The 267,054-nt window shown below is 41.9% G+C and overlaps 4 protein-coding genes and 4 long non-coding RNA genes across 25 annotated transcripts; 6 read left to right on the top strand and 2 right to left on the bottom strand.

Moving 5' to 3' along the window:
- Positions 1 to 657: 657 nt before the first annotated feature.
- On the top strand, positions 658 to 5,988 carry lig4 (ligase IV, DNA, ATP-dependent). Of its 3 annotated transcripts, none has more exons than XM_054798623.1 (3): positions 658 to 1,915; positions 2,168 to 4,233; positions 4,310 to 5,988. In XM_054798623.1, the coding sequence occupies exons 2-3, from the start codon at positions 2,174 to 2,176 to the stop codon at positions 4,944 to 4,946; spliced, it is 2,697 nt and encodes an 898-aa protein (XP_054654598.1). In that variant the 5' UTR covers positions 658 to 1,915; positions 2,168 to 2,173; the 3' UTR covers positions 4,947 to 5,988. The 3 variants fall into 3 exon arrangements, with proteins under 3 accessions (XP_054654598.1, XP_054654588.1, XP_054654606.1); XM_054798613.1 differs by having other exon boundaries at positions 658 to 1,254; XM_054798631.1 differs by having other exon boundaries at positions 658 to 984.
- Positions 5,989 to 28,199: 22,211 nt separating this feature from the next.
- On the top strand, positions 28,200 to 75,212 carry nalf1a (NALCN channel auxiliary factor 1a). Its single transcript, XM_054768235.1, has 3 exons — positions 28,200 to 29,385; positions 70,753 to 70,924; positions 71,020 to 75,212. The coding sequence occupies exons 1-3, from the start codon at positions 28,699 to 28,701 to the stop codon at positions 71,316 to 71,318; spliced, it is 1,158 nt and encodes a 385-aa protein (XP_054624210.1). The 5' UTR covers positions 28,200 to 28,698; the 3' UTR covers positions 71,319 to 75,212.
- Positions 75,213 to 83,672: 8,460 nt separating this feature from the next.
- LOC129177301 (uncharacterized) lies at positions 83,673 to 96,487 on the top strand. 4 transcript variants are annotated; one of them, XR_008569609.1, is made up of 10 exons: positions 83,673 to 89,000; positions 89,848 to 90,039; positions 90,140 to 90,273; positions 90,531 to 90,618; positions 90,922 to 91,012; positions 91,131 to 91,423; positions 91,619 to 91,745; positions 91,979 to 92,094; positions 92,963 to 93,057; positions 93,217 to 96,487. It is a non-coding gene; the product is annotated as an uncharacterized LOC129177301 (long non-coding RNA). The 4 variants fall into 4 exon arrangements; XR_008569608.1 differs by having other exon boundaries at positions 90,922 to 91,022; positions 91,131 to 91,745; XR_008569607.1 differs by having other exon boundaries at positions 91,131 to 91,745.
- Positions 96,488 to 112,719: 16,232 nt separating this feature from the next.
- On the bottom strand, positions 112,720 to 118,521 carry LOC129192721 (uncharacterized). 3 transcript variants are annotated; one of them, XR_008573480.1, is made up of 5 exons: positions 118,419 to 118,521; positions 117,145 to 117,179; positions 115,186 to 117,065; positions 114,561 to 114,655; positions 112,720 to 114,418 (listed from the first exon to the last, which is right to left on the bottom strand). It is a non-coding gene; the product is annotated as an uncharacterized LOC129192721 (long non-coding RNA). The 3 variants fall into 3 exon arrangements; XR_008573479.1 differs by lacking the exon at positions 118,419 to 118,521 and having other exon boundaries at positions 117,145 to 118,308; XR_008573478.1 differs by lacking the exon at positions 118,419 to 118,521 and having other exon boundaries at positions 115,186 to 118,308.
- LOC129192700 (uncharacterized) lies at positions 115,709 to 131,269 on the top strand. 6 transcript variants are annotated; one of them, XR_008573476.1, is made up of 11 exons: positions 115,709 to 115,767; positions 120,173 to 120,314; positions 127,807 to 127,998; positions 128,099 to 128,232; positions 128,490 to 128,577; positions 128,883 to 128,973; positions 129,070 to 129,249; positions 129,500 to 129,600; positions 130,458 to 130,552; positions 130,722 to 130,837; positions 131,031 to 131,269. XR_008573476.1 is itself a non-coding variant. In XM_054796994.1 (10 exons), exons 3-9 carry the CDS (start codon positions 128,218 to 128,220, stop codon positions 130,823 to 130,825), a joined length of 672 nt encoding a protein of 223 aa, XP_054652969.1. In that variant the 5' UTR covers positions 116,413 to 116,441; positions 127,807 to 127,998; positions 128,099 to 128,217; the 3' UTR covers positions 130,826 to 130,837; positions 131,031 to 131,269. The 6 variants fall into 6 exon arrangements, 3 of the variants coding, with proteins under 3 accessions (XP_054652969.1, XP_054652962.1, XP_054652977.1); XM_054796994.1 differs by lacking the exons at positions 115,709 to 115,767; positions 120,173 to 120,314 and adding an exon at positions 116,413 to 116,441 and having other exon boundaries at positions 128,497 to 128,577; positions 129,070 to 129,254; XR_008573475.1 differs by lacking the exons at positions 115,709 to 115,767; positions 120,173 to 120,314 and adding an exon at positions 126,862 to 126,960.
- On the bottom strand, positions 118,768 to 120,231 carry LOC129192730 (uncharacterized). Its single transcript, XR_008573481.1, has 3 exons — positions 119,827 to 120,231; positions 118,972 to 119,087; positions 118,768 to 118,876 (listed from the first exon to the last, which is right to left on the bottom strand). It is a non-coding gene; the product is annotated as an uncharacterized LOC129192730 (long non-coding RNA).
- A 26,760-nt stretch (positions 131,270 to 158,029) lies between the features above and the next one.
- Positions 158,030 to 166,380, top strand: LOC129194623 (uncharacterized). Of its 3 annotated transcripts, XR_008573772.1 has the most exons (10): positions 158,030 to 158,105; positions 159,998 to 160,405; positions 161,147 to 161,262; positions 161,358 to 161,471; positions 161,714 to 161,815; positions 163,042 to 163,076; positions 163,156 to 163,202; positions 164,967 to 165,031; positions 165,562 to 165,656; positions 165,799 to 166,380. XR_008573772.1 is itself a non-coding variant. In XM_054799824.1 (9 exons), the coding sequence occupies exons 3-9, from the start codon at positions 161,155 to 161,157 to the stop codon at positions 166,284 to 166,286; spliced, it is 972 nt and encodes a 323-aa protein (XP_054655799.1). In that variant the 5' UTR covers positions 158,030 to 158,105; positions 159,998 to 160,405; positions 161,147 to 161,154; the 3' UTR covers positions 166,287 to 166,380. The 3 variants fall into 3 exon arrangements, 2 of the variants coding, with proteins under 2 accessions (XP_054655799.1, XP_054655810.1); XM_054799824.1 differs by lacking the exon at positions 163,042 to 163,076 and having other exon boundaries at positions 161,147 to 161,215; XM_054799835.1 differs by lacking the exon at positions 163,042 to 163,076 and having other exon boundaries at positions 159,998 to 160,091; positions 161,147 to 161,215.
- An 81,143-nt stretch (positions 166,381 to 247,523) lies between these two features.
- LOC129185459 (uncharacterized) lies at positions 247,524 to 254,589 on the top strand. Of its 4 annotated transcripts, none has more exons than XR_008572074.1 (10): positions 247,524 to 247,606; positions 248,453 to 248,644; positions 248,746 to 248,874; positions 249,120 to 249,212; positions 249,520 to 249,610; positions 249,707 to 249,891; positions 250,137 to 250,238; positions 251,098 to 251,192; positions 251,351 to 251,466; positions 251,664 to 254,589. It is a non-coding gene; the product is annotated as an uncharacterized LOC129185459 (long non-coding RNA). The 4 variants fall into 4 exon arrangements; XR_008572075.1 differs by having other exon boundaries at positions 251,138 to 251,192; XR_008572077.1 differs by having other exon boundaries at positions 249,759 to 249,891.
- The last annotated feature ends 12,465 nt before the right edge of the window (positions 254,590 to 267,054 follow it).

The following is a 267,054-nucleotide window of genomic DNA, read 5'->3' on the forward strand; positions in this document are numbered from 1 at the left end:
TAGTAACCACTAATGTCCAGAGTGTCTATTGGTACATGTTTCCACCGTCCACCACAGTGTCCATTCAGTGGGTTTGCAAAACTGACTGACTCCGCCATGCCATGCCACAATGAATTTTAAAAAGAAAGACAAGTGTAAACAAATAATTAAACTTGTATTTTTTCTTAGTTTTTCGGCATCCTTTGATAATAAACATGGTTGTATTTGCCAACTACAGATTATTGTAATCCCTCCAGATAAAATGTATATAAATACTACATAAAAATTATATTTGCATAATATATAGTGTTTTGACATAAAATTACCTCTGATTGCTCTTATCTATTTAGAAATGCCCATTTTAAAAACAACAACGTTGACAAAAGTGCTGTACAATTGAGCTAAATCGCAATAAATTATCTAATATTACTATGGTTAAAAATAAGTTTTGGTCCTGCAGATGACTTCTTTTCTTTACAGCAACACATATATACAAAATAAATATAAAACATCTTGGGCTCCATTATTTTAATATTCTGTTCGGTCTTTCCTTCCGCCTTTTTGTCTCTTTTGCGACGTCATGCTCAGTATAACAAGAAGCGCGATGAAGTAAATACGTGACGCAACCAGAAAGTGTTCGGAAAGCTAGACCGTTAGAATTCTCTGCAGCTGAAGGATTGTACTTTATGCCTTATTGTTATTGACTATGTACATTCAATAATATTTTTTTGTTGACAGAGTTAGCTCTCACCGACAGCTGTCCGATTGTCAGTGCTATACGTCACTACACGGACCGGAAGTTCTCTCACTGTTTTCTGCACTTCGTCTGGAATAGATAGATACAAAAAAAATAATGCACGTTCTTCGCCAAATTTCAGGGTGAATGGAGTGCTGCCGAGAGGACCGGAATCTGTGCTGCTCCGGCAGAAGCGGATAGGATTTTTTTAAAGCTTAGAGTACGAGGAGACGGGAAACTATTAAAACGGGAGGGCCCCGGTAAAAAGGGTAAGGGCAAAATACGGTAGTTTCCCAATAAAAACTGAATGGTTTACAGATATGTGGGTATTTTTTTTAAATATATATTTTTTATGTTATTCCCCACATTTTCGATGTGAATCCTAACATTTTAAAATAGATGTAATATTTACTCGCATTCTTTCCGTAATTGTTTCCAGGGGAAGGTTTTTAACGAGGCACGTTCAAGTTACGTATCAACCAGGAAGTGTTTAGACAGGATTGTTGCCTCCCGTTGGATGATACACAAAAAATACTAAGGTAACGTTAAAAACTGATAAGCTATTCAACAGACATTGTTCCTATCCGTGGACATGAATAGAGTCTACTCTAATTCATATCGTAAATAACCCTACCTGCGGTAGTTTTGAAAACGACAGCCTAGGTCATATTAAATACCTGTTTTATTTAAATGTTGATGTGAACGTACTGTCCAATTTGATTGTAAGAGTTATATTACTATTATTATTTGTTGCCAAAGTAACCCATCAGCTACAGGTTAGCACTATTTTCCAGTGACAACATACTTTTATTTTGAAGGTTGACCAGATAGATGGACAAGCAAAATAAATGTATTTGCTTGCAACATCAATAGTGTTAAGACTACATCATTGCCGCTAAGTTTGAACGGCAAATCAAAATTCTGCTTTATTTGTTCTGTGGGATATGCCATAACATGTCCATCCAGTTTTGCCAGAGGGGAAATGACAAATTATAGTACCAGAAGCTTAAAATGATCAGTACATACCCAATTTGACGTTTTTTAGAACCATCTGATAAGTAAAACATCACCACAGACCGTGTATAGTATAGCTATAATGCAATTTTATCTTTTAAATAAACGGTGTTGGAAAAAAGTTGCCACTGGCACAACAGCGGCCCCACCTGGCCGTAAAGAGGCACAGCACCAGGCGCAGTGCAGGTAAAATTATCATACATTATTTTTGCAATTATTGATAGTACAAAGGGTGTACAAATACAATAATTATAATATATATATGGCAATACTGTGTTCGGGACCTGTTTTAATGGCCTTGTGAGATTATCATTCAAATGATTTTAATACAAAACATTTAACAAATGGGTACATTTAACGAATGTATTTTTTTTCATTAATTTTGAGATTGAGCCACATTTACTTGTTGACTGACTGAAATATTTCCTTCTGATTTAGATAAAAATGGAGGGATCTTCTAAAAGTGATGCATCAGATCAGTCAGCTGTTGTTGCTGCTCAGGTTCCCTTCCTACACCTGTGTAATACTTTAGAAAAAATCCAGAAGTTAAAACTTCGACCAGAAAAGTCCAATATCCTCAGAGATTTTATTGAGTCGTGGAGGTCGTTCCATTGCGCCTTGCACAAGGATAACCCCAAAACAACAGACTCTTTCTACCCAGCAATGCGTCTCATCGTTCCTTCATTTGAGCGAGAGAGAATTGCATATGGCATCAAGGAAAGCATGTTAGCAAAACTTTACATTGATGTATTATGCCTCCCAAAGAATGGCCCAGAAGCCAATAAACTGTTGAACTACCGCGCACCAAACACCTCCCAAGGGGAGTCAGGAGACTTTGCTAGCATGGCATACTTTGTGCTAAAGAAACGCTGTACGCACCAAGGAAAGCTCAGCCTTAAAGAAGTCAATGACTTTTTGGATTCTGTCGCTATCAACAACGCTAGCAAGAAGAAAGACCTTGTGAAAAAGAGTCTGCTACACCTTATCCAACAGAGCTCTGCTCTTGAGCAAAAATGGCTCATTAGAATGATTCTGAAGGACATGAAGCTAGGGATCAGCAAGGAAACTGTCCTTCAGGTCTTTCACCCAGACGCTGCTGAGCTCTACAATGTGACCACAGACCTGAGCAAGGTGTGCCAGCAGCTCCACAGCCCCTCTGTGTCCTTGAGTGAGGTTTCTATTGGACTTTTCTCTGCCTTCAAGCCCATGTTGGCAGCTGTGGCTAACATCCGCAATGTGGAGAAGCAGATGGGAAACAGCCCTTTTTACATTGAAACCAAGCTGGATGGTGAGCGAATACAACTGCATAAAGATGGCAATGTGTACAAGTACTTTAGTCGGAATGCCTTTGACTACACACAGCAGTTTGGTGGATCACCTTTAGAGGGCTCTCTGACACCATACATACACAATGTCTTTAAAAACCACATTGTCAGTTGCATCCTCGACGGGGAGATGATGGCTTACAACCCAACCACAAAGATGTTCATGCAGAAAGGGAGCAAGTTTGACATTAAGAGACTGATGGAAGATTCAGAGTTGCAGACTTGCTATTGTGTGTTTGACGTGCTTTTAGTCAATGATCAAAAGCTTGGAAATGAAATGCTGAAGAAACGCTATGAGATCCTGCATACCGTTTTCTCTCCGGTTCATGGCAGGATCCACTTGGTGCCCAAAGTGGAAGCCAGAACTATGCAGGAGGTGGTGAATTCCCTTAATGATGCCATAGACAACCGAGAAGAGGGAATCATGGTAAAGGATCCTTTATCCGTCTACAAACCGGACAAGCGAGGAGAGGGTTGGCTGAAAATAAAGCCAGAATATGTGGATGGCTTGATGGATGAGCTTGATCTTATAATTGTTGGCGGCTATTGGGGTAAAGGAAGGCGGGGCGGTATGATGTCCCATTTCCTATGTGCTGTTGCCGAAGCACCAAAGCCTGGTGAGAAACCCTCCATTTTTCATACGCTCTGCCGCATCGGCTCTGGCTACACAATGAAAGAGCTGTATGACCTTGGCTTAAAGCTTGCCAAGCACTGGAGAGTTTACCGAAAAAATGACCCACCCTCCAACATCCTTTGTGCAACTGAGAAGCCTGAGGTCTACATTGAGCCATGCAACTCTGTGATCCTGCAAGTGAAGGCGGCTGAGATAGTCAGGAGCGACATGTATAAAACCAACTGCACCCTGCGCTTCCCGAGGATAGAAAAGATCCGCAATGACAAGGAGTGGCACCAGTGCATGACCCTAGCAGAACTGGATCATTTCCATAACAAGGCATCAGGGAAACTGGCCTCGCGGCACCTTCGAATTGACGCTACAGACGAACCACAAAAAAAGAAGCGCAAACTACCTGCCCAAGTCAAGAAAGTAATAGACCACTGTAAGCCCCAGGATCTCTCCGGGGTTACCAAGGAGACAGACATGTTTCAAGATGTTGAGTTTTGCATACTCAATGGGACAGAGGATCACCCCAAGGCCGAGCTGGAGAAGAGTCTGGCCAGGTAAATCAGAATATGATGAAAATGAGGTTAGGCTAGGTTGGCCTTGTTTGTAATGTTTGTGTTATCTTTGTTTTAGGTGTGGCGGTATTGTCGTTCAGAACCCAGGGCGAGACACCTACTGTGTGATTGCCGGCTTGGAGAACATGCGTGTGAAAAACCTGATTTTGTCCAACCAGCAAGATGTTGTATGGGTTTCCTGGTTGCTGGAGTGCCTGGAGCAGAAGAAAGTGGTTCCATGGCAACCACGCCACATGATCCACATGTCGCCGTCCACCAAGGAGCACTTCACCAAGGAGTATGACAGCTATGGCGACAGCTACTTCGTAGACACTGACGAACAGCAACTTCGGGAGGTTTTTGGGCGCATTGGAAGGAGGGACACCTCAACGGTGGTGAATGCCTGCCAGATAGAAGAGCGATATAGCTGGGATGACCTTCCTACCAGTATGTTCAGACATTTCACAGTTTATATGGATGGAAATGCTACTTGTTTGGATATCCGGGCCCTGGAGTTCCGTTATCATGGAGGCACAGTGGTGCAGAAGTTGGAGGAAGGGGTGTCACATGTTGTTATTACGGAGGAAACAAGGCTTGTGGATTTGAGGAGTTGTAGGCGTAGCTTTAGGAAGAAGTTTAAAATCGTCAGAGACTCCTGGGTGACAGATTCAATCAAAAGAGGACAACTGGTAAATGACGACGACTATTTAGTTTGAAAATCCACCCCATCAGTGACGTGCAATGAGTTTATGGCTTGGTGAGGCAGACGTATGTTCCCTTCAGATCTTATTACTGTCTGCATCATTTTACGATGTTTCTCTGCATGTTATTATCCAATCAACAAGAAGAATTATGTCACATACTTCTATTACATTAAAAAGGCTACAGAAAATCATGATGTTCCAATCTTACATTGGCATCATGCTGGGAAACAATGGGCCTGTTTGTGAAGGACTGCTCATTTAGAGGTGAGGTGAGGCTAATAATAAAAGAATCAACAAAATAGAAGTCAGGTGCAAATGAAAATACAGCCTTATAATTTACTAATTAACTTAAATCTTTGTTCAGCAGTTTTTAGTTTCTTTCAGAGAATTTGCTCTTCATATATGTGACAGATGAACAATACCAGTCACAAATAAATTTTATGACATGCTACAACTCCCTTCTCTTCTGCTTCATTACTCAAGGTTGTCTTTTTTCTGCTTGTTTGAGCTTGTTATGGGTTAATCAGTGAACTGGCTGACACATTACTGCCACGAGTGGCAGGAAGGTGTATTACAACTGAGCGTCTCACAAAACAGACGTTTTTGTGCCGGGTGAGGAAGGAACTCAAAAGGCTTTATTTTCCCAACAGAAAAGTCCACGTGGCAGAAAGACCATATATACTTATTTCACTATTTAATAAATAGTGAAATAAGTATATATGGTTTTCCATTTTATGAACTGGTATTTGCAGGGAAGCTAAAAATACCAGTTTACTAAAAGCTGACCCAACAACCCAACTTTTAATAAGTGGAAGAAGATAGATGGATGGCCAATGGCTAATGTTAGCCGCTAACATATTAACAGCTTCGTCGCGCCGTATTGAATATGGTCTGGTTCTGTCTATGACACCGTTCCATTCATACATTTGGTATACGCTATTATTGCAAAGTATTGGAGAAGAAATTTACTAAGTGATTGACTATATATGTTTACACTATAAATTACAGTAGTAGCAGAGCATATTATGCAATCAACAGTGTCAGTCATTACAGATGCCAATGCTGTCATATTGTATTTGATGTTTCAGTACAACATTAAAACATTATGAAGCATCTTCATGTTTCCTTCTTTGAATCACTGTGTAAGCTGTTTTGTCAGGAAAGTTAAGTACTTCAGGATATTTAGGTAATCAACCAACAAAAGATATGCTGTCCATGTTTAGATTTTAAAAAATGTCAGCTCCAAATTTCATCTATTTCTGTTACAAGTGGCTCCGGCTGACTCTTGGGTTGTAGCTGTTGGTACTGCACACATTTCTCAATCATTGTCTCCATGTTTCATGTCATGCCAGGCCAGTACAGCACTTTACAAGCTTTGGCTTTTGTGCTTGTAGTCTCTGGTGAGCAAGATGTAACTTTTCCAAAATTTACACTCTTAAAGCTCTGTGGTGTGACAGTTTTGCTAATGTTTTGTCTTCGTAGCCAGTAGCTGTCTAGTGACCTATCAAGACTCATTTGTTGGCCAGCCTTTCATGTGGTTCTCACATACAGCCTGTAACTAGGGTTGTCCGATAATATCGGCCACCAATAATTAATATTAACATAAAAATGTGATATTGGCCAACATTGGTATTGTTTTTTTCCCCCCTGCATTAAAAAGTCGAAATAGAGTTTTTACCATCAATATTGTAGAATTGCAGCATCAACATTGAAGGATGTAGTGTGGGGAGAGGGTTTATCATTCCACATACCATTCTTACTCAGTGTGTTTAAAGAAAGAGCTAAAAAAAAACCATCACACAGCAAGTAATAGGTAGATAACAACAGACAAGACATTACCAACAATAATGCTGAATAATCAACAGCTATGTGAGCCCTAAACATGTAACTTAGCAGCCATTTACAACAACAGTACAGCAAAGCTGGGAAACAGGAAGTGCTGTCAAAACCATACACTTAGACGGAGCATTGAGTGCTGAGCCCTACATCAACGTTGCCGCCATATTGGATGTGGCAAGGCTGTGCTGTAAGTGAATACAAATAAATGTACTTACTTTCATAAAGCGCATTTCTACCACAAAATTTAAGTTAATGCCTCTCTAAGTTAATGTTTTAATGCAATAAAATACAAAATAAGAACATGAAAGTTATACATCAAAATAATAATCACCAAATTCATGTATTTTAAACAGTACCCCTTTAACTAAAAATAAATTAAATCTTTCAAAAAATAACAAATCAAGGCATCGGTTGATATCAGAATCGGAAATTGAGAGTTGGACAATATCTTCATATCGGTTATCAGCAAAAAAGCCAATACCGGACATCCCAACCTGTTGCAGTTACCTCTTTTGAGTGTCTCCTCACTCAGAGCATCTTGCTAGGTGTGTAATAACGTACAAAATATAAAACTTTCAGATGCATTTTAATCCATCCATTTTCTACCGCAATGCAGGTGGCCAGAGCAGAGACACTGCCAGCTGTCCTGATATTTTCTGGGACATCAAAACTCAATCATTACTGGATAATACGGTGGCCTTCCTGGGAAATTGAGATTTCCATAATTAAACTTCCCTCCTTTAATCAAATACACTAAGTCCCCAACATACGAACACCCGACATGCGAACATTCGGAGATACGAACGCAAGCTGACTGGTGTGTATTTTCATGTATTTTGCCTTTTGGAACTCCATATTTATGCTGCTACATGCTTGACCAGTAGAGGGCACTGTGACACTGCTAATGGGACCAACAGGTAGAGAAAAAAGAGGAAGAGGAGAGAGGAAGGCTAAGTTGTAGTTGTATGATACAACCCGGACAGAGCGTGTGATTAAAGTTTATGAAGAGTTAATAGGCCTGCTTAATTCTACACCACCCACAGAACACTACCTCTTTTAGAGTCTAACGACGACCATTTGTCCTTTTTTTCCATAACTCCTCCTCCTCCTCCACCACAACGACGTATGCTCGGCCACTCCTCTTCAAAGGTAAATAACATTTATCATTACAAATTATTATATCACTTTTATTATTCTTTTTTTCATTAATTATCCTTGTTTAATAGTAAGCAGTAGTAATACATGTATTACTACTGCATCCAAACTCAGAATAATATCAGATCATGCCACAGTCATACTAGCACTGGCTCTCCCGAATCTCCCTCAAATTAAAAAGCACTGGTGCTTCAATTCGACCCTTCTTTCTGATAGCAATTTTGTTAAATTCATGGAAGAGCAAATTTCTTTTTTCTTTCAGACAAATTCCTCCCCAGATAGTTTAGTAGTTTGGGATGCTTTCAAGGTTTATATAACGGGTCAAATTATTTCCTATTCCTTTAAAATGAAAAAGAAGATCATCAAGAGTGACTAGAATTGGCAGACAAAATTAAGGAATTGAACCAACAATACTCTCAATCAAGAGATCCTGATCTATACAAAGTGCGAGTTGAGCGCCACACTAAATTCAAGTTGGCCTCAACTTACATCGCTGAGCGCCAACTTTCCGTGAGCAAGACTCGGCTTTATGTTCATGGTGAGAAAGCAGGGAAACTATTGGCTAACCATTTGAGAGAAATTGAAGCTAAGGGACATACTGTATTACAAACATCAAAACAGAATGGTACGTTACTTCAGATCATGACAGAATATATCATACTTTCAGGAATTACTATTCTCAATCAAATAACACCACAATAATGGATCTTTCTGAACCAACCTTATGCTTACCGCTGATAGCAAAAAGAGACTGGACAGACCTCCCGTAAATTCCCGTGTATAAGTCCATCCATCCATCCATTTTCTATACCGCTTTTTCCTCATTAGGGTCGTCACACCCACTAAATTTAGAGGAAAAAAACAGATTTGTTCTTATATAAGCCGCAACGGTGTATAAGCCGCAGGTGTGCACGTCATAAAATGAGATATTTAGTGTACAGGAAGACGTTACACAGAAAGATTTTTTTAACTTTTAATAAAATAAATGTTTTTTTTTGCAGTGCGTGCCAGCCAGTGGTGCAAAACCGCTTCCCAAAATAGCTGGTTCCCAAAATAGCCTGCAATAAGTGAAATTCGCGTAGCCAACTATATATTTTTTTATTTTTCCATAACAAACACAAACCACTGTACATTGCACCAAATAAGAATAAAAGGTATAAAAGGTAAGAAAAAGAAAGAGAAATAAACCCCAAAAAATCCCAGCAGTTTCGAGCAAGCAGTTACATCACGTTAAGTAGGCCTCAGGCCCACTTCTTTCAGTCAGGTCATATATGGTCACCAAAGTTTATAGAACTCTCTCTCTTGACTTTTGAGTATATACTGCAAGTTAATCATTCAATCCTAAGCAGTTACACAGCTCTTTCTTCCACAGTCCCAGTGTAGGACTATCCATACTCTTCCAACAAAGTGCAATGGCTCATCTAGCCTGCAAAATTCCCAAGTCCAATATCTGTTTCTTATTTGAGATATCAATACAGTCCTGTGGGTATATTCCAAGTATGCACAGTCTCGCACTTAAGGGTACACTTGTTGACAACAATCTTGACAAAAATTTCAAGACATCTTTCCAGAACATTTCTAATTGTTTTACACTTCCATATACAGTGAAGTAATGTGCTTTTCTCACTTAAGCATTTAGAACATGTGTCTGGAATATTTGCTGACATACGATTAAGTATAACCGGAGTAATATACAGTCAAACTTGTCTATTGCGGCCACTAGAGAGAGACTGCAAAAGTGGCCGCTATAGACAGGTGGCCTCTATAGACAGGTTGGTGTCCAGTTTGAATGTTGACCAGTAGAGGGGGGAAAAAAGAAAAAAAGGGAAAAAATAATCTTGGAAGTATAGTACATTAAACAGATAGTTCCTTTCTATTCTGTCAAATGCCTGGGTGGCGTCCACCGACGACTTCGCAGTGTCTTTTTCATTTTGGTTCTAATAGAGAATGCCCAAGACCCTTCTAATGTTATGGTACCCCTGCCTTTTTGAAACCTTGCTGATCGTCATTAACCAGTTGTGGGAGATGTTTTTCCAATCTTCTTGAAAGCACTTTACAGAGTATTTTAGTATCACAGCCCATCAGGCTAATTGGTTTGTAGGATGAGCATTCAGTGGGTGGCTTGTTGTGTTTTTGTATTAAGGCCAGTCTTAATGTATTAGGGATCCATTAATAAGGGACTCTCACAGAACATCTCCAGGAGAGGCCCAACAAGTTGTCTTTGAAATGTTTTGTAAAGCTCTACAGGGATCCCATCGGGGCCCGGAGCTTTGCCACAATTAAGTTCCCCAATAGCCGTACGCAACTCTGACATTGTCAGTGGACCATCCAATGCACTCTTCTCCTCTTCTGATATTGTCTGAAATGGTACATTTTCGAGAAATGCGTTCGTTTCTTCTACTCGTCCTGTGCATTCGGACTTGTACAATGTCTCAAAAGTTTTGGAAACTACTATTTATTTCTTGTGAATCTGTAGTTAATTTGCCAGTGTTGGATTTTATACTATAAATAGTCCTTCCCGTCTGTACTTTCCTAACTTTCCATGCTAGTAATTTACCTGCTTTTTCTCCTTGGTCATAGTACGTTTGCCTGGTCCACATCAAACTCTTACCTACTTTGTCTGAAGGCAGTTTATCATAATGCTAATATAATAACCCATACTGCATGGGTTATAGACTACCTCACCAACAGACCACAGTATGTGAGGCTCCGTCACTGTGTGTCTGACATGGTACTCTGCAGCACAGGTGCCCCTCAGGGTACGGTGCGCTCCCCTTTCCTCTTCACCCTCTACACCTCGGACTTCACACACACACACACACACACACACACACACACAACTCCACACAGTGTCACATCCAGAAGTTCTCTGATGACACAGCCATTGTGGGTTGTGTTTCAGAGGGGAATGATCTGGAATACAGGACGGTCATCAGGGACTTTGTCAGCTGGAGTGAGGTTAACCAGCTGCAACTCAACACCAGCAAGACAAAGGAGATGATCATTAACTTCCAGAGGAAAACATCTCACTTCACACCGGTGAACATCCAGGGAGTGGACATAGAGTTGGTAGACAGCTACAAATTCCTGGGTGTTCACCTTAACAACAAACTGGACTGGTCCGTCAACACCCACGCCCTCTACAAGAAGGGCCAGAGTTGCCTCCACCTGCTGAGGAGACTGAGGTCCTTTGGTGTGTGCAGGACTCTCTTACGGACCTTTTATGACTCTGTGGTGGCCTCAGCCATCTTCTATGCTGTGGGCTGCTGGAGAGGGGGCAGCACGGACAGGGACAGGAGCAGGATCAATAGGCTGATCAGGAGAGCGAGCTCTGTCCTGGACGGTCCTCTGGACTCCGTGGAGGAGAGAAGGATGTTGGCTAAGCTGACATCCATCATGGACAACACCTCTCACCCGCTACATGACACTGTGGGTTCCCTTAGCAGCTCCTTCAGCAGCAGACTGTTACACCCACGGTGTAAGAAGGAGAGGTTCTGCAGGTCCTTCATACCGACCGCTGTCAAGCTCTACAACACCTGTACCACCTGAACCATGTTGTAGTCAATATGTATTCTTTACACTGTATTCTTTGCTTGCGTATCTTGCTTGCTGCTGTAACAAGTGAATTTCCCCGCTGTGGGATAAATAAAGTACAAATACAAATACATAATTTGGTCGGCTTTTCTAATTTGATCCTCTAATATCCGCATTTCCTGATTAAGCAGTTTATTCCTTGTACTTGTATAACTAATAATTTCTCCTCTTATATAGGCTTTAAATGCTTCCTATCTAGTACCAGCAGTGGTTTCATCTGTATTTAGACTGAAATTGTCATTGATACATTTTCCTATAAATTTGACAAAGGTTGAGTCTTTTAGATCTTGGACCTGCAATCTCCATCTTGAAAATTGCTTTGTTCCAACCATATCTCCATAGATACTGTTGCATGATCACTGGTTACAATACTACTGTACCAGCATTTTTTTAACTTTGGTTAGTAATTCAGATGAAATCAGAAGATAATATATATTTTAAAAAAAAATAATAAATATGTATTTATAAAATAACATATACAATAACCCTTCAGCGTCGTCAATGTATGTGTCATTTCGCCAGACGGATACCTATGTTGTCCAACTTGCTGAAGTCGGATGGTCGCGCCTTTAGCTCACTTAGGATTGCAGTTGTGTTAGCCATATTGCTCATTTCCATCTCGCGATGAACTTGCCAGGGCTGTTTTTGAGGTAATCATGAGCGCCCGAGTAAAAATATCACAATGCTTGTTTGCTTGAGGGTTACACATGCCCTTGTCAATGTTGGTTTTCAAATATTGATAGTATATTTAGGGAGTCATAGTTAATTTTGTGCAAAGTTAGGCTGAGCTCCTTCGCTACGCTGCCATCTTGGTCGCTGTCACCTGACCCCAACCGCCAACTATAGTTTTGTACAATTACTGTATATGTTTTAAGGCTGTAAAACCCCTCACCATACCCTTTATGCACTTTTCTCAGACAGGCGTTAATATTTTATCACATTTCTCTCTTGTTTAAACACTCAAAGTTCAAATTTAGTGAGAATTTTAATGATCAACTTACGAGATTGTACACAAGAAATTAAGTGACTCAAGCATATTTCACTCCTCTGATCGTGGCTTGTCCTGGCACCGTTAGGCTTTAGCGTTTCTGTATCCTTGTTAAAACATATTCTCCTTGTCGTCCTCCATGAACCAAAGATTTATTTACAGTATTCCAGGCGCCCGACAGCCGCATAACTTCTGCCTTCATTCAGCATGTATGATCGCTAGCAGCTAGCAATCATACAACAGGAAACAGGCAGTCCTGCACAAAGGAGATTGATTGACAATAGTCTGCAGCCAATCAGAATGCATAACACAATTGGCGGGTTCTCCCTTAGCCAATCAGGACTGTTGTGGCTCTATATTTACTGAGACAAACTAGACACATCTTCAATTCTCACATGAGTACACAACACCCTCTACTGGTAGCAGAAGTAAATACAAGGCAAGGCAGACAGGCGATTCAGCTGAATGCTTATCAAAATAAAGCACAATGAAACTTTTAGATATTTAAAATCGTTTTACATGTAGCGGAAACCCTGTGTTTGGTCCAAACTTTCTACTGCCTCAGTCCTTACCAACTCTCAGGTGTCACAACCCTTTCATCTTCACCGGGGAACTAGACAAGGATGTCCCTTAGGCCCCTTATTGTTTGATTTGGCCATAGAACCCCTTGCGATAGCGATCCGCAGCTGTGAGAATATCTCTGGCATTGGAGGAATGGAGTAGAGCACAAGGTGGCTTTACAGTATATATAGATGACTTATTAAGCTTAATTTCACAACCAGATACTTCCCTACCTGCGCTGCTTTCCCTACAGAACGAGTTTGGTCAGTTCTGAGGATATAAATTGCATTTGAATAAATCTGAAATTTTACCTGTCCATGTAGCGGCACCGGCACTAACGTAAAAGTCTAAACTTTGGAAGTCCCATCTTTTTTTTAGGTATTTCCAGGTTAGGCACTTTAACATTGTTGATGCACTTCTTGACTTGCAACCATCATGTAGTTCTTTAGTTATTTTTTCTTGTTCTGTCTAAACTGTCGAAACACTGTGTGCACTTGTTTGTGATTTTGTTAAAATGAAATGAAAATATTTCTGACAAAAGAAGAAGGTCCCATGAGAAACAATAAAAGGAAAAAGGGGAGATTGCGCCTCTCCCGGACGTCGGACGTCACCCTAGAGCCAGGCCCACACAAAAAAAATCCATTATTTCTTTCAAGACAGTTATGCATGCTTTCATTTTAAAGCAAATAACTCACTTCAAAAATATATTCATAAGTGAGCACCATTTTGGATGACTAAATTACTATAGCTTAGGACCATGAAATATTACTACTTCAGGAAAAACAAATTGATAATGGAGACTGTCAAAAGTGAAATTGTCTGTGCATCTGTAAATATAACATTTGATTTCACTGCATATTTTTGAATGTTTATAAGTTCATCATCAATAATTAGGCACATTTTCTACATTTTGCACCTTTTAAACTTAAGGGATAGTTGGGATTTTTTGACATGAAGTTGTATGACATCCCCATCACCAGTGTAGTCCACCAACAGCAACTCACCCCCCACTCGGTCGCCTAAATCCGGTTCTGGTCGGATTTCGGTGATGAAGAACGTAGTTCCGCTCAGTTACTGGGTCATTTAAGTAAAGAGTTTGCCTTCTCAAAACAATAAGCGTTCAAAAGAGTAATACATTTGCATCACAAAAATGCCTACTCGAAAAAAAATCAGACCTCACAATCGCTTGGCGTTATATGTGTCTCCCACCGTATTCCTGCGCACTGTCGCCTGCCCATTCTTGTGTATGTGACGAAGACGCTCGCATCTACTTCCACGACGGAGCGCCACGGCCATCTTGTTTACGTGTATGTTCCACAGTGGAAGAAAACGCAATCTCTACTCCTCCGAGCGACTACCTGGAACTATGTTCTTTGTCACTGAACTCCGACCAGAACTGGACTTAGGAAACCAAGTGGGGGGTGAGTCTCCGTTGATGGACTACACTGCTGATGGGAATGTCATACAACTTCATGTCAAAAAATTCCAACTATCCCTTTAAGCCTTTAATAAAGTAGGAAAGCGTACCTCAGTGGCCAGCCAAGCTGGTGAGCAGCTTCTAGGAAGAAAGAGAGCTGTGCCTGATTTGTGGTCCTGGCAGCGTTCAGGTACATGATCTACCGGCACATTTTACACAGTGTTAGAACCTTTAGGAAAGAACAAACTGATACCATTTCATACTCATACCAACTGCACATTTAATCACCTTTCTTGAGTAGCCATCCACACATCCAAAAATGAAAATGTTGTACCTAAAAGCATAAAAAAAACACTTTAAGCAAACAGAAGTGTAAACTGAACATTGTGTTAGATATTAAACATTCTCTGAGTAATCCTGAACTACACTGAATACATTGGTGAGCAGTAGACACAACTGTATACACAAATAACTACTACAAGTCAGAAATCACACTAACCTTATTAGTTTGTGCTTACTGTCTATATGGACAAGTGACAATGGTCCTTTGACAAAATAACTTTGTCGCACTGTGCACCCCTTATGTCAATCGTGACAGAACACCAGCAGAATCGATTCTGTGCATACAACCCTTAATTCTGTGCCACTGTATGCGATGGCTCTCAGACTGCAGGAGTCCTTTGACAAGTCTGTATCCTGCATGAGGGATTGTGGCTTTAATAGTACTATCAACTTTATAGGCCAGTTCTTCATCAGACAATGAGCTAAACAATGTCTTTGTTGAAATGCCATTTTGATTCATTCTTCTGAAGATTGTAGCCTCACTAGCTCTAAGTAGTTGTATAGAAAAAGATAAAAAGGCATATCTAGCTGCAGACGAAATTTCACACAGGGTGCTGCTGCACTGCAGTGTGAGGCATATACATGAAAAATATGACACTTGACTTTCTTCCCTGGACTTTTTGGTTATCAAAAAAATATAAATGCTTACACTGTTGACTTTTAAAACAGATTTTCACAGCTTAAGTTATATATTTTGTCGATGACACAGCGTTTATCTTGACTAAATGTTAAAGCAATGTTTCAAAATTTAGTAACATTGCTACTGTATGTATGACTACTGTTCTTCTTACCATTGTAGACTTGACAGCATAAAGAATATTGCAATTTTAATACAAATATGTTTATGCTACAAATGTATCCTAATATTTATTACAAATACTACACCCAATTACTTTGATGTATCTACTTTAAGCTCCCACTATTATCTCCAAAACTAGCATTTCGGTTTGAATTTAATGCCGTTTAGTGTGAAGCCAGCTGTAGAGCACATTTTTAAGGTTGCTAAGTTATAAAAGGTCCATCCATCCATTGTCTATGCCGCTTATCCTCACTAGGGTTGTGGGGTATGCTGGAGCCTATCGCAGCTGATTTTGGGGTAGAGGCGGGGTACACCCTGGACTGGTCTCATCTATAATGACCCCTGAATGTGTGGCCAACATGCTAACCACTAGGTTGCGTGCGGCCCCGTTATAAAGGTCACGTGTAATATTAAATAAGGCGTTTCATTTCAAAACAATGCATCAATAATGTGACTAAATGTTATTTGGTTTCATTTATGTAACGCAAAGTACTTCAGTTTACCTGTTCCTAAAAAAAATGTATGACATAGTTTTGTTGGAAGTCTCCATTTACGCAGCAAGTTAGACATACCGCTGAAACCAGGTCCCAGACTGTGATCGTCTTATTTTTCTTCTTCTTTTGGTTTAATAGCGGGTTGCAACCCCGACTTCAAAAAGGTGCATACCGCCACCTACAGTACCGGAGTATTCAACATGGGCCACAGACATGGGGCATGCAACTTATTTTATATTGAGACAAATCTCCTGGCTGAGATGGCCTAACAAGCAACTTTTATAGACACTTCTGGATTAATCTGAAAGATCTAATGTTCAATATGCTAAAAGAAATCTCCACAACATTTATTTTACCAACTACGATGAAGCAGGGATTCATGACACTAATTCCCAAACCTGGCAAGGATCCAAAGCTAATTGACACCCTCCGCCCCATAACTCCATTAAAAAATTATTACAAAATTCTCACCCATATTTAAGCAAATAGATTAAAAAGCGGGCCGCACGGTGGTCGAGTGGTTAGCAAGAATATAATGAAGGCGGCCTTAAGGCCAACACAGTAACAGTCTGGAGATCGGGAAGACCTGGGTTCGATTCTCCCTTGGGCATTTCTGTGTGGAGTTTGCATGTTCTTCCCGTGCGTGCGTGGGTTTTCTCCGAGTACTCCGGTTTCCTCCCACATCCAAAAACATGCATGTTATGTTAATTGGAGACTCTAAATTGTCCATAGGTATGAATGTGAGTGTGAATGGTTGTTTGTCTATATGTGCCCTGCCATTGGCTGGCAACCAGTCCAGGGTGTACCCCCCCTGTCGCCTGAAGTCAGCTGGGATAGGCTCCAGCATACCCCCGCGACCCTAAAGAGGAGAACGAGGGAAAGGCTTCTTGAGACGTCATCTGTACTTCTGTGAAGAAGGTGTCGGACGTTTCGCTCCTCATCTGAAGAGCTTCGTCAGCGAACTAATAAGTGCTGGTAGCCTAGGCCTTAAATACAGTATGAGTGGGCGGAATTGGTGTGCCAACACCCTCCTCCTATTGGTTCTTACACTAAGACTGGGAGGAGTTGTGGTCTAATCCTCTCCTTACATTAGCACCTCCGATCAAAGGGAAGTGTAGCTCCCTGTAGTTGGGTATGAACGACTCTGATACTGGCTCGTTAGCATCTATTGTTCTGACTCGGCCCTGGTTCCACCTCATTTGCAAGACTAAGAGCTGTGGGTTTTGGTCTCAGTAACCTGCTGAACACAGGGTCCAAATTAAACCTCAAACCACCATTCCGATTCAATGATGGGTTCTGTTGTTTGACAAAAATAGCTTCCTTTATCCTCTTTCAAACCATCTGTTTTCTTTGGCCAAAATTTTTACCTCGCTGTCCTCAAGAGTGATTGGTAGCTTTCAGGTGTAGATGTACTGCTGATTGAGGACCACTAGAATTGTCCCTGCGATGTTGATAAAGCCTTTTTGGAGCATTTGCTTAGTTTCCCCAATGTAGTGCTCTTTGCATTCCTCATCTTTACAGTGGATGGAATAGACCACATTGCTCTGTTTTTGGTTTGGAGCCTTGTCTTTAGGATGTACTAAGTTTTGTCTCAGGGTATTTACTGGTTTAAAATAGGTAGGAATTTTGTGTTGCCATTTTTCGGAGACCCCAGCTACATAAAGGACTACCACTCCTCTCCTTTTTGCTTCTGTGGGCTTTTGGGTTTCTTTCCCTACTCTCTTCTTTTGACATTTGTTAAAGAGGTAAAGAGTTAGAGTTAAAGAGGAGAAGCGGTATAGAATATGGATGGATGGACTAAAAAGCTTTTCTGACACGCAATCAGGTTTAATTAAGGGACGCTCAATACACAATATAAAACTTATACTGGATTTACTTGACTACAACCACCTAATAAAAGATGGCTTTATTTTGTTTCTAGACTTTTTTAAAGCCTTTGACAAGATTGAGTACAAGTTTATGTTTTGGAAAGCAATTTTTAAATATAATTCAAATGATTTATATGGACTACTACCGCATGGTACATCCCCAAGGTTTTTAATTGATAAGGGTATTAAACAGGGATGCTCAATCTCTCCTTTACTATTCATTGTAGCAGCAGAGATGCTCTCTATTCTCATTAAAAACTATTCATGAAAAACTAACAGTATCGGGAAACAAATTAATAATTAGCCAGCTAGCAGATGATACAGCAATTTTTATGAAAACCTGTGATCAACTCCCTAAAATTCTTGATACAGTATTTTTTTTCTCTAAAGTGTCTGGACTAAAGTTAAATCTCAATAAATGTGAATTACTACCTATTCATAACTCCAATCAGTCATCTATTGACAATATTTCTGTTAAAACCACTGTCAAGTATCTAGGCATACACATGGACTCTAAACTTACGGTAACAACTGGAACAACCTAGAGAAAAGCAAAACTCATCTGAATTCTTTGTCTCAGAGAGACATCTCCATCTTAGGTAGAACTTTTCTTACAACAATGGAATGCATTTCTCGATTTATCTATCCAGCTTACTCATCATCAATACCTAAAGATTCAATTAAGACCATTAGTCAGGCAAATTTCAATTTCATCTGCAAAAAGGAAAACACACTACATTAAAAAAGGTACAATGGTTCAAGAATATAATGAAGGCGGCCTTAAGGCTATGGACTTTGAATGTATTAATGGCACAATCAAAATAAACTGGTTAAGACACTATATTAAACATAAACACAAATTTTGGTTTTATATTCCTAATGAAATCTTTATGAATTTAGGAGGCATTGAATTTCTCCTCAAATGCGACTTTGACCTAAAAAAAAAAAAAAAAAAAAAAAAACTCCCCTACAAACTCTCCTTATTTCATCAGCAGGTTTTGTTATATTGAAAAATGATTTACAAACACAATTTCAGTCCCCACACTACACCAGTATGGCTCTGCAGAGATGTTTTACATAACCGCAAATCTTTATTTCTACAAAATTGGCTAGAAAAGGCTTGATGGATCATACAGGAAATGTGCTACCATTTGAGACTTTTAGTTCCAAATTTAACATAAATGATTAAAAGCAATACAGATGGTGGTTGACGCAGTACCTCAAGTTATTGTATCGATGGCATATCAATTGTATACAAATGGTGTAGATTCCGTATTAATGTAATGTTCTTGACTTCAATAATGTTTTGTAAAAAAACAAACAAACAAAAAAAAACGTATTTTATATTCGTCTTGTTCGTCCATGTTCTCCTTCGGTTTAATGGCATGCATTCCATTACTTTGGTGCATTACCGCCCCCTTTCAGTTGTCTTAGCAGCAGTCACAGCTTCACGAGCGCCACATGGAAACATACAGTATATGTAGCGATCGGCGATCGTCTAGTCGAGTCTTAATCCGTGACGTCATTCTCAGTAAACTTAAAAAGTGTAGCTCGGTGAACAATCGAGAGCGAGGAGAACCCCTGATTTGTATTATATATCTGGATAGCTCATACGTCGCACCCGCCCGTGCAAGCCGCTGAAGCCAAAGAGACGCCATCTTACTACTCACATCTCGACTACATTGGCATAGCGTACATAGTGTACGAAGCAGATGAAGAGGCTCGAAGAACATCTATATTTTAAATTAAAAAGCGGGGAGATTCTCCCATTCCTTCAAGTAACGCAACCTTCGTCCCTTAAAAACGATTTGATACGTTATTCTCTATCTTTTGGCTATATTAAATGTACTTTCCCCCTTCCAATTCTCATTGCCTTTGGGACAAAATTCTACTCTGCACCCTGGCTCAGCACTCCCCTATAGCAATGATAGTTTTACTCCTCTAGAAAGAGATTTTCATTTTAACTGCATATCCCATCCCTTTTTTTCCACTAAAATCCATGGTCATGATCCTTTACTTTTTTTCTTACTTTCATAAAATTCACTATGCTCTCATCTGTACAAAATATGAATCATAAAAGAGAGTGACTTTGGACAAGTTTTAAAATCATTTAACATTTTGCTGATTTTTTTTGTTTGTGTTATGAAATAGAAATAACCTCTTTTCTGATATAGAAATATTGTCACGATCTATGTGTTAGTCTGCGTGACAGTTTAGTGTGTTTACACTTTTATGCCTTAGTTCCTGTTCTATGCTCTTATTTTGGTAGTACTTCCTGTTTTGCCTGGTTTGTGTCCGCCTGCTTTGCTTTCTTCTTTATGTCTTGCACCTGTTGCTAATTTGAGTTGTCCTATTTAGTTCAGGTGCGTGCATCTTTCTGTGTTGTTGCATTTCGTTCGTTCGTTTGCGTTGGTGTCTGTGTTATGTAAGCTTGACACGCTACTGCAAAGCTTTGTTCCTTTCGAGTTCCTGCCGCTGCGCTGCAGCCACCAGTAAAAGATAAGTTTTTCCTGCAATTCGTGCCTGCTTTCTGCATACTGGGGTCATCGCCACTATGCCAAAGACAAGACGTGACAGAATGCAACAACCAGAAGAAGATGACCTCGCAGAGAGCGATTTCTGGACCTGGCAGATCCTAAAGGCTATGGAAGAGGAGTGCACGATGTTCTCTCCAGAGGACCTGGTGTGGGGACCGGACGGCACGCTTATTCCTATGGCGTGGGTTTACCCGGGACCCACCAAAGGCACATCTGACCATCCGCGACGCCAAGGCATGTTTGGACCGGCTCCAGCGAGAGGTTCACGGCGTAAAAGGGTGAAGCCACGCAACTCCTCCTCGCCACGCCAAGCAGAGGTGCAACTCCCTCTTTGTAATGTTGCTGAGTGCCGGCTGATGGCTCAGCCCATTACGGTCCCCGCTCAGCGTCAGCACGACGAGCTCTGGCTGCCCCCCTCCTCCGTTTCTCCGCTTCCCACGCAACGCCAAGAGGAGGTCAGTCTCCCTCAGATTCCCGCGTCCCGAAGCTCCGAGCTCCAACTGCCCTCCGTTGTTTCCAAGTTGCTTCCCAGGCAACGTCAAGAGGTCAGTTCTCCTCCCACCCCTGCACCTCGGCTCAAAAAGTGTCAGACTCACCCTGTGCCCACTCCACGCGGTGTGAAGTCACAGACGCCGCTGGAGCCCACACCACACAGCTTCAAGCTTCAGTCCCTCCCGGTGTCCGTGCCGTGCTGCTTGAAGTCACAGACTACCCCAGAGGCCACACCTGGCTGCCTCGAACCTCATAACCCCCCCGTGCCCACCCCGCGGCATTTCAAGCCCGTTCCAAGACCACGCCTGAGGCCACCTGCAGTTCCGTTCGGGAGGTCAGAGCAGGTGGAACTCCTGACCCACCTCCAAGCCCCCCTCCTCCCTTCCCTGGTTCCGCCGATGGCAGTGAACGGCGTCTGGGATCCGCCTTCGGAAGGGGGGGCTAGTACTACCAGCTGTGAGTTAGACGCACAGCTAGCTCCTCCGTCTGCAAGCCAGGACGCACAGCTAGCTCCTCCGTCTGCAAGCCAGGACGCACAGCTAGCTCCTCCGTCTGCAAGCCAGGACGCACAGCTAGCTCCTCCGTCTGCAAGCCAGGACGCACAGCTAGCTCCTCCGTCTGCAAGCCAGGACGCACAGCTAGCTCCTCCGTCTGCAAGCCAGGACGCACAGCTAGCTCCTCCGTCTGCAAGCCAGGACGCACAGCTAGCTCCTCCGTCTGCAAGCCAGGACGCACAGCTAGCTCCTCCGTCTGCAAGCCAGGACGCACAGCTAGCTCCTCCGTCTGCAAGCCAGGACGCAAATCTCAGTCCTCCGTCTGCAAGCCAGGACGCAAATCTCAGTCCTCCGTCTGCAAGCCAGGACGCAAATCTCAGTCCTCCGTCTGCAAGCCAGGACGCAAATCTCAGTCCTCCGTCTGCAAGCCAGGACGCAAATCTCAGTCCTCCGTCTGCAAGCCAGGACGCAAATCTCAGTCCTCCGTCTGCAAGCCAGGACGCAAATCTCAGTCCTCCACCTGTAAGTCAAGAGGCGGGGCTCACTGCGTTGATAAGAGACTCACAGCCCACTCCGTCTGCTAGCCAAGACGCACAACTCTCTCCTGCTGCTGCTAGCCAAGACACACTGCTCGCTCCTGCTCCTGCAAGACTAAACGCAGGGCCCACTTCCCCGCATGCAAGCTTGAACGCAAAGATTCTTCCACCTGGTAGTCAAGATGCGGAGCTCACTGCATCAGGAAAAGACTCACAGCTTGTTCCTCCTGCTAGCCAAAACGCACAGCTTAGTCCTCTACCTGGAAGTCAAGCTGCAGGGCTCGTGGCAGCAAGCCAGGAACAGCAGCCCGCTTCGCCTATTCCTCCTCCTTCGAGTCCAGAGGACGAGACTCCTGCATATGTTCCGCCTTCAGTTCCTGTCCTGGCGTTTCCCACACGTCAGCCGGCTTCGCCTGGAGTTCCCGTCCTGGCGTCTCCAACACGCCACCGTGCCCCAACTCTCGTTCCTATTCTGGCATCTCCCACGTGCCAGTTGTCCTCTGTTGAAGCCCCTGCCACTGCTCAGCTCTCCTGCCCGCTCCGCCAGGCTCACCATCCTGGCCGCCCTCCGGAGAGGTTCCGCCACTCACTCCGCCGGACCTGCCATTCTAGCCGACCGCCGGAGGGGTCCCAACTCCTTTGCCAGGCTCACCATCCTGGCCGTCCTCCGGAGAGGTTCCGCCACTCACTCTGCCGGACCTGCCGTTCTAGCCGACCGCCGGATGGGTCCCAACTCCTCTGCCAGGCTCACCATCCTGGCCGTCCGCCGGAGGGGTCATGCCGCTGACCCACCACCGGTCCTCCCACCACCCATCCCTCCTTTTTTCTTTTGTTGTGACTTTGGACTTTTCGGACGTCTAGGATCCCTCCTTGAGGAGGGGGTACTGTCACGATCTATGTGTTAGTCTGCGTGACAGTTTAGTGTGTTTACACTTATGCCTTAGTTCCTGTTTTATGCTCTTATTTTGGTAGTACTTCCTGTTTTGCCTGGTTTGTGTCCGCCTGCTTTGCTTTCTTCTTTGTCTTGCACCTGTTGCTAATTTGAGTTGTCCTATTTAGTTCAGGTGCGTGCATCTTTCTGTGTTGTTGCATTTCGTTCGTTCGTTTGCGTTGGTGTCTGTGTTATGTAAGCTTGACACGCTACTGCAAAGCTTTGTTCCTTTCGAGTTCCTGCCGCTGCGCTGCAGCCACCAGTAAAAGATAAGTTTTTCCTGCAATTCGTGCCTGCTTTCTGCATACTGGGGTCATCGCCACTATGCCAAAGACAAGACGTGACAAATATATTTGAACAAAAACCACAGGAATAATATGTGATAACCATAAACACATACACACACAGAAAAAACACTGAAACAAAACCATATGCTTTGGGTAAGACAATACGTTGTTTGCAATCTCAAACATACCGGTATGCATGTTCAGTAATATTATTTTCCAGAACATATATAAATGAATCCTTTTACGTCAGTCATTCAGCAGCGAAAAAAAAAAAATTGTTTATCCAAATGAAGGGTCATGCTGGGTCAATTGTATGCAAATTGGCTTGCTAAGTGCACTGTATACAATGCCTGGTAAGCATCATGGAAGCACTGAGATTCTCCCATTCCTCAAGTAACGCAACCTTCGTGTTACGAACGGCCAAGCCGTGATACAGGAATCCAAAATGCAGAGTCAAACACGTGTAACAGAAAAAGTCTTTAATACAAAAATGGATAACAAAACAACACAAGGAATAAAGTACAACAAAAATACCTCCGGACCTAGTCGCGGGAATAGTAACGAAAAACACTGCTAGCACGGAGAGCTGAGCAGGGAAAAATACAAGCATGTAACGAAAAAAGCTGCTAACAAAAAACTAGCAGAAGTACCGAAAATACAACTACTGTCAAGCAGGTAGGTAGGTACTTACAGGTGAGATGAGCGTGGGTCAGAAAGCCAAAAACACAATGCACGAGAACAAGCTGGAAGGAGCTTAACAGGGTGTAGCAAAGGGACAATCTGGCACCGGACATGAGTAAACACACAGCTTAAATAGATCTACTAATAAGTAGCAGGTGTAGACCATCAGCTCATCAAGGTGCTCAGGAGAGCACCTTGATGGTTGACGGTCTCGCAAGAAACGCACTGAGGACGTGCATGTGACATACTGATTTTTGGCTGCAGAGGTTCTTTGTCATGTCAAACAACCTCTATGGGCGCTTATGTTTTTTTCAGGTTGCAAGACAAACTTACATGCATCGCCCGTACGACCAATGTGTGTATTTCATACATTTTGCTATTGTCAGATTTGGGCAAAATGACGGGTTTTTTTGTACATCGCACTTAAGGACTCCTATGTGAGTCCATTTTTGCAGAGATGCTGCGAATGTGAATTTCTCTTTGAGATGAATAAAGTATCTACTGTATCATACGTAATTAGTGCGGCCAATGCATGTTCAGATATTTTGTACGTCCTCCATGCGTGGCAAGATCTTACTCCTTCATGGTCACCACAATTACGTTCCCCACAAACCAAAAAAACACAGCGATTGGGCAACACCAAAAATTGCACAACCAAAAAATCGTACGTCTGGTTGTAACCTAGGCTTTAGACAGCACTCTCAACTTCACTCAGTCAAGAAACTAAAACTTGGATTTGGTCTTGATTATAGAATCAAATCCTTGCTTATCCTTCAAGGCCAATAAACAACTGGTGGCCAACGACAGCTTACTTCACTCAGGAAGAACAATCTATTATATTAACTATGAAAAATATAATCATATTATATTTATTATAAATATTCTTTATAAATGGAATATTAAAAATATGGGTGTTGCGAGATATTGTGTGACAATCACTCTCACGAGACTAAAACGTGATGAGATTTCTGTATCGCTGTATCACGAAAACAGGGCAGCAACTAAGGCTGAGACCTATGGCATGTCTACTATGAATGATACAGTAATATGGAAGTGGCAGTGTGCAAGGCATTATTAGAAGCGCACATTAAGTGCTTTTAGGGTAAGGGTGCGCATAAGTGTTTCTTGCGTCATGCATTTATTCGGTAATTATATACTGTACAAGCAATCAACAAGGTGAAGAATGCATCTGTGGAACTTGGCTCATTGCTGAAATAAATAAACAAAAACCCAGCAAAAATGGAAAAATAGAGCAGAAAGGCATACTGTAACCCAAAAGTTGAAACGGTGATACTACATAATAAAAACACAAAGATTTGTCTTTAAATGTATATGTGTAGGACTGCACGGTGGCCTAGTGGTTAGCTTGTTGGCCACACAGTCAGGAGATTGGGTAGATCTGGGTTCAAATCTCTGTTTGGGATGAGCTTCCCTTTTTTTCCGGGTACTCCGATTTCCTCCCACATTCCAAAAATATGCATGTCAGGTTAACTGGAGACTCTAAATTGTCAATAGGTATGAATGTGAGTGTGAATGGTTGTAACCAGCCAGGGTGTACCCCACCTCTCGGCCTAAGTCAGTTGGGATAGGCGGCATAGAAAATGGATGGATATGTATAATGTATGTATGTATATGTTGTTTTTATTATAAATTATCCATCCATCCATTTTCTATACCGCTTCATCCTCATTAGGGTCGCGGGGGCATGCTGGAGCCCATCCCAGCTGACCTCGGGCGACAGGCGGGGCACACCCTGGACTGGTCGCCAGCCAATCACAGGGCACATATAGACAAACAACCATTCACACTCACATTCATACCTATAGACAATTTAGAGTCGCCAATTAACCTCACCTGCATGTTTTTGGGAATGTGGGAGGAAGCCGGACTGCCCGGAGAAAACCCACGCGCACACGGGGAGAACATGCAAACTCCACACAGAAATGCCCAGGGGAGAATCGAACCCAGGTCTTCCCGATCTCCAGGCTGTCACTGTGTTGGCCAACGTGCTAACCACTAGACCACCGTGCGGCCCATTATAAATTATATATTTTTAAATTATACAATATATTTAAATGACACAACAAAAACACACATATATGTGTAAAAATGTACATAAAAGAGCACTGACAAATATCAATCTCATTGTGCTAGTATCGCTCCAATACATGACTAGCCGAGTATCAGTAATACCAATGTTTGGATCCACCCACCCATTAATGTGCACCAATATCTAAAATCAACATGTGAAAGTTTTGGTTTGGTTTGGTTTAGTTTATTTGAACATGAAGGTTACAATGGAATAAATCTCATGAATCATTTTTTTCACAGTTCCACATGTCCAAAAGGAGTAGGAAGAAGCAAAGCTGATTTAATCCTACCCCCCATCCAAATCTACATCTTGTACAGTACATGTAGTTCACTTCCTGGATTCCATGTCATGTTTTCAGTGATAGTCAGGATAACACATAATAGATAACAGTAAGACAGCCCTTCCAAAAAAAAAAAAAAAAATTATATATACATATACATTAATAATAATAATAATAATAATAATAATAATAATAATAATAATAATAATAATAATAATAATAATAATAATAATAAATAAATAAAGAACAAAACTTTTTTATAAACAACAACAAAAAAAAATAACAAACCTGACAGAACAATCAGGACTCTTCTGCCTTGTATTTAGCAAACATCAACTGCTTGTATTGTTTTTTGAATTTGCTCATCTCTGTACATTGTTTGAGTTCCTTACTCAATCCGTTCCATAATTTAATTCCACATACAGAAATGCTGTGGGTTTTCAGCATAGTTCTCGCGTATAAATGTTTTAAGTTTAATTTTCCTCTAAGATCATATTTCTCCTCTCTGATTGAGAAATACTTTATTAGGTTTTTGGGTAACGAGTTGTTGTTGTCTTTTACCAAAGTAAATGATTTTGCATTCTGCTCCCACACTATTACACACATGGTGACATGTTTTTGCTTAAAAAAATATATCTGAATTTAAGTCCTAGATATTTAATCCACACTTTCCACTGAGGGCCGCCTATAGAAAAAGCCATCAATTTTTCATTGGGGTGGCCAAGGTGAGACAATTACTCACATAGAGGTGGCAATAAGTTGATACCTGAAATGTGTAAATGGCCAGTGAGGTGGCCAGAGAGTGACCACCGGAGGGGTGGCCACCATGTAGCTCCGCCACTGCCTAGGAGGCGAGGAATGCAGAGACTGCGGTGCACGGCATAACGTCAGAGCAGGAGATGTTTTGTAAAGAGTGTGTAAAATCATACCGGATGCGAAGGGATTGGTCTTTCAGTATAAAGTACAACACAATTGCCAGAGATTTATTGTTTACTTTAATTCTAATCTGTATCGATTAACTGTAATATACCTATCCATGATAACCTGCTACCCAAAAATGTCATACAATACTTTTCAACAAGAGAGGAGAAATATGATCTCAGGGAAAAACTAAACTTAAAACACATGTACGTGAGAATGCTAAAAACCCACAGCATTTCAGTATGTGGAATCAAATTATGGAACAGAATGAGTAAGGACCTCAAACAAAGCACCAAGATGAGCAGTTTCAGGAAACACTACAAAATGTTTATGTTTGCAAAATACAAGGAAGAAGAGTCTTAAATCAAAAGGAACACATGTATGGAGATGACACAACAGCACACCTAACAAAAGCTGTATCCATACAAACCCTACAATATTATATTATTATGAGCAGATTGAGCTATAGAGATAGTAAAGACTGATAAGATAGAGAAGGTGAAATGGAGCTAGTGCTAGTGCCCACAATATTATTTATAGACACGCCAAAACATATTCTAAATATAAAATTAAACCGACCTCACAACTTTGCAAGGAATGTTAAAGGCCACAGTAAAAATTAGAAAGAAAAGGTTACAAAAAATTCTGTAAAATTTGACTTAAAAGTTGAAAATGTTCATTGTTACACAAGTCATAACACGAAGGGTGTGGCCTGTTTGTCACCTGTAATGCATGTGAGATGCTAGTCATTTTTATTTTATCATTGTGAACATACCCCCTATATTATATTGCTCTTAGCGTATTTAATAATCAAAAGGTGAAGAAGGTCCTCGTGTCCTCCCTTCCCTTTTTTGTGTTCAGTCATCGTTGGAAAAAGTTGAACGCTCGAGTCGGAGAGTAACCTGGACTTTTATTTTGTTGAGTACAAAAGGAAATGTAAATCCTCGTTGTGCGTGTATTACGACTTCCTGCAAACACGCACTGTTCCTTAGCCAATATGGAGGCAACTTGACTAAAGCATCAGGATGAAAAGGGTGAAGGCTTGAAAAAGCAAAGAGGTCCGTCACAGGTTGCGGGCCCATCCGCCAACGCCGATCAAAGACGGCTTCGCCATGTTGGAAGAGGACAGTGGTCATAGCCTAGCACGACCGTGGCGTCGGTGAGTGTTTGGATAAGAAGCGCTTGCAAGGCCACGCAAAGGAGCGGAGCGGCTAGGCGCGAGGACGGGAGACAGCGGCTTTACCGGTCAGCCATGGAGAATACGGCCCGGGCTTGCCAGCGTCTAATTTGCCACCCGGTCCACGCTCATTTGGATGGAAATTAACGCTGAAGGCCAAGACAAGCCGGGACAAGCCACCAGCCGACACCTGAGGGGGGAGGAACGCGAAGCGGACCCCAAGTCAATGACTGTTGCGGCAGAGGAGCCGCCACCGTGGAGTCGGCCGGTTCCCAAAATATGACCAGGGGTGCTGGGACGTGTTGGCAGCAAGATGACGACGACGGCTTCCAAATCTGGCTAGAACCCCTCCGCGAGAACCAAAAGCCATTCACCGACTCCGAGAGGGCGCAGAGATGGCGACTGTCCTTGGCATCCCTCTTGTTCCTCACCATCCTCCTCTCTGATCACCTGTGGTTCTGCGCAGAGGCTAAACTGGCCAGGACCCGTGATAAGTTTGGCTCATCCAGCCTCCTCTCCCGACAGACACACTCAGCACACAGCAGCCTCAGAGGAAACACAGATGCTATTTTTTTAGGAAACTCTAGCAAACATTTGTGGCGACTGGAAACTTGCCACACGGATAGTTTATCGAATACCTGCTTGACTTTCGCCGACGCCGACCATTTGTGTAGGGTCCTCTCCAACAAAGAGAGCACGCCGGCTGTAAATATGAGCGATTTATACCTCTCCTTTTGTAATTCCTACTCGCTGCGGGATTTGTTCTACGGCTCCACAAGTCCGGACAATTTAAACTGCAGCCTTGACGTGCTCGGGGACAGCGACACGACCCGATGCAGTCTGTGTGTGCAGGCGTACCAGCGCTATGACCAACATGCCCAGGAGAAGTACGACGACTTTGAGCTCCTCACTTGGAAGTACGAGCCGGCCACGTATTCGGTACGGACGTGCATGGAGCAGTGCAAGGTAAGCAGCAAAGGCACGAGGCTTGTGTAGGGGTGGGGTTTTAGGTAATGACAGGGTGATGCAGTGGCCATCTGTTGATTTGGACCGGATAGACGCCAGGTTTGTGGTCCTCCTCCTGTCGCCATGGAGACGGATGACAGAATCAGGGGATACCGGGCCTCATGTTCATTCATAGAGCTGCCTGGAGCCATGTTAATGAGCACATGGAGGCCCTGCTACGAGAGCCACCTGTCTGCCCGTTTTGTGCTCTCTTCTTTGACATTGACAACCTTACTGCACTTCATCTAAAGCTGCCCCATAATGTAGATGGGTTTTGTTAGAATAATCTGTTGTGTTCAAACAACTTACGTGTGGTGTGGCCAGATGTTCATCATGGCCGTACCACTCCACATGGAGAATGAGTCGTTCAAGTCAAGGGGTTGGTTTGACTGCCTAATGTGTGTGAAGGCTCTTGTTTGCTCATCATAGCCAGACACACCAGTCACCCAACCAGTGCGATTTAATTGTCATGCACCATGTAGAACACCATCTAGTGGCTAGTTGCCACAAGGGACATAGCACCAAATTCTGGTCCCCCATAGAAATGATTCTATTCTTTTTTACATTGGCGTCCTATGGAAGTTTCTACTACTCAAGTAAAGCACAGGAGTGACCCAAGGCATTTTAGGCACCTGGGTATCTACTTTCTGTCCTTTTCTTGTCTTGCCTTTTTCTTTTGCCAGCCTATTCTTTTCATTGAGAAGGACATGATGCTGCTTCGCTCAGTACGAATGAGTTGCTTCGCAATAGGCTGGGCAACCCAGAGCATTAGGTGAAATAAACCATTTTACATTTTTGAAGGGTCGGTGTAGGTATCAGACAGTGTTAATTTGATTAAAGCAACCTTATAATTGAATTTTCACACCAGAATGTATTTTATCTTTTCATTTAACATTGATGACGTCAACGGACATATTTTAAATAAAATTTGTTTAAAAACTTCCAAAAAAACCCAAAGGTAGGGGTAGAAAAGCAGCATTTCTGTGGGTACTACTCCAGTGGAAGCCATGGTACCCCCAAACATATCCAATTTATCCAGAGAGCATGCAAAACGCCAAAATGGAGCAGCACTGTCTATGGAGCTGAATGGCTGCCAGTCTCCATTCACAGAAACACTGGCCAATCCCAGATGGTCTAAATTCACCCAAACACTGACAGGGAGGTTGAGCACAGGTGACAGAAATTCCACAGGGCCATCTGCTTGAATCTAAAAATGCAAATTCATTTGGATGCGAACATGACATGCTTTTTAAAGGGTCACTTAAGAAAAAAATGGTTCATTACTTACTGTATATACACTCACTTGAGTCAAGTCTCTTGTGCTTGCAAATGTTGTATCATCTCCTGAAAGAGCCACGTCATCCTCACTCAAATTAATCCCATTATCGATCTTTGTTTAGTGTTGATTAGCTGTGCAATGTCTTTTCATCAAAAATAGACAATGGAAGATTGTTGCATGCGAATATGCATGCTCAGTGTTTCCCCTACCATTACCCCGTCCTTCTATATTGTGCCAGATAAAGATATGTTTAATACAGAACAGGTTGAAACATTGTTCTTTTATTAAACAAGTTAAGTAGCCTCATCTTATTTATTTCAATGTTTCTCATAGGACTGCTGTTCAGTTGTAGCAGTGGGTTCATGGGTGGGGGGGGCTAGATGATATCCTCTAACTTGCATATTTGGCAATAGGGATGGGCGATATGGCCTAAAATGAGTAAGTATTGCAATACACATCACAGCCTCTTGCGATAGCTAGGAATGGGTATCATTTACATTTTGTCCAATACGAGTGCCAATTCAATGCTTTTGAAATGGTGCTGCTGCTTAAACACTGCCCGAACCGGTACTAAAAAGGAAAACATATACATTTTGGCCTAAAACAATGCCTTTTTATTTTTACGGAATTTTGTGACGTGCAAGTTGGTGCCATTATAGCGATAACGATATATATCTCAATATAATCTTTGGCATGTAAAGAATAATAGAACAATATCAAAACAGGTTACAGGTTACAAAGGCTCCTTCTTTGGCTGCTGACCTTTTGTGGTAACGTTTTGCGTCATTTCCGGTTTTCATGTCATGTTTTTCTATAAGAAAGATATGTAAATTATTGTTTTGTTTTGAACTAAAAAAATTAACAAATTAACAATTCATTTCCCATGCATTTGTATTGCTCCAAAACATGCATGATCATTAAATTCAGATTGTGTGAAATAGTCCAAAATTCGTTTCACACAAGTAAAGGCAAAAACAAACAAATAAAAATCGGGTCAGTTGCTGCCAACAAGGTGTCCCTTATTTATTTTTCAGGGAGTTGGCAACTCTAATACAGCCACTCTACAAACATATGAAATGAATTTTTCTGGCTAAAAATATTAAAGTTGATGATGAGTGAAATGGAAAGGGGAGCTGTTTTTTTTTTAAAACACTACCTAAAACTCAGATGGTGCCACAGAAGATACGGAAGCATATTTTTGTTTACTATACTCTATTTTACTTGAGTAAAATTGTGTGAAAGCAGTATATTTCTGTATACATTTCTAAATACACTAGGTCCCCAACTTACGAACTAGCGAACACTCGCGGATACGAACACAAGCCAACTGGTCTATATTTTATTTTATTTTGCCTTGTAGTCGCTCAATCAGTATTTATACTGCTACTGTACATGCTTGACCAGTAGAGGGCACTGTGACACTGCTAATAGGACCAACAGAGGCAGCGTTGGGCCCAACAGAGGAAGAGTTAGACACTGGGGAGATAAAGCTAAATGGAAAGCTAAATTATACAACCCGGACAGAGCGTGTGATTAAAGTTTATGAAGAGTTAATAGGCCTGTTTAATTCTACACCACCCACAGAACACTACCTCTTTTAGAAGAGTCTAACCATTTGTCGACCACGACCATTTGTATGGTATTCTATTGTATGTACAATAACTCCTCCTCCTCCTCCTCCACAACGACGTATGCTCGGCCACTCCTCTTCAAAGGTAAATAACATTTATCATTACGTATTATTATATCACTTTTATTATTGTTTTTTTCATTAATTATCCTCGTTTAATATTACTGCTGCATCCAAACTCATATTTACATACATACGCATATACTGTATATGTATACACGTACATGTAGTACCTATATCATTGGTAATATTACCTTTTCCCCTACTTAAGAACGATTCGACATAAGAACGGTCGTCTGGAACCAATTGTGTTCGTAAGTTGGGGACCTAGTGTGTTTATTTATTTTTTATTCAAACAGTGTGGAAAAAAGAGCAAGCTGCTCTGGTATTACATTTTAATAAAGTTAAGTACTTAATAAGTTACGTTAATAAGTACAAGATATTTAATAATTGTCTATTTTTTCATTGCTGTACAAAAAAAAAAAACATGACTTTTGTGCCAAGGTACCTACTGAACCCTGTATTTTGTGTACCGTTACACTCTTATCTGTGTATACTAATTCGCTTTGTCAACTATAACACAAATCTAAGTCTATGTATACATAACTTAGCACAGGGGTGCTCATGCTTTTTTAGCCTGCGAGCTACTTTTAAAATGACCAAGTCCCAAAGATCTACCTGCTACTATAAAATAGAAAGTATATGTATATTTACTATATTTATTTATATAAAATATGAATAGGTATTTATGTACGTTATACATGTATATCAGGAGTGCACGCACTTTCTCAGCATGCAAGTACAAGTCAAAATGATCTACCTCTTTCTATAAAACATATAACATATACAAAATGTAACCAGTAAACTATGAAATTCTATTGTAAATATTAATGATTAGTATTTCACATTCACATTTTCAAAGTTTACAGGTAATCAAAGTAGTTGCTATCATAATTCACTTCAATATGGAAATAAAGATAATTACCCATAACTCCTAAATAGTTGTGTACATAACCTGAGTACTGGTAATATGTCAGTCAAATTAGCTATGTAACGTTCATTAGGGCACACACTTGTATTACATCCAGTTAGCATTTGCTATCAAACATTACCCACATACAAGAATTTAAAATGATTATGCAAAAGACAATGCAGCCGAAGTCAAGGCAACATATTGAAAAGGTTTCACCAATGGGAACATTTTTAATTTCATCATGAAATAATAGTTTAAGAAGCGAACGTGTAGAAAACACTGATTTCTGTAGTAGAGTTCATGACGCCAAGCAAAGCCAGTAAACAATACACTTTTTTTCTAAGTAACTAGCCGCTACAAGTGAACAGATAACTTTTGTTATAGATATAGACATCTTACCACAGAGTTAGTTCATCCATAATCCAAATAATAAAGATGAAAGTTGCATCTTCGTGTGTAGCTTGAAACGCTGCGGGGGAGCAAACGCGAATCAGAAGGGGAGCTTCATGTCAGCTGACTGATGTCATATGACAACTACAAAGTGACGTTTACGTGATCCACCCAAACTACCTTGGCGATATACCAGTAGCTCGCGATCGACGTAATGGCCACCCCTGGCTAAGCATATACTGACCTTCATTGGATCGCTTTTAGGCATCGTTAATGTACAAAATATATCAAAGTGGCCCCTGTGTCCGTAAATTTTTGTAGGCGGTCCTCCATGAAAGAAGTGTGGTCATGCCTGTTTATTAGGGGTGTCAGACTAAGACATGATGAGATTTTCCGTTTAAAAAAAAAAAAAAGTTAAAAAAATAAATAAATTAGTTCATCACATGATAAATGAAAATGAACTTGATAATTTTACCGGCCTCCATATATTGCCATGGGCATGCGTGTCTGTTTTTTTTCATCTCTTGCCTCCAAACAGGCAGGAAGAGTGTTCACTCTGTTCATTGGTTCAGCACTTAGACGGTTCATAGAATAACGGTGAACAGAGTGAAACCTCTTGTAAGTCATACAGTTGCTTTGTCTCTGTGGGGGAGGCAGGGTCGCTAGTATACACACACAGCAAAAGAGTAGTGTAACCTCGTCAGGAGCAATGCAAGCTAACATGAGAATAAATTAGGAGGGAAAAAGATGCTTGCAAAGCCAAATGCAACAGCATTAATGAGCAAGGTGAGCCCGTCAACACAAACGAGCCAGTACGCCAAATTTATTAGAAAGTGGTAGCAACATAAAAGGCAACAAAGTTGCCCACCTCAAACATATTGACCAGACCCAGTTTTCCCATCTGGGAAAAAAACTACTCAAGATCCGTTGTTTTAACAGTCGACACCTACTGTACTGAAACGTTTGGTCGGCAAAGTGAATCCAAATGGAGCAGTGCAAAATGGTGTGCGTTCACAGAAAGTCATCGCAAAAGAAATGCAGTTTTTTAATACAGCTGAAAAGCCAGCATTTCAAGAAATGCCGCAAACGTTTGACAGACTATGAATTGCTTATGAGAAAATACATGACACAAATGTTCCGCAACCTAAGAGAGTGAAAGATGACATCCATCCATTTTCTATGCCGCTTCTCCTCATTAGGGTCGCAGGGGCATGCTGGGGCCTATCCCAGCTGACTTCGGATGACAGGCGGCGTACACCCTGGACTGGTCGCCAGCCAATTGCAGGGCACATATAGACAAACAACCATTCACACTCACATTAATACCGGACAATTGGACAATTTAGAGTCACCTATTAACTTAACATTTTTGGCCGTTTTTGGAATGTGGGAGGAAACCGAGTACCCGGAGAAAACCCACGCGTACATTGGGGAGAGCATGCAAACTCCACACAGAAACGCCCAGGGGAGAATCGAACCCAGATCTTCCCGATCTCCAGACTGTGACTGTGTGGCCAACATGCTAACCACTAGACCACCGTGCAGAGGAAAAATATTAAAAATATTAAAGTAAAAATTACATTATGATCTATTTATTATTAGCAGGGTTTCCCCTAGGATTTTTTTGAAGCTGTGGTAGTGGGCTGCATGGGAGGGCAGACTGCTGCTGCTGTGTTGTGCAGCTGCTGCGTCAACAATTTTTATGACTTATTTATTTATTAACTTATATATTTAAATTTTTTCAACAACCAGAAGAACATGAACCGAGAACATTCCAAAAGTTCTAATTTAATATCAGAGATGCTGAGAGCACTTAAACTGAGAGTCTAAAATGCTGAGCCCCCTTTGTCACCTGACCTATTTAGTCCAATAGTACAAGATAGATAGATAGATAGATAGATAGATAGATAGATAGATAGATAGATAGATATTGATCTCCAAGAGAAATTCACATTTCCAGCAGCTTCACTGAAATCACAAAATAAAATTAAACAACCCAGGCAAGACATGAGAGACAAAAATAGAATAAGAATAAATAAACAAATAAAAATATGTGGGATAGACCATGTCAAATTTGGAATGCAATAATACATCATTAATTATCATCATCAATCATTAAGCACTGCTCGCAGGACATTGAGCTGCTGATGGTGAAATGCAGACCTTTTTATTTGCCTCGTGAGTTTAGCGCTGTGTATTTAACTGCTGTTTTCATCCCACCACGAGCTAACACCGCTAACGCACTAGGCCTCCTGCATGACATCATTGATAAACACGAGACCAAACACCCGGATGCTGTATTCATTATATCTGGCGATTTCAACCACTGTAACCTCAGGACTGTCCTCCCCAAATATTACCAGCATGTGAGCTTTCCCACAAGAGAAAATAGCATCCTGGACCAAGTCAGCAAAATGAAAGGTGCTTTGAAGGCTGTTCCAAGACCCCACTTTGGAAAGGCTGACCACATCTCTATATTCCTTTATCCAACATACAGACAACTTCTTAAACAAGCTACCCCTGTATGTACAGCAGTTAAAGTGTGGAATGAAGAAACTGATCAAGTACTTGAGGACTGCTTTGGCTGCACAAACTGGGATGTGTTTAAAACTGCAGCGGGGAGGGAAGATTGTACTGTTGATTTGGATGAATATGCTTCTGCTGTTACTGGCTACATTAGCACATGCATAGAGACTGTTACCACCACCAAGTATTACAGAAAATACCCTAACCAAAAACAGTGGATGAACTGTGATGTAAGGGCTAAGCTACGTGCTCGTTCGACTGCATTTGTCATGGGCACCGCTGATGACTACAAAAAGGCCAGATATGACCTGAGGAGGTCCATACGAGAGGCCAAAAGACAGTACAGACAGAAGCTGGAGGGCTACTATTCCACCTCAGACCTTCAGCGCATGTGGGCTGGGCTCCAGCACATCACAGACTATCGACAGCGGAGTAGCGTAGCCACGTCCAGACAAACCACACTTCCAGATGAGCTGAATGAGTTCTATGCCCGCTTTGACACCCAAACTCCTGATGAGCAGAGAGGGTGGCTGGACTTGGGGAGCACACAGGACTCACCTCTCATGGTGACATCAGCTGATGTGCACGGGGTTCTAAACAAAACAAACCCACGAAAAGCAGCAGGCCCAGACAACATCTCAGGCCATGCACTTCGGGTTTGCTTATCAGCGCTAGCTGATGTGCTTGCTGACATATTTAACCTGTCGCTTGCACAAGCATCTGTACCGACCTGCTTTAAGTCCACCACCATAGTGCCCTTACCCAAGAAGAGCAACATGACCTGCTTGAATGACTATCGCCCTATAGCACTCACTACTATTGTAATGAAGTGCTTTGAAAGAATAGTCATGACCCACATCAAAAAGAGCATCCCGGCGGCAACTGTGGACCCTCTACAGTTTGCATATCGCCAGAACCGGTCCACGGATGATGCAGTCAACACTGCCATCCACACAGCCCTTTCTCACCTACAGGGCCAGGACACATATGTCAGAATGCTATTTATAGACTATAGCTCTGCTTTTAATACAGTCAGCCCCCACAAACTCACAAATAAGCTCCTCACACTTGGCCTGTCTCCCCCCCTCTGTAACTGGGTATTTTACTTTCTAACAGGCAGGCCCTAGTCAGTCAGAGTCCACAATCGCACATCCAGGTCAAGAATTGTGAGCACTGGGACCCCACAGGGGTGTGTGCTGAGTCCGCTCCTCTACACGCTCTTCACCTACGATTGCGTGGCCTCCCACAACAACACCAGCATCATTAAATTTGCGGACGACACTACAGTCATCGGACTGATGACTGGTGGTGTTGAAACATCATACAGAAGAGAGGTGGTGGACCTCATAGCTTGGTGTCGTGATAACAATCTCCTTCTCAATACAGATAAGACTAAAGAGATGATCATTGACCCAAGAACAAGGGAAAAGGAGCCGCATAGACCCCTGTTTATTGATGAGACTGAGGTGGAGAGGGTGAAAACCTTCAAGTTCCTTGGCACACACATCAGCGAGGACCTCACCTGGTCTCACAACACCCAACAAATTATGAAGAAGTCCCAAAGGATACTGTACTTCCTGAGAAGACTGAGGAAATTTGGCATGTCCACTAAAATCCTGAGTTGCTTCCATCGAAAGTGTCCTTACCGCCTCCATCACTGTTTGGTACAGTAACTGTACAACACATGATAGGAAGGCACTGCAGTGGGTGATCAAGACCTCACAGAACATTGTTGGGGCAGCCCTCCCCTCACTGCAAGACATTTATAAATCTAGAGTCCTACGCAGAACACACAACCTCATCAAGGACATCACACATCCACAACACTCATTATTCACACTCCTACCGTCAGGCAGACGCTACAGGAGTTTGAAGTACAGGACCACAAGACTGGCAAACAGCTTTTACCCACAGGCCATCAGGCTTCTCAACGAAGCACTCACACATGCCGCACGCAACACAAGCACACACTCATAGCACTTTATTTTTTTATTTTTTTATTTGTATTATTTATTTGTATTAATGTCTCTTCTGTTGTTGTTGCTTAATTTATTGGTATATATGTTTATGTTTCTTATGTTCTTATTCTTTCTTGTGTTTTCTTTCTTTTCTTGGGAGAATGAACAGAATAAGATTTTCATTGCATGGTATAACTGCTGTTTTACCATGCACATGACAATAAAACTCTCTTGAATCTTGAATAATAGGGGCCGCACAAACACTACTAAACATGTTGAAATGGCGGCGAAAAACCTTGGAAACTCCTGTGTTACGGAGCATGAATGGAAGCCAGCTACATGACTTCAACTTTAATTTGATACCTCATTCACTTCTCTACCCCAAGTGTTAAAGAAGTTCGAGCAAATTTCACACAGGGAAATAGTGTCTTTGGTTCCCATTGCTTTAACAATGAGTCAAGACAGAAGCTGTGATCGACCCACTGACCAAGTACAACCATACTACAAAATATATAATAAATTAGGCTGTGACATTTGTTTTCAAAGTCAACAGAGTAGGCATTTACATTTTTTTGAACATCAGAAAGTCCAGGGAAGAAAATCAAGTGTAATTTGATGTAGGCCTCACTACACACACCACAGTACAATTTACATGTACACAGTATTCTGGAGCAAAATTAATTTTACCCTGGATTTGATCAGTTTTTACGAAATTTAATCTGCAGATAGATGAATTTATATCCTACATACCTTTTATCTTGTCCTGAAGCTCCGGTCCATGAGTTTGAAAGGCTTAAAGTTGGACTTAACTTTGGTGTGACTCGATGTGGACCAACACTATATTAGTGTTTAAGTGGCAAGTAAAGGCCGATTCTGATTCAGAAATATAAAGTATACAAGTATAAATCCAGTATAAAGTGTGGAGATGACATCACAGGGAGACTGAATCGAGTGTAGCGTTCGAGGTGTACGGCGTTCAGAGTCACTCTTTACAGGACAAAAACTCACAAACTTGTGCTCTTTGGAGGGGATGTGTCTGCTCCAACCAAACACGCTGTAACCCTTGGTAACCACAACAGTCACCTTTACATGACGTCATCCGTGGAGTTACGTTGGAGTTTATTCAAATTCACACTGAAGCAATGCTGTGTTATGTACAATACACAGATAACCAATCCGCATGCGCATGCGCAGAACGCCGCTCTATCACCGCGCGCGTCACCGCTAAACCAACATTCACTACCGTTAAATCAAGGCTAAAGCAACGCCGGATTCAACGGTGCACCGCCCGTGTTTTCTATTTTTTTTCCCCATTTTGTGACAAGCGTTGTCGAAATTAGGCCCCCTCTTCCTACCGTTCAAGGGACGCTACAGCAAAGTTCGGGCGGTGTGACCGGGCTTGTACCCTCTCAAAATGCCAAGACGATCTTTCACCGCAGCGTTCAAACTCTCCGTCTGCCGGTATGCAGAAGAGTTTGGGAACCGGGCAGCAGGACGGCAGCACGGTGTAGACGAGTCAGGCATCCAGCGTTGGAGAGCGGACATCATCGGCAAGTTGACGGCAAACTTTTCTTACATGAATTCCATTGCAGATGAATTGATGGACGGCAGATTTCTCCTTTCTTCTTCTTTTTGAAATTGCTTAGTACCTTTACGCATGTTGATTTGAGAAAGAGTTGGCAAGCATTTATGAACTAAACATTTTTTTTTCCCCGCCGTGAGCCTGAAAATGGGGGTGCGGTTAATACACGGGTGCGGTTTATACACGGTGCTTTACGGTAGCAAGCAACATTTAGCTATCTTAACTCCGTTGTACCATTAGCTATACGCTAACAAATAGCTGCAAATAGTGGCATGTACTACGCAACACGCTGTTAAGTAATTGATTGGCTGCGTCAGTAAATACGTACCAACAGGATCTTATCATTGGCTGGACAATGCTCGTCATTGTACTATATGTTATCAGCGCCTGTTGCCTGTCATTGAGTTGCATTGCAAAATGCTACATAATACATTTTTATGTTCATTTCATTTACAGTTGGACTTTATTGGATTTTGTTTTTTTGTGCGCTTCATGGATTTGCTGTGCGCTGAGAACGTGAGAGCAGTGTGCATGCGTGCATTAGAAGGAACATTGGTTGACAGTTATACACAGGTATGTATAGGAATGAAATTAGCAAACTGCTTTTCTTTTTTCCAAAACTCACATTAAAGTCATGTGATCAGTAATTTGCACATTCCGAGGCTTTGTTAGCCCGTAATTATTTTTCATCTTAGCTCACACTGTGTGACCCTTTCTTGCAGAGATATACAGTATAATTGTTGTAATGTATCACATTGTTCAGCTAGGTGGAACAAACACGTGCTTGTGATTTCAATCATTGTGCCTTCTTGCGGTCGTTGTCTCTGAGATGGTTTTGTTCCTCCAAGATGCCTGGCCTACTCCATGACAACCCTTTTATGAATGGACACATGCCTGAGTGGCATTCTAATGAGGCAACTTGAGGAGGTTGGCCGTTGCAGCGCTTCCATGTTGAGCTAACAGTGAGCAGCGGCACGGCTGGCAGATCAGAGTTTGGCAGAGGAAGGACAAGCTCATCCAGGAATTGGGAGGGTGGTGGGGGAGTCTGTTAGAGTCAGGCTGTCTCAAAAATGGTTTGTTGAAAAGAATGCTTTTCCTGATGAAATTGTGCTCTCGATTTATTCAAAATTGTTTGTGGCAATATGTGTCTCAACCTAGTATGTTCACTGCCCTTTGCATATTCACAGACCTTGTGCAGGAACAGTAACCATAATGTTGCGAATAAAGGTAGTCATCGGGTTATGAAGGAGTTTTAGTTTTAGTGTAAATTGGAACTTATGTTAAAATTATACCTTAATTAACACCTAATGGCTCATTGGGAAGTGGAAGTCTCAATAATGAGACCACTATGCTGCTTAGTTATCACTGTTCATTTCATAGTAGAAGATCCTTTCACATGTTCAAGGACCATCGTTATCCTTCATGATTGTTGCCACGTCTGTGCAGTTTGGAACAGGCATGCAGCCAAATGTTGATTTATCCACTGAGTATTTTACAATTTCTAATTGCGCTTCACTTTCACTTTCCTTTTCTTTGCACTGCCTCCAGAACCCAGCCTTACCTTTGGGAGACATAATGAAGTGCAAAATGTAAACTAATGTAATTTACTTCTGTAGCGGTAATTGTGTTGTACTAATGAGGTGCACACACAGTACTCATCCGCGGCGCGTTAGATGAGTAACACACTGCATCCTTGCATTTTGTGCGGCATGTATTTACCTGCTGTGTGTGTTGTAACTAGTTCTCAAGCGAGTCTAGTGTTTACGGACCAATATTGCGTTTTTTAATTTGAATATATATACAGTACAGTACACACACACACATATAATTTATTATATATTAAGGATATATGGATATAGGATGTACTGTATATGCATATATACTGTATGTATATACACACACATATATACAATATTATTTATTATATATTAAGGATATATGGATATAGGATATACACACACATAATATTATATTATTTATTATATATTAATAGGGCTGTCAAAGTTAACGCGTTAACTGACATTTCCTTTAACGGCAATATTTTTTTCTGACACGCGATTAACATGTGTTAATTGTGATTATGAGTTAACTATGGTCAAAATGTGATTAATCGTGATTAAATATTTTAATCGATTGACATCCCTATATGGATATAGGATATTTACAGTATAATGTTAGATACAGTATATTGGAAATATATATATATATACACACACACACACACACACACATATATAGGATGTAATTAAAACTATAATTATAACAAATTAAAACTAACTATATATAGGGATGCGGGCCGCACGGTTGCCGAGTGGTTAGCATGTTGGCCACACAGTCAGGAGATCGTGAAGATCTGGGTTCAAATATCCTCCGTGTGGAGTTTGTGCATGTTCTCCCCACGCGCACGTGGGTTAATTGGCGACTCTAAATTGTCCATAGGTAGTGTGAGTGTGAATGGTTGTTTGTCTATATGTGCCCTGCGATTGGCTGGCGACCAGTCCAGGCTGTACCCCGCCTGTCCCCCAAAGTCAGCTGGGATAGGCTCCAGCTTGCTCCTACGACCCTAATGAGGAGAAGCGGCACAGAAAATGGATGGATGGTTGTTTGTTTGTCTGTATGTGCACTGTGATTGACTGGCGACCAGTCCAGGGTGTACCCCGCCTCTCGCCCGAAGTCAGCCTCAGCTTACCCGCGACCCTAGTGAGGATAAGCGGCATAGAAAATGGATGGATGGGATACAGGAATGCTCCGATCAGGTTTTTATGCTGCCGATACCGATACTGATCATTCATGAATGAAATCGGCCGATACCGAGCACATAGGTTAAGTGTAAATTAAAAAAAAAAACATTTCATAGCTTATTTCAACTCAAACAAAGTGAATATGTTTGCTTTACCAGAACATTAACAAAATGCTGTTATCCACAACTCACATTTCAGAATGCATTTACTTCTAGTGTTTTCACATTATTAACTGAAAACCTGAATGAAAAACAGGCTTGCAGACGCCTCGTTGTCGTGGGGGGCACTGGTGCCCGTGGGCACCACGTTGGTGACCGCTGGGCTATATGATATGAAAGACGAAACATAAAATTTAGTCAAAATATATTTGACTTACTTTTTCAAAATCACTGGTTAGGGCTGGGCGATATATTGATATTTAAAAAAATACAGTCAAACTTGTCTATAGCGGCCACTAGAGGGAGACTGCAAAAGTGGCCACTATAGACAGGTGGCCTCTATAGACAGGTTGGTGGCCATTTTGAATGTTGACCAGTAGAGGGCACTGTGGGACTGCGGATAAAAGTTGTAAACACCTACTAGGCTTGTTATTCTCCACCACCCACAGAACAAAGCTGTGCTAGTATTGTCTTTTGTTATGTTTGTTTTTAATATTTTGTTTTTGAATTTGGATTTGGTTGGCTGATCTTAAACTTTTTTGGAGAAAATTTTAGTTTTAATAAAAAAAAGTTTTAATATAATCTTTACATTTAAAACATTATTACAGTACATGTTTCTTGTTTCAAATGCGTTTATTATTTTTAAACAAATTTCAATTGCAAACTACTGTACACGTTTGTGTGTATGTAACAGGTTTACTTGTTGTGATTCCACTTGTTCTAACAGTGGATGGAATAATGGCTCACTAACGCCCTCTCTCACTCGTGGGCTATATATACCTGTACGGCAGAGTGTCATTACAGCTTTAGTTCATCAGGAAGTGACGGGAAGTGACGGTGCAACGTCATGAGCAGGAGAGCTAGGCTGAGTGCTAACTGTGAGTTGGGAAGTGTGTGGCTGTAAAGTCCTGCAGTGTTCTCCGCTGTTAATAAAGCGATTAAAGTGCATCGGCGACGTGAGTCTCTCCTTCCCCACAACAAGGGGCATTGCAGTATTGACCAGTGCACATTGTCTCACACCAGTAAATAAACGGTGTCACTGTAGTAGCAAGCTCCAAAGAAGACGGCTTTTTTTGTGTCGAATACAGAAGTTGAGGACTTTGATGGATTTGTGGATGAAGATTGATAAAAAATAACGTGAGTACATTCTAAAATACTTCAATTAAGTACAACCGAACTCAGTTTTGCTCCCGCTGACTTTTTAAAAACATACGATAGCATGCATGCTAGCGTGTTTAGCGTGCATGCAGTATTGTATTGTATTGTAGCGTCACTGGGAGCACGTCCTGTTCCCAGCGTACTTTGTGGTAATGTTTTGGTGCAAATGCTCTTAAAGTTACATGTTTGACCAGGAAATACACGGTGTCACTTTAGTAGCAAGCTCCAAAGAAGACTGCTTTTTTATGTCGAACAACTGACAGTTTCTGTGGATCTTGTGAATGATTGTGACTGAGCTAGGACTCAGTAATTAAAGTCTACACATGACGGCTTCATTGATTAAAAAACAAAACTTTTTCATGCATGAAGCTTCTACTTGAGTCGGTAATTTGGCCGCTATATACGGTCAGATATTGACCAAGGGATACAAAATGGGTGGCCGCTGGCCGCGTTAGCGAGGTGACTGCTATACATAGGGTCTATAACACGTAAATTTGCTGCGGGGGATTTTTCAGTGGCCGGTATAGGCAGGTGGCCGTTCTATACAGGTCGCGGCTAAGACAGGTTTGACTGTATCAATACTTTAAGTACGATATCAAAACCAACCATATTGTTGATATTAATATAGACTGTATCTTCTTCATCCCTGCATACAGGAGGAGGGCGGAGCGGAAGCCCGGCGGCTCCAGTCAAAGCTTAGCAACAGCGTTTGCAGTGGAAGAATTAGTCAGCAAGGAATAAGCGGTAGCTCAGTAATGTCGAGGTACTTCAAATCCAGAGCATAAAAAAATATATTTCACCGCCTTAAAATTTGGCACAAACTCCAATACGAGGAATGTGTGAAGCTGCGTGCTGTCTGTTGCGTTCCTCATGAAAGGAAAAGCAAAAGCAAAGTGGTGTGCTATTATAAAGAGGTGTCCTATCACATTGCTAAGATATGGTCCCCGATGCAGCAGTGAAAAAAACAGCTTTAAAAACCTGCTGAAAACAATGAACTCACATTGTCCAACGAGCTTCTCAGTTACAATTATTTAGCACGACAAGCTCTACCACAAATGTACAAGGGAGACTGACAGACAGTTGATGCAGCCCGATGCAGTTGACAGGTTGTCGTTCCTGCACAAAATAAGGACATGCTTGTGTCTTCTAGAAATGTATACCTAAAAAATACTACTGTTCAATTTAATTTTATTTGCTGACAGTTTAAAATTTCCTCTTAAACCGGGCTTTCATATTTTGTTCTTTTTTTATTAGCTAAGGATTTGAGCATAGCTAAAGGTTTGTTAGAAAAAAAGATTATACTTTACTTTTTCTATATTTATTTCAAAAAGAGAATGGCCTACTTTATTTTTGACGCTATTTTTAGATTTAAGATTTTTTTATATGCATCTTTCGTGACGCTTTCAAATTTCAAAAAACATCCTCATGTTAAGTATTTATTTTAATAAAACAACTTGACACGCATATGTGGCTTTGATTTTGTCTAAACTCATGTCAGGTCTGGCAGTGGTTTTGGATACCTAACCAGAGGAGACACAATCCGGGATATGACAAAAAGATCTTTAATACAAAAAGAGAGGTAACAATAAATAACAACTAAGGTGGCAACAAGCAATCCATAAAGTACAACCAAAACTCCAGAAATACACAAAACAGAAAACGCTTGCAGAAAAAAGGTTGGAAGGGAAAAAGGTACGACAGGCAAAAGTAAGGCGCTGCTGGAAAAGCCCAGCCGGCTAAAGAACTAGCAGGTACTTAACTGAAAATTGCTGCTGAGAAAACTTTCGCAGGGTGCAACAAGGCAAAGAGCTAAAAGCCAGAATACGGGTAACACTAGATACACCACGAGGCCGGGCAGAGCGGAGAGAAGGTGTGCATGAAGAGACAATCTGGCGACGAGGAGTAGCTTCAGCCATGCTTAAGGCCAGTAGAGATAATCGGTGACAGGTGTGCGCTGACAGCTCCGCCCCTGCCGGGCAAGTGGCACACTGCAAAACAAGGCAGACAGGCAGCAGCACAGCAATACATATATATCTGTATCGTACTGTATATCGATATTCAAACTAAATATATCGGGATATGAGTTTTGGTTCATATCGCCCAGCCCTGTCACTGGTGAAACTTAGAAGATCAGGCTCCGGTTTCCTCCACTGCCGACAACGTTCGGCCATCCATTCCAACAAATTCAACCACTGATCGGGGTATCACGGGCGCGTGTCCCGCGTATTGGCTAATTAGCCGCCACCCGACCGACGACCATATCGCAAGCCGCGAAAACTCACCACACTCTGCCAAGTGCCCCCGAAATGCAGCACCAAACTAAAGCTTTTTAAGGCGTGTCTTGCAGGGTGCAAAACTTATATCACTTTCACAACGACAGGAAGTCCCACACAGCAGACATGCTTGTTTTGTGAAGGGAACGTGGGTGGGAGATGGTCGCTGTAGGCTGGGTGCAGGCGGAGCTGATTGGCATTTAAAAGCAAGTATCTGCATATGCCAATACCTTATTATTATTATTATTATTAATAATAATAATAATATTATTATTATTATTATTATTATTATTATTATTATTATTATTGTTCACAATGCATTTCAGGAGACTAACTAAGTAGATAAGTAGCAACGTTTTTTTAGAGCTACTAGAATAACCTTTGGGTGATGTGTGCAAGGGGTCTGTAGTGCAAGGACTGCAAGCCAGGTTTTAGTCATAGAGGGGCATTTGGTTTATTGATGACATGGGACTTTCTGCTGTTAGCTGTTGTGGGCTAACTCGTTAGTAGCAGCATTGATGACAACTTACTTTGGTTAAAAACCTTCTGATATCCATTCAAGATTTCTGATGCCATTCTACAGTAGAAGGTTTTCTCTTCTAATTGTCATAACCTCACCAACCATAAACATAACCGCATGTCACTGTCTCACCAAACATAATTTCAAACATTCAAAAACTGGAGGATTTCTAACTAGAAATTGTCCGATGATATCAGCCACCAATCATTATCAGCTCGATATTGGCACAAAAATGTGATTTTGGCCAACATTGGCATCAGTTTTTTACCTACATTGGAGGGCTGATATAGAACTTTCAGCGCCAACATTGCGATATTGCAATATTGCTGAACCGTGATAGGACATTGCATCGGGTAGACACACAGATGTGTTTACGTAAACAAAAGGTGGTGTTCAGATGTACAGACGATCGAAAAAACACTGCTCACGGGACATTGAGCTGCTGATGGTGAAATGAAATGAATATTTGCCTCGTGAGTTCAGCGCTGTGTTTTTAACAGCTGTCTACATTCCACCACGAGCTAACACCACGAGCGCACTGGGCCTCCTGCATGACATCATCGATAAACAAGAGATCAAACAACCGGACGCTGTATTCATCATATCTGGCGATTTCAACCACTACAACCTCAGGACTGTTCTCCCCAAATATTACCAGCATGTAAGCTTTCCCACGAGGAAAAAAAAACATCCTGGACCAAGTGTACAGCAACATGAAAGGTGCTTTGAAGGCTGTCCCAAGACCTCATTTTGGAAAAGCCGACCAAATCTCCATATTCCTGTATCCAACCTACAGACAACTCCTCAAGCAAGCTCCCCCTGTAAGTACAGCAGTTAGAGTGTGGGATGAAGAAGGTCAACGTCGCCACCATATTGGCAAGGCTGCGCTGTAAGCGAATACAAATAAATGTACAGTAGACGCCTCTACAACGTAAATAATCCATTCCGAGAACCTTTATGTTATAGTGTTTTATTTTATACGAAGCGTAAAATACATGTAAATAGCCTATCCGTTCCAAGATCTTCCCAAACTCACCCCATTGGCACTTCAAAATATTCAAAGTCCACCAAATATGGTGGGAAAATATAAGAAAACGTTAGCATAAACATAGTACAGTAACATTCCAATATAAAATAAGGTAATAAATAAGATTACTGTAAATGAATAAAACTGAAAAACAAAAACAATCTTACCGTTCACGAGATGTCTTGATCAGGAGTGCAATTGGAGACAGGAAGGAGGAGGAGGACTAGCCTGAGTCGAAATGCGACTCAAAGAGTCTAAGAGTCAGCTGGTCTCACAGACAAACACACACGCACTACAAGATAATGCTGTGTTCAAAACTGTAATTTGTAACTTAACTTAATTGTTTAAGTTAGTTTCAGGGTGACTACAAAGAGGAAGGAGTTTGAAGGGACAAGCCTGTCTCTCACACAAACTCACGTACGTGCTGTATAACTCAGCCAATGAGATGAGCGCGTAGGCGGTGACCCGATAATCAGCCAATGATTATCTCATTGGCTGATTTTCGGGGCACCGCCTCCGCGCTCATCTCATTGGCTGATTTTCGGGGCACCGCCTACGCTCTCATCTCATTGGCTGACTTACACAGCAAGTTCCGGCTAGATATAGTCGGACTCACCTCAACGCACAGCAAGGGCTCTGGAATCAGTCCTCTTGAGAGGGGTTGGACCTTTTTCCACTCTGGCGTTGCCAGCAGTGAGAGGCGACGGGCAGGGGTGGCAATTCTTGTTGCGCCCCGGCTTGTGGCCCGCATGTTGGGGTTTAACCTGGTGAACGAGAGGGTAGTTTCCCTCCGCCTTCGAGTGAGGGGACGGGTCCTGACTGTTGTTTGTGCTTACGCGCCAAACAGCAGTTCAGAATACCCACCCTTTTTGGAGTCTCTAGAGGAAGTACTGGAGAGTGCGCCCTCAGGCGATTCCCTTGTTCTGCTGGGGGACTTCAACGCTCACGTTGGCAGCGACAGTGAGACCTGGAGAGGCGTGATTGTGAGTAACGGCCCCCCGATCTGAACCCGAGCGGTGCTTTGTTATTGGACTTCTGTGCTCGTCACAGATTGTCAATAACAAACACTACTGTATGTTCAAGCATAAGGGTGTCCACATGTGCACTTGGCACCAGGACACCCAAGGCCGCACTTCCTTGATCGACTTTGTGGTCGTATCATTGGACTTGTGGCCATATGTTTTGGTCACTCGGGTGAAGAGAGGGGTGGAGCTGTCAACTGATCTCCACCTGGTGGTAAGTTGGCTCCGATGGTGGGGGAGGATGGTGGTCAGACCTGGCAGGCCCAAGCGTCTTGTGAGGGTCTGCTGGGAACGACTGGCAAAGTCCCCTGTCAGAAGGAGTTTCAACTCCCACCTCCGGGAGAGCTTTGACCATGTTCCGAGGGAGGTGGCGAACATTGGAGTCTGAATGGGCCATGTTCCGTGCCTCTATTGTTGAGGCGGCTGATCGGAACTGTGGCCATAAGGTGGTCAGTGCCTGTCGTGGCGGTAATCCCAGAACCCGTTGGTGGACACCAGTGGTGCCGTCAAGATGAAGAAGGAGTCCTATTGGGTCTTTTTGGCTCATGGGACTCCGGAAGCAGCTGACAGGTATCGGCAGGCCAATCGGTCTGCGGCTCTGGCAGTCGCTGAGGCAAAAACTTGGACATGGGAGGAGTTCGGAGAAGCCATGGAGAACGACTTCCGGACAGCTTCGAAGAGATACTGGACCACCATTCGGCGTCTCAGGAGGGGCAAGCAGTGCAGAATCAACACCGTGTATGGTGGGGATGGTGTGCTGCTGACCTCAACTCGGGATGTTGTGGATCGGTGGAAAGAATACTTTGAAGACCTCCTCAATCCCACCGACACGTCTTCCTATGAGGAAGCAGAGCTTCCTCTTTCTCCCCTTTTTAAGAAGGGGGACCGAGGGTGTGTTCCAACTATCGTGGAATCACACTCCTCATCCGCCCAGGTAAGATCCGCCAGATAGTTGAATCAGGAGGGGCACTGTGGTTTTCGTCCTGGTCGTGGAGCTGTGGACCAGCTCTACACTCTCTGCATGGTCCTTGAGGGTGCATGGGAGTTTGCCCAACCAGTCTACATGTGTTTTGTGGACTTGTAGAAGGCATTCGACCGTGTTCCTCGAGGAATTCTGTGGGGAGTACTCGGGAGTATGGGGTATCGGACCAGCTAATTCAGGCTGTTCGTTCCCTGTTTGGTTCGCATTGCCGGCAATAAGTCAGACCCGTTTCCAGTGAGGGTTGGACTCCGCCAGGGCTGCCCTTTGTCACCAATTCTGTTCATTATTTTTATGGACAGAATTTCTAGGCGCAGCCAGGGCGTTGAGGGGTTCCGGTTTGGTGGCTGCAGGATTGAGTCTCTGCTCTTTGCAGATGATGTGATCCTGCTGGCTTCATGAAGCCGTGAACTTCAACTTTCACTGGATCGGTTCGCAGCTGAGTGTGAAGCGGCCGGGATGAGAATCAGCATCTCCAAGTCCGAGTCCATGGTTCTCTCCCGGAAAAGGGTGAAATGCCATCTCCGGGTCGGGAATGAGATCCTGCCCCAAGTGGAAGAGTTTAGGTACCTTGGGTTCTTGTTCACGAGTGAGGGAAGGATGGAACGCGAGATCGACAAGCGAATTGGTGCGGCGTCTGCAGTGATGTGGACTCTACATCGGTCTGTTGTGGTGAAGAGAGAGCTAAGCCAAAAGGCAAAGCTCTCAATTTACCGGCCGATCTACGTTCCTACCCTCACCTGTGGTCATGAGCTTTGGGTAATGATCGAAAGGACAAGATCGCGGGTACAAGCGGCCGAAATGAGTTTTCTCCGTAGGGTGGCTGGGCTCTCCCTTAGAGATAAGGTGAGACGCACTGTCATCCAGGAGAGACTCGGAGTAGAACCGCTACTCCTCCGCAGGAGCCAGATGAGGTGGCTTGGGCATCTTGTCAAGATGCTTCCCAGACGCCTCCCTGGGGAGGTGTTCAGGGCAAGTCCGACCGGTGGAAGGCATCGGGGAAGACCCAGGACACGTTGGAGAGACTATGTTTCCCAACTGGCCTGGGAACGCCTCTGGATCCGCCGGGAGGAGCTGGACGAAGTGGCCGGGGAGAGGAAAATCTGGGCCTCCCTGCTTAGGCTGTTGCCCCCGCGACCCGATCTTGGATAAGCAGTAGAAGATGGATGGATGGATAGCAAATTTGTGGACCTGTCATAATTTTTTGACTGACAAGAGTATACTAAATCACAAGAAGATTTCTTCAGTGTGCTGTGTGTCAGGTTGATGTTTTGTTTTGCATTGATGGAAGTTCACTGGTGCTACAAGGTGACAGAGGATTTCTGAGTGCCAGGTCCCCATTCACAGTGATCACACATTAGACTGATCAAATCAGACTGCAGACCAGCATCCAGACTAACTCAATTTGCTGTCATATATCCCATTTTACGCTGCACACAGACACACATTTGCCCTGTTGCACATGTACATACGAGCAGAAAACAAACAGTGAGTGGGGAAGTACTTATTGAGCTCTGATGAAAAGCAGACAGGCGTTACCTTGGTAACTGCCAGCATACACCTTCTGGAGATGTCTAGTCAGACAGATTTGCTGATTTGCATGACATCATAGTAGGACTGGGCAAATGGCAAAAAATTTATCACAATATATTTTTCATATTGTCCGATCTTGATTATATCATGATTTTTTAAATATTTTTTTATATTGCGAGTTTGAAAGCATCTGTACTAAAAAGTAAAGAAACTAGACATTAGTTTAAAATTGTATTAATATATGAAGTAAATAAGAAGGAAATAAAAAAGTAAAAAACTTAAATAAGATCAACATAGACAAACTTATAGAGGATGAGATGCCATATATCATTCTGTTCTACTACTCTTCATTCTCCCAATAATAAGAAACAAAGTGAAAGTCAACACAAGAAGTGTCGCGTATCTGGTCACATGCGCAAGTGCCAGTAAGGCAGACAGGCAAATCCGGTGCATGCTTATCAAAAAAAAAAATGCAGTGAAACATTTTGATGATATTTTAAATTGTTTTCAAACTAACTGTGGTCAATATGTGCATAAATAATAAGCTATACATGTAACAAAAGCATATACAGTCAAACCTACACTACAAGCATATACAGTCAAGCCACCTGCCTATAGCAGCCACTGAAAAATCCCCCGCAGCAAATTTACATGTTATAGACCCTGTGTATAGCAGTCACCTGTCTAACGCAGCCAGCGGCCACCCATTTTGTCTCCCTTGGTCAATATCTGACTGCATATAGCAGCCAAATTACCAACTCAAGTAGAAGCTTCATGCACGAAAAAGTTTCGTTTTTCAATCAATGAAGCCGTCGTGTGTAGACTTTAATTACTGAGTCCTATCTCAGTCACAATCATTCACAAGATCCACAGAAACTGTCAGTTGTTCCACATAAAAAAGCCGTCTTCTTTTGAGCTTGCTATTTCCTGGTCAAACATGTAACTTTAAGAGCATTTGCACCAAAACATTACCGTAAAGTAGGCTGGGAACAGGACGTGCTCCCAGCGACGCTACAATTAAAAAAAAAAAAACATACGCTAGCATGCATGCGGCAGCGGGGGCAAAACTGAGTTCGGTTGGACTTAATTGAAGTATTTTAGAATGTACTCATGTTATTTTTCATCAATCCTCATCCACAAATCCATCAAAGTCCTCATCTTCTGTATTCGACACAAACAAAGCTGTCTTCTTTTCCGTTTGCTACTAGTCTGTTAACTTGTCAGTGTTATTCAGCTCCGAAGCAAAGAAGGAAACTTCTCCTGTTGCTTCTGCCAACTGTATTTCTTGAACACACACACATCTCTCAGCATCGTCTCTCCTTCCTGCTTGCCCATAAGGCAAAGGTTAAACAAGCCCCACTACATAGCTGTCCAGCCAATGCCTGTAACAAGTGACACCGTTTATTTCCTGGTGTGCACTGGTCAATACTGTAATGCCGCTTGTTGTGGGGAAGGAGAGACTCACGTCGCCGATGCACTTTAATCGCTTTATTAACAGCGGAGAACACTGCAGGACTTTACATCCACGCTAACATAAACACACTTCCCAACTCTCTCGAAACTCACAGCTAGCACTGAGCCTAGCTCTCCTGCTCGGGACGCCCACCGTCACTTCCCGTCACTTCCTGATGAACTAAAGCTGTAATGACACTCTGCCGTATAAAAAGTAAAATATTAAAAACAAGCGTAAGACATTACTATCACAGCTTTGTTCTGTGGGCCGTGGATATATTCTATCAGTTATTATTAAGCCTCTAGCTTCCTTTTAGTAAGTAAAAACCTCGGCTATGATTGCACTACATTGTCATGTAGACCTACAAAGTACACTTGGAAGAACAAGAAGTGAATAAATGTATGCAACTGATGTGAAACTGATGAGGGGTAGGATTAAATAAGTTTTGCTTCTTCCTACTCCTTTTTGGACATGCAAAATTGTGAATTGTACTATGTGATGTGCTACTGTTTGACTCATGCATGTTCAGGATTAAAACCATGAACCATGATAATAACAAGCCTAGTAGTGCTGTACAACTTTTATCCGCAGTCCGCAGTGCCCTCTACTGGTCAACATTATTATTATTATTTTTTCCCTTTTTTTTTCTTTTTTTTCCTCTACTGGTCAACATTCAAACTGGACGCCAACCTGTCTATAGAGGCCACCTGTCTATAGCGGCCACTTTGGCAGATTCCCTCTAGTGGCCGCTATAGACAAGTTTGACTGTATATCCATTCATACAATATATTACTTAAAATTGTTTTCAAGTTAAATAAAACCCCTCATTTTTAGGGTGTGGCGGCTTTTATTTTGCAGTGGCGGGCTGCCACGATCAATTACATGTAGCGGACAAATACTGTATGACGTTTTTGGGTAACAAGTTATTGTTAACTTTATGCATTATTTTAGCAGTTTGAAAATGTACTAAATCAACAAATTTTAATATCTGTGATTTTAAAAATAAAGGTTTGTATGTTCTCTATACGCGGCATTATGAATTATCCTCACTGATCTTTTTTTATTCAAACCACTGTCTCCTGTGCCAAGCTTATGTTACCCATTACGCCATACAGCTGCTTAATAAAATGAATTCTTACATTATGCTGCCAGGTGTTGTATGTAAGTTCCTTATTGGCTGAAGTGCAGTATTAATAGTTCCAGCTTGTCATTAAACAATGCCAGTTCACTGCTTTTGTCTTATTTACTCTGTCTGTTTGTCAGGGCTGGATCCCCTGGACAGTATCAGACTAACTCTTTCATATAAAAAAAACAACAACAACAAAAATGTTATACATACACTCTTGATACAAATTTTAAGACCATAGATTAGAAGTTAGAAGTTTATGACCGTAGCTAAAAAAAAAACAAAACCAACCTAAAATATAAATAAAATGATCAAAAAAGGACCCAGTAGTCAGCTCAAAAACTGGTGTGGGAATGCTTGATGCTAGTGTTTCCAGGAGGCTAGTGGGAATGTTGCTCCGGGTGGTGGAGATGGCTTCACGGAAGGCAGCCATTGTTTGGAACAGGCGGGCATGCCCCCTGCAACATCTCCACATAGCCAGCTGCTATGTGGAGATGTTGCACCCCTGTACAACCTAAATCTCCATTGCCCCATTGAAGGAAAAAGCAACCCAGATCATGATGGCGCCTCCTCCACTGTGCTGTGTGGAAAACATTTCAGGTGGGATCTTCTTGTCATGCCACTAACGTTAGAAGTTTTATCAGTGGCATTCCCAACACTTCGTACTCTGTTTTATGTTTGGTCCTCAGATTAACGTTGTGGTATAGAATGGAGCTCTGCTAGTACCACCCCTTGAAATTGTCACTTTGTAGACCTAGCAAGTAGCTGTAGGACTATTTTAATTTACAGTACAGAAGTAATTTCACACGGCTGACATGGCTTTGTTTACTTTCCGGCCTGCTGCAAAAACAAAGCTCTTTGTTGTCCCAGATTGGGATCGGGACAGCTCTAATTATTATTGATTTCTTATTTCTTTGTCAGGATGGATGCTGTTGATGGGGCAAACAGACTATTTCAGTGGTTCTAAACAGGTGGGTCCTGACCCAAAAGTGGGTCACGGACTCATCAGTGTGTCGCAAAAATAACTCTATGTCTGTGAATGTATCTCGCATTCTTGTGTGTGCCATTGGCTTGCTATGGTGCCACGAGGTGCATGCCATGTTTAAGGGCGACTTTGTCATGCTTGAGCGGGGGGGGACAGGGGATTGAGTGCGGACGTAACATGCACATCTGTGGCTCACGGAATGGCTGGGTGCTGTGAGCAGGAGAGGGACATGATGCTCCAACAGTGCTCTGCAGGTCACATTGCGTTGCGTGGAGGAATTCTGCCCACAATGAAAACTCCTAATGTAGGTCTGACGTGAGAGTGAACTGAGAGGTGATTCTTGCCCAATTCAAACTATTGGCCCAGGCATGGGAGTCTATAGAAGAATACTGATACTTACCGACTGAGTTAATCAGAAGAAAATGACATTTGTGTATGTAAATCTTTTCGAATTGCACTTTTTGTTGATCTAAAGCGATGGATCAACTGGATTCCCTTGACTTTCTGATATTTCATCTCTCATCCAAGTCCAGTGACACTGATTAAACTCCCCAAGTGCCATGATTGAAGACTTTTACCGACAGGTTTTATTCAAATCATTTTTATGTTTGAATTTGAATAGGATGTGTTAAAGATGTCCATCCATCAATTTTCTATGCCGCTTATCCTTATTAGGATAAGCATGATAAATGAATTTTCGTGAAGTAGGATTCCTTCTTTATAAATTTAATATTTTCATAGAGCATAGAAAACCTGTTTATGACCTTCTAAATATGCTTTTTAAACATTTTTAACTTTTAAAGCCCTCTAAATACCTCTATAGTTCTAAGATGGTGCCGCGGAGGGCCACCTTTTGGTGTCTTTGTCTATTTGTTCTGATTTTCGTGAGCCCTCGCTGCTCAAAAACTCCAGAGAGGAGAAAGGAACTTATAAACATTGGGCAGTCCTCTGTTGGAGCTTTTTCACCAGTTCTCATTATCATCATCTCGATCCAGAAAGTTTTGTGGAGATTCTTGTTGGAGGCGCAGCGGCTCTCTATGGGATACGTAGGAGACGCCGACGGGATAAGTGCACAGGAGCGCTTGTCAAGCTGAGGCAGCGAGGATTACGTACGGCGCTTCCGTACATCTGGCAAATGTACGCTCACTAGCAAACAAGATGGATTAACTGCTGCTTCTCTTTTACTCAAAGATCAACACAGACTTTCGTAGATCCGCCGCTTTGTGTTTCACTGAAACCTGGCTCAGTGAACATATCCTGGACAGCTTGCTACAGCTGCCGGGCTTTCAACTTTTACGAGAGGGTCGCGTCACGGAGCTCTCGACGAGAGGAGGTGGCATCTGCTTCTAAATAAACGAAGGCTGCTGTACAGATGTCACAGTGTTAAAGAGATCATGCAATCCTCATTTAGAGTCTTTTTTTTTATTAACTGCAAACCTTTTTATTCTCTGCGGGAGTAAGGCTGCAACTAACGATTATTTTAATAATCTATTCATCGGTCAATTATTTACCGATTATAAATCGTTTACCAAAATAGTTGTCGATTAATTGGATAATTGATTAATAATCGATTCTGAGTTCTCCTCCTTTGTGCTGGTAGCTGTCTACATTCCGCCTCAAGCCTGCGAATTGGAGGTACTACTACCTGGCTGATTACATAACAGATATGAAGGGAAAACACACAGACTCCCTGCTCATCATACTTGCATGATTTAACAGCGCAAATCTCACGCACGAACTCCCGAAATATAGACACCACATTAATTCTACCACGAGGGACACTAATATATTAGATCACTGTTACACAGTTTTAAAAAACGATTATCGCTCTGTTCCCCGTGCAACTTTAGGGTCTCTCTGATCACTATCTACTCCATCTCATCCCGACCTACAAGCAAAAATTAAAAACTTCCAAGCCTGTGGTGAGGACAGTGAAGAAAAGGACAGATGAGTCAAAGCTGGAGTTACAGGCCTGCTTTGACTGCTCTGATTGAAGTGTTTTTGAAGCTGGAGCCTCAGACCTACAAGAGCTCTCTGACACTGGACATCCTACATCGTTTTTTGTGAGAACGCATGTGCACACCAAGACCTTCCGCACATACAACAACAACAAACCCTGGTTCACACCCAAACTGGGGCAGCTGCGTCAGGCCAAGGAGGAGGCCTTCAGAATTGGGGATCGGATCCTATACAGGCAGGCCAAAGGAGGTCAAGGTAGCTAAGAGGAGCTACAATCAGAAGCTAAAAAACAGTTTAGCTGCCAACAACCTTGCATCAGTTTGGAAAGGCCTACAGGACATCACCAACTAGAGGAGACCGAGTTGGGAGTTTTCCACCCTGTTTCTTCCACCCTGTGGTAAACCCCCAACTCGCTGACGATCTTAACACCTTCTACGCCAGGTTTGAGGAACTCATTCACACCCCTCACCCACTTACCTGCACCCCTGGTCTCATCCTCCTCCCCTCCCCCTCCCTTTCCTCTGAGCCCCTGACTGCACTGAACATCTGTGAACAGGATGTCCGTCAGATGTTTCAGAGACAAAAGATCAAAAAGGCTCCAGGACCTGATGGTGTGTCCCCCTCCTGCCTGAGGCCCTGTCCACACGGGAACCTTCCTGGGATTTCTTTTTTGGCTGGGGAAAAAGTCACGTCCACACTGTGTTGGATTCGTTAATAGTTGCATCCATACGGGAACGCATCACTGGGGTGAAAACGATGTGATACACAAGGCACACCTACGTGTGGCACTGTAAACAGACACGCAGACATGTGACACACCAAGCTGTAGAAGAAGATAATTGCCTTCTGCTACACGCTAACAAAGCCAACAAGAAGGAGATGGCGAGTGCGCGACAAAAACCCAAGTACTTTGTTTGGACTGACGGTGAAATGGAATTACTTCCACTTTGGTGTAAAAAAAAAAAATATCAGGAGAATGTCGATTGGAAGTCCTGTCAGTTGATGTATTCTGATATTATGTTGGCTTTTAGGCGGCAGCATATTAATGGGGACATGGCGGCAGGGAAGGACTTCCATCACGATCCCTGTAATGTGAGTAAATGCCAGGTTACGGCAACACGTACGGCAGTCCGGAACAAATGTTGGCATGCCGTTGATTCTGGGCGCCGAAGTGGTCACGGACGTGTGGTGCTAATATTTTCATATACACCTTCGCCTGATTCTTCGACTTCCCTAGACTCCCCTCACACCAGCACCAGCGACAGTCTTCCTCCTGTAGTGGTCAGCCATCGCAGACATTTGCTGTAGGTAGGTTTGATAATGCTTCGTTTCTTTTAGGGCCAATTGCTATGAGCTATATGTTATGCTGCCAACTGACTCACTAGATGGTAAAACGTAGACACAACTCCCAACATACGTGCATCCGGAAAGTATTCACAGCACTTCACTTTTTATTTTATGTCGAAGCCTTATTCCAAAATGGATTACATTACACAACACCCCATAACGACAATGTTAAAAAAAAGGTTTTTGAAATTGTTGCACATATTTTAAAAATTAAAAAAATGAAAAATCACATATACATAAGTATTCACAGCCTTTGCTGTGCACCTTTGGCAGCGATTTGAGCCTCAAGTCGTTTTGAATATTTTAAGCTTGACACATCTATCTTTTGGGCAGTTTCGGCCATTCCTCTTTGTAGTACCTCTCAAGCTCCATCAGGTTGGATGGCAAGCGTCGGTGCACAGCCATTTTAAGATCTCTCCAGAGATGTTCAATTGGATTCAGGTCTGGGCTCTGGCTGGGCCACTCAAGGACACTCACCGAGTTGTTCTGATGCCGCTCCTTTGATATCTTGGCTGTGTGCTTAGGGTCATTGTCCTGCTGAAAGTGAACCGTCGCCCAGTCCGAGGTCAAGAGCGTTGTGGAGCAGGTTTTCATCCAAGATGCCAATGTACATTGCTGCAGTCATTTTCCCTCTAGTAGTCTTCCAGTTCCGGCTGCTGAAAAACATGCCCACATCGTTATGCTGCCACCACCATGCTTCACTGTAGGGATGGTATTGGCCTGGTGATGAGCAGTGCCTGGGTTTCTCCAAACATAACGCCTGGCATTCACTCCAAAGAGTTACATTTTTGTCTCATCAGACCAGAGAATTTTGTTTCTCATGGTCTGAGAGTTCTTCAGGTGCCTTTTGGCAAACTCCAGGCGGGCTGCCATGTGCTTTTTACTAAGGAGTGGCTGGCCACTCCACCATACAGGCCTGATTGGTGGATTGCTGCAGAGATGGTTGTCCTACTGGAAGGTTCTTTCTCTCTCGACAGAGGAACGCTGGAACTCTGACAGAGTGACCATCGGTTATTGGTCACCTCCCTGACTAAAGCCCTTCTCCCCCGATCACTCAGCTTAGATTGCTGGCCTGCTCTAGGAAGAGTCCTGGTGCTTCCAAACTTCTTCCACTTACGGATGATGGAGGCTACTATGCTCATTGGAAGCAGTAGACATTTTTTGTAACCTTCTCCAGCCTTGTGCCATCTAGACAATCCTGTCTCTGAGGTCTACAGACAATTAATTTGTCTTCATGCTTGGTTTGTGCTTTGACAAGCACTGTCAAGCCTGGGCCCCTATATAGACAGGTGTGTGTCTTTCCAAATCATGTCCAATCAACTGATTTTACCACAGGTAGAGTACAATTAAGCTGCTGAAACATCTCAAGGATGATCAGTCGAAACAGAATGCACTTGAGCTCAATTTTGAGCTTCACGGTGAAGGCTGAGAATACTTATGTACATGTGATTTTTCTGTTCTTCATGTTTTACTAAATTTGCAACAATTTCAAAAAAAAGTTTTTCACATTGTCGTTATAGGGTGTTGTGTGTAGAATTTTTGAGGGAAAAAAAAATGTAATCAATTTCGGAATAAGACTGTGACTTCAAAAATAGTGGAAAAAGTGAAGCGCCGTGAATACTTTCTGGACGCACGTTCATTAAATGAAACATAAAGACTTGTTAAAACATTACTTAATGTGACCATGCATTACAGTGTTTTTGTCTTTGTTCACACAGAAGAAACAACAACCACAGAAAGGACAGAATCAAAAGGAAGGCCCCAATGGAGGCTGCTGTCCAAAAGGATCTTCAGCTGAAGAGGATGATAAACCACTGAAAACACTGAGAACATTCGACAGTTGAACATACGTGTGTGTGTTTGTGTGTGTGTGTGTGTGTGTGTGTGTGTGTGTGTGTGTGTGTGTGTGTGTGTGTGTGTGCGTGTATATACATTAGGGCTGTCCAATATTGGCTTTTTTGCCGATAACCGATATGCCAATATTGTCCAACTCTCAATTTTCGATTACAATAACAACCGATACCGATATGTGTAAAATCACATATCTTTTTCTTGAGTAAAATTGTTGTCAAGTAACAATACTGTTAAATGAGTACAGTTGTTTTGTTGGCTACTCCACCCATCTCTGAGTAGATAATTAATGTATTACATATTTTATATAATAACACATTTGTGTTTCTTGTGCCTTGATTTATGTTATTTTTGGATTTTATTGTATTATTTATTTTAGTGAAAGGGATATTGTTTAAAATACATTCCCAACCCGGAGGGACCAATCCACCCTTTTCCGACTGAGAACCATGGCCTCAGATTTGGAGGTGCTGAGTCTCATCCCAGGAGCTTCACACTCAGATGCAAACCGTCCCAGTAAACGCTGCAGGTCACAGCCCGATGAGGCAATCAGGACCACATCGTCTGCAAATAGCAGAGATGAGATCCTAAAGCCCCCGTACTGGACTCCCTCGGCACCTTGGCTGCGCCTAGCAATTCTGTCCATGAATATTATGAACAGAATCGGTGACGAAGGGCAGCCTTGGCGGAGGCCAACGTTCACTGGAAACAGGCTTTACTTACTGCTGGCAATTCAAACCAGGCTCCTGCTCCGGTTGTACAAGGACTGAATGGCACGTAGTAGCGCACCACCAATCCCATACTCCCGGAGCACCCCCCACAGGACACCGCAAGGAACATGGTCGAATGCCTTTTCCAGGTCCACAAAGCACATGTAGACCGGTTGGGCAAACTCCCAAGTACCCTCCAGTACCCTTGCAAGGGTGTAGAGTTAGTCCAGTGTCCCGCGACCAGGACGAAAACCGCATTGCACCTCCTGTAGCCGAGGTTTGATTAATGATCGTACCCTTCTCTCCAGCACCCTGGAATAGACTTTCCCAGGGAGGCTGAGGAGTGTGATCCCCCTATAGTTGGAACACACCCTCCGGTCATACTTCTTGAAAAGGGGGACCACCACCCCAGTCTGCCAATCCAGAGGTACTGTTCTCGACTTGCACGCAATGTTGAAGAGACGTGTCAGCCGAGACAGTCCCCAACATCCAGAGCCTTGACTAATTCAGGGCGAAACTCGTCCACCTCCGGAGCTTTGCCACTGGGGAGCGTTTTGATTACCCCAGATACCTCAGCCACGGTGATGGAACTGTCCGCGTTCGTGTCCTCAGCCTCTGCTTCCTCAATGGAAGGTATGTCAGTGGGATTAAGAAGGGCCTCAAAGTATTCCTTCCACCGGAAACTATATCCTCAGTCGAGGTCAGCAGGCCCCCGTCCCCACTGTAAATACAGTCAAACTTGTCTATAGCGGCCACTAGAGGGAGACTGCAAAAGTGGCCGCTATAGGCAGGTGGCCTCTATAGACAGGTTGGTGTCCAGTTTGAATGTTGACCAGTAGAGGGCACTGTGGGACTGCGGATAAAAGTTGTACAGCACTACTAGGCTTATTATCCACGACCCACAGAACAAAGCTGTGCTAGTAATGTCTTACGCTTGTTTTTAATATTTTACTTTTTATACGGCAGAGTGTCATTACAGCTTTAGTTCATCAGGAAGTGACGGGAAGTGACGGTGGGCGTCCCGAGCAGGAGAGCTAGGCTCAGTGCTAGCTGTGAGTTTCGAGAGAGTTGGGAAGTGTTTTTATGTTGGCGTGGATGTAAAGTCCTGCAGTGTTCTCCGCTGTTAATAAAGCGATTAAAGTGCATCGGTGACGTGAGTCTCTCCTTCCCCACAACAAGTGGCATTACAGTATTGACCAGTGCACACCAGGAAATAAACGGTGTCACTTGTTACAGGCATTGGCTGGATAGCTATGTAGTGGGGCTTGTTTAACCTTTGCCTTGTGGGCAAGCAGGAAGGAGAGACGATGCTGAGAGATGTGTGTGTGTTCTGAGCTGCTGTCTGGTGGCCGCGTTCAAGAAATAAAGTTGGCAGAAGCAACAGGAGAAGTTTCCTTCTTTGCTTCTGAGCTGAATAACACTGACAAGTTAACAGACTAGTAGCGAATGGAAAAGAAGACAGGATTGATCAAAAATAACATGAGTACATTCTAAAATACTTCAATTAAGTACAACCGAACTCAGTTTTGTTCCCGCTGCCACACTGTTGTTAATTCCATGAACACCAATACAGCTGAAATTTATCAACGAGGCCCTCAGCTTCAGACAGGTTTAATTCAATTCATGCCAGGCCCAATAAAAAAAGTAAAAAAAGTGTTCCTTTAATTTTTGTGAGCAGTGTGTATATATATATATATATACTGTATATATTGTGTATGCTTTTTCGGCACTACTTCGTGCTCTATAGCTGATGTACAGTGAATTACTACTGTGTTGGCTCAATAAAGTTCTTATCTTAGCAATCTGAGAAGATCAAATACATTGTTTTTAGTGCCTAACTGTTTCCCAAGTATACTAGTGCGTGTGTGAATGTCTAAATGAGAGGCATTAACTTAAATTTCTTTGTAGAAAGGCGTTTTATGAAGTACATTTCCTTGTATTTACTTACAGCGCAGCCTTGCCACATCCAATATGGCGGCGACTCTGAGGTACGGCTCAGGGAAGCAGAGTCTACATATATGGTTTTGACAGTAGAGCTTCCTTTTCCCAGCATGCTTTGCTGTACTGTTGTTATGATACATGTTTAAAGCTCACATAGTTGTTGGTTATTCTGCAATAATCATTGGTAGTGTCTTGTCTGTTGTTATCTACGTTACGTTGCTGTGTGACGTTGTTTTTAGCTCTTTAAAAACACAGTGAGTAAGACTTGTGTGTGGAATGGTATTGCTTTGACTTTAGCGCCCTCTGCTGTACAGTTGCTGAAAATGCTTTTGTATGCAATTTCTTTCTAACTTATCTGACGGCTGATGTCTTTATTTTCACACAGTGAAACGATCTCAATATACACTGAAGCTAACCTAAGCTTCCATTAAAACATTGTCGATGATGTGAAATACAATACAACGTTGGAGTTTATTCAAATTCACACTGAAGCAATGCAGCATTATGTGTTATGTACAATGCATGGATAACTGATCCGCATGCGCAGAAGGCCGCTCTATCACCGCTTGTGTCACCGCTAAACCAACATTAGCTACCGTTAAATCAAGGCTAAAGCAACGCCGGCTTCAGCGGTGCACCGCTAGGACAATGCCTGTGTTTTCTTTTTTTTTTTCCCATTTTGTGCGCGGTGACGAGCGTTGTCGAAATTCGGCCCCCTGTTCCTACCGTTCAAGGGACGCTACAGCAAAGTTCAGGCGGTGTGACCGGGCTTGTAGTACGAGTGATCTTCCGCTGAAGCGTTGTAGAAGCCTTGTCTGATATTATTTTTCAGTCCGAGTCTGGTCACAGACATGTCATTGTGTATAAACCGCACCCTGATTTTTTGCTTCTTACTGGTGGAAAAAAGGTGCGGTTTATACACCGTGATTTACTGTAGTTGTTACTTGTTACTTGTGAGCAGCAGAGTATTAATTTCATGCTGCAGCAAGTTCAGCAGTGTTGCAAAGTTGTGACCTTGGTGCTAAAAGCTCTGTATAGTTTTTTAATGTAGAGAAAAAAACAATACAGATGTTGGCCGATATCATGTTTTTATGCCAGTATCGGGCCGATAATTATCGGTGGCTGATGTGCGTGCATGTGTGTATATGTATATATATTCACACTCAGTCAAAACTGCTGCACCGTTATTCAAACTGTCCACGTAGGAAGCAACACAGATTGACAATATGTTGAGCAAATGGAATAGACAACAGGTGGTGTCTTTTTCCACTTTAATTTTGAGTGTGACTCCAAATCCAGACCTGCATGGGTTAATAAATTTGATTTCAGTTGATAATTTTTGTGTGATTTGGTTGTCAGCACATTAAACTATGTAAAGACCAAAATATTTAATAAGAATATTTAATTAATTTAGATCTACAATGTGATATTTTAGTGTTCCTTTTATATGTATATATACAGTATATAATTTTATGTGTGTATATATATATATATATATATATTGTATTTTCGTTGTGTATATATTTATTTTTGATGCTACATATATTTTAATGTGTATGTATTTTTTTGTATACATTAATACTGCATGTGCACATTTTTAATCCTCTCCAATAAACCAAAAGCAAGAAAGGTTGCAGTTATTTGTTTATTTACAGCACCAATGCAAAAAAGAAAAATATATAGTACAGCAATTAGTAGCAAAGGTAATAATACTAAAGCAGTTGGTTCAAGAGTCAAGGAGTTTTGTGACCACTCATCTAACTCTCTTTCCCTTGGCATGCAACCTTTTGTAATGGTCCGATTACTTATTTCATGTTTGTTTTTTGGCCTTGGATGTGAGGATGAAGTTCTTCACTCATGGCCAAAAGAGAAGCTCTGGACATGCGAAAATTCGCTCTCCAGTCATCAACGACAACGCCATCCACAATGTTTTCCCACCAGCTGCTAGTTCTTCCAGTTTTGACCCAAAATCTTTTTCTGGGGGCACATCTTGTTGGACACCGTGGTGGGTTAAAGGATCCGACGCATGTGATTGTATATGCATCTCCACGTGTGGAGGGCGGTGAGGTTTTGTTGCAATATTGCTAATAGCGCCAACTGCAGCACAGACAAAGCTCTGAAGTCCACCATTGCTGATGTTTTTGTCTCCCTCTTGTTCTTCTGGTCACGTGACGGAGACGGGGAGGCATTGGATCGGTGATGTCATCGTCTATATGGCAACTGCAAGCCGGTGTTTTCAGAGTTCCCCACTCTAGAAGCCATTCTCAAAAAATACAGTTTGAGGTCACCCAGAACACTGTTCCCGTGTGGATCAGAGGCTGAAATGACAAAATATTTTGCCGTTTTGACCTGAAATCATTCCAGTGCGGATAGGCCTTGAGAGTCTGCGCTGGCCAGCTGACCACTATCTTCACTCGCATCTTCAACCGTTGACTGGAGCTGTGTGAAGTGCCCTCCTGCTTCAAACGCTCCACCATCATCCCAGTCCCCGAGAAAGCCTCCATTTCAGGATTAAATGACTAGTGACCTGTGGCCCTAACTTGGTGGTGGTCATGAAATCCTTTGAGCGACTGGTGTTGAGCCACCTGAAGGACATGACAGACCCCCTGCTGGACCCCCTGCAGTTTACCGGGCAAACAGGTCAGTGGATGATGGGACTGCACTACGTCCTGCATCACCTCGACTCCCCAGGAACCCATACAAGGATCCTGTTTGTGGACTTCAGCTCGGGCTTCAACACCATCATACCTGAGATACTCCACCAGAAGCTCTCCCAGCTCACTATGCCAGCCTCCACCTGTCAAGCTTCCTGACTGACAGGAGCCAGCAGGTGAGGCTGGGGGACATCATATCCAGCACCCGGACCACCAGCATTGGAACAATAATAAGAATTGGAGCCTACCTTCGAAATATGTGACCTGTATCGGTCCAGGACCAGGAAGCGGACAGGGAAGCGGGCAGGGAACATCACTGCAGACCCCTCAAACCCCGGAAGCCAAAGGTGTCCACGTTGTAACATGAGATATTTACACAGAAAGACGCACTAAAACCTTGCAACCCTACCGTCACTCTGTGTTCCCAACTTCACTCGTTAGCTCCGGTGAATTTACGGAGTTTAACAGCTGCCGCGGTCCAACAGAAGTTATAGTAATTCTACACTTGGTCAAAGCTACTTAAGATTTGTGAGATCAAAACACTATCACTGCATTAGACTTCAAAACATGATATTAGCATCCTTCACTACTCCAATTTACTGCTTCTTGAAGCTGCACTCTAAGCATCATGGGAACTGTTGTTCTTTTAGCCATAAATTAACTGCATCATTGTTTAAGCTGCAGGGTGTGAAAAAAGTAGAGGCTTATAGTCCAGAATTTACAGTAAGCAATTTATTGCAAACAACCGTTAAACTGAAATAGATTGTTTATCAACTAATTAAAAGTTTAAGACCATAGCTAAAAAAAAACCTTGAAATACCGCTAAAATAGAAATCTTTTTTTTCCAAAAAAGGACTCAGTAATGAGTTTCTTTTTTATCACCGCAAAAATTGGTTTAGGCATACTTGATGCCAGTGTTTCCATGAGGCTAGTGGGAATGTTGCCCGAGGTGGTGAAGATGGCTTCACGGAGGGCATCCACTGTCTGCAACTGATGTCCGTTTTCCCTTCCCTTGCCATCCATCCCCAAATGATCTCAATAGGCTTTAAATCAGGGGAACACGCAGGATGGTCCAAAAGGGTGACGTTATTCCTGTGGAAGAAGTCCTTTGTCAAGCGGGCATTGTGAACCTCAGCGTTGTCCCCTTTTGAAAAGTGCAGTCATTACCACACAGATGAGGGCCTTCAGTCATGAGGGATGCTCCTTGCAACGTCAGCTGCCGTTTGACGCCCCTGCATAACCTGAAGCTCCAATGTTCCAATGAAGAAAAAGCACTGCAGATCATGGGAGGCGCCCCTTCCACTGTGCCGTGTGGAAAACATCTCAGGTAGGATCTCCTTGTCATGCCAGTAACTTTAGAAGCCATTTTTCTCATCCAATGTCCTATGTTTGGTGCTCTTGGGCAAATGCGAAACGGGCAATTTTGTGACGAAGGAGACGAGGCCTTTCAAGACGTTTTTTCTTAAAACCCTTTTCTCGCAGCCGTCTGACAGTTATTGTATTGCACTTAACATGAGTAACAACCTTAATTCGGGTTGAGGATCATCCCATGTCTTGAAGGACAGCCTCCTCCAACTCAGGACCACTGAATTTTTGGGGGTCTACAACTTTTTTGTTCCATAACCCTCAGGATCTTTTAAGAAGTTTCAAATGACTGTCTTACTGCCTCCAACCTCAAGATCATGACAGTGTGAATACCTGTCAGGAAATTCAAGATTCAAGTGTTTTATTGTCATATGCACAGTAAAACAGGTAGTTCTGCTATGCAATGAAATTCTTGTTCTGTTCATTCTCCCAAAAAAAGAAAGAAAACACAACAAAATGAATAAGAACATAAGAAATATTAATACCAATAAATTAAGCAACCGAACAGAAGAACACACACACATGAATACCAATGAATGAATAAATAAATAAATAAATAAATAAATAAATAAATAAATAAAGTATTATGAGTGTGTGCGTGTGTTGCATGCGGCGTGTGTGAGTGCTTTGTTGAGAAGCCTGATGGTCTGTGGGTAAAAGCTGTTTACCAGCCTTGTGGTCCTGGACTTCAAACTCCTGTAGCGTCTGCCTGACGGTAGGAGTGTGAATAATGAGTGTTGTGGATGTGTGCTGTTCTTGATGAGGTTGTTTGTTCTTCGCAGGACGCGAGTTTTATAAATGTCTTGCAGTGAGGGCAGGGCTGCCCCAACAATGTGCTGTGAGGTCTTAATCACCCGCTGGAGTGCCTTCCTATTGCATTGTACAGTTACCGTGCCAAACAGTGATGGAAGCGGGAAGGACACTTTTGATTGTGCATCTGTAGAAGCAACTGAGGATTTTGGTGGACATGCCAAGTTTCCTCAGTCTTCTCAGGAAGTACAGTCTCCTTTGGGACTTCTTGATAACTTGTTGGGTGTTGTGAGACCAGGTGATGTCCTCGCTGATGTGTGTGCCAAGGAACTTGAAGGTTTTCACCCTCTCCACCTCAGTCTCATCAATAAACAGGGGTCTATGCTGCTCCTTTTCCCTTGTTCTTGGGTCAATGATCATTTCTTTAGTCTTATCTGTATTGAGAAGGAGATTGTTATCACGACACCAAGCTATGAGGTCCGCCACCTCTCTTCTGTATGATGTTTCAACACCACCAGTGATCAGTCCGATGACTGGAGTGTCATCCGCAAATTTAATGATGCTGGTGTTGTTCTGGGAGGCCACGCAATCATAGGTGATGAGCGTGTAGAGGAGCGGACTCAGCACACACCCCTGTGGGGTCCCAGTGCTCACAATTCTTGAGCTGGATATGCGATTGTGGAGTCTGACTGACTGGGGCCTGCCTGTTAGAAAGTTAACCACCCAGTTACAGAGGGGGGGTGACAAGCCAAGTGTGAGGAGCTTATTTGTGAGTTTGTGGGGGCTGACTGTATTAAAAGCAGAGCTATAGTCTATAAATAGCATCCTGACATATGTGTCCTGGCCCTGTAGGTGAGAAAGGGCTGTGTGGATGGCAGTGTTGACTGCATCATCAGTGGACTGGTTCTGGCGATATGCAAACTGTAGAGGGTCCACAGTGGCCGGGATGCTCTTTTTGATGTGGGTCATGACTATCCTTTCAAAGCACTTCATTACAATAGTAGTGAGTGCTATAGGGCGATAGTCATTCAAGCAGGTCACGTTGCTCTTCTTGGTTACGGGCACTATGGTGGTGGACTTAAAGCAGATGCTTGTGCAAGCGACAGGTTAAATATGTCAGCAAGCACATCAGCTAGCTCTGATGAGCAAACCCGAAGTGCACGTCCTGAGATGTTGTCTGGGCCTGCTGCTTTTCGTGGGTTTGTTTAGTTCAGAACCCTGCGCACATCAGCTTACGTCACCATGAGAGGTGAGTCCTGTGTGCTCCCCAAGTCCAGCCACCCTCTCTGCTCATCAAGCGATTGGGTGTGAAAGCGGGCGTAGAACTCATTCAGCTCTGGAAGTGTGGTTTGGCTGGACGTGGCTACGCTACTCCGCTGTTGATGGTCAGTGATGTCCTGAAGCCCCGCCCACATGCGCTGTGGGTCTGAGGTGGAATAGTAGCCTTCCAGCTTCTGTCTGTACTGTCTTTTGGCCTCTTGTATGGACCTCCTCAGGTCATGTCTGGCCTTTTTGTAGTCTCTCTTGTAGTCCTCAACGGTGCCCATGACAAATGCAGACGAACGAGCACGTAGCTTAGCCCTTACATCACAGTTCATCCACTGTTTTTGGTTAGGGTATTTTCTGTAATACTTGGTGGTGGTAACAGTCTCTATGCATGTGCTAATGTAGCCAGTAACAGCAGAAGCATATTCATCCAAATCAACAGTACAATCTTCCCTCCCCGCTGCAGTTCTACACACATCCCAGTTTGTGCAGCCAAAGCAGTCCTCAAGTACTCAATCAGTTTCTTCATTCCACACTTTAACTGCTGTACATACAGGGAGAGCTTGTTTGAGAAGTTGTCTGTATGTTGGATAAAGGAATATGGAGATGTGGTCGGCCTTTCCAAAATGGGGTCTTGGAACAGCCTTCAAAGCACCTTTCATTTTGCTGACTTGGTCCAGGATGTTATTTTCTCTTGTGGGAAAGCTTACATGCTGGTAATATTTGGGGAGGACAGTCCTGAGGTTGCAGTGGTTGAAATCGCCAGATATAATGAATACAGCGTCCGGGTGTTTGGTCTCGTGTTTATCAATGATGTCATGCAGGAGGCCCAGTGCGTTAGCGGTGTTAGCTCGTGGTGGAATGCAGACAAGAACACAGCGCTAAACTCACGAGGCAAACAAAAAGGTCTGCATTTCACCATCAGCAGCTCAATGTCCGGTTAGCAGTGTTTTTCGATCGTCTGTACATCTGTGCACCACCATTTATTTACGTAAACACAGACACCGCCACATCTGTGTTTATCCGACACCGAAGTACGATCTCCCCGGTAAGCAGCAAATGTTTCCAACTGGATCGCCGAGTCCGGTATATCCTCCGTCAGCCAGGTTTCTGTGAAGGTGAGCACACAGCATTCCCTGATCTCATGTTGAGTTGTAATCCTTGCTCTCAGCTCGTTCCATCTTGTTTTCAAGAGAGCGGACATTAGCTAGCAGCAGGCTTGGTAGCAGTGGCCTAGTCGCTCTAGCTTTTAGCCTAGCATGCAGGCTGCCTCTCTTGCCTCGTTTCTGCCTTGGCTGCTTTGCTCGCCGGGTATTCAGCTCACCCGACCTGCAGGCTGCTGCATTCTCCCGACGTAGAAGAAAGTCTGAGAGGCTGAATGAAAGTTCATGGTTCATTGAATATTGTTCGATACCGATATCAATCCGATATCGGCACATATCATACATACTTTTATAACTTGTTTAATAGCGTAGAATGTTAGAAAAGGCTTGATTAAGTGATATTACTCAGACAGAATAATAGTCACCAATATATATATAAGAACAACTGACCCATTTACTTTTTTTGGCTGATATTGGACCGGCATCCAACATAAATATCTGATCAGGACAACCCTAAAAATCAAAATAAATTCTAGTGCATACCACTTTTTTTTCCCCCAGTCCGTCTTTTGTAAATTAGATAGATTTTTGAGTTTATTTGGAATAAAAAAAAAGACCTACAGGCTACCTAAATAATATTTGCAAAGTAGTGTTGGAGTACTGGCACCACCAAATGTTATTTATTTATTTATTTATTTTTATTATTTTAATATTAGAATTCTGAATTTTGGCTTTGGTCTTTGTCAGTTGTGGCTAGTTATGGAGGTAAACTCCACTAAGTCCGGATCTCATATGGTTCTTTTGCTTTTGGTTCACGCTCCTATTCACTCTATGCTCTTTTACAAAAAAATGTAATTGTAAAAATCTCACTCAGGTTTGGGTTCAGTTTAAGCGCTATTTTGGCCTACAGAATATTTAAATTCATGCACCCATTGCTGCTAATCATGTTTCCTTCCTCTTTTGTTGACTGGGGTCAAGTCAATTACAATTACACAGATCCCTTACACAGATTTATAATCAGATTTTTTGTTTACGCCTTGAGCCTTTGAATTTTCTCTGTCCTCCACAGACGGCCTATAAGCCCTGGCTGTGTGCTCAGTATTTCCCCACAACCCAGCAGTCATGTCAAAGAAAGGTATCGTGCCACCAGTACTGTCTGGAGGTTCAACAGAGCTGTCCATTCATCCTACCAGACAACGATGACTTGATCCACGGAGGCAGCCCCAGTTTCATCTGCACAGGTTAATATCGAGATGTTTTTAGATGTCTCATGTGACAGTTCCTCAAATGTTAATGGAAAAGATGTGTTTGTCTTGGCTTTGTCACCCCTTTTCAGGACTTCTGAGAGAGAATCCATCAGAGAGCGAAGCTGTGTGCTGTGACGTCCGATGGGACTCAAATGTGAATGGCCCCTCAGGCGAGACACTCAAAAGGACTGCCTCCTCCTGCCAGCCCAAGGGGGCCTCAGTCACCTCCACCGCCAGCTCAAGACTGTGCAGTGGGCGGCTGAAAATCTGCCTGCTGGCGCTCGTCCTCCTGCACACCGTCATCATTATATCGGTCTCTCATAATTCCACATTGGCGGGCGTGGCTGTGACTCTTTTGCCAGAGAAGAGTGCCTCCAACAAGGACTGAACATCAGAGTTGGATGACGCTTGAGAGGTTTATTGCTTTTGCAAATGTCATGTTGGGGATACATCTGATGTTGGCAATCACCTCTTTTATCTGCTGCCAACATGCCATCCAGTACAGGAAGTAGGAGGGTTTAATTGGAGTTTAGGTGGACCGAACTACCCCTCTAAAGCATTGACCTCTTCCCACTTAAACCCTGCTCATAGTTTCTATTCCATTCATAGGTTTTGAGGAATCTCGTCTCTCTTCCCTTCTTTCCCTCTGTTCATTTTTCTCTGTTGTGTGTATGGATTGTATGTCAAACTGGACATCAATCAAGTTTTTTACCATTTAATTTTAAATGTGTAGATTTTCAGCCACTCCGAGTCTTTTGACTTATCCACACAATTTCTCCTCCTTGCTACTTTGTAGTAACTCATCCATTCATGTGGGTCTTCTTTCAACACAAATTGCGTGCAATTGTACTGGATTCAACTTGGAGATCTTTTCTTAGCCCGACCACCCCTTTGATGACACATGCCTCAACAGTTTGGGCCTTAAGTGCACTGATACAAAAGGTAGCAGCGGCAAGCAGTGGGCAGCTGGCACTGTTAAATTTACCTCATGATGGCACTGGTGTCTCTAATGGGACAAAAAAGGAAAAACAGGACAGCTGCATGAAGCCAAAAAAGCCCCAGGGGCCTCCTTTATCAACTATACATGCACAATTGCTCTTTATTAATATTATAGCCAAAAAGGCAGAATCACCCTCAAAACCAACTCTATGTCCATCTTTTAGTTTGTACTTGAGTAAATTTATTTCTTATAGTACACACACATTTCAGCTTGTCTTTAGGCTCCACCCCCTTAGCCTACAGGGATAAGGCAACATAGTTTGTAGTGTAGAAGGTGTTCTTACAAGAATTTAGTATGTTTGGTACATGAAGTTGAGCATTCCAGCAGAAATACTATTCAGCAACATGGCTGACAATTACATACAATCCATATTTGACTAACCAAATAAAACAAAAATCAACCAACGCAAAAAGGTCAAGTACATTTTCTTTTAATTCCAGTACTGCATGTTACTTTTTCCACAAAGATCTTACTAAATCCAGATGTGAACAGAGTAATAAATTAACATTGCAACATTATGGAACAGAAAAGGGTAGCGTAGTACCATTAATGTGTGCTATTCAGACAAGTTTTAGATTGTATTCACTTTTTTTCATTTGTTGGATTTAGCTTGATAATTGAGACCCTAAACCGTTTACAGTTGCACGCACTTTTTTCCGCAGTGGTACGCAATTTTACGTGCCAATGAGTAAAAGGTTGTTAACAGGTGTGAAGTACTGTATGTTTAAACAGTGCGGGGCTGCATGCCCGTGAGCAAAGAAATTTCGAAATTTGTGGCACGCATCATTTCCGTGAACTAGTCGTGAATGCAACGTGAACGCACCACAACCTATGTGCAAACAATGCGGCTGGTGCGTATCAAGTGTACCTTTGCGTTTCTCATTCACATGAAGGGGTTAACTTTTCCACCACCTCTTCGAGCAAGTTGGGGGGAGGGAATTCTCAAATAATTTCTATTGCGTCTTGCATCTTCCTTATGATTTTCTGTTAATAAATGATCATAACGACCAAAGTGATGTCTTCTAGTCAGCAATTCCCTCTACCACACTGTGTCTCTTTCCTGCTCTTTGCACATTCTGTACCTGCAGCTGCAAGAAAATATAGATTTACTTTTCCTTCATTTGCTGGAGTTCAACATCTTGTAGGTCTCTTGCAAACAGAGAAATTAATGAAGCATGGGGTGATGCCTCTGTTGCGCAAATAATGCCACCACCGCTTCTTGGATACGGGAAGTGGTGATGACACTGCATACCCATGAGAGAACAATGCGTGTCACGCGTGCTTTTGTTGTGCACTAGATGTAAACACTACGTGTCAAGGTGTAAATATGTTGTGCGGGAGTGTGGTCATTTCGTGCCAAATCGCAGCAATTTTGGCCATGAATTGTGTGCCGTGTGTAATTTATGCATAAACAGAACGCAAATAGTGCACAAAGTAATCTCACTTTTCAGGAATGCCATAAATAAATGACACGTATTGCTATGGCAAATTGCGGGACAATGCGGAGGCAAAATGCGTGCAAGTGTAAACGTCACTTATGTTGGACAACCTTAGTTAGGCTATTACTGGCAATGGAGCAATACATTTAAAAAATAAACAAAACCATAGTCTGTTTCCCATCCTTAAACAAACTGATGACTCAGATGAGCTAAAGGCTGAATTGGCATCGGCATGTGAGGAGACTTCAAGGGCTGATCCATCCCACTTGTATGTTTTTTTTTTATATTTCATTTGAAATTTATTGCTATCTCAAGGCAGAATACTCCTGAATATATCTGTCATTTTTTGGTTGAATGAAATGTAAGGTAATGCTGCTCCACTCCAGTCCTGTAGCTGCAGAGCTCCATTTGCAGGATCTGGTTTGCCCCAAAGCAAGTGGACTGTAACAGTGAAACATAGACATATATGAATTGCAACTTTATTTGGATGCAAATAAATATACATTTTCAGGAGCAAAAAATAATGCACTATCACAAGAATTTGTAGGTTTAAGAGAAAAAAGTCATGTACACTTGCACTTACAGTTATTCAAAACTCATTGTAAATTGTATTTATTTGTAAAGTTTATAAACTTTGCAATAAACCAAAAACAAAATAAATGTAAATAGTTCAAAACATACAATATTGCAAATGGTCATTATCTTTTTTTAATTGATCATCTCTTGAAAGTTTGTACATTTTGAAAATAAATGTCATTTACTATGGGGGCCGAATAATTTCAAGTGCAATTGTATGGAAGGAACGTAAGTTGACAATAAACGGAGGTTGCTTATTTAAGACTGCTTGTTAAGTGGTAACAAAAATAGATACGGTAAATGGACTTTTTTCTCATAATTACACTTCATAAATCTGTGACTCTACCACATTTTTTTTTCTTTTCAGTGTCTCCCTAATACAAAACAGTTTTGTCGTCCAATCTAGTTTGTGAATGAACAGCTGGAGACTTGTTTTCACTGACTTTTTTTTCTTTTTTTACTTTTTGAAAACTGTACTCGGTCTAGCTGCGACCACCCAACTCCCTCCTGCCTTCCACCTTGTTCCTTGTCTACAAAACAGCCAGTGATGTCACTCATAGCAAATGAAGTCATGTCCATACTTCTCGTTGATTTTCAAGGCTGTTCATAGACTTTAAAGACCTGACCCCCATCACCCACTCCTGTCTGATCCCTCTTATTGGAGTGACGTGTGATTTTGTTTTTTCCTGGAAGACAGCAGTGGATGTATTAGTTTCTCTGTAGTTGTTCATGTTCTGTGGATCTATGCAGAAGAATCCCACCGATCACCAGGACCAAACACCTTCTTCTCCTGCTTTCTGTTGTAAATATGTCCCAAAAAATTGCCCATTCGCCTTGCAGACTCACATCCTCTCCCCTTCCCCACCCACTGTTTAAATCCCACTGTGTTTTCTGTTGGCTTCCTTGTTTTTTGTCTGCTTTGGAGATTTTTATTGCCGCATTTTTCTGTTGTCTACTGCAGTGGTGTGAGTTGATGAGTAGGACTAAGCTGGATGTTTAAAAAGATGCGATGAAGAGGTTGTGAGAAAAACATACAAAAACCACTTGAATTGAGAAAAGGGTTCAAATATAGAGAAAAAAAATATTATAATGTTGTCAAATTGTCATACTAGAGATGCTTTAGTTTGCTATTTTCCTTTTTTTTTCTACAAAAGACTGAAATTATTTATAAAGTGCGTCCTACACGTCATTATCTTTTTTGGACGTAAAACAAATGTATTTATTAACATTTTGTTGAAAAGAAAATAAATCTAAATTATGTTACACATTATGGATGCATTTTTTCTGAGTGTTTACAGATGATATGTTATCGTCTTGGGGGAAGCAAAGCACCAAGAGCTCAAACACAAACCGTACATACAGTCATAGAAAAAATTATTACCACCCTTGTTTCTTCAGTTTATTGTTCCATTTGAATGCCTGGTACAACTAAAGGTACATTTGGTTGGACAAATGATAAATATAGCTCATAAGAGTTTAATTTGAGAGCTGATATCTAGAAACTTCCATGGTTTTCTTGATGATAACCAAACTCACTTAAGTTTTTACATGCTCTATATATATATATATATATATATATATATATATCTCGGGGTCTTGTTCACGAGTGAGGGAGGGTTGGAGCGTGAGGTCGATAGGTGGATCGGCGAAGCGCCTGCAGTAATGCGGTCACTGTACCGGACCGTCGTGGTGAAGAGAGAACTGAGCCGGAAGGCAAAGCTCTCAATTTACCATTCGATCTATGTTCCCACCCTCACCTATGGTCATGAGCTTTGGTTCGTGACCGAAAGAACAAAATCGCGGAAACAAGCGGCTGAAATGAGTTTTCTTCGTAGGGTAGCGGGACTCACCCTAAGAGCTCGGTCATCCGGGAGGAGCTCAGAGTAGAGCCGCTGCTCCTTCACATCGAGAGGAGCCAGCTGAGGTGGCTCGGGTATGCCTCCCAGACACTTCCCTGGTGAGGTGTTTCGGGCATGCCCAGCCTGGAGAAGGCCCTGGGGAAGACCTAGGACACGCTGGAGGGATTATGTCTCACAGCTGGCCTGGGAACACTCCACTGTAAGCAGTGTGGACCGCGCATTGCTGCCCCTTTGAGGCGCCGCATGGTTTGCCAGAACCTCTTCGAGGCCGACCGAAAGTCGTGTTCCATGGCCTCACCGAACTCCTCCTACACCTGAGTTTTTGCCTCGACCACCGACGAAGCCGCGTGCCGCTTGGCCTACCAGTACCTATCAGCTGCTTCAGGAGTCCCACAAGCCATCCATGCTCGGTAGGACACCATCTTCAGACGGCAGCCCTGACCTCTGGTGTACACCATCGGGTTCGGCGCTTGCCGCCATGACTGACACCGACCACCTTGCGGCCGCATCTCCGGTCGGCTGCCTCAGCAATGGAGGCATGGAATATAGCCCATTCGGACTCAATATCCTTGTCCTCCCCCGGGATGCAGGCGAAGCTCTGCCAGATGTGAGAGCTGAAGACTCGACAAACAGGAGACTCTGCCAAATGTTCCCAGCACACCCTCACTACACGTTTGGGTCTCCCGGGTCTGTCCGGCATCCTCCCCCGCCATCTAATCCAACTCATCACCAGGTGGTGATCGGTTGACAGCTCAGCCCCTATCTATACCCGCGTGTGCAGAACATGTGGATGCAGGTCTGATGATACGACTACAAAATCAATCATAGACCTGCAGCCTAGGGTGTCCTGGTGCCATGTGCACTTATGGACATACTTATGTTTGAACATGGTGTTTGTGATGGACAAACTGTGGGTCGCACAGAAGTCCAACAACATCACACCGCATGGGTTCAGATCGGGGAGGCCGTTCCTCCCAATCACGCCCCTCCAGGTCACACTGTCATTGCCCACTTGGGCATTGAAGTTTCCCAGCAAAACGACGGAGTCACCAGTTGGGGTGCTCTCCAGCACCCCTCTGATGGACTCCAAGAAGGCTAGGTACTCTCAACTGCCGTTCGGTGCATACGCACAAACGACAGTCAGGACCCTTTCCCCAACCCGAAGGCGTAGGGAAATGACCCTCTCGTTATCCGGGGATGACTCCAACACAGAGGCACCGAGGGGGCTATTAATAAGCCCACCCAGCTCGCCGCCTCTCCCCAGCAGCAACTCCAGAGTAGAACACGGTCCAGCCCCTCTCGAGGAGTTTGGGTCCAGAACCCAAACTGTGGGTCGAGGTGAGTCCGACTATATCTAGTCGGAATGTCTCAACCTCTCTCACAAGTTCGGGCTCCTTCCCCGCCAGAGAAGTGACATTCCATGTCCCAAGAACCAGAAGACCAGGTCGCCTAGGCGCCAGCCCTCGACTGCCACCCAAAGCACAATGCACCGGATCCTTATGCTTGCTCCCGCAGATGGTGGGTCTACGAGGGGGAGATCCCGTGTGGCTTGTTCGGGCTGAGCCCAGCCGGGCCCAACGGGTGAGAGCCCCTCCCCCAGGCCTGGCTCCAGGGTGAGGCCCCGGTATCCCACGTCCGGGGTAGGTGCGGTCTCTCCTCGTGTGTTTCTTTATAAAAGGTCTTCTGAATCACTCTTGGTCTGGCCCGTCACCCAGGACCTGTTTGCCTTGGGAGACCCTACCAGGGGCATATAGCCCCAGACAACATACAGTATCTCCTAGGATCACTCGGGCACACAAACCCTTCCACCACGGTAAGGTGGTGATTCACGGAGGGGTCAATTGTAACATTTACATTAAAAATGATGTAATTTATTTGCTCTTTTTTTTTTATAAGTGCTTGATTTGCACTTTGTATGAGTAAATAAATTACTTGTAAGTCAAATGTTTGAAAAAAACAATTTTGAAATGTGCTTCAGGTGATTAACAAGTGTTTCATCGCTTCTTTAGTTTTTCTGTGCATACACATAAACAGTAATGTAAAAATTACATTGTGCACAACAGTGCACTCTATTTTCTCTTACCATTTTTGTTGTTGGGATGACCAGGACGTGACCTAATGGTGATGTTTCTTTCATCTAACACAGTGGTAGTGGATGGAGCCTGCTTCAAACTCCGTGCCAGACTCACCACTGTGTTCTTCAATGCATTGTTTGTTAGTACAAGAGTAACAATTTCCAATGGGTCGACAAGAGTTTTTCATAGCTCATCATTGGCTCCTGTCAAATGAGCTGCCTGGTCCTTATGGCCGCGTGCATGCCACAATATGCCATTTTATGGCATGATTTCCTTGATGTATGAATGTATGCCTAAACGAAATTTGATTTGTCGTTCAAATGTTTCCATAATCTAAATATAAATAATCTGTTCCAGGGTCAAACTGTGGCCATCATAAAACCTCAGGCATAGTCATATTTTAACATTCTTTGTCCTATAAGTGTAAAGTAACACACAGTTTAACACATCTAAATGGAATTAAAAACTGTTAAAAGAATAAATACTGTAAAAGAGACATTTAATGAAGAAGGAAGGTGTTTGCAGTCTGTCACCTACTGGCCTTTTTGGTTTTGCTGAAATTGATCATTGTAAAATTTCCATTATTTTCTTTGTGACACGTGACCAGATGTGGGTTTACCTGAGGAATAACGGGACCCAGTGAGCGGGTGTTAAGGTTCACAGGTGAGCTGAGAAAAGAGAGTAGAGAAAGAAAAGAGTAGAGAAAACAACAATTTATAACACAATAATATTATAGTACAATTTTATAAGAAATTCTCTGTAGAAGTTTAAAACTACAAGCGGCCATTTTGTCTTTTCAGATGAGCTCACCATGCTGTTGTCGATGAAGGCTTGAGTAAACTGGCTGAGAAGTATCCAAAGGAGGCGGAGTGTCATGATCTGTGCTGCCGCCTGTCTGCCTTTCGCTGTCCTGCAGAGACGAAGCTGCCGGCACACACCTGCAGCCAATGGTACTAGCGGCGGAGAGCGGCTATGATGATACTGCCTTGTGGAATATTCCACAAGGTATTAAACATCCACATTAAAGATGAACTAGCGGTGCGGGACAACACCATATCCTTGGATGGTCTTATCGACCTCGCCATTCACCTCAACAATCCACGTGGACGACGGCTTAGTTAACATCACTATAACGGATCCATCCACTTCCTCCTTGGAGGTGCCCATGCAGCTGAGGGGGTCATCGCCTTGCCTCATCCAAAAGGTCACATTGTCGCCGTCTCTACCTGTGCCTTTACTGCAGCACACCGGATCACCTGCTCGCCGGGTATCAGCCGGGGCTCGACCCGCCAGTGGGGATTGATCCACGCCTTCCACCATTGGGGGGGTCATAATATCCAAACCTCTGCCTTTAAAGATTCTGGCGCTGATGATAGTTTCTTAGATTCCAGGTTTGTTGGCAAAAATGGTTGAGCTCCCCGTCACCCAAGGAGGTCCATTGCTTGGTTGGACTCTTCCTGGTGGTGGTAACTCAAACTGAGTTATCTGTGCAGCTTTCAGGCAACCACCACAAAAAGATGTTTTTATATCATTCCGTCCCAGTCTGCGCTCATTGTTCTAGGTTTACTGGCTCAAATTGTCTAATCTCACGGTGGATTGGAGGAGCACTACTCAAATTATTAATTGGAGCAACTATTGCCACTTTAATTGTCTACTAATATTAAACATTCAGTTGAGAAAATTGAATTGTCGGGGGTTCCGGTTGAGTATCACGACTTGGCCCAAGTGCCTCAAACTCTACCTCCTCATCGGCAGTATGATTGTGCTATCAACTACTTCCAGGTGCTCCTCTGCCTAACACACGGTTATATAATGTATCTGGACCCGAGCAACAGGCAATTAAAGATTACATTTCTGCTTCTCTTGCTGCAGGCCTTATCTGACCTTCGTCGTCTGCACTTGGGACGGGCTTCTTTTCTCTTCTCTGAATTTCACGCCTCTTCCGTGTCATTCCTGGGGTACATCATGGAGAAGGGCAAACTAAAAGCCGATCCCGCTAGAATCCAGGCGGTGGTCAATTGGCCGTCTTCCACATCAAAGAAGCACTTAGAGGTTCCTGGGGTTCGCGAACTTCTACAGAAAGTTCATTTGCAATTGTAATAAGCAAAGCGGAACCTCTCACAAGCCTTACATCTTCTAAGGTCCCTTTTGTATGGACCCGGAAGCTGAGGCCGCCTTCTCTAGACTCAAAGTTTTATTTACCACCACACCTGTTCTCTCTTACCCTGATCCGTCCTTGCAATTTTTTGTAGAGGTCGGCGCGTTGGATACAGGAGTGGGAACAGTCCTGCCCCAGCATTCCCCGGTCGACCAAAGGCTCCACCCATGTGCATTCTTCTCGCACCGCCTCACCACCGCAGACGGGAATTATGACATGAGAGCTGCTGGTCATTGTTCTTGCGCTGCGGGAATGGAGGCATTGGCAAAGTCATTGGCCATGCCTTTCGTAGTGGTAAAAGAACATAAAAACCTGGCAGAGACCTGATCAAAATCTTAAGACCAGTTGAAAAATTGCTAGAATTTGCATTTTGCACATTTGGATCTTAATGAGGTTTTAAGTACAGCTACAATATGCAAGAGCAAGAGGGGGGAGTGAAAAAAAACATTTGGAACTTGTAATTTAAACAAAAAAAAGAAATAGGTTGTTTATCACCTGATCGCAAAAGTTTAAGACCACAGGCTATAAAAGCCAGAATCTGCTCAAAATTTTCATTTTCTGTCACTGGGGCGTTCACACTGTCATGCCCTCCTGATGGCTAAAACTAAGCTTTGTCTTTTTGAATGTGGTCGGATTGTCGAGCTGCATAAGAAAGTCCTCTCGCAGTGTGCCATTGCTGCTGAGGTTGGGCGTAGTAAGACAGTCATTCAACATTTTTTGAAAGATCCTGAGCATTATGGAACAAAAAAGTCAAGTGGTAGACCCAAAAAAAAATAAAAAAAAATCACACCTGCACTGAGCCGGAGGATCCGATTGGCTGCCCGAGACACAGGGCGGTCTTCGACCCAAATTAAGTCCCTCACTGGTGCCAACTGCAGCGCAATAACCATCAGGACAGCATCTGCCTAACCGACTGACCAACTGAAGCATATTGTCGACTTGTAGAATTTTACTGATTTGATGTTTAATTCATCACACAAATGCTACTTTACGTTGTTTGATTTCAATATCCGGGCATGCTCTAGAATCATTTAATAACTTCATACTGTAAGTACACTTCGGATACTTTATTGTCACAAGTGGGAGTAGCCACTTGTAAAAGGGGCGGAACCCAACGCAGGGAAGCAGACCAAAAATAGATACAAAAGGTATTTAATAACACAAAGTGTCCCAAGCGGGGTAAAGTACAACACAAGAAAAGTCACAAATCAAAAGTAGAAACACAAAACGCTGCCAGCAGAAGGCTGACAGGAAATAACTAGAATACAACTGAGAAACACTACAGGCAAACCTGAGCTGGAACAACAACTAGTGTAACAGGAAATAGTACTGAGTAGAGGGTACAAGGGCGAGCCAGAAAGCGGGGAACAGGTAAGGAGCCGGACGAAGCGGTACAGGTAGCAAGGAGTACAATCTGGCACTGGTCCCTAGTTGCTGCTGAGTATAAGAAGGGTGCCTGATGAGATTGCCTGCAGGTGTGTGCTGGGGGCCTCAACCCACACCAGCTGAAGCTGCACAGAGAGCAAATACACAGCAGGCGGCAGCAGAGCGACAAACACCATCATAACAGTATTCCCCCCTCTTATAAGGCGTCTCCTGACGGCCTACCTGGTTTGCTAGGGTGAAGACTGTGGAAGTCGCTAATGAGTGAGGGGTCGAGGATACAGGAGCGGGAGACCCAGGAACGTTCCTCCGGACCATATCCCTCCCAGTCGACCAAATATTGGAACCCTCTACCCCTCTTGCGGGAGTCCAAAAGAGCCTTCACAGTGTATGCTGGAGGGCCATCGATCATACGCGGCAGGGGCGGCGCCTCGGCCGGCGGGCACAGCTGGCTGGAGGAAACTGGTTTAATGCAGGAGACGTGAAACACTGGATGTACCTTGATGGATGATGGGAGCTTGAGCTTGATGGAGGAGGGGCTGATGATGGCATCAATAGGAAAAGGTCCCACAAACTTTGGAGCTAGTTTCCTGCTGGTTCCTGCTAGTGGCAAATCCTTGGCCGATAGCCAAACCTCCTGGCCCACCTGGTTGTCCGGTGCCGGAACCCTATGGCGATCTGCCAGGCGTTGGTTGCGTGCGGCTGTCCGTCTGAGTGCCGCCATCGTCTCCCGCCAGACTCTTCGGGCGCGACGCAGGTGGGCTTGAACGGACGGAACTGCAACATCCGACTCCTGTGCAGGGAATAGGGGAGGCTGGTAACCGTAAGCAACGTTAAACGGTGACATACCTGTGGCTGAGCTTATGAGGGTGTTGTGGGCATATTCAACCCAGGGGAGGTGGGAGGACCATGATGCAGGGTGCTGGTGGCAAACATCGTAACGCCGCTCCAAGGTCCTGGTTGGCCCGCTCTGTCTGGCCGTTTGTCTGAGGGTGATGTCCCGAGGATAGGCTGACAGATGCTCCCAAAGTCCTGCAAAAGGCCCTCCACACTCAGGACGTGAACTGGGGACCCCTGTCGGAGACAATGTCAAGTGGTATGCCATGAAGACGAAATACATGTCTCACCAATAGGTGCGCTGTTTCGAGAGACGAAGGCAGACCCGGCAGGGCGATGAAGTGGACCATCTTAGAGAAACGGTCTACTATGCTCAAAATGATGGTCTTGCCTCGGGAGGCAGGTAGTCCAGTAACAAAGTCCAGGCCGATGTGGGGACCAAGGGCTGGACGGGTAATGGCTGAAGGAGTCCGGCAGGAGCACGGCGAAGTCTTGCTTCTGGCGCAGACAGAGCAGGCTGCGACGAATCCCTTTAGGTCAGTCGTCATGGATGGCCACCAGAACCTCTGCGCCACCGCGGCTTGTGTGCGACTGACCCCAGGATGGCATGCCATCTTAGACGAGTGCCCCCACTGTATGACATCCGACCTCAGATCCTGGGGAACGAATAGTCTTCCCGGTGGACAGCCGTGAGGTCGTTCCGTACCGCTGGTAGCCTCCGAAACCCTTTTCTTCACATCCCACTGGACTGCCCCAACACCCGAGCCACAGGTATTATAGTCTCTGGTGCAGCCTCCTCCTCCGTGGTATCAAAAGGTCCTGGACAGTGCGTCGGGCTTAATATTGCGCGAGCCGGGTCTGTAGGTAATGGAGAAGTCGAATCTGGTTAGAAAAAGGGACCACCGGGATTGACGGGCATTGAGTCTTTGAGCAGTTCTAATGTATGCAAGGTTCTTGTGATCGGTGATGACCATGAATGGAAGAGCTGCACCTTCCAACCAATGACGCCACTCCTGTAGCACGAGAACGATGGCCAGCAGCTCTCTCTTTCCCACATCATAATTACCCTCTGCTTTCGTGAGGCAACGCGAGAAGAATGCACACGGGTGGAGCTTTTGGTCAACTGGGGACCGCTGCGACAGGACTGCTCCCACTCCCGAATCCAATGCGTCGACCTCAACAAGGAACTGTAAGGCAGGATTAGGGTAAATTAACACAGGTGCGGTTGTAAAAAAATCTCTTAAGTTGTCTAAACGCCTCCTCAGCCTTGGGGTTCCATACAAATGGTATTTTGGAAGATGTAAGCATGGTCAGAGGTTCAACTTTGCTGCTAAAGTTACGAATAAATAGTCTGTAAAAATTTGCAAAACCCAAAAACCACTGCAAATGCTTCCTTGTCGGAGTCGGCCATTCGACCACTGCCTGGATCTTAGCGGGATCGGCACGTATCTGACCCTTCTCCACAATATACCCCAGGAAGGACACGGAGGTGGTGTGAAATTCGCATTTCTCTGCCTTGACATAACCGGTTCTCTAGAAGTCGCTGGAGGACAAGCCAGACGTGACGGGTATGTTCCTGTAGGTTCCTAGAGAAAATGAGAATGTCATCCAGGTAGACAAAGCAAATACGATTAATCATGTCTCTTAGCACATCGTTAATTAAGTTTTGAAAAACCGCCGGGGCGTTAGTAAGTCCGAATGGCATCACCAAATATTCGAAGTGCCCCTTAGGCGTATTGAAGACTGTCTTCCACTCGTCTCCCCTCTTTATGCGTACCAAGTGATATGCATTCCGTAGGTCTAATTTAGAAAATATTTGAGCCGAATGCAAAGCGGAGAAGGCGGAGTCCATAAGTGGGAGAGAATACCGGTTGCGGAGAGTGATACTGTTGAGCCCCCTATAGTCTATCCAAGGCCTAAGTGATTTATCCTTCTTGGCGACAAAGAAAAATCCCGCCCCTAACGGGGAAGAGGACGAGCGGATAAATCCAGAAGCAAGAGAGGAGGAAATGTAGTCTTTGAGGGCTTGTAGTTCAGGGGCCGAAACGTTATATAATTTGGCATTGGGCAGGCTAGCATCTGGTAACAGCTTGATAGCACAGTCGTAAGGACGATGCGGGGGCAGAGTTTGAGCGCTGTCCTTAATAAAACCCTGCTTCAGGTAGTGATAGGTCTCGGTTACCCCAGATAACTCAATCCTCTCTTCAACAACATGGGCAATGGGAGTCTCAGTGACAGCAGAGCGCAAACAATTAGCGTGACAAAAGGGGCTCCAGTTATTTATACGCATCCTGTTCCAATCAATCGAAGGGTTGTGTAATTTTAGCCACGTGAGACCAAGAACAACCGGGGCGGAACGAGACGGAATTAAATAGAAACGGATACTCTCAAAATGATTACCCGACAACCGGAGTGACAAAGGCTCTGTCTGGTGAGACACAGCCGCCAAGAGACGCCCATCCGAGGATAGTACCTCCTTAGGGGAGGATAGTTCAACTAACTTAAGATTGCAAGACTTAGCAAAATTAGGGTCCAAAAAACAATCAGAACCAGAGTCAATTAGTACAGTAACTTGATTATTCCCCCCTCCCATGATAGTTCCATGGACCTGTAGTCTGTATGGGGGTGCGCAAGACTGAAAAGGAGTGGCATTGGTCTTATACTCAGTCCCTGAGCGCAGGACGATCCCCGACCTTGGGTTGATCGATCCCTGATACCGATCTGACACTCTCGGCCGATCCCGAGGTCGATCCCCGTCTCTGTCCAGGGAATCGTTGGAGCCGGTGATCCGGATCACCGCAATACAGGCATAATTCCATCTTGCGGCGGGTCCTCTATGCTTGTGTGAGAAGGCGAGCTCGCAGCTGCATTGGGGTTTCTGTGGGTGTTGAGTCGGTCTCCATCGGAAGGCACAAGGCAGGTCTCCTCTCCATCGGCAGGGTTGATACGAGTCGCGGAGTATCGATCCGCCTCTCTTCCGCGTGCTCCTTTGCTCGGTCCCTGATGCGGTTGTCCAAGATCTAGATCTATGAGTTAATCCAATGACAGAATAGTCTTTAGCCACTAATTCGTCCTTTATGCGAGGATTAAGAGCCTTACGAAAAATGTCCCGAAGAACGGCAGTATCGGTGTAGCCGCTCTCGACAGCCATTACACGGAAGTCAATGGCGAAATCCGCCACCGTGCGTCCCCTCTGTTTCAGTTCTAGTAGCCGACCCCCAGGCCTCTCTACCATGAACCGGGTGATGAAAGACTTCTCATTTCTGCCAGAAATGTCTGCATAGAAGTGCGCGTGGCAGGAACTGATTTACCAATGGCCATAGCCCATGTAGCTGCTCTGCCGGTAAGTAAGCTCATAATAAAGGCTATACGTGCTGGGTCCGAGCCGTAAGTAGTTGGCTGCGGATCGAACACCAGCGAGTATTGGTGCAAAAATTGTTCACAGGACTGTGACTCACCCGAAAAACAAGGAGGGTGAGGAATACTAGGTTCCTGTCCTGAATTAGTCATCAGTGTCGATAATGAGGCAGGAGCGGAGGTAATCACTGCAACTGTGGCTGCCTCGTCCTCCTGCAGCAGATGTGCACATACCCTCGCTAGACGTTGGTCCATACTGTCGACCGCCAGGGTGAGTGCGGAAATGGTGTCCGTAATATCACGCAGCCTCTTATCATGGTTGCTGACCAGCTGGCCTTGATGAGACACGGCGCTGCGGAAGTGGTCAAATCCTGCGGGCTCCATTGTGGCCAGATTGTTCTGTCACAAGTGGGGGTAGCCACTTGTAAAAGGGGCGGAACCCAACGCAGGGAAGCAGACCAAAAATAGATACAAAAGGTATTTACTGTAATAACACAAAGTGTCCCAAGTGGGGTAAAGTACAACACAAAAGTCACAAACCAAAAGTAGAAACACAAAACGCTGCCAGTAGAAGGCTGACAGGAAATAACTAGAATACAACTGAGAAACACTACAGGCAAACCTGAGCTGGAACAACAACTAGTGTAACAGGAAATAGTACTGAGCAGAGGGTACAAGGGTGAGCCAGAAAGCTGTGAACAGGTAAGGAGCCGGACGAAGCGGTACAGGTAGCAAGGAGTACAATCTGGCTCTGGTCCCTAGTTGCTGCTGAGTATAAGAAGGGTGCCTGATGAGATTGCCTGCAGGTGTGTGCTGGGGACTCCACCCACACCAGCTGAAGCTGCACAGAGAGCAAATACACAGCAGGCGGCAGCAGAGCGACAAACACCATCATCACACTTTATTCAGTTTTATTATCAGTGACGTGGTCTTACAATAGTTTACACTGACTTGGTTCGAGTGGGTTTCATGCTGGATAAGAATTCTGACAATAAAGGTACACAGAAGTCGTTACAACAGGCCGAAGCATGCAGATGATATGGTACATAGGAATAATCCTCTCATCGAGTATTGCAATAGTATCGATAAGAAGTGGAAACATTGGCCTGATATGACCAGCCAGCAGAGGGGAACTTGAACCCCACAGTAATTGTTATGGCGAACAGCTGTTTTGCCAGCTGATGCGCGAGCCCGTGACTGCGGCGGCCCTGTGATGCGCTCGGCAACAGGCAGAACCCTGTTTAGATTATTGCAGTTTTCTTTAAGAGAGCACTTGGTAGAGCACATCCACTCTCGTATTCAACCAGGTTCCTAGAGAGGTTTTTTTTTTTAAATATAATTCGGCATTAGTTCGGCCAGTCAATTCACATAATCAAAGTCAATTTACTTTCATGAAAAATTACAGCGGTAAGCGCTCCCGTCTCATCAGCTGGTGCGCGAGCGCGCTAATTACGCAGCTGTGTCAAATCAGGCAGAGTAAAGAGACGCCACTGCAGAGCAGAGCAAAGGTTTTAGTTCCTCCATAGAGCTGTGAGAATACTACCAACATAGAGCTGAACGGACAGCCGGTAAGATCACTTTTTATTTTCTTTGTGGATGTGCGGCACTTGTTGCGCTGCTGTGGCATTGGAATGTGGGGCAAGGTGCTTTGTGTAATGTTGGTTGGGTAAATGGTTGCTTATGGGGGAAACGAGTCACTTGGTTCACTGCTGGATAATAATTTTACATTGGATATGGATTGTAAATATGTGCCTGTAAAATTTGTGGTTAATTCATTAGGTATTTATTAATTTGTGTGTTGGATTTAACCAGTTCCATTAATTCATTGTTTCCCGTGGTTACAAAATTTACTTTTTTGCATTTACACTTAAATAATTCAGTTAAAATCTGTTTTAACTTAAAGGGTGAGAATTTATTTTATGTACTTGTGTAATTGTTCAAGGTTAATATAGAAGGGTGATAATTGATAATTGTGTTGTATTAATTGTTTATTATGGGTTTTGATAATTATTTGATTTGTTAGTACTTGGGTTTATAAAATGTTAATGTGCTGTTTGTCTTAAGGTTTTTCACCTGCTGAAAAAGGAAAAACAGTCTGGTCTTGTTGAGTGAAGTCCTGCGTCCTAATTGTTCAGCGTTGGTGGGGAGCACAGCAAAAAAAAAATAACACTTGACAGTAATTAAAATAATGTATGAGTTTGTGTCCATGTACAAAGTGGACCAAAAAAAAGAAAAATGGGTGGACGAAGCATGTTCAGTTGAATATGAGAGAATGACATTGAACAGGAAGTTAACATACCATTTTTACATACAGCTTCAATCGAGTCCCGCACCTTAAGACACTAATTAGAGTATAATTTATAACCAGCTTGCATTAGTTAGCCAAGAGGGCTGCAATTAGATTGAAACAACTATAGAAACAGGATAATGCCTTTCATCGGAGCAGGCTTCATGGGTTCATGCTCAAAGACTAGGTGGGACACACACCAGTCAGACTAGATAGGACAGCTCTAGTCCAGTTCATGCTCAAAGACTAGGTGGGACACGTCAGTTACGATCGATTTAAATGCACTGAGAATACAATGACCTGGATGAATGAGAATATTCAGAGACCTATTTTTTTACGCTTCTGCCCAAAAATGACATGCCCAAACTAAACAGGTAACTTTGTAAATATAAAATCATGTGATCAATCTTGATATCAAAACAAAGCTAACACTTTAATCTGTAATCATCACTGTTGATGTGTCAAAGTAAAATGCAGAGCAGCACTGGAAAATATTTGAAAGAAATCCCTTTTATCTATTCTCCTGGAAAATAGGCTGATCAAGGCTAAACACTGAAGAAGTCGTGTAATAACCTTCTAACAATACATGTGCAAAGTTTTATGCTGCTAAAATAAAGCGGAGCAAAACTACAGCGTAAAGGCGTTCCATGGCACATTTAACTGGAGAGTCAATTGAGAATTTTTTTCGGTTCCAATTTATAAAAAAAAAATTCATTTCAATTAAACTTCACTAGGGCTCTAAAAACTGCTTGTGATTTTAAAAATAGTGACGAACTGCCTGTGCGCATTGCGCCCTGCTGCGTTATTACAGCCAGCTGTTCAACAGTTGCTCACTCCGGCTCAGAATGGCGGATTCCGGTGATTGACACCTGGAACCGTCAGGCCCAATAGAATCAAACCTAGGTCGTCATTTTGCGGTCAGAGAAGCCATCAGCGAATCAAAGGATGTACAACCCACGTGATGAAGATCGACAGCGTCTTACGTACTCGGCTGCGCATGCGTCACTCAAATCCAACTTGGAGTGTGAAGAAGCGGCAAAAGAAGTGGGAGACATATTGGACTTAATTGAAGAACCAGAGCGACGGATACAGGCACATTGTAAGTATCACGTTCTTATAGTTTGTAGTATAAAACGTGTGCTTGACTGAATTTTGGTCTTGCTAACATTAGTGCGCTAATGGATGCTAATCGAGAATGACTGGTTGAAGTTATCTTTGCAAACTGTCTATCTACAGGTTAGCTGCAAGCACAATATTTTAACGCAGTAGTTCACACGGCAGCGAAATGCGACCAGTATCCATATTTCTGCCTACATGCGACCCATAGTGTAGTAGATAAGTGAGATCATTTTTCAAATAGTGATGCAAGCACCGAAATTGACATGAATACTGGACCATTTTTCGAAAAAAGCCCGTTAGCCACGGAACATTTTAAGATGGCCGCCATTTTCCCAGGTGCCCGCCACTTTCCAACATACACATTTTCGACATCAAATTTGATAGAATTGTCGGATTTGAATGATGTTGGTGTCAAATTAAATGTTTCTGACCACACACATGCTGAATTTCCACTTGTAAAGTTTCCTAGATGCAGCTAGCGACCATTTTCTGCAGAATCTATGAAAAAGGCTTGGGTGCAGTTAGATCAATGGTGTCAAACTTACGGGCCATTTGTGTCCTGCCGGGTCATATTTTGTAGCCCGTGAGTAGACATGGAAGAGTAATGTAAATGCTATGAACATATTTCTTTTTAATTTGCTTCTACTTTATAAAGTTGACCTACTTCAGAGACAGATGTGTTTTCTGAATGAGTTTTAAAAAGCTTTGTTTTTCAGACTAAACTAAAATCATTTTTACACTTATGCACTTTGTACTAAAACAGTGTTAGATTTTATAAGATGAATGTCGAGTTTCTACTCTTGCTGTTCTCCTTGCCTGTGTTACAGACAATGGTTTATGCAAAGGCTGTTTGGCTTGAGGGTCACAAACAGTTTGAGGGTGTCATCCCAAAAAACTGGATATAGGAAGAAGGAAATGTTGTGCGATGGCCAAAGAAAAGTGTGCATTCAGCCCATAAAAAAAGGACCCAGACGATGACTGGAACACGTTCCCACTTGTGAAAATAAAGACAATATCAGGTATGTCATTTAACTTTTTTTATGAAGCATAAATAAACTATTGCTCGAAAAGGTTGTTTTGACATTTGGTGCATCTTAACTTTGGGCATGACTTTTCTAGACAATGAGAAAGATTGTGAAGACTATAACTACACTTCATCAGCCCAAACTGACCATAAGGGTTCCACCATCGTGCCAGAAGAAATCAGGAAGAGACATGTAAAGAAGAGGACATACTGTATGATTTTGTTGATGGTAAATGTTCTCAACTTAAAATACCTTTTACTGTACTGTATATTGTTTAATTTGCAAAAGGTAGGCTAATTTATGTAGCAATTTTAGGACAAATTCTGTCAGAAGATATCTCAGCGGCGAAGAAAAAAACAAATAAGTAGCTATAAATTGCTTGAATCTAGGTCAAATCAGATTTTTTTTTTCAAGTAATTATTTTATTAGAAAGTTTTGCAAACAGTGATATATGAATTCTGTTTTGACTATTTTATATCTCTAAGGATACAGGTTTGCATGCATATCCAAAGCCTCCTGAAATCCAGAAGAACGAATTTGCTTCTGCTACCATTGATCAAACCACTCCTAAGGGTAAGTCCAGTGGGCTACCACAATAGACAGATTTTACAGATTAATTAAAAATGTAAATAAATCTGCTTGAGCACAAAGATATATTAGGGGAATAATCCAGTGTATTTGCTAAAATGAGTCAAAACACACAATAAATATATTAAAAGATGGCGGGCCGCCATTTGAAGAGGCCCTGTGCACATAATCACACTGCATAATATACAGTAAAGTTATATGACTTGAATTCAAAGCTTGAATAAAAGTCAGGCCATCTGTATTGGTGTGAAATAAGCTTCATAAGCTGCATTTGATATTTGATTCCAGAATCCACCATGGATAATGACGTGTGTACTTGGACTAGACGGCTGCCAAATTCATCCAGAGGATGCTGGAAGTGAACATGACAGCAGACATGGTAAGATGTGGTATGTAGTAATCATCAGGCTTGTGTCACACATACAAATATCAGTGGCAAATATTCACCTCTAGCCCACCTCCATCCATCCATTTTCTTTGCCGCTTCTCCTCATTAGGGTGGCGGGGGCATGCTGGAGCCTATCCCAGCTGACTTCGGACGACAGGCGGGGTACACCCTGGACTGGTCACCAGCCAATCGCAGGGCACATAGACAAACAACCATTCACACTCGCATGCAAATGATTTATATATTTACTTATTTAACCTCTTGGACTGTTTGGGTTGTCTTAGAGGACATTTTGCCTTTCATCCGAGCAGGCTTCATGGGTTCATGCTGAAAGACTAGGTGGGACACACACCAGTCAGACTAGATAGGACAGCTCTAGTCCAGTTCATGCTCAAAGACTAGGTGGGACACATCAGTTACGATCGATTCAATGCACTGAGAATACAATGACCTGGATGACAGCCACAAAAATCGTAGGAAAAGTCATTGAATTGGGAAAAGGGTATTTCTGTGCCTGGAAAGTTCTGGAAATGTATTTTTCTCAGTTGCAGCATTTTCCTGTCTTCCTGTTCCACACATGCCATCTTGGTGTTACAGGGTTGTCAAGGGAGCGGTCCAACTCCCCCCGATCACCAATCAAGTCATGGAAGTGATGGAGGATATTCCACTTCTTGTTCTCAGTCATCAGTGGGCTCAACTCCCAGACGCTCATCTTCCAGATATGGTAAGATAATCAACTTAGACATTGTTGGCAACCTATTTTTTGGGAAGGGTATAGAAACAAAGTGCAATAATGTAGAAATCCTACACATACGAAAACTCTGGAACAGTCATAGAATTAGAAAATTGTCATTTCCAGGCCTTGGAAAAGTGAGGGAAATTGATTTCACATAACTTTTCCTCAGTTCACGTAATCATTCAAAGCAATTTCCTGTCTTCCTGTCCCACGTGTGCCAGGTGTTGGTGTTCCAGGGCAGTCCCGCTCTAGAAGGAGCGTCCCAACTCTTCCAATCACCGATCAAGCCATCAAAGTGCTACACCTTCCACTCTAGGACACTCAACATCCAGACATGGTAAGATTGAACAGTTCTAATCTCATCACAACGAGGGATGTTCCTGGCGGCTAATTTCCCTGTCAACTAAATTAACATTTTAATTAAGAGTAGTCGACTAGTGTAAAGTAGAATAACACCCAGAAACAAATATGAGCACAATTTATTGGTCAGTATTTAAAATGTCCAAAAAATAGTATGTATTTTGAAGGTTTTGATCACATCATCAATAACCACATCTCATTTTAGAGGGGACATATTATGCTAAACTCACTTTTCCATTGCTGTAGCACCCATATTTGGATATCTGGTGTGTCTATCAATCCACAAAATGTGAACTCAAACAACCCAGTCATTTTCTTGTGGTCTGCCTAGATCAGACTCCATGAGATTCAACATGCTGTTAAGGATTTGATTGGCTTGCTATGTAATTTGCCAGCTCACAATGCTCCTAATTCAAATATCTCCACCTCTGCTTGACAACCACACCTTCATAAATGCCCACCATTCCTTTTCGCCGTTAGCGTCAGGTAGCCTGACCAGAGGGCACAAGTGTTTCTGTAGCTGCAGTTGATGTTTGGGGAGTTAACTGCAATTTAAGAGAAAAAAAAAAAAAAAAGTCATGGACTTGAGAAGGGAGTGCTGATTTAAGTTTTAGCACCACCTGAAATCAGGTTTAAAAAAAAAAAAAAAAAAAACATTCGGTATAGCTGAGAGAGAGAGAGAACATGAATATGGACATGACAACTTGATGTAAACACTTTTTATAAACATCAAACATAATATTCCTCCAAACCTCACCTGTCATCATCCCTCCCCAGCTCTTAAATAGCACAAGAAGTTAACTGATGACCGGTAAGTGTAGACACCTCCTGTGCTACTTTTTCAGGCTGATGACAAACTCCCTGATGTCTTCATTCAATATGTAGGGCCACGGTTCCAAAAGGGCATTCCAACCGACAGAACTTTACGCCATTGTGACAGGTACATATGGAGTTTCACAACTTTGTTTTTTTTTTTTATTATATGGATTTTTCTGTCTAGAAATTTGAAATGCGACAACGTATACATTTTTTGTTGTTCATTTGATTGTTTTGTGTAATTAGGAATAAAGAAATGTTATGATTTTCTTTGTCATTGCAGCTGCTGTCAAAATGTGGGACAGCAAAGCCATGTACAGACCATGAAATTTCACGTACTATGGCAGACCATTTCAAACATGCTCCCTGGCGGTCTGTTGGTGGAGGCTTTCTTAAAAAAAATAAAACTGGTGTGTCCACAACTTGTATTGGACATTTGTTGGGTGACAAACACAACTCATAATGAATGATAACGTTGCACTGGATGTGTAAATAAATTACTGCTTGCAAATGCTATTTTAGAAAAAAAAAATATGATTTTATATACACAATACGTGCAGTTCATGTCAAAATTTTATTTATTAACTATAACGTTCCTCATGTTCACAGTGCAGCATTGACGAAACATCAGGGAGGAACTTTGGTTGTTTGAGTTCATCGGTCCACACTAGTTTTGGCCCTGATCAGTTGATATGAAATGGAAACATTTCACTTTACGTACAGTATTATCTACAGTCATGACTGGATTGAAGTCTATTTTTTTTGTTTTACATCCTTTATATCATGATCTTCTGGATATAAGATTTTGTTGTTGTACATGTGAGAACAGTAAATGTTTTATTGATACATTTTTTTTGTTAAATTGTCTTGTTTTTTTTTTTTAAGGGTTAAAATTCTGTCCTAAATTTGTGATTATTTATAATTAATTCATGTTTAATTCTTAAGTCTTTTCCAACAACCTGAAAAAGACAGCTTTTCACCGTTCACTTTTCAACCAAATTTGGACCGCAAAGAGACATCTTCATGGAGACGTCTTTTCAACGTCCTGAAAAAGACGGCCTTTCACCATTCACTTTTCAACTAAGTTTGGACCGCAAAGGGACGTCTTCATGGAGAGACGTCTTTTCAACGACTTGAAAGAGGGCTTTTCACCGTTCACTTTTCAACCAAATCAAAACATTGTTTCAACGCATGGTCATGATGTCTTTTCAACCAATTTTTGCGGGGTGGGAATAATCAGATTACTAAAGTCGAGCCCCATAATTAAAAAGACAATGCACATTTGGCACAAGGGAGAGGATGGAGGCCAAGAAGGTTAGATGATCCGTGAAATGTCAACGCAACATAGAAGAGCCAATCACTGTGTTATGACCCAGAGATCACATGGGTGATGACAAGCTGGAGGACAACATCGAGAGACAGTCTCATGAGATGACAACTGTGCAGAAAGACTACTGTGAATGATGCTGACCTATTTGCTGCTACTCCAAGGTGGAAATTGCTGCGCAGACGAACCCTAACGACACACATCCTGACAATATTTTCATTGGGCCAGTGGAACAACAGGGTGACAGGTGTGGATGTCAAGATCCCATCATATGTGGTGAAATGTCACAGGGACAGACCCTGACTGGAACCAGATGGAACGATCAATCCTGTGGGTCAAGCTGCAGGAAGGACTGTGGTGCTTGGACTTGGACGCATGACAAAGATCATGTGATGAAGGATGTCGAGCTCTATTGGACAATGGACCAGATGACACCCAGGAACCTGATTCAAATACAGCTGAGAGATGTTAGGAGAGGAAACAGGCTGTAATGACACAGAATCAGCCTAACCGGTGACAGTTAATCTCACACCAGGAGCTACAACTTTATGGATCTACAGAAGGAGGAGGTGCTGTGGGTGGTTGGACCATCAAACAAAGGACTGTTGCAAGCAAATGACGGGAAGATTTCTCAGAACTACCAATGCAACACGATCCTACTGCCCCACTTTTATTGCCTGATTTAAAATAAACCGGCTGGAAATTAAGTGGTGGCCAAAAAAACGCATGCTTTGTTGGCTGAAATCCCCGCCGATGCTATGTACACTTGACTGATTTAGATTTGTTGGTTCCCCGTAGTGTTGAATTTTAGATTTCCCTATCAGGGACATTCTTATCAATATTAGAGATCCCTATGGGATTGAAACATAGCTTTCACATGTTCAATAATAATTGCATAATACTGTCGTACAATATCATCAGTTCACTGGTTACAACAAATTCTTAGGGGTAACAGCCCCAGACCTGCTAGGTTGGTTGCTTTAGAAAGCACATGAGTAAGTTGCATGTTGCACGGGGGAAGGTTCGGAGGAAGATTATAAACGTACATATTTCTTGGGAAAAGTACCTGTTCGAATAAATTGTCATTGGTGAGGTACTATTTTGTTTAGAAAATAAAATAAAACAATTATGTGAAGAGAGACAGGACAGTTACTGCAGGTTACATTCCAACCCCAAATAGAGGCAGAGATAAAGATACATTTTAGTTTCAAAGAACAGGTTTTCTTACAAGCGGAGAGATGTTCAATACAGACTGAACAGTCGGGAACTTCAGATCAGATATTATAAAATTTGAAATAATTGGTGGATGAACTAGTAAAATTAAGTACAAAATTGGACATTAAACATCTCACAACGGTTTACAATTTGCAAAGTTAAGTGAATTGCCAAATATGAATGGGCTTTGAAAATATAATCATTAAAATTGATTCTGAATTTGTTAGCAGCGCTTCTCCGTGCACTGATGGTGTTTGTATGAATTTTGCGATTTGATTATGGCGCCACATCAATTGGTCATGGGCAGACAAATGCCAATACATTGTTTACGTTCAAACAAAAAAGGGCTAGAAACTGACCCAATAGAAGACAACATGAATGTTCGAAAATAGTTAAATACACTACAGTTAGTGTGTGAGTTTTGGAAGTGACTTAATTTTTGGTCCTTCATCAATCCATCCATTGAGTCTCCAATTGACCTAACATGCATAGTTTTGGAATGTGGGAGGAAACCGGAGTACCCGGAGAAAACCCACGCACACAGAAAACTCCCCACAGAAATGCCCAAGGGAGAATCGAACCCATGTCTTCCCAATCTCCAGACTGTTACTGTGTTGGCCAACATGCTAACCACTAGACTGTGGCCTGGTGCTTAATCACAGCTTCAGTATTTTTTAAGAGGACATTTTATGTGGTTATCATATACACTCAGTCTCCAACCAACGAACACAATTGGTTCCAGACGACCGTTCGCAAGTCGATTTGTTCGTAAGTCCAACAAAAGGTAATATTACCAATGATATAGGTACTACATATACAGGTATACATATACAGTATACAGTTGAGATCAGAAGTTTACATACACCTTGGACAAAAACATTTCATCAGTTTTTTTTTTTATTCCCCCCACCCCGTCCTGTCCAGCCTTTAAAGCAGATAGAATTGTAGATCTAAATGCCGTCAAGTGCTCAACAGATTTACTCTGCCAGAGAGAAGTGTGATATACACTTCCCCTGTCATACAAATTTTTTTTGACTTTGATGCTTGTTATAAAGCAAATTTGGAGCGACCGGAGCAGGAGGGGACAGAGAAGAAGAGAAAAGGAAACGGGGGGGGGGGGGGGGGGGGACAAAAAAAAAAGAGACAAGGACAACAGCAGCAACAACAACAATTGTGATAGAACAACAGAAACAACATTGTCCGTGACAACCACAAAGACGAACAAGGACATAAGGACAAAACAACAACAACCACAATGACAAAGCTGTCAATGACAATCACACATAATAGCAGTCATGAAATGAACTATGATAGTGATCACAATGATAATACTGCATTGAAACAGTCACACATAATAGTAGTAATGAAATGATGAACTATGATAGTGATCAAAATTATAATACTGCATTGAAACAGTCACACATAATTGTAGTAATGAAATGATCATGATAGTGAACAGAATGAAAATTAAAAAACTATAGTCATACTGCTGACATCACCGTCGCTGCAACAAAACCAACAACATAACACCCTGGATGACTCAGTGAGTAATGTGGGGAAGTACGTATGTACTGTGAGTGTGCATATGTACAGGTATCCCTGTATGTGAGGAAGACTTCATATATATAAAGGTGCAAGAATGTGTGGGCGTGTAGTTGTCACTGAGAATGCATGAAAGGAAAGGGGCCGCCTTCCACCTCCCAGAGAGCCCTGCCCCAAATAGCCAGGCCGGGCCCCGGCCGCCAGAAGGCCACCAGGCCCACAGGGGCAGGCAGCACAAAGATCAGTGCCCCAAGAGCCAGCCCAGAGAGCCCCCTCCCCCCGAGAAGACCAGCAAGGGGCCGAAGAGAGATAATCCCAGCCAAGGACAGGGCGCCGGCGGGCCGGAGGACTGCCAACCCCTGAGACCAGCGAGAGATCACACCCCACAAAGGCAGACGGGTAGCGGAGGCCACAAACCGGAAAGAAGCCCGCCCGCGCCGGAAGCGCCAGATCCCGCCACCCCCACCCCCCAGGGAGCGGAGCCCGGCCCGCCCCGGGCCTACCCCCGACACAGGGCCGCCCCGCCAAGGGATGCAGGAGGCACACCCTCCACCCACCCGGCGGAGGCATGGGCGACAGAGTTGTATCACCCAGCACCCGACCCCACGGAGCAAACCCCCCTGTATGCCCCCCCCCCCCAAAAAAAAAAAAAAAAACTAAAATAAATAAATAAAAGTACACACACGCACGCACATACACACTCCTACGCACCCACACGCACGCACATACACACCCCTACGCGCACGCACATACACACTCCTACGCACTCAAGCGCGCACACACACGCACACACAGTGGTCGACTGCCCGACACCCGGAAGCCCCACCCTATCCCCCGTAGGTAACCCTAGGAGCAGCGGAGCCAGGGACCCCGGGGTCCCAGACATACGATCCAGAACCCAGGCGCGGAGAGCGCGGACCGCCGGGGAGCAGGAAGACACCAGGCCACACCCACCCAACGGTAGGACGCCGCCAGCAAGGCAGACAGGGGAGCCAGCGTGGAGGAAAGCGGGAAACTGAGTAGGCAGGCGGGAAAACGGGCGAGCAGCCAGGCGAACCACCACACAGCGCCAACCGACACCCGCGGGCCAGCAAACCCCGAAGAGAGAGCGGGAGCACCACACCCCAAGCCGCAGGGAGGCCAAGCACCAGAGCCGAGAAGGCGAGACCAGCAGCAGACCAGCCAACGGCCCCCACAAACCACCAGAAGCAAGACCAGCCACATGCCACCAGAGCCGACAGCGCACCACCCGCATACCAGAGCCCCACCCCCGACAAGCCCACAGACAGACCGGGGGAGGCAAGGACACAGACAGCGGCCCGCCAGAGCACAAAGCGCAACGGCGACAAACGCCCAAGCGCCCGGCAGAGCACAACCCCCCCCCAGCGGGCTCGGCCCCAGGGCAAGCCACCCCAACCCCACCCCGCCACCCAGGCCCACAGTACCCGCAAGCGTGACCAAGCCCCAGCCGGCCCGGCGCCCCAGCAGCCGCCACAGCGCAGCAACCACCAGCCGCCGCCGCGGCACACGGGCCACCCACAGCACCGGCACCCCGGAGACCGCCGAACCCGCCCTAAGAGCGCAGAGGCGCCCGCAGCACGTGTCAGTCCAGGGGAAGCACCGCAAGCCGCCCCCCCCCCCCCCGGCGCAAGCCCCGGCATCAACAGGCCCCAGAGGGCCACCCCAGGGAAGGGCAGGCGAACCAGACAAGGGCACCCCACAGGCCAGGCCGCCCCGGGCGAGCCACCGCGACGGCCAGGCCCCCGGCCACACCGCCGACCCCGGCGGGCAGGCGCCGAGGTGCACGAGGCACCCCAATCCAGCCCGCCCCACCCCAGCGCCCCCCAACCCCCTAACACCGGAGGTAGCGTCCACAGCGCCACCCCCAAACACCACGGACCAGCCACACGCCCCAAGGCAGATCCGACTGCCACCAGGACAGCGGGAACCGCGACCACGTGCCCCCCACATACCACCACGGCCGGCAAGGGAGCAACACCACGACGACCACAAGAGCACCGGACCCCACATAGAGCGGAGCACGGCCACACCCACGAAGCACGCAGGCCAGAGGCGCCAGGGAGGGACAGAGAAGCAAGCACCGCACGACCGGGCCCACGCCGCAGACCGGCCACCGCCCCACCCCCCGCCCATCCACCAACACGCCAAGGGAGAAACCCCGGAGGGAGGGAGACAACCGCCGGCCCGGAAGCAGGGACCAGCCAGACACCAGCAGGCAGCAGGGACCGCCCGCCAGCCCCCGGCCAAAGCCACCCCCCGACCGCCCCACCCCGGAGCAAGCATCCCCCCGCCGATCCCGGGAAGCACCACGCAGATGGACACCACGCCGCCCGCTCCCACGTGCACCCGCCCACCCACCCGCCCACGGCCCCCACACCCCCCGCTCACCAAGCCACAGCGGCCCTGTCCCTGAAGGGAGAAAGCAAGGGATCCCCCCCACCCCAGCACCACGCACCCCCCACCCCGAGCCCAAACCGCACATCCGCGACCCCACCTCCCCCAGTCACCCGGGGGACAGCCACAGGCGCCGGAGGATAACAGGCAGCTCCCACCTATCACACATACACCACACACCTAAATCGGTAAAATAAAATAAATAAATAAAATAAAATAATTTTTATAAATAAATAAATTTTAAAAAAGGGGCAACCCAAACCACCCTCCCACCCAGGGGAGATAGCTCCGCGGGGGCAGCTGGGCCCAGGCACCCGCGCCCCCACCAGGGGAAGAGGCCGGCCCCCATACCCCGCACCGGACGACCACACGCGGTAGCCGAACAGGAGGGCCCAGGGCAGACCCCGCCCCACCCCCAGAGGCAAAGGAGGCGAGGGAGAGCCAGCGCCACCAGCCGCACACGGGCCCCCCCAGCAGCAGTAGGCGCCCGGCACCCGCAGGATGCAGCACCCCGGAGGTCAACCAACGCCGCCCACTGGACGCCCCCCCCCCGACCCCGCCCCATCACCCGACCCGGAAAGGGTCCAGAGTGGTGCTTATATTTATACTTTTAAAACAATTTTTTTTCCGGAGGATTTGGCTAATGAAGGGCAGGTTACAAATTGGGATTTCGTGGCTAAGTGATTGTTCGATGTCTAGCCATAAATAATCCAATGGGTTAGGGTTGATCCATTTTAAGATATACTGTAACCTGTTTGCAAGGAAGTAGTTGGAGAAGTTTGGGAGTTCTAAGCCCCCATATTCTTTAGATTTTTCTAACGTTTTGAGACTTATTCGTGCTGTCTTATTTTTCCAAAGAAATTTATTTATATAGTATATGAATCTAATGACTTGAACCAAATTATAGATGGTTTGGTGGGGATCATGGAAAACAGATAATTAACCTTTGGTAAAATCATAATTTTCACGGTGGATACTCTGCCTGTAAGTGAGATGGGTAAGGTTCTCCAACGTGCAAGATCATCCTCTATTGACTTCAATAGTGGGGTATAATTCAAGCGGATTAGGTCTGACAGGTTGGAGGAAATGTTAATACCCAAATACTTAATGTTCCCTGAACACAGTGGTATAGAGGGGGTGCTCTGGAAACCAAAGTTAATGGGCCGTACTGTGGATTTAGACCAGTTAATGGAGTAATCTGAGAAGGTGCTATAATTGTTAATGAGTGAGATAGATTCGTGAAGTGAAGAATGTGAATTATCTAGGAAGAGTAATACATCATCAGCATAAAGGCTTATCTTATGATGAACATTTGTGGTATGGATCCCTTTAATATTTATATGTTGTCGAATTGCAGCTGCAAGAGGTTCGATAAAGATAGCAAATAGTGAGGGAGAGATTGGACACCCTTGCCTAGTACCTCTTTGTAAAGTAAATTCTGGAGAGATGTGATTGTTGGTCCGAACAGAGGCCTTCGGGGTGTTGTATAGTATTTTAATCCATGTTCTAAATTAATCTCCAAAGCCAAATTTTTGTAGTGTTGCAAAGAGAAATTTCCAGTTTACTCTGTCAAATGCTTTTTCAGCATCCAATGAGACAATTGTGGTTTCTAAATTATGGATGATAGAGTAATCAATCAGATTGATTAGACGGCGTATGTTGCTAGTTGAGTTTCTCCCCTTGATAAATCCTGATTGATCAGGGTGTATTATATGAGGGGTAACTTTTTCCAGCCTTATAGCTAACGCTTTGCATATTATTTTAAGATCTGCATTAATCAGTGAAATTGGACGATAACTGGAAGGTAGTGTTGGGTCCTTTTCCGGTTTCAGCAGGAGACTGATTGTAGCTGAGTTCATGTTTGGAGGCAAGCATGAACTGTCTTTAATTTCCAAAACCATTCTAAGAAATACTGGAGATAGTAATGACCAGAATGTTTTATAAAACTCGGCAGGGAAACCGTCAGGTCCTGGTGCTTTGTTATTCGGCAACTGGTGTAGAGCGTTATGGAGTTCTATTAATGAAATGGGTACATCTAAGTTGGTCACCTGTTCGTCATTTAATTTTGGTAATTCTATGTTGTTGAGAAATGTTTCGATATCTGGGAGAGATGGTTTAATCTGAGGTGTATATAGATTTTTATAAAAGCTCCTAAAGACGGAATTAATTTCTTCCGGGAGGTGAGTGATATGACCTACTGAGTTTCTAATGGAGGAGATAGAGCTTTTTCTTTATTGACTTTTAGTTGGTTAGCTAAGTATTTTCCGTGTTTATTGCCATGCTCAAACTTTTCCAAACGTAGCCTCTGCAGTTGGAACTGAATTTTCTTGTCAGTAATTTCTTTTAAGTCTAGTTTCAGTTTTCTTAGTTTACTTAGAATATACTCATCTTGTGAGTCAGCATGAGCTGCTTCGAGGATTTGGATTTTTTTCTCCAACTCTGATTCTAGTAATCTCTCTTTCTTTTTCTTATATGATGAATATGAAATGATTTTTCCGCGCATTACTGCTTTTGCTGCCTCCCACAGAATACTAGCCGAGACACCGGGTTGGTCATTGAAGTCTAAAAACATTGTCCACTCTCTTTCAAAGTATTTTAGGAAGTCTGAGTCTTTTAGTAATGATGTATTTAATCTCCAGCATCTAGTAGGAGTGCTCATTGTTTGGTTAGTGAGAAAAAGAGAGACTGGGGCGTGGTCACTAATGGTGATAGGGTGTATGTGAATGTTTGAAATGTCTGATATGATTGAGTTGCTTGTCAAAAAGTAGTCAATACGAGAGTAGGTGTGGTGCACTGGTGAGAAATAAGTATATTCCCTGTGAGTAGGGTGATAACAGCGCCAAGCATCACAAAGACCAAAATCATTCATGTATTTCTTCAGTATCGATGTTGACTGAGACTCACGATGTCTCCCAGCTGGGCTAGACCTGTCCACTTCTGGGTTAAATACTAAGTTGAGGTCCCCTCCCAAGATCATACTTGTATCCAAATGTGCAGAGAGAGAAGAAAAGAAGGTGTGAAAGAAGGAGGGGTCGTCAACATTCGGACCATATATGTTGGCAATGCAGAAATGTACATTATCAACAGATATGTTCATTATTATATATCTCCCTTCTGTGTCTGTAATAGTGTTGTGGAGGGTAAAATTCACCCTCCTGTTAATTAAAATAGCTACCCCTCTCTGTTTGGAGTTGTAACTTGCTAAATATGTGTGTGGGAACTGTGTTGAGTGAAGTGTATGGACAGCTGACTTGGACATGTGAGTCTCTTGTAATAAGACAATGTCTGCTTGGGTGTTCTTCAAATGATTAAAATTTTTTTGTCTTTTTTCTATCGACCCAACTCCCCTGACATTCCAAGTGACAAACTGTAGTGAGTTCATCCTACACTAGCTTTTGGTGATGTGTGTGTAAACAAGATCAAATGCGAAGTATGTGTACCTGGGAGTAAAATGAATGGGAGTATATACAGTACATTTAAATGTATGCTTAATTTGTACATAGGCAAAGTGTAACTTAGTTATCCTGAATGAACTAAGCCAACTAAAGTGAGGACGTGATGTGGGTTTATGCATAAGCGAGATGAGCGTGCTTGTGAGTAGTTGTGATATCCGTATCAATAGTGGAATATGATGTGTATGTGTAGAAGAATGCGTGCACGTGTGTGTATTTGTGTGAATAGCTTGAATTTGGTTGAGTTTGGACTTTGAGGGTGTATGATGTCACTGTGAGGAGATGCTGATTGAAGGAGGCAGCTGGCAGACAAGAGGATATGTGACAATATGAGGAGGGGAGAAAACGTGAGACAGAGGGGGGAATAGAAGAGGAAGAAAGAGAAGAAGAAAAAAAAGGACAAAAAAAGAAGAAAGGCTGTGCATATATACAGTGGGATAGAGAGAGAAAAAAAACGGGGGGAGGGGTAAAGTGGAAGCAGACAGTAACATTGCAAATGCTACAAGTGTGCGCGCTGCGAGATAGAACGAATAGTTACCTGGTTGAGATAGATCATTAGTTACCATATCAATACAGCCACGGTGTTACTTCCCGGTCGCGGTAAAGTTGTCCATTGACGAAGAGTTTATCCACCGTGATGACAGCTCGGCATCCCTCGTTGATGAACTTCCTCCGAACAGGGAATAGGCGTCGGCGCCTGTCGAGGATTTCTCGGGGGAATTGATCGTTGACGCTGAAGTCCGTCCCCTTCAGCTCCCGACCTCGGCCCTTCACCTGTTCCTTCTGCTTGAAATGTTCGAATTTCGCCACGATGGGTCTCGGCCTACGGTTCTCCGGCTTCTTGGCTCCCAAGCGGTGAACGCGGTGAAAAGTGATGTTTTGGATGGCGTCCGCTGGGAGTTTGAGTTGTTGCGCCATGAAGGCCCTCACCGATTCTTCCGGGTCCTCCTCAGATTTTTTGGGAATTCCCGCGAAGACCAGATTGTCCCTCATGCTCCGGGCCTGGAGGTCTAAAATCGTCTCCTTCATGGTCTTGTTTTCTTGGACGAGTTGAGAAACTCCGTCGGTGAGGGACTTCACCGACTCGCGGAGGGTGGCGTTCTCCATAACCAAGGAGACGATCTGGTTTTGGCTGAATTCCAGAGATTCACGGATGGCCTGGAATTCTTTGTGAAGTACCTCGACGAGAGCGAGGCGGCCGTCTAAGCAAATCAGCCTCTTGTCGATGGACTCAAGGATGTCTCTGATGTCAGTGCCTAGCGGAGATATTTCTCCAGGTGAGTCCTCCGGGCGGCTCCGTTTGGGGTTTGGTGTCTTCGGTGATTTTCCCATAACTACACGTTCGAAGCACCCGTCAATGTACTCCTCCAGATCTTCCAGTTTTTGGGTTGGTTAGGCGTCTAAGGTGTTTAATTTGCTGGTTTTGTGTCGAGATACTTTGCGGATGTTTTAATAGTTGATTGTTTGTCTTTTTTTTCCCAGAGCGCTATGTTCCGCTTGTCTGTATTCCGCGCGTCACGCACACTCTCGCGAGATTACAGCATCACGTCAGCATCACCACTCCTCCACCACTCCTCACGTCCCGTAATCACAATTTTTAACGGGTTACACTTATGCCACAAATATGGTTTTCTTATGACAATATATTTCAGATGTCTACTTCATTGTCTTGATTGATTTATTGAAGACAGTTTCTTTATTCAAGAATTATATAACATAGTGTGACATTTTTCTGAAGTTCAGCGGCTCAAATGTTTACATACACCTCCTCCAACATGATTTAATACTTGGTTGAACCACCTTTTGCCTTGATAACTGCCATCAATCGCTTGGGATAACTGTCATCAATCGCTTGGGATAACTGTCTATAAGCTTCCTGCAGTAGCTTTCTGGAATCTTTGGCCATTCCTCTTGGCAGAAAGTGTACAGCTAAGTCAAATTTGATGGTTTGCGTCTACGGACACGTTTTTTTTTAGCTCAGACCAGAGATTTTCTATAGGATTAAGGTCAGGGCTTTGTGAAGGCCAGTCCAGGACCTTGATTTTCTTGTCTTTGAACCATTTGGTCACAATTTTGGCTGTGTGTTTAGGATCATTGTCCTGTTGAAAGATCCTTTTCGTGATGCCTTCTATCTTCTGGAGTGTACCAGTGCCAGATGAAGCAAAGCAGCCCCACAACATGATGTTGCTGCCACCATGTTTCAGTCGGTATCTTGTTCTTCGGATTGAAAGCTTCACCTGTTTTTGTTGTGGCCAAACAGTTCCATTTTGGTCTCGTCGGACCAAAGAACTTGCTTCCAGAATGTAGTCTCCTTGTTCACATGTTCTCTTGCAAACTTCAGACGGACTTTGTGATGCCTTTCTGTGAGTAACGTCTTTTTTCTGGCTTGGAACCCATGGAGACCATTCTTGTGCAGAACTCGTTTAACAGTGGAGACAGACACATCTTTGCTAACTTCCTTCAAATCATGACAGAGCTCCCTCTTGGTGGTTGTAGGACTCTTCTGCACCTTTCTGACGATGTTTCGCTCCTCTTGGCGTCAGTTTCTTCCTTCCACTCCTTGGCAGGGTAGCTGTTGTCCCAAGCTTCTTGTACTTTGCAACAACGGTTTGAGTGGTGGGTCGTGGTACATCTAATTGCCTGGAAATTGCTCTGACAAGCCTTCCTTGTGCAACTCCACTATACGCCTTCTGAGGTCTTGGCTAAGTTCCTTCAATGTCCCCATGCTGCAGAATTGTCATAGTGGCCACCTAGCACTTATACATTCAGGAGGGCTATGGCATGGTTATGTAAATATCATTATGTAATAAGTCATCAATGAGGTTGTCACTTGGTGGCAGTGGACCATTGCCAATGATTACATAACATTATCTTACCATCTACTACTGGAATTGAACCAAGTTATTCAGTGTATGTAAACCTTTGACCCATCAGGATTTTGACATTTTCCATTAAATGGGCTAACAAATTTATCCTTTGCTTTTAATCTATGAAAGATCATTGATAAAATGAAGGTGACACTGTGCCCAGTTATTACCATGAGCAGTTGGATTCAATTCTTTGAAATTAAAAGGTAAAATTAGAGTTGAATATTTTGGGGTCAACTGTATGTAAACTTCTGACCTCAACTGTATGTATGTAAATATGAGTTTGGATGCAGTAGTAATATTAAACTAGGATAATTAATGAAAAAAACAATAAAAATGATATAATAATATAATAGGTAATGATAAATGTTATTTACCTTTGAAGAGGAGTGGTTGCGTCGTTGTGGTGGAGGAGGACGAGGAGGAGTTATTGAAACTAGGGGCAAATCGTCGTCGTCGTTAGACTCTTCTAAAAGAGGTAGTGTTCTCTGGGTGGTGTAGAATTAAGCAGGCCTTTTAACTCTTCAAACTTTAATCACACGCTCTCTGTCCGGGTTGTATCAAATAACTACAACTTAGCCTTCCTCTCTCCTCTTCAGGCAAAATACATGAAAATATGGACCAACCAGATGGCGTTCGTATCTCCGAATGTTCGGATGTTCATAAGTTGGAGACTTAGTGTATACAGACTCATATCTACCATGTGGTTGAACACTGAGCACTGTGAACACAAATGTTCATGGAAGGACTGGATTAACAAACACAGTGAAGGTTTATTTGAAGTGGTCCGCAGTACCGGGACAACAGTCCAGGTCAAAGGCTCATTGATGTACTGTAATAGCATTTATCACATTGAGTCAAAACATTAATTGAAGAGGTACTACGCACTCAAGGCCAGAATGCCGAAGGCTCTGGAGTGCCTGACGAGAGAACGAAAGAGGGAGTCTGGGATCAAGAAGAAGTAGGGACTGACCAGATTATGGACGCTTTGGTAGTACAAATATTGGTGGCCCTAGTTTGATCACTGTATGGGATATTCAGTATTCAGTGCGGCATCAGAATGATCATCGTTCATGTTGACAGTATCACTTTCATTTACTTTGTTTTTTCCTGCAATTCATGTATGCATACATGCTGATTTATTTCCTTTAAACTGCGTACAATGGAGGTGGCCTTGAGCAGAGGTGTCCAAACTCTGGAGTAGAAGTTAAAATGGATATGAGGGGGAGATGGAAAAATGATAAATTATAAATTTAAATTGGAAAAAAAAAAATGAAATAAAAAATAATAATAAAATTATAATTGTAATGGCAGAATGCATAATAAAGGACAACCATTTTGAGAGTGGCAAATGCGATGCTTCTGATTTCAGAACTAGGTATTGGACACATAGACAGGAGTGTTTATATAGAATATATTGTATCTATCAGACATCTTTTTCAAAAATATTAGCCAAAGTTTGGTCTTTTTTTCAGAATAACCTCTGGAGCTGTTCAGGGACCCCACTACACATTGGAATGGACTCAGGGACTCATTTATGGACTGTGGCCTCCTGGACAGGACAGTCCAGAGACAGCACACATAGACACAGAAGGACCAAGGACAACGCACTCCAAGTATACTACACACATATCAGCTGTTGCCTTCTGTAAGTACAGAAGGCAACGGCTGATATATGTATACTTTTGGATCAAAAGATTTTTGGATCTGGACCTAGGATCTAAATAGGAAATTAGTTCATAACCGAACCCCAAAATTGTAGACTAATATGCATTGGACTTATAATTGGCACAGATCCTTGTTGGAGCAAGCAAGCATATTCCCTTGCATAAAATGCGAATGTGTGATGTTCCTTTTCGGGACTTTTAAATCCCGAAAGGGGGGAATATATCTGATACAGTAATATGTAAAATGCCATATTGTATGTCCGCATGTGTCCATTTTAATGCCTTGTACAACAAAAGGTACATTTGTTTGGACAAATATGATGATAAAAAATGTAGCTAATTAGAGTTTAAGAGCTGATATCTAGCTTCCATGGTTTTCTTGATCATTATCAAAATCAGTTAAGTTCTTACATGAATAGCTATAGCATTGCACTGCCAAAAAATGTAACTCTATTGAGCTACTTTTGTTGTCATTGTGATATTTGTCCAAATGAAGGTACCTTTAGTTGTGTCAGGCATTACAATGAAGTGTTGTCTTGATCATATGTACCAATTATGATGATCTGACCATGTGGAGGGAAATTAACGTTTACATTTTTTTTCATAGTTGGAAGCATGTTAGAATCAAAATATCAAAGTTTGGCAATGCCCCGCCCACATTTTATGGACCAGCCTAAAATCCTTTGCCATATAGCATAATATAATAATTGCAATAATAAGCATAGCAGTTTTAATAGGGCCTTCACACTGCTTGGTGCTTTGGGCCCTAATATTAATAAGGATAAAAATATAACATAGCCGTTTAAATAAATAAATAAGCTTTGCTTCTTCCTACTCCTTTTGGACATGTGGGACTGTGAAATGAATTATGTGATGTATTTCATTGTAACTTGTATGCATGTAAAAAAAAATAAAATGAAACCATTACCATTACCATAAATCCTGACCCGGAATGGGATTGTACCACACAAATCAGTCAGGAAGGGGCAACAGTTGTGGCGGGTGGCCAAGACCATAGCCCGAGGCACTGGAAATGGAGGGGGGTGTCTGGGGGCCCTCCCCCAGAAAATTTTTTAAAATTAGACCTAATTTCCTGCAATCTGGTGATATCTGAGGCCAATTTTATGTCATTAATTTTAGGAGTTTATTTTTTATCCTTGGAATATATCGTTTAAGCCAAAACATTCTATTTATAAAATTACCGGTACTAGGAGAAACCCATTTTAGCTCAATTTCCTGAAATATTTTCCAATTTGGAGGAGCGCTGTAAATTCCGAGGATTTGAGTATAATTTTATGTCACTGGGGATCGCTTTTCTGGTTAATTTTCATTGAGAATAGACAACAGATTTCCTGATAGTCATGATGCCAGAACCTTTATTTTGCACCTCCACCTGAATAGCCATGTACAGCACACGTTCAATGTCCAATGTAAATTATCAGCCTGACAGTGGGTTCAGGAATAGCATGCGTCTCGGTTGCATTCTGGCATATGCGTCCACCACGCGCCCATAATTCAGAACATGTACCTTCACTGGGACTGGGTGACTGGAATCCAGCATGGTTTGTCATTTTATTAGCTTTTATTGTGGCAAAAAAAAATCGTGGGTGCCTCAAAACGGGGAGGCTACAATGTTAAGTATAAGTAAGATTATGGGTTATTTCTTCTGCTCAGGTTAAGTAAAGGACGGTGGGTCATTTGGAATGTACTGAAAATAAAAGTTATGCGCTTTGGGGGAATGTCATTAAGTGGGCAATGAATACGCACTTAATTGGCCAGTAGGGGGCACCCAAAGTGGTTTGGACATGATTTTTCATGCAAAATGTTACAGATCAACAAATGTCTTAAGCAGTTTTTAGGTTCTAGCAGCTTTTTCACTTCCCCTTCTAGATGCTGTCAACATGCATCATCCAAGGTCAACCCAAGATGGCAGCGCTGAGGACAAAACACTGCTAAAGGTAGACATGAATACAAACAATATATTACACATTTAAGGAACGTTGATGAATCATGTCAAGGACCCTTTAAATGTAATTTATATAAAAAAAAAGAGTTTAATCAGTTTAATATATTTTTTGTCTTGAACAAACGAGTGTTTTCACACAGAAACTTCAATAGTCTAGAAGAATGTCACTCATTATTAACCATCAATGGGCCGCAAGCGCCACCTAGAGGGCAGACAAAAAAATACCTGTTTTGCACTTTTTTCACTGCTCGTACCCTTCGATTGCCTGGTGACCAGTCCAGGGTGTACCCCGCCTCGCTCCCGAAGTGAGCTGGGATAGGCTCCAGCATACACGCGACCCTAGTGAGAAGATGGATGGATGTCGGGCAAATCTGCGTGTTGGTGAAGTGACTCAGCTGTCACGGTATCAGAGTTTTATAATCGCATCCTGCAGCTGTTGCTCGTAGCAAGTGCTGCGTGGACTTCACTTCAGTTCATTCATTGCCTCAAACCGAATAGGAATTACCATCACTGCTGCTGTTGCTGCAGTACATGTGTTGTTTGTCAATGCAAGCAGCATTTAAAAAGTCAGAAGATGTTTTGTAGACACTCGTCAAAATCCCATTCATCTATGTGATGTGCGTATTGTAAAGTCCTGGTTAGTCACACAGAAACTGACGCTGTTGAAATCAGCTCTGGCTTACATGGAGCTCAGGACCCATGGTGAATGTTTTTTTAATCACAGGTTGATGCTGTGCTGATCTACTGCACCAAATGTCTATAACTTAGTCTAGCACCCTGAGTCAATAACTTCATGTTCTTTTGTAAATAAAGTTTAAAAACATGACATCATTTCGCACATTTATATGACACAAACTAAGACCGTTGCCATAAAAGCAAAGTGCGACCTGTGACTGTTGTTTTTATTGACCCACTGCACATTGTCAAAATAAAATTAAAAAAGGCTTTTGCTTGTTAAACTGTGAATACGCTAGACTAGAAGTGGGCAAACTACGGCCCACGGGGCAGATCTGGCCCGTTATTCTTTTTAATCCGGCCCGCCGAAGATTGGTACAGAATTAAGGTTTGATGTGAATGATTGCATTCATTTCATTTTGACTTGTAATGACGGCATTTCAACACCAGGTGGCGCCGTAGGCGCAGTGACTTGAGAGAGCCATTTCCAATTACCGCTCTTCTTCTACTAGCTCGCCAACGTTACCACAGATGGATCGTCAAATTTGACGGGAAAAAACGTCGGGATGCTCAAGTGAATTCAGGACAGAGTGAAAGAGGACAACCCTGAGCAGGTGGTCATGTTTCTACTCTGCATAATTCACCAGGAAGCGCTGTGTAAATCCGTGTTGCAGCTTGACCACGTATGAGGCCGGGTGTGAAACTCGTTAACTTTATTCGAGCGAGGGAACTTCACCATCGTCAGTTTGTTAATTTTCTTGAAGAAACTGGTGCGGATCACACGGACTTACTTTACCATTCTAATGTCCGCTGGTGAAGTTTGGGAAAAGTATGTCAACGTGTGTGGGAGCTCAAACGGGAGATGATTTGGTTTTTGGAGCTACTTGAGAATACTGACACATTTCTTGAGCTGAATGACACAGTTTGGCTTTGTGATTTAGCTTTTACTGTGGACATACTGGCACACATGAACGAGGTGAATGTGAAGCTACAAGGGAAAAACCAGTGTGTGCATGAAATGCAAGCCAACGTCAGAGCCTTCAAAGCCAAGCTGGTTTTATTTTCCAAGCAAACGTCAGACAAGTCATTTGATCATTTCCCCACACGGGCTATGACGTGAAAAAATACAGCAACTACTGGATGACCTGCGTGAGGAAATCTGTCGGTTTTGTGATTTTGGAAACATTGACAGGGCACTTCAGCTGGTGTCATGTCCCGTCTCACAAGACCTGCAAACGGTTCCACAGGAGTTGCAGTTGGAACTGATTGATCTCCAATGTGACGTGGGGTTAAAGGACAAGTTCAACTCCCTGAAACTGGATGAGTTTTATGCTTCATTCAGTGCAGCCAAATTTCCAAAGATCCAGAAGATGGCACAGGGGACGCTGGTGTTGTTGGGCTCTACGTATGTGTGGACAGACACCAACAAAGCACCCCACAGATCCCAGATGAGTGATGAACACCTCAGATCTGTTCTGAGAATCGCCGCAACAGGATTATCAGCAGGGTCTTGTGCTGACCCGGCCCGTCTGTCAAATTTTAAAAGTCAATGTGGCCCCCGGGCCGAAAAGTTTGCCACCCCTACGCTAGACACAGTGACTAGTTCATACAAATCAAATCAAAAGTAAAATGACTTCAGTGTTATTTGAATGGGGCCGGCCCTGCTTTGAAAAAGGTGAAGAACCCCCCGTCTATGTAGAAATACTGAATATTCACCATGTATAAATTACCCCCACAGATGTACAAATGAACTTTCTGAGAGCTCAGACACTCTCTAAGGGGGCTTGGCTTGTTCAGGTTTCGTGCCTCACATGAACAGAATAATCAAATCCATTAATCGCACAATAAATAAAAACAAAGTTGATAATGATCAATGACGTGATAGTTGCCGCTCTAGTGAGTGTGTACACACAATGCTGCAAGTGAATGTTGTTTCTTGTTACTACAAGCAAGCAAACGCCAACGGGTGATTCCCTGAAAGGGCTACCAGTGAATGAGAGTATTCACAGGCGTACGAGCGGCGGTGCAGTGACTTTCGAGGGTCACTTTGCAGAGACTACAGTGACTTGTAGCAAAACACAAAACGGTGGAACTTACATTTCAGCTGCCGTGATTCTTGCAGCATAATGCATTTTGGTGCATCCAAAACATGTACTTTGACCAAACTCCATCAAAACGTTACACCTTCTACACAGAGGGGGTATTCTGCAAAGCAAGTTTAGTGGGTTAGTGAGCTGTGTTGAGTGTAAAGCCGGACTTGCGTGTTTAGCGAAGGTAGCTCTCTTTTAATGCAGCTGTATCGCCATGGTAACTTAGGCTAAAGTTCATAGTCTGGTAGGAACCAGGTTATTTCCAGGCTTTCAGTTTAAAATCAGATATGAAAGTGCCACAGTTTCACTGTTTAACTAATTATGAGATGGCGTCACCATTTATTTGGAACCAACGGGACATGGAACGTTTTTTTTTTTTTTTTTTTAAAGAGCATTCCCTTGTTGATATTATCAACATAAGTTTTTCAGACGAGGGAATACGCCAGATATGCTCACGTGAGCACCAGAAATAAAATTCAATATGAAATAATTACTATTAGCAGATGTAACTGTCATGTGTGGAGATGACTGGAGGAATAAACACTCTGAGGCATCAATCAATTGCATCAAAAAAAATGTTTTATTATAAAATGGAAACATTTTAAAAGTCTCCACAAAAAACGTCATCGAGCGGTCACAACGAGATACAGCAGATTAAAATGCATCATCAAAAACGAAAGTTGTTGCTCCAATCTCTTTACTTTGTAAGTGGATAAGTTTTAATGTGTCAAAGTGTTGCAATGTTGAGCGTTGATAAATGAAAAGTCAAGTAGGGTATAGATTTCATAATCAGTGTTCAGTGTGAACTTGCGCATTCACATGCTGCATGCTGGCATGCCAGCAGTACTCCCTCGCTGTATTGGCAGCGACAGTGTTGCTTTTAGCAGTCATAATCTTTTGGGAACTCATAACGCTCCATAATAATTGCGTAAATTTTTTTGTAAAATACACTGGCTGGGATCACTTCACTTTTCAGCAGAAGTAAAATAATATGACATCAAACGCCCCCTTTCATGTGAACGCGCATTTAGCACAAAGGATTACGATTTAGCGCAAGGACCAAGTAGGTGAGTGTGGATGTTAGGTTTTGTCGAGTTGCATGTTGAGCACAAAGCCTGGTTTGGTTGAGCCACTTTCGCCGTATATATAAAATTGTATATGCAAATGAGCTAGACGTCTGCATTGACACAATGTGAACAGAGTATTTCTGGGTTATTGCTCAGGGTTTTTTTAAACCAATATTCAGACAATGACGAAAGTGACACTAATTCAAAATCAGCAATATTGTGATTATGATTATTTAAGTGCGATTTTTGCTAAAAGAGACACTATTTTCATGAAGGTGTTTTTGTCTTTTTTGTTTATTGCATTATTTTTATTTGGTTGTTTTTAAATTACTTTTATTTAAAAGCCCTTGACATTCCAGTTGCAATGTTAAACACAGAAATTAAAGTGCATTGCTTCTGATACTGTGTACTCGCATTATTATGCCATATACAGTATCATTACATTCATTAAAAAATGGTCTCAAAATGTTGACAATATTTTTTATTTAAAATAATTTGTAGGACAATTATCATCCAACAAAATTTGCTATTGTGACAGGCCTAGGTAGCACAATGAATGAGTTATTTTTTTAATTTTGCCTGTAACTGCCCAACAATGAACCACAGATGCACCAAACCAGCTAAAAAGTGCTTTAAACACTTGCTCAGGCCGAATGAGTTACTTTTTCTCATTGCCTGTAACTGCCCAGCAATGCATCCCAGCAGCACCAAACCACATTCACCATGCATGACATTTGAGCCTATAGCACCTTCTTCTGGCTTGCAGTGACTGAATTTAACAATTATTGCTAAAAAACACGTTTCAGACCGAATAGAGTGCATTTTTGAACATTGCCTATAACTGCCCAACAATGAACCACAGATGCACCAAACCACGTAAAAGTTTTTCTCATTTTGCCTGTAACTGCCCAGCAATGCATCCCACCCAGCAAAAATTGGTTGAAAAGACGTTGAAAAGACATCATGTCCAGGCGTTGAAAATACGTTTAGATTTGGTTGAAAAGTGAAAGCCGTCATTTTCAGGTCGTTGAAAAGACGTCTCCATGAAGCCACCCTGAATTCATTATTAAAAATAATCACAAATTCATAATCACAAAGATAGCCTCCACCACCAGACCGCCCAGGAGCATGTTTGAAATGGTCTGCCATAGTACGTGAAATTTCATGGTCTGTGGCTTTGCTGTCCCACCTTTTGACAGCAGCTGCAATGACAAAGAAAATCATATCAACATTTGTTTATTCCTAATTACACAAAACAATCAAACGAACGTTGTCGCATTTCAAATTTATAGACAGAAAAATCTATTTTAAAAAACAACCAAAGTTGTGAAACTCCATATGTACCTGTCACAATGGTGTAAAGTTCTGTCGGTTGGAATGCCCTTTTGGAACCGTGGCCCTTCATATTGAATGAAGACATCCGGGAGTTTGTCATCAGCCTGAAAAATTAGCACAGGAGGTGTCTACACTTACCGGTAATCAGTTAACTTCTTGTGCTATTTAAGAGCTGGGGAGGGACGATGACAGGTGAGGTTTGGAGGACGGAGATAGTTGAAAAGGAGGTAAAGGTAGATGGAGGGACTGAAATAAGGAGAAGATAGAAATATTGAGCAAGGAGGGAAGGACAAGGAGAGCATAGAGGAAGTTGGACATGGGGGAAAGGATAGAAGGGAAAGATGTGAGGGAGGTGGGGAGGGAAATGGAGGAAGGCAAGGAAATAGAGGGAGAAGGGGATTACTGTATGTGCTGGGGGAGTATGTAGATGAAGAGAGGAGGGAAAATGAAAATAAGGAAGTGAGGGAAATAAAGGAGGAGATTGAAATGGGGATGGAAGGAGGAATAGAGGAAGGTACAGAGAAGATTTTGTCAGCAGGCATTTCTTTTATCATCCAGCTTTTTACATTCAGCTTTTATAATGAAAGGAATTATTATGATTTGAATGTGATGTTTGCATTTTGATTCTCAATACCTGTCCAAGATCTTAGTTGTGCAGTCCTTGATGTTCTTGCCGCCAATCGTACTTAACTGTACGATCTGTGTGAAAAGAGTTAATAGTTTTAGTATTTCAATGTATTTAGAACAGATATTTTACAACCCCTAAATTCTAGACATTTAAAATTTAGCACCATTCCAGCTGACACAGGGGTGGGTAACCTCTTTGGGAATAAGACCTATTGTATCTGTGTTGGGGATGGTAAACCTGTGCGGCCTCAGAAAAAGGCAGCGTGAAAATCAATATTTTAAAGTGTAATTATAGCATAAATAATCATATGCAAATGTGGCACACTCGAAAATATGGTGTCCACATAGATTTAATTTTGTGTTTATTGAGGTAAAATATGCTATATAAATGCGCAGAATTTAATATTTCTGAAATATGGAAGTGGATTTGCAGTTTGTGTTATACAGCGTGAGGCGGAACCTTTGTCTCTCTTCAGTTGCGGCAGGACCCTTATACAGAGACACTTCCTGTATTGCGTCAGACGCAATCTCTGCAAGGGAACGCTACACGTCGTCCTCATTTTGCTGTTCTGCCTGCATTTCCATTCAGGTCGGTAAATTGTCCAAAAACAACAGAATAGGTCCATATAAGTACTTGTGTTCATGTGAGGATGTATATTGTTAAAGTATCCGCTGATTTAATTTGGTAAAATAAGTGAAAGTTAGAGAGGAAGTTTGTCGTAATACATCAAAGCCATAGCCGCTGCTCCATGTACTTGAATTGACGGGAGATACAACTCTTGGTTAGATCGCCATCCAGTGGAACTAAGGGGTATTGCAATTGTCATTGAAAATGGGTTAATAGCGAAAGTATTTAAGAAGATTTAAAATAAAGCGTGTACAGAAATATGTTACAAGAAAAGTTACCTTGATACATAATCAGATGTTTATGTACAAGTGTGAACATTTAAGAGGAAATATGTCATAAAGTAAGCATGTCATAGAATGCATTAAAAGGTTTATTACAACAAATAAATACAATTAATGGTGATTTGTGCCAAAATATATTGTGTTGGTCACAAGGAAGTGAGATTATATGGAAATGTGAAATGTACAAGTTATGTTAAAGTGATAAGTGACTAAGGACAGAAATGCAAATGACTGGAATTACTTGAAAGGTATGTATGTATATGACTTTTGTGTTTGTTAAATAAAGAGATGCAATCTGAAAGGGAACGCTACACGTCGTCCCAATTTTGCTGTTCTGCCTGCATTTCCATTCAGGTAATTTATCTGCCTTACGGTGCCCCTGCCTGGGACCCGTAACACAAACATAGTATTGATCCATATAATTATATAAATACTGTGCAAATTCGTCCTATCTGGGGAGACAAGTATATGCACATTGATCACTGATATGAAAAAAAGGGACCTTCGAAATTGGACTTGCTTCAGTTTCCTCATTAGACCCTTCTGTATAGGCTCATTGTAATAATAAAATAAAATCATGGCAACTTAGTTTAGAGATTTAAACCAGTAAGTAAGATTTAAACCAGTTTTTGAATGATAAAAAGAGAAAAATTTTCTGGATTTTCCAGAATGATGAGATGAGGTTAATGAGATCTACTCCGACCTCACTTGAGATTTATCGGTAAAATAAAAAATACATGGTTGCTCACCTTTGGGCTAGCACATACAGGTATACACCAGGAATAACTGTTTCATTAAATTATATTTTACCAGAAGATGTCTCGTGTCAATGTTTTGACGTTTCCTCTAACTTATCAACTTCCTCCATCCTCTCCATTCATCGAACATGGTAACTTGAAGCACTGGGCTCTGCACTCCCAATGCGCTTTACCTCCTCTGTAAGCTCCACAAGCTTCTTCAGGACACATTTCTGGAATTCTTAAATGGGATGGAGACATTTCACAAGAATATTACTTCCATTGTATGACAACAAAATGACTATATATTCATGACTTACTGGTGATGGGCATTGGAAATATAGCCATGGTGTTTCTGAAACAAACAATTTGAACTTAATAGTATCTGGAAATACTGCACTTTACGAGATAGGAATTGATTACTTCAACCTACTGGACTACATTCAATTGTTATTAAATATTGTATTACTGTCTGAATTAGATTACTTTGAGACAAGATCTGAGTCTTGTGTTGCTACATCATCTGATTGATTAAATATCCTTATTACGTGCTTGGTGCTCCCCCCATAGCTGCTAATCCAGAATACTCCATCACTCCATTCAGTGCCACAGCGGCAAGACTCTTCCCAAAATATGCCACATAAGCCAATACTAATAAAGTGGAATATGCCAAAATAAAAAATAAGTTTCCTCAATTTGAGGAAATAATCGACTTCATTGTTGTTCAGAGGAAATGGGTGTAAACAAATCTAGCATACTCTGTCTTTCTCTTCCCCCTCGTCACTGAGCTCTCCCTTCGAAGTTATGATTAATCGGCGTAGAGCATTGAAAAATACAGATGTCTGACTTAGAGCAAAAGGAATATTATGTTTGATGTTCATAAAAAGTGTTTACATCAACTTGTCATGTCTATATTAATGTTCTCTCTCTCGCTCTCCATCCCTCACTGCTACCGAATGGTTTTTTTTTGTTTTTTTTTTAAACCTGATTTCAGGCGGTGCTAAAGCTTAATCAGCACTCTCTCCTCAAGCCCGTGCCTTTTTTAAAATTGCAGTTAACTCGCTCCAAACATCAAATGCAGTTACAGAAACACATGCCCTCTGGTCAGGCTACCTGACGCCTACGGCGAAAAGGAATGGTGGGCATTTATGAAGGTGTGGTTGTCAAGCAGAGGTGGAGATATTTGAATTAGGAGCATTGTGAGCCAGCAAATTACATAGCAAGCCAACCAAATCCTTAACAGCATGTTGAATCTCATGGCGTCTGATCGAGGCAGAGAAATGAAAGAAAATTACTGGGTTGTTTGCGTTGACATTTTGTGAATTGGTAGACACACCAGATATCCAAATATGGGGGCTACAGCAAGAAAAGTGTGCTTAGCATAATATGTCCCCTCTAAAATGAGATGTGGTTATTGATGATGTGATCAAAACCTTCAAAATACATACTATTTTGTGTATATTGTTTTAAATACTGACCAATAAATTGTGCTCCTATTTGTTTCTGGGTGTTATTCTAGTTCATTTAGTTGACAGGGAAATTAGCCGCCAGGAACATCCCTCGTTGTGATGAGATTAGAACTGTTCAATCTTACCATGTCTGGATGTTGAGTGTCCTAGAGTGGAAGGTGTAGCACTTTGATGGCTTGATCGGTGATAGGAAGAGTTGGGATGCTCCCTGATTGAGCAGGACTGCCCTGGAACACCAACATGGCATGAGTGGGACACGAAGACAGAAAAATGCTTTGAATGATTACGTGAACTGAGGAAAAGCTATGTGAAAACAATTTCCCTCACTTTTCCAAGGCCTGGAAATGACAATTTTCTAATTCTATGATCCAGGGTTTTCGTATGTGTAGGATTTCTATATTAGTGCACTTTGTTTCTACACCCTTCCCAAAAAATAGGTTGCCAACAATGTCTAAGTTGATTATCTTACCATATCTGGAAGATGAGCCCAATGATGATTGAGAAGAAGTGGAAGATCCTCCATCACTTCCATGACTTGATTGGTGATCAGGGGAGTTGGAACGCTCCCTTGACCTTGACAACCCTGTAAACACCAAGATGGCATATGTGGAACAGGAAGACAGGAAAATGCTTTGATTGGTTATGTACTGAACTGCGAAAAAGTAATGTTTTAAATACATTTCCAGGACTTTTCCAGGTGCGGAAACACCTTTAGTGTAAAATACCACTTTCAGCATCCTCTGTGGATGAATTTGGCAGCCGTCTAGTCCAAGTACACACGTCCATGGTGGATTCTGTAATTAAATATCAAATGCAGTGTATGAAGCTTATTCCACACCAATTCAGATGGCCTGACTTGTATTCGAGCTTTGAATTCAAGTCATATATAACTTTACTGTATATTATGCAGTGTGATTATGTGCACCAGGCCTCTTCAAATTGCGGCCCGCCATCCTTAAATATATTTAGTGTGTGTTTTGACTCACTTTAGCAAATTTGAATGAGACATAACATATGGGAAGTGGAGAGAGTCTGTAAGCAGAACTGTAAGTGATTTAAGAGTATACACTGGATTATTCCCCTAATATATCCTTGTGCTCAAGCAGATTTATTTACTTTTTTTTTTTAAGTAATCTGTAAAATCTGTCTATTGTGGTAGCCCACTTGATTTACTCTTAGGATTGGTTTCATCAATGGTAGCAGAAGCAAATTTGTTCTGGATTTCAGGAGGCTTTGGATATGCATGCAAACCTGTATCCTTATCTAAATATAAAATAGTCAAAACAGAATTCATATATCACTGTTTGCAAAACTTTCGAATGAAATAATTACTTGAAAAAAGAAAAAAAAACAGAAAAATCTGATTTGACCTAGATCCAAGCAATTTATATCTACTCACTTGTTTTTTTCTTAGCCGCTGAGATATCTTCTTTTACAGAATTTGTCCTAACATTGCCACATAAATTAGCCTACTTTTTGCAAATTAAACAATATACAGTACAGTAAAAGGTATTTTAAGTTGAGAACATTTACCATCAACAAAATCATACAGTATGTCCTCTTCTTTACATGTCTCTTCCTGATTTCTTCTGGCATGATAGTGGAACACTCATGGTGATTGTCATTGTCTACAAAAGTCATGCCCAAAGTTAAGATGCACAAAATGTCAAAACAACCTCTGACTCAGAATTGTCTGTTTTCCAGCAGTACATCCATGAACTCATCTTCACTCTCATTCTCAGCTAATTTGTTGACTATGGTATTGACCTTTCTCCATTTTTGAAGATAATTGGAGGCCATCTTTTGACGATGATGCTGGTCTTTTCATGTATTCAAAGAAAACCCACCTTAGTGTTTTTTTTTTTTTCTTCTGCTCCAGTGTCAGGGGAACTTGCCCCCAACCACCAAGGAACTAACAAAATGACACAGAAAACAAGATTTGAGAGGAGAGGAGTGAGCGTCCGTGCCACACTGCAACACTCTAGTGGGACACTCTCTTCGCGCTTCTTTTATTGTCATAGGTGGGTGGTACCACAGGAATGGATGTAGTGTGTTCAGTTACATTATCAGTCACGATCAGTTCAAGAAGTGGACTGACAGAGAAAACAGCCGACTGTACCCCATGACCTTTATATGGCCCATTTCTTCCCCAAGCCCATGCATGGGAGTCAACCATGGTCTTATCTCACACCCAAGGTGCAAGGGGGGAAGCACTTAGGTCAACTCAACTGCTTTTCCTCAGTCCACTTCACAACACCATTGAACAAACAAAAGTCACAGTTAATGTTTGATCAACTTCAGATAACAACATAATGAGCATATACATACATTGGTAAGAAAATCCTTAACATCCAGGCTCTGATCAACCTCACCGTCTCACAGTCCCACTCACCACCTGCTTCTCTCGAGGAGACAAAATCCTATGACAGGAGACCACGGAGTCAGACAGGAGTCACGGGAGTTTTGTGCAGTAATGACATTAAATACAGTGACAGACACTATAAATAGCAAAATATACCAAATCAATGTACCATGGTTTAATTTAAAGCATAGAGATGACAGTAGTGATAATTGTAATAATGGCAAAATTATACTTTCAAGTGGCAGTAGTGCTAGGGATTATTAATCCCTAGTCAGGAGTCATGCATTAAACGAGACTGTTCAGATGATAAGACTGATGATACAGTAACATGGACATAAAGAAATGTGGGGTAATTCAGTTGATTTGGAATTCTAAAAGGAGCATCTAACATCCCTCAATTTTTTTTTAAATAGGGTTGGGCGAAATAGACTTTAGCATGTATCAAGATATTTTTGGGATGTATCACAATATGACAATATAATTAAATTCAGTGGAGTCTTGTACAAAAAGCTACAAACCTTAACCCATTTGTCTCAAACTGTAAAGCACATTTATTTATTGGTCAAACTGGCTAACTTTTCTAATGGGATGTCTGCACACATTGCTACTGAAACTTCAACAACAAAAATATATTCATCCAGCCCGAGTCGCGCACACACACACTAGCATGCTAAACTAAGCTAAGACCCACTAGCTTCCATTCACCCGCTGTAAGAGGAGGTTCTTTTGCCAGTGTTTAGCACCATTTCAACATGTTTAGTTCATCAACTCGGCTATTTTCCATTTTAAATTATCATGTAAAAGTCATTTCCTTGTCATTGGAAGACTTTATACTAGTACACTGGTATATAAAAATTATCGCCAATCCTACTTTTTTATAACCCAACATTCATCTTATAAAAACTAACTTAGGTGTCTCATACTCAGTTTACCTGGGGCCCGCTGGAGGTAGGGTCTGGGTGGGGCTGGGCTGCATTAAGTATTGGGAGTAGGGCTGGGAATCTCAGGGTACCCCACAATACGGTACGATATGCGATGCAGGGCACATAACGATAATCTCAATACAGTGATATGGCAAACCAAAAATTTTTTTAAAAATAACTTCATGGTTTGTATTTCACTGCATTCAGATGGGATAGGCTCCAGCTTACCCATAACCCTAATGAGGACAAGCGTTATAAAACATGGTCAAACAGCATATTTTATCCAGAACACAAGCAGCAATAGTGCAAAAGGAATGTCACTGTTTTAGTGCAAAGTGCATAAGTGTAAAAAGGATTTTAGTTTAGGTGTCTGAAAAACAAAGCTTTTTAAAACTCATTCAGAAAACACATCTCATGTCTCTGAAGTAGGTCAACTTTATAAAGTAGAAGCAAATTAAAAAGAAATATGTTCATAGCATTTACACTACTCTTCCATGTCTACTCACGGGCTGCAAAATATGACACGGCAGGACAGAAATAGCCCGCAAGTTTGACACCATTGATCTAACTGCACCCAAGCCTTTTTTCATAGATTCTGCGGAAAATGGTCGCCAGCTGCATCTCGGAAGCTTTACAAGTGGAAATTCAGCCTATGTGTGGTCAGAAACATTTTATTTGACACTTAACATCATTCAAATCCGACAATTGTATCAAATTTGATGTCGAAAATGTTTATGTTGGAAAGTGGCGGGCACCTGGGAAAATGGCGGCCATCTTAAAATGTTCCGTGGCTAGCGGGCTTTTTTCGAAAATTGTCCAGTATTCATGTCAATTTCGGTGCTTGCATCACTATTTGAAAAATTATCTCACTTATCTACTACATTATGGGTCGCATGTAGGCAGAAATATGGATACTGGTCGCATTTCGCTGCCGTGTGAACTACTGCGTTAAAATATTGTGCTTGCAGGTAAACGATAGCAACGATAACTTCAAACAGTCATTCTCGATTAGCATCCATTAGCGCACTAATGTTAGCAAGACCAAAATTCAGTCAAGCACACGTTTTGTACTACAAATTGTAAGAACGTGATACTTACAATGTGCCTGTATCCGTCGCTCTCGTTCTTCAATAAATCCAATATGTCTCCCGCTTCTTTTGACGCTTCTTCAGACGCCAAATTGGATTTGAGTGACGCATGCGCAGCAGAGAACGTAAGACGCTGTCGATCGTCATCACGTGGGTTTTACATCGTTTGATTCGCTGATGTTTTCTGACCTCAAAATGATGACCTCGGTTTGATTCTATTGGTCCTGAAGGTTCCAGATGTCAATCACCGAAATCGGCCATTCTGAGCCTGAGTGAGCAACTGTTGAACAGCTGGCTGTTATGATGCAGGATGGCGCCGGGCGCACAGGCAGTTCGTCGCAATTTTTAAAATTAAAAGCAGTTTATTTTGAGAGCCCCGGAGAAGTTTAATTGAAATTAAATTTGTTTTATAAATTTGGACCGAAAAAAAATCTCAATTTACGCTCCAATTAAATGTGCCATGGAACGCCTTTACGCTGTAGTTTTGCTCTGCTTTATTTTAGCAACATAAAACCTTGCACATGTATTGTTAGAAGGTTATTACACGACTTTCTTGAGTGTTTAGGCTTGATCAGCCTATTTTCCAGGAGAATAGATAAAAGGGATTTTTTTTTCAAATATTTTATAGATCAAGATTGATCGCATGAGTTTATATTTACAAAGTTACCTGTTTAATTTGTGCATGTCTCTGCCTCTGAATATTCTCATTCATCCAGGTCATTGTATTCTCAGTGCATTCAATCGCATTCAACTGATGTGTCCCACCTAGTCTTTGAGCATGAACTGGACTAGAGCTGTCCTATCTAGTCTGACTGGTGTGTGTCCCACCTAGTCTTTGAGCATGAACCCATGAAGCCTGCTCGGATGAAGGGCAAAACGTCCTCTAAGACAACAAAAAATAGGTTTGGGGACGAGGTAAAATAAGTAAATATTTCAATCATTTGCATGTGAGTGTGAATGGCTGTTTGTCTATATGTGCCCTGCGATTGGTTGGCTGGCGACCAGCCCAGGCGTACCCTGCCTCTCGCCCGAAGTCAGCTGGGATAGGCTCCAGCATAGCAGCAACTCGAAGAAGCATGGAAGATGGATAGATGGGTAGATCATTTGCAGATAAGTAAAAGTGTATCATTAATTAATCCATTATCCGGTTCACTGTGGATTGGGGGCTGTGGGATAATGGTTTTAATCTGATGTCATTACCTGCCCCGCTCCGAAGTTTTCCAACCTCAGACATTTTGACCTTGGCTCATTCATTTTAAGAACCAAAAAAGTGCAACATCCTCCATTACATACATTGCTACATAATACCCATTAGAGAAGTATGTGGTCTTATTGATTTTGTTACAATAATGTGTACAATAATGTGGTGTTCATGAATGAGGAAGGTGTCAGGATTGTGTGCTGCGGTACGGTCATCTACTCTTCTCTGTTGCAGCACACTCCTGAGCACCTTGATGAGCTGATGGTCTACACCTGCCACTGATTAGTTGATCTATTTAAGCTGTGTGTTCACTCATATCCAGTGCCAGATTGTCCCTTTGCTACACCCTGTTCAGCTCCTTCCAGCTTGTTCTTGTGCATTGTGTTTTTGGCTTTCTGACCCACGCTCAGCTCTGTACCACCAAACACCAGACGTCATTTGGACGTTCTTTTTTGGACTAAATCTGGTCGGTCAGTCATTGCCTTAATATAGCCCAAAAATAGACGTTGAAAATTGGGCTGCGTTTAGTCCGTCTGAGTTGGTCCAAATTTAGCCCAAAAATAGATGTCGAAAATTGGGTTGAGTTTAGTCCGTCCGATTTGGTGCAAATTTAGCCCAAAAATAGACGTTGAAAATTGGGTTGAGTTTAGCCCGTCTGAGTTGGTCAAAATTTAGCCCAAAAATAGACGTTGAAAATTGGGTTGAGTTTAGCCCGTCTGAGTTAGTCCAAATTTAGCCCAAAAATAGACGTTGAAAATTGGGTTGAATTTAGCCCGTCTGAGTTGGTCAAAATTTAGCCCAAAAATAGACGTTGAAAACTGGGCTGCCTTTAGTCCGTCTGATTTGGTCCAAATTTAACCCAAAAATAGACGTTGAAAATTGGCCTGCGTTTAGTCCGTCTGATTTGGTCCAAATTTAGCCCAAACATAGACGTTGAAAATTGGGTTGAGTTTGTCCCGTCTGAGTTGGTCAAAATTTAGCCCAAAAATAGACGTTGAAAATTGGGTTGAGTTTGTCCCGTCTGAGTTGGTCAAAATTTAGCCCAAAAATAGACGTTGCAAACTGGGCTGCCTTTAGTCCGTCTGATTTGGTCCAAATTTAACCCAAAAATAGACGATGAAAATTGGGTTGAGTTTAGCCCGTCTGAGTTGGTCCAAATTTAGCCCAAAAATAGACGTTGAAAATTGGCCTGTGTTTAGTCCGTCTGATTTGGTCCAAATTTAGCCCAAACATAGACGTTCAAAATTGGGATGAGTTTAGCCCGCCTGATTTGGTTCAAATTTAGCCCAAAAATAGAGGTTGAAAATTGGGTTGAGTTTAGTCTGTCTGATTTGGTCCAAATTTAGCCCAAAAATAGACGTTGAAAATTAGGTTGAGTTTAGTCTGTCTGAGTTGGTCCAAATTTCGCCCAAAAATAGACGTTGAAAATTGGGTTGAGTTTAGTCTGTCTGAGTTGGTCCAAATTTCGCCCAAAAATAGACGTTGAAAATTGGGCTGCGTTTAGTCCGTCTGATTTGGTCCAAATTTAGCCCAAAAATAGAAATTGGAATTTGGGCTGTGTTGAGTCCGTACATCTGATCTGGACCAAACTAATATTTTTCGGACCGCATATAACCCATTTTGGTTTTGGTGCACCACAATATTTCTTCCTGCTTAACTTTGACCTACCTTCCTCCATCATGAACACTTCCTCTACCATTATAGGAACAAAATCAATAAGACCACTTCTCTAATGGGTCCAATTTAGCAATGTATGTAATGGGGGATGTTGCACTTTTTTGGTTCTTAAATAAAATGAATGAGCCAAGGTCAAAATGTCTGAGGTTGGAAAACTTCGGAACGCGGCAGGTAATGAATGACATCAGATTAGTACCATTCTCCCACAGCCCCCAATCCACAGTGAACCAGATAATGGATTAATTAATGATACACTTTTGCTTAATATCTGCAAATGATCTACCCATCCATCCATCTTCTATACCGCTTCTCCTCATTAGGGTCGCGGGGGAATGCTGGAGCCTATCCCAGCTGACTTCGGGCGAGAGGCAGTTTACACCCCGGACTGGTCGCCAGACAATCGCAGGGCACATATAGACAAACAACCATTCACTCTCACATGCAAACGATTTATATATTTACTTATTGAAACTCTATTTTTTGAGGCAGGTGGACTGTTCGGGTTGTCTTAGAGGACGTTTTGCCTTTCATCCGAGCAGGCTTCATGGGTTCATGCTCAAGACTAGTTGGGACACGTCAGTTACGATCGATTGAATGCACTGAGAATAAAATGACCTGGATGAATGAGAATATTCAGAGGCCTATTTTTTTACGTTTCTGCCCAAAAATGACATGCCCAAACTAAACAGTTAACTTTGTAAATATAAACTCATGTGATCAATCTTGATATCAAAACAAAGCTAACACTTTAATCTGTAATCATCACTGTTGATGTGTCAGAGTAAATGCAGAGCAGCACAGGAAAATATTTGAAAAAAATCCCTTTTATCTATTCTCCTGGAAAATAGGCTGATCAAGGCTAAACACTGAAGAAGTCGTGTAATAACCTTCTAACAATACATGTGCAAAGTTTTATGCTGCTAAAATAAAGCGGAGCAAAACTACAGCGTAAAGGCGTTCCATGGCACATTTAACTGGAGCGTCAATTGAGATTTTTTTTCGGTTCCAATTTATAAAAAAATTTCATTTCAATTAAACTTCACTAGGGCTCTAAAAACTGCTTGTGATTTTAAAAATAGTGACGAACTGCCTGTGCGCATTGCGCCCTGCTGCGTTATTACAGCCAGCTGTTCAACAGTTGCTCACTCCGGCTCAGAATGGCGGATTCCGGTGATTGACACCTGGAACCGTCAGGACCAATAGAATCAAACCGAGGTCATCATTTTGCGGTCAGAGAAGCCATCAGCGAATCAAAGGATGTACAACCCACGTGATGACGATCGACAGCGTCTTTCGTACTCGGCTGCGCATGCGTCACTCAAATCCAACTTGGAGTCTGAAGAAGCGGCAAAAGAAGTGGGAGACATATTGGATTTATTGAAGAACGAGAACGAGAGCGACAGATACAGGCACATTGTAAGTATCACGTTCTTATAGTTTGTAGTATAAAACGTGTGCTTGACTGAATTTTGGTCTTGCTAACATTAGTGCGCTAATGGATGCTAATCGAGAATGACTGGTTGAAGTTATCTTTGCAAACTGTCTATCTACAGGTTAGCTGCAAGCACAATATTTTAACGCAGTAGTTCACACGGCAGCGAAATGCGACCAGTATCCATATTTCTGCCTACATGCGACCCATAGTGTAGTAGATAAGTGAGATCATTTTTCAAATAGTGATGCAAGCACCGAAATTGACATGAATACTGGACCATTTTTCGAAAAAAGCCCGTTAGCCACGGAACATTTTAAGATGGCCGCCATTTTCCCAGGTGCCCGCCACTTTCCAACATACAAATTTTCGACATCAAATTTGATAGAATTGTCGGATTTGAATGATGTTGGTGTCAAATTAAATGTTTCTGACCACACACATGCTGAATTTCCACTTGTAAAGCTTCCTAGATGCAGCTAGCGACCATTTTCTGCAGAATCTATGAAAAAAGGCTTGGGTGCAGTTAAATCAATGGTGTCAAACTTGCGGGCCATTTGTGTCCTGCCGGGTCATATTTTGCAGCCCGCGAGTAGACATGGAAGAGCAGTGTATAAATGCTATGAACATATTTCTTTTTAATTTACTTCTACTTTATAAAGTTGACCTACTTGAGAGACGTGTTTTCTGAATGAGTTTTAAAAAGCTTTGTTTTTTAGACTAAACTAAAATCATTTTTACACTTATGCACTTTGTACTAAAACAGTGTTAGATTTTATAAGATGAATGTCGAGTTTCTACTCTTGCTGTTCTCCTTGCCTGTGTTACAGACAATGGTTTATGCAAAGGCTCTTTGGCTTGAGGGTCACAAACAGTTTGAGGGTGTCATCCCAAAAAACTGGATATAGGAAGAAGGAAATGTTGTGCGATGGCCAAAGAAAAGTGTGCATTCAGCCCATAAAAAAAGGACCCAGACGATGACTGGAACACGTTCCCACTTGTGAAAATAAAGACAATATCAGGTATGTCATTTAACTTTTTTTATGAAGCATAAATAAACTATTGCTCGAAAAGGTTGTTTTGACATTTGGTGCATCTTAACTTTGGGCATGACTTTTCTAGACAATGAGAAAGATTGTGAAGACTATAACTACACTTCATCAGCCCAAACTGACCATAAGGGTTCCACCATCGTGCCAGAAGAAATCAGGAAGAGACATGTAAAGAAGAGGACATACTGTATGATTTTGTTGATGGTAAATGTTCTCAACTTAAAATACCTTTTACTGTACTGTATATTGTTTAATTTGCAAAAGGTAGGCTAATTTATGTAGCAATTTTAGGACAAATTCTGTCAGAAGATATCTCAGCGGCGAAGAAAAAAACAAATAAGTAGCTATAAATTGCTTGAATCTAGGTCAAATCAGATTTTTTTTTTCAAGTAATTATTTTATTAGAAAGTTTTGCAAACAGTGATATATGAATTCTGTTTTGACTATTTTATATCTCTAAGGATACAGGTTTGCATGCATATCCAAAGCCTCCTGAAATCCAGAAGAACGAATTTGCTTCTGCTACCATTGATCAAACCACTCCTAAGGGTAAGTCCAGTGGGCTACCACAATAGACAGATTTTACAGATTAATTAAAAATGTAAATAAATCTGCTTGAGCACAAAGATATATTAGGGGAATAATCCAGTGTATTTGCTAAAATGAGTCAAAACACACAATAAATATATTAAAAGATGGCGGGCCGCCATTTGAAGAGGCCCTGTGCACATAATCACACCGCATAATATACAGTAAAGTTATATATGACTTGAATTCAAAGCTTGAATAAAAGTCAGGCCATCTGTATTGGTGTGAAATAAGCTTCATAAGCTGCATTTGATATTTGATTCCAGAATCCACCATGGATAATGACGTGTGTACTTGGACTAGACGGCTGCCAAATTCATCCAGAGGATGCTGAAAGTGAACATGACAGCAGACATGGTAAGATGTGGTATGCATCAGGCTTGTGTCACACATACAAATATATCAGTGCCTGGAAAGTTCTGGAAATGTATTTAAAACATGTCTTTTTCTCAGTTACAGCATTTTCCTGTCTTCCTGTTCCACACATGCCATCTTGGTGTTACAGGGTTGTCAAGGTCAAGGGAGCGTTCCAACTCCCCCCGATCACCAATCAAGTCATGGAAGTGATGGAGGATATTCCACTTCTTGTTCTCAGTCATCAGTGGGCTCAACTCCCAGACGCTCATCTTCCAGGTATGGTAAGATATCAACTTAGACATTGTTGGCAACCTATTTTTGGGGAAAGGTGTAGAAACAAAGTGCACTAATTCAGAAATCCTACACATACGAAAACCCTGGAACAGTCATAGAATTAGAACATTGTCATTTCCAGGCCTTGGAAAAGTGAGGGAAATTGATTTCACATAACTTTTCCTCAGTTCATGTAATCATTCAAAGCAATTTCCTGTCTTCCTGTCCCACGTGTGCCATGTTGGTGTTCCAGGGCAGTCCTGCTCTAGAAGGAGCGTCCCAACTCTTCCAATCACCGATCAAGCCATCAAAGTGCTACACCTTCCACTCTAGGACACTCAACATCCAGACATGGTAAGATTGAACAGTTCTAATCTCATCACAACGAGGGATGTTCCTGGCGGCTAATTTCCCTGTCAACTAAATTAACATTTTAATTAAGAGTAGTCGACTAGTGTAAAGTAGAATAACACCCAGAAACAAATATGAGCACAATTTATTGGTCAGTATTTAAAATGTCCAAAAAATAGTATGTATTTTGAAGGTTTTGATCACATCATCAATAACCACATCTCATTTTAGAGGGGACATATTATGCTAAACTCACTTTTCCATTGCTGTAGCACCCATATTTGGATATCTGGTGTGTCTACCAATCCACAAAATGTGAACTCAAACAACCCAGTCATTTTCTTGTGGTCTGCCTAGATCAGACTCCATGAGATTCAACATGCTGTTAAGGATTTGATTGGCTTGCTATGTAATTTGCCAGCTCACAATGCTCCTAATTCAAATATCTCCACCTCTGCTTGACAACCACACCTTCATAAATGCCCACCATTCCTTTTCGCCGTTAGCGTCAGGTAGCCTGACCAGAGGGCACAAGTGTTTCTGTAGCTGCAGTTGTTTGGAGAGAGTTAACTGCAATTTTAAAAAGGGCATGAACTTGAGGAGGGAGTGCTGATTAAGTTTTAGCACCACCTGAAATCAGGTTTAAAAAAAAAAAAAAACATTCGGTAGCTGAGAGGGATGGGGAGAGAGAGAGAGAACATGAATATGGACATGACAACTTGATGTAAACACTTTTTATAAACATCAAACATAATATTCCTCCAAACCTCACCTGTCATCGTCCCTCCCCAGCTCTTAAATAGCACAAGAAGTTAACTGATTACCGGTAAGTGTAGACACCTCCTGTGCTAATTTTTCAGGCTGATGACAAACTCCCTGATGTCTTCATTCAATATGAAGGGCCACGGTTCCAAAAGGGCATTCCAACCGACAGAACTTTACGCCATTGTGACAGGTACATATGGAGTTTCACAACTTTGGTTGGGTTTTTTTTGTTTTTTTTTAATGGATTTTTCTGTCTAGAAATTTGAAATGCGACAACGTACACATTTTTTTTGTTGTTCATTTGATTGTTTTGTGTAATTAGGAATAAAGAAATGTTATGATTTTCTTTGTCATTGCAGCTGCTGTCAAAAGGTGGGACAGCAAAGCCACAGACCATGAAATTTCACGTACTATGGCAGACCATTTCAAACATGGTCCTGGGCGGTGGTGGAGGCTATCTTAAAAAATAAAACAGGTGTGTCCACAACTTGTATTGGACATTTGTTGGGTGACAAACACAACTCCAAATGAATGATAACGTTGCACTGGATGTGTAAATTACTGCTTGCAAATGCTATTTTAGAAAAAAAATATGATTTTATATACACAATACGTGCAGTTCATGTCAAAAATTTATTTATTAACTATAACGTTCCTCATGTTCACAGAGCAGCATTGATGAGGAAACATCAGGGAGGAACTTCGGTTGTTTGAGTTCATCGGTCCACACTAGTTTTGGCCCTGATCAGTTGTGATATGAAATGGAAACATTTCACTTCATGTACAGTATTATCTACAGTCATGACTGGATTGCAGTCTATTTTTTTGTTTTACATCCTTTATATCATGTTCTTCTGGATATAAGATTATTTTGTTGTTGTCCATGTGAGAACAGTAAATGTTTTATTGTTACATTTTTTTGTTAAATTGTCTTGTTTTTTTAATAAAGGGTTAAAATTCTGTCCTAAATTTGTGATTATTTATAATTAATTCACGTTTAATTTAGACACCAAAGCAATGTCTTCATGGAGACGTCTTTTCCAACGACCTGAAAAAGACGGCTTTTCACCGTTCACTTTTCAACCAAATTTGGACATCAAAGGGACGTCTTCATGGAGCTGTCTTTTCAATGTCCTGAAAAAGACGACTTTTCACCTTTCAACCAAATCTAAACGTTTCAACGCATGGTCATGATGTCTTTTCAACCAATTTTTGCTGGGTGGGTAAGTACCTTACCACCTACTTGACGTCCTCAGCAGTAGTTGTATGTTCGGTACCTCTGCTAGTTTTTGTTAGCAGCTCTTTTCGTTACGTGCCTGTATTTTTCCCTGCTCAGCTCACCGTGCTAGCAGTGTTTTTCGTTACATTTCCCGCGACTAGGTCCGGAATAATTTTTGTTGTACTTTTTCCCTTGTGTTATTTTTGTACGTTTTGTTATCCATTTTGGATTAAAGATTTTTTTTTTTTTCTGTTACACGTATTTTGACTCTGCATTTTGGGTTCCTGTATCACGGCATTGGCCGTTCCTAACAGAAAGTTAAGTCAAAGTTAAGCAGGAAGAAGTGTTGTGGTGCACCAAAACCAAACTGGGTTATATGCAGTCCGAAAAAGATCAGTTTGGTCCAGATCAGATGTAAGGACTCAACACAGCCCAAATTCCAATTTTTATTTTTGGGTAAAATTTGGACCAAATCAGACAGACTAAACTCAACCCAAATTTAAATGTTTATTTTTGGGCTAAATTTGGAAAAAAATCAGATGGACTAAACGCAGCCCAATTTTCAACGTCTATTTTTGGGCTAAATTTGGACCAAATCAGACGGGCTAAATGCAGCCCCAATTTGAATGTCTATTTTTAGGATAAATTTGACCAAATCAGACGGACTAAACGCAGCCCAATTTCCAATTTTTATTTTTGGGTAAATAGCCGTTGAAAATTGGACAGCGTTCGTCTGTTTTGGTCCAAATTTAACCCTAAAACAGACATTCAAATTGGGGCTGCGTTTAGCCCGTCTGATTTGGTCCAAATTTAGCCCAAAAATAGATGTTGAAAATTGGGGCTGCATTTAGCCCGTTGATTTGGATCATATTTAGCCCAAAAATCGACGTTCAAATTTGCACTGCGTTTAGTCCGTCTGATTAGGTCCTAATTTAGCCCAAAAATAGATGTTGAAAACTGGGCTGCATTTATTCCGTCTGATTCGCTCCAAATTTAGCCCAAAAATATTAAGAAAGCAGACTATCCTCCCTATTTCATGGTTGGAAACACTTACAGGAATGACATGAATGCGGTAGCTGAAATGTTTAATGAATATTTTGTAAATATTGGACAAAAACTGGAAGAAGAAATTCCAAAACAAGACACAATTGATGAAGGGATTGATATTATTGATAGGAATCTTAATTCTATGTTTCTCACTGCTGTAACCAAAAAGGAGATCACTGACATTGTTAACCATTTTAAGGCAAAAACATCAACTGATTGTCATGGAATCGAAATGGAAACAATTAAAAGGGTCATCAATGAGATCGCAGACCCGTTAACATATATTAGTAACTTATCATTTCAGACTGGAATATTTCCAAGCAAAATGAAAACAGCCAAGGTGGTTCCAATTTTCAAAAAAGGAGACAAACACCAATTTACAAATTATCGACCAGTTTCCTTGTTACCACAATTCTCGAAAATTGTGGAGAAGCTATTTAATAATAGGTTGGACAAATTTATTAATAAGAATGAATTATTGGCAAGTAGTCAATATGGTTACAGAGCCAACATTTCAACTTCTATGGCACTGATGGAAATCACGGAGGAAATCACTACTGCTATACTGTAGACAACAGAAGATGCGCAGCTGCAGTATTCATGGATCTGACAAAAGCTTTCGATACAATTAATCACACTATTTTAATTTCAAAATTAGAAAGGTACGGAATTAGAGGTTTAGTCTTAAATTGGGTTAAAAGCTACCTAGCAAAGAGGAAACAATTTGTAAAGCTAGGAGAATATACATCTGGGAGTCTACACAATACGTGTGGAGTACCACAGGGGTCCATACTCGGACCAAAACTGTTTAACTTGTACATTAACGACATTTGCAAAGTAACTAACAACTTAAAATTGGTCTTATTCGCCGATGATACCACCGCTTTCTGTTCTGGTGAAAGCACACAAGAACTCATTAAAAAGGTCAAAAATGAAATGGTCATATTAAAGTCATGGTTTGACAAGAATAGATTATCTCTGAATTTAAGTAAAACTAAAATAATGCTATTTGGTAATAGTAGAAAGGACACGTACGACCAAATACAAATTAATGGAACGGATATTGAAAAAGTGGAAGAATATAAATTCCTTGGGGTTATAATAGATGAAAAAATGAGTTGGAAATCTCATTAAATATATACAGCAAAAGGTGGTGAGAAATATCTCTATATTGAATAAAGCAAAATATGTTCTTGATCAAAAATCACTCCACACTCTGTACTGTTCCTTAGTATTAGCATATCTAACGTATTGTGTGGAGATATGGGGAAATAATTACAAAAGCAATCTTCACTCACTCACTGTACTGCAAAAAAGATCTGTGAGGATAATTCATAATGCTAAGTATAGAGAACATACAAACCCCTTTATTTTTAAAATCACAGATATTAAAATTCGCAGATTTAGTACACTTTCAAACCGCTAGAATAATGTATAAAGTTAATAATAACTCGTTACCCAAAAATCTAATTAAGTATTTCTCAATCAGAGAGGAGAAATATGATCTTAGAGGAAAATTAAACCTAAAACATTTATATGCGAGAACGCTGCTGAAAACCCACAGCATTTCCGTGTGTGGAATTAAATTATGGAACGGATTGAGTAAAGAACTCAATGTACAGAGATGAGCAAATTCAAAAAACAATACAAGCAGTTGATGTTTGCTAAATACAAGGCAGAAGAGTCCTGATTGTTCTGTCAGGTTTGTTATTTTATTTTATTTTTTTTATTATTATTATTTTTTAATTTAATTAAATTGTATTATTTATTTATTTATTTATTTTTTATTATTATTATTTTTAATAATTTTCTTTGTTGTGTTTAAAAAAAAAAAGAAAGAAAAAGGGAAAGAAGAAAAAAAAAAAGCTTTGTTCTTATTTATTTATTTAGTATTGTCATCATTATTATCATTATTATGAATGTTCTTTCTTTTTTGGGGGGGAGGGCTATCTCACCGTTATCTATTATGTGTTATCCTGACTATCACTGAAAACATGACATGGAATGCAGGAAGTGAACAACATGTACTGTACAAGATGTAGATTTGGATGGGGGGTAGGATTAAATAAACTTTGCTTCTTCCTACTCCTTTTGGACATGTGGAACTGTCAAAGAATGATTCACGAGATGTATTCCATTGTAACCTTCATGTTCAAATAAACTAAACCAAACCAAACCAAACCAAAAATAGACGTTGAAAATTGGGTTGAATTTAGCCCTTCTGAGTTTGACCAAATTTAGCCCAAGAATAGACGTTAAAAATTGGACTGTGTTTAGTCCGTCTGATTTGGTCCAAATTTAGCCCAAAAATAGACGTTCAAATTTGGACCGCGTTTAGCCCGTCTGTTTTGGTCCAAATTGAGCCCAAAAATAGACATTGAAAACTGGGCTGTGTTTAGTCCGTCTGATTTGGTCCAAATTTAGCCCAAAAATAGATGTTGAAAATTGGACTGCGTTTAGCCCGTTTTGGTCCAGATTTAGCCCAAAAATGAAAATTGGGCTGTTTAGCCCGTCTGATTTGGTCCAAATTTAGCCCAAAAATAGACATTCAAATTTGTACTGGGTTTAGCACATCTGTTTTGGTCCAAACTTAGCCCAAAAATAGATGTTGAAAATTGGGCTGCGTTTAGCTCGTCTGATTTGGTCCAAATTTAGCCCAAAAATAGACATTGAAAATTGGACTGCGTTTAGTTTGTCTGTTTTGGTCCAAATTTAACCCAAAAAGAGACGTTCAAAATTGGGTTGAGTTTAGCCCACCTGATTTGGTCCAAATTTAGCCCAAAAATAGATGTTGAAAATTGGGCTGCGTTTAGTCTGTCTGATTTGGTCCAAATTTAGCCCAAAAATCGACATTCAAATTAGGGCTGCGTTTAGTCTGCCTGATTTGGTCCAAATTTAGCCCAAAAATAGATGTTGAAAATTGGGCTGCGTTTAGCACAAAAATAGATGTTTAAATTTGGGCTGGGTTTAGCCCGTAGATTTGGTCCATATTTAGCCCAAAAATCGACATTCAAATTTGGGCTGCGTTTAGCCCATTGATTTGGTCCATATTTAGCCCAAAAATCGACGTTCAAATTTGCGCTGCGTTTAGTCAGTCTGATTAGGTCCTAATTTAGCCCAAAAATAAATGTTGAAAATTGGACTGCGTTTACTCCGTCTAATTTGGTCCAAATTTAGCCCAAAAATAGATGTTGAAAATTGGACTGCGTTTAGCCTGTTTTGGTCCAAATTTAGCCCAAAAATGAAAATTGGGCTGTTTAGCCCGTCTGATTTGGTCCAAATTTAGCCCAAAAATAGACATTCAAATTTGTACTGGGTTTAGCACATCTGTTTTGGTCCAAACTTAGCCCAAAAATAGATGTTGAAAATTGGGCTGCGTTTAGCCCGTCTGATTTGGTCCAAATTTAGCCCAAAAATAGACGTTGAAAATTGGACTGCGTTTAGTTTGTCTCATTTGGTTCAAATTGGGGCTGCGTTTAACCCGTCTGATTTGGTCCAAATTTAGCCCAAAAATAGACGTTGAAAATTGGGCTGCGTTTAGCCCATCTGATTTGGTCCAAATTTAGCCCAAAAATAGACGTTGAAAACTGGGCTGTGTTTAGTCTGCCTGATTTGGTCCAAATTGAGCCCAAAAATAGACGTTGAAAATTGGGCTGCGTTTAGCCCGTCTGATTTGGTCAAAATTTAGCTCAAAAATAGATGTGTAATTTGGACTGCGTTTACTCCGTCTGATTTGGTCCAAATTTAGCCCAAAAATAGACGTTGAAAATTGGGGCTGCGTTTAGCCCTTCTGTTTTGGTCCAAATTTAACCCAAAAATAGACGTTCAAATTTGGACTGCGTTTACTCCGTCTGATTTGGTCCAAATTTAGCTCAAAAATAGACGTTGAAAATTTGGACTGTGTTTAGTTCGTCTGTTTTAGTCCAAAATTAGACGTTCAAATTTGGACTGCGTTTAGCCCATCTGTTTTGGGCCAAATTTAGCCCAAATATGAAAATTGGGCTGTTTAACCAGTCTGATTTGGTCCAAATTTAGCCCAAAAATAGACGTTTAAATTTGGGCTGCGTTTAGCCCCTTGATTTAGTCCATATTTAGCCCAAAAATAGACGTTCAAATTTGGACTGCGTTTAGCCCATCTGTTTTGGTCCAAATTTTGCCCAAAAATTGACGTTGAAAATTGGGCTGCGTTTAGCCCCTTGATTTGGTCCATATTTAGCTGAAAAATCAACATTCAAATTAGGGCTGCGTTTAGTCTGCCTGATTTCGTCCAAATTTAGCCCAAAATAGACGTTGAAAATTGGGCTGCGTTTAGTCCGTCTGATTTGGTCCAAATTTAGCCCAAAAATAGATGTTGAAAATTGGACTGCGTTTACTGCGTCTGATTTGTTCCAAATTTAGCCCAAAAATAGACGTTCAAATTTGGACTGCATTTAGTCCGCCTGATTTGGGCCAAATTTAGCCCAAAAATAGACGTTGAAAATTGGGCTGCGTTTAGCCCGTCTGATTTGGTCCAAATTTAGCCCAAAAATTGACGTTCAAATTTGCGCTTCGTTTAGTCCGTCTGATTTGGTCCAAATTTAGCACAGAAATAGATGTTTAAATTTGGGCTGTGTTTAGCCCGTTGATTTGGTCCATATTGCGCCCAAAAATCGACATTGAAATTAGGGCTGCGTTAAGTCTGCCTGATTTGGTCCAAATTTAGCCCAAAAATAGACATTGAAAATTGGACTGCGTTTACTCCGTCTAATTTGGTCCAAATTTAGCCCAAAAATAGACATTGAAAATTGGACTGCGTTTACTCCGTCTAATTTGGTCCAAATTTAGCCCAAAAATAGACGTTGAAAATTGGGCTGCGTTTAGCCCGTCTGATTTGGTCCAAATTTAGCCCAAAAATGAAAATTGGGCTACGTTTAGCCTGTCTGATTTGGTCCAAATTTAACCCAAAAACAAACTTTCAAATTGGGGCTGCGTTTAGCCTGTCTGATTTGGTCCAAATTTATCCTAAAAATAGACGTTGAATATTGTACTGCGTTTAGTTCGTCTGATTTGGTTTAAATTTGGGCTGCGTTTAGTCTGCCTGATTTGGTCTGGTTTAGTTCGTCTGTTTTGGTCCAAATTTAACCCAAAAACAGACGTTCAAATTGGGGCTGCGTTTAGCCCGTCTGATTGATTGATTAATGTTTAACGACAGTATCAACACTAAGTGTCATGTAAGTGTCTGGACCTTAATATGTGAAGTTATTAATGACAAAACCTGTTTCTCGGGAGTGTAATTTATCAATTTAATTAGGGAGTAGAGCTTGTAAGATAGAAACTGTGACCTACTTTACCGGGCAAAATTCCCTACTCTTTTCGAACAGAAGTACGGTAGGGTCTTTAATGTTCAAATGGTGTGGCTTTTCTTTATACGGGATGGCGGCTTAAAATCTCCTCTGTAAGACTAGATACTGAATAAAATATCTAAAACCTAATAAAAAGATTTATTTCTTTAAGAAACTCTATGATGCATGATCGCGGAACTTCGCTGAACAAGGTTTTCAGATCAGGTACATTATAAAAATTGACACGGATGTGAGCAAACTCAATGCATTCAAGAAGGATATGTTTAACTGAGAGTGTACTATTACATGATATACAACGGGGAGGATTTTCTGCTGCAAGTAAATAGGAGTGTGATAAGCGAGAATGACCAATTCGAATACGAGTTAGCACAGCGTCTTCCCGTCGCTTAGCTAACGGGATTGTAGTACACGGTTCAATTATAGGCTGATGTTGGTAGAGTTTGTTACCAGGATTTAAATCCCATGACGTTTGCCACTTTATTTTTATGTATTCATTAATCTTTGGTTTTAAGTCTGTATAGGGTATCTTCATTTCTGTTACAGCCATATTAAGTGCCTCTTTTGCTAACATATCAGCTTTTTCATTCCCTTTGATACCTATGTGGCTCGGTATCCAAACAAAAACTACCAGTTTAGATAATACACCGACTTTGTATAATGATTCTAGAAACTGTACAATATAGGGATGTTTAAGATCTCTACATTGTAAAGCCATTAGACTAGATAGAGAGTCCGTGAAAATAAATTGTTTTCCGTCAGTGTTTTGTATTATACCCAAAGCCATTTTCAAAGCCAACAACTCGGCAGTGTATATGGAAGCACTGTCTGGTAATCTAACCTGTTCTTTTATTGTGCCACTAATACAGGCTGATCCTACTTTATTGTGATCTTTTGATCCATCTGTATATGGTGGCATGGCATGGTAGTTCCTATATTTGTGTCTTATTTCTCCAAATCTATCCAGGTAGACCAGATCGCTTGTAACGCCCTTTTTGAATGTTGCTAATGTCAAGTCTATTAAAAGGTTCGCTGATCACGCAAGGAGGAATATTGGGTACTAAGAATGGAGAAATATCAGTGGTACCAAGAACTTGCATTAGAGCTTCTCGAACACGAAAGCCAAACGGTTTGATGGAAGATGGTTTAAGGTCGTAAAAAACCTGGTATTGTGGTCTGAAGGTATGTTCATACATTGGATTTAATGGGTTATTCTTTAATTTGATTGCATAGTTAAGAGATAGTTTTTGATATCTTAAATGCAGTGGAGGCTCATTTGCCTCCACATACAAGCTTTCCATTGGAGAAGTACGAAACGCTCCAAGGCAAATTCTAAGTCCTTGATTTTGTATTGGTTTTAACTTATCAAGGTAGGACTTTCGAGCAGAGCTATAAACACAGCCATAATCAAGTTTTGATCTGACTAAAGACCTATAGAGACGTAGCATTTAGCCCGTCTGATTCGGTCCAAATTTAGCTCAAAAATAGATGTTGAAAATTTGGGCTGTGTTTAGTGCGTTTGTTTTTGTCCAAATTTAACCAAAAACAGACGTTCAAATTGGGGCTGCGTTTAGCACGTCTGATTTGGTCCAAATTTAGCACAAAAATAGACGTTCAAATTGGGGCAGCGTTTAGTCCGTCTAGTTTGGTCCAAATTTAAACCAAAAACAGACAAACTAAACGCAGTCCAATTTTCAACAGATATTTACGCAAAAATAAAAATTGTAACTTGGGCTGCGTTTAGTCCACCTGATTTGGTCCAAATTTATCCTAAAAATACATTCAAATTGGGGCTGCGTTTAGCCCATCTGTTTTGGTCCAAATTTAGCCCAAAAATGAAAATTGGGCTGCGTTTAGTTCCTCTGATTTGGTTCAAATTGGGGCTGCGTTTAGCCCGTCTGATTTGGTCCAAATTTAGCCCAAAAATAGACGTTGAAAATTGGGCTGCGTTTAGTCCGTCTGATTTGGTCCAAATTTAGCCCAAAAATAGACGTTCAAATTTGGACTGCGTTTAGTTCGTCTGTTTTCGTCCAAATTTAAACCAAAAATAAATGTTGAAAATTGGGCTGCATTTAGTCCGTCTAGTTTGGTCCAAATTTAGCCCAAAATTACACGATGAAAATTGGACTGTGTTTAGTCCGTCTGATTTGGTCCAAATTTAACCCAAAAACAGACGTTCAAATTGGGGCTGCGTTTAGCCCGTCTGATTTGGTCCAAATTTAGCCCAAAAATAGACGTTGAAAATTGGGCTGCGTTTAGCCCATCTGATTTGGTCCATATTGCACCCAAAAATCGACATTCAAATTAGGGCTGCGTTTAGTCTGCCTGATTTGGTCCAAATTTAGCCCAAAAATAGACGTTGAATATTGGGCTGCGTTTACTCCGTCTGATTTGGTCCAAATTTAGCTCAAAAATAGACGTTGAAAATTTGGACTGTGTTTAGTTCATCTGTTTTGGTCCAAATTTAGCCCGAAAATGAAAATTGGTCTGTTTAGCTCGTCTGATTTGGTCCAAATTTAGCACAAAAACAGACGTTGAAAATTGGGCTGCGTTTAGCCCGTCTGATTTGGTCCAAATTTAGCACAAAAATAGACGTTGAAAATTGGGGCTGCGTTTAGCCCTTCTGTTTTGGTCCAAATTTAACCCAAAAATAGACGTTCAAATTTGGACTGCGTTTACTCCGTCTGATTTGGTCCAAATTTAGCTCAAAAATAGACGTTGAAAATTTGGACTGTGTTTAGTTCGTCTGTTTTAGTCCAAAATTAGACGTTCAAATTTGGACTGCGTTTAGCCCATCTGATTTGGTCCAAATTTAGCCCAAAAATAGACGTTGAAAACTGGGCTGTGTTTAGTCTGCCTGATTTGGTCCAAATTGAGCCCAAAAATAGACGTTGAAAATTGGGCTGCGTTTAGCCCGTCTGATTTGGTCAAAATTTAGCTCAAAAATAGATGTGTAATTTGGACTGCGTTTACTCCGTCTGATTTGGTCCAAATTTAGCCCAAAAATAGACGTTGAAAATTGGGGCTGCGTTTAGCCCTTCTGTTTTGGTCCAAATTTAACCCAAAAATAGACGTTCAAATTTGGACTGCGTTTACTCCGTCTGATTTGGTCCAAATTTAGCTCAAAAATAGACGTTGAAAATTTGGACTGTGTTTAGTTCGTCTGTTTTAGTCCAAAATTAGACGTTCAAATTTGGACTGCGTTTAGCCCATCTGTTTTGGGCCAAATTTAGCCCAAATATGAAAATTGGGCTGTTTAACCAGTCTGATTTGGTCCAAATTTAGCCCAAAAATAGACGTTTAAATTTGGGCTGCGTTTAGCCCCTTGATTTAGTCCATATTTAGCCCAAAAATAGACGTTCAAATTTGGACTGCGTTTAGCCCATCTGTTTTGGTCCAAATTTTGCCCAAAAATTGACGTTGAAAATTGGGCTGCGTTTAGCCCCTTGATTTGGTCCATATTTAGCTGAAAAATCAACATTCAAATTAGGGCTGCGTTTAGTCTGCCTGATTTCGTCCAAATTTAGCCCAAAATAGACGTTGAAAATTGGGCTGCGTTTAGTCCGTCTGATTTGGTCCAAATTTAGCCCAAAAATAGATGTTGAAAATTGGACTGCGTTTACTGCGTCTGATTTGTTCCAAATTTAGCCCAAAAATAGACGTTCAAATTTGGACTGCATTTAGTCCGCCTGATTTGGGCCAAATTTAGCCCAAAAATAGACGTTGAAAATTGGGCTGCGTTTAGCCCGTCTGATTTGGTCCAAATTTAGCCCAAAAATTGACGTTCAAATTTGCGCTTCGTTTAGTCCGTCTGATTTGGTCCAAATTTAGCACAGAAATAGATGTTTAAATTTGGGCTGTGTTTAGCCCGTTGATTTGGTCCATATTGCGCCCAAAAATCGACATTGAAATTAGGGCTGCGTTAAGTCTGCCTGATTTGGTCCAAATTTAGCCCAAAAATAGACATTGAAAATTGGACTGCGTTTACTCCGTCTAATTTGGTCCAAATTTAGCCCAAAAATAGACGTTGAAAATTGGGCTGCGTTTAGCCCGTCTGATTTGGTCCAAATTTAGCCCAAAAATGAAAATTGGGCTACGTTTAGCCTGTCTGATTTGGTCCAAATTTAACCCAAAAACAAACTTTCAAATTGGGGCTGCGTTTAGCCTGTCTGATTTGGTCCAAATTTATCCTAAAAATAGACGTTGAATATTGTACTGCGTTTAGTTCGTCTGATTTGGTTTAAATTTGGGCTGCGTTTAGTCTGCCTGATTTGGTCTGGTTTAGTTCGTCTGTTTTGGTCCAAATTTAACCCAAAAACAGACGTTCAAATTGGGGCTGCGTTTAGCCCGTCTGATTGATTGATTGATTAATGTTTAACGACAGTATCAACACTAAGTGTCATGTAAGTGTCTGGACCTTAATATGTGAAGTTATTAATGACAAAACCTGTTTCTCGGGAGTGTAATTTATCAATTTAATTAGGGAGTAGAGCTTGTAAGATAGAAACTGTGACCTACTTTACCGGGCAAAATTCCCTACTCTTTTCGAACAGAAGTACGGTAGGGTCTTTAATGTTCAAATGGTGTGGCTTTTCTTTATACGGGATGGCGGCTTAAAATCTCCTCTGTAAGACTAGATACTGAATAAAATATCTAAAACCTAATAAAAAGATTTATTTCTTTAAGAAACTCTATGATGCATGATCGCGGAACTTCGCTGAACAAGGTTTTCAGATCAGGTACATTATAAAAATTGACACGGATGTGAGCAAACTCAATGCATTCAAGAAGGATATGTTTAACTGAGAGTGTACTATTACATGATATACAACGGGGAGGATTTTCTGCTGCAAGTAAATAGGAGTGTGATAAGCGAGAATGACCAATTCGAATACGAGTTAGCACAGCGTCTTCCCGTCGCTTAGCTAACGGGATTGTAGTACACGGTTCAATTATAGGCTGATGTTGGTAGAGTTTGTTACCAGGATTTAAATCCCATGACGTTTGCCACTTTATTTTTATGTATTCATTAATCTTTGGTTTTAAGTCTGTATAGGGTATCTTCATTTCTGTTACAGCCATATTAAGTGCCTCTTTTGCTAACATATCAGCTTTTTCATTCCCTTTGATACCTATGTGGCTCGGTATCCAAACAAAAACTACCAGTTTAGATAATACACCGACTTTGTATAATGATTCTAGAAACTGTACAATATAGGGATGTTTAAGATCTCTACATTGTAAAGCCATTAGACTAGATAGAGAGTCCGTGAAAATAAATTGTTTTCCGTCAGTGTTTTGTATTATACCCAAAGCCATTTTCAAAGCCAACAACTCGGCAGTGTATATGGAAGCACTGTCTGGTAATCTAACCTGTTCTTTTATTGTGCCACTAATACAGGCTGATCCTACTTTATTGTGATCTTTTGATCCATCTGTATATGGTGGCATGGCATGGTAGTTCCTATATTTGTGTCTTATTTCTCCAAATCTATCCAGGTAGACCAGATCGCTTGTAACGCCCTTTTTGAATGTTGCTAATGTCAAGTCTATTAAAAGGTTCGCTGATCACGCAAGGAGGAATATTGGGTACTAAGAATGGAGAAATATCAGTGGTACCAAGAACTTGCATTAGAGCTTCTCGAACACGAAAGCCAAACGGTTTGATGGAAGATGGTTTAAGGTCGTAAAAAACCTGGTATTGTGGTCTGAAGGTATGTTCATACATTGGATTTAATGGGTTATTCTTTAATTTGATTGCATAGTTAAGAGATAGTTTTTGATATCTTAAATGCAGTGGAGGCTCATTTGCCTCCACATACAAGCTTTCCATTGGAGAAGTACGAAACGCTCCAAGGCAAATTCTAAGTCCTTGATTTTGTATTGGTTTTAACTTATCAAGGTAGGACTTTCGAGCAGAGCTATAAACACAGCCATAATCAAGTTTTGATCTGACTAAAGACCTATAGAGACGTAGCATTTAGCCCGTCTGATTCGGTCCAAATTTAGCTCAAAAATAGATGTTGAAAATTTGGGCTGTGTTTAGTGCGTTTGTTTTTGTCCAAATTTAACCAAAAACAGACGTTCAAATTGGGGCTGCGTTTAGCACGTCTGATTTGGTCCAAATTTAGCACAAAAATAGACGTTCAAATTGGGGCAGCGTTTAGTCCGTCTAGTTTGGTCCAAATTTAAACCAAAAACAGACAAACTAAACGCAGTCCAATTTTCAACAGATATTTACGCAAAAATAAAAATTGTAACTTGGGCTGCGTTTAGTCCACCTGATTTGGTCCAAATTTATCCTAAAAATACATTCAAATTGGGGCTGCGTTTAGCCCATCTGTTTTGGTCCAAATTTAGCCCAAAAATGAAAATTGGGCTGCGTTTAGTTCCTCTGATTTGGTTCAAATTGGGGCTGCGTTTAGCCCGTCTGATTTGGTCCAAATTTAGCCCAAAAATAGACGTTGAAAATTGGGCTGCGTTTAGTCCGTCTGATTTGGTCCAAATTTAGCCCAAAAATAGACGTTCAAATTTGGACTGCGTTTAGTTCGTCTGTTTTCGTCCAAATTTAAACCAAAAATAAATGTTGAAAATTGGGCTGCATTTAGTCCGTCTAGTTTGGTCCAAATTTAGCCCAAAATTACACGATGAAAATTGGACTGTGTTTAGTCCGTCTGATTTGGTCCAAATTTAACCCAAAAACAGACGTTCAAATTGGGGCTGCGTTTAGCCCGTCTGATTTGGTCCAAATTTAGCCCAAAAATAGACGTTGAAAATTGGGCTGCGTTTAGCCCATCTGATTTGGTCCATATTGCACCCAAAAATCGACATTCAAATTAGGGCTGCGTTTAGTCTGCCTGATTTGGTCCAAATTTAGCCCAAAAATAGACGTTGAATATTGGGCTGCGTTTACTCCGTCTGATTTGGTCCAAATTTAGCTCAAAAATAGACGTTGAAAATTTGGACTGTGTTTAGTTCATCTGTTTTGGTCCAAATTTAGCCCGAAAATGAAAATTGGTCTGTTTAGCTCGTCTGATTTGGTCCAAATTTAGCACAAAAACAGACGTTGAAAATTGGGCTGCGTTTAGCCCGTCTGATTTGGTCCAAATTTAGCACAAAAATAGACGTTGAAAATTGGGGCTGCGTTTAGCCCTTCTGTTTTGGTCCAAATTTAACCCAAAAATAGACGTTCAAATTTGGACTGCGTTTACTCCGTCTGATTTGGTCCAAATTTAGCTCAAAAATAGACGTTGAAAATTTGGACTGTGTTTAGTTCGTCTGTTTTAGTCCAAAATTAGACGTTCAAATTTGGACTGCGTTTAGCCCATCTGATTTGGTCCAAATTTAGCCCAAAAATAGACGTTGAAAACTGGGCTGTGTTTAGTCTGCCTGATTTGGTCCAAATTGAGCCCAAAAATAGACGTTGAAAATTGGGCTGCGTTTAGCCCGTCTGATTTGGTCAAAATTTAGCTCAAAAATAGATGTGTAATTTGGACTGCGTTTACTCCGTCTGATTTGGTCCAAATTTAGCCCAAAAATAGACGTTGAAAATTGGGGCTGCGTTTAGCCCTTCTGTTTTGGTCCAAATTTAACCCAAAAATAGACGTTCAAATTTGGACTGCGTTTACTCCGTCTGATTTGGTCCAAATTTAGCTCAAAAATAGACGTTGAAAATTTGGACTGTGTTTAGTTCGTCTGTTTTAGTCCAAAATTAGACGTTCAAATTTGGACTGCGTTTAGCCCATCTGTTTTGGGCCAAATTTAGCCCAAATATGAAAATTGGGCTGTTTAACCAGTCTGATTTGGTCCAAATTTAGCCCAAAAATAGACGTTTAAATTTGGGCTGCGTTTAGCCCCTTGATTTAGTCCATATTTAGCCCAAAAATAGACGTTCAAATTTGGACTGCGTTTAGCCCATCTGTTTTGGTCCAAATTTTGCCCAAAAATTGACGTTGAAAATTGGGCTGCGTTTAGCCCCTTGATTTGGTCCATATTTAGCTGAAAAATCAACATTCAAATTAGGGCTGCGTTTAGTCTGCCTGATTTCGTCCAAATTTAGCCCAAAATAGACGTTGAAAATTGGGCTGCGTTTAGTCCGTCTGATTTGGTCCAAATTTAGCCCAAAAATAGATGTTGAAAATTGGACTGCGTTTACTGCGTCTGATTTGTTCCAAATTTAGCCCAAAAATAGACGTTCAAATTTGGACTGCATTTAGTCCGCCTGATTTGGGCCAAATTTAGCCCAAAAATAGACGTTGAAAATTGGGCTGCGTTTAGCCCGTCTGATTTGGTCCAAATTTAGCCCAAAAATTGACGTTCAAATTTGCGCTTCGTTTAGTCCGTCTGATTTGGTCCAAATTTAGCACAGAAATAGATGTTTAAATTTGGGCTGTGTTTAGCCCGTTGATTTGGTCCATATTGCGCCCAAAAATCGACATTGAAATTAGGGCTGCGTTAAGTCTGCCTGATTTGGTCCAAATTTAGCCCAAAAATAGACATTGAAAATTGGACTGCGTTTACTCCGTCTAATTTGGTCCAAATTTAGCCCAAAAATAGACGTTGAAAATTGGGCTGCGTTTAGCCCGTCTGATTTGGTCCAAATTTAGCCCAAAAATGAAAATTGGGCTACGTTTAGCCTGTCTGATTTGGTCCAAATTTAACCCAAAAACAAACTTTCAAATTGGGGCTGCGTTTAGCCTGTCTGATTTGGTCCAAATTTATCCTAAAAATAGACGTTGAATATTGTACTGCGTTTAGTTCGTCTGATTTGGTTTAAATTTGGGCTGCGTTTAGTCTGCCTGATTTGGTCTGGTTTAGTTCGTCTGTTTTGGTCCAAATTTAACCCAAAAACAGACGTTCAAATTGGGGCTGCGTTTAGCCCGTCTGATTGATTGATTGATTAATGTTTAACGACAGTATCAACACTAAGTGTCATGTAAGTGTCTGGACCTTAATATGTGAAGTTATTAATGACAAAACCTGTTTCTCGGGAGTGTAATTTATCAATTTAATTAGGGAGTAGAGCTTGTAAGATAGAAACTGTGACCTACTTTACCGGGCAAAATTCCCTACTCTTTTCGAACAGAAGTACGGTAGGGTCTTTAATGTTCAAATGGTGTGGCTTTTCTTTATACGGGATGGCGGCTTAAAATCTCCTCTGTAAGACTAGATACTGAATAAAATATCTAAAACCTAATAAAAAGATTTATTTCTTTAAGAAACTCTATGATGCATGATCGCGGAACTTCGCTGAACAAGGTTTTCAGATCAGGTACATTATAAAAATTGACACGGATGTGAGCAAACTCAATGCATTCAAGAAGGATATGTTTAACTGAGAGTGTACTATTACATGATATACAACGGGGAGGATTTTCTGCTGCAAGTAAATAGGAGTGTGATAAGCGAGAATGACCAATTCGAATACGAGTTAGCACAGCGTCTTCCCGTCGCTTAGCTAACGGGATTGTAGTACACGGTTCAATTATAGGCTGATGTTGGTAGAGTTTGTTACCAGGATTTAAATCCCATGACGTTTGCCACTTTATTTTTATGTATTCATTAATCTTTGGTTTTAAGTCTGTATAGGGTATCTTCATTTCTGTTACAGCCATATTAAGTGCCTCTTTTGCTAACATATCAGCTTTTTCATTCCCTTTGATACCTATGTGGCTCGGTATCCAAACAAAAACTACCAGTTTAGATAATACACCGACTTTGTATAATGATTCTAGAAACTGTACAATATAGGGATGTTTAAGATCTCTACATTGTAAAGCCATTAGACTAGATAGAGAGTCCGTGAAAATAAATTGTTTTCCGTCAGTGTTTTGTATTATACCCAAAGCCATTTTCAAAGCCAACAACTCGGCAGTGTATATGGAAGCACTGTCTGGTAATCTAACCTGTTCTTTTATTGTGCCACTAATACAGGCTGATCCTACTTTATTGTGATCTTTTGATCCATCTGTATATGGTGGCATGGCATGGTAGTTCCTATATTTGTGTCTTATTTCTCCAAATCTATCCAGGTAGACCAGATCGCTTGTAACGCCCTTTTTGAATGTTGCTAATGTCAAGTCTATTAAAAGGTTCGCTGATCACGCAAGGAGGAATATTGGGTACTAAGAATGGAGAAATATCAGTGGTACCAAGAACTTGCATTAGAGCTTCTCGAACACGAAAGCCAAACGGTTTGATGGAAGATGGTTTAAGGTCGTAAAAAACCTGGTATTGTGGTCTGAAGGTATGTTCATACATTGGATTTAATGGGTTATTCTTTAATTTGATTGCATAGTTAAGAGATAGTTTTTGATATCTTAAATGCAGTGGAGGCTCATTTGCCTCCACATACAAGCTTTCCATTGGAGAAGTACGAAACGCTCCAAGGCAAATTCTAAGTCCTTGATTTTGTATTGGTTTTAACTTATCAAGGTAGGACTTTCGAGCAGAGCTATAAACACAGCCATAATCAAGTTTTGATCTGACTAAAGACCTATAGAGACGTAGCATTTAGCCCGTCTGATTCGGTCCAAATTTAGCTCAAAAATAGATGTTGAAAATTTGGGCTGTGTTTAGTGCGTTTGTTTTTGTCCAAATTTAACCAAAAACAGACGTTCAAATTGGGGCTGCGTTTAGCACGTCTGATTTGGTCCAAATTTAGCACAAAAATAGACGTTCAAATTGGGGCAGCGTTTAGTCCGTCTAGTTTGGTCCAAATTTAAACCAAAAACAGACAAACTAAACGCAGTCCAATTTTCAACAGATATTTACGCAAAAATAAAAATTGTAACTTGGGCTGCGTTTAGTCCACCTGATTTGGTCCAAATTTATCCTAAAAATACATTCAAATTGGGGCTGCGTTTAGCCCATCTGTTTTGGTCCAAATTTAGCCCAAAAATGAAAATTGGGCTGCGTTTAGTTCCTCTGATTTGGTTCAAATTGGGGCTGCGTTTAGCCCGTCTGATTTGGTCCAAATTTAGCCCAAAAATAGACGTTGAAAATTGGGCTGCGTTTAGTCCGTCTGATTTGGTCCAAATTTAGCCCAAAAATAGACGTTCAAATTTGGACTGCGTTTAGTTCGTCTGTTTTCGTCCAAATTTAAACCAAAAATAAATGTTGAAAATTGGGCTGCATTTAGTCCGTCTAGTTTGGTCCAAATTTAGCCCAAAATTACACGATGAAAATTGGACTGTGTTTAGTCCGTCTGATTTGGTCCAAATTTAACCCAAAAACAGACGTTCAAATTGGGGCTGCGTTTAGCCCGTCTGATTTGGTCCAAATTTAGCCCAAAAATAGACGTTGAAAATTGGGCTGCGTTTAGCCCATCTGATTTGGTCCATATTGCACCCAAAAATCGACATTCAAATTAGGGCTGCGTTTAGTCTGCCTGATTTGGTCCAAATTTAGCCCAAAAATAGACGTTGAATATTGGGCTGCGTTTACTCCGTCTGATTTGGTCCAAATTTAGCTCAAAAATAGACGTTGAAAATTTGGACTGTGTTTAGTTCATCTGTTTTGGTCCAAATTTAGCCCGAAAATGAAAATTGGTCTGTTTAGCTCGTCTGATTTGGTCCAAATTTAGCACAAAAACAGACGTTGAAAATTGGGCTGCGTTTAGCCCGTCTGATTTGGTCCAAATTTAGCACAAAAATAGACGTTGAAAATTGGGGCTGCGTTTAGCCCTTCTGTTTTGGTCCAAATTTAACCCAAAAATAGACGTTCAAATTTGGACTGCGTTTACTCCGTCTGATTTGGTCCAAATTTAGCTCAAAAATAGACGTTGAAAATTTGGACTGTGTTTAGTTCGTCTGTTTTAGTCCAAAATTAGACGTTCAAATTTGGACTGCGTTTAGCCCATCTGTTTTGGGCCAAATTTAGCCCAAATATGAAAATTGGGCTGTTTAACCAGTCTGATTTGGTCCAAATTTAGCCCAAAAATAGACGTTTACATTTGGGCTGCGTTTAGCCCCTTGATTTAGTCCATATTTAGCCCAAAAATAGACGTTCAAATTTGGACTGCGTTTAGCCCATCTGTTTTGGTCCAAATTTTGCCCAAAAATTGACGTTGAAAATTGGGCTGCGTTTAGCCCCTTGATTTGGTCCATATTTAGCTGAAAAATCAACATTCAAATTAGGGCTGCGTTTAGTCTGCCTGATTTCGTCCAAATTTAGCCCAAAATAGACGTTGAAAATTGGGCTGCGTTTAGTCCGTCTGATTTGGTCCAAATTTAGCCCAAAAATAGATGTTGAAAATTGGACTGCGTTTACTGCGTCTGATTTGTTCCAAATTTAGCCCAAAAATAGACGTTCAAATTTGGACTGCATTTAGTCCGCCTGATTTGGGCCAAATTTAGCCCAAAAATAGACGTTGAAAATTGGGCTGCGTTTAGCCCGTCTGATTTGGTCCAAATTTAGCCCAAAAATTGACGTTCAAATTTGCGCTTCGTTTAGTCCGTCTGATTTGGTCCAAATTTAGCACAGAAATAGATGTTTAAATTTGGGCTGTGTTTAGCCCGTTGATTTGGTCCATATTGCGCCCAAAAATCGACATTGAAATTAGGGCTGCGTTAAGTCTGCCTGATTTGGTCCAAATTTAGCCCAAAAATAGACATTGAAAATTGGACTGCGTTTACTCCGTCTAATTTGGTCCAAATTTAGCCCAAAAATAGACGTTGAAAATTGGGCTGCGTTTAGCCCGTCTGATTTGGTCCAAATTTAGCCCAAAAATGAAAATTGGGCTACGTTTAGCCTGTCTGATTTGGTCCAAATTTAACCCAAAAACAAACTTTCAAATTGGGGCTGCGTTTAGCCTGTCTGATTTGGTCCAAATTTATCCTAAAAATAGACGTTGAATATTGTACTGCGTTTAGTTCGTCTGATTTGGTTTAAATTTGGGCTGCGTTTAGTCTGCCTGATTTGGTCTGGTTTAGTTCGTCTGTTTTGGTCCAAATTTAACCCAAAAACAGACGTTCAAATTGGGGCTGCGTTTAGCCCGTCTGATTGATTGATTGATTAATGTTTAACGACAGTATCAACACTAAGTGTCATGTAAGTGTCTGGACCTTAATATGTGAAGTTATTAATGACAAAACCTGTTTCTCGGGAGTGTAATTTATCAATTTAATTAGGGAGTAGAGCTTGTAAGATAGAAACTGTGACCTACTTTACCGGGCAAAATTCCCTACTCTTTTCGAACAGAAGTACGGTAGGGTCTTTAATGTTCAAATGGTGTGGCTTTTCTTTATACGGGATGGCGGCTTAAAATCTCCTCTGTAAGACTAGATACTGAATAAAATATCTAAAACCTAATAAAAAGATTTATTTCTTTAAGAAACTCTATGATGCATGATCGCGGAACTTCGCTGAACAAGGTTTTCAGATCAGGTACATTATAAAAATTGACACGGATGTGAGCAAACTCAATGCATTCAAGAAGGATATGTTTAACTGAGAGTGTACTATTACATGATATACAACGGGGAGGATTTTCTGCTGCAAGTAAATAGGAGTGTGATAAGCGAGAATGACCAATTCGAATACGAGTTAGCACAGCGTCTTCCCGTCGCTTAGCTAACGGGATTGTAGTACACGGTTCAATTATAGGCTGATGTTGGTAGAGTTTGTTACCAGGATTTAAATCCCATGACGTTTGCCACTTTATTTTTATGTATTCATTAATCTTTGGTTTTAAGTCTGTATAGGGTATCTTCATTTCTGTTACAGCCATATTAAGTGCCTCTTTTGCTAACATATCAGCTTTTTCATTCCCTTTGATACCTATGTGGCTCGGTATCCAAACAAAAACTACCAGTTTAGATAATACACCGACTTTGTATAATGATTCTAGAAACTGTACAATATAGGGATGTTTAAGATCTCTACATTGTAAAGCCATTAGACTAGATAGAGAGTCCGTGAAAATAAATTGTTTTCCGTCAGTGTTTTGTATTATACCCAAAGCCATTTTCAAAGCCAACAACTCGGCAGTGTATATGGAAGCACTGTCTGGTAATCTAACCTGTTCTTTTATTGTGCCACTAATACAGGCTGATCCTACTTTATTGTGATCTTTTGATCCATCTGTATATGGTGGCATGGCATGGTAGTTCCTATATTTGTGTCTTATTTCTCCAAATCTATCCAGGTAGACCAGATCGCTTGTAACGCCCTTTTTGAATGTTGCTAATGTCAAGTCTATTAAAAGGTTCGCTGATCACGCAAGGAGGAATATTGGGTACTAAGAATGGAGAAATATCAGTGGTACCAAGAACTTGCATTAGAGCTTCTCGAACACGAAAGCCAAACGGTTTGATGGAAGATGGTTTAAGGTCGTAAAAAACCTGGTATTGTGGTCTGAAGGTATGTTCATACATTGGATTTAATGGGTTATTCTTTAATTTGATTGCATAGTTAAGAGATAGTTTTTGATATCTTAAATGCAGTGGAGGCTCATTTGCCTCCACATACAAGCTTTCCATTGGAGAAGTACGAAACGCTCCAAGGCAAATTCTAAGTCCTTGATTTTGTATTGGTTTTAACTTATCAAGGTAGGACTTTCGAGCAGAGCTATAAACACAGCCATAATCAAGTTTTGATCTGACTAAAGACCTATAGAGACGTAGCATTTAGCCCGTCTGATTCGGTCCAAATTTAGCTCAAAAATAGATGTTGAAAATTTGGGCTGTGTTTAGTGCGTTTGTTTTTGTCCAAATTTAACCAAAAACAGACGTTCAAATTGGGGCTGCGTTTAGCACGTCTGATTTGGTCCAAATTTAGCACAAAAATAGACGTTCAAATTGGGGCAGCGTTTAGTCCGTCTAGTTTGGTCCAAATTTAAACCAAAAACAGACAAACTAAACGCAGTCCAATTTTCAACAGATATTTACGCAAAAATAAAAATTGTAACTTGGGCTGCGTTTAGTCCACCTGATTTGGTCCAAATTTATCCTAAAAATACATTCAAATTGGGGCTGCGTTTAGCCCATCTGTTTTGGTCCAAATTTAGCCCAAAAATGAAAATTGGGCTGCGTTTAGTTCCTCTGATTTGGTTCAAATTGGGGCTGCGTTTAGCCCGTCTGATTTGGTCCAAATTTAGCCCAAAAATAGACGTTGAAAATTGGGCTGCGTTTAGTCCGTCTGATTTGGTCCAAATTTAGCCCAAAAATAGACGTTCAAATTTGGACTGCGTTTAGTTCGTCTGTTTTCGTCCAAATTTAAACCAAAAATAAATGTTGAAAATTGGGCTGCATTTAGTCCGTCTAGTTTGGTCCAAATTTAGCCCAAAATTACACGATGAAAATTGGACTGTGTTTAGTCCGTCTGATTTGGTCCAAATTTAACCCAAAAACAGACGTTCAAATTGGGGCTGCGTTTAGCCCGTCTGATTTGGTCCAAATTTAGCCCAAAAATAGACGTTCAAATTTGGACTGCGTTTAGCCCATCTGTTTTGGTCCAAATTTTGCCCAAAAATTGACGTTGAAAATTGGGCTGCGTTTAGCCCGTTGATTTGGTCCATATTTAGCCCAAAAATCGACGTTCAAATTTGGGCTGCGTTTAGCCCGTCTGATTTGGTCCAAATTTAGCCCAAAAATAGACGTTCAAATTTGGACTGCGTTTAGCCCATCTGTTTTGGTCCAAATTTAGCCCAAAAATAGACGTTGAAAATTGGGCTGCGTTTAGCCCATCTGATTTGGTCCATATTGCACCCAAAAATCGACATTCAAATTAGGGCTGCGTTTAGTCTGCCTGATTTGGTCCAAATTTAGCCCAAAAATAGACGTTGAATATTGGGCTGCGTTTACTCCGTCTGATTTGGTCCAAATTTAGCTCAAAAATAGACGTTGAAAATTTGGACTGTGTTTAGTTCATCTGTTTTGGTCCAAATTTAGCCCGAAAATGAAAATTGGTCTGTTTAGCTCGTCTGATTTGGTCCAAATTTAGCACAAAAACAGACGTTGAAAATTGGGCTGCGTTTAGCCCGTCTGATTTGGTCCAAATTTAGCACAAAAATAGACGTTTAAATTTGGGTTGCGTTTAGCCCCTTGATGTGGTCCATATTTAGCCCAAAAATCGACATTCAAATTAGGGCTGCGTTTAGTCTGTCTGATTTGGTCCAAATTTAGCCCAAAAATAGACGTTGAAAATTGGGCTGCGTTTAGCACAAAAATAGACGTTTAAATTTGGGCTGGGTTTAAGCCCGTAGATTTGGTCCATATTTAGCCCAAAAATCGACATTCAAATTTGGGCTGCGTTTAGTCCATCTGATTCGGTCCAAATTAAGCCCAAAAATAGACGTTGAAAATTGGGTTGAGTTTAGCCCTTCTGAGTTCGTCCAAAATTTAGCCATAAAATAGATGTTGAAAACTGGGCTGCGTTTAGTCCGTCTGATTCGCTCCAAATTTAGCCCAAAAATAGACGTTGAAAATTGGGTTGAGTTTAGCCCTTCTGAGTTTGTCCAAATTTAGCCCAAAAATAGACGTTGAAAATTGGACTGCGTTTAGTCCGTCTGTTTTGGTCCAAATTTAGCCCAAAAATAATCGTTGAAAAATGGGCTGCGTTTAGCCCGTCTGATTTAGGCCAAATTTAGCACAAAAATAGACGTTTAAATTTGGGCTGCATTTAGCCCCTTGATTTGGTTCATATTTAGCCCAAAAATCGACGTTCAAATTTGCGCTGCGTTTAGTCCGTCTGATTAGGTCCTAATTTAGCCCAAAAATAGATGTTGAAAACTGGGCTGCATTTAGTCCGTCTGATTCGCTCCAAATTTAGCCCAAAAATAGACGTTGAAAATTGGACTGCGTTTAGTCTGTCTGATTTGGTCAAAATTTAGCCCAAAAATAGATGTTGAAAATTGAACTGCGTTTACGCCATCTGATTCGCTCCAAATTTAGCCCAAAAATAGACGTTGAAAATTGGACTGCGTTTAGTCTGTCTGATTTGGTCAAAATTTAGCCCAAAAATAGATGTTGAAAATTGAACTGCGTTTACGCCATCTGATTCGCTCCAAATTTAGCCCAAAAATAGACGTTGAAAATTGGACTGCGTTTAGTCTGTCTGATTTGGTCAAAATTTAGCCCAAAAATAGATGTTGAAAATTGAACTGCGTTTACGCCGTCTGATTTGGTCCAAATTTAGCTCAAAAATCGACATTCAATTTAGGGCTATGTTTAGTCTGCCTGATTTGGTCCAAATTTAGCCCAAAAATAGACATTGAAAATTGGGCTGTGTTTAGCCCGTCTGATTTGGTCCAAATTTAGCCCAAAAATAGACGTTTAAATTTGGGCTGCGTTTAGCCCCTTGATTTGGTCCATATTTAGCCCAAAAATCGACATTCAAATTAGGGCTGCGTTTAGTCTGCCTGATTTGGTCCAAATTTAGCCCAAAAATAGACGTTGAAAATTGGACTGCGTTTACAACGTCTGATTTGGTCCAAATTTAGCTCAAAAATAGACGTTGAAAATTTGGACTGCGTTTAGTTCGTCTGTTTTTGGATTAAATTTGTACCAAAACAGACGAACTAAACGCAGTCCAATTTTCAACGGCTATTTACGCAAAAATAAAAATTGGAAATCTGGCTGCGTTTAGTTTGTCTGATTTGGTCCAAATTTATCCTAAAAATACATTCAAATTGGGGCTGCGTTTAGCCCGTCTGATTGGGTCCAAATTTAGCCCAAAAATAGACGTTAAAAATTGGACTGCGTTTACTCCGTCTGATTTGGTCCAAATTTAGCTCAAAAATAGACGTTGAAAATTTGGACTGCGTTTAGCCCATCTGATTTTGTCCAAATTTAGCCCAAAAATGAAAATTGGGCTGCATTTAGTCCGTCTGATTTGGTCCAAATTTAGCACAAAAATACATGTTTAAATTTGGGCTGCGTTTAGCCCGTTGATTTGGTCCATATTGTGCCCAAAAATCGACATTCAAATTCAGGCTGCGTTTAGTCTGCCTGATTTGGTCCAAACTTAGCCCAAAAATAGACGTTGAAAATTGGGCTGCGTTTAGCCCGTCTGATTTGGTCCATATTTAGCCCCAAAATAGACATTGAAAATTGGGTTGCGTTTAGTCTGTCTGATTTGGTCCAAATTTTACCCAAAAATAAAAATTGGAATTTGGGCTGTGTTGAGTCCGTACATCTGATCTGGACTAAACTGATCTTTTTCGGACTGCATATAACCCAGTTTGGTTTTGGTGCACTACAACACTAGTTCCTGCTTAACTTTGACCTACCTTCTGTTAGGAACGGCCAAGGCCGTGATACAGGAACCCAAAATGCAGAGTCAAAATACGTGTAACAGAAAAAAAAGTCTTTAATACAAAATGGATAACAAAAGGTACAAAAACAACACAAGGGAAAAAGTACAACAAAAATTATCCCGGACCTAGTCGCGGGAAATGTAACGAAAAACACTGCTAGCACGGTGAGCTGAGCAAGGAAAAATACAGGCACGTAACGAAAAGAGCTGCTAACAAAAACTAGCAGAGGTACCGAACATACAACTACTGCTGAGGACGTCAAGCAGGTGGTAAGGTACTTACAGAGCTGAGCGTGGGTCAGAAAGCCAAAAACACAATGCACAAGAACAAGCTGGAAGGAGCTGAACAGGGTGTAGCAAAGGGACAATCTGGCACTGGATATGAGTGAACACACAGCTTAAATAGATCAACTAATCAGTGGCAGGTGTAGACCATCAGCTCATCAAGGTGCTCAGGAGTGTGCTGCAACAGAGAAACAGTAGATGGCAGTACCGCAGCACACAATCCTGACACCTTCCTCATTCATGAACACCACATTATTGTACACATTATTGTAACAAAATCAATAAGACCACGTACTTCTCATGTAGCAATGTATGTAATGGAGGATGTTTCACTTTTTTGGTTCTTAAATAAAATGAATGAGCCAAGGTCAAAATGTCTGAGGTTGGAAAACTTCGGAGCGGGGCAGGTAATGACATCAGATTAAAACCATTATCCCACAGCCCCCAATCCACAGTGAACCAGATAATGGATTAATTAATGATACACTTTTACTTATCTGCAAATGATCTACCCATCTATCCATCTTCCATGCTTCTTCGGGTTGCTGCTATGCTGGAGCCTATCCCAGCTGACTTCGGGCGAGAGGCAGGGTACGCCTGGGCTGGTCGCCAGCCAACCAATCGCAGGGCACATATAGACAAACAACCATTCACACTCACATGCAAATGATTTATATATTTACTTATTTTACCTCTTGTCCCCAAACCTATTTTTTGTTGTCTTAGAGGACGTTTTGCCCTTCATCCGAGCAGGCTTCATGGGTTCATGCTCAAAGACTAGGTGGGACACACACCAGTCAGACTAGATAGGACAGCTCTAGTCCAGTTCATGCTCAAAGACTAGGTGGGACACATCAGTTGAATGCGATTGAATGCACTGAGAATACAATGACCTGGATGAATGAGAATATTCAGAGGCAGAGACATGCACAAATTAAATAGGTAACTTTGTAAATATAAACTCATGTGATCAATCTTGATCTATAAAATATTTGAAAAAAAATCCCTTTTATCTATTCTCCTGGAAAATAGGCTGATCAAGCCTAAACACTCAAGAAAGTCGTGTAATAACCTTCTAACAATACATGTGCAAGGTTTTATGTTGCTAAAATAAAGCAGAGCAAAACTACAGCGTAAAGGCGTTCCATGGCACATTTAATTGGAGCGTCAATTGAGATATTTTTTCGGTCCAAATTTATAAAACAAATTTAATTTCAATTAAACTTCACCGGGGCTCTCAAAATAAACTGCTTTTAATGTTAAAAATTGCGACGAACTGCCTGTGCGCCCGGCGCCATGCTGCGTCATAACAGCCAGCTGTTCAACAGTTGCTCACTCAGGCTCAGAATGGCCGATTCCGGTGATTGACATCTGGAACCTTCAGGACCAATAGAATCAAACCGAGGTCATCATTTTGAGGTCAGAGAACATCAGCGAATCAAACGATGTAAAACCCACGTGATGACGATCGACAGCGTCTTACGTTCTCTGCTGCGCATGCGTCACTCAAATCCAATTTGGCGTCTGAAGAAGCGTCAAAAGAAGCGGGAGACATATTGGATTTATTGAAGAACGAGAGCGACGGATACAGGCACCTTGTAAGTATCACGTTCTTACAATTTGTAGTACAAAACGTGTGCTTGACTGAATTTTGGTCCTGCTAACATTAGTGCGCTAATGGATGCTAATCGAGAATGACTGTTTGAAGTTATCGTTGCTATCGTTTACCTGCAAGCACAATATTTTAACGCAGTAGTTCACACGGCAGCGAAATGCGACCAGTATCCATATTTCTGCCTACATGCGACCCATAGTGTAGTAGATAAGTGAGATAATTTTTCAAATAGTGATGCAAGCACCGAAATTGACATGAATACTGGACAATTTTCGAAAAAAAGCCCGTTAGCCACGGAACATTTTAAGATGGCCGCCATTTTCCCAGGTGCCCTTTTAAGATGGCCGCCATTTTCCCAGGTGCCCGCCACTTTCCAACAAACATTTTCGACATCAAATTTGATAGAATTGTCGGATTTGAATGATGTTAAGTGTCAAATAAAATGTTTCTGACCACACACAGGCTGAATTTCCACTTGTAGAGCTTCCGAGATGCAGCTGGCGACCATTTTCCGCAGAATCTATGAAAAAAGGCTTGGGTGCAGTTAGATCAATGGTGTCAAACTTGCGGGCTATTTCTGTCCTGCCGTGTCATATTTTGCAGCCCGTGAGTAGACATGGAAGAGTAGTGTAAATGCTATGAACATATTTCTTTTTAATTTGCTTCTACTTTATAAAGTTGACCTACTTCAGAGACATGAGATGTGTTTTCTGAATGAGTTTTAAAAAGCTTTGTTTTTCAGACACCTAAACTAAAATCCTTTTTACACTTATGCACTTTGCACTAAAACAGTGACATTCCTTTTGCACTATTGCTGCTTGTGTTCTGGATAAAATATGCTGCAAAAATTGTTTGACCATGTTTTATAACGCTTGTCCTCATTAGGGTTATGGGTAAGATGGAGCCTATCCCATCTGAATGCAGTGAAATACCAACCATGAAGTTATTTTTAAAATTTTTGGGGGTTTGCCATATCACTGTATTGAGATATTATCGTTATGTGCCCTGCATCGCATATCGTACCGTATTGTGGGGTACCCTGAGATTCCCAGCCCTTCTCCCAATACTTAATGCAGCCCAGCCCCACCCAGACCCTACCTCCAGCGGGCCCCAGGTAAACTGAGTATGAGACACCTAAGTTAGATTTTATAAGATGAATGTCGGGTTATAAAAAAGTAGGATTGGCGATAATTTTGATATACCAGTGTACTGGTATAAAGTCTTCCAATGACAAGGAAATGACTTTTAAGTGAGAATTTAAAATGGAGAATAGCCGAGTTGATGAACTAAACATGTTGAAATGGCGCTAAACACTGGCAAAAGAATCTCCTCTTACAGCGGGTGAATGGAAGCTAGTGGGGCTTAGCTTAGCTAGTGTGTGTGTGTGTGCGCGACTCGGGCTGGATGAATATATTTTTATTGTTGAAGTTTCAGTAGCAATGTGTGCAGACATCCCATTAGAAAAGTTAGCCAGTTTGACCAATAAATAAATGTGCTTTACAGTTTGAGACAAATGGGTTAAGGTTTGTAGCTTTTTGTACAAGACTCCACTGAATTTAATTATATTGTCATATTGTGATACATCCCAAAAATATCTTGATACATGCTAAGGTCTATTTCGCACAACCCTATTTAAAAAAAAAAAAAAAAAAATGAATGGGATGCTAGGGATTAATAATCCCTAGCACTACTGCCACTTGAAAGTATAATTTTGCCATTATTACAATTATCACTACTGTCATCTCTATGCTTTAAATTAAACCATGGTACATTGATTTGGTATATTTTGCTATTTATAGTGTCTGTCACTGTATTTAATCATTACTGCACAAAACTCCCGTGACTCCTGTCTGACTCCGTGGTCTCCTGTCATAGGATTTTGACTCCTCGAGAGAAGCAGGTGGTGAGTGGGACTGTGAGACGGTGAGGTTGATCAGAGCCTGGAGCAGAAGAAAAAAAAAACACTAAGGTGGGTTTTCTTTGAATACATGAAAAGACCAGCATCATCGTCAAAAGATGGCCTCCAATTATCTTCAAAAATGGAGAAAGGTCAATACCATAGTCAACAAATTAGCTGAGAATGAGAGTGAAGATGAGTTCATGGATATACTGCTGGAAAACGGACAATTCTGAGTCAGAGGTTGTTTTGACATTTTGTGCATCTTAACTTTGGGCATGACTTTTGTAGACAATGACAATCACCATGAGTGTTCCACTATCATGCCAGAAGAAATCAGGAAGAGACATGTAAAGAAGAGGACATACTGTATGATTTTGTTGATGGTAAATGTTCTCAACTTAAAATACCTTTTACTGTACTGTATATTGTTTAATTTGCAAAAAGTAGGCTAATTTATGTGTCAATGTTAGGACAAATTCTGTAAAAGAAGATATCTCAGCAGCTAAGAAAAAAACAAGTGAGTAGATATAAATTGCTTGGATCTAGGTCAAATCCGATTTTTGTTTTTTTCTTTTTTTCAAGTAATTATTTCATTCGAAAGTTTTGCAAACAGTGATATATGAATTCTGTTTTGACTATTTTATATTTAGATAAGGATACAGGTTTGCATGCATATCCAAAGCCTCCTGAAATCCAGAAGAACAAATTTGCTTCTGCTACCATTGATGAAACCAATCCTAAGACTAAGTCAAGTGGGCTACCACAAGACAGATTTTACAGATTACTTAAAAAAAAAAAAAAAGTAAATAAATCTGCTTGAGCACAAGGATATATTAGGGGAATAATCCAGTGTATACTCTTAAATCACTTACAGTTCTGCTTACAGACTCTCTCCACTTCCCATATGTTATGTCTCATTCAAATTTGCTAAAGTGAGTCAAAACACACACTAAATATATTTAAGGATGGCGGGCCGCAATTTCAAGAGGCCTGGTGCACATAATCACGCTGCATAATATACAGTAAAGTTATATATGACTTGAATTCAAAGCTCGAATACAAGTCAGGCCATCTGAATTGGTGTGGAATAAGCTTCATACACTGCATTTGATATTTAATTACAGAATCCACCATGGACGTGTGTACTTGGACTAGACGGCTGCCAAATTCATCCACAGAGGATGCTGAAAGTGGTATTTTACACTAAAGGTGTTTCCGCACCTGGAAAAGTCCTGGAAATGTATTTAAAACATTACTTTTTCGCAGTTCAGTACATAACCAATCAAAGCATTTTCCTGTCTTCCTGTTCCACATATGCCATCTTGGTGTTTACAGGGTTGTCAAGGTCAAGGGAGCGTTCCAACTCCCCTGATCACCAATCAAGTCATGGAAGTGATGGAGGATCTTCCACTTCTTCTCAATCATCATTGGGCTCATCTTCCAGATATGGTAAGATAATCAACTTAGACATTGTTGGCAACCTATTTTTTGGGAAGGGTGTAGAAACAAAGTGCACTAATATAGAAATCCTACACATACGAAAACCCTGGATCATAGAATTAGAAAATTGTCATTTCCAGGCCTTGGAAAAGTGAGGGAAATTGTTTTCACATAACTTTTCCTCAGTTCACGTAATCATTCAAAGCATTTTTCTGTCTTCGTGTCCCACGCATGCCATGTTGGTGTTCCAGGACAGTCCCGCTCAATCAGGGAACATCCCAACTCTTCCTATCACCGATCAAGCCATCAAAGTGCTACACCTTCCACTCTAGGACACTCAACATCCAGACATGGTAAGATTGAACAGTTCTAATCTCATCACAACGAGGGATGTTCCTGGCGGCTAATTTCCCTGTCAACTAAATGAACTAGAATAACACCCAGAAACAAATATGAGCACAATTTATTGGTCAGTATTTAAAACAATATACACAAAATAGTATGTATTTTGAAGGTTTTGATCACATCATCAATAACCACATCTCATTTTAGAGGGGACATATTATGCTAAGCACACTTTTCTTGCTGTAGCCCCCATATTTGGATATCTGGTGTGTCTACCAATCCACAAAATGTGAACTCAAACAACCCAGTAATTTTCTTTCATTTCTCTGCCTAGATCAGACGCCATGAGATTCAACATGCTGTTAAGGATTTGGTTGGCTTGCTATGTAATTTGCTGGCTCACAATGCTCCTAATTCAAATATCTCCACCTCTGCTTGACAACCACACCTTCATAAATGCCCACCATTCCTTTTCGCCGTAGGCGTCAGGTAGCCTGACCAGAGGGCATGTGTTTCTGTAACTGCATTTGATGTTTGGAGCGAGTTAACTGCAATTTTAAAAAAGGCACGGGCTTGAGGAGAGAGTGCTGATTAAGCTTTAGCACCGCCTGAAATCAGGTTTAAAAAAACCATTCGGTAGCAGTGAGGGATGGAGAGCGAGAGAGAGAACATTAATATAGACATGACAAGTTGATGTAAACACTTTATGAACATCAAACATAATATTCCTTTTGCTCTAAGTCAGACATCTGTATTTTTCAATACTCTACGCCGATTAATCATAACTTCAAAGGGAGAGCTCAGCGACGAGGGGGAAGAGAAAGACAGAGTATGCTAGATTTATGTTTACACCCATTTCCTCTGAACAACAATGAAGTCGATTATTTCCTCAAATTGAGGAAACTTATTTTTTATTTTGGCATATTCCACTTTATTAGTATTGGCTTATGTGGCATATTTTGGGAAGAGTCTTGCCGCTGTGGCACTGAATGGAGTGATGGAGTATTCTGGATTAGCAGCTATGGGGGGAGCACCAAGCACGTAATAAGGATATTTAATCAATCAGATGATGTAGCAACACAAGACTCAGATCTTGTCTCAAAGTAATCTAATTCAGACAGTAATACAATATTTAATAACAATTGAATGTAGTCCAGTAGGTTGAAGTAATCAATTCCTATCTCGTAAAGTGCAGTATTTCCAGATACTATTAAGTTCAAACTGTTTGTTTTAGAAACACCATGGCTATATTTCCAATGCCCATCACCAGTAAGTCATGAATATATAGTCATTTTGTTGTCATACAATGGAAGTAATATTCTTGTGAAATGTCTCCATCCCATTTAAGAATTCCAGAAATGTGTCCTGAAGAAGCTTGTGGAGCTTACAGAGGAGGTAAAGCGCATTGGGGGTGCAGAGCCCAGTGCAAGTTACCATGTTCGACGAATGGAGAGGATGGAGGAAGTTGATAAGTTAGAGGAAACTTCAAAACACTGACACGAGACATCTTCTGGTAAAATATAATTTAATGAAACAGTTATTCCTGGTGTATACCTGTATGTGCTAGCCCAAAGGTGAGCAACCATGTATTTTTTATTTTACCGATAAATCTCAAGTGAGGTCGGAGTAGATCTCATTAACCTCATCTCATCATTCTGGAAAATCCAGAAAATTTTTCTCTTTTTGTCATTCAAAAACTGGTTTAAATCTTACTTACTGGTTTAAATCTCTAAACTAAGTTGCCATGATTTTATTTTATTATTACAATGAGCCTATACAGAAGGGTCTAATGAGGAAACTGAAGCAAGTCCAATTTCGAAGGTCCCTTTTTTCATATCAGTAATCAATGTGCATATACTTGTCTCCCCAGATAGGATGAATTTGCACAGTATTTATATAAATATATGGATCAATACTATGTTTGTGTTACGGGTCCCAGGCAGGGGCCCTGTAAGGCAGATAAATTACCTGAATGGAAATGCAGGCAGAACAGCAAAATTGGGACGACGTGTAGCGTTCCCTTGCAGATTGCATCTCGTTATTTAACAAACACAAAAGTCATATACATACATACCTTTCAAGTAATTCCAGTCATTTGCATTTCTGTCCTTAGTCACTTATCACTTTAACATAACTTGTACATTTCACATTTCCATATAATCTCACTTCCTTGTGACCAACACAATATATTTTGGCACAAATCACCATTAATTGTATTTATTTGTTGTAATAAACCTTTTAATGCATTCTATGACATGCTTACTTTATGACATATTTCCTCTTAAATGTTCACACTTGTACATAAACATCTGATTATGTATCAAGGTAACTTTTCTTGTAACATATTTCTGTACACGCATTATTTTAAATCTTCTTAAATACTTTCGCTATTAACCCATTTTCAATGACAATTGCAATACCCCTTAGTTCCACTGGATGGCGATCTAACCAAGAGTTGTATCTCCCGCCAATTAAAGTACACGGAGCAGCGGCTATGGCTTTGATGTATTACGACAAACTTACTCTCTAACTTTCACTTATTTTACCAAATTAAATCAGCGGATACTTTCACAATATACGTCCTCACATGAACACAAGTACTTATATGGACTTATTCTGTTGTTTTTGGACAATTTACCGACCTGAATGGAAATGCAGGCAGAACAGCAAAATGAGGACGACGTGTAGCGTTCCCTTGCAGAGATTGCGTCTGACGCAATACAGGAAGTGTCTCTGTATAAGGGTCCTGCCGCAACTGAAGAGAGACAAAGGTTCCGCCTCACGCTGTACAACACAAACTGCAAATCCACTTCCATATTTCAGAAATATTAAATTCTGCGCATTTATATAGCATATTTTACCTCAATAAACACAAAATTAAATCTATGTGGACACCATATTTTCGAGTGTGCCACATTTGCATATGATTATTTATGCTATAATTACACTTTAAAATATTGATTTTCACGCTGCCTTTTTCTGAGGCCGCACAGGTTTACCATCCCCAACACAGATACAATAGGTCTTATTCCCAAAGAGGTTACCCACCCCTGTGTCAGCTGGAATGGTGCTAAATTTTAAATGTCTAGAATTTAGGGGTTGTAAAATATCTGTTCTAAATACATTGAAATACTAAAACTATTAACTCTTTTCACACAGATCGTACAGTTAAGTACGATTGGCGGCAAGAACATCAAGGACTGCACAACTAAGATCTTGGACAGGTATTGAGAATCAAAATGCAAACATCACATTCAAATCATAATAATTCCTTTCATTATAAAAGCTGAATGTAAAAAGCTGGATGATAAAAGAAATGCCTGCTGACAAAATCTTCTCTGTACCTTCCTCTATTCCTCCTTCCATCCCCATTTCAATCTCCTCCTTTATTTCCCTCACTTCCTTATTTTCATTTTCCCTCCTCTCTTCATCTACATACTCCCCCAGCACATACAGTAATCCCCTTCTCCCTCTATTTCCTTGCCTTCCTCCATTTCCCTCCCCACCTCCCTCACATCTTTCCCTTCTATCCTTTCCCCCATGTCCAACTTCCTCTATGCTCTCCTTGTCCTTCCCTCCTTGCTCAATATTTCTATCTTCTCCTTATTTCAGTCCCTCCATCTACCTTTACCTCCCTTTCAACTATCTCCGTCCTCCAAACCTCACCTGTCATCGTCCCTCCCCAGCTCTTAAATAGCACAAGAAGTTAACTGATTACCGGTAAGTGTAGACACCTCCTGTGCTAATTTTTCAGGCTGATGACAAACTCCCGGATGTCTTCATTCAATATGAAGGGCCACGGTTCCAAAAGGGCATTCCAACCGACAGAACTTTACACCATTGTGACAGGTACATATGGAGTTTCACAACTGTGGTTGTTTTTTAAAATAGATTTTTCTGTCTATAAATTTGAAATGCGACAACGTTCGTTTGATTGTTTTGTGTAATTAGGAATAAACAAATGTTGATATGATTTTCTTTGTCATTGCAGCTGCTGTCAAAAGGTGGGACAGCAAAGCCACAGACCATGAAATTTCACGTACTATGGCAGACCATTTCAAACATGCTCCTGGGCGGTCTGGTGGTGGAGGCTATCTTTGTGATTATGAATTTGTGATTATTTTTAATCATGAATTCAGGGTGGCTTCATGGAGACGTCTTTTCAACGACCTGAAAATGACGGCTTTCACTTTTCAACCAAATCTAAACGTATTTTCAACGCCTGGACATGATGTCTTTTCAACGTCTTTTCAACCAATTTTTGCTGGGTGGGATGCATTGCTGGGCAGTTACAGGCAAAATGAGAAAAACCTTTACGTGGTTTGGTGCATCTGTGGTTCATTGTTGGGCAGTTATAGGCAATGTTCAAGAATGCACTCTATTCGGTCTGAAACGTGTTTTTTAGCAATAATTGTTAAATTCAGTCACTGCAAGCCAGAAGAAGGTGCTATAGGCTCAAATGTCATGCATGTGGTGTAACTTCTCCGCCCTGCATGGTGAATGTGGTTTGGTGCTGCTGGGATGCATTGTTGGTAAATTACAGGCAAAATGAGAAAAAGTAACTCTTTCGGCCTGAGCAGGTGGTTTCCTTCATCTGTGGTTGTTGCGCAGTTGTGGGCAATGTTTATTAATGCTCTCTACTCGGCTTAAAACGCCTTTTTTAGCAATAACTGTTAAATTCAGTCACTGCGAGCCAGCAGAAGGTGCTATAGGCTCAAATGTCATGCATGTGGTGTAGATTTGTACCCCTTGCATAGTGAATGTGGTTTGGTGCTGCTGGGATGCATTGTTTGGCAGTTACAGGTAAAATGAGAAAAAGTAACTCTTTCGGCCTGAGCAGGTGGTAAAGCACTTTTTAGGTGCCTTTGTTCATCTGTGGTTGTTGCTCAGTTGTGGGCAATGTTTATTAATGCTCTCTACTTGGTTTAAAACGCCTTTTTTAGCAATAACTTTTAAATTCAGTCATTGCAAATCAACAGAAGGTGCTATAGGCTCAAATGTCATGCATGTGGTGTAACTTCTCCGCCCTGCATGATGAATGTGGTTTGGTGCTGCTGGGATGCATTGTTGTGAAGTTACAGGCAAAATGAGGAAAAAGTAACTCTTTCGGCCTGAGCAGGTGGTAAAGCACGTTTTAGGTGGCTTTGTTCATCTGTGGTTGTTGCGCAGTTGTGGGCAATGTTTATTAATGCTCTCTACTCGGCTTAAAACGCGTTTTTTAGCAATAACTGTTAAATTCAGTCACTGCGAGCCAGCAGAAGGTGCTATAGGCTCAAATGTCATGCATGTGGTGTAGATTTGTACCCCTTGCATAGTGAATGTGATTTGGTGCTGCTGGGATGCATTGTTTGGCAGTTACAGGTAAAATGAGAAAAAGTAACTCTTGAGGCCTGAGCAGGTGGTAAAGCACGTTTTAGGTGGCTTTGTTCATCTGTGGTTGTTGCGCAGTTGTGGGCAATGTCCAAAAATGCTCTCTACTCGGCTTAAAACGCCTTTTTTAGCAATAACTGTTAAATTCAGTCACTGCAATTCAACAGAAGGTGCTATAGGCTCAAATCACATATATATGTTGTAGATTTGTACCCCTTGCATAGTGAATGTGGTTTGGTGCTGCTGGGATGCATTGTTTGGCAGTTACAGGTAAAATGAGAAAAAGTAACTCTTTCGGCCTGAGCAGGTGGTAAAGCACTTTTTAGGTGGTGTGGTTCATCTGTGGTTGTTGCGCAGTTGTGGGCAATGTCCATAAATGCTCTCTACTCGGCTTAAAACGCCTTTTTTAGCAATAACTGTTAAATTCAGTCACTGCGAGCCAGCAGAAGGTGCTATAGGCTCAAATGTCATGCATGTGGTGTAACTTCTCCGCCCTGCATGATGAATGTGGTTTGGTGCTGCTGGGATGCATTGTTGTGAAGTTACAGGCAAAATGAGGAAAAAGTAACTCTTTCGGCCTGAGCAGGTGGTAAAGCACTTTTAAGGTGGCTTTGTTCATCTGTGGTTGTTGCGCAGTTGTGGGCAATGTTTATTAATGCTCTCTACTCGGCTTAAAACGCGTTTTTTAGCAATAACTGTTAAATTCAGTCACTGCGAGCCAGCAGAAGGTGCTATAGGCTCAAATGTCATGCATGTGGTGTAACTTCTCCGCCCTGCATGATGAATGTGGTTTGGTGCTGCTGGGATGCATTGTTGTGAAGTTACAGGCAAAATGAGGAAAAAGTAACTCTTTCGGCCTGAGCAGGTGGTAAAGCACTTTTAAGGTGGCTTTGTTCATCTGTGGTTGTTGCGCAGTTGTGGGCAATGTATATTAATGCTCTCTACTCGGCTTAAAACGCGTTTTTTAGCAATAACTGTTAAATTCAGTCACTGCGAGCCAGCAGAAGGTGCTATAGGCTCAAATGTCATGCATGTGGTGTAGATTTGTACCCCTTGCATAGTGAATGTGGTTTGGTGCTGCTGGGATGCATTGTTTGGCAGTTACAGGTAAAATGAGAAAAAGTAACTCTTGAGGCCTGAGCAGGTGGTAAAGCACGTTTTAGGTGGCTTTGTTCATCTGTGGTTGTTGCGCAGTTGTGGGCAATGTCCAAAAATGCTCTCTACTCGGCTTAAAACGCCTTTTTTAGCAATAACTGTTAAATTCAGTCACTGCGAGCCAGCAGAAGGTGCTATAGGCTCAAATGTCATGCATGTGGTGTAGATTTGTACCCCTTGCATAGTGAATGTGGTTTGGTGCTGCTGGGATGCATTGTTTGGCAGTTACAGGTAAAATGAGAAAAAGTAACTCTTTCGGCCTGAGCAGGTGGTTTCCTTCATCTGTGGTTGTTGCGCAGTTGTGGGCAATGTTTATTAATGCTCTCTACTCGGCTTAAAACGCGTTTTTTAGCAATAACTGTTAAATTCAGTCAATGCGAGCCAGCAGAGGGTGCTATAGGCTCAAATGTCATGCATGTGGTGTAGATTTGTACCCCTTGCATAGTGAATGTGGTTTGGTGCTGCTGGGATGCATTGTTTGGCAGTTACAGGTAAAATGAGAAAAAGTAACTCTTTCGGCCTGAGCAGGTGGTAAAGCACGTTTTAGGTGGCTTTGTTAATCTGTGGTTGTTGCGCAGTTGTGGGCAATGTCCATAAATGCTCTCTACTCGGCTTAAAACGCCTTTTTTAGCAATAACTGTTAAATTCAGTCACTGCGAGCCAGCAGAAGGTGCTATAGGCTCAAATGTCATGCATGTGGTGTAACTTCTCCGCCCTGCATGATGAATGTGGTTTGGTGCTGCTGGGATGCATTGTTGTGAAGTTACAGGCAAAATGAGGAAAAAGTAACTCTTTCGGCCTGAGCAGGTGGTAAAGCACTTTTAAGGTGGCTTTGTTCATCTGTGGTTGTTGCGCAGTTGTGGGCAATGTATATTAATGCTCTCTACTCGGCTTAAAACGCGTTTTTTAGCAATAACTGTTAAATTCAGTCACTGCGAGCCAGCAGAAGGTGCTATAGGCTCAAATGTCATGCATGTGGTGTAGATTTGTACCCCTTGCATAGTGAATGTGGTTTGGTGCTGCTGGGATGCATTGTTTGGCAGTTACAGGTAAAATGAGAAAAAGTAACTCTTGAGGCCTGAGCAGGTGGTAAAGCACGTTTTAGGTGGCTTTGTTCATCTGTGGTTGTTGCGCAGTTGTGGGCAATGTCCAAAAATGCTCTCTACTCGGCTTAAAACGCCTTTTTTAGCAATAACTGTTAAATTCAGTCACTGCGAGCCAGCAGAAGGTGCTATAGGCTCAAATGTCATGCATGTGGTGTAGATTTGTACCCCTTGCATAGTGAATGTGGTTTGGTGCTGCTGGGATGCATTGTTTGGCAGTTACAGGTAAAATGAGAAAAAGTAACTCTTTCGGCCTGAGCAGGTGGTTTCCTTCATCTGTGGTTGTTGCGCAGTTGTGGGCAATGTTTATTAATGCTCTCTACTCGGCTTAAAACGCGTTTTTTAGCAATAACTGTTAAATTCAGTCAATGCGAGCCAGCAGAGGGTGCTATAGGCTCAAATGTCATGCATGTGGTGTAGATTTGTACCCCTTGCATAGTGAATGTGGTTTGGTGCTGCTGGGATGCATTGTTTGGCAGTTACAGGTAAAATGAGAAAAAGTAACTCTTTCGGCCTGAGCAGGTGGTAAAGCACGTTTTAGGTGGCTTTGTTAATCTGTGGTTGTTGCGCAGTTGTGGGCAATGTCCATAAATGCTCTCTACTCGGCTTAAAACGCCTTTTTTAGCAATAACTGTTAAATTCAGTCACTGCGAGCCAGCAGAAGGTGCTATAGGCTCAAATGTCATGCATGTGGTGTAACTTCTCCGCCCTGCATGATGAATGTGGTTTGGTGCTGCTGGGATGCATTGTTGTGAAGTTACAGGCAAAATGAGGAAAAAGTAACTCTTTCGGCCTGAGCAGGTGGTAAAGCACTTTTAAGGTGGCTTTGTTCATCTGTGGTTGTTGCGCAGTTGTGGGCAATGTATATTAATGCTCTCTACTCGGCTTAAAACGCGTTTTTTAGCAATAACTGTTAAATTCAGTCACTGCGAGCCAGCAGAAGGTGCTATAGGCTCAAATGTCATGCATGTGGTGTAGATTTGTACCCCTTGCATAGTGAATGTGGTTTGGTGCTGCTGGGATGCATTGTTTGGCAGTTACAGGTAAAATGAGAAAAAGTAACTCTTGAGGCCTGAGCAGGTGGTAAAGCACGTTTTAGGTGGCTTTGTTCATCTGTGGTTGTTGCGCAGTTGTGGGCAATGTCCAAAAATGCTCTCTACTCGGCTTAAAACGCCTTTTTTAGCAATAACTGTTAAATTCAGTCACTGCGAGCCAGCAGAAGGTGCTATAGGCTCAAATGTCATGCATGTGGTGTAGATTTGTACCCCTTGCATAGTGAATGTGGTTTGGTGCTGCTGGGATGCATTGTTTGGCAGTTACAGGTAAAATGAGAAAAAGTAACTCTTGAGGCCTGAGCAGGTGGTAAAGCACTTTTTAGGTGCCTTTGTTCATCTGTGGTTGTTGCTCAGTTGTGGGCAATGTTTATTAATGCTCTCTACTTGGTTTAAAACGCCTTTTTTAGCAATAACTTTTAAATTCAGTCATTGCAAATCAACAGAAGGAGCTATAGGCTCAAATGTCATGCATGTGGTGTAACTTCTCCGCCCTTCATGATGAATGTGGTTTGGTGCTGCTGGGATGCATTGTTGTGAAGTTACAGGCAAAATGAGGAAAAAGTAACTCTTTCGGCCTGAGCAGGTGGTAAAGCACTTTTAAGGTGGCTTTGTTCATCTGTGGTTGTTGCGCAGTTGTGGGCAATGTTTATTAATGCTCTCTACTCGGCTTAAAACGCGTTTTTTAGCAATAACTGTTAAATTCAGTCACTGCGAGCCAGCAGAAGGTGCTATAGGCTCAAATGTCATGCATGTGGTGTAGATTTGTACCCCTTGCATAGTGAATGTGGTTTGGTGCTGCTGGGATGCATTGTTTGGCAGTTACAGGTAAAATGAGGAGAAGTAACTCTTTCGGCCTGAGCAGGTGGTTTCCTTCATCTGTGGTTGTTGCGCAGTTGTGGGCAATGTTTATTAATGCTCTCTACTCGGCTTAAAACGCGTTTTTTAGCAATAACTGTTAAATTCAGTCACTGCGAGCCAGCAGAGGGTGCTATAGGCTCAAATGTCATGCATGTGGTGTAGATTTGTACCCCTTGCATAGTGAATGTGGTTTGGTGCTGCTGGGATGCATTGTTTGGCAGTTACAGGTAAAATGAGAAAAAGTAACTCTTTCGGCCTGAGCAGGTGGTAAAGCACTTTTTAGGTGGTGTGGTTCATCTGTGGTTGTTGCGCAGTTGTGGGCAATGTCCATAAATGCTCTCTACTCGGCTTAAAACGCGTTTTTTAGCAATAACTGTTAAATTCATTCACTGCGAGCCAGCAGAAGGTGCTATAGGCTCAAATGTCATGCATGTGGTGTAACTTCTCCGCCCTGCATGATGAATGTGGTTTGGTGCTGCTGGGATGCATTGTTGTGAAGTTACAGGCAAAATGAGGAAAAAGTAACTCTTTCGGCCTGAGCAGGTGGTAAAGCACTTTTAAGGTGGCTTTGTTCATCTGTGGTTGTTGCGCAGTTGTGGGCAATGTCCATAAATGCTCTCTACTCGGCTTAAAACGCGTTTTTTAGCAATAACTGTTAAATTCATTCACTGCGAGCCAGCAGAAGGTGCTATAGGCTCAAATGTCATGCATGTGGTGTAACTTCTCCGCCCTGCATGATGAATGTGGTTTGGTGCTGCTGGGATGCATTGTTGTGAAGTTACAGGCAAAATGAGGAAAAAGTAACTCTTTCGGCCTGAGCAGGTGGTAAAGCACTTTTAAGGTGGCTTTGTTCATCTGTGGTTGTTGCGCAGTTGTGGGCAATGTCCATAAATGCTCTCTACTCGGCTTAAAACGCCTTTTTTTAGCAATAACTGTTAAATTCAGTCACTGCGAGCCAGCAGAAGGTGCTATAGGCTCAAATGTCATGCATGTGGTGTAGATTTGTACCCCTTGCATAGTGAATGTGGTTTGGTGCTGCTGGGATGCATTGTTTGGCAGTTACAGGTAAAATGAGAAAAAGTAACTCTTGAGGCCTGAGCAGGTGGTAAAGCACGTTTTAGGTGGCTTTGTTCATCTGTGGTTGTTGCGCAGTTGTGGGCAATGTCCAAAAATGCTCTCTACTCGGCTTAAAACGCCTTTTTTAGCAATAACTGTTAAATTCAGTCACTGCGAGCCAGCAGAAGGTGCTATAGGCTCAAATGTCATGCATGTGGTGTAACTTCTCCGCCCTGCATGATGAATGTGGTTTGGTGCTGCTGGGATGCATTGTTGTGAAGTTACAGGCAAAATGAGGAAAAAGTAACTCTTTCGGCCTGAGCAGGTGGTAAAGCACTTTTAAGGTGGCTTTGTTCATCTGTGGTTGTTGCGCAGTTGTGGGCAATGTCCAAAAATGCTCTCTACTCAGCTTAAAACGCCTTTTTTAGCAATAACTGTTAAATTCAGTCACTGCGAGCCAGCAGAAGGTGCTATAGGCTCAAATGTCATGCATGTGGTGTAACTTCTCCGCCCTGCATGATGAATGTGGTTTGGTGCTGCTGGGATGCATTGTTGTGAAGTTACAGGCAAAATGAGGAAAAAGTAACTCTTTCGGCCTGAGCAGGTGGTAAAGCACTTTTAAGGTGGCTTTGTTCATCTGTGGTTGTTGCGCAGTTGTGGGCAATGTCCATAAATGCTCTCTACTCGGCTTAAAACGCCTTTTTTTTAGCAATAACTGTTAAATTCAGTCACTGCGAGCCAGCAGAAGGTGCTATAGGCTCAAATGTCATGCATGTGGTGTAACTTCTCCGCCCTGCATGATGAATGTGGTTTGGTGCTGCTGGGATGCATTGTTGTGAAGTTACAGGCAAAATGAGGAAAAAGTAACTCTTTCGGCCTGAGCAGGTGGTAAAGCACTTTTAAGGTGGCTTTGTTCATCTGTGGTTGTTGCGCAGGTGTGGGCAATGTATATTAATGCTCTCTACTCGGCTTAAAACGCGTTTTTTAGCAATAACTGTTAAATTCAGTCACTGCGAGCCAGCAGAAGGTGCTATAGGCTCAAATGTCATGCATGTGGTGTAGATTTGTACCCCTTGCATAGTGAATGTGGTTTGGTGCTGCTGGGATGCATTGTTTGGCAGTTACAGGTAAAATGAGAAAAAGTAACTCTTGAGGCCTGAGCAGGTGGTAAAGCACGTTTTAGGTGGCTTTGTTCATCTGTGGTTGTTGCGCAGTTGTGGGCAATGTCCAAAAATGCTCTCTACTCGGCTTAAAACGCCTTTTTTAGCAATAACTGTTAAATTCAGTCACTGCGAGCCAGCAGAAGGTGCTATAGGCTCAAATGTCATGCATGTGGTGTAGATTTGTACCCCTTGCATAGTGAATGTGGTTTGGTGCTGCTGGGATGCATTGTTTGGCAGTTACAGGTAAAATGAGAAAAAGTAACTCTTTCGGCCTGAGCAGGTGGTTTCCTTCATCTGTGGTTGTTGCGCAGTTGTGGGCAATGTTTATTAATGCTCTCTACTCGGCTTAAAACGCATTTTTTAGCAATAACTGTTAAATTCAGTCAATGCGAGCCAGCAGAGGGTGCTATAGGCTCAAATGTCATGCATGTGGTGTAGATTTGTACCCCTTGCATAGTGAATGTGGTTTGGTGCTGCTGGGATGCATTGTTTGGCAGTTACAGGTAAAATGAGAAAAAGTAACTCTTGAGGCCTGAGCAGGTGGTTTCCTTCATCTGTGGTTGTTGCGCAGTTGTGGGCAATGTTTATTAATGCTCTCTACTCGGCTTAAAACGCGTTTTTTAGCAATAACTGTTAAATTCAGTCAATGCGAGCCAGCAGAGGGTGCTATAGGCTCAAATGTCATGCATGTGGTGTAGATTTGTACCCCTTGCATAGTGAATGTGGTTTGGTGCTGCTGGGATGCATTGTTTGGCAGTTACAGGTAAAATGAGAAAAAGTAACTCTTTCGGCCTGAGCAGGTGGTAAAGCACGTTTTAGGTGGCTTTGTTAATCTGTGGTTGTTGCGCAGTTGTGGGCAATGTCCATAAATGCTCTCTACTCGGCTTAAAACGCCTTTTTTAGCAATAACTGTTAAATTCAGTCACTGCGAGCCAGCAGAAGGTGCTATAGGCTCAAATGTCATGCATGTGGTGTAACTTCTCCGCCCTGCATGATGAATGTGGTTTGGTGCTGCTGGGATGCATTGTTGTGAAGTTACAGGCAAAATGAGGAAAAAGTAACTCTTTCGGCCTGAGCAGGTGGTAAAGCACTTTTAAGGTGGCTTTGTTCATCTGTGGTTGTTGCGCAGTTGTGGGCAATGTATATTAATGCTCTCTACTCGGCTTAAAACGCGTTTTTTAGCAATAACTGTTAAATTCAGTCACTGCGAGCCAGCAGAAGGTGCTATAGGCTCAAATGTCATGCATGTGGTGTAGATTTGTACCCCTTGCATAGTGAATGTGGTTTGGTGCTGCTGGGATGCATTGTTTGGCAGTTACAGGTAAAATGAGAAAAAGTAACTCTTGAGGCCTGAGCAGGTGGTAAAGCACGTTTTAGGTGGCTTTGTTCATCTGTGGTTGTTGCGCAGTTGTGGGCAATGTCCAAAAATGCTCTCTACTCGGCTTAAAACGCCTTTTTTAGCAATAACTGTTAAATTCAGTCACTGCGAGCCAGCAGAAGGTGCTATAGGCTCAAATGTCATGCATGTGGTGTAGATTTGTACCCCTTGCATAGTGAATGTGGTTTGGTGCTGCTGGGATGCATTGTTTGGCAGTTACAGGTAAAATGAGAAAAAGTAACTCTTGAGGCCTGAGCAGGTGGTAAAGCACTTTTTAGGTGCCTTTGTTCATCTGTGGTTGTTGCTCAGTTGTGGGCAATGTTTATTAATGCTCTCTACTTGGTTTAAAACGCCTTTTTTAGCAATAACTTTTAAATTCAGTCATTGCAAATCAACAGAAGGAGCTATAGGCTCAAATGTCATGCATGTGGTGTAACTTCTCCGCCCTTCATGATGAATGTGGTTTGGTGCTGCTGGGATGCATTGTTGTGAAGTTACAGGCAAAATGAGGAAAAAGTAACTCTTTCGGCCTGAGCAGGTGGTAAAGCACTTTTAAGGTGGCTTTGTTCATCTGTGGTTGTTGCGCAGTTGTGGGCAATGTTTATTAATGCTCTCTACTTGGTTTAAAACGCCTTTTTTAGCAATAACTTTTAAATTCAGTCATTGCAAATCAACAGAAGGTGCTATAGGCTCAAATGTCATGCATGTGGTGTAACTTCTCCGCCCTGCATGATGAATGTGGTTTGGTGCTGCTGGGATGCATTGTTGTGAAGTTACAGGCAAAATGAGGAAAAAGTAACTCTTTCGGCCTGAGCAGGTGGTAAAGCACTTTTAAGGTGGCTTTGTTCATCTGTGGTTGTTGCGCAGTTGTGGGCAATGTCCAAAAATGCTCTCTACTCAGCTTAAAACGCCTTTTTTAGCAATAACTGTTAAATTCAGTCACTGCGAGCCAGCAGAAGGTGCTATAGGCTCAAATGTCATGCATGTGGTGTAACTTCTCCGCCCTGCATGATGAATGTGGTTTGGTGCTGCTGGGATGCATTGTTGTGAAGTTACAGGCAAAATGAGGAAAAAGTAACTCTTTCGGCCTGAGCAGGTGGTAAAGCACTTTTAAGGTGGCTTTGTTCATCTGTGGTTGTTGCGCAGTTGTGGGCAATGTATATTAATGCTCTCTACTCGGCTTAAAACGCGTTTTTTAGCAATAACTGTTAAATTCAGTCACTGCGAGCCAGCAGAAGGTGCTATAGGCTCAAATGTCATGCATGTGGTGTAGATTTGTACCCCTTGCATAGTGAATGTGGTTTGGTGCTGCTGGGATGCATTGTTTGGCAGTTACAGGTAAAATGAGAAAAAGTAACTCTTTCGGCCTGAGCAGGTGGTAAAGCACGTTTTAGGTGGCTTTGTTAATCTGTGGTTGTTGCGCAGTTGTGGGCAATGTCCATAAATGCTCTCTACTCGGCTTAAAACGCCTTTTTTAGCAATAACTGTTAAATTCAGTCACTGCGAGCCAGCAGAAGGTGCTATAGGCTCAAATGTCATGCATGTGGTGTAACTTCTCCGCCCTGCATGATGAATGTGGTTTGGTGCTGCTGGGATGCATTGTTGTGAAGTTACAGGCAAAATGAGGAAAAAGTAACTCTTTCGGCCTGAGCAGGTGGTAAAGCACTTTTAAGGTGGCTTTGTTCATCTGTGGTTGTTGCGCAGTTGTGGGCAATGTATATTAATGCTCTCTACTCGGCTTAAAACGCGTTTTTTAGCAATAACTGTTAAATTCAGTCACTGCGAGCCAGCAGAAGGTGCTATAGGCTCAAATGTCATGCATGTGGTGTAGATTTGTACCCCTTGCATAGTGAATGTGGTTTGGTGCTGCTGGGATGCATTGTTTGGCAGTTACAGGTAAAATGAGAAAAAGTAACTCTTGAGGCCTGAGCAGGTGGTAAAGCACGTTTTAGGTGGCTTTGTTCATCTGTGGTTGTTGCGCAGTTGTGGGCAATGTCCAAAAATGCTCTCTACTCGGCTTAAAACGCCTTTTTTAGCAATAACTGTTAAATTCAGTCACTGCGAGCCAGCAGAAGGTGCTATAGGCTCAAATGTCATGCATGTGGTGTAGATTTGTACCCCTTGCATAGTGAATGTGGTTTGGTGCTGCTGGGATGCATTGTTTGGCAGTTACAGGTAAAATGAGAAAAAGTAACTCTTGAGGCCTGAGCAGGTGGTAAAGCACTTTTTAGGTGCCTTTGTTCATCTGTGGTTGTTGCTCAGTTGTGGGCAATGTTTATTAATGCTCTCTACTTGGTTTAAAACGCCTTTTTTAGCAATAACTTTTAAATTCAGTCATTGCAAATCAACAGAAGGAGCTATAGGCTCAAATGTCATGCATGTGGTGTAACTTCTCCGCCCTTCATGATGAATGTGGTTTGGTGCTGCTGGGATGCATTGTTGTGAAGTTACAGGCAAAATGAGGAAAAAGTAACTCTTTCGGCCTGAGCAGGTGGTAAAGCACTTTTAAGGTGGCTTTGTTCATCTGTGGTTGTTGCGCAGTTGTGGGCAATGTTTATTAATGCTCTCTACTTGGTTTAAAACGCCTTTTTTAGCAATAACTTTTAAATTCAGTCATTGCAAATCAACAGAAGGTGCTATAGGCTCAAATGTCATGCATGTGGTGTAACTTCTCCGCCCTGCATGATGAATGTGGTTTGGTGCTGCTGGGATGCATTGTTGTGAAGTTACAGGCAAAATGAGGAAAAAGTAACTCTTTCGGCCTGAGCAGGTGGTAAAGCACTTTTAAGGTGGCTTTGTTCATCTGTGGTTGTTGCGCAGTTGTGGGCAATGTCCAAAAATGCTCTCTACTCAGCTTAAAACGCCTTTTTTAGCAATAACTGTTAAATTCAGTCACTGCGAGCCAGCAGAAGGTGCTATAGGCTCAAATGTCATGCATGTGGTGTAACTTCTCCGCCCTGCATGATGAATGTGGTTTGGTGCTGCTGGGATGCATTGTTGTGAAGTTACAGGCAAAATGAGGAAAAAGTAACTCTTTCGGCCTGAGCAGGTGGTAAAGCACTTTTAAGGTGGCTTTGTTCATCTGTGGTTGTTGCGCAGTTGTGGGCAATGTATATTAATGCTCTCTACTCGGCTTAAAACGCGTTTTTTAGCAATAACTGTTAAATTCAGTCACTGCGAGCCAGCAGAAGGTGCTATAGGCTCAAATGTCATGCATGTGGTGTAGATTTGTACCCCTTGCATAGTGAATGTGGTTTGGTGCTGCTGGGATGCATTGTTTGGCAGTTACAGGTAAAATGAGAAAAAGTAACTCTTTCGGCCTGAGCAGGTGGTAAAGCACTTTTTAGGTGCCTTTGTTCATCTGTGGTTGTTGCTCAGTTGTGGGCAATGTTTATTAATGCTCTCTACTTGGTTTAAAACGCCTTTTTTAGCAATAACTTTTAAATTCAGTCATTGCAAATCAACAGAAGGAGCTATAGGCTCAAATGTCATGCATGTGGTGTAGATTTGTACCCCTTGCATAGTGAATGTGGTTTGGTGCTGCTGGGATGCATTGTTTGGCAGTTACAGGTAAAATGAGAAAAAGTAACTCTTGAGGCCTGAGCAGGTGGTAAAGCACGTTTTAGGTGGCTTTGTTCATCTGTGGTTGTTGCGCAGTTGTGGGCAATGTCCAAAAATGCTCTCTACTCGGCTTAAAACGCCTTTTTTAGCAATAACTGTTAAATTCAGTCACTGCGAGCCAGCAGAAGGTGCTATAGGCTCAAATGTCATGCATGTGGTGTAGATTTGTACCCCTTGCATAGTGAATGTGGTTTGGTGCTGCTGGGATGCATTGTTTGGCAGTTACAGGTAAAATGAGAAAAAGTAACTCTTTCGGCCTGAGCAGGTGGTAAAGCACTTTTTAGGTGCCTTTGTTCATCTGTGGTTGTTGCTCAGTTGTGGGCAATGTTTATTAATGCTCTCTACTTGGTTTAAAACGCCTTTTTTAGCAATAACTTTTAAATTCAGTCATTGCAAATCAACAGAAGGAGCTATAGGCTCAAATGTCATGCATGTGGTGTAGATTTGTACCCCTTGCATAGTGAATGTGGTTTGGTGCTGCTGGGATGCATTGTTTGGCAGTTACAGGTAAAATGAGAAAAAGTAACTCTTTCGGCCTGAGCAGGTGGTTTCCTTCATCTGTGGTTGTTGCGCAGTTGTGGGCAATGTTTATTAATGCTCTCTACTCGGCTTAAAACGCGTTTTTTAGCAATAACTGTTAAATTCAGTCACTGCGAGCCAGCAGAGGGTGCTATAGGCTCAAATGTCATGCATGTGGTGTAGATTTGTACCCCTTGCATAGTGAATGTGGTTTGGTGCTGCTGGGATGCATTGTTTGGCAGTTACAGGTAAAATGAGAAAAAGTAACTCTTTCGGCCTGAGCAGGTGGTAAAGCACTTTTTAGTTGGTGTGGTTCATCTGTGGTTGTTGCGCAGTTGTGGGCAATGTCCATAAATGCTCTCTACTCGGCTTAAAACGCCTTTTTTTTAGCAATAACTGTTAAATTCAGTCACTGCGAGCCAGCAGAAGGTGCTATAGGCTCAAATGTCATGCATGTGGTGTAACTTCTCCGCCCTGCATGATGAATGTGGTTTGGTGCTGCTGGGATGCATTGTTGTGAAGTTACAGGCAAAATGAGGAAAAAGTAACTCTTTCGGCCTGAGCAGGTGGTAAAGCACTTTTAAGGTGGCTTTGTTCATCTGTGGTTGTTGCGCAGGTGTGGGCAATGTATATTAATGCTCTCTACTCGGCTTAAAACGCGTTTTTTAGCAATAACTGTTAAATTCAGTCACTGCGAGCCAGCAGAAGGTGCTATAGGCTCAAATGTCATGCATGTGGTGTAGATTTGTACCCCTTGCATAGTGAATGTGGTTTGGTGCTGCTGGGATGCATTGTTTGGCAGTTACAGGTAAAATGAGAAAAAGTAACTCTTGAGGCCTGAGCAGGTGGTAAAGCACGTTTTAGGTGGCTTTGTTCATCTGTGGTTGTTGCGCAGTTGTGGGCAATGTCCAAAAATGCTCTCTACTCGGCTTAAAACGCCTTTTTTAGCAATAACTGTTAAATTCAGTCACTGCGAGCCAGCAGAAGGTGCTATAGGCTCAAATGTCATGCATGTGGTGTAGATTTGTACCCCTTGCATAGTGAATGTGGTTTGGTGCTGCTGGGATGCATTGTTTGGCAGTTACAGGTAAAATGAGAAAAAGTAACTCTTTCGGCCTGAGCAGGTGGTTTCCTTCATCTGTGGTTGTTGCGCAGTTGTGGGCAATGTTTATTAATGCTCTCTACTCGGCTTAAAACGCGTTTTTTAGCAATAACTGTTAAATTCAGTCAATGCGAGCCAGCAGAGGGTGCTATAGGCTCAAATGTCATGCATGTGGTGTAGATTTGTACCCCTTGCATAGTGAATGTGGTTTGGTGCTGCTGGGATGCATTGTTTGGCAGTTACAGGTAAAATGAGAAAAAGTAACTCTTGAGGCCTGAGCAGGTGGTAAAGCACGTTTTAGGTGGCTTTGTTCATCTGTGGTTGTTGCGCAGTTGTGGGCAATGTCCAAAAATGCTCTCTACTCGGCTTAAAACGCCTTTTTTAGCAATAACTGTTAAATTCAGTCACTGCGAGCCAGCAGAAGGTGCTATAGGCTCAAATGTCATGCATGTGGTGTAGATTTGTACCCCTTGCATAGTGAATGTGGTTTGGTGCTGCTGGGATGCATTGTTTGGCAGTTACAGGTAAAATGAGAAAAAGTAACTCTTTCGGCCTGAGCAGGTGGTAAAGCACTTTTTAGGTGCCTTTGTTCATCTGTGGTTGTTGCTCAGTTGTGGGCAATGTTTATTAATGCTCTCTACTTGGTTTAAAACGCCTTTTTTAGCAATAACTTTTAAATTCAGTCATTGCAAATCAACAGAAGGAGCTATAGGCTCAAATGTCATGCATGTGGTGTAACTTCTCCGCCCTTCATGATGAATGTGGTTTGGTGCTGCTGGGATGCATTGTTGTGAAGTTACAGGCAAAATGAGGAAAAAGTAACTCTTTCGGCCTGAGCAGGTGGTAAAGCACTTTTAAGGTGGCTTTGTTCATCTGTGGTTGTTGCGCAGTTGTGGGCAATGTTTATTAATGCTCTCTACTTGGTTTAAAACGCCTTTTTTAGCAATAACTTTTAAATTCAGTCATTGCAAATCAACAGAAGGTGCTATAGGCTCAAATGTCATGCATGTGGTGTAACTTCTCCGCCCTGCATGATGAATGTGGTTTGGTGCTGCTGGGATGCATTGTTGTGAAGTTACAGGCAAAATGAGGAAAAAGTAACTCTTTCGGCCTGAGCAGGTGGTAAAGCACTTTTAAGGTGGCTTTGTTCATCTGTGGTTGTTGCGCAGTTGTGGGCAATGTCCAAAAATGCTCTCTACTCAGCTTAAAACGCCTTTTTTAGCAATAACTGTTAAATTCAGTCACTGCGAGCCAGCAGAAGGTGCTATAGGCTCAAATGTCATGCATGTGGTGTAACTTCTCCGCCCTGCATGATGAATGTGGTTTGGTGCTGCTGGGATGCATTGTTGTGAAGTTACAGGCAAAATGAGGAAAAAGTAACTCTTTCGGCCTGAGCAGGTGGTAAAGCACTTTTAAGGTGGCTTTGTTCATCTGTGGTTGTTGCGCAGTTGTGGGCAATGTATATTAATGCTCTCTACTCGGCTTAAAACGCGTTTTTTAGCAATAACTGTTAAATTCAGTCACTGCGAGCCAGCAGAAGGTGCTATAGGCTCAAATGTCATGCATGTGGTGTAGATTTGTACCCCTTGCATAGTGAATGTGGTTTGGTGCTGCTGGGATGCATTGTTTGGCAGTTACAGGTAAAATGAGAAAAAGTAACTCTTGAGGCCTGAGCAGGTGGTAAAGCACGTTTTAGGTGGCTTTGTTCATCTGTGGTTGTTGCGCAGTTGTGGGCAATGTCCAAAAATGCTCTCTACTCGGCTTAAAACGCCTTTTTTAGCAATAACTGTTAAATTCAGTCACTGCGAGCCAGCAGAAGGTGCTATAGGCTCAAATGTCATGCATGTGGTGTAGATTTGTACCCCTTGCATAGTGAATGTGGTTTGGTGCTGCTGGGATGCATTGTTTGGCAGTTACAGGTAAAATGAGAAAAAGTAACTCTTTCGGCCTGAGCAGGTGGTTTCCTTCATCTGTGGTTGTTGCGCAGTTGTGGGCAATGTTTATTAATGCTCTCTACTCGGCTTAAAACGCGTTTTTTAGCAATAACTGTTAAATTCAGTCAATGCGAGCCAGCAGAGGGTGCTATAGGCTCAAATGTCATGCATGTGGTGTAGATTTGTACCCCTTGCATAGTGAATGTGGTTTGGTGCTGCTGGGATGCATTGTTTGGCAGTTACAGGTAAAATGAGAAAAAGTAACTCTTGAGGCCTGAGCAGGTGGTAAAGCACGTTTTAGGTGGCTTTGTTCATCTGTGGTTGTTGCGCAGTTGTGGGCAATGTCCAAAAATGCTCTCTACTCGGCTTAAAACGCCTTTTTTAGCAATAACTGTTAAATTCAGTCACTGCGAGCCAGCAGAAGGTGCTATAGGCTCAAATGTCATGCATGTGGTGTAGATTTGTACCCCTTGCATAGTGAATGTGGTTTGGTGCTGCTGGGATGCATTGTTTGGCAGTTACAGGTAAAATGAGAAAAAGTAACTCTTTCGGCCTGAGCAGGTGGTAAAGCACTTTTTAGGTGCCTTTGTTCATCTGTGGTTGTTGCTCAGTTGTGGGCAATGTTTATTAATGCTCTCTACTTGGTTTAAAACGCCTTTTTTAGCAATAACTTTTAAATTCAGTCATTGCAAATCAACAGAAGGAGCTATAGGCTCAAATGTCATGCATGTGGTGTAACTTCTCCGCCCTTCATGATGAATGTGGTTTGGTGCTGCTGGGATGCATTGTTGTGAAGTTACAGGCAAAATGAGGAAAAAGTAACTCTTTCGGCCTGAGCAGGTGGTAAAGCACTTTTAAGGTGGCTTTGTTCATCTGTGGTTGTTGCGCAGTTGTGGGCAATGTTTATTAATGCTCTCTACTTGGTTTAAAACGCCTTTTTTAGCAATAACTTTTAAATTCAGTCATTGCAAATCAACAGAAGGTGCTATAGGCTCAAATGTCATGCATGTGGTGTAACTTCTCCGCCCTGCATGATGAATGTGGTTTGGTGCTGCTGGGATGCATTGTTGTGAAGTTACAGGCAAAATGAGGAAAAAGTAACTCTTTCGGCCTGAGCAGGTGGTAAAGCACTTTTAAGGTGGCTTTGTTCATCTGTGGTTGTTGCGCAGTTGTGGGCAATGTCCAAAAATGCTCTCTACTCAGCTTAAAACGCCTTTTTTAGCAATAACTGTTAAATTCAGTCACTGCGAGCCAGCAGAAGGTGCTATAGGCTCAAATGTCATGCATGTGGTGTAACTTCTCCGCCCTGCATGATGAATGTGGTTTGGTGCTGCTGGGATGCATTGTTGTGAAGTTACAGGCAAAATGAGGAAAAAGTAACTCTTTCGGCCTGAGCAGGTGGTAAAGCACTTTTAAGGTGGCTTTGTTCATCTGTGGTTGTTGCGCAGTTGTGGGCAATGTATATTAATGCTCTCTACTCGGCTTAAAACGCGTTTTTTAGCAATAACTGTTAAATTCAGTCACTGCGAGCCAGCAGAAGGTGCTATAGGCTCAAATGTCATGCATGTGGTGTAGATTTGTACCCCTTGCATAGTGAATGTGGTTTGGTGCTGCTGGGATGCATTGTTTGGCAGTTACAGGTAAAATGAGAAAAAGTAACTCTTGAGGCCTGAGCAGGTGGTAAAGCACGTTTTAGGTGGCTTTGTTCATCTGTGGTTGTTGCGCAGTTGTGGGCAATGTCCAAAAATGCTCTCTACTCGGCTTAAAACGCCTTTTTTAGCAATAACTGTTAAATTCAGTCACTGCGAGCCAGCAGAAGGTGCTATAGGCTCAAATGTCATGCATGTGGTGTAGATTTGTACCCCTTGCATAGTGAATGTGGTTTGGTGCTGCTGGGATGCATTGTTTGGCAGTTACAGGTAAAATGAGAAAAAGTAACTCTTTCGGCCTGAGCAGGTGGTTTCCTTCATCTGTGGTTGTTGCGCAGTTGTGGGCAATGTTTATTAATGCTCTCTACTCGGCTTAAAACGCGTTTTTTAGCAATAACTGTTAAATTCAGTCAATGCGAGCCAGCAGAGGGTGCTATAGGCTCAAATGTCATGCATGTGGTGTAGATTTGTACCCCTTGCATAGTGAATGTGGTTTGGTGCTGCTGGGATGCATTGTTTGGCAGTTACAGGTAAAATGAGAAAAAGTAACTCTTTCGGCCTGAGCAGGTGGTAAAGCACGTTTTAGGTGGCTTTGTTAATCTGTGGTTGTTGCGCAGTTGTGGGCAATGTCCATAAATGCTCTCTACTCGGCTTAAAACGCCTTTTTTAGCAATAACTGTTAAATTCAGTCACTGCGAGCCAGCAGAAGGTGCTATAGGCTCAAATGTCATGCATGTGGTGTAACTTCTCCGCCCTGCATGATGAATGTGGTTTGGTGCTGCTGGGATGCATTGTTGTGAAGTTACAGGCAAAATGAGGAAAAAGTAACTCTTTCGGCCTGAGCAGGTGGTAAAGCACTTTTAAGGTGGCTTTGTTCATCTGTGGTTGTTGCGCAGTTGTGGGCAATGTATATTAATGCTCTCTACTCGGCTTAAAACGCGTTTTTTAGCAATAACTGTTAAATTCAGTCACTGCGAGCCAGCAGAAGGTGCTATAGGCTCAAATGTCATGCATGTGGTGTAGATTTGTACCCCTTGCATAGTGAATGTGGTTTGGTGCTGCTGGGATGCATTGTTTGGCAGTTACAGGTAAAATGAGAAAAAGTAACTCTTGAGGCCTGAGCAGGTGGTAAAGCACGTTTTAGGTGGCTTTGTTCATCTGTGGTTGTTGCGCAGTTGTGGGCAATGTCCAAAAATGCTCTCTACTCGGCTTAAAACGCCTTTTTTAGCAATAACTGTTAAATTCAGTCACTGCGAGCCAGCAGAAGGTGCTATAGGCTCAAATGTCATGCATGTGGTGTAGATTTGTACCCCTTGCATAGTGAATGTGGTTTGGTGCTGCTGGGATGCATTGTTTGGCAGTTACAGGTAAAATGAGAAAAAGTAACTCTTGAGGCCTGAGCAGGTGGTAAAGCACTTTTTAGGTGCCTTTGTTCATCTGTGGTTGTTGCTCAGTTGTGGGCAATGTTTATTAATGCTCTCTACTTGGTTTAAAACGCCTTTTTTAGCAATAACTTTTAAATTCAGTCATTGCAAATCAACAGAAGGAGCTATAGGCTCAAATGTCATGCATGTGGTGTAACTTCTCCGCCCTTCATGATGAATGTGGTTTGGTGCTGCTGGGATGCATTGTTGTGAAGTTACAGGCAAAATGAGGAAAAAGTAACTCTTTCGGCCTGAGCAGGTGGTAAAGCACTTTTAAGGTGGCTTTGTTCATCTGTGGTTGTTGCGCAGTTGTGGGCAATGTTTATTAATGCTCTCTACTTGGTTTAAAACGCCTTTTTTAGCAATAACTTTTAAATTCAGTCATTGCAAATCAACAGAAGGTGCTATAGGCTCAAATGTCATGCATGTGGTGTAACTTCTCCGCCCTGCATGATGAATGTGGTTTGGTGCTGCTGGGATGCATTGTTGTGAAGTTACAGGCAAAATGAGGAAAAAGTAACTCTTTCGGCCTGAGCAGGTGGTAAAGCACTTTTAAGGTGGCTTTGTTCATCTGTGGTTGTTGCGCAGTTGTGGGCAATGTCCAAAAATGCTCTCTACTCGGCTTAAAACGCCTTTTTTAGCAATAACTGTTAAATTCAGTCACTGCGAGCCAGCAGAAGGTGCTATAGGCTCAAATGTCATGCATGTGGTGTAACTTCTCCGCCCTGCATGATGAATGTGGTTTGGTGCTGCTGGGATGCATTGTTGTGAAGTTACAGGCAAAATGAGGAAAAAGTAACTCTTTCGGCCTGAGCAGGTGGTAAAGCACTTTTAAGGTGGCTTTGTTCATCTGTGGTTGTTGCGCAGTTGTGGGCAATGTATATTAATGCTCTCTACTCGGCTTAAAACGCGTTTTTTAGCAATAACTGTTAAATTCAGTCACTGCGAGCCAGCAGAAGGTGCTATAGGCTCAAATGTCATGCATGTGGTGTAGATTTGTACCCCTTGCATAGTGAATGTGGTTTGGTGCTGCTGGGATGCATTGTTTGGCAGTTACAGGTAAAATGAGAAAAAGTAACTCTTGAGGCCTGAGCAGGTGGTAAAGCACGTTTTAGGTGGCTTTGTTCATCTGTGGTTGTTGCGCAGTTGTGGGCAATGTCCAAAAATGCTCTCTACTCGGCTTAAAACGCCTTTTTTAGCAATAACTGTTAAATTCAGTCACTGCGAGCCAGCAGAAGGTGCTATAGGCTCAAATGTCATGCATGTGGTGTAGATTTGTACCCCTTGCATAGTGAATGTGGTTTGGTGCTGCTGGGATGCATTGTTTGGCAGTTACAGGTAAAATGAGAAAAAGTAACTCTTTCGGCCTGAGCAGGTGGTTTCCTTCATCTGTGGTTGTTGCGCAGTTGTGGGCAATGTCCATAAATGCTCTCTACTCGGCTTAAAACGCCTTTTTTAGCAATAACTGTTAAATTCAGTCACTGCGAGCCAGCAGAAGGTGCTATAGGCTCAAATGTCATGCATGTGGTGTAACTTCTCCGCCCTGCATGATGAATGTGGTTTGGTGCTGCTGGGATGCATTGTTGTGAAGTTACAGGCAAAATGAGGAAAAAGTAACTCTTTCGGCCTGAGCAGGTGGTAAAGCACTTTTAAGGTGGCTTTGTTCATCTGTGGTTGTTGCGCAGTTGTGGGCAATGTATATTAATGCTCTCTACTCGGCTTAAAACGCGTTTTTTAGCAATAACTGTTAAATTCAGTCACTGCGAGCCAGCAGAAGGTGCTATAGGCTCAAATGTCATGCATGTGGTGTAGATTTGTACCCCTTGCATAGTGAATGTGGTTTGGTGCTGCTGGGATGCATTGTTTGGCAGTTACAGGTAAAATGAGAAAAAGTAACTCTTGAGGCCTGAGCAGGTGGTAAAGCACGTTTTAGGTGGCTTTGTTCATCTGTGGTTGTTGCGCAGTTGTGGGCAATGTCCAAAAATGCTCTCTACTCGGCTTAAAACGCCTTTTTTAGCAATAACTGTTAAATTCAGTCACTGCGAGCCAGCAGAAGGTGCTATAGGCTCAAATGTCATGCATGTGGTGTAGATTTGTACCCCTTGCATAGTGAATGTGGTTTGGTGCTGCTGGGATGCATTGTTTGGCAGTTACAGGTAAAATGAGAAAAAGTAACTCTTTCGGCCTGAGCAGGTGGTAAAGCACTTTTTAGGTGGTGTGGTTCATCTGTGGTTGTTGCGCAGTTGTGGGCAATGTCCATAAATGCTCTCTACTCGGCTTAAAACGCCTTTTTTAGCAATAACTGTTAAATTCATTCACTGCGAGCCAGCAGAAGGTGCTATAGGCTCAAATGTCATGCATGTGGTGTAACTTCTCCGCCCTGCATGATGAATGTGGTTTGGTGCTGCTGGGATGCATTGTTGTGAAGTTACAGGCAAAATGAGGAAAAAGTAACTCTTTCGGCCTGAGCAGGTGGTAAAGCACTTTTAAGGTGGCTTTGTTCATCTGTGGTTGTTGCGCAGTTGTGGGCAATGTCCATAAATGCTCTCTACTCGGCTTAAAACGCCTTTTTTTTAGCAATAACTGTTAAATTCAGTCACTGCGAGCCAGCAGAAGGTGCTATAGGCTCAAATGTCATGCATGTGGTGTAACTTCTCCGCCCTGCATGATGAATGTGGTTTGGTGCTGCTGGGATGCATTGTTGTGAAGTTACAGGCAAAATGAGGAAAAAGTAACTCTTTCGGCCTGAGCAGGTGGTAAAGCACTTTTAAGGTGGCTTTGTTCATCTGTGGTTGTTGCGCAGTTGTGGGCAATGTATATTAATGCTCTCTACTCGGCTTAAAACGCGTTTTTTAGCAATAACTGTTAAATTCAGTCACTGCGAGCCAGCAGAAGGTGCTATAGGCTCAAATGTCATGCATGTGGTGTAGATTTGTACCCCTTGCATAGTGAATGTGGTTTGGTGCTGCTGGGATGCATTGTTTGGCAGTTACAGGTAAAATGAGAAAAAGTAACTCTTGAGGCCTGAGCAGGTGGTAAAGCACTTTTTAGGTGCCTTTGTTCATCTGTGGTTGTTGCTCAGTTGTGGGCAATGTTTATTAATGCTCTCTACTTGGTTTAAAACGCCTTTTTTAGCAATAACTTTTAAATTCAGTCATTGCAAATCAACAGAAGGAGCTATAGGCTCAAATGTCATGCATGTGGTGTAACTTCTCCGCCCTTCATGATGAATGTGGTTTGGTGCTGCTGGGATGCATTGTTGTGAAGTTACAGGCAAAATGAGGAAAAAGTAACTCTTTCGGCCTGAGCAGGTGGTAAAGCACTTTTAAGGTGGCTTTGTTCATCTGTGGTTGTTGCGCAGTTGTGGGCAATGTTTATTAATGCTCTCTACTTGGTTTAAAACGCCTTTTTTAGCAATAACTTTTAAATTCAGTCATTGCAAATCAACAGAAGGTGCTATAGGCTCAAATGTCATGCATGTGGTGTAACTTCTCCGCCCTGCATGATGAATGTGGTTTGGTGCTGCTGGGATGCATTGTTGTGAAGTTACAGGCAAAATGAGGAAAAAGTAACTCTTTCGGCCTGAGCAGGTGGTAAAGCACTTTTAAGGTGGCTTTGTTCATCTGTGGTTGTTGCGCAGTTGTGGGCAATGTCCAAAAATGCTCTCTACTCGGCTTAAAACGCCTTTTTTAGCAATAACTGTTAAATTCAGTCACTGCGAGCCAGCAGAAGGTGCTATAGGCTCAAATGTCATGCATGTGGTGTAACTTCTCCGCCCTGCATGATGAATGTGGTTTGGTGCTGCTGGGATGCATTGTTGTGAAGTTACAGGCAAAATGAGGAAAAAGTAACTCTTTCGGCCTGAGCAGGTGGTAAAGCACTTTTAAGGTGGCTTTGTTCATCTGTGGTTGTTGCGCAGTTGTGGGCAATGTATATTAATGCTCTCTACTCGGCTTAAAACGCGTTTTTTAGCAATAACTGTTAAATTCAGTCACTGCGAGCCAGCAGAAGGTGCTATAGGCTCAAATGTCATGCATGTGGTGTAGATTTGTACCCCTTGCATAGTGAATGTGGTTTGGTGCTGCTGGGATGCATTGTTTGGCAGTTACAGGTAAAATGAGAAAAAGTAACTCTTGAGGCCTGAGCAGGTGGTAAAGCACGTTTTAGGTGGCTTTGTTCATCTGTGGTTGTTGCGCAGTTGTGGGCAATGTCCAAAAATGCTCTCTACTCGGCTTAAAACGCCTTTTTTAGCAATAACTGTTAAATTCAGTCACTGCGAGCCAGCAGAAGGTGCTATAGGCTCAAATGTCATGCATGTGGTGTAGATTTGTACCCCTTGCATAGTGAATGTGGTTTGGTGCTGCTGGGATGCATTGTTTGGCAGTTACAGGTAAAATGAGAAAAAGTAACTCTTTCGGCCTGAGCAGGTGGTTTCCTTCATCTGTGGTTGTTGCGCAGTTGTGGGCAATGTTTATTAATGCTCTCTACTCGGCTTAAAACGCGTTTTTTAGCAATAACTGTTAAATTCAGTCAATGCGAGCCAGCAGAGGGTGCTATAGGCTCAAATGTCATGCATGTGGTGTAGATTTGTACCCCTTGCATAGTGAATGTGGTTTGGTGCTGCTGGGATGCATTGTTTGGCAGTTACAGGTAAAATGAGAAAAAGTAACTCTTTCGGCCTGAGCAGGTGGTAAAGCACGTTTTAGGTGGCTTTGTTAATCTGTGGTTGTTGCGCAGTTGTGGGCAATGTCCATAAATGCTCTCTACTCGGCTTAAAACGCCTTTTTTAGCAATAACTGTTAAATTCAGTCACTGCGAGCCAGCAGAAGGTGCTATAGGCTCAAATGTCATGCATGTGGTGTAACTTCTCCGCCCTGCATGATGAATGTGGTTTGGTGCTGCTGGGATGCATTGTTGTGAAGTTACAGGCAAAATGAGGAAAAAGTAACTCTTTCGGCCTGAGCAGGTGGTAAAGCACTTTTAAGGTGGCTTTGTTCATCTGTGGTTGTTGCGCAGTTGTGGGCAATGTATATTAATGCTCTCTACTCGGCTTAAAACGCGTTTTTTAGCAATAACTGTTAAATTCAGTCACTGCGAGCCAGCAGAAGGTGCTATAGGCTCAAATGTCATGCATGTGGTGTAGATTTGTACCCCTTGCATAGTGAATGTGGTTTGGTGCTGCTGGGATGCATTGTTTGGCAGTTACAGGTAAAATGAGAAAAAGTAACTCTTGAGGCCTGAGCAGGTGGTAAAGCACGTTTTAGGTGGCTTTGTTCATCTGTGGTTGTTGCGCAGTTGTGGGCAATGTCCAAAAATGCTCTCTACTCGGCTTAAAACGCCTTTTTTAGCAATAACTGTTAAATTCAGTCACTGCGAGCCAGCAGAAGGTGCTATAGGCTCAAATGTCATGCATGTGGTGTAGATTTGTACCCCTTGCATAGTGAATGTGGTTTGGTGCTGCTGGGATGCATTGTTTGGCAGTTACAGGTAAAATGAGAAAAAGTAACTCTTGAGGCCTGAGCAGGTGGTAAAGCACTTTTTAGGTGCCTTTGTTCATCTGTGGTTGTTGCTCAGTTGTGGGCAATGTTTATTAATGCTCTCTACTTGGTTTAAAACGCCTTTTTTAGCAATAACTTTTAAATTCAGTCATTGCAAATCAACAGAAGGAGCTATAGGCTCAAATGTCATGCATGTGGTGTAACTTCTCCGCCCTTCATGATGAATGTGGTTTGGTGCTGCTGGGATGCATTGTTGTGAAGTTACAGGCAAAATGAGGAAAAAGTAACTCTTTCGGCCTGAGCAGGTGGTAAAGCACTTTTAAGGTGGCTTTGTTCATCTGTGGTTGTTGCGCAGTTGTGGGCAATGTTTATTAATGCTCTCTACTTGGTTTAAAACGCCTTTTTTAGCAATAACTTTTAAATTCAGTCATTGCAAATCAACAGAAGGTGCTATAGGCTCAAATGTCATGCATGTGGTGTAACTTCTCCGCCCTGCATGATGAATGTGGTTTGGTGCTGCTGGGATGCATTGTTGTGAAGTTACAGGCAAAATGAGGAAAAAGTAACTCTTTCGGCCTGAGCAGGTGGTAAAGCACTTTTAAGGTGGCTTTGTTCATCTGTGGTTGTTGCGCAGTTGTGGGCAATGTCCAAAAATGCTCTCTACTCGGCTTAAAACGCCTTTTTTAGCAATAACTGTTAAATTCAGTCACTGCGAGCCAGCAGAAGGTGCTATAGGCTCAAATGTCATGCATGTGGTGTAACTTCTCCGCCCTGCATGATGAATGTGGTTTGGTGCTGCTGGGATGCATTGTTGTGAAGTTACAGGCAAAATGAGGAAAAAGTAACTCTTTCGGCCTGAGCAGGTGGTAAAGCACTTTTAAGGTGGCTTTGTTCATCTGTGGTTGTTGCGCAGTTGTGGGCAATGTATATTAATGCTCTCTACTCGGCTTAAAACGCGTTTTTTAGCAATAACTGTTAAATTCAGTCACTGCGAGCCAGCAGAAGGTGCTATAGGCTCAAATGTCATGCATGTGGTGTAGATTTGTACCCCTTGCATAGTGAATGTGGTTTGGTGCTGCTGGGATGCATTGTTTGGCAGTTACAGGTAAAATGAGAAAAAGTAACTCTTGAGGCCTGAGCAGGTGGTAAAGCACGTTTTAGGTGGCTTTGTTCATCTGTGGTTGTTGCGCAGTTGTGGGCAATGTCCAAAAATGCTCTCTACTCGGCTTAAAACGCCTTTTTTAGCAATAACTGTTAAATTCAGTCACTGCGAGCCAGCAGAAGGTGCTATAGGCTCAAATGTCATGCATGTGGTGTAGATTTGTACCCCTTGCATAGTGAATGTGGTTTGGTGCTGCTGGGATGCATTGTTTGGCAGTTACAGGTAAAATGAGAAAAAGTAACTCTTTCGGCCTGAGCAGGTGGTAAAGCACTTTTTAGGTGCCTTTGTTCATCTGTGGTTGTTGCTCAGTTGTGGGCAATGTTTATTAATGCTCTCTACTTGGTTTAAAACGCCTTTTTTAGCAATAACTTTTAAATTCAGTCATTGCAAATCAACAGAAGGAGCTATAGGCTCAAATGTCATGCATGTGGTGTATATTTGTACCCCTTGCATAGTGAATGTGGTTTGGTGCTGCTGGGATGCATTGTTTGGCAGTTACAGGTAAAATGAGAAAAAGTAACTCTTTCGGCCTGAGCAGGTGGTAAAGCACTTTTAAGGTGGCTTTGTTCATCTGTGGTTGTTGCGCAGTTGTGGGCAATGTTTATTAATGCTCTCTACTTGGTTTAAAACGCCTTTTTTAGCAATAACTTTTAAATTCAGTCATTGCAAATCAACAGAAGGTGCTATAGGCTCAAATGTCATGCATGTGGTGTAACTTCTCCGCCCTGCATGATGAATGTGGTTTGGTGCTGCTGGGATGCATTGTTGTGAAGTTACAGGCAAAATGAGGAAAAAGTAACTCTTTCGGCCTGAGCAGGTGGTAAAGCACTTTTAAGGTGGCTTTGTTCATCTGTGGTTGTTGCGCAGTTGTGGGCAATGTATATTAATGCTCTCTACTCGGCTTAAAACGCCTTTTTTAGCAATAACTGTTAAATTCAGTCACTGCGAGCCAGCAGAAGGTGCTATAGGCTCAAATGTCATGCATGTGGTGTAGATTTGTACCCCTTGCATAGTGAATGTGGTTTGGTGCTGCTGGGATGCATTGTTTGGCAGTTACAGGTAAAATGAGAAAAAGTAACTCTTTCGGCCTGAGCAGGTGGTTTCCTTCATCTGTGGTTGTTGCGCAGTTGTGGGCAATGTTTATTAATGCTCTCTACTCGGCTTAAAACGCGTTTTTTAGCAATAACTGTTAAATTCAGTCACTGCGAGCCAGCAGAGGGTGCTATAGGCTCAAATGTCATGCATGTGGTGTAGATTTGTACCCCTTGCATAGTGAATGTGGTTTGGTGCTGCTGGGATGCATTGTTTGGCAGTTACAGGTAAAATGAGAAAAAGTAACTCTTTCGGCCTGAGCAGGTGGTTTCCTTCATCTGTGGTTGTTGCGCAGTTGTGGGCAATGTTTATTAATGCTCTCTACTCGGCTTAAAACGCGTTTTTTAGCAATAACTGTTAAATTCAGTCACTGCGAGCCAGCAGAAGGTGCTATAGGCTCAAATGTCATGCATGTGGTGTAGATTTGTACCCCTTGCATAGTGAATGTGGTTTGGTGCTGCTGGGATGCATTGTTTGGCAGTTACAGGTAAAATGAGGAGAAGTAACTCTTTCGGCCTGAGCAGGTGGTTTCCTTCATCTGTGGTTGTTGCGCAGTTGTGGGCAATGTTTATTAATGCTCTCTACTCGGCTTAAAACGCGTTTTTTAGCAATAACTGTTAAATTCAGTCACTGCGAGCCAGCAGAAGGTGCTATAGGCTCAAATGTCATGCATGTGGTGTAACTTCTCCGCCCTGCATGATGAATGTGGTTTGGTGCTGCTGGGATGCATTGTTGTGAAGTTACAGGCAAAATGAGGAAAAAGTAACTCTTTCGGCCTGAGCAGGTGGTAAAGCACTTTTAAGGTGGCTTTGTTCATCTGTGGTTGTTGCGCAGTTGTGGGCAATGTATATTAATGCTCTCTACTCGGCTTAAAACGCGTTTTTTAGCAATAACTGTTAAATTCAGTCACTGCGAGCCAGCAGAAGGTGCTATAGGCTCAAATGTCATGCATGTGGTGTAGATTTGTACCCCTTGCATAGTGAATGTGGTTTGGTGCTGCTGGGATGCATTGTTTGGCAGTTACAGGTAAAATGAGAAAAAGTAACTCTTGAGGCCTGAGCAGGTGGTAAAGCACGTTTTAGGTGGCTTTGTTCATCTGTGGTTGTTGCGCAGTTGTGGGCAATGTCCAAAAATGCTCTCTACTCGGCTTAAAACGCCTTTTTTAGCAATAACTGTTAAATTCAGTCACTGCGAGCCAGCAGAAGGTGCTATAGGCTCAAATGTCATGCATGTGGTGTAGATTTGTACCCCTTGCATAGTGAATGTGGTTTGGTGCTGCTGGGATGCATTGTTTGGCAGTTACAGGTAAAATGAGAAAAAGTAACTCTTTCGGCCTGAGCAGGTGGTAAAGCACTTTTTAGGTGGTGTGGTTCATCTGTGGTTGTTGCGCAGTTGTGGGCAATGTCCATAAATGCTCTCTACTCGGCTTAAAACGCCTTTTTTAGCAATAACTGTTAAATTCATTCACTGCGAGCCAGCAGAAGGTGCTATAGGCTCAAATGTCATGCATGTGGTGTAACTTCTCCGCCCTGCATGATGAATGTGGTTTGGTGCTGCTGGGATGCATTGTTGTGAAGTTACAGGCAAAATGAGGAAAAAGTAACTCTTTCGGCCTGAGCAGGTGGTAAAGCACTTTTAAGGTGGCTTTGTTCATCTGTGGTTGTTGCGCAGTTGTGGGCAATGTCCATAAATGCTCTCTACTCGGCTTAAAACGCCTTTTTTTTAGCAATAACTGTTAAATTCAGTCACTGCGAGCCAGCAGAAGGTGCTATAGGCTCAAATGTCATGCATGTGGTGTAACTTCTCCGCCCTGCATGATGAATGTGGTTTGGTGCTGCTGGGATGCATTGTTGTGAAGTTACAGGCAAAATGAGGAAAAAGTAACTCTTTCGGCCTGAGCAGGTGGTAAAGCACTTTTAAGGTGGCTTTGTTCATCTGTGGTTGTTGCGCAGTTGTGGGCAATGTATATTAATGCTCTCTACTCGGCTTAAAACGCGTTTTTTAGCAATAACTGTTAAATTCAGTCACTGCGAGCCAGCAGAAGGTGCTATAGGCTCAAATGTCATGCATGTGGTGTAGATTTGTACCCCTTGCATAGTGAATGTGGTTTGGTGCTGCTGGGATGCATTGTTTGGCAGTTACAGGTAAAATGAGAAAAAGTAACTCTTGAGGCCTGAGCAGGTGGTAAAGCACGTTTTAGGTGGCTTTGTTCATCTGTGGTTGTTGCGCAGTTGTGGGCAATGTCCAAAAATGCTCTCTACTCGGCTTAAAACGCCTTTTTTAGCAATAACTGTTAAATTCAGTCACTGCGAGCCAGCAGAAGGTGCTATAGGCTCAAATGTCATGCATGTGATGTAGATTTGTACCCCTTGCATAGTGAATGTGGTTTGGTGCTGCTGGGATGCATTGTTTGGCAGTTACAGGTAAAATGAGAAAAAGTAACTCTTTCGGCCTGAGCAGGTGGTTTCCTTCATCTGTGGTTGTTGCGCAGTTGTGGGCAATGTTTATTAATGCTCTCTACTCGGCTTAAAACGCGTTTTTTAGCAATAACTGTTAAATTCAGTCAATGCGAGCCAGCAGAGGGTGCTATAGGCTCAAATGTCATGCATGTGGTGTAGATTTGTACCCCTTGCATAGTGAATGTGGTTTGGTGCTGCTGGGATGCATTGTTTGGCAGTTACAGGTAAAATGAGGAGAAGTAACTCTTTCGGCCTGAGCAGGTGGTTTCCTTCATCTGTGGTTGTTGCGCAGTTGTGGGCAATGTTTATTAATGCTCTCTACTCGGCTTAAAACGCGTTTTTTAGCAATAACTGTTAAATTCAGTCACTGCGAGCCAGCAGAAGGTGCTATAGGCTCAAATGTCATGCATGTGGTGTAACTTCTCCGCCCTGCATGATGAATGTGGTTTGGTGCTGCTGGGATGCATTGTTGTGAAGTTACAGGCAAAATGAGGAAAAAGTAACTCTTTCGGCCTGAGCAGGTGGTAAAGCACTTTTAAGGTGGCTTTGTTCATCTGTGGTTGTTGCGCAGTTGTGGGCAATGTCCATAAATGCTCTCTACTCGGCTTAAAACGCCTTTTTTAGCAATAACTGTTAAATTCAGTCACTGCGAGCCAGCAGAAGGTGCTATAGGCTCAAATGTCATGCATGTGGTGTAACTTCTCCGCCCTGCATGATGAATGTGGTTTGGTGCTGCTGGGATGCATTGTTGTGAAGTTACAGGCAAAATGAGGAAAAAGTAACTCTTTCGGCCTGAGCAGGTGGTAAAGCACTTTTAAGGTGGCTTTGTTCATCTGTGGTTGTTGCGCAGTTGTGGGCAATGTATATTAATGCTCTCTACTCGGCTTAAAACGCGTTTTTTAGCAATAACTGTTAAATTCAGTCACTGCGAGCCAGCAGAAGGTGCTATAGGCTCAAATGTCATGCATGTGGTGTAGATTTGTACCCCTTGCATAGTGAATGTGGTTTGGTGCTGCTGGGATGCATTGTTTGGCAGTTACAGGTAAAATGAGAAAAAGTAACTCTTGAGGCCTGAGCAGGTGGTAAAGCACGTTTTAGGTGGCTTTGTTCATCTGTGGTTGTTGCGCAGTTGTGGGCAATGTCCAAAAATGCTCTCTACTCGGCTTAAAACGCCTTTTTTAGCAATAACTGTTAAATTCAGTCACTGCGAGCCAGCAGAAGGTGCTATAGGCTCAAATGTCATGCATGTGGTGTAGATTTGTACCCCTTGCATAGTGAATGTGGTTTGGTGCTGCTGGGATGCATTGTTTGGCAGTTACAGGTAAAATGAGAAAAAGTAACTCTTTCGGCCTGAGCAGGTGGTTTCCTTCATCTGTGGTTGTTGCGCAGTTGTGGGCAATGTTTATTAATGCTCTCTACTCGGCTTAAAACGCGTTTTTTAGCAATAACTGTTAAATTCAGTCACTGCGAGCCAGCAGAAGGTGCTATAGGCTCAAATGTCATGCATGTGGTGTAACTTCTCCGCCCTGCATGATGAATGTGGTTTGGTGCTGCTGGGATGCATTGTTGTGAAGTTACAGGCAAAATGAGGAAAAAGTAACTCTTTCGGCCTGAGCAGGTGGTAAAGCACTTTTAAGGTGGCTTTGTTCATCTGTGGTTGTTGCGCAGTTGTGGGCAATGTATATTAATGCTCTCTACTCGGCTTAAAACGCGTTTTTTAGCAATAACTGTTAAATTCAGTCACTGCGAGCCAGCAGAAGGTGCTATAGGCTCAAATGTCATGCATGTGGTGTAGATTTGTACCCCTTGCATAGTGAATGTGGTTTGGTGCTGCTGGGATGCATTGTTTGGCAGTTACAGGTAAAATGAGAAAAAGTAACTCTTGAGGCCTGAGCAGGTGGTAAAGCACGTTTTAGGTGGCTTTGTTCATCTGTGGTTGTTGCGCAGTTGTGGGCAATGTCCAAAAATGCTCTCTACTCGGCTTAAAACGCCTTTTTTAGCAATAACTGTTAAATTCAGTCACTGCGAGCCAGCAGAAGGTGCTATAGGCTCAAATGTCATGCATGTGGTGTAGATTTGTACCCCTTGCATAGTGAATGTGGTTTGGTGCTGCTGGGATGCATTGTTTGGCAGTTACAGGTAAAATGAGAAAAAGTAACTCTTGAGGCCTGAGCAGGTGGTTTCCTTCATCTGTGGTTGTTGCGCAGTTGTGGGCAATGTTTATTAATGCTCTCTACTCGGCTTAAAACGCGTTTTTTAGCAATAACTGTTAAATTCAGTCAATGCGAGCCAGCAGAGGGTGCTATAGGCTCAAATGTCATGCATGTGGTGTAGATTTGTACCCCTTGCATAGTGAATGTGGTTTGGTGCTGCTGGGATGCATTGTTTGGCAGTTACAGGTAAAATGAGAAAAAGTAACTCTTTCGGCCTGAGCAGGTGGTAAAGCACGTTTTAGGTGGCTTTGTTAATCTGTGGTTGTTGCGCAGTTGTGGGCAATGTCCATAAATGCTCTCTACTCGGCTTAAAACGCCTTTTTTAGCAATAACTGTTAAATTCAGTCACTGCGAGCCAGCAGAAGGTGCTATAGGCTCAAATGTCATGCATGTGGTGTAACTTCTCCGCCCTGCATGATGAATGTGGTTTGGTGCTGCTGGGATGCATTGTTGTGAAGTTACAGGCAAAATGAGGAAAAAGTAACTCTTTCGGCCTGAGCAGGTGGTAAAGCACTTTTAAGGTGGCTTTGTTCATCTGTGGTTGTTGCGCAGTTGTGGGCAATGTATATTAATGCTCTCTACTCGGCTTAAAACGCGTTTTTTAGCAATAACTGTTAAATTCAGTCACTGCGAGCCAGCAGAAGGTGCTATAGGCTCAAATGTCATGCATGTGGTGTAGATTTGTACCCCTTGCATAGTGAATGTGGTTTGGTGCTGCTGGGATGCATTGTTTGGCAGTTACAGGTAAAATGAGAAAAAGTAACTCTTGAGGCCTGAGCAGGTGGTAAAGCACGTTTTAGGTGGCTTTGTTCATCTGTGGTTGTTGCGCAGTTGTGGGCAATGTCCAAAAATGCTCTCTACTCGGCTTAAAACGCCTTTTTTAGCAATAACTGTTAAATTCAGTCACTGCGAGCCAGCAGAAGGTGCTATAGGCTCAAATGTCATGCATGTGGTGTAGATTTGTACCCCTTGCATAGTGAATGTGGTTTGGTGCTGCTGGGATGCATTGTTTGGCAGTTACAGGTAAAATGAGAAAAAGTAACTCTTGAGGCCTGAGCAGGTGGTAAAGCACTTTTTAGGTGCCTTTGTTCATCTGTGGTTGTTGCTCAGTTGTGGGCAATGTTTATTAATGCTCTCTACTTGGTTTAAAACGCCTTTTTTAGCAATAACTTTTAAATTCAGTCATTGCAAATCAACAGAAGGAGCTATAGGCTCAAATGTCATGCATGTGGTGTAACTTCTCCGCCCTTCATGATGAATGTGGTTTGGTGCTGCTGGGATGCATTGTTGTGAAGTTACAGGCAAAATGAGGAAAAAGTAACTCTTTCGGCCTGAGCAGGTGGTAAAGCACTTTTAAGGTGGCTTTGTTCATCTGTGGTTGTTGCGCAGTTGTGGGCAATGTTTATTAATGCTCTCTACTTGGTTTAAAACGCCTTTTTTAGCAATAACTTTTAAATTCAGTCATTGCAAATCAACAGAAGGTGCTATAGGCTCAAATGTCATGCATGTGGTGTAACTTCTCCGCCCTGCATGATGAATGTGGTTTGGTGCTGCTGGGATGCATTGTTGTGAAGTTACAGGCAAAATGAGGAAAAAGTAACTCTTTCGGCCTGAGCAGGTGGTAAAGCACTTTTAAGGTGGCTTTGTTCATCTGTGGTTGTTGCGCAGTTGTGGGCAATGTCCAAAAATGCTCTCTACTCGGCTTAAAACGCCTTTTTTAGCAATAACTGTTAAATTCAGTCACTGCGAGCCAGCAGAAGGTGCTATAGGCTCAAATGTCATGCATGTGGTGTAACTTCTCCGCCCTGCATGATGAATGTGGTTTGGTGCTGCTGGGATGCATTGTTGTGAAGTTACAGGCAAAATGAGGAAAAAGTAACTCTTTCGGCCTGAGCAGGTGGTAAAGCACTTTTAAGGTGGCTTTGTTCATCTGTGGTTGTTGCGCAGTTGTGGGCAATGTATATTAATGCTCTCTACTCGGCTTAAAACGCGTTTTTTAGCAATAACTGTTAAATTCAGTCACTGCGAGCCAGCAGAAGGTGCTATAGGCTCAAATGTCATGCATGTGGTGTAGATTTGTACCCCTTGCATAGTGAATGTGGTTTGGTGCTGCTGGGATGCATTGTTTGGCAGTTACAGGTAAAATGAGAAAAAGTAACTCTTGAGGCCTGAGCAGGTGGTAAAGCACGTTTTAGGTGGCTTTGTTCATCTGTGGTTGTTGCGCAGTTGTGGGCAATGTCCAAAAATGCTCTCTACTCGGCTTAAAACGCCTTTTTTTAGCAATAACTGTTAAATTCAGTCACTGCGAGCCAGCAGAAGGTGCTATAGGCTCAAATGTCATGCATGTGGTGTAGATTTGTACCCCTTGCATAGTGAATGTGGTTTGGTGCTGCTGGGATGCATTGTTTGGCAGTTACAGGTAAAATGAGAAAAAGTAACTCTTTCGGCCTGAGCAGGTGGTTTCCTTCATCTGTGGTTGTTGCGCAGTTGTGGGCAATGTTTATTAATGCTCTCTACTCGGCTTAAAACGCGTTTTTTAGCAATAACTGTTAAATTCAGTCAATGCGAGCCAGCAGAGGGTGCTATAGGCTCAAATGTCATGCATGTGGTGTAGATTTGTACCCCTTGCATAGTGAATGTGGTTTGGTGCTGCTGGGATGCATTGTTTGGCAGTTACAGGTAAAATGAGAAAAAGTAACTCTTTCGGCCTGAGCAGGTGGTAAAGCACGTTTTAGGTGGCTTTGTTAATCTGTGGTTGTTGCGCAGTTGTGGGCAATGTCCATAAATGCTCTCTACTCGGCTTAAAACGCCTTTTTTAGCAATAACTGTTAAATTCAGTCACTGCGAGCCAGCAGAAGGTGCTATAGGCTCAAATGTCATGCATGTGGTGTAACTTCTCCGCCCTGCATGATGAATGTGGTTTGGTGCTGCTGGGATGCATTGTTGTGAAGTTACAGGCAAAATGAGGAAAAAGTAACTCTTTCGGCCTGAGCAGGTGGTAAAGCACTTTTAAGGTGGCTTTGTTCATCTGTGGTTGTTGCGCAGTTGTGGGCAATGTATATTAATGCTCTCTACTCGGCTTAAAACGCGTTTTTTAGCAATAACTGTTAAATTCAGTCACTGCGAGCCAGCAGAAGGTGCTATAGGCTCAAATGTCATGCATGTGGTGTAGATTTGTACCCCTTGCATAGTGAATGTGGTTTGGTGCTGCTGGGATGCATTGTTTGGCAGTTACAGGTAAAATGAGAAAAAGTAACTCTTGAGGCCTGAGCAGGTGGTAAAGCACTTTTTAGGTGCCTTTGTTCATCTGTGGTTGTTGCTCAGTTGTGGGCAATGTTTATTAATGCTCTCTACTTGGTTTAAAACGCCTTTTTTAGCAATAACTTTTAAATTCAGTCATTGCAAATCAACAGAAGGAGCTATAGGCTCAAATGTCATGCATGTGGTGTAACTTCTCCGCCCTTCATGATGAATGTGGTTTGGTGCTGCTGGGATGCATTGTTGTGAAGTTACAGGCAAAATGAGGAAAAAGTAACTCTTTCGGCCTGAGCAGGTGGTAAAGCACTTTTAAGGTGGCTTTGTTCATCTGTGGTTGTTGCGCAGTTGTGGGCAATGTTTATTAATGCTCTCTACTTGGTTTAAAACGCCTTTTTTAGCAATAACTTTTAAATTCAGTCATTGCAAATCAACAGAAGGTGCTATAGGCTCAAATGTCATGCATGTGGTGTAACTTCTCCGCCCTGCATGATGAATGTGGTTTGGTGCTGCTGGGATGCATTGTTGTGAAGTTACAGGCAAAATGAGGAAAAAGTAACTCTTTCGGCCTGAGCAGGTGGTAAAGCACTTTTAAGGTGGCTTTGTTCATCTGTGGTTGTTGCGCAGTTGTGGGCAATGTCCAAAAATGCTCTCTACTCGGCTTAAAACGCCTTTTTTAGCAATAACTGTTAAATTCAGTCACTGCGAGCCAGCAGAAGGTGCTATAGGCTCAAATGTCATGCATGTGGTGTAGATTTGTACCCCTTGCATAGTGAATGTGGTTTGGTGCTGCTGGGATGCATTGTTTGGCAGTTACAGGTAAAATGAGAAAAAGTAACTCTTGAGGCCTGAGCAGGTGGTAAAGCACGTTTTAGGTGGCTTTGTTCATCTGTGGTTGTTGCGCAGTTGTGGGCAATGTCCAAAAATGCTCTCTACTCGGCTTAAAACGCCTTTTTTAGCAATAACTGTTAAATTCAGTCACTGCGAGCCAGCAGAAGGTGCTATAGGCTCAAATGTCATGCATGTGGTGTAGATTTGTACCCCTTGCATAGTGAATGTGGTTTGGTGCTGCTGGGATGCATTGTTTGGCAGTTACAGGTAAAATGAGAAAAAGTAACTCTTTCGGCCTGAGCAGGTGGTAAAGCACTTTTTAGGTGCCTTTGTTCATCTGTGGTTGTTGCTCAGTTGTGGGCAATGTTTATTAATGCTCTCTACTTGGTTTAAAACGCCTTTTTTAGCAATAACTTTTAAATTCAGTCATTGCAAATCAACAGAAGGAGCTATAGGCTCAAATGTCATGCATGTGGTGTATATTTGTACCCCTTGCATAGTGAATGTGGTTTGGTGCTGCTGGGATGCATTGTTTGGCAGTTACAGGTAAAATGAGAAAAAGTAACTCTTTCGGCCTGAGCAGGTGGTAAAGCACTTTTAAGGTGGCTTTGTTCATCTGTGGTTGTTGCGCAGTTGTGGGCAATGTTTATTAATGCTCTCTACTTGGTTTAAAACGCCTTTTTTAGCAATAACTTTTAAATTCAGTCATTGCAAATCAACAGAAGGTGCTATAGGCTCAAATGTCATGCATGTGGTGTAACTTCTCCGCCCTGCATGATGAATGTGGTTTGGTGCTGCTGGGATGCATTGTTGTGAAGTTACAGGCAAAATGAGGAAAAAGTAACTCTTTCGGCCTGAGCAGGTGGTAAAGCACTTTTTAGGTGCCTTTGTTCATCTGTGGTTGTTGCTCAGTTGTGGGCAATGTTTATTAATGCTCTCTACTTGGTTTAAAACGCCTTTTTTAGCAATAACTTTTAAATTCAGTCATTGCAAATCAACAGAAGGAGCTATAGGCTCAAATGTCATGCATGTGGTGTATATTTGTACCCCTTGCATAGTGAATGTGGTTTGGTGCTGCTGGGATGCATTGTTTGGCAGTTACAGGTAAAATGAGAAAAAGTAACTCTTTCGGCCTGAGCAGGTGGTAAAGCACTTTTAAGGTGGCTTTGTTCATCTGTGGTTGTTGCGCAGTTGTGGGCAATGTTTATTAATGCTCTCTACTTGGTTTAAAACGCCTTTTTTAGCAATAACTTTTAAATTCAGTCATTGCAAATCAACAGAAGGTGCTATAGGCTCAAATGTCATGCATGTGGTGTAACTTCTCCGCCCTGCATGATGAATGTGGTTTGGTGCTGCTGGGATGCATTGTTGTGAAGTTACAGGCAAAATGAGGAAAAAGTAACTCTTTCGGCCTGAGCAGGTGGTAAAGCACTTTTAAGGTGGCTTTGTTCATCTGTGGTTGTTGCGCAGTTGTGGGCAATGTATATTAATGCTCTCTACTCGGCTTAAAACGCCTTTTTTAGCAATAACTGTTAAATTCAGTCACTGCGAGCCAGCAGAAGGTGCTATAGGCTCAAATGTCATGCATGTGGTGTAGATTTGTACCCCTTGCATAGTGAATGTGGTTTGGTGCTGCTGGGATGCATTGTTTGGCAGTTACAGGTAAAATGAGAAAAAGTAACTCTTTCGGCCTGAGCAGGTGGTTTCCTTCATCTGTGGTTGTTGCGCAGTTGTGGGCAATGTTTATTAATGCTCTCTACTCGGCTTAAAACGCGTTTTTTAGCAATAACTGTTAAATTCAGTCACTGCGAGCCAGCAGAGGGTGCTATAGGCTCAAATGTCATGCATGTGGTGTAGATTTGTACCCCTTGCATAGTGAATGTGGTTTGGTGCTGCTGGGATGCATTGTTTGGCAGTTACAGGTAAAATGAGAAAAAGTAACTCTTTCGGCCTGAGCAGGTGGTTTCCTTCATCTGTGGTTGTTGCGCAGTTGTGGGCAATGTTTATTAATGCTCTCTACTCGGCTTAAAACGCGTTTTTTAGCAATAACTGTTAAATTCAGTCACTGCGAGCCAGCAGAAGGTGCTATAGGCTCAAATGTCATGCATGTGGTGTAGATTTGTACCCCTTGCATAGTGAATGTGGTTTGGTGCTGCTGGGATGCATTGTTTGGCAGTTACAGGTAAAATGAGAAAAAGTAACTCTTTCGGCCTGAGCAGGTGGTTTCCTTCATCTGTGGTTGTTGCGCAGTTGTGGGCAATGTTTATTAATGCTCTCTACTCGGCTTAAAACGCGTTTTTTAGCAATAACTGTTAAATTCAGTCACTGCGAGCCAGCAGAAGGTGCTATAGGCTCAAATGTCATGCATGTGGTGTAGATTTGTACCCCTTGCATAGTGAATGTGGTTTGGTGCTGCTGGGATGCATTGTTTGGCAGTTACAGGTAAAATGAGAAAAAGTAACTCTTTCGGCCTGAGCAGGTGGTAAAGCACTTTTAAGGTGGCTTTGTTCATCTGTGGTTGTTGCGCAGTTGTGGGCAATGTCCATAAATGCTCTCTACTCGGCTTAAAACGCCTTTTTTTAGCAATAACTGTTAAATTCAGTCACTGCGAGCCAGCAGAAGGTGCTATAGGCTCAAATGTCATGCATGTGGTGTAACTTCTCCGCCCTGCATGATGAATGTGGTTTGGTGCTGCTGGGATGCATTGTTGTGAAGTTACAGGCAAAATGAGGAAAAAGTAACTCTTTCGGCCTGAGCAGGTGGTAAAGCACTTTTAAGGTGGCTTTGTTCATCTGTGGTTGTTGCGCAGTTGTGGGCAATGTATATTAATGCTCTCTACTCGGCTTAAAACGCGTTTTTTAGCAATAACTGTTAAATTCAGTCACTGCGAGCCAGCAGAAGGTGCTATAGGCTCAAATGTCATGCATGTGGTGTAGATTTGTACCCCTTGCATAGTGAATGTGGTTTGGTGCTGCTGGGATGCATTGTTTGGCAGTTACAGGTAAAATGAGAAAAAGTAACTCTTGAGGCCTGAGCAGGTGGTAAAGCACGTTTTAGGTGGCTTTGTTCATCTGTGGTTGTTGCGCAGTTGTGGGCAATGTCCAAAAATGCTCTCTACTCGGCTTAAAACGCCTTTTTTAGCAATAACTGTTAAATTCAGTCACTGCGAGCCAGCAGAAGGTGCTATAGGCTCAAATGTCATGCATGTGGTGTAACTTCTCCGCCCTGCATGATGAATGTGGTTTGGTGCTGCTGGGATGCATTGTTGTGAAGTTACAGGCAAAATGAGGAAAAAGTAACTCTTTCGGCCTGAGCAGGTGGTAAAGCACTTTTAAGGTGGCTTTGTTCATCTGTGGTTGTTGCGCAGTTGTGGGCAATGTTTATTAATGCTCTCTACTCGGCTTAAAACGCGTTTTTTAGCAATAACTGTTAAATTCAGTCACTGCGAGCCAGCAGAAGGTGCTATAGGCTCAAATGTCATGCATGTGGTGTAGATTTGTACCCCTTGCATAGTGAATGTGGTTTGGTGCTGCTGGGATGCATTGTTTGGCAGTTACAGGTAAAATGAGGAGAAGTAACTCTTTCGGCCTGAGCAGGTGGTTTCCTTCATCTGTGGTTGTTGCGCAGTTGTGGGCAATGTTTATTAATGCTCTCTACTCGGCTTAAAACGCGTTTTTTAGCAATAACTGTTAAATTCAGTCACTGCGAGCCAGCAGAAGGTGCTATAGGCTCAAATGTCATGCATGTGGTGTAGATTTGTACCCCTTGCATAGTGAATGTGGTTTGGTGCTGCTGGGATGCATTGTTTGGCAGTTACAGGTAAAATGAGAAAAAGTAACTCTTTCGGCCTGAGCAGGTGGTAAAGCACTTTTTAGGTGGTGTGGTTCATCTGTGGTTGTTGCGCAGTTGTGGGCAATGTCCATAAATGCTCTCTACTCGGCTTAAAACGCCTTTTTTAGCAATAACTGTTAAATTCATTCACTGCGAGCCAGCAGAAGGTGCTATAGGCTCAAATGTCATGCATGTGGTGTAACTTCTCCGCCCTGCATGATGAATGTGGTTTGGTGCTGCTGGGATGCATTGTTGTGAAGTTACAGGCAAAATGAGGAAAAAGTAACTCTTTCGGCCTGAGCAGGTGGTAAAGCACTTTTAAGGTGGCTTTGTTCATCTGTGGTTGTTGCGCAGTTGTGGGCAATGTCCATAAATGCTCTCTACTCGGCTTAAAACGCCTTTTTTTAGCAATAACTGTTAAATTCAGTCACTGCGAGCCAGCAGAAGGTGCTATAGGCTCAAATGTCATGCATGTGGTGTAACTTCTCCGCCCTGCATGATGAATGTGGTTTGGTGCTGCTGGGATGCATTGTTGTGAAGTTACAGGCAAAATGAGGAAAAAGTAACTCTTTCGGCCTGAGCAGGTGGTAAAGCACTTTTAAGGTGGCTTTGTTCATCTGTGGTTGTTGCGCAGTTGTGGGCAATGTATATTAATGCTCTCTACTCGGCTTAAAACGCGTTTTTTAGCAATAACTGTTAAATTCAGTCACTGCGAGCCAGCAGAAGGTGCTATAGGCTCAAATGTCATGCATGTGGTGTAGATTTGTACCCCTTGCATAGTGAATGTGGTTTGGTGCTGCTGGGATGCATTGTTTGGCAGTTACAGGTAAAATGAGAAAAAGTAACTCTTGAGGCCTGAGCAGGTGGTAAAGCACGTTTTAGGTGGCTTTGTTCATCTGTGGTTGTTGCGCAGTTGTGGGCAATGTCCAAAAATGCTCTCTACTCGGCTTAAAACGCCTTTTTTAGCAATAACTGTTAAATTCAGTCACTGCGAGCCAGCAGAAGGTGCTATAGGCTCAAATGTCATGCATGTGGTGTAGATTTGTACCCCTTGCATAGTGAATGTGGTTTGGTGCTGCTGGGATGCATTGTTTGGCAGTTACAGGTAAAATGAGGAGAAGTAACTCTTTCGGCCTGAGCAGGTGGTTTCCTTCATCTGTGGTTGTTGCGCAGTTGTGGGCAATGTTTATTAATGCTCTCTACTCGGCTTAAAACGCGTTTTTTAGCAATAACTGTTAAATTCAGTCACTGCGAGCCAGCAGAAGGTGCTATAGGCTCAAATGTCATGCATGTGGTGTAACTTCTCCGCCCTGCATGATGAATGTGGTTTGGTGCTGCTGGGATGCATTGTTGTGAAGTTACAGGCAAAATGAGGAAAAAGTAACTCTTTCGGCCTGAGCAGGTGGTAAAGCACTTTTAAGGTGGCTTTGTTCATCTGTGGTTGTTGCGCAGTTGTGGGCAATGTCCATAAATGCTCTCTACTCGGCTTAAAACGCCTTTTTTAGCAATAACTGTTAAATTCAGTCACTGCGAGCCAGCAGAAGGTGCTATAGGCTCAAATGTCATGCATGTGGTGTAACTTCTCCGCCCTGCATGATGAATGTGGTTTGGTGCTGCTGGGATGCATTGTTGTGAAGTTACAGGCAAAATGAGGAAAAAGTAACTCTTTCGGCCTGAGCAGGTGGTAAAGCACTTTTAAGGTGGCTTTGTTCATCTGTGGTTGTTGCGCAGTTGTGGGCAATGTTTATTAATGCTCTCTACTCGGCTTAAAACGCGTTTTTTAGCAATAACTGTTAAATTCAGTCACTGCGAGCCAGCAGAAGGTGCTATAGGCTCAAATGTCATGCATGTGGTGTAGATTTGTACCCCTTGCATAGTGAATGTGGTTTGGTGCTGCTGGGATGCATTGTTTGGCAGTTACAGGTAAAATGAGAAAAAGTAACTCTTGAGGCCTGAGCAGGTGGTAAAGCACTTTTAAGGTGGCTTTGTTCATCTGTGGTTGTTGCGCAGTTGTGGGCAATGTTTATTAATGCTCTCTACTCGGCTTAAAACGCGTTTTTTAGCAATAACTGTTAAATTCAGTCACTGCGAGCCAGCAGAAGGTGCTATAGGCTCAAATGTCATGCATGTGGTGTAGATTTGTACCCCTTGCATAGTGAATGTGGTTTGGTGCTGCTGGGATGCATTGTTTGGCAGTTACAGGTAAAATGAGAAAAAGTAACTCTTTCGGCCTGAGCAGGTGGTAAAGCACTTTTAAGGTGGCTTTGTTCATCTGTGGTTGTTGCGCAGTTGTGGGCAATGTCCATAAATGCTCTCTACTCGGCTTAAAACGCCTTTTTTTAGCAATAACTGTTAAATTCAGTCACTGCGAGCCAGCAGAAGGTGCTATAGGCTCAAATGTCATGCATGTGGTGTAACTTCTCCGCCCTGCATGATGAATGTGGTTTGGTGCTGCTGGGATGCATTGTTGTGAAGTTACAGGCAAAATGAGGAAAAAGTAACTCTTTCGGCCTGAGCAGGTGGTAAAGCACTTTTAAGGTGGCTTTGTTCATCTGTGGTTGTTGCGCAGTTGTGGGCAATGTATATTAATGCTCTCTACTCGGCTTAAAACGCGTTTTTTAGCAATAACTGTTAAATTCAGTCACTGCGAGCCAGCAGAAGGTGCTATAGGCTCAAATGTCATGCATGTGGTGTAGATTTGTACCCCTTGCATAGTGAATGTGGTTTGGTGCTGCTGGGATGCATTGTTTGGCAGTTACAGGTAAAATGAGAAAAAGTAACTCTTGAGGCCTGAGCAGGTGGTAAAGCACGTTTTAGGTGGCTTTGTTCATCTGTGGTTGTTGCGCAGTTGTGGGCAATGTCCAAAAATGCTCTCTACTCGGCTTAAAACGCCTTTTTTAGCAATAACTGTTAAATTCAGTCACTGCGAGCCAGCAGAAGGTGCTATAGGCTCAAATGTCATGCATGTGGTGTAACTTCTCCGCCCTGCATGATGAATGTGGTTTGGTGCTGCTGGGATGCATTGTTGTGAAGTTACAGGCAAAATGAGGAAAAAGTAACTCTTTCGGCCTGAGCAGGTGGTAAAGCACTTTTAAGGTGGCTTTGTTCATCTGTGGTTGTTGCGCAGTTGTGGGCAATGTTTATTAATGCTCTCTACTCGGCTTAAAACGCGTTTTTTAGCAATAACTGTTAAATTCAGTCACTGCGAGCCAGCAGAAGGTGCTATAGGCTCAAATGTCATGCATGTGGTGTAGATTTGTACCCCTTGCATAGTGAATGTGGTTTGGTGCTGCTGGGATGCATTGTTTGGCAGTTACAGGTAAAATGAGGAGAAGTAACTCTTTCGGCCTGAGCAGGTGGTTTCCTTCATCTGTGGTTGTTGCGCAGTTGTGGGCAATGTTTATTAATGCTCTCTACTCGGCTTAAAACGCGTTTTTTAGCAATAACTGTTAAATTCAGTCACTGCGAGCCAGCAGAAGGTGCTATAGGCTCAAATGTCATGCATGTGGTGTAGATTTGTACCCCTTGCATAGTGAATGTGGTTTGGTGCTGCTGGGATGCATTGTTTGGCAGTTACAGGTAAAATGAGAAAAAGTAACTCTTTCGGCCTGAGCAGGTGGTAAAGCACTTTTTAGGTGGTGTGGTTCATCTGTGGTTGTTGCGCAGTTGTGGGCAATGTCCATAAATGCTCTCTACTCGGCTTAAAACGCCTTTTTTAGCAATAACTGTTAAATTCATTCACTGCGAGCCAGCAGAAGGTGCTATAGGCTCAAATGTCATGCATGTGGTGTAACTTCTCCGCCCTGCATGATGAATGTGGTTTGGTGCTGCTGGGATGCATTGTTGTGAAGTTACAGGCAAAATGAGGAAAAAGTAACTCTTTCGGCCTGAGCAGGTGGTAAAGCACTTTTAAGGTGGCTTTGTTCATCTGTGGTTGTTGCGCAGTTGTGGGCAATGTCCATAAATGCTCTCTACTCGGCTTAAAACGCCTTTTTTTAGCAATAACTGTTAAATTCAGTCACTGCGAGCCAGCAGAAGGTGCTATAGGCTCAAATGTCATGCATGTGGTGTAACTTCTCCGCCCTGCATGATGAATGTGGTTTGGTGCTGCTGGGATGCATTGTTGTGAAGTTACAGGCAAAATGAGGAAAAAGTAACTCTTTCGGCCTGAGCAGGTGGTAAAGCACTTTTAAGGTGGCTTTGTTCATCTGTGGTTGTTGCGCAGTTGTGGGCAATGTATATTAATGCTCTCTACTCGGCTTAAAACGCGTTTTTTAGCAATAACTGTTAAATTCAGTCACTGCGAGCCAGCAGAAGGTGCTATAGGCTCAAATGTCATGCATGTGGTGTAGATTTGTACCCCTTGCATAGTGAATGTGGTTTGGTGCTGCTGGGATGCATTGTTTGGCAGTTACAGGTAAAATGAGAAAAAGTAACTCTTGAGGCCTGAGCAGGTGGTAAAGCACGTTTTAGGTGGCTTTGTTCATCTGTGGTTGTTGCGCAGTTGTGGGCAATGTCCAAAAATGCTCTCTACTCGGCTTAAAACGCCTTTTTTAGCAATAACTGTTAAATTCAGTCACTGCGAGCCAGCAGAAGGTGCTATAGGCTCAAATGTCATGCATGTGGTGTAGATTTGTACCCCTTGCATAGTGAATGTGGTTTGGTGCTGCTGGGATGCATTGTTTGGCAGTTACAGGTAAAATGAGGAGAAGTAACTCTTTCGGCCTGAGCAGGTGGTTTCCTTCATCTGTGGTTGTTGCGCAGTTGTGGGCAATGTTTATTAATGCTCTCTACTCGGCTTAAAACGCGTTTTTTAGCAATAACTGTTAAATTCAGTCACTGCGAGCCAGCAGAAGGTGCTATAGGCTCAAATGTCATGCATGTGGTGTAACTTCTCCGCCCTGCATGATGAATGTGGTTTGGTGCTGCTGGGATGCATTGTTGTGAAGTTACAGGCAAAATGAGGAAAAAGTAACTCTTTCGGCCTGAGCAGGTGGTAAAGCACTTTTAAGGTGGCTTTGTTCATCTGTGGTTGTTGCGCAGTTGTGGGCAATGTCCATAAATGCTCTCTACTCGGCTTAAAACGCCTTTTTTAGCAATAACTGTTAAATTCAGTCACTGCGAGCCAGCAGAAGGTGCTATAGGCTCAAATGTCATGCATGTGGTGTAACTTCTCCGCCCTGCATGATGAATGTGGTTTGGTGCTGCTGGGATGCATTGTTGTGAAGTTACAGGCAAAATGAGGAAAAAGTAACTCTTTCGGCCTGAGCAGGTGGTAAAGCACTTTTAAGGTGGCTTTGTTCATCTGTGGTTGTTGCGCAGTTGTGGGCAATGTTTATTAATGCTCTCTACTCGGCTTAAAACGCGTTTTTTAGCAATAACTGTTAAATTCAGTCACTGCGAGCCAGCAGAAGGTGCTATAGGCTCAAATGTCATGCATGTGGTGTAGATTTGTACCCCTTGCATAGTGAATGTGGTTTGGTGCTGCTGGGATGCATTGTTTGGCAGTTACAGGTAAAATGAGAAAAAGTAACTCTTGAGGCCTGAGCAGGTGGTAAAGCACGTTTTAGGTGGCTTTGTTCATCTGTGGTTGTTGCGCAGTTGTGGGCAATGTCCAAAAATGCTCTCTACTCGGCTTAAAACGCCTTTTTTAGCAATAACTGTTAAATTCAGTCACTGCGAGCCAGCAGAAGGTGCTATAGGCTCAAATGTCATGCATGTGGTGTAGATTTGTACCCCTTGCATAGTGAATGTGGTTTGGTGCTGCTGGGATGCATTGTTTGGCAGTTACAGGTAAAATGAGAAAAAGTAACTCTTGAGGCCTGAGCAGGTGGTAAAGCACGTTTTAGGTGGCTTTGTTCATCTGTGGTTGTTGCGCAGTTGTGGGCAATGTCCAAAAATGCTCTCTACTCGGCTTAAAACGCCTTTTTTAGCAATAACTGTTAAATTCAGTCACTGCGAGCCAGCAGAAGGTGCTATAGGCTCAAATGTCATGCATGTGGTGTAACTTCTCCGCCCTGCATGATGAATGTGGTTTGGTGCTGCTGGGATGCATTGTTGTGAAGTTACAGGCAAAATGAGGAAAAAGTAACTCTTTCGGCCTGAGCAGGTGGTAAAGCACTTTTAAGGTGGCTTTGTTCATCTGTGGTTGTTGCGCAGTTGTGGGCAATGTTTATTAATGCTCTCTACTCGGCTTAAAACGCGTTTTTTAGCAATAACTGTTAAATTCAGTCACTGCGAGCCAGCAGAAGGTGCTATAGGCTCAAATGTCATGCATGTGGTGTAGATTTGTACCCCTTGCATAGTGAATGTGGTTTGGTGCTGCTGGGATGCATTGTTTGGCAGTTACAGGTAAAATGAGGAGAAGTAACTCTTTCGGCCTGAGCAGGTGGTTTCCTTCATCTGTGGTTGTTGCGCAGTTGTGGGCAATGTTTATTAATGCTCTCTACTCGGCTTAAAACGCGTTTTTTAGCAATAACTGTTAAATTCAGTCACTGCGAGCCAGCAGAAGGTGCTATAGGCTCAAATGTCATGCATGTGGTGTAGATTTGTACCCCTTGCATAGTGAATGTGGTTTGGTGCTGCTGGGATGCATTGTTTGGCAGTTACAGGTAAAATGAGAAAAAGTAACTCTTTCGGCCTGAGCAGGTGGTAAAGCACTTTTTAGGTGGTGTGGTTCATCTGTGGTTGTTGCGCAGTTGTGGGCAATGTCCATAAATGCTCTCTACTCGGCTTAAAACGCCTTTTTTAGCAATAACTGTTAAATTCATTCACTGCGAGCCAGCAGAAGGTGCTATAGGCTCAAATGTCATGCATGTGGTGTAACTTCTCCGCCCTGCATGATGAATGTGGTTTGGTGCTGCTGGGATGCATTGTTGTGAAGTTACAGGCAAAATGAGGAAAAAGTAACTCTTTCGGCCTGAGCAGGTGGTAAAGCACTTTTAAGGTGGCTTTGTTCATCTGTGGTTGTTGCGCAGTTGTGGGCAATGTCCATAAATGCTCTCTACTCGGCTTAAAACGCCTTTTTTTAGCAATAACTGTTAAATTCAGTCACTGCGAGCCAGCAGAAGGTGCTATAGGCTCAAATGTCATGCATGTGGTGTAACTTCTCCGCCCTGCATGATGAATGTGGTTTGGTGCTGCTGGGATGCATTGTTGTGAAGTTACAGGCAAAATGAGGAAAAAGTAACTCTTTCGGCCTGAGCAGGTGGTAAAGCACTTTTAAGGTGGCTTTGTTCATCTGTGGTTGTTGCGCAGTTGTGGGCAATGTATATTAATGCTCTCTACTCGGCTTAAAACGCGTTTTTTAGCAATAACTGTTAAATTCAGTCACTGCGAGCCAGCAGAAGGTGCTATAGGCTCAAATGTCATGCATGTGGTGTAGATTTGTACCCCTTGCATAGTGAATGTGGTTTGGTGCTGCTGGGATGCATTGTTTGGCAGTTACAGGTAAAATGAGAAAAAGTAACTCTTGAGGCCTGAGCAGGTGGTAAAGCACGTTTTAGGTGGCTTTGTTCATCTGTGGTTGTTGCGCAGTTGTGGGCAATGTCCAAAAATGCTCTCTACTCGGCTTAAAACGCCTTTTTTAGCAATAACTGTTAAATTCAGTCACTGCGAGCCAGCAGAAGGTGCTATAGGCTCAAATGTCATGCATGTGGTGTAGATTTGTACCCCTTGCATAGTGAATGTGGTTTGGTGCTGCTGGGATGCATTGTTGTGAAGTTACAGGCAAAATGAGGAAAAAGTAACTCTTTCGGCCTGAGCAGGTGGTAAAGCACTTTTAAGGTGGCTTTGTTCATCTGTGGTTGTTGCGCAGTTGTGGGCAATGTTTATTAATGCTCTCTACTCGGCTTAAAACGCGTTTTTTAGCAATAACTGTTAAATTCAGTCACTGCGAGCCAGCAGAAGGTGCTATAGGCTCAAATGTCATGCATGTGGTGTAGATTTGTACCCCTTGCATAGTGAATGTGGTTTGGTGCTGCTGGGATGCATTGTTTGGCAGTTACAGGTAAAATGAGAAAAAGTAACTCTTGAGGCCTGAGCAGGTGGTAAAGCACGTTTTAGGTGGCTTTGTTCATCTGTGGTTGTTGCGCAGTTGTGGGCAATGTCCAAAAATGCTCTCTACTCGGCTTAAAACGCGTTTTTTAGCAATAACTGTTAAATTCAGTCACTGCGAGCCAGCAGAAGGTGCTATAGGCTCAAATGTCATGCATGTGGTGTAGATTTGTACCCCTTGCATAGTGAATGTGGTTTGGTGCTGCTGGGATGCATTGTTTGGCAGTTACAGGTAAAATGAGAAAAAGTAACTCTTTCGGCCTGAGCAGGTGGTAAAGCACTTTTTAGGTGCCTTTGTTCATCTGTGGTTGTTGCTCAGTTGTGGGCAATGTTTATTAATGCTCTCTACTTGGTTTAAAACGCCTTTTTTAGCAATAACTTTTAAATTCAGTCATTGCAAATCAACAGAAGGAGCTATAGGCTCAAATGTCATGCATGTGGTGTAACTTCTCCGCCCTTCATGATGAATGTGGTTTGGTGCTGCTGGGATGCATTGTTGTGAAGTTACAGGCAAAATGAGGAAAAAGTAACTCTTTCGGCCTGAGCAGGTGGTAAAGCACTTTTAAGGTGGCTTTGTTCATCTGTGGTTGTTGCGCAGTTGTGGGCAATGTTTATTAATGCTCTCTACTTGGTTTAAAACGCCTTTTTTAGCAATAACTTTTAAATTCAGTCATTGCAAATCAACAGAAGGTGCTATAGGCTCAAATGTCATGCATGTGGTGTAACTTCTCCGCCCTGCATGATGAATGTGGTTTGGTGCTGCTGGGATGCATTGTTGTGAAGTTACAGGCAAAATGAGGAAAAAGTAACTCTTTCGGCCTGAGCAGGTGGTAAAGCACTTTTAAGGTGGCTTTGTTCATCTGTGGTTGTTGCGCAGTTGTGGGCAATGTTTATTAATGCTCTCTACTCGGCTTAAAACGCGTTTTTTAGCAATAACTGTTAAATTCAGTCACTGCGAGCCAGCAGAAGGTGCTATAGGCTCAAATGTCATGCATGTGGTGTAGATTTGTACCCCTTGCATAGTGAATGTGGTTTGGTGCTGCTGGGATGCATTGTTTGGCAGTTACAGGTAAAATGAGGAGAAGTAACTCTTTCGGCCTGAGCAGGTGGTTTCCTTCATCTGTGGTTGTTGCGCAGTTGTGGGCAATGTTTATTAATGCTCTCTACTCGGCTTAAAACGCGTTTTTTAGCAATAACTGTTAAATTCAGTCACTGCGAGCCAGCAGAGGGTGCTATAGGCTCAAATGTCATGCATGTGGTGTAGATTTGTACCCCTTGCATAGTGAATGTGGTTTGGTGCTGCTGGGATGCATTGTTTGGCAGTTACAGGTAAAATGAGAAAAAGTAACTCTTTCGGCCTGAGCAGGTGGTAAAGCACTTTTTAGGTGGTGTGGTTCATCTGTGGTTGTTGCGCAGTTGTGGGCAATGTCCATAAATGCTCTCTACTCGGCTTAAAACGCCTTTTTTAGCAATAACTGTTAAATTCATTCACTGCGAGCCAGCAGAAGGTGCTATAGGCTCAAATGTCATGCATGTGGTGTAACTTCTCCGCCCTGCATGATGAATGTGGTTTGGTGCTGCTGGGATGCATTGTTGTGAAGTTACAGGCAAAATGAGGAAAAAGTAACTCTTTCGGCCTGAGCAGGTGGTAAAGCACTTTTAAGGTGGCTTTGTTCATCTGTGGTTGTTGCGCAGTTGTGGGCAATGTCCAAAAATGCTCTCTACTCGGCTTAAAACGCCTTTTTTAGCAATAACTGTTAAATTCAGTCACTGCGAGCCAGCAGAAGGTGCTATAGGCTCAAATGTCATGCATGTGGTGTAACTTCTCCGCCCTGCATGATGAATGTGGTTTGGTGCTGCTGGGATGCATTGTTGTGAAGTTACAGGCAAAATGAGGAAAAAGTAACTCTTTCGGCCTGAGCAGGTGGTAAAGCACTTTTAAGGTGGCTTTGTTCATCTGTGGTTGTTGCGCAGTTGTGGGCAATGTCCATAAATGCTCTCTACTCGGCTTAAAACGCGTTTTTTAGCAATAACTGTTAAATTCAGTCACTGCGAGCCAGCAGAAGGTGCTATAGGCTCAAATGTCATGCATGTGGTGTAACTTCTCCGCCCTGCATGATGAATGTGGTTTGGTGCTGCTGGGATGCATTGTTGTGAAGTTACAGGCAAAATGAGGAAAAAGTAACTCTTTCGGCCTGAGCAGGTGGTAAAGCACTTTTAAGGTGGCTTTGTTCATCTGTGGTTGTTGCGCAGTTGTGGGCAATGTCCATAAATGCTCTCTACTCGGCTTAAAACGCCTTTTTTAGCAATAACTGTTAAATTCAGTCACTGCGAGCCAGCAGAGGGTGCTATAGGCTCAAATGTCATGCATGTGGTGTAGATTTGTACCCCTTGCATAGTGAATGTGGTTTGGTGCTGCTGGGATGCATTGTTTGGCAGTTACAGGTAAAATGAGAAAAAGTAACTCTTTCGGCCTGAGCAGGTGGTAAAGCACGTTTTAGGTGGCTTTGTTCATCTGTGGTTGTTGCGCAGTTGTGGGCAATGTCCATAAATGCTCTCTACTCGGCTTAAAACGTGTTTTTTAACAATAACTGTTTGCAAGGGGTACAAATCTACACCACATGCATGACATTTGAGCCTATAGCACCTTCTGCTGGCTCGCAGTGACTGAATTTAACAGTTATTGCTAAAAAACGCGTTTTAAGCCGAGTAGAGAGCATTTATGGACATTGCCCACAACTGCGCAACAACCACAGATGAACCACACCACCTAAAAAGTGCTTTACCACCTGCTCAGGCCGAAAGAGTTACTTTTTCTCATTTTACCTGTAACTGCCAAACAATGCATCCCAGCAGCACCAAACCACATTCACTATGCAAGGGGTACAAATCTACAACATATATATGTGATTTGAGCCTATAGCACCTTCTGTTGAATTGCAGTGACTGAATTTAACAGTTATTGCTAAAAAAGGCGTTTTAAGCCGAGTAGAGAGCATTTTTGGACATTGCCCACAACTGCGCAACAACCACAGATGAACAAAGCCACCTAAAACGTGCTTTACCACCTGCTCAGGCCGAAAGAGTTACTTTTTCTCATTTTACCTGTAACTGCCAAACAATGCATCCCAGCAGCACCAAATCACATTCACTATGCAAGGGGTACAAATCTACACCACATGCATGACATTTGAGCCTATAGCACCTTCTTCTGGCTTGCAGTGACTGAATTTAACAATTATTGCTAAAAAAACACGTTTCAGACCGAATAGAGTGCATTTTTGAACATTGCCTATAACTGCCCAACAATGAACCACAGATGCACCAAACCACGTAAAAGTTTTTCTCATTTTGCCTGTAACTGCCCAGCAATGCATCCCACCCAGCAAAAATTGTTTGAAAAGACGTTGAAAAGACATCATGTCCAGGCGTTGAAAATACGTTTAGATTTGGTTGAAAAGTGAAAGCCGTCATTTTCAGGTCGTTGAAAAGACGTCTCCATGAAGCCACCCTGAATTCATTATTAAAAATAATCACAAATTCATAATCACAAAGATAGCCTCCACCACCAGACCGCCCAGGAGCATGTTTGAAATGGTCTGCCATAGTACGTGAAATTTCATGGTCTGTGGCTTTGCTGTCCCACCTTTTGACAGCAGCTGCAATGACAAAGAAAATCATATCAACATTTGTTTATTCCTAATTACACAAAACAATCAAACGAACGTTGTCGCATTTCAAATTTATAGACAGAAAAATCTATTTTGAAAAAAACAAAGTTGTGAAACTCCATATGTACCTGTCACAATGGTGTAAAGTTCTGTCGGTTGGAATGCCCTTTTGGAACCGTGGCCCTTCATATTGAATGAAGGCATCCGGGAGTTTGTCATCAGCCTGAAAAATTAGCACAGGAGGTGTCTACACTTACCGGTAATCAGTTAACTTCTTGTGCTATTTAAGAGCTGGGGAGGGACGATGACAGGTGAGGTTTGGAGGACGGAGATAGTTGAAAGGGAGGTAAAGGTAGATGGAGGGACTGAAATAAGGAGAAGATAGAAATATTGAGCAAAGAGGGAAGGACAAGGAGAGCATAGAGGAAGTTGGACATGGGGGAAAGGATAGAAGGGAAAGATGTGAGGGAAGTGGGGAGGGAAATGGAGGAAGGCAAGGAAATAGAGGGAGAAGGGGATTACTGTATGTGCTGGGGGAGTATGTAGATGAAGAGAGGAGGGAAAATGAAAATAAGGAAGTGAGGGAAATAAAGGAGGAGATTGAAATGGGGATGGAAGGAGGAATAGAGGAAGGTACAGAGAAGATTTTGTCAGCAGGCATTTCTTTTATCATCCAGCTTTTTACATTCAGCTTTTATAATGAAAGGAATTATTATGATTTGAATGTGATGTTTGCATTTTGATTCTCAATACCTGTCCAAGATCTTAGTTGTGCAGTCCTTGATGTTCTTGCCGCCAATCGTACTTAACTGTACGATCTGTGTGAAAAGAGTTAATAGTTTTAGTATTTCAATGTATTTAGAACAGATATTTTACAACCCCTAAATTCTAGACATTTAAAATTTAGCACCATTCCAGCTGACACAGGGGTGGGTAACCTCTTTGGGAATAAGACCTATTGTATCTGTGTTGGGGATGGTAAACCTGTGCGGCCTCAGAAAAAGGCAGCGTGAAAATCAATATTTTAAAGTGTAATAATAGCATAAATAATCATATGCAAATGTGGCACACTCGAAAATATGGTGTCCACATAGATTTAATTGTGTTTATTGAGGTAAAATATGCTCTATAAATGCGCAGAATTTAATATTTCTGAAATATGGAAGTGGATTTGCAGTTTGTGTTGTACAGCGTGAGGCGGAACCTTTGTCTCTCTTCAGTTGCGGCAGGACCCTTATACAGAGACACTTCCTGTATTGCGTCAGACGCAATCTCTGCAAGGGAACGCTACACGTCGTCCTCATTTTGCTGTTCTGCCTGCATTTCCATTCAGGTCGGTAAATTGTCCAAAAACAACAGAATAAGTCCATATAAGTACTTGTGTTCATGTGAGGACGTATATTGTGAAAGTATCCGCTGATTTAATTTGGTAAAATAAGTGAAAGTTAGAGAGGAAGTTTGTCGTAATACATCAAAGCCATAGCCGCTGCTCCGTGTACTTTAATTGGCGGGAGATACAACTCTTGGTTAGATCGCCATCCAGTGGAACTAAGGGGTATTGCAATTGTCATTGAAAATGGGTTAATAGCGAAAGTATTTAAGAAGATTTAAAATAAAGCGTGTACAGAAATATGTTACAAGAAAAGTTACCTTGATACATAATCAGATGTTTATGTAAAAGTGAACATTTAAGAGGAAATATGTCAAAGTAAGCATGTCATAGAATGCATTAAAAGGTTTATTACAACAAATAAATACAATTAATGGTGATTTGTGCCAAAATATATTGTGTTGGTCACAAGGAAGTGAGATTATATGGAAATGTGAAATGTACAAGTTATGTTAAAGTGATAAGTGACTAAGGACAGAAATGCAAATGACTGGAATTACTTGAAAGGTATGTATGTATATGACTTTTGTGTTTGTTAAATAACGAGATGCAATCTGCAAGGGAACGCTACACGTCGTCCCAATTTTGCTGTTCTGCCTGCATTTCCATTCAGGTAATTTATCTGCCTTACAGGGCCCCTGCCTGGGACCCGTAACACAAACATAGTATTGATCCATATATTTATATAAATACTGTGCAAATTCATCCTATCTGGGGAGACAAGTATATGCACATTGATCACTGATATGAAAAAAGGGACCTTCGAAATTGGACTTGCTTCAGTTTCCTCATTAGACCCTTCTGTATAGGCTCATTGTAATAATAAAATAAAATCATGGCAACTTAGTTTAGAGATTTAAACCAGTAAGTAAGATTTAAACCAGTTTTTGAATGACAAAAAGAGAAAAATTTTCTGGATTTTCCAGAATGATGAGATGAGGTTAATGAGATCTACTCCGACCTCACTTGAGATTTATCGGTAAAATAAAAAATACATGGTTGCTCACCTTTGGGCTAGCACATACAGGTATACACCAGGAATAACTGTTTCATTAATTTATATTTTACGAGAAGATGTCTCGTGTCAATGTTTTGAAGTTTCCTCTAACTTATCAACTTCCTCCATCCTCTCCATTCGTCGAACATGGTAACTTGAAGCACTGGGCTCTGCACCCCCAATGCGCTTTACCTCCTCTGTAAGCTCCACAAGCTTCTTCAGGACACATTTCTGGAATTCTTAAATGGGATGGAGACATTTCACAAGAATATTACTTCCATTGTATGACAACAAAATGACTATATATTCATGACTTACTGGTGATGGGCATTGGAAATATAGCCATGGTGTTTCTGAAACAAACAGTTTGAACTTAATAGTATCTGGAAATACTGCACTTTACGAGATAGGAATTGATTACTTCAACCTACTGGACTACATTCAATTGTTATTAAATATTGTATTACTGTCTGAATTAGATTACTTTGAGACAAGATCTGAGTCTTGTGTTGCTACATCATCTGATTGATTAAATATCCTTATTACGTGCTTGGTGCTCCCCCCATAGCTGCTAATCCAGAATACTCCATCACTCCATTCAGTGCCACAGCGGCAAGACTCTTCCCAAAATATGCCACATAAGCCAATACTAATAAAGTGGAATATGCCAAAATAAAAAATAAGTTTCCTCAATTTGAGGAAATAATCGACTTCATTGTTGTTCAGAGGAAATGGGTGTAAACAAATCTAGCATACTCTGTCTTTCTCTTCCCCCTCGTCACTGAGCTCTCCCTTTGAAGTTATGATTAATCGGCGTAGAGTATTGAAAAATACAGATGTCTGACTTAGAGCAAAAGGAATATTATGTTTGATGTTCATAAAAAGTGTTTACATCAACTTGTCATGTCTATATTAATGTTCTCTCTCTCGCTCTCCATCCCTCACTGCTACCGAATGTTTTTTTTAAACCTGATTTCAGGCGGTGCTAAAGCTTAATCAGCACTCTCTCCTCAAGCCCGTGCCTTTTTTAAAATTGCAGTTAACTCGCTCCAAACATCAAATGCAGTTACAGAAACACATGCCCTCTGGTCAGGCTACCTGACGCCTACGGCGAAAAGGAATGGTGGGCATTTATGAAGGTGTGGTTGTCAAGCAGAGGTGGAGATATTTGAATTAGGAGCATTGTGAGCCAGCAAATTACATAGCAAGCCAACCAAATCCTTAACAGCATGTTGAATCTCATGGCGTCTGATCTAGGCAGAGAAATGAAAGAAAATTACTGGGTTGTTTGAGTTCACATTTTGTGGATTGGTAGACACACCAGATATCCAAATATGGGGGCTACAGCAAGAAAAGTGTGCTTAGCATAATATGTCCCCTCTAAAATGAGATGTGGTTATTGATGATGTGATCAAAACCTTCAAAATACATACTATTTTGTGTATATTGTTTTAAATACTGACCAATAAATTGTGCTCATATTTGTTTCTGGGTGTTATTCTAGTTCATTTAGTTGACAGGGAAATTAGCCGCCAGGAACATCCCTCGTTGTGATGAGATTAGAACTGTTCAATCTTACCATGTCTGGATGTTGAGTGTCCTAGAGTGGAAGGTGTAGCACTTTGATGGCTTGATCGGTGATAGGAAGAGTTGGGATGTTCCCTGATTGAGCGGGACTGTCCTGGAACACCAACATGGCATGCGTGGGACACGAAGACAGAAAAATGCTTTGAATGATTACGTGAACTGAGGAAAAGTTATGTGAAAACAATTTCCCTCACTTTTCCAAGGCCTGGAAATGACAATTTTCTAATTCTATGATCCAGGGTTTTCGTATGTGTAGGATTTCTATATTAGTGCACTTTGTTTCTACACCCTTCCCAAAAAATAGGTTGCCAACAATGTCTAAATTGATTATCTTACCATATCTGGAAGATGAGCCCAATGATGATTGAGAAGAAGTGGAAGATCCTCCATCACTTCCATGACTTGATTGGTGATCACGGGAGTTGGAACGCTCCCTCGACCTTGACAACCCTGTAAACACCAAGATGGCATATGTGGAACAGGAAGACAGGAAAATGCTTTGATTGGTTATGTACTGAACTGCGAAAAAGTAATGTTTTAAATACATTTCCAGGACTTTTCCAGGTGCGGAAACACCTTTAGTGTAAAATACCACTTTCAGCATCCTCTGTGGATGAATTTGGCAGCCGTCTAGTCCAAGTACACACGTCCATGGTGGATTCTGTAATTAAATATCAAATGCAGTGTATGAAGCTTATTCCACACCAATTCAGATGGCCTGACTTGTATTCGAGCTTTGAATTCAAGTCATATATAACTTTACTGTATATTATGCAGCGTGATTATGTGCACCAGGCCTCTTCAAATTGCGGCCCGCCATCCTTAAATATATTTAGTGTGTGTTTTGACTCACTTTAGCAAATTTGAATGAGACATAACATATGGGAAGTGGAGAGAGTCTGTAAGCAGAACTGTAAGTGATTTAAGAGTATACACTGGATTATTCCCCTAATATATCCTTGTGCTCAAGCAGATTTATTTACTCTTTTTTTTAAGTAATCTGTAAAATCTGTCTTGTGGTAGCCCACTTGACTTACTCTTAGGATTGGTTTCATCAATGGTAGCAGAAGCAAATTTGTTCTTCTGGATTTCAGGAGGCTTTGGATATGCATGCAAACCTGTATCCTTATCTAAATATAAAATAGTCAAAACAGAATTCATATATCACTGTTTGCAAAACTTTCGAATGAAATAATTACTTGAAAAAAAGAAAAAAACAGAAAAATCGGATTTGACCTAGATCCAAGCAATTTATATCTACTCGTTTTTTTCTTAGCCGCTGAGATATCTTCTTTTACAGAATTTGTCCTAACATTGACACATAAATTAGCCTACTTTTTGCAAATTAAACAATATACAGTACAGTAAAAGGTATTTTAAGTTGAGAACATTTACCATCAACAAAATCATACAGTATGTCCTCTTCTTTACATGTCTCTTCCTGATTTCTTCTGGCATGATAGTGGAACACTCATGGTGATTGTCATTGTCTACAAAAGTCATGCCCAAAGTTAAGATGCACAAAATGTCAAAACAACCTCTGACTCAGAATTGTCTGTTTTCCAGCAGTATATCCATGAACTCATCTTCACTCTCATTCTCAGCCAATTTGTTGACTATGGTATTGACCTTTCTCCATTTTTGAAGATAATTGGAGGCCATCTTTTGACGATGATGCTGGTCTTTTCATGTATTCAAAGAAAACCCACCTTAGTGGTTTTTTTTTTTCTTCTGCTCCAGGCTCTGATCAACCTCACCGTCTCACAGTCCCACTCACCACCTGCTTCTCTCCAGGAGTCAAAATCCTATGACAGGAGACCAGGAGTCACGGGAGTTTTGTGCAGTAATGACATTAAATACAGTGACAGACACTATAAATAGCAAAATATACCAAATCAATGTACCATGGTTTAATTTAAAGCATAGAGATGATAGTAGTGATAATTGTAATAATGGCAAAATTATACTTTCAAGTGGCAGTAGTGCTAGGGATTATTAATCCCTAGTCAAGAGTCATGCATTAAACGAGACTGTTCAGATGATAAGACTGATGATACAGTAACATGGACATAAAGAAATGTGGGGTAATTCAGTTGATTTGGAATTCTAAAGGAGCATCTAACATCCCTCAATTATTTTTTTTTAAATAGGGTTGGGCGAAATAGACCTTAGCATGTATCAAGATATTTTTGGGATGTATCACAATATGACAATATAATTAAATTCAGTGGAGTCTTGTACAAAAAGCTACAAACCTTAACCCATTTGTCTCAAACTGTAAAGCACATTTATTTATTGGTCAAACTGGCTAACTTTTCTAATGGGATGTCTGCACACATTGCTACTGAAACTTCAACAATAAAAATATATTCATCCAGCCCGAGTCGCGCACACACACACACACTAGCATGCTAAACTAAGCTAAGCCCCACTAGCTTCCATTCACCCGCTGTAAGAGGAGGTTCTTTTGCCAGTGTTTAGCGCCATTTCAACATAACCTTAATGAGGACAAGCGTTATAAAACATGGTCAAACAATTTTTGCAGCATATTTTATCCAGAACACAAGCAGCAATAGTGCAAAAGGAATGTCACTGTTTTAGTGCAAAGTGCATAAGTGTAAAAAGGATTTTAGTTTAGGTGTCTGAAAAACAAAGCTTTTTAAAACTCATTCAGAAAACACATCTCATGTCTCTGAAGTAGGTCAACTTTATAAAGTAGAAGCAAATTAAAAAGAAATATGTTCATAGCATTTACACTACTCTTCCATGTCTACTCACGGGCTGCAAAACAATGACACGGCAGGACAGAAATGGCCCGCAAGTTTGACACCATTGATCTAACTGCACCCAAGCCTTTTTTCATAGATTCTGCGGAAAATGGTCGCCAGCTGCATCTCGGAAGCTTTACAAGTGGAAATTCAGCCTGTGTGTGGTCAGAAACATTTTATTTGACACTTAACATCATTCAAATCCAACAATTGTATCAAATTTGATGTCGAAAATGTTTATGTTGGAAAGTGGCGGGCACCTGGGAAAATGGCGGCCATCTTAAAATGTTCCGTGGCTAACGGGCTTTTTTTCGAAAATTGTCCAGTATTCATGTCAATTTCGGTGCTTGCATCACTATTTGAAAAATTATCTCACTTATCTACTACACTATGGGTCGCATGTAGGCAGAAATATGGATACTGGTCGCATTTAGCTGCCGTGTGAACTACTGCGTTAAAATATTGTGCTTGCAGGTAAACGATAGCAACGATAACTTCAAACAGTCATTCTCGATTAGCATCCATTAGCGCACTAATGTTAGCAAGACCAAAATTCAGTCAAGCACACGTTTTGTACTACAAATTGTAAGAACGTGATACTTACAATGTGCCTGTATCCGTCGCTCTCGTTCTTCAATAAATCCAATATGTCTCCCGCTTCTTTTGACGCTTCTTCAGACGCCAAATTGGAGTTGAGGGACGCATGCGCAGTAGAGAACGTAAGAAGCTGTCGATCGTCATCACGTGGGTTTTACATCGTTTGATTCGCTGATGTTCTCTGACCTCAAAATGATGACCTCGGTTTGATTCTATTGGTCCTGAAGGTTCCAGATGTCAATCACCGGAATCGGCCATTCTGAGCCTGAGTGAGCAACTGTTTAACAGCTGGCTGTTATGACGCAGCATGGCGCCGGGCGCACAGGCAGTTCGTCGCAATTTTTAAAATTAAAAGCAGTTTATTTTGAGAGCCCCGGTGAAGTTTAATTGAAATTAAATTTGTTTTATAAATTTGGACCGAAAAAAAATCTCAATTGACGCTCCAATTAAATGTGCCATGGAACGCCTTTACGCTGTAGTTTTGCTCTGCTTTATTTTAGCAACATAAAACCTTGCACATGTATTGTTAGAAGGTTATTACATGACTTTCTTGAGTGTTTGGGCTTGATCAGCCTATTTTCCAGGAGAATAGATAAAAGGGATTTTTTTTCAAATATTTTATAGATCAAGATTGATCACGTGAGTTTATATTTACAAAGTTACCTGTTTAATTTGTGCATGTCTCTGCCTCTGAATATTCTCATTCATCCAGGTCATTGTATTCTCAGTGCATTCAATCGCATTCAACTGATGTGTCCCACCTAGTCTTTGAGCATGAACTGGACTAGAGCTGTCCTATCTAGTCTGACTGGTGTGTGTCCCACCTAGTCTTTGAGCGTGAACCCATGAAGCCTGCTCGGATGAAGGGCAAAACGTCCTCTAAGACAACAAAAAATAGGTTTGGGGACAAGAGGTAAAATAAGTAAATATATAAATCATTTGCATGTGAGTGTGAATGGTTGTTTGTCTATATGTGCCCTGCGATTGGTTGGCTGGCGACCAGCCCAGGCGTACCCTGCCTCTCGCCCGAAGTCAGCTGGGATAGGCTCCAGCATAGCAGCAACTCGAAGAAGCATGGAAGATGGATAGATGGGTAGATCATTTGCAGATAAGTAAAAGTGTATCATTAATTAATCCATTATCCGGTTCACTGTGGATTGGGGGCTGTGGGATAATGGTTTTAATCTGATGTCATTACCTGCCCCGCTCCGAAGTTTTCCAACCTCAGACATTTTGACCTTGGCTCATTCATTTTAAGAACCAAAAAAGTGCAACATCCTCCATTACATACATTGCTACATAATACCCATTAGAGAAGTACGTGGTCTTATTGATTTTGTTACAATAATGTGTACAATAATGTGGTGTTCATGAATGAGGAAGGTGTCAGGATTGTGTGCTGCGGTACGGTCATCTACTCTTCTCTGTTGCAGCACACTCCTGAGCACCTTGATGAGCTGATGGTCTACACCTGCCACTGATTAGTTGATCTATTTAAGCTGTGTGTTCACTCATATCCAGTGCCAGATCGTCCCTTTGCTACACCCTGTTCAGCTCCTTCCAGCTTGTTCTTGTGCATTGTGTTTTTGGCTTTCTGACCCACGCTCAGCTCTGTAAGTACCTTACCACCTGCTTGACGTTCTCAGCAGTAGTTCGGTACCTCTGCTAGTTTTTGTTAGCAGCTCTTTTTGTTACGTGCCTGTATTTTTCCCTGCTCAGCTCACCGTGCTAGCAGTGTTTTTCGTTACATTTCCCGCGACTAGGTCCGGGATAATTTTTGTTGTACTTTTTCCTTTGTGTTGTTTTTGTACCTTTTGTTATCCATTTTGTATTAAAGACTTTTTTTCTGTTACACCTATTTTGACTCTGCATTTTGGGTTCCTGTATCACGGCCTTGGCCGTTCCTAACAGAAGGTAGGTCAAAGTTAAGCAGGAAGAAGTGTTGTAGTGCACCAAAACCAAACTGGGTTATATGCAGTCCGAAAAAGATAAGTTTGGTCCAGATCAGATGTACGGACTCAACACAGCCCAAATTCCAATTTTTATTTTTGGGTAAAATTTGGACCAAATCAGACAGACTAAACACAACCCAATTTTCAATGTCTAATTTGGGGCTAAATATGGACCAAATCAGACGGGCTAAACGCAGCCCAATTTTCAACGTCTATTTTTGGGCTAAGTTTGGACCAAATCAGGCAGACTAAACGCAGCCTGAATTTGAATGTCGATTTTTGGGCACAATATAGACAAAATCAGATGGGCTAATCGCAGCCCAATTTTCAACGTCTATTTTTGGGGTAAATTTGGACCAAATCAGAAAGACTAAACTCAGCCCAATTTTAATTTTTGGGCTAAATTTGGACAAAATCAGATGGGCTAAACGCAGTCCAAATTTTCAACGTCTATTTTTGAGCTAAATTTGGACCAAATCAGACAGAGTAAACGCAGTCCAATTTTCTACGTCTATTTTTGGGCTAAATTTGGACGAAATCAGACGGGCTAAACGCAGCCCCAATTTAAATGTATTTTTAGGATAAATTTGGACCAAATCAGACGGACTAAACGCAGCCCAATTTCCAATTTTTATTTTTGCGTAAATAGCCGTTGAAAATCGGACTGCATTTAGTTTGTCTGTTTTGGTACAAATTTAATCCAAAAACAAACGAACTATAAACGCAGTCCAATTTTCAACATCTATTTTTGGGCTAAATTTGGACCAAATCAGGCAGACTAAACGCAGCCCTAATTTGAATGTTGATTTTTGGGCTAAATATGGACCAAATCAAGGGGCTAAACGCAGCCCAAATTTAAACGTCTATTTTTGGGCTACGGTAAATTTGGACCAAATCAGACGGGCTAAACGCAGCCCAGTTTATCTATTTTATGGCAAAATTTGGACGAACTCAGAAGGGCTAAACTCAACCCAATTTTCAACGTCTATTTTTGGGCTAAATTTGGACCGAATCAGATGGACTAAACGCAGCCCAAATTTGAATGTTGATTTTTGGGCTAAATATGGACCAAATCTACGGGCTAAACCCAGCCCAAATTTAAACGTCTATTTTTGTGCTAAACACAGTCCAAACTTTCAGTGTCTATTTTTGAGCTAAATTTGGACCAAATCAGACGGAGTAAACGCAGCCCAATATTCAATGTCTATTTTGGGGCTAAATTTGGACCAAATCAGGCAGACTAAACGCAGCCCAAATTTAAACCAAATCAGATGGGCTAAATGCAGCCCAATTTTCAACATCTATTTTTGGGCTAAATTTGGACCAAATCAGACGGGCTAAACGCAGCCCCAATTTGAACCAAATCAGAGGAACTAAACGCAGCCCAATTTTCATTTTTGGGCTAAATTTGGACCAAAACAGATGGGCTAAACGCAGCCCCAATTTGAATGTATTTTTAGGATAAATTTGGACCAAACTAGATGGACTAAACGCTGCCCCAATTTGAACGTCTATTTTTGTGCTAAATTTGGACCAAATCAGACGGGCTAAACGCAGCCCCAATTTGAACGTCTGTTTTTGGTTAAATTTGGACCAAAACAGACGCACTAAACAAAGCCCAAATTTTCAACATCTATTTTTGAGCTAAATTTGGACCGAATCAGACGGGCTAAACACAGCCCCAATTTGAACGTCTGTTTTTGGGTTAAATTTGGACCAAATCAGGCAGACTAAACGCAGCCCAAATTTAAACCAAATCAGACGGAGTAAACGCAGCCCAATATTCAACGTCTATTTTTGGGCTAAATTTGGACCAAATCAGGCAGACTAAACGCAGCCCAAATTTAAACCAAATCAGACGGGCTAAACGCAGTCCAATTTTCAACGGCTATTTTTGGGCTAAATTTGGACCAAAACAGACGCACTAAACAAAGCCCAAATTTTCAACATCTATTTTTGAGCTAAATTTGGACCGAATCAGACGGGCTAAACACAGCCCCAATTTGAACGTCTGTTTTTGGGTTAAATTTGGACCATTTAGACAGGCTAAACGCAGCCTAAATTTAAACGTCTATTTTTGTGTTAAATTTGGACAAAATCAGGCAGACTAAACGCAGCCCTAATTTGAATGTTGATTTTTTTGGGCGCAATATGGACCAAATCAGACAGTCTAAACGCAGCCCAATTTTCATTTTTGGGATAAATTTGGACCAAAACAGATGGGCTAAATGCAGTCCAAATTTTCAAGGGGCTATTTTTGAGCTAAATTTGGACCAAATCAGACGGTGTAGACGTAGTCCAATTTTCAACGTCTATTTTTGGGATAAAATTTGGACCAAATCAGACGGGTTAAACGCAGCCTCAATTTGAATGTATTTTTAGGATAAATTTGGACCAAGTCAGACGGACTAAACGCAGCCCAATTTACAATTTTTATTTTTGCGTAAATAGCCGTTGAAAATTGGACTGCGTTTAGTTCGTCTGTTTTTGGGTTAAATTTGGACCAAAACAGACGAACTAAACGCAGTCCAAATTTTCAACGTCTATTTTTGGGCTAAATTTGGACCAAATCAGACGGGCTAAATGCAGCCCAATTTTCAACATCTATTTTTGGGCTAAATTTGGACCAAATCAGACGGGCTAAACGCAGCCCAAATTTAAACGTCTATTTTTGTGCTAAATTTGGACCAAATCAGACAGGCTAAACGCAGCCCAATTTTCAACGTCTATTTTTGGGATAAAATTTGGACCAAATCAGACGGGTTAAACGCAGCCCAATTTCCAATTTTTATTTTTGAGTAAATAGCCGTTGAAAAATGGCCTGCGTTTAGTTCGTCTGTTTTTGGGCTAAATTTTGACGAACTCAGACGGGCTAAACTCAACCCAATTTTCAACGTCTATTTTTAGGATAAATTATGGACCAAATCAGACGACTAAATGCAGCCCAAATTTGAACGTCTATTTTAGGCTAAATTTGGACCAAATCAGATGGGCTAAACGCAGCCCAAATTTGAACGTCTATTTTTAAGCTAAATTTGGACCAAATCAGACGGACTAAACGCAGGCCATTTTTCAACGTCTATTTTGGGGCTAAATTTGGACGAACTCAGACGGGCTAAATTCGACCGAATATTCAACGTCTATGTTTGGGCTAAATTTGTACCAAACCAGACGAACTAAACGCAGGCCATTTTTCAACGTCTATTTGTGGGCTAAATTTTGACCAACTCAAGACGGGCTAACTCAACCCAATTTTCAACGTCTATTTTTGGGCTAAATTTGGACCAAATCAGACGGACTTAAACGCAGCCCAGTTTTCAACGTCTATCTTTGGGCTATATTAAGGCAATGACTGACCGACCAGATTTAGTCCAAAAAAGAACGTCCAAATGACGTCTGGTGTTTGGTGGGCCGGCCCTGCTTTGAAAAAGGTGAAGAACCCCACGTCTATGTAGAAATACTGAATATTCACCATGTATAAATTGCCCCCACAGATGTACAAATGAACTTTCTGAGAGCTCAGACACTCTTTATGGGGGCATGGCTTGTTCAGGAGGTTTCGTGCCTCACATGAACAGAATAATCAATAAATCGATTAATCGCGCAATAAATAAAAACAAAGTTGATAATGATCAATGACGTGATAGTTGCCGCTCTAGCGAGTGTACACACACAGTGCTGCAAGTGAATGTTGTTTCTTGTTACAACAAGCAAGCAAACGCCAACGGGTGATTCCCTGAAAGGGCTACCAGTGAATGAGAGTATTCACAGGCGTACGAGCGACGGTGCAGTGACTTTCGAGGGTCACTTTGCAGAGACTACAGTGACTTGTAGCAAAACACAAAACGGTGGAACTTACGTTTCAGCTGCCGTGATTCTTGCAGCATAATGCATTTTGGTGCATCCAAAACATGTACTTTGACCAAACTCCGTCAAAACGTTACACCTTCTACACAGAGGGGGTATTCTGCAAAGCAAGTTTAGTGGGTTAGTGAGCTGTGTTGAGTGTAAAGTCGGACTTGCGTGTTTAGCGAAGGCAGCTCTCTTTTAATGCAGCTGTATCGCCATGGTAACTTAGGCTAAAGTTCATAGTCTGGTAGGAACCAGGTTATTTCCAGGCTTTCAGTTTAAAATCAGATATGAAAGTGCCACAGTTTCACTGTTTAACTAATTATGAGATGGCGTCACCATTTATTTGGAACCAACGGGACATGGAACGTTTTTTTTTTTTTTTTTTTTTAAAGAGCATTCCCTTGTTGATATTATCAACATAAGTTTTTCAGACGACGGAATACGCCAGATATGCTCACGTGAGCACCAGAAATAAAATTCAATATGAAATAATTACTATTAGCAGATGTAACTGTCATGTGTGGAGATGACTGGAGGAATAAACACTCTGAGGCATCAATCAATTGCATCAAAAAAATTGTTTTATTATAAAATGGAAACATTTTAAAAGTCTCCACAAAAAACGTCATCGAGCGGTCACAACGAGATACAGCAGATTAAAATGCATCATCAAAAACGAAAGTTGTTGCTCCAATCTCTTTACTTTGTAAGTGGATAAGTTTTAATATGTCAAAGTGTTGCAATGTTGAGCGTTGATAAATGAAAAGTCAAGTAGGGTATAGATTTCATAATCAGTGTTCAGTGTGAACTTGCGCATTCACATGCTGCATGCTGGCATGCCAGCAGTACTCCCTCGCTGTATTGGCAGCGACAGTGTTGCTTCTAGCAGTCAATCTTTTGGGAACTCATAACGCTCCATAATAATTGCATACAATTTTTTTGTAAAATACACTGGCTGGGATCACTTCACTTTACAGCAAAAGTAAAATAATATGACATCAAACGCCCCCTTTCATGTGAACGCGCATTTAGCACAAAGGATTAGGATTTAGCGCAAGGACCAAGTAGGTGAGTGTGGATGTTAGGTTTTGTCGAGTTGCATGTTGAGCACAAAGCCTGGTTTGGTTGAGCCACTTTCGCCGTATACCCCCGCCGTATATATAAATTGTATTTGCAAATGAGCAAGACGTCTGCATTGACACACAATGTGAACAGAGTATTTCTGGGTTATTTCTCAGGGTTTTTTTTTTTAACCAATATTCAGACAGACGAAAGTGACACAAATTCAAAATCAGCAATATTGTGATTATGATTATTTAAGTGCGATTTTTGCTAAAAGAGACACTATTTTCATGGTGTTTTTGTCTTTTTTGTTTACTGCATTATTTTTATTTGGTTGTTTTTAAATTTTATTTAAAAGCGCTTGACATTCCAGTTGCAATGTTAAACAAAGAAATTAAAGTGCATTGCTTCTGATACTGTGTACTCGCATTATTATGCCATATACAGTATCATTACATTCATTAAAAAATGGTCTCAAAATGTTGACAATATTTTTTATTTAAAATAATTTGTAGGACAATTATCATCCAACAAAATTTGCTATTGTGACAGGCCTAGGTAGCACAATGAATGAGTTATTTTTTTTTAATTTTGCCTGTAACTGCCCAACAATGAACCACAGCTGCACCAAACCACATTCACCATGCAGGGTGTAGAGGTTACGCCACACACATGACATTTAGCACCTTCTGCTGGCTCGCATGTGACTGAATTGAACAGTTAGTGCTAAAAAACGCGTTTTAAGCCGAGTAGAGAGCATTTATGGACATTGAACACAACTGCGCAACAACCACAGATGAACAAAGCCACCTAAAAAGTGCTTTATCACCTGCTCATGCCGCAAGAGTTACTTTTTCTCATTTTGTCTGTAACTTCCCAACAATGCATCCCAGCAGCACAAAAACCACATTCACTATGCAAGGGGTACAGATCTACACCACATGCATGACTTTTGAGCCTATAGAACCTTCTGCTGGCTTGCAGTGACTAAATAGAACAGTTAGTGCTAAAAAACGCGTTTTAAGCCGAGTAGAGAGCATTTATGGACAGTGAACACAACTACGCAACAACCACAGATGAACCACACCACCTAAAAAGTGCTTTACCACCTGCTCAGGCCGAAAGAGTTACTTTTTCTCATTTTACCTGTAACTGCCAAACATCCCAGCAGCACCAAACCACATTCACTATGCAAAGGGTAGAAATCTACACCACATGCATGACATTTGAGCCTATAGCACCTTGTGCTGGTTCGCAGTGACTGAATTGAACCGTTAGTGCTAAAAAACGCGTGCTCAGGCCGAAAGAGTTACTTTTTTAATTTTGCCTGTAACGGAACTTAGCATCACAGCAGCACCAAACCACATTCACCATGCAAGGGGTACACATCTACACCACATGCATGACTTTTGAGCCTATAGCACCTTTTGCTGGCTTGCAGTGACGTATTTTGAATTAGTTAGTGCGAAAAAACGCGTTTTAAGCCGAGTAGAGAGCATTTGTGGACATTGCCCACAACTGCACAACAACCACAGATGAACCAAACAACTTGCTCAGGCCGTATGAGTTATCTTTTTCTCATTTTGCCTGTAACTTCCCAAAAATGCATCCCAGAAGCACCAAACCACATTCACCGTGCAAGCGGTACAATCTACATCATATGCATGACATTTGAGCCTATAGAACCTTCTGCTGGCTCGCAGTGACTGAATTGAACAGTTAGTGCTAAAAATGCGTTTTAAGCCGAGTCGAGAGCATTTACGGACATTGAACACAACTGCGCAACAACCACAGATGAACAAAGCCACCTAAAAAGTGCTTTAACACCTGCTCAGGCCGCATGAGTTACTTTTTAAATTTTGCCTGTAACTGCCCAACTTAGCATCATAGCAGCACCAAACCACATTTACTATGCAGGGCGGATAATTTACACCACATGCATGACTTTTGAGCCTATAGCACCTTCTGCTGGCTCGCAGTGACTGAATTTAGTTATTTCTAAAAAAAAAAAAAAAAAAAAAAGGCGTTTTAAGCCGAGTAGAGAGCATTTATGGACATTGAACACAACTGCGCAACAACCACAGATGAACCAAACCACTTGCTCAGGCCGTATGAGTTACTTTTTCTCATTTTGCCTGTAACTCCCCAACAATGCATCTCAGTAGCACCAAAGCACATTAACCATGGAAGGGGTAAAAATTGACACCACATGCGTGATATTTGAGCCTATAGCACCTTGTGCTGGCTCGCAGTGACTGAATTTAACAGTTATTGATAAAAAAAAGGCATTTTAAGCCGAGTAGAGAGTATTTAAGGACATTGAACACAACTGCGCAATAACCACAGATGAATCAAATCACCTTCTCATGCCGAAAGAGTTACTTTTTCTCATTTTGCCTGTAACTCCCCAACAATGCATCCCACTAGCACCAAAGCACATTAACCATGGAAGGGGTAAAACTCTACACCACATGCATGACATTTGAGCCTTCTGCTGGCTCGCAGTAAACTGAATTTAGTTATTTCTAAAAAAAAAAAGAAAAAAAAGGCGTTTTAAGCCGAGTAGAGAGCATTAATGTACATTGCCCACAACTGCGCAACAACCACAGATGAACCACACCACCTAAAAAGTGCTTTACCACCTGCTCAGGCCGAAAGAGTTACTTTTTCTCATTTTACCTGTAACTGCCAAACAATGCATCCCAGCAGCACCAAACCACATTCACTATGGAAAGCGGATAAGTTACACCACATGCATGACATTTGAGCCTATAGAACCTTCTGCTGGCTCGCAGTGACTGAATTGAACAGTTAGTGCTAAAAATGCGTTTTAAGCCGAGTCGAGAGCATTTACGGACATTGAACACAACTGCGCAACAACCACAGATGAACAAAGCCACCTAAAAAGTGCTTTAACACCTGCTCAGGCCGCATGAGTTACTTTTTTAATTTTGCCTGTAACTGCCCAACTTAGCATCACAGCAGCACCAAACCACATTCACTATGCAGGGCGGATAATTTACACCACATGCATGACTTTTGAGCCTATAGCACCTTCTGCTGGCTCGCAGTGACTGAATTTAACAGTTATTGCTAAAAAAACGCGTTTTAAGCCGAGTAGAGAGCATTAATGTACATTGCCCACAACTGCGCAACAACCACAGATGAACCACACCACCTAAAAAGTGCTTTACCACCTGCTCAGGCCGAAAGAGTTACTTTTTCTCATTTTACCTGTAACTGCCAAACAATGCATCCCAGCAGCACCAAACCACATTCACTATGCAAGGGGTACAAATCTACAACATATATATGTGATTTGAGCGTATAGCACCTTCTGTTGAATTGCAGTGACTGAATTTAACAGTTATTGCTAAAAAAGGCGTTTTAAGCCGAGTAGAGAGCATTTTTGGACATTGCCCACAACTGCGCAACAACCACAGATGAACAAAGCCATCTAAAACGTGCTTTACCACCTGCTCAGGCCTCAAGAGTTACTTTTTCTCATTTTACCTGTAACTGCCAAACAATGCATCCCAGCAGCACCAAACCACATTCACTATGGAAAGCGGATAAGTTACACCACATGCATGACATTTGAGCCTATAGAACCTTCTGCTGGCTCGCAGTGACTGAATTGAACAGTTAGTGCTAAAAATGCGTTTTAAGCCGAGTCGAGAGCATTTACGGACATTGAACACAACTGCGCAACAACCACAGATGAACAAAGCCACCTAAAAAGTGCTTTAACACCTGCTCAGGCCGCATGAGTTACTTTTTTAATTTTGCCTGTAACTGCCCAACTTAGCATCACAGCAGCACCAAACCACATTCACTATGCAGGGCGGATAATTTACACCACATGCATGACTTTTGAGCCTATAGCACCTTCTGCTGGCTCGCAGTGACTGAATTTAACAGTTATTGCTAAAAAAAACGCGTTTTAAGCCGAGTAGAGAGCATTAATGTACATTGCCCACAACTGCGCAACAACCACAGATGAACCACACCACCTAAAAAGTGCTTTACCACCTGCTCAGGCCGAAAGAGTTACTTTTTCTCATTTTACCTGTAACTGCCAAACAATGCATCCCAGCAGCACCAAACCACATTCACTATGGAAAGCGGATAAGTTACACCACATGCATGACATTTGAGCCTATAGAACCTTCTGCTGGCTCGCAGTGACTGAATTGAACAGTTAGTGCTAAAAATGCGTTTTAAGCCGAGTCGAGAGCATTTACGGATATTGAACACAACTGCGCAACAACCACAGATGAACAAAGCCACCTAAAAAGTGCTTTAACACCTGCTCAGGCCGCATGAGTTACTTTTTTAATTTTGCCTGTAACTGCCCAACTTAGCATCACAGCAGCACCAAACCACATTCACTATGCAGGGCGGATAATTTACACCACATGCATGACTTTTGAGCCTATAGCACCTTCTGCTGGCTCGCAGTGACTGAATTTAACAGTTATTGCTAAAAAAACGCGTTTTAAGCCGAGTAGAGAGCATTAATGTACATTGCCCACAACTGCGCAACAACCACAGATGAACCACACCACCTAAAAAGTGCTTTACCACCTGCTCAGGCCGAAAGAGTTACTTTTTCTCATTTTACCTGTAACTGCCAAACAATGCATCCCAGCAGCACCAAACCACATTCACTATGCAAGGGGTACAAATCTACAACATATATATGTGATTTGAGCCTATAGCACCTTCTGTTGAATTGCAGTGACTGAATTTAACAGTTATTGCTAAAAAAGGCGTTTTAAGCCGAGTAGAGAGCATTTTTGGACATTGACCACAACTGCGCAACAACCACAGATGAACAAAGCCACCTAAAACGTGCTTTACCACCTACTCAGGCCGAAAGAGTTACTTTTTCTCATTTTACCTGTAACTGCCAAACAATGCATCCCAGCAGCACCAAATCACATTCACTATGCAAGGGGTACAAATCTACACCACATGCATGACATTTGAGCCTATAGCACCTTCTGCTGGCTCGCAGTGACTGAATTTAACAGTTATTGCTAAAAAACGCGTTTTAAGCCGAGTAGAGAGCATTAATAAACATTGCCCACAACTGCGCAACAATCACAGATGAACAAAGCCACCTTAAAAGTGCTTTACCACCTGCTCAGGCCGAAAGAGTTACTTTTTCCTCATTTTGCCTGTAACTTCACAACAATGCATCCCAGCAGCACCAAACCACATTCATCATGCAGGGCGGAGAAGTTACACCACATGCATGACATTTGAGCTTATAGCACCTTCTGTTGATTTGCAATGACTGAATTTAAAAGTTATTGCTAAAAAAGGCGTTTTAAACCAAGTAGAGAGTATTAATAAACATTGCCCACAACTGAGCAACAACCACAGATGAACAAAGCCACCTAAAACGTGCTTTACCACCTGCTCAGGCCGAAAGAGTTACTTTTTCTCATTTTACCTGTAACTGCCAAACAATGCATCCCAGCAGCACCAAACCACATTCACTATGCAAGGGGTACAAAACTACACCACATGCATGACATTTGAGCCTATAGCACCTTCTGCTGGCTCGCAGTGACTGAATTGAACAGTTATTGCTAAAAAAAAAAAGGCGTTTTAAGCCGAGTAGAGAGAATTTATGGACATTGAACACAACTGCGCAACAACCACAGATGAACCAAGCCACCTAAAAAGTGCTTTAACACCTGCTCAGGCCGCATGAGTTACTTTTCAAATTTTGCCTGTAACTGCCCAACTTAGCATCACAGCAGCACCAAACCACATTCACTATGCAAGGCGGATAAGTTATACCACATGCATGACATTTGAGCCTATAGCACTTTCTGCTGGCTCGCAGTAAACTGAATTTAGTTATTTCTAAAAAAAAAAAAAGAAAAAAAAGGCGTTTTAAGCCGAGTAAAGAGTATTTATGGACATTGAACACAACTGCGCACCACCACAGATGAACCAAATCATCTGCTCAGGCCGCATGAGTTACTTTTTTTAATTTTGCCTGTAACTGCCCAACAATGCATCCCAACAGCACCAAACCACATTCAATATGCAGGGAGTAGAAGTCACACCACATGCATGACATTTAAGCCTATAGCACCTTGTGCTGGCTTGCAGTGACTGAATTGAACCGTTAGTGCTAAAAAAAACGCGTTTTAGGCCGAGTAGAGAGCATTTATGGACATTGAACACAACTGCGCAACAACCACAGATGAACCAAACCACTTGCTCAGGCCGTATGAGTTACTTTTTCTCATTTTGCCTGTAACTTCCCAAAAATGCATCCCAGAAGCACCAAACCACATTCACCGTGCAAGGGGTACAAATCTACATCATATGCATGACATTTGAGCCTATAGAACCTTCTGCTGGCTCGCAGTGACTGAATTGAACAGTTAGTGCGAAAAAACGCGTTTTAAGCCGAGTAGAGAGCATTTTTGGACATTGCCCACAACTGCGCAACAACCACAGATGAACAAAGCCACCTTAAACGTGCTTTACCACCTGCTCAGGCCGAAAGAGTTACTTTTTCTCATTTTACCTGTAACTGCCAAACAATGCATCCCAGCAGCACCAAATCACATTCACTATGCAAGGGGTACAAATCTACACCACATGCATGACATTTGAGCCTATAGCACCTTCTGCTGGCTCGCAGTGACTGAATTTAACAGTTATTGCTAAAAAACGCGTTTTAAGCCGAGTAGAGAGCATTAATAAACATTGCCCACAACTGCGCAACAATCACAGATGAACAAAGCCAACTTAAAAGTGCTTTACCACCTGCTCAGGCCGAAAGAGTTACTTTTTCCTCATTTTGCCTGTAACTTCACAACAATGCATCCCAGCAGCACCAAACCACATTCATCATGCAGGGCGGAGAAGTTACACCACATGCATGACATTTGAGCTTATAGCACCTTCTGTTGATTTGCAATGACTGAATTTAAAAGTTATTGCTAAAAAAGGCGTTTTAAACCAAGTAGAGAGTATTAATAAACATTGCCCACAACTGAGCAACAACCACAGATGAACAAAGCCACCTAAAACGTGCTTTACCACCTGCTCAGGCCGAAAGAGTTACTTTTTCTCATTTTACCTGTAACTGCCAAACAATGCATCCCAGCAGCACCAAACCACATTCACTATGCAAGGCGGATAAGTTATACCACATGCATGACATTTGAGCCTATAGCACTTTCTGCTGGCTCGCAGTAAACTGAATTTAGTTATTTCTAAAAAAAAAAAAGAAAAAAAAAGGCGTTTTAAGCCGAGTAAAGAGTATTTATGGACATTGAACACAACTGCGCACCACCACAGATGAACCAAATCATCTGCTCAGGCCGCATGAGTTACTTTTTTTAATTTTGCCTGTAACTGCCCAACAATTCATCCCAACAGCACCAAACCACATTCAATATGCAGGGAGTAGAAGTCACACCACATGCATGACATTTAAGCCTATAGCACCTTGTGCTGGCTTGCAGTGACTGAATTGAACCGTTAGTGCTAAAAAAAACGCGTTTTAGGCCGAGTAGAGAGCATTTATGGACATTGAACACAACTGCGCAACAACCACAGATGAACCAAACCACTTGCTCAGGCCGTATGAGTTACTTTTTCTCATTTTGCCTGTAACTTCCCAAAAATGCATCCCAGAAGCACCAAACCACATTCACCGTGCAAGGGGTACATATCTACATCATATGCATGACATTTGAGCCTATAGAACCTTCTGCTGGCTCGCAGTGACTGAATTGAACAGTTAGTGCGAAAAAACGCGTTTTAAGCCGAGTAGAGAGCATTTTTGGACATTGCCCACAACTGCGCAACAACCACAGATGAACAAAGCCACCTTAAACGTGCTTTACCACCTGCTCAGGCCGAAAGAGTTACTTTTTCTCATTTTACCTGTAACTGCCAAACAATGCATCCCAGCAGCACCAAACCACATTCACTATGCAAGGGGTACAAATCTACACCACATGCATGACATTTGAGCCTATAGCACCTTCTGCTGGCTCGCAGTGACTGAATTTAACAGTTATTGCTAAAAAACGCGTTTTAAGCCGAGTAGAGAGCATTAATAAACATTGTCCACAACTGCGCAACGACCACAGATGAACAAAGCCACCTTAAAAGTGCTTTACCACCTGCTCAGGCCGAAAGAGTTACTTTTTCTCATTTTACCTGTAACTGCCAAACAATGCATCCCAGCAGCACCAAACCACATTCACTATGCAAGGGGTACAAATCTACAACATATATATGTGATTTGAGCCTATAGCACCTTCTGTTGAATTGCAGTGACTGAATTTAACAGTTATTGCTAAAAAAAGGCGTTTTAAGCCGAGTAGAGAGCATTTTTGGACATTGCCCACAACTGCGCAACAACCACAGATGAACAAAGCCACCTTAAACGTGCTTTACCACCTGCTCAGGCCGAAAGAGTTACTTTTTCTCATTTTACCTGTAACTGCCAAACAATGCATCCCAGCAGCACCAAATCACATTCACTATGCAAGGGGTACAAATCTACACCACATGCATGACATTTGAGCCTATAGCACCTTCTGCTGGCTCGCAGTGACTGAATTTAACAGTTATTGCTAAAAAACGCGTTTTAAGCCGAGTAGAGAGCATTAATAAACATTGTCCACAACTGCGCAACGACCACAGATGAACAAAGCCACCTTAAAAGTGCTTTACCACCTGCTCAGGCCGAAAGAGTTACTTTTTCTCATTTTACCTGTAACTGCCAAACAATGCATCCCAGCAGCACCAAACCACATTCACTATTTAGGGCGGATAATTTACACCACATGCATGACTTTTGAGCCTATAGCACCTTCTGCTGGCTCGCAGTGACTGAATTTAACAGTTATTGCTAAAAAACTCGTTTTAAGCCGAGTAGAGAGCATTTATGTACATTGCCCACAACTGCGCAACAACCACAAATGAACCAAACCACCTAAAAAGTGTTTTACCCCCTGCTCAGGCCGAAAGAGTTACTTTTTCTCATTTTACCTGTAACTGCCAAACATTTGCATCCCAGCAGCACCAAACTACATTCACTATGCAAGGGGTACAAATCTACACCACATACATGACATTTGAGCCTATTGCACCTTCTGATGGCTCGCAGTGTTGAATTTAACAGTTATTGCTAAAAAAAAAAAGGCGTTTTAAGCCGAGTAAAGAGTATTTATGGTCATTGAACACAACTGCACAACAATCACAGATGAACCAAATCACCTGCTCAGGCCGCATGAGTTACTTTTTTAATTTTTCCTGTAACTGCCCAACAATGCATCCCAACAGCACCAAACCACATTCAATATGCAGGGAGGAGAAGTCACACCACATGCGTGATATTTGAGCCTATAGCACCTTGTGCTGGCTCGCAGTGACTGAATTTAACAGTTATTGATAAAAAAAAAGGCATTTTAAGCCGAGTAGAGAGTATTTAAGGACATTGAACACAACTGCGCAATAACCACAGATGAATCAAATCACCTTCTCAGGCCGAAAGAGTTACTTTTTCTCATTTTGCCTGTAACTCCCCAACAATGCATCCCAGTAGCACCAAAGCACATTAACCATGGAAGGGGTAAAACTGTACACCACATGCATGACATTTGAGCCTTCTGCTGGCTCGCAGTGACTGAATTGAACAGTTAGTGCTAAATAACGCGTTTTAAGCCGAGTCGAGAGCATTTATGGACATTGCCCACAACTACGCAACAACCACAGATGAACCACACCACCTAAAAAGTGCTTTACCACCTGCTCAGGCCGAAAGAGTTACTTTTTCTCATTTTACCTGTAACTGCCAAACAATGCATCCCAGCAGCACCAAACCACATTCACTATGGAAAGCGGATAAGTTACACCACATGCATGACATTTGAGCCTATAGAACCTTTTGCTGGCTCGCAGTGACTGAATTGAACAGTTAGTGCTAAAAATGCGTTTTAAGCCGAGTCGAGAGCATTTACGGACATTGAACACAACTGCGCAACAACCACAGATGAACAAAGCCACCTAAAAAGTGCTTTAACACCTGCTCAGGCCGCATGAGTTACTTTTTTAATTTTGCCTGTAACTGCCCAACTTAGCATCACAGCAGCACCAAACCACATTCACTATGCAGGGCGGATAATTTACACCACATGCATGACTTTTGAGCCTATAGCACCTTCTGCTGGCTCGCAGTGACTGAATTTAACAGTTATTGCTAAAAAAACGCGTTTTAAGCCGAGTAGAGAGCATTAATGTACATTGCCCACAACTGCGCAACAACCACAGATGAACCACACCACCTAAAAAGTGCTTTACCACCTGCTCAGGCCGAAAGAGTTACTTTTTCTCATTTTACCTGTAACTGCCAAACAATGCATCCCAGCAGCACCAAACCACATTCACTATGCAAGGGGTACAAATCTACAACATATATGTGATTTGAGATTATAGCACCTTCTGTTGAATTGCAGTGACTGAATTTAACAGTTATTGCTAAAAAAGGCGTTTTAAGCCGAGTCGAGAGCATTTTTGGACATTGCCCACAACTGCGCAACAACCACAGATGAACAAAGCCACCTAAAAAGTGCTTTACCGCCTGCTCATACCGAAAGAGTTACTTTTTCTCATTTTGCCTTTAACTTCCCAACAATGCATCCCAGTAGCACCAAAGCACATTAACCATGGAAGGGGTAAAAATCTACACCACATGAATGACATTTGAGCCTATAGCACCTTCTGCTGGCTCGCAGTGACTGAATTTAACAGTTATTGCTAAAAAACGCGTTTTAAGCCGAGTAGAGAGCATTAATAAACATTGCCCACAACTGCGCAACAATCACAGATGAACAAAGCCACCTTAAAAGTGCTTTACCACCTGCTCAGGCCGAAAGAGTTACTTTTTCCTCATTTTGCCTGTAACTTCACAACAATGCATCCCAGCAGCACCAAACAACATTCATCATGCAGGGCGGAGAAGTTACACCACATGCATGACATTTGAGCTTATAGCACCTTCTGTTGATTTGCAATGACTGAATTTAAAAGTTATTGCTAAAAAAGGCGTTTTAAACCAAGTAGAGAGTATTAATAAACATTGCCCACAACTGAGCAACAACCACAGATGAACAAAGCCACCTAAAACGTGCTTTACCACCTGCTCAGGCCGAAAGAGTTACTTTTTCTCATTTTACCTGTAACTGCCAAACAATGCATCCCAGCAGCACCAAACCACATTCACTATGCAAGGGGTACAAAACTACACCACATGCATGACATTTGAGCCTATAGCACCTTCTGCTGGCTCGCAGTGACTGAATTGAACAGTTATTGCTAAAAAAAAAAAGGCGTTTTAAGCCGAGTAGAGAGAATTTATGGACATTGAACACAACTGCGCAACAACCACAGATGAACCAAGCCACCTAAAAAGTGCTTTAACACCTGCTCAGGCCGCATGAGTTACTTTTCAAATTTTGCCTGTAACTGCCCAACTTAGCATCACAGCAGCACCAAACCACATTCACTATGCAAGGCGGATAAGTTATACCACATGCATGACATTTGAGCCTATAGCACTTTCTGCTGGCTCGCAGTAAACTGAATTTAGTTATTTCTAAAAAAAAAAAAGAAAAAAAAAGGCGTTTTAAGCCGAGTAAAGAGTATTTATGGACATTGAACACAACTGCGCACCACCACAGATGAACCAAATCATCTGCTCAGGCCGCATGAGTTACTTTTTTTAATTTTGCCTGTAACTGCCCAACAATGCATCCCAACAGCACCAAACCACATTCAATATGCAGGGAGTAGAAGTCACACCACATGCATGACATTTAAGCCTATAGCACCTTGTGCTGGCTTGCAGTGACTGAATTGAACCGTTAGTGCTAAAAAAACGCGTTTTAGGCCGAGTAGAGAGCATTTATGGACATTGAACACAACTGCGCAACAACCACAGATGAACCAAACCACTTGCTCAGGCCGTATGAGTTACTTTTTCTCATTTTGCCTGTAACTTCCCAAAAATGCATCCCAGAAGCACCAAACCACATTCACCGTGCAAGGGGTACAAATCTACATCATATGCATGACATTTGAGCCTATAGAACCTTCTGCTGGCTCGCAGTGACTGAATTGAACAGTTAGTGCGAAAAAACGCGTTTTAAGCCGAGTAGAGAGCATTTATGGACATTGCCCACAACTGCGCAACAACCACAGATGAACCAAACCACTTGCTTAGGCCGTATGAGTTACTTTTTCTCATTTTGCCTGTAACTTCCCAACAATGCATCCCAGTAGCACCAAAGCACATTAACCATGGAAGGGGTAAAACTCTACACCACATGCATGACATTTGAGCCTTCTGCTGGCTCGCAGTGACTGAATTGAACAGTTAGTGCTAAATAACGCGTTTTAAGCCGAGTCGAGAGCATTTATGGACAGTGAATACAACTGCGCAACAACCACAGATGAACAAAGCCACCTAAAAAGTGCTTTACCGCCTGCTCATACCGAAAGAGTTACTTTTTCTCATTTTGCCTTTAACTTCCCAACAATGCATCCCAGTAGCACCAAAGCACATTAACCATGGAAGGGGTAAAAATCTACACCACATGCATGACATTTGAGCCTATAGCACCTTCTGATGGATCGCAGTGACTGAATTTAACAGTTATTGCTAAAAAACTCGTTTTAAGCCGAGTAGAGAGTATTTATGGACATTGAACACAACTGCGCAACAACCACAGATGAACCAAATCACCTGCTCAGGCCGAAAGAGTTACTTTTTCTCATTTTACCTGTAACTGCCCAACAATGCATCCCAGCAGCACCAAACCACATTCACTATGCAGGGCAGAGAAGTTACACCACATTCATGACATTTGAGCCGATAACACCTGCTGGCTCGCAGTGACTGAATTTAACAGTTATTGCTAAAAAAAAAAAAAAAAGGCGTTTTAAGCCGAGTAGAGAGAAATTATGGACATTGCCCACAACTGCGCAACAACCACAGATGAACAAAGCCACCTAAAAAGTGCTTTACCGCCTGCTCATACCGAAAGAGTTACTTTTTCTCATTTTGCCTTTAACTTCCCAACAATGCATCCCAGTAGCACCAAAGTACATTAACCATGGAAGGGGTAAAAATCTACACCACATGCATGACATTTGAGCCTATAGCACCTTCTGATGGATCGCAGTGACTGAATTTAACAGTTATTGCTAAAAAAAAAAGGCGTTTTAAGCCGAGTAGAGAGTATTTATGGACATTGAACACAACTGCGCAACAACCACAGATGAACCAAATCACCTGCTCAGGCCGAAAGAGTTACTTTTTCTCATTTTGCCTGTAACTGCCCAACAATGCATCACAGCAGCACCAAACCACATTCACTATGCAGGGCATATAAGTTATACCACATGCATGACATTTGAGCCCATAGCACCTTCTGTTGAATTGCAGTGACTGAATTTAACAGTTATTGCTAAAAAACGCGTTGTAAGCCGAGTAGAGAGCATTTTTGGACATTGCCCACAACTGCGCAACAACAGATGAACAAAGCCACCTAAAAAGTGCTTTAACACCTGCTCAGGCCGCATGAGTTACTTTTTTTTAAAATTTTTCCCGTAACTGCCCAACAATGCATCCCAGCAGCACCAAACCACATTCACCATGCAGGGCGGAGAAGTTACACCACATACATGACATTTGAGCCTATAGCACCTTCTGTTGAATTGCAGTGACTGAATTTAACAGTTATTGCTAAAAAACGCATTTAAAGCCGAGTAGAGAGCATTTATGGACATTGCCCACAAATGCGCAACAACCACAGATGAACAAAGCCGGCCCACCAAACACCAGACGTCATTTGGACGTTCTTTTTTGGACTAAATCTGGTCGGTCAGTCATTGCCTTAATATAGCCGCAAAATAGACGTTGAAAATTGGGCTGCGTTTAGTCCGTCTGAGTTGGTACAAATTTAGCCCAAAAATAGACGTCGAAAATTGGGTTGAGTTTAATCCGACCGATTTGGTGCAAATTTAGCCCAAAAATAGACGTTCAAAATTCGTCTACGTTTAGGCCATCTGATTTGGTCCAAACTTAGCCCAAACACAGACGTTGAAAATTGGGTTGAGTTTAGTCAGGCTGATTTGGTCCAAATTTAGCCCAAAAATAGACGTTGAAAACTGGGCTGCATTTAGTCCGTCTGATTCGGTACAAATTTCGCCTCAAAAATAGACGTTCAAAACTGGGCTGCGTTTAGTCTGTCTGATTCGATCCAAATTTAGCCCAAAAATAGACGTTAAAAATTGGGATGAGTTTAGCCCGCCTGATTTGGTTCAAATTTAGCCCAAAAATAGAGGTTGAAAATTGGGTTGAGTTTAGTCTGTCTGATTTGGTCCAAATTTCGCCCAAAAATAGACGTTGAAAATTGGGTTGAGTTTAGTCTGTCTGAGTTGGTCCAAATTTCGCCCAAAAATAGACGTTGAAAATTGGGCTGCGTTTCGTCCGCCTGATTTCGTCTAAATTTAGGCCAAAAATAGAAATTGGAATTTGGGCTGTGTTGAGTCCGTACATCTGATCTGGACCAAACTAATATTTTTCGGACCGCATATAACCCATTTTGGTTTTGTGCACCACAATACTTCTTCCTGCTTAACTTTGACCTACCTTCCTCCATCATGAACACTTCCTCTACCAATTTAGCAATGTATGTAATGGGGGATGTTGCACTTTTTTGGTTCTTAAATAAAATTAATGAGCCAAGGTCAAAATGTCTGAGGTTGGAAAACTTCGGAACGCGGCAGGTAATATCAGATTAAAACCATTCTCCCACAGCCCCCAATCCACAGTGAACCAGATAATGGATTAATTAATGATACACTTTTGCTTAACATCTACAAATGATCTACCCATCCGTCCATCTTCTATACCGCTTCTCCTCATTAGGGTCACGGGGGCATGCTGGAGCCTATCCCAGCTGACTTCGGGCGAGAGGCAGGGTACACCCCAGACTGGTCGCCAGCCAATCGCAGGGCACATATAGACAAACAACCATTCACTCTCACATGCAAACGATTTATATATTTACTTATTGAAACTCTATTTTTTGAGGCAGGTGGACTGTTCGGGTTGTCTTAGAGGACGTTTTGCCTTTCATCCGAGCAGGCTTCATGGGTTCATTCTCAAAGACTAGTTGGGACACACACCAGTCAGACTAGATAGGACAGCTCTAGTCCAGTTCATGCTCAAAATGAGGTGGTGGGACACGTCAGTTACGATCGATTGAATGCACTGAGAATACAATGACCTGGATGAATGAGAATATTCAGAGGCCTATTTTTTTACGCTTCTGCCCAAAAATGACATGCCCAAACTAAACAGTTAACTTTGTAAATATAAACTCATGTGATCAATCTTGATATCAAAACAAAGCTAACACTTTAATCTGTAATCATCACTGTTGATGTGTCAGAGTAAATGCAGAGCAGCACAGGAAAATATTTGAAAAAAATCCCTTTTATCTATTCTCCTGGAAAATAGGCTATTCAAGCCTAAACACTGAAGAAGTCGTGTAATAACCTAACAATACATGTGCAAAGTTTTATGCTGCTAAAATAAAGCAGAGCAAAACTACAGCGTAAAGGCGTTCCATGGCACATTTAACTGGAGCGTCAATTGAGATTTTTTTTCGGTTCCAACTTATTAAAAAAATTAATTTCAATTAAACTTCACTGGGGCTCTAAAAACTGCTTGTGAGTTTAAAAATAGTGACGAAATGCCTGTGCGCATTGCGCCCTGCTGCGTTATTACAGCCAGCTGTTCAACAGTTGCTCACTCTGGCTCAGAATGGCGGATTCCGGTGATTGACACCTGGAACCGTCAGGACCAATAGAATCAAACCTAGGTCATCATTTTGCGGTCAGAGAAGCCATCAGCGAATCAAAGGATGTACAACCCACGTGATGACGATCGACAGCGTCTTACGTACTCGGCTGCGCATGCGTCACTCAAATCCAACTTGGAGTCTGAAGAAGCGGCAAAAGAAGTGGGAGACATATTGGACTTAATTGAAGAACGAGAGCGACAGATACAGGCACATTGTAAGTATCACGTTCTTATAGTTTGTAGTATAAAACGTGTGCTTGACTGAATTTTGGTCTTGCTAACATTAGTGCGCTAATGGATGCTAATCGAGAATGGCTGGCTGAAGTCATCTTTGCAAACTGTCTATCCACAGGTTAGCTGCAAGCACAATATTTTAACGCAGTAGTTCACACGGCAGCGAAATGTGACCAGTATCCATATTTCTGCCTACATGCGACCCACAGTGTAGTAGATAAGTGAGATAATTTTTCAAATAGTGATGCAAGCACCGAAATTGACATGAATACTGGACCATTTTTCGAAAAAAGCCCGTCAGCCACGGAACATTTTAAGATGGCCGCCATTTTCCCAGGTGCCCGCCACTTTCCAACATACAAATTTTCGACATCAAATTTGATAGAATTGTCGGATTTGAATAATGTTAGTGTCAAATTAAATGTTTCTGACCACACATATGCTGAATTTCCACTTGCAAAGCTTCCTAGATGCAGCTAGCGACCATTTTCTGCAGAATCTATAAAAAAAGGCTTGGGTGCAGTTAGATCAATGGTGTCAAACTTGCGGGCCATTTGTGTCCTGCCGGGTCATATTTTGCAGCCCGCGAGTAGACATGAAAGAGCAGTGTATAAATGCTATGAACATATTTCTTTTTAATTTACTTCTACTTTATAAAGTTGACCTACTTGAGAGACATGTTTTCTGAATGAGTTTTAAAAAGCTTTGTTTTTCAGACTAAACTAAAATCATTTTTACACTTATGCACGTTGTACTAAAACAGTGTTAGATTTTATAAGATGAATGTCGAGTTTCTACACTTGCTGTTCTCCTTGCCTGTGTTACAGACAATGGTTTATGCAAAGGCTGTTTGGCTTGAGGGTCACAAACAGTTTGAGGGTGTCATCCCAAAAAACTGGATATAGGAAGAAGGAAATGTTGTGCGATGGCCAAAGAAAAGTGTGCATTCAGCCCATAAAAAAAGGACCCAGACGATGACTGGAACACATTCCCACTTGTGAAAATAAAGACAATATCAGGTATGTCATTTAACTTTTTTTTATGAAGCATAAATAAACTACTGCTGGAAAAGGTTGTTTTGACATTTGGTGCATCTTAACTTTGGGCATGACTTTTCTAGACAATGAGAAAGATTGTGAAGACTATAACTACACTTCATCAGCCCAAACTGACCATGAGGGTTCCACCATCGTGCTAGAAGAAATCAGGAAGAGACATGTAAAGAAGAGGACATATGATTTTGTTGACGGTAAATGTTCTCAACTTAAGTATATTGTTTAATTTGCAAAAAGTAGGCTAATTTATGTAGCAATTTTAGGACAAATTCTGTCAGAAGATATCTCAGCGACGAAGAAAAAAAACAATTGATTAGATATAAATTGCTTGAATCTAGGTCAAATCAGATTTTTCTGTTTTTTTTTTCTAGTAATTATTTTATTAGAAAGTTTTGCAAACAGTGATATATGAATTCTGTTTTGACTATTTTATATCTAGATAAGGATACAGGTTTGCATGCATATCCAAAGCCTCCTAAAATCCAGAAGAACGAATTTGCTTCTGCTACCATCGATCAAACCACTCCTAAGGGTAAGTCCAGTGGGCTACCACAATAGACAGATTTTACAGATTAATTTAAAAAATGTAAATAAATCTGCTTGAGCACAAAGATATATTAGGGGAATAATCCAGTGTATTTGCTAAAATGAGTCAAAACACACAATAAATATATTAAAAGATGGCGGGCCGCCATTTGAAGAGGCCCTGTGCACATAATCACACCGCATAATATACAGTAAAGTTATATATGACTTGAATTCAAAGCTTGAATAAAAGTCAGGCCATCTGTATTGGTGTGAAATAAGCTTCATAAGCTGCATTTGATATTTGATTCCAGAATCCACCATGGATAATGACGTGTGTACTTGGACTAGACGGCTGCCAAATTCATCCAGAGGATGCTGAAAGTGAACATGACAGCAGACATGGTAAGATGTGGTATGCATCAGGCTTGTGTCACACATACAAATATATCAGTGCCTGGAAAGTTCTGGAAATGTATTTAAAACATGTCTTTTTCTCAGTTACAGCATTTTCCTGTCTTCCTGTTCCACACATGCCATCTTGGTGTTACAGGGTTGTCAAGGTCAAGGGAGCGTTCCAACTCCCCCCGATCACCAATCAAGTCATGGAAGTGATGGAGGATATTCCACTTCTTGTTCTCAGTCATCAGTGGGCTCAACTCCCAGACGCTCATCTTCCAGATATGGTAAGATATCAACTTAGACATTGTTGGCAACCTATTTTTTGGGAAGGGTGTATAAACAAAGTGCACTAATTCAGAAAACCTACACATACGAAAACCCTGGAACAGTCATAGAATTAGAACATTGTCATTTCCAGGCCTTGGAAAAGTGAGGGAAATTGATTTCACATAGCTTTTCCTCAGTTCACGTAATCATTCAAAGCAATTTCCTGTCTTCCTGTCCCACGTGTGCCATGTTGGTGTTCCAGGGCAGTCCTGCTCTAGAAGGAAGCGTCCCAACTCTTCCAATCACCGATCAAGCCATCAAAGTCCTACACCTTCCACTCTAGGACACTCAACATCCAGACATGGTAAGATTGAACAGTTCTAATCTCATCACAACGAGGGATGTTCCTGGCGGCTAATTTCCCTGTCAACTAAATGAACATTTTAATTAAGAGTAGTCGACTAGTGTAAAGTAGAATAACACCCAGAAACAAATATGAGCACAATTTATTGGTCAGTATTTAAAACAATATCCAAAAAATAGTATGTATTTTAAAGGTTTTGATCACATCATCAATAACCACATCTCATTTTAGAGGGGACATATTATGCTAAGCTCACTTTTCCATTGCTGTAGCACCCATATTTGGATATCTGGTGTGTCTACCAATCCACAAAATGTGAACTCAAACAACCCAGTCATTTTTTTGTGGTCTGCCTAGATCAGACTCCATGAGATTCAACATGCTGTTAAGGATTTGATTGGCTTGCTATGTAATTTGCCAGCTCACAATGCTCCTAATTCAAATATCTCCACCTCTGCTTGACAACCACACCTTCATAAATGCCCACCATTCCTTTTCGCCGTTAGCGTCAGGTAGCCTGACCAGAGGGCACGTGTTTCTGTAGCTGAAGTTGTTTGGAGAGAGTTAACTGCAATTTTAAAAAGGGCATGAACTTGAGGAGGGAGTGCTGATTAAGTTTTAGCACCACCTGAAATCAGGTTTAAAAAAAAAAAAAACATTCGGTAGCTGAGAGGGATGGGGAGAGAGAGAGAGAGAACATGAATATGGACATGACAACTTGATGTAAACACTTTTTATGAACATCAAACATAATATTCCTCCAAACCTCACCTGTCATCGTCCCTCCCCAGCTCTTAAATAGCACAAGAAGTTAACTGATTACCGGTAAGTGTAGACACCTCCTGTGCTACTTTTTCAGGCTGATGACAAACTCCCTGATGTCTTCATTCAATATGTAGGGTCACGGTTCCAAAAGGGCATTCCAACCGACAGAACTTTACGCCATTGTGACAGGTACATATGGAGTTTCACAACTTTGGTTGTTTTTTTTTTTATGGATTTTTCTGTCTAGAAATTTGAAATGCGACAACGTACACTTTTTTTTGTTGTTCATTTGATTGTTTTGTGTAATTAGGAATAAAGAAATGTTATGATTGTCTTTGTCATTGCAGCTGCTGTCAAAAGGTGGGACAACAAAGCCACAGACCATGAAATTTCACGTACTATGGCAGACCATTTCAAACATGGTCCTGGGCGGTGGTGGAGGCTATCTTAAAAAATAAAACAGGTGTGTCCACAACTTGTATTGGACATTTGTTGGGTGACAAATACAACTCCAAATGAACGATAACGTTGCACTGGATGTGTAAATAAATTACTGCTTGCAAATGCTATTTTAGAAAAAAAATATGATTTTATATACACAATACGCGCAGTTCATGTCAAAAATTTATCTATTAACTATAACTTTCCTCATGTTCACAGTGCAGCATTGACGAGGAAACATCAGGGAGGAACTTTGGTTGTTTGAGTTCATCGGTCTACACTAGTTTTGGCCCTGATCAGTTGTGATATGAGATGGAAACATTTCACTTTATGTACAGTATTATCTACAGTCATGACTGTATTGAAGTCCTTTATATCATGTTCTTCTGGATATAAGAGTTTGTTGTTGTCCATGTGAGAATAGTAAATGTTTTATTGATATATTTTTTTGTTAAATTGTCTTGTTTTTTTTAAAGGGTTAAAATTCTGTCCTAAATTTGTGATTATTTATAATTAATTCATGTTTAATTTAGACACCAAAGCAATGTCTTCATGGAGACGTCTTTTCCAGCAACCTGAAAAAGACGGCTTTTCAACCAAATTTGGACCGCAAAGGGACGTCTTCATGGAGAGACGTCTTTTCAACGATCTGAAAAAGACAGCTTTTCACCTTTCACTTTTCAACCAAATTTGGACCGCAAAGAGACGTCTTCATGGAGACGTCTTTTCAACGTCCTGAAAAAGACGACTTTTCACTTTTCAACCAAATCTAAACGTTTCAACGCATGGTCATGTCTTTTCAACGTCTTTTCAACCAATTTTTGCTGGGTGGGACATATTTAAAATCTTTAATTTGGATAATTGATAGTTGTGTAACTACAGCTTGTTAAATTTTGCTTATTCCAACACAAGAAATGCAACCACATTGAAATATAATGTTGAATAATTGCGTTCATAATGAGCAGACAAATGCTTGAACCATACAGCTCACAGATCTTTACTATGCAGCTTCTTAAGAGTAGGTAGAGTTCAGCTGCTTCATCAGGTGTGAATGGCGCATGCAGAAAGTTGTCTGCCATCAGCCGGCAAGATCGTGTGAACACTGTCTCATCATATGGATAAGGTCCTCGATGTATACACTGTGCTTTGCAGTCTTCTCTGATACATGCCTCAGATGATCTTGGCCGCTAGACCTCCACTAGGGCAGACCATAATCTAAATTTAAAAAATCCTGAATCCAAATGGTAATTTTGATTAGTGGGGAAATGTAATAAATTCTTCCTTGTTATTCCTGACCTTCCCTCAAAGTTTCAGCCAAATTCATTCAGTACTTTTTGTGCAAGGTTGCTCACAGCACGCACAGACTCACCAATACAACTGAAAACATAACCTCCTTGGTGGAGGTAATAAAGTACTAATAGTTACCAGTCACTCAAGTAAATAATACGACATGACATCAGATGAGTTTACTTTAGCTCCTCAACCAATCATCCATTGTTACCTCAGCCAAGGAGGTTATGTTGGTGAGTGTGTCTGTCTGTGTGCGTGTCTGTGTGTGAGCAACTTCACACAAAAACTACTGCACAGATTTGGATAAAACTTTCAAGCAAGATCAATAACACACAAGGAATAATTTATTCCATTTTCAAACTGACCGGGGTTACCGACTGGATTCAGGAATTGTTTAAATGTTGAGGTCTGTTACCTGCCTTGGCAGAGCTCTGCACTCTCTGACTGTTTTCACTTATTTTCAGAGAAAAAAAATGTACATCTGCTTTGACACAATTGGTGTAATTTGTTTAAACACGACTATCTATGTATAGACCATTGGTTCTCAAATTGTGGTGCGGGTACTGGTGGTACATGGGCTCTCTGTGGTGGTACTCAGACAACCTGGGTTAGTCGTAGTGTAATTCTAGATCTGATTTCATACTTGTTTACAACTGGATTATGTGTATGTTCAGCTCCAGTTTGGACATGATTTGGACGTCCTAAAAAATCTGATGAAGACAAAATTTTGTGGTTGTGGGTTAGTCCTAGGTGGTACTTGGGACACCAAATATTTATAGAGGTGGTACTTGGTGTAAAAAATATAACCACCAGTCTAAACAATTTGTCACAAGACTTAAAATGTGCACATACACACCTAAATGATATTCAGACAGGTGAACAGAACCAGCTGTCACCAATGAAATAATCAGAATCCTTCAATTTCTGAAAGTGGTTAATCCAGAACTGGCAATGATGTTTCCTGAAAAAAACCCACCAGCTCTCCATACATTGGTTGTGAGTGCTTGAGCCATTGATGAAGCAATTCCTTGCATGAGAGTCATTGTGTTCGAGGCGTAAAAACCGCTGCATGTCCTCCATAGTCATATTCTCTGAATTCTGGCTGCTGTGGCCCCCCCCCCTTTGTTCAACCTCTGAAATAAAATATCCAGCAATAAATCTAGGATTGCTGTTGGTTGAGTCTGCATGAAGCCAGATTATCATCCTAGAAAATCCATTCACAGCACCATTAATACAAATACCATATAGTTTGAATTTATCATAGGACTCTACATGCCACATATATAATTATATGTGGCATATAATTATATATAATATAATCGCCGTCTTAGACGATTTACAACCTGGGGATCCAAAATAACAACAATAACAAACAATAACCAATGTCTTATTGAGTTCTGGGTGACAATAAATCCCTCCTGCAGGCACCGGAGGTGGTGTAGTTTGCATCCTTGAAGTTGTCCATGTGTTTGCAATTGGCCCATAAGATACAATGCAAAAATGTCACTTTGTTTTTTTCTCTGAAAAAGTCCCATTCTTGACAAAATCCTTCTTCATGTCGGAATGCTCATGACGACGCCATCAACAGTACTAAGTGAAAGCAATATTTCGTTGTGATTGGACCATAATATGACTTAATGAGATCATAGAGGTCTATTGAGCTACTCTTTGTCTGTATGTATATAATTAAACAATTGCCACGATCTGTGGTGTAGCCTGTGTGACATCTTGTTTAATTTCTCGGTTTATGCCTTAGTTTTGGTTTTATGCTCTTATTTTGGTAGCTCTTCCCGTTTTGCTTGGTTTGTGTCCGCCTGCTTTGCTTTTTTTCTTCATCACTTGCACCTGTTGGTAATTTGAGTTCCTTCTATTTAGTTCAGGCACGTGTTTGAGTTTTCCCCGCTACTGCAACGCTGCTCATTTGTGGATCCCTGCCACTACATGGCAGTTCACAGAGGGAAAGAAAATTAAAAAAGTGATGTTATTCTCCCTGAAGAAGTCCTTGGTCAAGTGAGCATTGTGAACTGCAGTGTTGTCCTGTTGAAAAACCCAGCTGTTACCACACAGACGAGGGTCCTCAGTCATGCGGGATGCGCAACATCTGCGCGTAAGCAGCCGCCGTTTGATGACCCCGCACCAACTGAAGCTCCAGTGTTCCACTGAATGAAAAAGCACCCCAGATCATGATGGACCCCCCCCTCCACTGTAGAAAACATCTCAGGTGGGATCTCCTCGTCATGCCAGTAACATTGGAAGCCATCTGGACTGTCAAGTTTACATTTTTTCTCATCAGAAAATAAAACCTTTCAATGTCCCATGTTTGATGCTCCCTGGCAAAGTCTAAACGGGCAATTTTGTGGCATTAAAGGAGACGAGGTCTTTGAATTAGTTTTTTTTTTTTTTTAACCCTTTTCCCTCGGATGCCGTCTGATGGTTATTGTGCTGCAGTCGGCACCAGTAAGGGCCTTAATGTGGGTGGAAGACCACCCTGTGTCTTGATGGACAGCCAATTGAATCCTGCGGCTCAGCGCAGGTGTGATTTTTTTTGGGGGGGGGGGTCTAGCACTTGACTGTTTTGTTCCATAATGCTCAGGATCTTTAAATAAACTTAGAATGACCGATTTACTGCTTCCAACCTCAGCAGCAATGGCACGCTGTGAGAGGCCTTGCTTATGCAGCTTGACAATCCGACCATGTTCAAAAAGAGAAAGCTTCCCAGCTTTAGCCATCAGGAGGGCATGACAGTGTGAATGCCTGACAGAAAATGAAAATTTTGAGCAGATTTTGGCTTTTGTAGCCTGTGGTCTTAAACTTTTGATCAGCTGATAAACAGCCTATTTCAGTTTAATTCTTCTTAATTCTGTCTCACTCCCCCTTGTTTTTGCATATTGTAGATCTACTTAAAACCTCATTAGGATCCAAATGTGCAAATCTAGCAATTTTTCAACTGGTAAGATTTTTATCAGGAGTGTATATATACATATACAGGGTCAGGCAAAATGATCTGACACATTTGTAGGTTAAATAAAAGGCAAATAAAGTAAAGAAACAAAGTGTTTTATTTTCGAAAAGTACATATACCATTCTGTTTCATTATGTTTTAAAAATTTAAATCAGTCCATTATTGTCCACACACTCAATGCAGATCCAGTAGCTCTGAAGTTGGTAACCCATAACAAGATCGTGTTTCGAGCTGGTATGGGATCATGTCTACCAAGATTGAAGTGCAAACGGAACGCTCGTTGTGTTGCAGTTACAGATTCGTTTGTTTTGACAAACGTTTCCACAATAAAAGCACGATGCTCACCAGTCCAATTCAAGGCAGCAACTGAAAAAGAAATTAAAAACAATGGCATTATAAAGAAACAAAGCAAAATGGCATTATATGAAAACAATGGCTTTATATGTACTTTTCAAAATAAAAGCACTTTTTTGTTTCTTCACTTTATTTGCCTTTTATTTAACCTACAAATGTGTCAGATAATTTTGCCTGACCCTGTATATGTGTGTTAGTGTTGTCTGACAATATCGGCACGATATCGCATAACAATGTGGTACCAGTAGACATCGCTATCAGATTTTTTCCCCCAGAATGAAAACCGATATTTAAAAAATGCTGTATACTGTAGATGGACATTTTAATGTTCACATGGCCAGGATGACACCACAGTTTGTTCACACACAGTGAAAGCCCACCGCCTTTGTTTTCCACAGGCTCTTGTGTTCCTGGTCGCTCTGACTCTACTGAAGTTGGCTAGCTCCTCACATTAGCTCTTAGCCATTCAGTGAAACACAGATTTGAAGGTCTTAACGTTCTTGCCAGCTTGCCGATCTTGCTCGCTAGTGAATTCACGTTTTCCATAATAGCAAGTACCAAAGGCTTGAATCCCTACTTCCTTGCTGGCCGCTTGACTTTAATCTTAGCTCCGGTGTCGCTGACTCTATCAATGAGTAGACAGGGAATCACACAGATCGCTCTCATGACACATAAAAATGTGCTTGAATAAACAGCTGCTTGAAAGGCAGCCACTCGTGGTGGCGATGTTAACTTCACGACATACATAGATACTTTATTACTCTACAAGAAAAATTCACATTTCAGGCAGCTCTGCAAAAATTGGCTCCCATATTTGCCAGCGTGCAAAAGATGACCTCATCAAACCGCCTCTCAAGCGTGTAAACAAATGTGGGTGACTAGCAGCTAACTAGCTTGCTCCTTCCATCTTCTAGATATGCCGCCTATCCTCCGCCTAGTAGGAATGTAACAATTCCCGGAAGTAAGCCACATTAAAATCTGACGCTGTGTGTGCGTGCTCGATTAGAGTCCGGGGGACGTCTGTGAAAATTGTCACGAATGGCCAAGGCCGTAATACAGGATCCCAGAATGCAGAGACGAGTCATTTTGTTTATTACAAACAAAGGGTGTCCACAAGGGTAAAAGTACAAAACATAAAATGGAAAAGTACAACCAAAAACTACCGGGCCTAACCACGGGAAAAATAGTAACAAAAAACACTACAGGAAAAAGGTAAGCTACAAAACTAAAAATCACTGCAGAGACAAACAGGTGAAAACACTAACAAGAACCAAAAATGCACTGCTGAGAACTGAGCAGGCGAGGCAAGAGCCAAAAATACAAAAAGCAAAACCGTTGCTGGAGAAGCCAAGCAGGAAACAAGGTACTACGAAAACACGTGGACCAGAAAGCACAGATCAAGGGGTAACACGAGGCAGGGATAACAATCCGGCAAAGGAGTAACCAGACAGCACAGCATGAAGTAGTCATCCCATTAATTGAATGCAGGTGTGGACCGGTAACTCCTCCCAGGTGATATTGGGCTTATATTAATTTGCACACATTTGTTAGGTAGATTACTTTTCCTCTTCAATTTTGCATCGGATTTACACCGAGTTTTAGACCACCTCTAGTCATATGAGGGCTTTGAATGTTAAGTCCAACTTTAAGTCTTTGAAACTCATGGATTGGAGCTTCAGGACAAGATAAAAGTTATGTAGGATGTAAATTCACTGTAATATCTATCTGTAGATGAAATTTCTTTAAAATCTGATGGTGCGAAATATGTTAATTTTGGCCCGGAATTACTGTGTACATGCAATTTGTAGTGTGACGGAGAAACCAATACAGTGTGCCGGATGTCACTGCTTTGACAAGCAGTTCACCCAACATCTCACTGGACAAACGGGATTCACGGGACTTGAATTCAGTGGCGGGAGAGAACAGAATACCCCGTCTCTGTGTGTGACGAACTGGTGAGTCTTCATGTAATATAACTTCTTAACCCATTCAAATACCTGTCATCGAAATGGTGACAATGAAATGTAACTGTGTATGGCCATGCGGTGTAAACTTTAGTAAGGAGGTTTTACCTTGATAGCATTGTCAGTGATAAGCTATATATATATTATAATAGCTAACTTACTAGCGAGATTTGTGAATAAACCTATTAGTTTAGTCATATATATTAGTGCTTTTAATAGTTACACAAGCATTGTAACAAGCACCACGGTAAAGCAGTTAATTTATTCGTGATGGTGGGCCAAGAAGGCTAGCTGCATTGAGGTTAATTGCTAGCCAGCAGTAAGGAAAGACAGGAACCGGCAGTTTTGCACATACGCAATTCATTTGCAGTCTGGACTGAGAGTAAAAAGTAAACTAAAGGCAGAATTTAGAAAGTGTTTTTAGAATCCATCCATCCATCCATCTTCTATGCCACTTCTCCTCATTAGGTTGCGGGGGTATGCTGCAGCCTACTCAGCCTCATCTAAATGGGTTAATGTTTGAATTACAGTGGTCATCAGCATTTTAGGTGGTGAGTTGTTCTTTAATTAGCGTTTATCTAAAAGTAGTAAAGTAACTATATGGAGCTTGGGACACTTGTTGTATTCATTACAACTTTGATGGTTCTTTGCCTCATATTATTTTTGTCTGTGCTGTAGGAATGCCAGTGTATAACTCCAAGCAAGAAATGGTATGTATTTCGTATCTTAAATGTTGTTGTGCAAAATTCCACAAATCATGTTCAGTGTAATTATGAATGATTTTATGTCCTTTCTTTTAGGCAACATGCAGTTACAGCTTTGCAAATGACTCCAGATCAGCTGACTTCAGATCATCAGCAAACTTCAGATCACTTGGCCTGGGTAAAAATGTCTATACAGTCGTCCCTCCCAATATCACGGTTCGATTATCCCTCCCTTGCTATATCGCGGTATTCAGCAATTAATTCATAAATGATGGCTCTTTGGTCGTAGACTATGATCTATTATTCATCAAAACATATTGAAATACAATAAATCTGTAGTAGCCTGTAATCTGTAGAGTGTAAAGGTCACTGGGGTGTTATTTCAGGTTTACAGGGTTACAATTTAAAAAAAAAAAACGTATTTAGAAAGTCATAAACATGTTTTTTATGCTCTAACTACAAAAATATTGTCTAACTCTGTTGTGATTGTGTTAGAGCCATATTGTTCGCTCACATCACGTACGTACATACACATTCGTAAACAAGATGGCCGTGGCGCTCCGTCGCGGAAGAAGAGTGGCATTAGCGCGAGCGTCTTCATCACATACACATGAATGCACAGGCGACAGTGCGCAGAAATACGGCGGGAGACAGAACGCTGAGCGTTTTGTGAGGTCAGATTTTTTTTTTTGAGGAGGCATTATGTGATGCAAATGTATTATTCTTTTGAACGCATATTATTTTGAGAAGCCAAACTCTTGACTTAAATGACTCCAGCAACTAAGTGAAACTACGTTCCTCATCACATATCTCTGACCAGAACTGGACTGACGGGACCAATTGGGTGGGTAAGTCACTGTTTTTTTTTTAATATCAGAAATATTTTTATTGAATTTTGACACAGTAAAAAACAAATACACACAATGTTTGCTGGTAGTTTAGGCATAGAACAAGAGAGAGAGAAAACAAAAACAGCAAAATAACAAACAAAAAGCCCCAACACAAAAAACACCCACAAAGTAAGCCACACACAGCCCAGAGACAGAGGTCCGAGTTTGGTAGGACAACCAAATGCACAACAACCAAAGCAAATGCACAAGTGAATTAAACAACAGATGACAGCAAATAGGCCAGAGAGGGAAAGCTATTGGGGAGCTCAGGTAAATTTAAAGTTGTGGAAATATACTAAGAAAGGTCCCCAGACATTTTGGAATTTTTCTTTGGCATTACAAATTGAGTAATGAATTTTCTCCAAATTTAGACAGGACAGGACAACTCTCAGCCACTGATCGTGGGTGGGCGGAGCAGCATCCTTCCACCTTAACAGAATTGCCCATCTGGCCAAGAGGGAGGCAAAGGACAAACTTCGTTGTTGTGTGGGGGTCAAACGCAAGTCGGGTTCACCTGTGATGCCAAACAGTGCGATTAAAGGGTTGTGTTGCAAGGGTAAATTGATAATTACAGAAAGTGTCTGAAAGACTTCCCTCCAATACTTTTCCAGACTAGGACAAGACCAGAACATGTGAATAAGTGTGGCATCCTCCCTCTTACACTTGTCACAACAGGGATCCACCTCTGGATATATACGGGCTAGTTTGGATTTTGACATGAGTCCTGTGTACAACTTTAAATTGTAGCAAGCTATGGCGGGCACAAATAGAGGTTGAATTGATCGTTTTAAAGATTACATTCCACATGTCACCTGTCAAAGACATATTTACGTCTTGCTCCCATGCTGTTTTGATGTTAAATCAGAGGGGTCTGTCTTATGTCCAACAGTTTGACATAAACAGTAGAAATTAACCCCTTGCGTAATGGTTGCAAGTCCAGAAGTGCATCAACAATGTTCGTACCAGGAGTCTCAGGGAAATTTGGTAATCGACTGTAAACATAGTGCCTAACCTGAAAGTACCGAAAGAGATGGGACTTTGGAAGATTATATTGTTCCGTTAATTGCTGGAATGACATGAACGTATTATCGATAAACAGGTCCCGGAATATAGGAAGATATGACCGAGTCCAAAGTATCAAAAAAAGACTTTGGGATGAAGATTGGGATGGATTGAAAAAAATACAAAAATTTGGGAAGAATGGTCATTTTAATGGAGTTGAAAGTCGTGGAAAGTGGCGAACACTGCGTCAGACACTGCCTCGTGTGGTTTAATAGACTCAGAAAATTTTCTTTGAAAAGACTCTTATGCTTTTTCGTAACTGTAATGCCCAAATAAGTAAATTTTTTTTCCACAATCTTAAAAGGAAACAATGCATACACTGATGCCGGCGCCCCCTCGTTGACAGGTAAAATTTCAGATTTATTCAGATTTAGTTTACATCCTGAGAACTGACCGAAATTCTTCAGAAGCAGCAGCAAAGCAGGTAGAGAGGTGTCCGGATGTGAAATGAAGCTTAATAAGTCATCTGCATATAGCGCCACCTTGTGCTGTACTCCATTCCTCCAAATGCCAGATATGTTATACAGATATGTATAGCAAGGGGTTCTATGGCCAGGTCAAACAATAAGGGGCTTAAAGGACACCCTTGTCTAGTTCCCCGGTAAAGATTAAATGGTTGTGACACCTGAGAATTAGTGAGGACTGAAGCAGTGGGACGTAAGTAGAGTAATTTTATCCGAGTAATGAAATTTGGACCAAAGCCAAATTTGACCGCAAATAAGTATGGCCACTCTATACGGTCAAAGGCCTTCTCCGCGTCTAAAGATAGCACACACACTGTGGACCCATCAGAGGGGAGGTACAAGGTGTCAAACAACCGGCGCATATTGAAATTAGAATATCGATTTTTTACAAAGCCCGTTTGATCATCTGATATAACCAGGGGTAAAATGTCCACCAATCTTTTGGCCAGTATCTTGGCCTGAATTTTAGCATCCACGTTTAATGAAATTGGCCTATATGAGGCGCACTCTGTAGGGTCCTTGTCTTTTTTCCCAATAAGGGTGATACCTGCTTCATAAAATGAAGTTGGAAACGTACCCCGCCTGAATGAGTCGGACAGCACAGTGCTCAACTGTACAGAGAGAGATTGGGAAAAAGCCTTAAAAAATTCTGCAGGAAAACCATCAGGACCTGGAGACTTCCCAGACTGGAGTGAGGAAATAGCTTGTGCAATTTCCTCCTTTGTTATAGGTCTGTCAAGTCTACTTTTACTATCGAAAGGAATTTTGGGGATGTCTACTTGGTTCAGAAAAACGTTCATGAGTGCCGGGTTATTTGATTCCGAGGCATAAAGCTGAGAAAAATAATTTCTGAATGTTTGATTTATTCTTTCATGATCTGAAGTAAAATTACCATCCTCCATTTTGTCTTTGCAATGTGTCCCTTAACTTTAGTACCTCTCAACTGATTTGCCAATAGCATCCCTGCTTTCTCACCATGAACATAAAACAGGGTCTTACTTGCAGAAAGTTGACGCTCAGCGATGTAAATTGAAGCCAGATTAAATTGAGTTTGGAGTTCTACACGCCTTTTGTATAAATCGGGATTCGTAGATTGAGAATACTGATGATCCAATTTCTTAATCTTATCTGCCAATTGTAGTCGCTCTTGGTGGGCCTCCTTTTTCATTTTAACAGAGTAAGAAATAATTTGACCCCTTACATAAGCCTTAAAAGCATCCCAAACTACTAAGACAAATATATTCGGGGAGGAATTTGTCTGGAAAAAAAAACAGTATTTGCTCTTCGATAAATTTCACAAAATCGCTCTCAGAAAGAAGAGTTGAATTGAAGCGCCAGTGCTTGTTAATCCGAGGGCGATTTGGGAGAGCAAGGGAAAGTACAACTGGGGCATGATCTGATATTACTATACCCTGATAGGTACATGAGTGAACACATTGCAAAAGATCATTATCAAGGAAGAAATAGTCAATCCTGGTGAAGGTATGGTGAACGTGAGAGAAGAATGAATACTCCCTTTTGTTTGGGTGGAGGAGACGCCAGACATCAGAGACACCGGAGTTTGATAAATAGGACTGAAAATATGAGGCCGATCTACTGTTTGAAACCGGGTTAGGAGAAGAACGATCCAGCACTGGATTCAAAAAACAATTAAAATCCCCACCTAGTATAAGAGCATGTGAGCCCAGGTCCGGAAGAAAGGAAAACAATCGTTCAAAAAAAATTCACGTCATCCACATTCGGAGCATAAACATTGGCTAGCACTAACATTTTGTTATATACCTTCCCTGAGACAATAATGAAACGACCATTAACATCTGATATAACATTGTGATGCACAAAAGGAATGTTTTGGTCGACAAGGATTGAGACTCCCCTCGCCTTTGCTTGAAATGAAGAATGAAAATGCTGGCCCCTCCACTGTGCCATTAAACGTGAACTGTCAGAACCACGAATATGAGTCTCCTGCAAAAACACAAATGCTGCTTTAAGTTGCTTTATATGTGCAAATACCCTCCTTTTAACGGGATGATTTAAACCCTTGACGTTCCAACTAACAAAATTTTGTGAACTATCCATTGTCAATCAAAGGTGCAAGATGGTTAGTATAAAAAGTGCAATACTTGGAACATACAAGGTAAATTAAAGCAAAAACTGGCTGTGTGTGGCATATGCAAGTTAACCTCTTCAAAGTTAAACAAATATCCCACCCCACCTCCCCCAACACGGCTGCCAAAAAACAAAGCAGCAAGCTCTTCAAAACAACCATACTTATTCAAATACAATCTTCCTGTCACTCACGAATCTTCAGCTCCTCTGTAAATTATTAAACTGCACTCAACACTCCTAGGAGCCGGGCCCCTGAAAACCGTCTTGTGTACCTATAGAATTGTAGCTGTATGTAAACAAGGTAATACTGGAACTTGAGGTAGCAGCTTCCAACGTGAAACAAGGCACTAAGATGTTTCCTTCATAACCAAGTGCAAAAAGAGAAATTCCCTGAAAGAAAATAGTGAGACATACTCACATATGTGACATCAAGTATAGCAAAAGGTACGAAAAAAATGTCCTGTGAGTAGCCTGGTAACGGTTACGTCGCTACCAATCACACGTAGGGCACCGTCCACAAAAAAGTACATTTTAAGATGACTTAGGAAGTCCATCAAGGTATTTCTGCGCCTCGTTAACCGAAGGTAGCCACTTTTTGTCTCAGCCAGGAAGTGTAATACGGAGCCGTGCAGGATACAGAAGCGATGGTCTGAGGCCTCTGTTGTAGAGCTCCGTCATAACATCCCTGTACTCGGCTCGCTGGCCCAGAACTTCAGGACAGTAATCCTCCACCACACGAATTTGCTGGCCACGGTACTCGAGCTTCCCTCTGCGTCGTGCCTCACGGACCAAAAGGTCCTTGGTTTGGTAGCGGTGTAGACGAATAATCACAGGTCGCGGCCTCTGCCCCTGAGCCGTCTTAGCCATTAACGACCGGTGGGCTCTGTCGATCTCCGGCGAAGACGGTAGAGTCTCCCCTCCAAAGACCTCGACCAGCAAGTCAGCGAAAAAATTTGTAGGTCGACCACCTTCCACAGACTCGGGTAAGCCCAAGATTCGAATATTTTGTCTTCTACTTCGGCCTTCGAGGTCTACGACTTTAGCCGAGAGCTTAGCATTGCTCTCCTGCAGGCCGGAGCAAATATTTTCCCGGTGTCCGTATGTCCCGGTGTCCGTTGTCAACGATTAATAGAGGTTTTTAATGACTGAATGTGTGTTTAAGGCTTGTCTGTTACTCATGGGATTCATTTACACAATGAACCTCAGACACCCAGAGAAAATGAAGTATACATTTTGAGTGTTTCAGAAACTTTCTTGTGCTTAAAAGTTCAGAGCAACAAAAGTAGCCTTAAATGTTCATTTATCCCCTTCAGTCATCATTTATATGCATTCAGTTGTTTTCTGCATGTCAAACTATAAAAACATGTTTTGTGTTCACATTTTTGGCTTTCTGAAATGGACTAATTGTATTTACATTACTTATGGGAGAATTTTATTAGGTTTACAGTTAGATTCGGAGCATCTGGAACACATTGACGCTAACCAGGCTCTACTCTAGCACTATTATCAGTAGTAATGCTTTTTTTTCCAAATTTACACACCATGTGGTCATGTTTACAACTAACTGCATAACCTCAGCTGATGTATAAGCCAGTGTTTTTTATTTTGAAATTATACTGAATAAAAAGGTGCTATATCAGAAGCATTAGCTATTTTGTGTTTTTAACATCTGTATTTTAAATTAAATGTTTGTATTCTAAAGTGAATACATTTAAATACACACTAAAATGAGGCTGAGATGAGAATCTCCCCTAAGCTGGAGAAGAGCAAGCTTTGAGCAAAAAAATTTGCATCTGGGCGTCTCTATTTCTTTTAAGGCGTTTTTAGGATAAATAAATGAGAAACATTTTAGACAAAAGAAACTAAAATGAGGTTGAGATGAAAATCTCCCCTGAGCTGGAGAAGAGCAAACTTTTAGCAAGAAAGTTTTCATCTGGGCATACGTCTCACTTTATTTCTTTTCAGGCATTTTCAAGAGAAGTAAATGAGAAACATTTTTAGACAAAGGAGAAACTAAAATGAGGCTGAGATGAGAATCTCAAAATTGTCTTTTGAGCTGTAGAATAGCAAGCTTTGAGCAGTAAAATTTTCGTCTGGGTGTGGAGAATAGTGTGTGTTTGCATGAAACTCGCGACTATCACAATAACATAACGTTAAGAGCGGAGTAAACTCAAGCGGCAGTTTTGCTAACTCGTAGTAATCTTTGTGCCAGGATAAATCTGGTGCGTCCGACTCCTTGATGACAAGCCAATTTAGAGTTAGGTCCCCATTGTAAAACCTCTGACCTGAGACTGTCGGGCACGAACAACTTGTCCTCCGGGCAAACGTCAGGAATGGTAGTCCCAGAATTGGCCTCCAAAACCTTCCTCTCCACCTCCCACTGGAGAGCCCCCAACACCCGAGCCACCGGCACGATAGTGTCTGGGGTCTTGTCTGCCTCCACCGGGCCGTAGATCCTGGAGAGAGCATCGGGTTTGACGTTGTGGGACCTCGGCCTGTAGGTGATAGTGAAGTCAAATCTGGTTAAGAAGAGCGACCAGCGTGCTTGGTGTGACTTCAGTCTGTGTGCTGATCTGATATATGCTAAATTCTTGTGGTCAGTGAAGACGATGAACGGCTTGGCTGCGCCCTCCAGCCAATGCCTCCACTCCTTCGGCGCAAGAACGATGGCCAGCAGCTCTCTATTCCCCACGTCGTAGTTTCCCTCTGCTTTGGTAAGGCGACGCGAAAAGAATGCACACGGGTGGAGCTTCTGGTCGGCCGGGGATCTCTGGGACAGGACGCTCCCACTCCTGTATCCGAGGCGTCAACCTCAACGAAAAATACAGTACAGTACAGGGGCTGAAGTAAATAGCTGCTTAAGTCTACAAAACGCTCTTTCGGCCTCAGTGGACCATACAAATGGTTTATTAACAGATGTTAGCCTTGTCAGAGGTTCGGCAATAGAATTGAAATTCCGGATAAACCTCCTATAGAAATTGGCGAACCCCAAGAACCTCTGTAAAGGCTTCCTTGCTGTCGGAGATGGCCAATCGACCACCGCCTGAATCTTGGTGGGATCGGCTCGAAGTTTGCCACTCTCCACGATGTAACCCAAAAAGGACACAGAATTGCCGTGGAATTCACATTTCTCAGCTTTGACGTAAAGTCTATTTTCCAATAATCAAAGCAGGACTTGACGGACTTGTCGTACGTGTTCCTGCAGATCATGAGAGAAAATCAAAATATCATCGAGGTACACAAAGCAATTCTTATTGATAAGGTCGCTAAAATGAGATGAGATTGAGAGATGAGATGAGCTAATGAGATTTTGAAAGACAGCTGGAGCGTTGGTTAATCCGAAAGGCATAACAAGGTATTCGAAGTGCCCCAGGGGCGTATTGAAAGCCGTTTTCCACTCGTCTCTATCCCGAATCCGTACCAGGTGATAAGCAACATCTAAGATCGAGTTTGGTGAAAAACTTAAGGTTGTGCTGTGTGGAGAAGGCCGAATCCATCAATGGGAGCGGGTAGCTGTTACGTACAGTGATGTCATTAAGTCCACGATAAGTCAATGCAGGGACGAAGAGATTTATCTTTCTTTTCAACGAAAAAAAATCCCGCTCCCAGAGGTGACGTAGATGGACGGATGAGACCTGCTGCGAGAGATGAAGAAATGTATTCCTTAAGGGAAGCGAACTCGGGACCGGAAATGTTGTATAATCGGGAAGTAGGGAGCGTGGCGTTAGGCAGGAGATTAATGGCACAATCGTAGGGTCGGTGTGGGGGTAGAGCTTAGGCTAGGTCTTTGCTAAAGACTGGTTTGAGATCA

This window comes from Dunckerocampus dactyliophorus, chromosome 1, assembly GCF_027744805.1.
Source record: "Dunckerocampus dactyliophorus isolate RoL2022-P2 chromosome 1, RoL_Ddac_1.1, whole genome shotgun sequence".
Lineage (NCBI taxonomy): Eukaryota > Metazoa > Chordata > Actinopteri > Syngnathiformes > Syngnathidae > Dunckerocampus > Dunckerocampus dactyliophorus.

Coding starts and splice junctions, on each gene's coding strand:
- nalf1a (XM_054768235.1), top strand. CDS start 28,699: ATGACCAGGGGTGCTGGGACGTGTTGGCAGCAAGATGACGACGACGGC. Junction 29,386..70,752: donor CGTGCATGGAGCAGTGCAAG/GTAAGCAGCAAA, acceptor TGTCCTCCACAG/ACGGCCTATAAGCCCTGGCT. Junction 70,925..71,019: donor CCCCAGTTTCATCTGCACAG/GTTAATATCGAG, acceptor ACCCCTTTTCAG/GACTTCTGAGAGAGAATCCA.
- LOC129192700 (XM_054796994.1), top strand. Junction 129,255..129,499: donor ACGCTCATCTTCCAGGTATG/GTAAGATATCAA, acceptor TTGGTGTTCCAG/GGCAGTCCTGCTCTAGAAGG. Junction 129,601..130,457: donor ACACTCAACATCCAGACATG/GTAAGATTGAAC, acceptor CTAATTTTTCAG/GCTGATGACAAACTCCCTGA.
- lig4 (XM_054798623.1), top strand. CDS start 2,174: ATGGAGGGATCTTCTAAAAGTGATGCATCAGATCAGTCAGCTGTTGTT. Junction 4,234..4,309: donor CTGGAGAAGAGTCTGGCCAG/GTAAATCAGAAT, acceptor TCTTTGTTTTAG/GTGTGGCGGTATTGTCGTTC.
- LOC129194623 (XM_054799824.1), top strand. CDS start 161,155: ATGGACGTGTGTACTTGGACTAGACGGCTGCCAAATTCATCCACAGAG. Junction 161,216..161,357: donor CACAGAGGATGCTGAAAGTG/GTATTTTACACT, acceptor TGGTGTTTACAG/GGTTGTCAAGGTCAAGGGAG. Junction 165,657..165,798: donor ACTTTACACCATTGTGACAG/GTACATATGGAG, acceptor TTGTCATTGCAG/CTGCTGTCAAAAGGTGGGAC.